This window comes from Oncorhynchus mykiss, chromosome 18, assembly GCF_057628025.1.
Source record: "Oncorhynchus mykiss isolate SJ-2025 chromosome 18, ASM5762802v1, whole genome shotgun sequence".
Taxonomy (NCBI): domain Eukaryota; kingdom Metazoa; phylum Chordata; class Actinopteri; order Salmoniformes; family Salmonidae; genus Oncorhynchus; species Oncorhynchus mykiss.
Genome location: NC_143039.1, coordinates 35915421 through 36169748, shown reverse-complemented (window position 1 = coordinate 36169748; position 254328 = coordinate 35915421). Strand labels below are relative to the sequence as shown.

The 254328-nt window shown below is 43.5% G+C and overlaps 2 pseudogenes across 1 annotated transcript; one reads left to right on the top strand and one right to left on the bottom strand.

Annotated features, from left to right (window-relative positions):
* Positions 1 to 36496: 36496 nt before the first annotated feature.
* On the bottom strand, positions 36497 to 41210 carry LOC110496786 (zona pellucida sperm-binding protein 3-like; annotated as a pseudogene).
* Positions 41211 to 41492: 282 nt separating this feature from the next.
* Positions 41493 to 236076, top strand: LOC110495963 (partitioning defective 3 homolog B-like; annotated as a pseudogene). Its single transcript, XR_016488178.1, has 21 exons — positions 41493 to 41615; positions 70645 to 70752; positions 80971 to 80976; positions 87406 to 87501; positions 116182 to 116350; positions 132711 to 132814; positions 158319 to 158407; positions 158552 to 158677; positions 159565 to 160076; positions 164794 to 164926; positions 165282 to 165410; positions 170906 to 171107; positions 177954 to 178499; positions 182231 to 182262; positions 182673 to 182804; positions 188793 to 188865; positions 192474 to 192518; positions 198924 to 199163; positions 203369 to 203578; positions 235807 to 235947; positions 236031 to 236076. The product of XR_016488178.1 is annotated as a partitioning defective 3 homolog B-like (transcript).
* Positions 236077 to 254328: the final 18252 nt, after the last annotated feature.

Genomic DNA, 254328 nt, shown 5'->3' with positions numbered 1-254328 from the left:
GGGTGGCTTGTTCATGAGGGCGCCTATCATATACCTTCCACCTCCATGTGTAGAAAAATTCCTCAATCTGATTAAGGAAAGGAGAGTATGGGGGTAAGTACAGGGTGGTAAATTGTGGTTGGGCCTGAAACCATGCTTGCACCATTTGTGTCATGTACTGTCATGTTGTCTTGTCTCTGTCCTTTCCCTTCACCCTGTCTCCCTCTGCTGGTCGTGTTAGGTTACCTTTTCTCCCCCGCTTTCCCCCAGCTGTCCCTTGTCTCCTCTAACTACCCATTCACCCCGTTCCCCACCTGTTCCCTTTTTTTCCCTCTGATTAGGTCCCTATATCTCTCTCTGTTTCTGCTCCTGTCCTTGTCGGATTCTTGTTTGTTTGTGTCATTCATGCCTGAACCAGACTGTCGTCATGTTTGCTGTAACCTTGTCCTGTCCTGTCGGAATCTGCCGGTCCATCTGAGCCTACCTATGTTTGGTAATTAAAGAAGCTCTGTTTAAGTTGATTCGCTTTTGGGTCCTCATTCACGCACCGTAACAGAAGAATCCGACCAAGAATGGACCCAGCGACTTCGGATCCTCTCCACTCAGCCGTCGAGATCCAGGGAGCGATGCTAGGCAGACACAAGCAGGAATTGTCTGCTGCTCGACATGCCGTTGAGACCCTGGCCACCCAAGTCTCCAACCTCACAGAACAGGTTCACCATCTCCGCCTCGATCCACCGGCCACTTCCAGGGCTTTCGAATCTCCGGAGCCCAGAATCAATAACCCGCCGTGTTACTCTGGGGAGCCCACTGAATGCCGCTCGTTCCTCACCCAGTGTGATATTGTGTTTTCTCTCCAGCCCAACACTTACTCCAGGAGCACTGCTCGTGTCGCCTACGTCATATCTCTCCTTATTGGACGGGCTCGTGAGTGGGGCACGGCAATCTGGGAGGCAAGGGCTGAGTGTACTAACCAGTATCAAGACTTTAAGGAGGAGATGATACGGGTTTTTGATCGATCTGTTTTTGGGGAGGAGGCTTCCAGGGCCCTGTCTTCCCTATGTCAAGGCAATCGATCCATAACAGACTACTCTATTGAGTTTCGCACTCTTGCTGTCTCCAGTGGCTGGAACGAGCCGGCCTTGCTCGCTCGTCTTCTGGAGGGTTTCCGCGCAGAGGTAAAGGATGAGATTCTCTCCCGGGAGGTTCCTTCCAGCGTGGATTCCTTGATTGAACTCGCTATTCGCATTGAGCGACGGGTTGATCTTCGTCACCGAGCTCGTGGAAAGGAGCTCGCGCTCTCCGTCGCCTCCCTCTCCGCATCACTACCATCTTCCTCTGCCGGCTCGGGTGCTGAGCCCATGCAGCTGGGAGGTATCCGCATCTCGACTGAGGAGAGGGAACGGAGAATCACCAACCGCCTCTGTCTCTATTGCGGTTCCGCTGGTCATTTTGTCACTTCATGTCCAGTAAAAGGCCAGAGCTCGTCAGTAAGCGGAGGGCTACTGGTGAGCGCTACTACTCCTGTCTCTCCTTCAAGATCCTGCACTACCTTGTCGGTCCATCTACGCTGGACCGGTTCGTCAGCTTCCTCCAGCGCCTTTTAGAGAATTGTCTTTTTGTGAAGGCTGAGAAGTGCACTTTTCATGCCTCCTCCGTCACATTTCTCGGTTCTGTTATTTCCGCTGAAGGCATTAAGATGGATCCCGCTAAGGTCCAAGCTGTCATTGATTGGCCCGTCCCTAAGTCACGCGTCGAGCTGCAGCGCTTTCTCGGCTTCGCGAACTTCTATCGTCGTTTCATCCGTAATTTCGGTCAGGTGGCAGCTCCTCTCACAGCCCTTACTTCTGTCAAGACGTGCTTTAAGTGGTCCGTTTCCGCCCAGGGAGCTTTTGATCTCCTCAAGAATCGTTTTACATCCGCTCCTATCCTTGTTACACCTGACGTCTCTAGACAGTTCGTTGTCGAGGTTGACGCGTCAGAGGTGGGAGTGGGAGCCATCCTTTCTCAGCGCTCCCTCTCTGACGACAAGGTCCACCCATGCGCGTATTTTTCTCATCGCCTGTCGCCGTCGGAACGTAACTATGATGTGGGTAACCGCAAACTGCTCGCCATCCGGTTAGCCCTAGGCGAATGGCGACAGTGGTTGGAGGGGGCGACCGTTCCTTTTGTCGTTTGGACTGACCATAGGAACCTTGAGTACATCCGTTCTGCCAAACGACTTAATGCGCGTCAGGCGCGTTGGGCGCTGTTTTTCGCTCGTTTCGAGTTCGTGATTTCTTATCGTCCGGGCTCTAAGAACACCAAGCCTGATGCTTTGTCTCGTCTCTTCAGTTCTTCAGTAGCCTCCACTGACCCCGAGGGGATTCTCCCTGAGGGGCGTGTTGTCGGGTTGACTGTCTGGGGAATTGAGAGGCAGGTAAAGCAAGCACTCACTCAAACTCCGTCGCCGCGCGCTTGTCCTAGGAACCTTCTTTTCGTTCCCGTTCCTACTCGTCTGGCCGTTCTTCAGTGGGCTCACTCTGCCAAGTTAGCCGGCCACCCTGGCGTTCGGGGTACGCTTGCTTCCATTCGCCAGCGTTTCTGGTGGCCCACCCGGGAGCATGACACGCGTCGTTTCGTGGCTGCTTGTTCGGTCTGCGCGCAGACTAAGTCCGGTAACTCTCCTCCTGCCGGCCGTCTCAGGCCGCTTCCTATTCCCTCTCGACCGTGGTCTCACATCGCCTTAGATTTTGTCACCGGACTGCCTTCGTCAGCGGGGAAGACTGTTATTCTTACGGTTGTCGATAGGTTCTCTAAGGCGGCACATTTCATTCCCCTTGCTAAGCTTCCTTCTGCTAAAGAGACGGCACAAATCATCATCGAGAATGTTTTCAGAATTCATGGCCTTCCGTCAGACGTCGTTTCGGACAGAGGTCCGCAATTCACGTCTCAATTTTGGAGGGAGTTTTGCCGTTTGATTGGGGCTTCCGTCAGTCTCTCTTCCGGCTTTCACCCCCAGTCTAACGGTCAAGCAGAACGGGCCAATCAGACTATTGGTCGCATCTTACGCAGTCTTTCTTTTCGCAACCCTGCGTCTTGGTCAGAACAGCTCCCCTGGGCAGAATACGCCCACAACTCGCTTCCTTCGTCTGCGACCGGGCTATCTCCTTTTCAGAGTAGCCTCGGGTACCAGCCTCCGTTGTTCTCATCTCAGTTCGCCGAGTCCAGCGTCCCCTCCGCTCAGGCTTTTGTCCAACGTTGCGAGCGCACCTGGAAGAGGGTCAGGTCTGCACTTTGCCGTTATAGGGCGCAGACTGTGAGAGCTGCTAATAAGCGTAGAACTAAGAGCCCTAGATATTGTCGCGGTCAGAGAGTTTGGCTCTCCACTCAGAACCTTCCCCTTAAGACGGCTTCTCGCAAGTTGACCCCGCGGTTCATTGGTCCATTCCGTATCTCTCAGGTCATTAATCCTGTCGCAGTGCGACTTCTTCTTCCGCGATATCTTCGTCGCGTCCACCCGGTCTTCCATGTCTCCTGTGTTAAGCCCGTTCTTCGCGCCCCCGCTCGTCTTCCCCCCCCCCCCCCCATCCTTGTCGAGGGCGCACCTATCTACAGGGTCCGTAAAATCTTGGACATGCGTCCTCGGGGCCGTGGTCATCAGTACCTAGTTGACTGGGAGGGGTACGGTCCTGAGGAGAGGAGTTGGGTTCCCTCTCGGGACGTGCTGGACCGTGCGCTGATTGATGATTTCCTCCGTTGCCGCCAGGTTTCCTCCTCGAGTGCGCCAGGAGGCGCTCGGTGAGTGGGGGGGTACTGTCATGTACTGTCATGTTGTCTTGTCTCTGTCCTTTCCCTTCACCCTGTCTCCCTCTGCTGGTCGTGTTAGGTTACCTTTTCTCCCCCGCTTTCCCCCAGCTGTCCCTTGTCTCCTCTAACTACCCATTCACCCCGTTCCCCACCTGTTCCCTTTTTTTCCCTCTGATTAGGTCCCTATATCTCTCTCTGTTTCTGCTCCTGTCCTTGTCGGATTCTTGTTTGTTTGTGTCATTCATGCCTGAACCAGACTGTCGTCATGTTTGCTGTAACCTTGTCCTGTCCTGTCGGAATCTGCCGGTCCATCTGAGCCTACCTATGTTTGGTAATTAAAGAAGCTCTGTTTAAGTTGATTCGCTTTTGGGTCCTCATTCACGCACCGTAACAATTTGAGCATGGTGGAACCTAACATTATCCCACACAATGACATAGGTCATGCCATCAGCTCTACAGACCTGATTTAGCTCATCAAAGAAGGTTACATTCGAACAGCAAATCATGTGGCTGCCTGCAACTCAATATATAGAGTAAATACTGTAGAGCTTTAGATGTTGTTCGACCAAACTTTAGAACAGGCAAGATGAGTAATCTAAGCAACTTTGACCGTGGTATGATTGTTGATGCCACACATGGTGATTCTAGCATCTCAGAAACAGCTGCCCTCCTGGGACTTTTACGCACTACAGTCTCTAGAGTTTACAGAGAATGGTGCGATTAACAAAACACATTCAGTGAGCGACAGTTGTGTGGGAAAAACACCTTGTTAATGAGAGAGGTCAGAGGAGAATGTACAGACTCATTCAAGCTAACAGAAAGGCCACAAATGCTCAAATAACAGCTGTTTAAAACAGTGGTGTGCAGAATACAACACCATGAATAATTCAGGCTGTTGTGGAGGCAAAAGTGGGTCCTACCCAGTACTAGATAGGTGCACCTAATAAAGTGGCTGGTGAGTGTACAGTAATGTAAAATCTGAAAACATGGTCTGAAAAAGTGGTACATGGGACCATAGAAACAGTGTCTGATAAAGAATGATGATGAAATATTACAGCCATAGATAATGTAGTCCAATTGGTTCATATTCCACGGTAATTGGTGTCAATGAATCTCGTTATCCTGAAACTTTCATGATCTAAACATGAAATATTGTTATTCAGTTTCCATAAAACAATGTATTAAGAGTAATGCAACAGCTACTCATCATTTTGAGCAGTTGTACCAATTGATAGTTAGATCATTGTAATGAAATGAATAGACAGTCATCTCAGACGTAATGTGTGAATTACATTTTGAAATGGTAATACTTTGATGTTAAGTTGTGTCATTTTGAACAGGTGATTTTAGTTCAATGAACAAATGATCTTAGCTGTATGTGTATTGTATCCAAGCAATTGGAAAAAGTGTTAGCGTATTGAAGAATTTGCATTTTGATCATTGGTTGTGAGTTTTGTGTCTAGAGTTTTGAAAAATGACATTGAGGTTCCGAAATTAGTGCCAAAGTGATTGTAAAAAACTGTAAGTAAGCTTAATTCACAAATGGGACTTTGTTACTTATCCGTTTGTCATTGGAATTTCCTTAGCAAACAGAGCAAGTCAGTGTCTGTCCCAAATGGCACCATATTAACCCCAGAGAATGATGTTAACACTTAAGTGGTTGATAAATATATGTTATTGCATGTCAGGTATGCAACTGCATGGATAACAACACAACAAAATGTTAATGAATCCCATCTATACTGTACTTTTCTATTGTGTGTTACAAGAAATAAGTATATGAATGGCCTCGTGGTATTATAACAGGGAGTTATTGTAAATACTTTGTTTCATGAATTTGAGGGTAGATTTAAGGGTATTCTCTTCACCTCAGAAAGCCCACTAGTGACAACTAGAGCACCAACTAGGCTACCAGCTAGTGAGAGGAATCCTTTATACTGGAATATATAGATTCATCACAACACCTTCAATATCCATATGTTTGACATTGAAATTAAAGTTTGATATTCAAATATTATACTGAATAAAAATATAAACACAATATGTAAAGTGTTGGTCCCATGTTTCATGAGCTGAAATAAAAGATCCCAGAAATGTTCCATATGCACAAAAAGCTTATATCTCTCAGATTTTGTGCGCAAATGTATTTATCCTTTGCCAAGATAATCCATCCACCTGACAGGTGTGGCATATCAAGAAGCTGATTAAACAGCATGATCATTACACAGGTGCACCTTGTCCTGGGGGCAATAAAAGGCCACTCTAAAATTTGCAGTTTTGTCACACAACACAATGCCCCAGATGTCTCATGTTTTGAGGGAGTGTGCAATTGAATTGGCATGGTGAGTGCAGAAATGTCCAGCAGAGCTGTTGCAATTTTTTTTTTTACATTTCTCTACCAATTTAGAGAATCTAGCAGTACGTCCAACCGGCCTCACAACCACAGACCATATGTAACCATGCCATCCCAGAACCTCCACATCCGGTTTCTTCGCCTGCGGGATTGTCTGAGACCAGCCAGCAGGACAGCTGATGAACCTGAGGTGTATTTCTGTCTGTAATAAAGCCTTTTTCTGGGGAAAAACTCATTCTGATTGACTCCCCCATTGGGTGGGCCTAAGCCCTTCCAGGCCCGACCTTGGCTGTGCCCCTGCCCAGTCATGTGAAATCCATAGATTAGGGCATAATTTATTTAAATTGACTGATTTCCTTATATAATGACCTTTAGCAGTAGACTCGTTGAAATTGTAGCATGTTGCGTTAATATTTTGGTTCAGTACACTCCAAATAGGTTCTTTGATTATTCCCATATGAGAACCCTTTTTGGTTCCAGATATAACCATTTTTATTCCAGCTAGAACCCTCTGTGGAAAGGGTTCTAAGTGGAAACCAAATAGGTTCTACCTGGAAACAAAATGGTTCTGCCTGGAATCAAAACAGGTTTTTAAATGGGGGATAGTCGAATAACCCCTTTAGGTTCTAGATAGCACCTTTCTTTCTAAGACTACACAGCAAATGAGACAACAGACGAAATCTGTTTATCAGAATGTAAAAAAGACTCAAAACACATCGATGGGAGACAAAAACATAGGAGTAGTTTTATACTGACAGTGGCAAGACCGTAACAATGACTAAGAAAAACTGCCTATGCCTGAGTCACGCTCATCCCTAAGGGTCTCCCTATTGATTTCACTGCAGAGGAGACTTTACCGTAGTTTTGCAAATACCTCTCTGTGCCCCTATATGTTTTCAGGTGTTGAATTGTAATTGTATGGGTATGGATAGACCATATAATTAAAAAGAACACAGAACAGGAATATAGACCATATAATTAAAATGAACATAGAACAGGAACATAATGTACTGTACAGTATCTCAATATCTAAATATCAAAATGGACATCATATGGTTCTCCACAACTGAAGTACAGCACCCGTAATTGATGGGTAGTATCTCCCATATGACATCCTTGCATCACTGCCTGGTATGGCAACTGCTCGGCCTCCGACCGCAAGGCACAACAGAGGTAGTGCTTTCGGCCCAGTACATCTCTGTGGCCAAGCTTCCTGCCATCCAGGACCTCTATACCAGGCGGTGTCAGAGGAAGACCCTAAAAATGGTCAAAGACTCCAGCCACCCAAGTCTAGGTCCAAGAGGCTTCTAAACAGCTTCTAACCCCAAGCCATAAGACTCCTGAACATCTAATCAAATGGCTACCCAGACTATTTCCTTTGCCCCACTCTTTTACGCTGCTGCTACTCTCTGTTATAATCTATGCATAGTCCCTTTAATAACTCTACCTACATGTACATATTACCTCAATTCCCTCGACTAACCTGTTCCCCCGCACATTGACTCTGTACTGGTACCCCCTGTATGTAGCCTCGCTATTTTTTTCTTAAAGCTGCATTGTTGGTTAAGGGCTTGTAAGTAAGCATTTCACTGTAAGGTCTACACCTATTATATTCGGCGCATGTGACAAATACTATTTGATTTGACTTGATTAGGTTTGGTGAAAAGGTTACTGTGTGATTTTGTGTGTTGTACTTAGTCAATTGAAAATGTGCTTAAAGTTTTGAAAAAACAGCCTTTTTGATGATATGAGTATTGTAATAAGAGTTGTGAAATTTGAACACATACTTGTGAAAATATTATTAAAGCGATAAAAAAAACTGTAATGCAAAGGAGGCCATACAAGGCAGAAGTGAGAGGTGTGTGAGTGTGTTTGCGTGTGTTGTGTGTTATGTGCATTTGCGTGTCCGTGCATGCATGTTTGCACTTGTGTTTGTGTGCAAGCATTTGTGTGCATGCTTATATGCGTTTGCATGTACAGTATGTGTGTGTGTGTGTGTGTGTGTGTGTGTGTGTGTGTGTATGTGTGTGTGTGTGTGTGTGTGTGTGTGTGTGTTGTGGGCATCTATCCTCTGTCAGTCACTTTGATTGATTGAGCCTAGCTCACCTGGGTATTCCACATCCTAGTTTTGCCATTCATGTGCATTCCCCTAATCACTATGCCTAAGTAATGATGGATTTGCGATTTCCCCATAGTCATTCCTTATGCTCAAACGTTAGCTGATGTGCTGAGTGTTGAATTCTTGTCAAATGGCACCCTATTCTCTATATATTGCACTACTTTTGACAAGGGCCCATACATAGGTTACATTTTTTTTACGAAAAAGGAAAACAAAAATGAGCATTTCTTATTGGACATTTCCCGGTTGTCCTTCCCTGTTTCAATACATTTTCTTCCGTTTAGTGTGTGCTGAACATGACCCTTGTAATTGAATTCAAGACCATAGTGTCACAGCAGATGAGTTTCAAGTATGGCTTCCTTCCTCCAGGCTGTTCTTCATACTATTTCTAAGATCTCCTCTTCTATGCAGTGTGTGTGTGTGTGTGTGTGTGTGTGTGTGTGTGTGTGTGTGTGTGTGTGTGTGTGCATCAATTAAACATTTATTGGTCACATACAGATGTTAATGCAAGTGTAGCGAAATGCTTGTGCTTCTAGTTCCGACAGAGCAGTAATATCTAACAAGCAATCTAACAAATTCAGAACAACTACCTTATACACACAAACGTAAAGGGATGAATAAGATATGTACATATAAATATATGGATGAGTGATGCCCGAACGGTATAGGCAAGATGCAGTAGATGGTATAGAATACAGTATATATATATATGAGATGAGTAATGTAGGATATGTAGACATTATTAACTGACGTTATTTAAAGTTATTTAAAGTGACACACTGTGCAAACTTGATGATAGAGTTGGAGGCGTGCATGATCACACAGTGACTAGATACCTTTATTAAATCCATTTATTACATTTTTTAAAGTGGCCAGAGATTTGAGTCTGTATGTTGGCAGCAGACACTCTATGTTAGTGATGGCTGTTTAACAGTCTGATGGCCTTGAGATAGACGCTATTTTTCAGTCCAGATGCACCTGTACTGACTTCGCCTTCTGGACGATAGCGGGGTGAACAGGCAGTGGCTCGGGTGGTTGTTGTCCTTGATGATCATTTTGGCCTTCCTGTGACATCGGGTGCTGTAGGTGTCCTGGAGGGCAGGTAATTTTCCCCCAGTGATGCGTTGTGCAGACCGCACTACCCTCTGCAGAGCCTTGCGGTTGTGGGCGGAGCAGTTGCCATACCAGGCGGTATTACAGCCCGACAGGATGCTCTTGATTGTGCATCTGTAAAAGTTTGTGAGTGTTTTAGGTGACAAGCCAAATTTCTTCAGCCTCCTGAGGTTGAAGAGGCGCTGCTGTGCCTTCTTCACCACACTGTCTGTGTGGGTGGACCATTTCAGTTTGTCCATGATATGTACGCAGAGGAACTTTCCACCTTCTCCGCTACTGTCCTGTCAATTTGCATGGGGGGATGCTCCCTCTGCTGTTTCCTGAAGTGCACAATCCTCTCCTTTGTTTGTTGACTTTGAGTGAGAGGTTATTTTCCTAACACCACACTCCGAGGCCCCTCCCCTCCTCCCTGTAGGCCGTCTCGTCATTGTTGGTAATCAAGCATACCACTGTAGTGTCATCTGAAAACTTGATGATAGAGTTGTAGGGGTGCATGGCCACGCAGTCATGGGTGAACAGGGAGTACAGGAGAGGGCTGAGAACGCACCCTTGTGGGGCCCCAGTGTTGAGGATCAGCAGGATGGAGATGTTGTTTCCTACCCTCACCATCTGGGGGCGACCTTTCAGAAAGTCCAGGACCCAGTTGCACAGGGCGGGGTCGAGACCCAGGGTCTCGAGCTTAATGACGAGTTTGGAGGGTACTATGGTGTTAAATGCTGAGCTGTAGTCCATGAACAGCATTCTTACATAGGTATTCCTCTTGTGCAGATGGGATAGGGCAGTGTGCAGTGTGATGGTGATTGCGTAATCTGTGGACCTATTTGGGCGGTAAGCAAATTGGAGTGGGTCTAGGGTATCAGGTAGGGTGGAGGTGATATGATCCTGGACTGGTTTTCTTTTTGTAATCCATGTCTGTGTGTGCGCCCGTGCCTGTGTGTGTGCCCGTGTGTGTGTGTGTAATGAGTACTGACATTTACAAGATGCTAGCTGGGAAAATAGACTGGTGTAATTAGAGGAAGACACTCTCACTCCCCCAAATGTTAGTGAAATGCTAATGTCAATAAAGTAAAGTCTATATTGTTTTTTTCGCAGGGTAGTTAGTGGAGCTGGGCGTCTTGTCTCAGTATGGCATCCTGATGCTGCATGGCCACCAAGAAATGTCACAACACACAGCTCAGAATCAGGGCCTACAGTGTATTACCGTAAATTAATTTGATTGGGCAAGCACTTTGAGCTCAGGAAGTAAAACTTTTAAATCCAAGAAATAGGCAATGTGTGTACTCGTCACCATTATCAGTGTCCACTTCTGATATAACTTAATAGTAAGCTATACAAGACACAAAGAAATCTATGGCAGTTATTGAGTTTCACTCTCTTTCCCAGAGGTTCCATCCACACTGTACAGTAAACGTCTTTATATTATGAATGTATCAAGGTTGCATTAATCGTTGAGAGCCTGGAAGTGACTGTGCTCCAAAACCCCACTTCTTCTTCTCCCACTGCTCCTCTTAAGTGTGTCCTAAATGGCACCATATTCCCTATATGGTGCATTACTTTTGACCAGAGCCCTATGGGGCCTGGTAAAAAAAAGTGGAGCACTATATAGGGAATAGGGTGCCATTTGGGACGCATTTCAAGGCTGTGAACCCTGCTTATCAGTCTCCTCTTGGCCCTCAGGATTTAGCTTATTTGTAAATATTCAATAAAGCATAAGGATTGGAGAGAATTTGGCTAATTACTATCTGTCGACGTCACGCTCACTCATGCTCACTCTGCTCAGCCCAACCCACCAGCCCAGCAGCACACTAGGATCTACAACAGTTAGACAGCAAATGCTGACTGGCGACATGGGTTTTTGTGAATGAAAAATTAATGGCTGAGGTTGAGGTTATGCATGATGAGTGTGTGTGTGTGTGTGTGTGTGTGTGTGTGTGTGTGTGTGTGTGTGTGTGTGTGTGTGTGTGTGTGTGTGTGTGTGTGTGTGTGTGTGTGTGTGTGTGTGTGTGTGTGTGTGTGTGTGTGCACATCTGTGTGTGTGTGTGTGTGTGTGTGTGTATGTGTGTGTGTGTGTGTGTGTGTGTGTGCTTGAGTAAATAACCACTCACATGCCATGCACAGTCTGAGAGACAATAATAACCTGTCTCAAGGCGCTCCATCAGTTTGAAATATTGATGGTGCTGCGGCTACAAAGCTGCTGCAATAGGTTACATGGACAGTTACTATGACTAAGGGAATGAGAGAGGCAGAACCAAAGACTGTGGGAAGGACGATGTGCAAGAAATAGACTAGTGACATGAAATATTAGAGTGGAGTGACCTGCATCCCTTTAAGAATAGAAAAAAATAAAGTCTCCAATCGATCTCAAATTTTATGAGAACAGCTCGGTGAATAGAACAAACACCAATTTCTTTGTGGCTTTAAGTATGAAAATAAAGTATGTTTTCTCAATCTATCTCTCTATCCACATTACTACAATGGTAACGGGGCGGCAGGTAGCCTAGGGGTTAGAGCGTTGGGCCAGTAACCAAAAGGTTGCTGGATTGAATCCCCAAGCTGTCGTTCTGCCCCTGAACAAGGTAGTTAACCCACTGTTCCCCGGTAGGCCGTCATTGTAAATAAGAATTTGTTCTTAACTGACTTGCCTGGTTAAATTTAAAAAAAAATAATGATTGATGTAGCTGTGCATTCAATTGCTCAGTGAATACAACAAACATGAATGAAAGGAAAATAAGCTATGTTCTCTCACGTTACTGAATTGATGTAGCTGCACATTTTAAAGCTCAGTGAATGGAACAAGTATAAACATTTTCACAGTCATTAGTGTCTATTAGTCATCATTCAAGTCCAGCAACTACTGTAGTGTTTTACTGTTACTATGGTAATATGCAACAGGTGGTGTGGACCAATAAAAAGGCTATATTTGGTTTATAAATGTACACCCTTGCAGCCACATATTGCTCTTGTTTTTCAATAGACATAATAATGATACAGTATACAGAAGCTAATGGATACAGTATGTATGTAATGGATACAGTATGTATGTAATGGATACAGTATGTATGTAATGGATACAGTATGTATGTAATGGATACAGTATGTATGTAATGGATACAGTAACAAATACTTGCAGTAGCTAATGATGCATGCAGCACCTTCAAAAAGTATTCACACCCCTTGACTTTTTCCACATTTTATTGTGTTACAGACTGAATTTAAAATTGATTTAATTCAGATTTTGTGTCACTGGCCTACACTTGTCAAAGTGGAATGATGTTTTTTGATATGTTTACAAATTAGTTGAACATTTAAAGCTGAAATGTCTACAAAACATGCATCATGTTTGCAATAAGGCACTGAAGTAAAACAAAACAAAAATGTGGCAAAGAAATTGACTTCATGTCCTGAATACGACACGTTATGTTTGGGGCAAATCCATCACAACGCATCAATGAGTACCACTCTTCATATTTCCAAGCATGGTGGTGGCTGCATCATGTTATGGATATGCTTGTCATTGCCAAGGAGTAGGGATATTTTTAGGATGAAAAAAAAACATTATTGAGCCAAGCACAGGCAAAATCCTAAAGGAAAACCTGATTCAGCATGCCTTCCAACAGACACTGGGAGATTAATTCACCTTTCAGCAGGACAATAATCTAATACACAAGGCCAAAAAATACACTGGAGTTGCTTACCAAGACGTCATTGAAAGTTCTTGGGAGGCCTAGTTACAGTTTTGACGTAAATCGCCTTGAAAACATATGGTAAGATTTGAAAATGGCTGTCTAGCAATGATCAACAACCAACTTGACAGAGTTTGAAGAATGAAAATAATAATAATGTGCAAATATTGTACAATCCTGGTGTGCAAAGCTCTTAGAGACTTACCTTGAGAGACTCATAGCTGTAATCGCTACCAAAGGTGTTTCTAACATGTATTGCTCAGGGGTGTGAATGGGTATGTAAATTAGATATATTTTTGATAAAATGTCTAAAAACATGCTTCCACTTTGCCATTATGTGGTACTGTGTGTAGATGATTAATATATACTATATATATATATATATATATATATATATATATATATATATATATATAATTCAGGCTGTAACACAGCAAAATGTGGAAAAGGTCAAGGGGGTATAAATACTTTCAGAAGGCACTGTATGTACATTTAATCGATTGATGTGAAAAATAGAGCAGATACTATATGTTGATGTTGTTATTGTTGTTGTGTTTTCCATCTCTCTCTCTGGCCAGGCACAACACCAGTGAGGACGGGGTGGTGGGTGGCAGGTCAGTGTGAGAGAGGAGCCAGGAGCGAAACCACCCACACACCTCCCACAAGCCCTGCCAGTCCTGCCAGTCATACATACACACACATGCATCAACACACGCACACATGCACACCACACACCCGCACACACCTACCTACACACATTGAATTTGTATGTTGCAAATTTTCATGTTGACTTTCTTCAAGTATTAACGCTAAAGGAGCATCATAAAATCTACATGCAAAATTGCCATTTTAGCCTTTGGTACCTGGCACCTGATACCTGACAATGACATCATTAATGACAATGTGTTAACTGTGATATGTAGGCCTATCACCACTTAAATTATCCTTATCCACCTTGTGTTCTTCAAGTCAAGTGTTAAGTGGGATCAAATATTGAATTGGATCTTAAAAGTCCAGTAGTCAAATTGCTGTTTAATTTACCTAATTAGAGTCTAATTAAATATACTGTTTCAGATACACACAATAGTATAATTCTACTATTGAAAGATGTTTGCAAAATGATATCAAGCTGCAAAAAGCTTCAGTGAACACTTCCATGTTGTTCCCCATCGTTGTTCCCCATCTAGTGGGCAATTCTGGTACTTCTTGTATCATATCGTAAGCTCTAGTTCAGATGTCCTCAATTACGTTCAGGCTTGTGACGATTTTTCCTTGGGGGCCTGAACATAGTGCAAAATGTACAGTGCAAATTGACTGTCTATTTATGCGTGGGAATACTTGGGAACTACAGGAGGCTGCTGAGGGGAGGGCGGCTCATGATGGCCGGAACGGCGCTAATGGAATGGCATCAAACCCATGGAAACCAGGTGTTTGATGTATTTGCTATCATTCAACCTACACTGCTCCAGACTATTCCAAGAGCCCGTCCTCCCCAATTAAGGTGCCACCAACTTCCTGTGTTGGGAACAGATTTCCTAAACAATTTTTTTGTACAGTCTTTTAGTCCAAGAAATACATTATTCCAAGAGCAAAAGTTTAAAAAAAAATATATAAATTGGAAATGGCGCCGGGGGAGATGGCTAACCAACTGTGCTATTTTATGTGTTTTTTCGCGTTGTAACTTATTTTGTACATAATGTTTCTGCCACTGTCTCTTATAACCGAAAAATAACTTCTGGATGTCAGAACAGCGATGACTCACCTTGAACTGGACAAAGATTTTTTCTTTAACAAGTCAGGCGCAAAGGTTTTCTCCAGATAACGAACCAGGCCCAAATCACTGTCATTTACATGACGAAAAGACACCGGTACAGGGGACGCAGGTCAGGGTGCCTTGTGAGAATTTGTTGGTGAGTGCGTAACACGCCTCTACCATCCATCCTATTGGCCAACGTGCAATCATTGGAGAATAAACTGGTTCCATTTAAGACTATCCTACCAATAGGATATTAAAAATTGTAATATCATATGTTTCACCGAGCTGAACGACGACATGGATAATATACAGTTGGCTGGGTTTTCGGTCCATCGGCAAGATAGAACAGCTGCCTCCGGTAAGACAAGGGGTGGCGGTCTGTGTCTATTTGTCAATAACAGCTGGTGTGTGAAATCAAATATTAAGGAAGTCTCAAGCTTTTGCTCACCTGACGTAGAATATCTCATAATCTGATGTACTGAAGGCCACACTATTAACCAAGAGAGTTTTCATCTATATTTTTTGTAGCTAGACCATAATTATATCCTACTGATTCCTGCTTACAAGCAGAAACTAAAGCAGGAAGTACCAAACCCATGCCAAATCTTTTCAGTCTCCTGAGAGGGAATAGGGGATGTCATTCCCTCTTCACGACTGTCTTGGTGCTTTTGGACTATGATAGTTTGTTGAGGATGTGGACACCAAGGAACTTGAAGCTCTCAACCTCCTCCACGACAGCCCCGTCGATGAGAATGGGGGTGTGCTCGGTCATCCTTTAACCTGTAGTCCATAATCATCTCCTTTGTCTTGATCACATTGAGGGAGAGGTTGTTGTCCTGGCACCACACGGCCAGGTCTCTGACCTCCTCTCTATAGGTTGTCTCATCATTGTCGATGATCAGGCCTACCACCATTGTGTCGTCGGCAAACTTGATGATGGTGTTGGAGTTGTGCCTGGCCATGCATTCATGAGTGAACAGGGATTACGGAGGTGACTGAGCACAGACCCCTGAGGGGCCCCCGTGTTGAGGATTAGCGTGATGGATGTGTTGTTACCTACCCTTACCATCTGGGGGCGGCCCGTCAGGAAGTCCAGGGTCCAGTTGCAGAGGGAGGTGTTTAGTCCCAGTGTCTTTAGCTTAGTGATGAGCTTTGAGGGCACTATGGTGTTGAATCCTGAGCACTAGTCAATGAATAGCATTCTCACATAGGTGTTATTTTTGTCCAGGTGGGAAAGGGCAGTGTGGAGTGCAATAGAAATTGCATCATCTGTGGATCTGTTTGGTCGGTATGCAAATTGGAGTGGGTCTAGGGTTTCTGGGATAATGGTGTTGATGTGAGCCATGACCAACCTTTCAAAGCACTTATAGCTACTGACGTGAGTGCTACGGGTCGGTAGTCATTTAGGCAGGTTACCATAGTGTTCTTGGGCACAGGGACTATGGTGGTCTGCTTGAAACATGTTGGTATTGCAGACTCAGTCAGAGACAGGTTGATTATGTTAGTGAAGACACTTGCCAGTTGGCCAGCGCATGCTCGGAGTACACGTCCTGGTAATCCATCTAGACCTGCGGTCTTGTGGATGTTGACCTGTTAAAGGTCTCACTTGCATCGGCTACAGAGAGCGTGATCACACAATCGTCCGGAACAGCTGATGCGCTCATGCATGTTTCAGTGTTACTTGCCTCAAAGCAAGCATAGAAATAATTTAGCTCATCTGGTAGGCTTGTGTCACTGGGCAGCTCGCGGCTATGCTTCCCTTTGTAGTCTGTAATAGTTTGCAAGCCCTGCCACATCCGATGAGCGTTGGAGCCAGTGTAGTATGATTCAATCTTAGTCCTGTATTTACGCTTTGCCTGCTTGATGAATCCTTGGAGGGCATAGCAGGATTTCTTATAAGCTTCCGGGTTAGAGTCCCGCTCCTTGAAAGCGGCAACTCTATCCTTTAGCTCAGTGGGGTTATTGCCTGTTATCCATGGCTTCCAGTTGGGGTATGTACGTACAGTCACTGTGGGGACGACGTCATCGATGCACTTATTGATGAAGCCGGTGACTGATGCGGTATACTACTCAATGCCACATATTCCAGTTTGTGCTTTCAAAACAATCCTCTAACTTAGCATCTGCTTCATCTGACCACTTTGTTATTGGGCGAGTGACTGGTACTTCCTGCTTTAGTTTTTGCTTGTAAGCAGGAATCAGGAGGATAGAATTATGGTCAGATATGCCAAACGGAGGGCGAGGGAGAACTTTGTATGTGTCTCTGTATGTGGAGTAAAGGTGGTCTAAAGTTTTTTTTCCCTCTGGTTGCACATTTAACATGCTGATAGAAATGAGGTAAAACGGATTTCAGTTTCCCTGCATTACAGTCCCCGGCCACTAGGAGCGCCTCCTCTGGATGAGCGTTTTCCTGTTTTCTTATGGCCGTACACAGCAAATTCAGTGCAATCTTAGTGTCAGCATCGGTTTGTGTTTGGTAAATAGACAGCCACGAAGAATATAGATGAAAACTCTCTTGGTAAATAGTGTGGTCTACAGCTTGTCAAGAGATACTCTACTTCAGGCAAGCAAAACCTTCCTTATATTTCATGCACCAGCTGTCGTTTACAAATATACATAGACCCCATACCCCTTGTCTACCAGAGGCCAATGTTCTATCCTGCCGAAAAGCGTTATACCCACCAGCTGTGGGTTATTCATGTTGTTGTTCAGCCATGACTCAGTAAAACATAAGATATTACAGGTTTTAATGTCCCATTGGTAGGATAATCTTGATCGTACGTCTTTGATTTTATTTTCCAATGATTCCACGTTGGCTAATAGAACGGATGGCAGTGGGGATTTACCCGCTCGCCTGCAAATTCTCGGAAGGCAGCCCAACCAACCGCCCCCTTTTTCTCTGTCTTTTCTTCACGCAAATGACAAGGATTTGGGCCTGTTCTCGAGAAAGCAGTATATCCTTTGCATCGGACAAGTAGCATGTGCCACATCTTTGGGTTTGCAAGAACACAATGAAACTCCCTGTCTTTTTCCCCCATCCCCTGTCCGTCTACAGTATATATACCAATTATATCCCCTTGATGAGACATATGATATAGGATGCATCTCCTTGTTTTCTGTTCTTCATCTTTACTAAGAGGAGAATCCTATCTTCCACTTAGGTAACATTTTCACTTGGTCTCCCATAGACATCAATGCATGACTAAGTGAAAATTCAATTAAAAGTTAGGATTTGCCCCTAATATATACTTTTTTAAAGGACAGGTGAAAGCAATATGGAGGATCCCTACCTGGAATGTGTTTTCCCCTGTCCAATTTCTTTCCCATTACTGCAGATGAAGGAGTGTAGTGGAGGAGATGAAGCAATATGGGGATGCACCCACAGTGTGAATTTTGTTTTTAACATATAGTGCTTGAGCTGCAGGGGGCAATATTGCTCTTCTCTACAGATTTCACTGCATTATCATCCCACACAGTTATTGAGCTGTGAGGGAACAGTCGAGGTAAATCTGCTTTCACTGTACGAGAGTGATATGTTTATTGTAGGCTATACCTGGAACTGGATAAAAGACTGATAACCACTCAAATACTAAAACAATACTCATTTAAATATAGTTGACCTTACTTACTCACTCACTCACTTAAATCAGAGAAACACACTTGACAGGTAGTCTATTGTGTAAACTATACACTGAGTGTACAAAACATTAAGAACACCTTCTCTTTCCATGACATGACTGACCAGGTGAATCCGGGTGAGGTGAAAGCTATGATCCATTATTGATGTAATTTGTTAAATCCACCTCAATCATTGTTGATGAAGGGGAGGACAATTGAAACAACTGAGGTATGGATTGTGTATGTGTGCCCTTCAGAGGGTGAATGGGCAAGACAAAAAAATGTAAGTGCCGCCGAAAGGGGTATGGTATTAGGTGCCAGATGCACCAGTTTGAGTCAAGAACAGCAAAGCAGCTGGGTTTTTCACGTTCAACAGTTTTTTGTGTGCATTAAGAATGGTCCACCACCCAAAGGACATCCAGCCAACTTGACACAACTGTGAGAATCATTGTCTACATAGGCCAGGGGGGGTGCAACTCCGTGTAGACTGTTGGTGTGAAAACGGATTGTTTAATTTGAATTACAGCAGAGATTGATGGTGATACAGAACCCCCCTGCCGAGGATACTACAGGATGGCTCTCACCGTTTCTCCCCCTCACCTGAGAGATCGATATGTCCCGGCTTTGTCGTGGCTTAAGCCAATCGGACAATAGCCATGTGTCTCACTCCTGTGTACTCTCTAGCCATGCAGTCTATCTAGGCCCTGATTGGCTAGTAGCCTAACCCATTCTCTCCAAGGGAGTAAAATATTCCCCATACCAAACGGTATTTTTCCAGTATGTGAGTGTAGGTGGACTTGTAGACATAGGATGCTTGAGCACATGTACATTTGTATCACTATTGTTATGCTTGTTAGACGTGTTACAGACGTGTTTACAACATGCATTGCCTTCAGATAGTATCCATATCCCTTGACATATTTCACATTTTGTTGTGTTACAGCCTGCATTGAAAATAGATAAAATATTTGTTACAAATCTCATCCATCTAAACACTATCCCATGATGACAAAGTGAAAACATGTTTTAGAAATGTTTGCAAATGAAATACAGAAATATCTCATTTACACCCTGGTCAATCATTTGTAGAAGTACCTTTCTGAGAAAGTCTCTAAGAGCTTTCCACACCTGGATTGTGCAACATTTGCCCATTATTCAAAATTATTCAAGCTCTGTCAAATAGGTTGTTCATCATTGTTAGACAACCATTTTCTGGGCTTGCCATACATTTTCAAGTACATTTCAGTAACTTGGCCACTCAGGAACATTCACTGTCTTCTTAGTAAGCAACTCCACTCTAGATTTGGTCTTGTGTTTTAGGTTATTGTTCTGCTGAAAAGTGAATTCATCTCTGTGTCTGGTGGAAAGCAGACTGAACCAGGTTTTTCCTTATTCTGAAAATGTCCCCAGTCCTTAACGATTACAAGCATACGCATAACATGATGCAGCCACCACTATGCTTGAAAATATGGAGAGTGGTACTCAGTAATGTGTGGTATTGGATTTGCTCCAAACTTAAGTCCGGGGCTGGATGGCATACCAGTTGAGCTATACCAAATCTTTCTTAATGGACACAGAGGATCGTTATTAGCATGTTTTAACCACTCCTGTAAAAATGGTAGATTATCAGATACTCAACAAGAAGGTATGATTTCATTATTACTGAAACAGGACCCAAGTGGTAAATATAAAGTGCATGAAAAAAAGTAGAGGCCCCTTACACTTGTTGTGATGCAAAAATGTAGCAAAATGCATAGCGCATAGAATTAAAAATATATTATTCATCCTAATCAGACAGTTTTCTAAAATGGACGATACATTGGGGATAATATAAGACAAGTTATGGAAACAGTAGAACATTATGAAAAATCTGGGAAACCAGGCCTGGTATTCATAGCTTTTGATAAAGTATGCCTGGAATATTTAAATTTTGGAGAATCTCTTATACAATGGGATAAAGTTATTTATAATAACCCTATGTGTAAAATAGTAAATATTGACTACTTCTCAGAAAGTATTAAACTGTCAAGAGGAGTAAAACAAGGTAGTCCACTATTGGCACATCTATTTATTATGACCATCAAAATGTTAGCAGTTAAAATCAGATCTAACAATAATATCAAGGGCCTAGAAATCCAGGGCTGAAAAACAAAGGTGTCATTGTACGCTAATGATTCATGTTTTCTTTAAATCCACAATTTGGATCCCTCCACCGCCTCATAGAGGATCTAGATCATTTTTCTAACCTCTATGGATTACAACCAAATTATAATAAATGTACTATATTACGTTTTGGATGACAAAAAAAATACAACTTTTACATTACTTTGAAGTTTACCAATAAAATAGTTTGACGGTAAAGTGGATATGCTTGATATTCATATCCCCAAATTGATCTCACTACAATACATTTTAATAGAAAGTCACCAAAAATAGATAAGATCTTGCTACCGTGGATGTCACGAATCCCGCCGAAGATGGTGCCTCTTCCTGTTCGGGCGGCGCTCGGCGGTCATCGTCGCCGGCCTACTAGCTGCCACCGATCCCCTTTTCTGTTTTATTTAGTTTTGTCTGATTAGTTGCACCTGTTTCTTGTTTAGGTCTTGGTTTTGGGCTATTTAAACCCGGTAGGCCCGTCGGCTTTTGTGCGGGCTTGTTTTCTGTTATTTTGATGTGTGTGATTTTCTGTGGAAGTATTTTGTTCTCGAACCGTTTCGTCCTGTTGTTTTGGACTGGGTCTTATTGTGCCCGTGTGTGTGGCGTTGACCGACACTGCTGTTTTGGGAATAAACATTCCACATATCAACTACCCTGCTCTCTGCGCCTGACTCCTCCACCCACTACTTCTAGAAGTACATGACAGAAGCCCGCACCATACCCATGGAGTCAGCAGGAGCAGCGACCACCCCTCTTCCATCGATGGAGGAGCGTGTTCTCCATCATACAGCCATCATCCATTGGATCGGTTCGGCGATGGACCTGATGATGGAGAGGATGGAGCGATGGGAGAGGAGTGGTCTCCCGACATCCACCCCAGCTCCCCCACAGAAGACACAACCCACTCCTCCACCGTCATAGTCTGGTCCCAGCGCGTTGTGTCTCACGCCCCCGAGGGAGTACTATGGAGCGGCGGCTGGGTGCCAGGGGTTTTTGCTCCAGCTTGAGCTCTACCTGGCTACCGTTTGTCCGACTCCCTCGGGTGAAGAGAGTGTGAGCCTCCTCGTCTCCTGTTTAACGGGTAGAGCCCTGGAATGGGCCAACGCTGTCTGGAACGGCCCAGACTCTGCTCGGGACCACTACCCGGAGTTCAGCGACTGTTTCACCTCAGACAGGAGACGAGGAGCGCGCAAGACTTCGCCTTGGAGTTCCGGACCTTGGCTGCTGGTGCGGGGTGGAATGACAGGGCCCTGATGGACCATTACCGATGCAGCTTCTGGGAGAACGTCCGCAGGGAGATAGCTTGTCGGGACACCACACTCTCCCTCGACGAGCTCATAGACATGTAGATCTGACTGGACAACCTGCTAGCTGCCCGCGGGCGTTCAGAGGGGGTCCTGTCAGTTCCACCTCCCAGCCCTCCCGCTCCAACTCCGATGGAGTTGGGAGGAGCTGCATCTAGGGGGACCGGGGGAGGAGGCTCCTCCTGCACCTACTGCGGCCGGAGATGACACACTTCGGACCGGTGCTGGAGGAGTCTGTCTGGGAGTTGAGATGCAGGCGGAACACTTCTTGGCCACCCCAGGTGAGTAGGCACCAAACTCACCCAGGGCTCCCTGTTGGTCACATGTTTTTATTTTTATGTTTTCCTGCGTTTTTTCCCTCTCTCCAGCATAAGGCGCTAGTCGATTCAGGCGCAGCTTGGAGTTTTATGGATCGCGGACTTGCCCGTAAGTTGGGGTTTCCGTTAGTGCAGATAGACCCACCCTTCCCCGTGCACTCCTTAGATAGCAGACCGTTAGGGTCAGGGCTGGTCAGGGAGGCCACGGTTCCGCTGGACATGGTAACGCAGGGGGATCATAGGGAGCGGATCAGTTTCTACCTTATCGATTCACCTGCGTTTCCAGTGGTGTTGGGGATTCCCTGGCTGGCTATTCACAATCCCCTCATTTCCTGGAGACAGGGGGCTCTTCAGGGGTGGTCAGAGGAGTGTTCAGGTAGGTGTATAGGAGTTTCCATTGGTGCCACGTCGGTGGAGAGTCCAGACCAGGTTTCCACTGTGCGCATTCCCCCTGAATATGCTGATTTGGCTATCTCCAAATTACCACCCCATCGACGGGGGGATTGCGCGATAAACCTCCAGGAGAATGCTGCAGCTCGTATAATCTGGTGCGTATTCGGAAGCGAGACGAGTGGAAAACAGTGTTTAGTACCACATCAGGCCACTATGAGTACCTCGTCATGCCGTATGGGTTAAAGAACGCTCCAGACGTCTTTCAATCCTTTGTAGATGAGATTCACAGGGACCTGCACAGGCAGGGTGTGGTGGTATATATTGATGACATCTTGATCTATTCTGCCACACGCGCCGCACATGTCTCCCTGGCACGCAAGGTACTTGGGCGACTGCTGGAGCATGACCTATACATTGGGGCAAAAAAGTATTTAGTCAGCCACCAATTGTGCAAGTTCTCCCACTTAAAAAGATGAGAGAGACCTGTAATTTTCATCACAGGTACACTTCAACTATGACAGACAAAATGAGAAAAAAAATCCAGAAAATCATATTGTAGGATTTTTTATGAATTTATTTGCAAATTATGGTGGAAAATAAGTATTTGGTCAATAACAAACAAGCAAGATTTCTGGCTCTCACAGACCTGTAACTTCTTCTTTAAGAGGCTCCTCTCTCCTCCACTCGTTACCTATATTAATGGCACCTGTTTGAACTTGTTATCAGTATAAAAGACACCTGTCCACAACCTCAAACAGTCACACTCCAAACTCCACTCTGGCCAAGACCAAAGAGCTGTCAAACGACATCAGAAACAAAATTGTAGACCTGCACATGGCTGGGAAGACTGAATCTGCAATAGGTAAGCAGCTTGGTTTGAAGTAATCAACTGTGGGAGCAATTATTAGGAAATGGAAGACATATAAGACCACTGATAATCTCCCTCGATCTGGGGCTCCACGCAAGATCTCACCCCGTGGGGTCAAAATGATCACAAGAACGGTGAGCAAAAATCCCAGAACCACATGGGGTGACCTAGTGAATGACCTGCAGAGAGCTGGGACCAAAGTAACAACGCCTACCATCAGTACCAGGGACTCAAATCCTGCAGTGCCAGACGTGTCCCCCTGCTTAAGCCAGTACATGTCCAGTTGAAAGTCCGTGTTGCCCAGCAACAGCCCCAAAACATCACTGTTCTAGAGGAAAAAAAATATCAGCAACAGTGTGTGTAAAACTTGTGAAGACTTACAGAAAACGTTTGACCCTTGTCAATGCCAACAAAGGGTATATAACAAAGTATTGAGATAAACTTTTGTTATTGACCAAATGCTTATTTTCCACCATAATTTGAAAATAAATTCATTAAAAATCCTACAATGTGATTTTCTGGATTTTTTTTCCTAATTTTGTCTGTCATAGTTGAAGTGTACCTATGATGAAAATTACCGGCATCTCTCATCTTTTTAAGTGGGAGAACTTGCACAATTGGTGGCTGACTAAATACTTTTTTGCCCCACTGTATGGAAATGTCTGCTCTACCCAAAATTACAACAAACTAATTGCAGCATTACTACAAAAATGGAAGAGGCAAGTGTAAGGGGGGAAAAGTAAGGAACTTGTCTGTCATTAAAGACCAAAATTGGTTCAAGAAAATTGTGATAAATAAAAATATATACCAGTTTCATTAGAGTTAACTGCACCTCACATTGCAGCCCAAATAAATGCTTCACAGAGTTCAAGTAACTGACACATCTCAACATCAACTGTTCAGAGGAGTATACATGAATCAGGCCTTCATGGTCGAATTGCTACAAAGAAACTACTACTAAAGGACACCAATAAGAAGAAGACTTGCTTGGGCCAAGAAACACGAGTAATGGACACAAGACCGGTGGAAATCTGTCCTTTGGTCTGATGAGTCCAAATTAGAGATTTTTGGTTTCAACCGCCGTGTCTTTGTGAGATGTGGAGTATGTGAACGGAGGATCTGAAGCATGGAGGAGGAGGGGTGATGGTGTGGGAGTGCTTTGCTGGTGACTTTGCTGTGATTTATTTTGAATTCAAGGCACACTTAACCAGCATGGCTACCACAGCATTCTGCATCGATACGCCATCCCATCTGGTTTGCGCTTATTGGTACTATCATTTGTTTTAAAACAGGACAATGACCAAAACACACCTGCAGGCTGTGTAAGGGCTATTTGACCAAGGAGGGCGATGGAGTGCTGTATCTGATGACCTGGCCTCCACAATCACCCGACCTCAACCCAATTGAGATTATTTTGGATGAGTTGGACCGCAGAGTTTATTTATTTATTTATTTTATTCCACCTTTATTTAACTAGGTAGGCAAGTTGAGAACAAGTTCTCATTTACAATTGCGACCTGGCCAAGATAAAGCAAAGCAGTTCGACACATACAACAACACAGAGTTACACATGGAGTAAAACAAACATACAGTCAATAATACAGTATAAACAAGTCTATATACGATGTGAGCAAATGAGGTGAGATAAGGGAGGTAAAGGCAAAAAAAGGCCATGGTGGCAAAGTAAATACAATATAGCAAGTAAAACACTGGAATGGTAGATTTGCAATGGAAGAATGTGCAAAGTAGAAATAAAAATAAATGGGGTGCAAAGTAGCAAAATAAATAAATGAATTAAATACAGTAGGGAAAGAGGTAGTTGTTTGGGCTAAATTATAGGTGGGCTATGTACAGGTGCAGTAATCTGTGAGCTGCTCTGACAGTTGGTGCTTAAAGCTAGTGAGGGAGATAAGTGTTTCCAGTTTCAGAGATTTTTGTAGTTCGTTCCAGTCATTGGCAGCAGAGAACTGGAAGGAGAGGCGGCCAAAGAAATAATTGGTTTTGGGGGTGACTAGAGAGATATACCTGCTGGAGCGTGTGCTACAGGTGGGAGATGCAATGGTGACCAGCGAGCTGAGATAGGGGGACTTTACCTAGCAGGGTCTTGTAGATGACATGGAGCCAGTGGGTTTGGCGACGAGTATGAAGCGAGGGCCAGCCAACGAGAGCGTACAGGTCGCAATGGTGGGTAGTATATGGGGCTTTGGTGACAAAACGGATTGCACTGTGATAGACTGCATCCAATTTGTTGAGTAGGGTATTGGAGGCTATTTTGTAAATGACATCGCCAAAGTCGAGGATTGGTAGAATGGTCAGTTTTACAAGGGTATGTTTGGCAGCATGAGTGAAGGATTTTTTTATTTTTTATTTTTTTACCTTTATTTAACTAGGCAAGTCAGTTAAGAACAAATTCTTATTTTCAATGACGGCCTAGGAACAGTGGGTTAACTGCATGTTAAGGGGCAGAACGACAGATTTGTACCTTTATTTCATAGTATTGATGTCTTCACTATTAGTCTACAATGTAGAAAATAGTAAAAAATAAAGAAAAACCCTTGAATGAGTAGGGTATATATATGGGGGTTTGGAAATGATGCAGACAATTACCTTGATGGAAACCCCAATCTGTCTGGAATATTAAAGCTGATCTACCCCCTAAAAAAACATTCAGGCTGTAACACATCAAATGTGTGAAAAGTCAAGGGGGAATCCTTTTCTGAAGGCACTGTAGAGATTAGCTCTTTTTGCCATTGATGTTGCCTATTTGGATGTAGCTTCACTGTGTTCTTTGAATGTCATTAGGTAACATGTGTATTGTTAGCATGAGTGCCATTTGTGACTTTTGTTACTCTGTAATACATGGCTATTAGAAACAGTCCTTTGCTCCAGTTGTTCTATTTATTATCATTCCTTCATGCATAACTTATCCCATTCTTTTGCACTCTGCACATATCGATGCAGTGTATTTATATCCTGTGTATTATATTCATAATCTCTGTCTCTGTTCCTTTACAGAATAATCCCCATGTTTATCCTCCTTAGTGTGTTTAAATAAAGTTCCTGTGTGTGTCAACTCTTGGCCTGCTTGATTCCCCTCTAACTGGGGGCGGTGTCAGTGGGTCACAAACCAGTAAAATGCATAGAGCCAGGACGCTCTCATTGGGTCCAGGCCGGGTTACTGTAAAGCAATTTGTGACAACTGCTGATGTAAAAATGATTTTTTAACATTGTATTGATTGATTGACAGATGGAAGTTGTGGCTGGGGATTATGAGGAACAGACAGTTTTAGAGGGTGTAACCAAGGAAAATCCTGTTTTCATACCTGGGTCTTTCAGCAAGGTCATAGATTTATCAACTGGTGAAAGATATACCAGCAAAGCAGGAATGGACATTTTGCTAAAAGGTGAATTCTCTAACCTGTGACATGACACACACACACACACACACGCACACTCACGTGTACAACCACACGCAACGACTCTCTCTCTCTCTCACACACACACACACACACACACACACACACACACACACACACACACACACACACACACACACACACACACACACACACACACACACACACCTCCCTTGGGGCTGAAACCCAGGAGGACAAAGAAAAACAGGATTCCATTTCTCTGTGTAGCAAAGGAAAACCAAAAAAGAAGTGCTGACGGCTTCCTTCACTCAAACCCGATGGGAGCGTTTATCACATTGGTGCCGCAAGATAGAAATCTGCTTTATTTTTTCAGGTTGCCGGTTCATCCTCATTTAAATGATAAGGAATGCGTTGTTATGCTGGCTTGATGCCGTTTCCTATATGCCAATCAGGATTTAAGGTCACACTCTACTAGACATGAACAATATTGGTATATTAGGATTCATAAACGTTGAGCAATTGCACATTTTTTGCTACTCCAGGGAGGAACGCTCTTTAGCTCCCATCTCAAAACAGGGCTCAGAGATAAGTTTCCTATAATCTGCCTTCCTCCTATCTCCCCAATACACACTCGGTGTATTACTGCACCGTACACAGACGCACACACACATACATACATGCACTCGCACACACACCTGGCATCAAAGGAACATTTGCTACACTTTAATCCACCAAAGGAAAGACAATTGCAGACTTTTGCCCAGTGTCTAATACCACATAAAACCACAGTAAAAGTAAGACAAACAGTGCTTTTGGTAGAGGTTCTACTGATAGAGGATGGAGGCAAGGTGCCATGTTTGCTTTGGGATGGATTTCTGCTTTGTGAGAGGAGAAATCCATCTGCTCCACAGTAAGAGATATCTGTGTTAAATTCCCTGTTGCAAACAGTTCCATGGGCCGACCATCTATTTGTATCGTTACGCTGGCTTCGAGGAGTGTGAGAGGCCTCCACCTTGTGTTAGCACAGCTGATATAGGGAATCACAGGAAAATAGTCTTGCAAGAAATAGGTTCTTCTTCTGTCTTCAGCTGAAGTCTGTGATGATAGATTAACTGTCCAATTGAAATACAAGGAACATGTGTATGGCATGTCATCGATATGGCATTGGGGGATCTGATCATACTATGTGCAGCCCAACTGCCATAAAGACAACCTGGAACATACCCAATAACAAAGGTATAAGAAAACTAGCAAGGCTGTAAGCTATACAATTGAGGTTATATGCTGCTGATCTAGGTTTATTAACTAAGAGAGTACACTGTGACATGTTGCTCTGGGTTAGAGACTAGAGAGAGAGCAACCACTGTCAAACGATCTCTTCCGACGATTTCCATCATGGCTCATAATGAACCCTGTTAATTAAGATCCTGGTTAAGGAAGAAAAAGAAAACGGGGTTGATAATGGAGGAAGGGGATCTAATTAGTCTCTTCAGATCCAGACTCACAGGACACAATTAAGGATCTCTTATCCCGCCTTAATGGGCTTCAGTGAGGGAGAGCCCCTCATTCATTCTCTCTTATTTATTCTTTCGCTAATACGCTGATGACATGCTACCACTAACCTCTTTTAGAGCATCACAAACAGATGGGAATGTGTGTCAGAAGTTGTGGCTAAAGCAGCCTAGTCTATTGGTAGAAAAAAGAAAAGAAAGAAAGAGCGGTTTTAAATACGTTGATAAGAGTTCTTCCCGGAGATCATTCTGCAAAAACAGGTTCCCCTCAATCTGTCTTTACTGTAATTTGGCTTGTTTTCATTTCTTCGTCTAGAGGAAATTGATATTGTCTCCAGAATGGAGTATTTTGTGTTGAGTAAATAGAGGGATGGCGAGCTATCCTGTCTCTGTATCTTCCAGTAAATCTGTCTGTCTGTCTGTCTGATAATCAGTCTCCTGATGTTCTAGTCCCTTTCATCCATCCGTCTGTGTGTGTGTGTGTGTGTGTGTGTGTGCGCGTTCATGTGCGTGCATGCATGTGTTCTTGTGTATATTTGCTTGGTGTGTACGTATGTGTGTGTATGTGTGTGCATGTGTGCGCATTTGTGTGTGCTAGGAAGAGAGAAAGGCTGCGGGGCAACCTTCAACCTTTGCCTGCTATAAGGTCACTGTCCCTCCCAATGGAAGGAAGAGGGGTGACTGCCCTAAAAAACCACACCTCATAACCCCCAAAAACATCCCCAAAGGGAGCTGCAAGAATTTCTGTGATCTTTTTTGGGGTTTTGCATCCTAGGGTCAATTGATGCTATTGTGAGATTTGTTTTCCCATTCATGTTCAAAGCCATCCATGACCGCTTGATGTTAACTATCCTTTGTTTGGAAATAATCCTTCCTACTGACAACAACTTGCAGATTCACATCCTATGTCTCAACCACACTACGCCTCAGGACGACAACTAGGGCTAAAGTGTGGAGAGTAAACATCTCAGGAATCACATTGATATGATGTGCAGCATGACTGCAGTTGAAGAAGACCTGTAATACAACCGGTTATTTGGTTAATGTAATTTATTGGCTGGTGAGCCCATTTATTTACATTTTTTTCCAACTGCTTACACACAAAATCTTTTCATGTCACACGATTTTTGAAACCTCTCACTCAAAGTGCAAAACTACACACCAAATATCCAAAACCCTAAGCTATTTCTCAGCCTTTGACTCAGTTGTCAATTGCATAAAACACTTGTACTTGTTACCCCTCTCAGCAGATTACTTTCACTGTAGAACATTGTATTGAAATGTAGATATAAGCCTATGAAAGACCAAAGAGCTTTAGATTTAGAACAACAGTGTTTACATGGTATATCCAAAAATTTCCTTTTATGAAAGCAGTGTTTGCCATTTGATGCAAATGCTTCATTCTGACATGTGTTTATGCAATTTTGAATGCAGTGTTACATTTTGAAGGAGATGTGAGGCATTTTGCATTTTGTGTGTGCAGTTTTGGGAATTGTGTGTAGAGATTTGAAATAAAGGAGACAGTTTTATAAAAGTGTGTAAGCAGTTGGAAGAAACTGTAATCAGCCTTTTTTTATATATATATGAATAGGTTAGATTTTAGAGCAAAGACCAGCAGACAATGTGCTTCTCCGTGATTGGAGCTAAATCAAAAGAGCCAATGAGCTTGGTTGCAGTACCACCGCTCCCCGGTAACATTTACAAGTCGACACTTAAAAGGTAATATAGGGCTGTATTCAATCTGTATTGCCAAAAATTCTGAGATTTCCATACCCAACTATAACATTTTCCGTCAAGATAGAACTGCCAAAGGGGGAGGAGTTGCAGTCTACTGCAGAGATAGCCTGCAAAGTAATGTCATACTTTCCAGGTCCATACCCAAACAGTTCGAACTACTAATTTTAAAATTACTCTCTCCAGAAATAAGTCTCTCACTGTTGCTGCCGGCTACCGACCCACCTCAGCTCCCAGCTGTGCCCTGGACACCATTTGTGAATTGATTGCCCCCCATCTAGCTTCAGAGTTTGTTCTGTTAGGTGACCTAAACTGGGATGTGCTTAACCCGGCAGTCCTACAATCTAAGCTAGATACCCTCAATCTCACACAAATCATCAAGGAACCCACCAGGTACAACCCTAAATCTGTAAACAAGGGCACCCTCATAGACGTCATCCTGACCAACTGGCCCTCCAAATACACCTCCGCTGTCTTCAACCAGGATCTCAGCGATCACTGCCTCATTGCCTGTATCCGCTATGGATCCGCAGTCAAACGACCACCTCTCATCACTGTCAAACGCTCCCTAAAACACTTCTGTGAGCAGGCCTTTCTAATCGACCTGGCCCGGGTATCCTGGAAGGACATTGACCTCATCCCGTCAGTTGAGGATGCCTGGTCATTCTTTAAAAGTAACTTCCTCACCATTTTAGATAAGCATGCTCCGTTCAAAAAATGCAGAACTAAGAACAGATATAGCCCTTGGTTCACTCCAGACCTGACTGCCCTCGACCAGCACAAAAACATCCTGTGGCGGACTGCAATAGCATCGAATAGTCCCCGCGATATGCAACTGTTCAGGGAAGTCAGGAACCAATACACGCAGTCAGTCAGGAAAGCAAAGGACAGCTTCTTCAGGCAGAAATTTGCATCCTGTAGCTCTAACTCCAAAAAGTTCTGGGAAACTGTGAAGTCCATGGAGAACAAGAGCACCTCCTCCCAGCTGCCCACTGCACTGAGGCTAGGTAACACGGTCACCACCGATAAATCCATGATTATCGAAAACTTCAACAAGCATTTCTCAACGGCTGGCCATGCCTTCCTCCGCAGTCATCCCCCTCTTCAAAGGGGGAGACACCCTGGACCCAAACTGTTACAGACCCATATCCATCCTGCCCTGCCTATCTAAGGTCTTCGAAAGCCAAGTCAACAAACAGGTCACTGACCATCTCGAATCCCACCGTACCTTCTCCGCTTTGCAATCTGGTTTCCGAGCCGGTCACGGGTGCACCTCAGCCACGCTCAAGGTACTAAACGATATCATAACCGCCATCGATAAAAGACAGTACTGTGCAGCCGTCTTCATCGACCTTGCCAAGGTTTTCGACTCTGTCAATCACCATATTCTTATCGGCAGACTCAGTAGCCTCGGTTTTTCTGATGACTGCCTTGCCTGGTTCACCAACTACTTTGCAGACAGAGTTCAGTGTATCAAATCGGAGGGCATGCTGTCCGGTCCTCTGGCAGTCTCTATGGGGGTGCCACAGGGTTCAATTCTCGGGCCGACTCTTTTCTCTGTATATATCAATGACGTTGCTCTTGCTGCGGGCGATTCCCTGATCCACCTCTACGCAGACGACACCATTCTGTATACTTCCGTCCCGTCCTTGGACACTGTGCTATCTAACCTCCAAACGAGCTTCAATGCCATACAACACTCCTTCCGTGGCCTCCAACTGCTCTTAAACGCTAGTAAAACCAGATGCATGCTTTTCAACCGTTCGCTGCCTGCACCCGCACGCCTGACTAGCATCACCACCCTGGATGGTTCCGACCTAGAATATGTGGACATCTATAAGTACCTAGGTGTCTGGCTAGACTGTAAATTCTCCTTCCAGACTCATATCAAACATCTCCAATCTAAAATCAAGTCTAGAGTCGGCTTTCTATTCCGCAACAAAGCCTCCTTCACTCACGCCGCCAAACTTACCCTAGTAAAACTGACTATCCTACCGATCCTCGACTTTGGCGATGTCATCTACAAAATAGCTTCCAATACTCTACTCAGCAAACTGGATGCAGTTTATCACAGTGCCATCCGTTTTGTTACTAAAGCACCTTATACCACCCACCACTGCGACCTGTATGCTCTAGTCGGCTGGCCCTCGCTACATATTCGTCGCCAGACCCACTGGCTCCAGGTCATCTACAAGTCCATGCTAGGTAAAGCTCCGCCTTATCTCAGTTCACTGGTCACGATGGCAACACCCACCCATAGCACGCGCTCCAGCAGGTGTATCTCACTGATCATCCCTAAAGCCAACACCTCATTTGGCCGTCTTTCGTTCCAGTTCTCTGCTGCCTGTGACTGGAACGAATTGCAAAAATCACTGAAGTTGGAGACTTTTATCTCCCTCACCAACTTCAAACATCTGCTATCTGAGCAGCTAACCGATCGCTGCAGCTGTACATAGTCTATCGGTAAATAGCCCACCCAATTTTACCTACCTCATCCCCATACTGTTTTTATTTATTTACTTTTATGCTCTTTTGCACACCAATATCTCTACCTGTACATGACCATCTGATCATTTATCACTCCAGTGTTAATCTGCAATATTGTAACTATTCGCCTACCTCCTCATGCCTTTTGCACACAATGTATATAGACTCTTTTTTTTTTTACTGTGTTATTGACTTGTTAATTGTTTACTCCATGTGTAACTCTGTGTTGTCTGTTCACACTGCTATGCTTTATCTTGGCCAGGTCGCAGTTGCAAATGAGAACTTGTTCTCAACTAGCCTACCTGGTTAAATAAAGGTGAAATAAAATAAAAATAAATAAATAAATAAATAAATTGCTGAAGTATTACTGAATGTTAAAGTCATTTACGATTGAGCCGACATGCAGCGGTTACTGTGAATGCAGTCTCCACTAAGGCGGGAACATTGCCTTTACGTTTCAATCACGCTGTGCTACCGCTATACGGATTGAACCCAGCACATACACTTTTACTTCACAAAAGCACTTCCTACAGAACCATATTTTCAAAATTGCCATGACCATTACCAAACTAACATTGTCACAGGGTTAGTCTAGGCTAGCCTGGTTAATCTTAAAATGGACTGACAAGTAATTCCATTATTTTTATTAGTGTACTACAATTTAGAGCTAAAATTTCTGAGGTGGCAGGTAGCCTAGAGTATTTATGCCAGTAACCGGAAGGTTGCTAGATCGAATCCCCGAGCTCACAAGGTAAAAATATGTCCTTCTACCCCCAAACAAGGCAGTTCCTAGACCGTCATTGTAAATAAGAATTTCTTCTTAACTGACTTGCCTGGTTAAATAATAAATGATAGTCCAACAAGATGGGTTTTCCTTCTAGTGGTTGCCATCTTTCTTACAGTACAAGCGGCGGTGAATTCATGAAACACGGTGCTTATCATGGACTGTTGCTTACCAGCTTTGGAAGATAATAGAGACGATTAAAAAGACCATAAAAGCAGTACTGTGAGCATTTCTTACAGTAATATGTAAGGCCCCACTTTAATCGGGTGTTTGTTCCCGTGTGGCTGGCAGTTGTGTGTGTTTTGGGTGTGCTACACGCATGCTCGTGCCTGCCGGCTGGGTATTTGATTGGTAGTGTATGAGCCATTTTGCCTAACAGGATACATGACCCAGAGGGCAGCCACACATCAAAGACCTGTCACATGTCTTTCAAGCAGAACATTGTTGTTGCACCCAGATCGTTGAATATATATTGCTCCATGACATTGGTACGCAACGGCCATATACACATACTTTCATACCACAGCTGTGGGTGATGACAGCACCGAACATGAAACACCAGACGGCATGTTTTTCATCAAACCACAATGTAATAGTGAGGACTGGGATCAGGGCTGGCCTTAGCCTGGTTAAACCAGACTGAACATTGTGCTCTGAAACAGTGAGTCTGTTTCAGTCTGTTTTAACCAGGCTAGCCTACAGTAGGCAATCCTTGGGTCAGAATGTAACTGTTTTGTAATGGCCATGGCAACTTTGAATACAGTTTATGTAAGGGATTTGGTCAAGTAAATGTGAAAGTAGTCAAATCAAATCAAATTTTATTTGTCACATACACATGGTTAGCAGATGTTAATGCGAATGTAGCGAAATGCTTGTGCTTTCTCAGTGAGTTACTAGTTACCTGTCCAATTGTAAATCAGTAACGTAACTTTTGGATAACCCAAACTCAGTAGCGTAATCTGGTTGCTGCCTGTGGGTCTTGCGTAGCCTCAAATACAGCAATGTCGCCAGTGCAGTGAGCGAGACCCCTCCCACAGCAGCCAGCAGTATCCCAATGAGAGACACGCCAGAGGAAGGAAGTTAAATTATTTCACTCAGAATACAATACAACATCATTATAAACTGAGTAATACAGGATGTCTTTCCAAATGCAGTTTCTCAAAGCTTCAGTTAGTGGAAAACATTTTGAAATTGGGAGGTATCTTAACATGTCCCTTAAGAACACAGATTTTTACTCACCATTGCTAGATGTTTCCTTAAGGTGTGCCCTAGTGAACAACTACAGCCAACACAAAAGTCATTCACCTGTTGTGCTCTGGTAGTTGACCTCTAGTTCAGACGCCTGCTCCTCGGGGAACTCATTCATCTGTACCCATTCAGGGTCCTGAACTAAGATGGGACTGAGGGCAGCATCCGCATTCCCATCTACAGTGCCTTGCGAAAGTATTCGGCCCCCTTGAACTTTGCGACCTTTTGCCACATTTCAAGCTTCAAACATAAAGATATAAAACTGTATTTTTTTGTGAAGAATCAACAACAAGTGGGACACAATCATGAAGTGGAACGACATTTATTGGATATTTCAAACTTTTTTAACAAATCAAAAACTGAAAAATTGGGTGTGCAAAATTATTCAGCCCCTTTACTTTCAGTGCAGTAAACTCTCTCCAGAAGTTCAGTGAGGATCTCTGAATGATCCAATATTGACCTAAATGACTAATGATGATAAATACAATCCACCCGTGTGTAATCAAGTTTCCGTATAAATGCACCTGCACTGTGATAGTCTCAGAGGTCCGTTAAAAGCGCAGAGAGCATCATGAAGAACAAGGAACACACCAGGCAGGTCCGAGATACTGTTGTGAAGAAGTTTAAAGCCGGATTTGGATACAAAAATATTTCCCAAGCTTTAAACATCCCAAGGAGCACTGTGCAAGCGATAATATTGAAATGGAAGGAGTATCAGACCACTGCAAATCTACCAAGACCTGGCCGTCCCTCTAAACTTTCAGCTCATACAAGGAGAAGACTGATCAGAGATGCAGCCAAGAGGCCCATGATCACTCTGGATGAACTGCAGAGATCTACAGCTGAGGTGGGAGACTCTGTCCATAGGACAACACTCAGTCGTATATTGCACAAATCTGGCCTTTATGGAAGAGTGGCAAGAAGAAAGCCATTTCTTAAAGATATCCATAAAAAGTGTAGTTTAAAGTTTGCCACAAGCCACCTGGGAGACACACCAAACATGTGGAAGAAGGTGCTCTGGTCAGATGAAACCAAAATTGAACTTTTTGGCAACAATGCAAAACGTTATGTTTGGCGTAAAAGCAACACAGCTGAACACACCATCCCCACTGTCAAACATGGTGGTGGCAGCATCATGGTTTGGGCCTGCTTTTCTTCAGCAGGGACAGGGAAGATGGTGAAAATTGATGGGAAGATGGAAGGAGCCAAATACAGGACCATTCTGGAAGAAAACCTGATGGAGTCTGCAAAAGACCTGAGACTGGGACGGAGATTTGTCTTCCAACAAGACAATGATCCAAAACAAAAAGCAAAATCTACAATGGAATGGTTCAAAAATAAACATATCCAGGTGTTAGAATGGCCAAGTCAAAGTCCAGACCTGAATCCAATCGAGAATCTGTGGAAAGAACTGAAAACTGCTGTTCACAAATGCTCTCCATCCAACATCACTGAGCTCGAGCTGTTTTGCAAGGAGGAATGGGAAAAAATTTCAGTCTCTCGATGTGCAAAACTGATAGAGACATACCCCAAGCGACTTACAGCTGTAATCGCAGCAAAAGGTGGCGCTACAAAGTATTAACTTAAGGGGGCTGAATAATTTTGCACGCCCAATTTTTAAGTTTTTGATTTGTTAAAAAAGTTTGAAATATCCAATAAATGTCGTTCCACTTCATGATTGTGTCCCACTTGTTGTTGATTTTTCACAAAAAAATACAGTTTTATATCTTTATGTTTGAAGCCTGAAATGTGGCAAATGGTCAAGGGGGCCGAATACTTTCGCAAGGCACTGTATCTGTTGTGAAACAGTAATCAGTCAGTGTACACAATCGGATGGGGAAGAGATGCAAGCTAGACTCCACTTGATAGAAAAGCACCACTAGCACTGATGGTCAAATCATAAACTTCAAAGATTACTCTGGTAGAATACAATGTCAGTCAGCAGACTCCTCCCCTTTCTCAGGCCACAGGTGGAGTCACAGCAGCCACACACCAGGTCATCCCCACCTGCTGAAGCCCACCTTAGAGGAAAGAAAACAAGACCTGGGGTCTTCAGAAAATGCAAAAAAAATAAAACCATGTATAGCTTTGGGTCCTAGTTCTATACAAATCCAATATATAAACATCCAGGTTTGCAGAATTATAGTTGTGTGCAGTATAAACTCAATCCCCAGAGACAAACCGGTTTGCCTCTGTTGTAAACTAGCAAGCCATGTGTTCTGAGTCAATGGAAGCAGAGGCCGACATTTCTCTCTGTCACGACTTCCGCCGAAGTCGGTCCCTCTCCTTGTTCGGTGATCAACGTCATCGGCTTTCTAGCTATCGCCGATCCACTTTTCATTTTCCATTTGTTTTGTCTTTGTTTTACACACCTTTTTTCAATCCCACAATCACTTGTTCATTATTTAACCCTCTTTTCCCCACATGGTTTTTGTGAGTGATTGTTTATTTGTAATTTTGGTCTGTCATGGTGTACGTGTATTTGTTACTTTGTGTATTTTACATTTTGAGCAAAGTGTGTTTAATTACTCATATCTGCTGTCCTGCGCCTGACTGGCTACACCAGCTACACCTAGGACCCATTACACTCTCAGATGACATGTGATGTACATCTTTAGGATGGTAGGAGAGATATTACTTGTACAGGGATGTGTTCATTAGAGTAAACAGCAGAAAATCAAAGTCATTGTTTCTTATTGGACAAGTCCAGGTATTCCACCTGTTTGTTTTCTTCCATTTATTGCCTAATGAACAAGACAAGTGAGTACAGTACATACAGACTAAAAATAAAATGGCCTTCAGGTGAATGTATCGTTACTCACAGAGCTCCTCTCATCTTGGTGGAACCTGAAGTCCTCAAGCTGAAACTAGAGTTTGTCATCCTGGGTTTGCTGCAGGAAGTGGGACTTGGAGCCTGTATGTCTAGCATCAGTAAGACACCTGATGGGGTGAAATAAAAACAAAGTTGAATTTACATTCACAATATACAGAAGTACGGTAAGCTGGAAGGGGAACACACACGCACCGCTCACGCACCCATGGTTCTCAATAAAGGAATATCTAGGTTCAGGGGCCAGCGTATCCACACAGCTGTCCACGTAGACATGGAGAGTTGTGTGGTGGGCTTGGATAATGGAGGCTTCAATGCTCATGACATGCCCCAGAAAGTAGACACTGGAGGGCCTCACAAATTGCCAGTCATCTGAAAGAGAAGAAAAGCTAAAGCAGCAATAGAGCCTCACAGTGGAGGTGTCATAATACCCATAAAACCTAGCAGTCAAACAGGGAAATGGTTCTAGTTGTTTTCCACCATTCATTTTTCCCATAGGGGATTTTAGAAACACTTAAAAACAAGGTTAATTTTGTAAATATATTCTGCTCTATTTACACTCAGATTCTAAAATGCTAATTAGCATCAATGTAGACATCATGCAAAACTACAAATCCCTGCAGGGTCCTGCATGTCATCTCTAGCTGACACCTTTGCTAACAGGTATTGTGTCAATTTCAAACTTGCACAAGACAGTACAAAGAAGTGTCAATATAAAGAGATTTAGCCAATTTATTCATTACTACATTTAGCTATCATTAGATAGTTAATCCAGAGATGCTTACCTTTGCCTTGATTTGGCAGTCTCGTCCAGATCATCATGGCATTTGTAGTGCTTTATGAAAGCCACATAAGCAGTTAATTAGCATTTAATTGGGGGGGGGGGGGGGGGGTAAATACAGGAGAATATATTCATTAAAGTGACTGTCCTAGAGAGATTTACACGTTACCAAAATGTCATGGCAGAGTAAGCCTACATAAAAATGCCCTATGGGGAAGATGATTGGAACCATTTCCCTTTATGACCCCTATGTTTTATGGGTATTATGACTGATACAATGGTACTCTATAGTCCAAAATGGCAGAGGTCAACTTTAAAGGTGTGGTCTCACCTATGTTCTATACCCACCTGTCATGAGCCTGAGAGAAAAGACCAGCTGCTGCTCTGCAACCTTGGTGGAGGCAAAGGGAACCCAGGTAGGCTTCAGAGCATTACTGATCACATTGTGCTTCCTGATGGATACAAATGTTTTACAGCCAAAGCCAGGGTTGTGTTCATTAGAGCATGATATGGAAAACATTTGAAAAGTGAGAATAAAATAAAAGTATTTACCTTTGATAATGGCATTCAACTCCAACCTCAGCATAATTTGTTCTTACAATGGGAGTGCCTTAAACTGGTGATGGTGTGTAGATAAGGGTACAGATATAGATGAGTACATCCTCTGTCATCTAAAAGAAAACAAAGTCACTTTCCAGCACTACAACACCACTAAGCATCAATACAATCCACTCTTCCTTGTACAAAGACAGTGACTCTGGAATCTACAGATGTTCTGTTCCATTTCTCATTCCAAACTAAATAAATTAATGTGTTCTTTTGTAGCTTGCAACAATTATGGAAGATAACTATTCGTTGTACAATTTCCCCATACACACAGGCCCAAACATACCATTAGCATACCATTAGCATTACCATTAGCATGCTCCTATATCCTAGCAGCTCAGTCTCAAACAGCAGCCTCTGGTCAGCATGGTCAAACTCTGTGGATGCACTGTGCTTCCAGAGTGGCACAGTGGTCTAAGGCACTTAGGGTTCAGGGATGTCCTTGTCCCATCGTGCACTAGCGACTCCCTGTGGCAGGCCGGGCGCAGTGCATGCTGACACGGTCGCCAGGTGTACGGTGTTTCCTCCGACACATTGGTGTGGCTGACTTCCGGGTTAAGTGGGCATTGTGTCAAGAAGCAGTGCGGCTTGGTTGGGTTGTGTTTCAGAGGACGCACAGCTCTCGACCTTTGCCTCTCCCGAGTCCTTACGGGAGTTGCAGCAATGAGATAAGACTGTAACTACCAATTGGATACCACGAAATTGGGGGGAAAGTTGTTGTTTTTTACTCTGGATGCACAGCCTCCCAGGGTCAGATCAGATGGTTGGATCAACTGACCGTTCCCTAGGAAATCCTGCTTGACCTCCACCCGAACCACGTCCTGCCTGTACTGGACCGCTACACTGGTCACAGACACTGGATTCTTCAGCTCAAACTTCACTCTGCCCTGCACAGGAGGTTTCCCCGGTTGAAACGCCTGTTGATTTCTGGCAGGCTGTTGAGGTTCGTATTTTACAGGCACCTGGGTTGGTTTTTGAACAGGTTTCTATATTCAAACGGTATAGGAGATGGTGCAGGTTTCCCATGCTCAGTTTGCACAGGGATTTGAACAGGTATCCTTTGTTCAAATGGCATAGGTGTCTGAAAAGGCCTGAATAGGTTTTGTGTGGGTAACCTTGAGCCTGTGCTCACAAGCTCTTCTGCTTGCTGCTGTGGACCATAGCTGATAAAGTTAGATGTTTCTTGATTACGTGATGGCATTGGAAAAAGCTAACTCTGAGCATCACTGAATTACCTGAATGGGACAAGCACAACAAACCCAATCAAATCTACTCTCAACCCCATTCTGATTTTTGACATAGTGTCCGTTGTGGATTCAATGGCATTTCATTTTAAAGCAGAATCTGTGAGCTTGCGCCTGTCTCCTTCCACTTGTCGTTCGTGAAATTGCAGCCCAGAGAGTTGCGCAAGACTATGGATGTGTCTCAGTACTCTTTCATGGTTTTCTTTCCTTGTCTCCTGTCACTCATAGAGGGTAGGACATGAAATGACTCTACACTTTTGAGATGTACCCTCAGTATGAGCTTATAAGCTGTGTTCGAATACTCATACCAACCACACTATCCATACTATTTGTGACGTGAATTGAGTATATAGTGTGCTTATTGGTCATAGAATGGATATAGATTTTTCATTTTAAAATAGAGTTTTATGAGCCCTATGAGCAAAAGTCACCACACCTTGGGGGTTTGAAACCTGGCCTTTATACGGGGATCTTAAACGTCCATGTCAGATGATCAAGAGGCTCCAGTGGCTTGAAGAATGTGGACTGTGTGTGTGTGTGTGTGTGTGTGTGTGTGTATTTGTGTGTGTGCGCATGTTCGTGTGTAGGTGATTTATGATCGTTCCCTGTGGTGCGTCAGATGGAGGGGAGTGTGAGGGACAGTGAGCAGGCCTCATCTGGAGCCTATATGGGTTGTCAACAGGCCTGTCAATCATACCTAAGGGGCGGGGAGACAGAGGGGCAGGAAGTACATGGCCCCAGTATTTATGGTTGAATTACAATATGAAAACCTCCTCACTGCCTGACCTCTACCCTTGTTGACTTGCATGTAAAGAAATAGGAAATGCTTGGATGGGTATCATGAATGTGTCAAAAATATAGCAGAAATGTTCTCTAGGCTTCAGTTCAACAGGCTAACCCAGTCTTGTTGTGTGAAGATGATTCAAGTTTAAACACACACACACACACACACACACACACACACACAGCCACACAAACAGGCACACACAGACATCCACACACAAACACACACCAACTCGTCTGTGGAAATTATGAAAAGAAACATCACATATTCATTTGCAAGGACTGTTCTTGGAAGAATTAGCAAACTAATCTCCCATAACTCATAATACAATACCATACCTACCTTTGCGTTGAAATACTGGAATACATTAACCATCTTTCCTCAACCATTTTTCCCAAAATACATCCTACCTGAAAAGCCATTGTCAGGAACTGGCTGTTATCTCCCGATCAGCAGGCAAACAAAAGGCAGAGGAGAGAATAGAGACTATAGCCCTGAGATGAGTCTGAGGTTGCCCCAAATGGCACCCTGATCCAGTCTGGCAGTGCACTAAATAGGGAATAGGGTGCCATTTAGGATGCAGTCTGAGTCTGAGCCCCGGTCTGTCAGTCAGCTCCCTTGGTCCATTTCTCCATCTAACTTAGTTAACAGGCTCTAATGTGGCCCTTGGGGAGCCCTAATTTGGCCCCTGAGGGCCTCCAGATAGGGCCTGGCAACCTCTACGACTCTGTTTCCAATAAACCTGGCCCATCTGGAGCTGAAGGGGAGCGCAGGAAGCAGGTAGCCATGACAACAACCCCCCTCACACACACACACACACACACACACACAAAGTCACACACACACTTGACACTCAAACACCCACACTCTGCTGCACCAGCAAACCAGCTGCTCATGTGTTTATTAAATGAGAGAGCAGGGATTGGGGAAAGCTGTTGACCATAGGAGGGCACTGTGCTCCTTACTTGACCCATCTTGTCTAACTTTGCACTCCAAGGGATAGTCACCGATATGAAGTTTCAAGTTAAAGTTTTTTTATTAGTTGTATGGCATACACCGTCCAGCAAAATGCTTACTTGCAGGTTCCTTCTCGACAATAATAAATAATAAAATACAAGAATAAGTTGTGTTTTTGATTGAGATTCTAAAATGCACCTACAGTATATGGGTTCTATACTTAATTCCATGTTATACCTACTCAGTTTTCACATGGACACAGAGTAGCAGTTGCATTGCCACTGTCCTGTTATGAGCCTCATCAAAAAAGTGTTGTCTGTGTGTGGACGATGTAAATGGGATGGAAGCCAGCACAGATGTTCTATAACACCAACACATTGATATAGACCAACACAAATACACACGTATAATACAACCTCGCAGAGTCAGAAATGAGGTGATTTTGCCACTGCTCCACAGTGGAACATATGGGTAACGGTTATGATGCTCATCTAGGATGTGTAGGAGAGACAGAAGGAGTTATAGCCTTCTGCTTTGGGGAGTGAGAAGTGTTCAAGATTAGCAGGTTTATTGCTTGTTCATCATCATTCCGCAACGGTGATTGTAAAATGTGGAGGCTGGTTGGGACGTGGTTGGATTTTGTGAGGATTTTATCACACCATCCTCTCCCAGTGACTTCCTTTGCAGTCTTGGCATCTGTGATTATGTTATTTTACAATCATTAGCATGATTCACATAGCTGCTTGCTTTATGGTCACTGTACACTGATACACTGTACGTGTACAGTGTACACTGTGTGTCTTGTATTATGTTCCATTGGGGGCCGTTTTTAATTTTGGTTAGAATCTGGTGGAGAATGAGAATAGGTAGAGGTTAAAAGATAGAGGAAGAAAACTATAGAAGAGAGGGGGGTGATAAAAGAGAAAGAAGGGAGAGACGAAGAGAGAGAGAGCGAGAGAGAGACAGACAGACAGACAGACAGACAGAGGAGAGAAAGAGAAAAAGAGGAACGAGAGAAAGAAAGAGAAAAAGGGAGAGACTGCACAAACAATGGAGATACAGGAGGGGCAGAGGGATGATGTTTTACTCTGGGTGCAGAGAGAAGGATAACAGAGAGAGAGAGTGCTAGTCTGCTGGTCATCCCAGTGGGAGATTCAATGGGTCATCCCAAATGGCACCCAATTCCCTATTTAGTGCACTACTTTTGACCAGGGCTCAATTGTTTCTGTTGTTATCCCTAAAGGAAGAGATCATCTGAATTAGATAAATACCATCCAATTTCCAGATTATTTTACCTTTCCAATGTTTTAGAATCCCTGGAACTTTTTTTTATTTCTCCCTGCTATGCTTGTTTTTACATTATTTGTTAAATTGCTTAGATCATAAAAATCATTGTGCTGCCTTATTTCTAGAACTTTCCAAGGCCTTCGACACTGTTGACCACATTCCCATTCAAAGGTTGACTGAAATAGGCCTGGATCAGTTTTCTTGCAAGTGGTTTGAGAATTATCTCTCAGACAGGACACAATGTGTGATTTATGATGGTGTGAAGTCTAGTTTCCTGGAATATAGAAAGGTGTACCGCAGGGCTCAGTATTGGGACCTGCTCTCTTTACTATTTATGACAAAATGTTGGTCAATCTATCTGTATGCAGTAGATACTGTTGTTATATGCCATAGCCCCAACTGTAGACCCCCCACCCCCACTCCCCACTCCTGGTGATATCGTGTGGAATTATCCATATAATGATCTACTGTACAGAAAACATTAGGAAAACATTCCTAACACTGATTTGCACCCCCTTTTGCCCTCAGAACAGCCTAATTTTGACACAGACATGCAATCACAACAACAAGACTCTGATTCACGGGCCATCAGACTCAATTTCCAGTAGATTAGCAGAGAAGAAGGGTCTGTTCCACCACAGGTATAATGTACTGTTTGTTATTAAAGATGTGCATCACACCACATCCCTGCAGACCACACCAGACCACATACACACACACGGCCTCAGGCAGGCAGGCGCACGCACACCCACACGCAAGCACACACACACTCGTCACACACATACACACTAAAATAATATTCTCAGTCTCTGGCATAGCTGCTGTATCACTTAGCAAAATGGTGCAATGATGTAACATGGTGCTGACAGAGGCAGGTTGACAGTTTAGCCTTGTCTGTGTCCCAAAAAGCACCCTATTCCCTATGTAGTCAAAAGTAGTGCACTGTATAATGAATAGGGTGCCATTTGGTTTGCATCCTTGGTCTAATGTTACACAACTCAGATTCCTAAATGGTAGCCTACGTACAGTGCATTCGGAAACTATTCAGACCCCTTTTTCTACATTTTGTTACCTTACAGCCTTATTCTAAAATGTATTAAATGTTTTTTTTCTCTTATCAATCTACACACAATACCCAATAAGGACAAAGCAAAAACTGGTTTTTAGAAATGTTGGAAAAAAACTGGAATATAACATTTACATAAGTATTCAGACCCATTACTAAGTACTTTGTTGAAGCACCTTTGGCAGCAATGATAGTCTTGAGTCTTCTTGGGTATGACGCTACAAGCTTTACACCCCTGAATTTAGGGAGTTTCTCCCATTCTTCCTGGCAGATCCTCTCAAGCTCTGTCAGGTTGGATGGGGAGCGTCGCTGCACAGCTATTTTCAGGTCTCTCCGAAGCCTGTGTGCTTAGGGTCAATGTCCTGTTGGAAAGTGAACCTTCGCCCCAGTCTGAGATCCTGAGCTTTTTGGAGCAGGTTTTCATCAAGGATCTCTCTGTACTTTCCCTCGATCCTGACTAGTCTCTGAGTCCCTGCCTCTGAAAAACATCCCCACAGCATGATGCTGCCACCACCATGCTTCACCGTAGGGCCAGGTGATGAGCGGTGCCAGGTTTCCTCCACACGTGACGCTTGGCATTCAGGCCAACTACTTACGAGTGACTTCTGTCTGGCCACTATTCCACAAAGACCTGATTGGTGGAGCACTGCAGAGATGGTTGTCCTTCTGGAAGGTTCTCCCATCTCCACAGATGAACTCTGGAGCTCTGTCAGAGTGACCATCGGGTTCTTGGTTATCTCCCTGACAAAAGGTCCTTCTCCCCTGATTGCTCAGTTTGGCTAGGTGCCCAGCTCTAGGAAGAGTCTTGGTGGTTCCAAACTTCTTCCATTTAAGAATGATGGAAGCCACTGTGTTCTTGGGGACCTTCAATGCTGCAGAAATGTTTTGGTATCCTTCCCCAGATCTGTGCCCCGACACAATCCTGTCTCGGAGCTCTACAGACAATTCCTTGGACCTCATGGCTTGCTTTTTGTTCTGACATGCACTGCCAACTTCATTCAAAAAATGAAGGGGTCTGAATCCGAATGCACTGTATCTCTTTACTATAGAGACAAAACAAAGCAGGGTGGTCCTGGTCAATTACTACACTTCTATAGGGAATAGGGTACCATTTGGAATGCAGTGAAAGGTTTTCCATCTGAAAAGGTCATGGGCTAGAGAATACATGGAGCATCTGATCACATTCTAAAGGCATTTTCCACGCAATGATTGACAGGTGACGTTGACTCAAGCAGTGGACAATAGCGTGGTCATTGAACCAGGGCGTGACCTATACACTTCCTTGTATGTAGAAGAGAGCTAGGGATAACCATTGTGAAAACGATTTAAACCAAAACTTCTGTTGTTAAAAGTTGTTTTCTCAGCTGTAACCTAGTATTGACAAATTCAATTATTTCACATTTAAAATGTAGGACATCATGAAAAAGATGACTTCGGTCGTCAGTTGAACGGTGTTTCCTCAAACACATTGGTGCGCCTGGCTTCCGGATTAAGTGGGCGGGTGTTAAGAAGCCCGGTTTGGCAGATTATGTTTTCGGAGGACACATGGCTTGACTTTTGCCTCCCGAGCCCGTTGGGGTGTTGCGGCGATGAGACAAGATCGAAATTGGGAGAAAAAGGGGTAAAACACAAATAAGTAAATCAAATCAAATGTATTCATGTAGCCCTTTGTACATCAGCTGATATCTCAAAGTGCTGTACTGAAACCCAGCCTAAAACCCCAAACAGCAAGCAATGCAGGTGTAGAAGCACAGTGGCTAGGAAAAACTCCCTAGAAAGGCCAAAACCTAGGAAGAAACCTAGAGAGGAACCAGGCGATGTGGGATGGCCAGTCCTCTTCTGGCTGTGCCGGGTGGAGATTATAACAGAACATGGCCAAGATGTTCAAATGTTCATAAATGACCAGCATGGTCCAATAATAATAAGGCAGAACAGTTGAAACTGGAGCAGCAGCACAGCCAGGTGGACTGGGGACAGCAATGAGTCATCATGTCAGGTAGTCCTGAGGCATGGTCCTAGGGCTCAGGTCCTCCTAGAGAGAGAAAGAAAGAGAGAATTAGAGAGAGCACACTTAAATTTACACAGGACACCGAATAGGACAGGAGAAGTACTCCAGATATAACAAACTGACCCTAGCCCCCCGACACATAAACTACTGCAGCATAAATACTGGAGGCTGAGACAGGAGGGGTCAGGAGACACTGTGGCCCCATCCGAGGACACCCCCGGACAGGGCCAAACAGGAAGGATATAACCCCACCCACTTTGCCAAAGCACAGCCCCCACACCACTAGAGGGATATCTTCAACCACCAACTTACCATCCTGAGACAAGGCCGAGTATAGCCCACAAAGATCTCCGCCACGGCACAACCCAAGGGGGGGCGTCAATACCAAAATGTATATATACAAAAATCCCCTACACACACGCACGCACGCACGCACGCACACACGCACACACGCACACACACACACACACACACACACACACACACACACACACACACACACACACACACACACACACACACACACACCAGAGCCAGGTTTATGCCTCCTGCTCCCCACTGAATCGTTGTCATTTATGTAGCAACCGAACCCCTTTTGTTTAATAAACAATTTGTCAGTGATGTATCGAAAACCAACTCTAATTTGATTACCCATGAAACGGAGCAGTCGGCGGATGTGCATGGGACATTTTACTTTCTTTGTGAGGGTAAACAGAAATGTAATAGCCAGTGAGTGAGTGCAATGCAATATGCTGTTTGTGTGTGTGGGTCTGTGTGCACGCTGCCTGCATATGTGGAGAAGCGATCCCTGGGGGCTTGCAATTACATCTAAATGACATAATCAGTCAAGATGGATGACTGCCTCCCGTCCAGAGTGTTTTGAACTCTCAGCCGATCCTGCTCAATCACGTCTGGAGGGAAATTATGAAATGTCTAATGGCTTTCCACTGTGTTGCTCTTATTCCCTCCTCTTTTCACATAACTTGAGGGTTTGTGTGGATTACTGGCTCTGCTTACATATCTGAAGGAGACTGATGCAACGATGGAATGTGTTTTTTGTCTATAGTCTAGGGCTGCGTCTCAAATGTCACCCTTATTGTGCACAACTTTTGACCAGGGCCCATAGCGCTCTTGTCAAAAAGTAGTGTATCCCTCTATAGAGGGCAGGGATGGGCAACTTTGATGGGGCTGGGGGCCACAAAAAAACAAAAAGAAAACACATCCATACCCACACATCTAGTCAGAGCCGGCCCTAGCCTTTTGGAGGCCCTAAGTGAAATTTTGAGAGCAATGTTTGCAGTTTTTAATATGATATATGAGTGAGCGTGATAAACAAATTCAATGGGGGCCCCTTGGTCGGTAATTTGACCATGATTACAACAAGTATAGATAGCTGGCAACTACACTAATTTAGCAATCTTTAAAAAAAATACTGCCAGAAGATCTCTTTCGCAAGAGTAATACTACATTGCTGTGGAGTGAACAGTGAAGAGCTGTAGTCTAAATCTGAAGGGAGCATACAGTAATAATCAACACACAAAAAAATGATTAATCAATTATTCATCTCTGTCATATTCTTTTCAAATCATAAAATGAGTGGTTGAGAAACCCTGCAAAAGCTATAACCATGGTTTCCTTGTTTTTTGGCTTCCATCAAACAAACCTTTCAAGCGTTAATTGTTTGTGTTCCTCCCGACGCTGTGACATCATCAGAACCGCTGGTACAGTGCCACATCCACATCTCCCATGGGAGCCTCATCATTACCCACAATTCCAGAGTTGGCGAAGAGGAGACTCTCTGCCTGGTGAAGCCGCTGCTGCCTTCCTCGCTCTGTGCCAAGCTGTCTGTCACACGGGAGACCAAAACAGATGTTTCAGTTGCGAAAAACAAACAAACAACAAACAACTTAAAAATAGACATTATCTGTGATGGGGAAAAAACAAATCTACGTGACAGTGGTTGATATTTGAGATGATATTGAGTGTGAAAGGCACGTTTCCTCTGATCTTTTGATTACTCTGGAAACAAGGCAGAGCTACTTTCCCAGTAGATTTTTGTATATATTTGTTTGTTTCCCTATGATCCAGGCTAACCTACCGGTGCCAGTCCAATACCCTTTTCACAGTACTGTGATGACCCAAACCATTTTCTTTTCATATTGTCCTTTCCAGAACATTCCAGCTGCTATGGTGGATGTGTAAGCAGGCCACCCCAGCTCGGCTTGGTTCGATGGTATAACAATACTGGTACAGGACCGGCTTTGAGCTGTATGTAAATAGCTTTCCTAGTCTCACATGGCCAGACACAAGTTCAAGTTTAATTCTAGTTCCATGTAAGTACAAGCACATACATCAGGGGATGAATTCAAGACCTAATCTAGGCATGTCGGTCAACCCTATCCTAAACCACCACCTACACCAACCTATAGCCTACAGTACGTGTAATAACCACTACGGTAGTTACCTTAGGTATTGCCTATTTTCCATCTACTGTCTGTGATCTCCGCTGCCACATAGTGTTTGAGATCAAAGCCATCTCAAAGCCCCCATAAGCATAACAGTCAAACAGTGGCCCTTCTCTCCTGCTACACAACAGCCATTAGAATGCAAACAACCACACCACAACGATCAGCAAAAACACGACAGAAACAAATGATTCTGAGAAATCACCCATGGCAGAAAAATTATTCATTCTTAATGTCAGCCCTGATCTTGACAATGAGGAGGAAAATAATTTTGGAAACACTCCAGGTGACATTTGAGAGATATTTACCTTTTAAAGATCTTGACATTTCACTGTGGCTGTCTAATAATATCCTGTATATGAAAAACAGTTTGTGTGGAGTGTCTCGGGGTCCGAGGTAGCTGTTGTTGGAAGATATTGATCGCTCCTGCGGGAGTGAAAACCTCTGCCAGGATATAGACACCTGCAGAGAGACTTTATTATGGATGATCCCTTAGCCTTGTCTAAGAGGTGTGTGTGTGTGTGTGTGTGTGTGTGTGTGTGTGTGTGTGTGTGTGTGTGCCTACCTATGGTCAGACTCAATGGACTGAGCTATTGACATGATGATTTAAAACACTTCTCTTATAAGTCAGTAACAAATAATTATACTGTCATATTTTATGATGAATAGGGCATACTGCGCATTAAATCAATGTGTGGCTTTACATACTTTAGTTAACTTTATTCTATTTTCAGAGATGTAATGACATTTTTTAGATAGATAAAAAAAAGAAGATTTACTTTAAGCTAGTTTGAATCAATACTTCACTGCAATCTGAAGGAAAGTTGCATGGTTTTATAAAATTGCCGCCATTGATCCCTGGTTGTCATTCATGTTAACTCAATTTTAATTGATTTTTTAAAAGAGGACAGAGGAGACCACTGCCAGGGTTTCTTTGTTGGATAAGATGTCTTATTGTTCATTGACTGTACTGCTGGGGGTAAAATTAAGAGGCTTGTCGAAAAAAAGGCTTGCAGAAAACCCAGATCAATCATCCAAAAAACAATTAAATATGTGTTTGCATCGATTCACTAAGTGGATCCGACTGAGACAGAAATGTTGTGAGTTTGAGTGAAAAGTTCCACATCTTTAGTGAGTTTTCTGTGTGAGTGGTGATGCATACAAAGATTTTCAAATGTTGTCTGCCAACCAGGCCGTGGAAGAAATATAAAGGAATATAACTCGTGTTTTTAGTTGACCAGCAGTGCACTTTCACCAATATAGAAACAGAATTATATTTTCTATTTCTATGCTTTCACCAATATAGAAACAGAATTCTATTTTCTATTTCTATGCTTTCACCATCTTCGAACAGCTATTTTGCCTTCTCCTCATTTGCTCACATACAATACAGGCTCACCAACACTCCAGTCTTTGTCTGCATCCCAAATGGCACCATATTCCCTTCCCATAGGGCTCTGGTCAAAGGTAGTGCACTATACAGAGCCAGTAATTGAAAGGTAGCTGGGATCGAATCCCCGAGATGACAAGGTAAAAATCTATCGTTCTGCCCCTGAACAAGGCAGTTACTTGTAAATAAGAATTTGTTCTTAACTTACTTGCCCAGTTAAATTTAAAATATATATAATTTTTAAAAATCAGAGACGGCAGTAATGTATACAGTAATCAGAGACGGCAGTAATGTATACAGTAATCAGAGATGGCAGTAATGTGTACAGTAATCAGTGAAAGCAGTAATGTATACAGTAATCAGTGAAAGCAGTAATGTATACAGTAATCAGAGACGGCAGTAATGTATACAGTAATCAGAGACGGCAGTAATGTATACAGTAATAAGAGACAGCAGTAATGTATACAGTAATCAGAGACAGCAGTAATGTATACAGTAATCAGAGACGGCAGTAATGTATACAGTAATCCGAGACGGCAGTAATGTCTACAGTAATCAGTGAAGGCAGTAATGTATACAGTAATCAGTGAAAGCAGTAATGTATACAGTAATCAGTGAAAGCAGTAATGTATACAGTAATCAGTGAAAGCAGTAATGTATACATTAATCAGAGACGGCAGTAATGTATACAGTAATCAGTGAAAGCAGTAATGTATACAGTAATCAGTGAAGGCAGTAATGTATACAGTAATCAGTGAAAGCAGTAATGTATACAGTAATCAGAGACGGCAGTAATGTATACAGTAATAAGAGACAGCAGTAATGTATACAGTAATAAGAGACAGCAGTAATGTATACAGTAATCAGAGACGGCAGTAATGTATACAGTAATCCGAGACGGCAGTAATGTCTACAGTAATCAGTGAAGGCAGTAATGTCTACAGTAATCAGTGAAGGCAGTAATGTATACAGTAATCAGTGAAGACAGTAATGTATACAGTAATCAGTGAAAGCAGTAATGTATACATTAATCAGAGACGGCAGTAATGTATACAGTAATCAGTGAAAGCAGTAATGTATACAGTAATCAGAGACGGCAGTAATATATACAGTGATCAGTGAAAGCAGTAATGTATACAGTAATCAGTGAAAACAGTAATGTATACATTAATCAGAGACGGCAGTAATATATACAGTAATCAGTGAAAGCAGTAATGTATACAGTAATCAGTGAAAGCAGTAATGTATACAGTAATCAGAGACGGCAGTAATGTATACAGTAATCAGAGACGGCAGTAATGTATACATTAATCAGTGAAAGCAGTCATGTATACATTAATCAGAGACGGCAGTAATGTATACAGTTGAAAAAAAGACGGCAGTAATGTATCCCTGACCAGTTTGTGGCCAATTACCCAGTCAGAGCCATGGACACTCACCTCCCCTGTGACTGGCAAGATTAGTGGCCAAGTCCCAAATTACCGTACAACAGACCACACATTCACCCTGCACACCCTAATGGACAAACAAAGGCAAAGTCTTCGCATGCTTTGTTGATTTCAAAAAAGCTTTTGACTCAATTTGGCATGAGGGTCTTCTATACAAATTGATGGAAAGTGGTGTTGGGGTTAAAATTGGCAAAAAACATACATTTATTTCCACAGGGCTGTGGGGTGAGATAGGGATGCAGCTCTTCAACATATATATCAACAAATTGACGAGGGCACTAGAAAAGTCTGCAGCACATATGACATTTGAAATGTGTTAATTCTTTGGGAACTTTTGCGAGTCTAATGTTTACTGTGTAATGTTTACTGTTTATTACTTTTGTTAATTATCTATTTCACTTGCTTTGGCGATGTAAAACATATCTTTCCCATGCCAATAAAGCACTTCAATTGAAATTTAGAGAGAGCGAGAGCGAGAGCGAGAGCGAGAGAGAGAGACCGTCTTTAGGTTGAAAAGGGGAGGGAGAGAGGAAAGGGCAACCAGAGAAGAACAAACACCACTGTATTTACTACCCATCTTTGTTTATATATTTTCCCTTTTGTATTTTAACTATTTTCACATCGTTATAACACTGTATATAGCCATAATATGACAATTGAAATGTCTCTATTCCTTTGAAACTTTTTTGAGTTTACTATTCATTTTTAATTGTTTATTTAACTTGCTTTTTCAGTGTAAACATATGTTTCCCATGCCAATAAAGCCTTTTGAATGGGTTTAAATTGAGAGAGAGAGGTCAGTGGACTGACACTGTAGCTACTCTCCAAAGACAGAGAAAAAAAAATCATCCCTCCATCTCACAAAATAATACAAATGTAAAACACAAGACCTGCCTCTTACAACAGATTGGCTCAAATAACTTAAACTGCTGTTGGTTTAAATCCTTTCTGTATCTCTCTCTCTCTCTCTCTCTCTCTCTCAATTCAAATGGGCTTTATTGGCTTGGGAAAAGTGTTTACATTGCCAAAGCAAGTGAAATAAACAATAAACAAAAGTGATAAGACACAAAACAACATCAACAAGAAACTATTCGAATTTAACATTAAATACTGCACTCACGGTTTCAAAACTCTCTCTTTCTCTCCTTTTGAATTGTTCTCTGAAGTTGAGGGAGGGAGAGTATTGGGTTGAAAGGAAAAGCAGACAGTTGGTCCCAAGTGGCACCTTATTCCCTTTATAGTGCACTACTTTTGACCAGGGCTCTTGTCAAAAGTAGTGCACTATCAAGGGAATAAGGTGCCACTTGGGACGCACAGAGAGTACCTCCTCTACATTAAGAGGTTTAGTTGGTTGGAGACGTCCAGTCTAGGTCTTTGAACTTTGTGACATGTCCAAGCTGAGGGTAGCTTATCCCCATCACTTCAAAGTCTCGAAAGGTGAGGCAATGTTATGTCAGTGTCTCCATGGTCTCGTGGAGAGCACGGCTGCATGCTCTCGGACCAAAAACCGAAAGCTAAGAAGTGTCTACATCTGTATTGCTTGCTCTTTTGGGTTTTAGGCTGGGCATCTGTATAGCACTTTGTGACAAATGCTGTTGTAAAATGGGCTTTATAAAATACATTTACTTGATTGACTAGGGAATAGGGTTCCATTTGGGATGCACCCCTAGAGGTGTAAAAGCTTTGGGTCACCTCAGTGTGGGAAGAACAAAATATTCAATGAATTATATTTCTATGGTCTGGGTTTTGTTTGCAATCTGAGTGCTACGATGAGTGTTCAAAATCCTATGGTCTCATACCGTGGAGATTTCTCCAGAAATTGCAATACATTTTTTTTGTGTGTAAGACAGGCCTTTTTACTTTTCTTTTTTACCACTGAAAAGCCAAGCAGCTCAGTCTCTCAAGACAAATTTATGATTTCCCTTTGTTGGCATCTTTAACTCACCAGCCCAATAGCCTGGTTAAAGGTCCAATACAGCTGTTTTTATCTCAATATAAAATCATTTCTGGGTAACAATTAAGTACCTTTGTTTTCAAATAAAATGGTCAAAAATTTACAAAAATAGCTTCTAATTTCTCAAGCAAGAAACTTGCTAGGACTGTCTGGGAGTGGTCTGAGTGGGAAGTGGACTATCTATTATTGGCAGAGGGGTTTGGAACTCTCTTTCTTATTTGGTTTATTAACCAATTTACTGCTTGGTGATGTCACAAGGCTGGCCAATGCTCCATCCCACCAAAATGGGCTGAAATGTCTGGGAGTATTTTTAAACAGGTCTTACACTAAAAGGGCATTATCATAATTTTCCAAATTTCACAGTATTATTCCAGCCTCATAGTGTGGAAATATATTAAAACACAGGAAATCACCTTTTTGACTGCACTGGTCCTTTAAACCAGAATGAATGTTGCACTCACTATTGCACCTATCACCCCAAACCCCTTGTCTGTGTTCTCACATAATTTATTCACGATCCTAAAACTACAGAGAACCTCCACAATACCCTTGGCTGCTCCTTCTCACTGCCCAGACACCTTTTTTTTTTTAACACACCCCTACTCAGTTTCCACATTGAGAAAGATAGACAAGGAGATAGAGCGCAGTGAACATGACTCACAGGAACAAGCCCTCAATCTGCAGGTTTCCCTCCACAGAATAAAAGAGAGAGAGAGAGAAAGACAGAGGAAGAGAGGATCTGGTTCTTTCAGAGGAATGACACAGGCAGGCTTGCTAGAATAGGAGACTACAGTGAGTCAAAATGAAAGAATAGGAAAGGGAATAAAAGGAGTAAAAATGTGACAACTGTCTTTGTTAGTTTTTATTTAACCTTTCTTCAACTAGGCAAGTCGATTAAGAACAAATTCTTATTTACAATGACAGCCTAAACTATGTCTGTCATCGAGATAATCAGAATTTTTGTCAGTGAAAGGTAGTCTTCATTTCTTCCAAACTAGCTATTTTTGGGCAATTTCCTTTGCTTTATTCTTTCAAAATTATGGTAATCTTTATCCTCCTCCTGTCTTTTGCTGAGGAAAAACACTTGTAGTATCGATTGAATCACAACAACTGCAGTTTCTCCAAGTGATTAAGTAAATTACAGCCCCAGCATGCGGTCAAGATTGGGAGGCTATAGATTCATCCACAGCCCTAATTAGAGGAGCTGCAGACATAAATAGCTTCAGCTTTCATCTAAACCAAATGGCTCTCTATTACCAATATATAGTGCACTACTGTTGTACAGAGCCCTACGAGCTGGTCCCATGGACAGTGGTGTAGGGGAGTGTAAATGCATTTAAACACAATTTTTATTTTTGCCAAGCGCTTACTCACCTTTTGTGGGAAAAAAGCATTGAAAGTATAGGGAGTGTTACTTCTCTAATCCTGACCAGCGATCAGCATTTACCCACATATATTTCAACCAATACATCACTGCCTAAAGGGCCCTCGTCAAAAGTACTGCACTAGGTAAGTAATATGGGGCCTTTTGGGGCGCAAGCAAGCTGTGTAGACATGGGTTCAGCTCTGTAATCAACACAAAGGTAAGTAGACAATACTATGCTAGTATTGTTGCATGGTTATAGCCTACATATCAGTTGTCTTGAGAAGGAAAAATGCATACCTACAAGAAACACTTAGAGAGAAAAAAAACAAGGTAGCCACAAATGACATAATTGGTTAGAGTAGACAATAAAATCTAAGTTTTCTAGGATTGTATTCCCTAGCACCAAGTGGAAGAAATCAGAGTGAAACAGGAAGCGACTACCTAAACTTGTCCAAATGCTGATTTGAATTTTCGTTGCGAAAACACTTTTCTACTGTGCCCGCTAATGAACACCAAGTTGAATGTATCAATGAGAAAAAGGATCACTGAGAATGGGAAGTCATGTACTGCATGTAAATGAAGAACACACCTTTGGGGGGCAGTGTTCATCCTCTACGAGAAACGAGAGGCTGTTTCCATCATGTGCTAAAGGAAGCTTGGCTGCATAGCTCTGTTAGCAGGTCAAAAGAAAACAGACACATTTCCTTATGTCTTCCCTTTACATCAGTCAGGACTGTTCTTAAAGGCTCCGTAAAAAAAGTGGCAATCAATTGGGAACGTAACCATGTGGTGAGGCAGCGTCTGGATAGGGGTTAGGAAACCGATCGACAGACAGACAGGCATACACAGAGAGACTGCACAAACATCCGTTCACACCTCCATGGAGGTAATCAGACATCCTCAGCTGTAGGACATGACTCCGGACAAGCCCTTGCTGGCTCCACTTATTCCTGATCATCGACCAGTGTTCACCTACCTACCTACCGCCTCCACAGACACAGGGGATGTCCACTCTGCTCTAGTGAACAGTTAGCTTTACAGGCCTTGCCAGTTACTTGTGTGAAAGCCCATTTAACCGGGAAGACAGAGGGCTTGAAGCTCAATAGCGAATTGATGAGATAGACGTTAGCCCAAGTCATGTTTCTATGAAAAGCTGCCGTGTTCATTAGTGCACAGCGTAGCAAAACACAGCAAAAACAAGCGTTTACTTATTGGACAAGTTTGGGTAGTCCCTCCCTGTGTCGGTTTGTTGTCTTCAGTTTGGTGCCTATTGAATACGACCCTGGTCCTCGTACAAGGCTTGTGACAGACTAGCATCCTGTTCAAGTCGCCTCAGGCGCGCTACAGAAACAGGAGATGGGCTCAGGCTCTATGGGCCATTCTGGCTTGGGCAAGGCTTACCCTCGTTCAAATCATAAACAAATCTATTGACAAATCTAGTTACTAGTAGATTTTTTTTGCTGCTGTCTTATCAATTTCAGTGGCGCATCATTCTCTGACCATCCAGTGTTTGGATCCCATTATACAAATCAAATCAAATCAAATTTTATTTGTCACATACACATGGTTAGCAGATGTTAATGCGAGTGTAGCGAAATGCTTGTGCTTCTAGTTCCGACAATGCAGTAATAACAAGTAATCTAACTAACAATTCCAAAACTACTGTCTTGTACACAGTGTAAGGGGATAAAGAATATGTACATAAGGATATATGAATGAGTGATGGTACAGAGCAGCATAGGCAAGATACAGTAGATGGTATCGGGTACAGTATGTACAAATGAGATGAGTATGTAAACAAAGTGGCATAGTATAGTATAAAGTGGCTAGTGATACATGTATTACATAAGGATACCGTCGATGATATAGAGTACAGTATATACGTATGCATATGAGATGAATAATGTAGGGTAAGTAACATTTATATAAGGTAGCATTGTTTAAAGTGGCTAGTGATATATTTACAGCCTGCATACAAGTTAAAAGTCAGATTAATTCAAGTTGGTCTGATGAACCAATTACACAGTAATTGTTCTGGTCTAGGCGAGTGATTCATGATGTGAACAGGTTGCATTGTGCCTGTCTTCTACAGATTGGAAATTATTATTGTTTTTTTTGAATGGCAGTAGGGCCATTTTGATCTCTCTCTTTCTCTTTCTCTAACTCCCCATCCCTCTCTCTATTGAATATAGCCATCAATGTGGGGGGTAATATAGACAGGGAACCAATTGTACTCTTATGCAATATAAGCTCAGCGTATAATACCTTTTTTTTTGGGGGGGGGGGGGGGGGCTATTGGGGTTAAATGATGTGTGATGGGTGTGGATTTGTAATTAGTGCTTATTTGCATAACTTAATTGACTGTGTTTGGTTGATGGAACATCATTAGTTCTGGTACTGCCTTTGACACGTGTTAATGTGGTGTGATGTGATGACTACCACACACACACACGCATATGCCAACATGCACGCATGCACGCAGGCACACACACACACACCAACAAGCTTCTCTTGACAGAGAAAACTGCCTTAACCTACAGGTCCTTAAATGAGCTTACACATTTATGTTTACACTCTACTGAAGAACTTGACAGACGTTCGTTTGAATGGAGCTTGATCAGTCCATCCAAACTAAACATTATGCTAATAAGAGGGCCTTTTATAAAGGTTACACATAATTCGTTGTCTTTAAAGTCACTCTGATCAGGAGTGTCTTTAATCAGGAGTCTCCTATCACCCTTAAAGAGATTCTCTGGTACTTTCTTATGCTTTTTAGCCAGTAGTTTTGAAAGTAGTGCTCATGAGCCAAAAGTGGCCCCGAAAATGACGTATTACAACACACTGAGTGTACAAAACATCATGAACACCTGCAACCAGTGTAGCTCAAACAATCAAATGTATTTATAAAGCCCTTTTTACTTTAGCAGATATCACAAAGTGCTTACAGAAACCAGGCCTAAAACCCCAAAGAGCAAGCAATACAGCAGCACGGTGGCTAGGAAAAACTCCCTAGAAAGGCAGGAACCTATGAAGAAACCTAGAGAGGAACTAGGCACTGAGGGGTGGCCAATCCTCTTCTGGCTTTGCCGGGTCAGGATTATTAGAGTACATGGCCATTTAAGGTCGTTCTTCAAGATGTTCAAAAGTTCATAGACAATGTAGCACGTCCGGTGAACAGGTCAGGGTTCCATAGCCACAGATAAAGCAGCCGAAACTGGATCAGCAGCACGACCAGGTGGACTGGGACAGCCAGGAGTCATCAGGCAAGGTAGTCCTGAGGCATGGTTCTAGGGCTCAGGTCCTCTGGGAGGGAAGAGAGGGGGAGCGAGAGATGGGGGAATTAGAGGGAGTATAATTCAGTACCCACAGGACACCAGATGAGACAGTAGAATTACACCAGATAGGAAAGACTGATTCCAGCCCCCGGCAAATAGACTACTGCAGCATAGATACTGGAGACTGAGACAGGGGAGGGTCGGGCGACACTGTGGCCCTGTCCGACAATAACCCCGGACAGGGCCAACCAGGCAGGGTATAACTCCACCCACTTTGCCAAAGCACAGCCCCCACACCACTAGAGGGATATGATCAGACCACCAACTTACTACCCTGAGACAAGGCTGAGTATAGCCCACAAAGATCTTACCCACTGCAAGAGCCCGAGGGGTCGCAAAACCAGACACGAAGACTGCAATGAAGCGGAGGAGACAGGTTAAAGAAGGATTGTTAAGCCTTGTGCATGTGTGCCATTCAGTGGGTGAATGGGCAATACAAAATATTTAAGTGCCTTTGAACAGGGTATGGTCGTAGGTGCCATGCTTACCGGTTTGTATCAGAACTGCAACGCTGCTGGGTTTTTCACGCTCAAAAGTTTCCCGTGTGTATCAAAAATGGTCCATCACCCAAAGGACATCCAGCCATCTTGACACAACTGTGAAAATAATTGGAGTAAACATGGGCCAGCATCCCTGTGGAATGCTTTCGACAACTTAGTATTAGGAAGGTGTCCTTAATGTTTTTGGACACTCAGCGTTTACATACCGTATTCTCAACATAGCTAATCTTATACAACTACTGCTGTACATATATTTTTCCAACTTATATTTTGGGGGAGGTTCAACTCAATATTAGTGTTCTTAAGGTTTTGAAAAACTCTGTGTATGCACCACGTCGTTGCTCTCTCTGCTGTGTTTGCGTGACGTGCCTCTCACTAGCTGTCACTCAAATGGTGAGGGGATAAAGCTCATTGGTTGAACTCAAATTGCTAGGAGGCTGGCCCATGTGCGGGGAAAAGTAAGGAAAATGGCGCAGAACAGCTTCCAGAAAAACAAACGCTTTCAAACACAGGAGGTTGGTGGCACCTTAATTGGGGAGAACGGGCTCGTGGTAACGGCTGGAGTGGAATCAGTGGAATGGTATCAAATACATCAAACACACATTTTCCTCCTTTCCAGCCATTAATATGAGCTGTCCTCCCCTCAGCAGCCTCCACTGTTTTAAAACTAGGGATTTGGTGGATAATTGAGGTAAGATAGTAATTCTGCTCAAAGATTATACATTGACACATCCAGCTCAAAGCGGAAAGCTTAAAAAATACGTAGTCAAACATCCCAGTGTGACAGGCTCTAAATTAATTTTCTGTGATTCCTTGCATCTTATTTCTCACCTTCTTCCCAAACGTATTGGAGTGAAAGGTCCAAGGTCCCGCCCTTCTGGCCTTCTCCAATGGGTTTGAGAAGGTGGCAAGTAAATAAGTTGAAATACTGATAGAGCCACTGTATGGCATCAACCTCGCCACCAGAGGAAACTATATCTAAGCAAATCCATGTAGCTACTGTAACAGAACAGCTCAAGACTGAATGATATCCCTCCACCCCTTCACAAACCAGGCGCATATCAAGATGAAATAGAGAAACCACTTGAATATGTGAACGTATAGTATGACTCTCGAGGTTTAGCTCAACTCTGCAGACAAGCAGGATGTTTCGAATGACGAGGAAAATGGTGCCATTTAGGCTCATTAAAAGAGTGAGATGCGTGACAGTGGCATGCTAGTTCCCTCTGTTCCCCCGCTCTTTCGTTTCCACCTTGTTTGCTTTTGTTGTAAACATAGCACATAATTGCCCAAATCAATGTTTGATGTCGCTCTCGGCATGATTAGGCAGAAAATGTGGTTATGCTGCAGTCGCCATGGTTTCCAAGCACAATTGTATTTTTTTGAAAGATCTCCCGCAAAGAGATTGCATGGCATAAATAACTTATATTAAAGCAACTCATCTGAATGTAGTTTAACTAATTACCCACTTACTCTTTCCGGCGGCAGCTAGGCCGAGGTGTAAAATACAAAAAAAGAGGAAAAGAAAGGAGAAAACAACGACAGGATGAGAGGAGTAAGAAACAGGTTTATGTGACAGTGAACTAATTTGATCCATTAGAGAATGTGTACGTACGTGTGTGTGTGTGTGTGTGTGTGCGCGCGCGTCTGGTACCTATCTGCTTTTTACAGATTCTCATTTACCCATTGAGGTGAATAGAAAATAGGGAACAGGGTGAGAAACTCAGACTTCACTTGTTAAGCTCTTCTATTCACCACCGTTGCATGGAGATATGAGTCTTACTGTGGTAGACATGTATAGTGTGTTTCCTGACAATGTTACTGACAAGGAATATATCCGGGCTCAAAAGCCTCATGAAATTGTGGTCAGGTCACATGGTGTTACAAATCCCTTTGGCTCTGCAGTCTAGGGGGGGATGGCAACGAGACCCGCAAATAACATTGAAAAAGTAACAGTGAGAACAAAAACCACAGACACTCAAGGTTTATTTTTTAAAACACGGTAATGGGGGGGGGTTTACCTCCAGATAGTGTATGCCCATTGGCGACTTGTACCCCCTTTTCCCACCATCAAACAAACAGTCAATCACCGCAACAAAACAACACTCACAGGATAACAGACAACGTGACATGTAGTTGCAAAAAACAAAATAGAGCCCTCTGCATACAAAGAGAGAGACAGAGAGATCAAGCTCCAGAGAAAACAACTGACTGGGTTTTTAAACCAAGGGAAAGGGGATGTGATAGGGTAAGGGAAAAGGAGCCAGGTGTCTTCTGATTGATGACTGATTGTGGAATGATGATTGCCACCTGTGAGGAGGGGAGGAAGGAGAGAAAAGAAATACACACAGGATACTTGTATCCGTAACACATGGTAAAGAAAAGCTCCTGGCCAAATCATCCAAAAAACACCTATTTTCTTTTATAGTTTCCTCATAGGAAACGATGAGGACACTTAATTACATCCTCGTAATTAAGAGACACACACACAGACACACACATACACACACACATGATAACATATGCACCCTACACGCACGTACACATGGATTTTGTGTTGTAGATATGTGGTAGTATAGTAGTGGCCTGAGGGCACACACCTAATATGTTGTGAAATCTGTTGTGAAATGTAATGAAATGTTTTTAGTTGTATATAACTGCCTTCCTTTTGATGGACCCCAGGATGATTAGCTACTGCCTTGGATCCATAGTAAATACAAACACAAATAGGGAATAGACAGGAAAGTTTGTAAAACTCAGAAGTTTTACATGTAATAGTATTTACATATATCTTAGATCTGCATGTTCCATTTTTTTCCCTTTTCCTGGTGATATAACACAATGGTTTGGTTTCTTCGTAGAATCTCGCTTGTAGTGATCCCACCACAAAACCATTTTCTGGAAACATTACTCCTCTGCTTGTGTAACAGACACATTCCAACATCACATTGGCTACTTGCTACAAAAAGCTGATGTTGAGTGTTCTGTACAAAGCTTGTTATGGAGCCTTCCAACAATTGTAATCCTCTCTGAATAGCTGCACAAAATGACCAAGACAAACATTTGTCATTAAGTTCAGCTGACTTTTCCTCTGTCTAAAAATATCAAGATTTAGAGTCGCTGTAAGAGTAAGAGCCAACTCATTTGGCCTTCTCACGGGTGATTTAGCCGTGACTGCATCTCAAATGACACCCCATTCCCTACATACAGGTGTAGGATCTTAATTTGACACTGTTTTTGCCGAGAATTCTCCTGCGCCGCAGGATTGACATAAATTCACTAAAAACCTGCAGTAACACACAGTTATATTAACAGTGTAGCACTAATATACCCTAATTTTGGCGAGCTAATAGCCAAACCACAGATTACATCGGCGGAACGTTACATTACATCGGTGGAAAAGTGTGAACGGACTAAACATTCAAATCCTGTTGCTGCAGGATTTTTTTTTGCTGCAACAGTACTGGTTAAACTAAGATCACACATCTGCACTGCACTACTTGACCAGGTTCCATAGGGAATAGGAGTAGGAATAGGGAATAGGAAATAGGGTGCATTTGGGACGCATCCCCATATATTGACTGGTTCTGATATGCAACTGGCCTTGTACTCAAAGGTTGTGCTTTTGGCTCTGTTTCACATTGTCCTCAACTCAAACCCTAGTCCATAAACACGCTGAAAATAGTCTCTAATTATGGCAACCCACACAACAGCCTTCCTTCAGGATGTGGAGGATGAGAATGGTTACATCTGTTTTTTCAACATGGAGGTTTTGGGCCTGGAGAGAATAGTTATGAGTTGAGAGAGAGAATACTGTACTCCATTCATGTCAACGTTAGTTCAGCCATCTACCCACAAATCCGCCTCTTGATACATGATCACCCTGGTGCCCTGACAAAAAAGACACACTCACATGCACACACGCACAGATAGACACACACACACACACACACACACACACGCACGTGCATGCAAGCACCTATACACACACTCTTTAGATCACAGACAGTGTTAAGCGGCTGACATTTGGTAGGTAGACCCTAACCATTGGTCTTGGTTGACATATTCTCCTACCCCCTTATTAGTTAAGGTCAAGATTGGGGACTATTCATATACAAGCTAAAGGTCCTTAATTTGCAGTTAGGGACAACTTTGGGCCATTATGGACTATACTTAAAACTTACATTAACACATGAATGAATTATCAATGACACAAGCACATGAAATGTGCCGTTACATTGCCCTGTTTCTATCTACCTTGTCTCCACCACAACATTGGGAGTTCAAGAGATGTCCCGAGGCGGTTCTGACACATAATCCCGCCGTTGTTTGGTTACCAGCTGAAATTGAATTGGGGTTGTTAAAACATTGCTAGTTGCCTGCCGAATCCTGAGCTGAAAATGAAAACAGAAGACCTGGCGCTCCCTCTATTTGCACAGCTCTCCGTGTGTTTGTGTGTGTGTGTGTGCAGCTCTCTCACTGTGAGTGTGTGTGTGTGTTACATCCTGATTCCCGCGGCCTTGTCTCCCATAACATTTATGGAGTGAGAGTATCCCTGGAAAAACAATACATCCATCCTTTGATTTATCGGCACACATACTGTATGCTTAACCTCTAATAACAGTGACGACAGATCAAATGGATTGGATCTAAATCTGCCAGTTGTTAAAAGGAGGATGACGAAACCCTTGAGATAAAAGGATGTGGATATGTTTCACACACACACACACACACACACACACACACACACACACACACACACGACGGTCCCTCTGTGGGGCTCTGTGAGTAATCCATGTTACTGTTCTAGCCTGTTATTGTAAGCAGGAGGACGGCTATTGACAAAACCTGATCCCACATTGAGCTAAAACGCGGAGGTGGTGGCACGACTGCTGAGTACCAGTCGATTTTGCTCTTTAAAAACCTGCCACTGATCTAAATCTGAAAGCAAATCAACGACATTATTGACCGCGACAACTACCCTCAAAATTGCACTCCAAGAAAGTTGGACACAAAAACATCCTGCGATTTTTACTGTGTAATATAGCAGAAGTTAATAAAATCCCAAATGCACACACACACACAACCCACAAACCTTCTTTCGCATTCTCTGTAGGGATGGATGACATTGGGAACTATTTTGTGCTGAGCATATTGCCCAACACATACGGTATTGTTTTACCTCTACCTATCAGACCAGTGGGACAGGTGGTTCAGCAAATAGCTACACTGGCTGATCAAAAGGGAAGTGACATCGGAGACCAAAGAGTCAACAGGAAGAAGGACCTTATGAATGTGCTTTCTATTGTTCTTCCCCTTCTAAAGGTAGATATTGTGTGCAAAATAAGGATCCATATTGAAAACAAAGGAACTGTGGGTGGAGGACGTTATACTTTGTTCAGCGTTTCAATCAGGATGTATCGACTCCCACTTACCTCTTGTAGCATCTACGACGTCGACATGCTCCTGCTTACCTTCTGATTTGGTTCTGCCGTACAGACCTACACATACTCTACGGTCACAAGACACAGGCCTCCTTATTGTTCCTAGAACGTCTAAGCAAACCGCTGGCGGCAGGGCCTTCTTCCATAGAGCTCCATTTTTATGTAATGGTCTGCCGATCCATGTGAGAGACTCAGACATGACGGTGTGTCATCCCATCTAAAATTAAGCACTTAAAAAACAAAAGACATGGTGATTGACTTTCGAAGGAACACTACCATGCACACACCACCACTGATAAAAGGTGAGCCCATTGAAATTGTGGAGGAGTACAAATAACTTGGCTAGTCATTGACCTCAAGCTGTCCTGGGATCAGTGGACTGACACTATTTAAGAAAAGCCAACAGAGACTGTATTTCCTACAGAAACTGCACTTTTTTAATGTTGATCTAACCATCATGGTTCTCTATTACAAATGATTCATTGAGAGCATTCTGTCCTACTGCTTGACCTGCTGGTTTGGGAATATCAAGGTTGCGCAGGAAAATAGGTTGGGCAAGATAGTCAGAACTTGCGGAAAAATCATGGGGCAGCAACAGCAAGAACTGTCATCTCTCTAACCTGGCCAGAGCCCTTCATAAGGAGAATAAAATAGTGGTTGACTCTACCCATCCACACCACCCTGAATTCCAGCTCCTTCCCTCTGAATGCAGGTACAGACTACCTAAGGGTTAAAAAAAATAGGGCCAAGTACTCTTTTATTCCGAATGTAATTCTGCAACTTAACAAAACGTTGGACTAATTGAACTTACCACTTGCACTATGAAACTGCACTTACCCTGCCTATTTGCTGGCAAATATCCGTAGCTATTTATTTTTATATGTGATATGTTTATTGATTGCTGCAAGATTAATTGCCTCTCTGAGGACATTAAGGTTTTCTGAATCTGAATCTCGACCTTTAAGTCTTTACTGACGACTCATCTCTTTAGTAGGTCCTGTGATTGAGTGTAGTCTAGCCAAGGGGTGCGAAGGTGAATGGCAAGGCACTGGAGTGACGAACCACCCTTGCTGTCTCTGCCCGGCCGCCTCCCCTCTCTCCACTGGTATTCTCTGCCTCTGACCCTATTACCGGGGCTGAGTGACTGGCTTGCTTGCACTTACCCATGCAGTCCCTAGGAGGGTCAGGGTGCATCATGTCATGCCAGCTATACTCAAATTGAATGGCTTGAGTCACTGATGTGATCTTCCTGTCTGGTTTTGCACCCCATCAGGCTTGTGCGGTGGGGAGATCTTTGTGGGCTATACTCAACCTTGTCTCAGGGTAGTCAGTTAGTGGACTGTTGATATCCCATTGGTGGGGGCTGTGCTTTGGCAAAGTGGGTGAGATTATATCCTACCTAGTTGTCCCTGTCCGTGTGTAACTTTGGAGGTGGCCACAGTGTCCACCGACCCCCTCTGTTTCATTCCCCAGAATCTATGCTGCAATAGTCTATGTGTCGGGGAGTTAGGACAGACTGACCCTATCCGGTGTAATTCTCCTGTTCTTACCTGGTGTTCTGTGTGATCTTAAGTATGCTCCCTCTAATTCTACTCTCTCTCACATTCTCAATTCAATTCAATGGGTTTTATTGGCATGGGAAACATATGTTTACATTGCCAAAGCAAGTGAAATAAATAATCAACAAAAGTGAAATCTCTCTCTCTGTCTCCCCTCCCAGAGGACCTGAGCCTCAGGACCTGACTTGACGAATCTTGGCTGTCCACGTCCCCAGTTCACCTGGTTGTGCTGCCGATCCAGTTTCTGCTGTTCTACCGGCTATGGAACCCTGACCTGTTCATCGGATTTGCTACCTTGTCCAGGACATGCTGTTTCGAGCCTCCCCACATGAAAAAATACAATTTTTGATTCAGATGGGTTGGGTTAAATGTGGAAGAGACATTTTAGTTGAAGGCATTCAGTTGTACAACTGACTAAGTATCCCCCTTTCCATTTCCTTTCCCTTAAAAACACTGTAATAAGAAGGAAACTGTTGTCACGCAGGAGTAGGTGGGTGCAGGAATCAGACGCAGAGAGAGTTCCACTGAGGTTAAGTGCTTTACTCAGGCAAAACAAAATAATAAGCCCAACAAATACAGGGTGTGGGACACACAACGAGACAACCCAAAAAACCACAGGGTGCCAAGTTAAAGAAAAGAAAATCCACCACTACCTAAAATGCACACACGTAACATAAAGACAATCCCGCACAAAACAAGGGCGGGTCTACCTACTAAATATAGGGAAGCTAATTAAACCAAACAACAGAAACACAGGTGAAACTAATAAGACAAAACAAACAGACAAACGAAAAAGGGATCGGAGGCGGCTAGTAGGACGGTGACGACGACCGCCGAGCACTGCCCGAACAGGCAGGGGAGCCAACTTCGGAGGAAGTCGTGACAACTGTGGTATATACTATAGTAATAAATGTTGTGTTTTCTGCAAATTGTAGTATAATGTAGTGTATACTGTAGGGTTTTTGCAGACTGTGGTATACTATAGCATTTACTGTATTATTTTTGCAGACATTACTGTAGTATTTACTACAGTGCTTTTGCTTTATTGTCTTTGACATAAAAGTGTAGGCTTTCTCCTTGATGAATCCTACGTAATAAATACCGAAATAGTACATTTTCCAGAACCTATAGGTAGGACTGGGGTCTGAACGGGTAGTTCCGGGCTTCTGCTCTTTTCTATAACTTGCAGGGAACACAATATATGGTATATACTTGGCATGTAGGTTTCTCAGTTATGTGTGACACAAATTGGAATATGGGGGAGGGGTATGAGCAGGGTATCTGCAAATTAAATGCTGTAGTATTTACTATAATTAAAAAACTGCAGTGTTTCTGCGGACTGTGGTGTTTTTGTGGACATTACTGTAATATTTAATACAGTGTTTTTTTTCTTCTTCTGGATAATACTGTAATATTTACTGTAGCAGATATGGGCAACTTTGATTGGGGTGGGGGTCACAGAAAATCTTAACTCATCATGAGGGGTCGCAGTGGCTCATGGATCTGCGTAACCACATCCAGTCAAAGAGCCTCCCTCCTGATAGTTTTAGAGAAAAATATTAGAATTTAGAGTTCCTTTCCTGGAATTATATACATTTTGCAACAGGGTGGAGAGAAATGTTTGCAGTGAGAGTGCCTAACAAAATCAATTAGGGCCCCCGGTCGGTAACTCGACCATGATTACAAGTTTAGATAGCTGGCTAGACGAATTTACCAATCTACAAAATGTTAGCTGACTAATTGAGTGACTGTCAGTGACTGACATAACAAGAGAAAAACTGCTGATGCATAACCAAATTTCTAAATTGCACCTCGTGTATTCTACTATTCTAACTCTCAGACTGAGTTCCAAAAATGTATCCATGTGCTAAAAAAAGGGGGGCCACGGGCCGCAAGTTGCCCATCCCTGTACTGCATGGTATGATATACTATACTACAAAATGCTATAGTAAGTAGCACACATAATTGAGGGATACTAAAGCTCCTGGTTCCTCTCGAGGTTTCATCCTAGGTTCCTACCTTTCTAGTAGGTTTTTCCTAGCCACTGTGCTTCTCTGCATTGCTTGCTCTTTGGGGTTTTAGGCTTGGTGTCTGTATAAGCATTTTGTGACAACTGCTGATGTAAAATACATTTGATTGATTGATGATAGAGATAAAGGAAAGAAGAGCAAGATTAGTGTGTGTGCCACAGTTTCGACTGAACCGCTCTCACTGAGACAAATAATGTAGTTATTTCTTTTGTGTTGAGTCTTAATGCATGACCACAATGAAGCACACATGTCTGTGTAATGGCTTTCATCCTTCACCTGCCACTGCTCCAGTGTGGACATTGACAATACCACAACACAATAGTGCCCCTACAATGACACTCATTTCATGCAAGTTGAATGGGTTTGACCACTGCCAAGTCTGTGCACAAAAACCAAGGTCCCACAGTACTATACAGTTAGTCCACCTCCTACTACAATCACATTGTGGGGGAAAACATAAATTGAATCATATATCTCCGCAATGGCGATGCAAATGCTAGGTGTAACTCTGTGTAATCCAGCATTAATTATTATTGTGGGATAAACAGCCCACCAGAGAGGAGGAGGGCAGGACACAATGCAGGATTGGCTAGTTTGGCCTGGGCTACATTTCTCTCTCTCTCTCTCTCTCTCTCTCTCTCTCTCTCTCTCTCTCTCTCTCTCTCTCTCTCTCTCTCTCTCTCTCTCTCTCTCTCTCTCTCTCTCTCTCTCTCTCTCTCTCTCTCTCTCTCTCTCTCTCTCTCTCTCTCTCTCTCTCTCTCTCTCTCTCTCTCTCTCTCTCTCTCTCTCTCTCTCTCTCTCTCTCTCTCTCTCTCTCTCTCTCTCTCTCTCTCTCTCTCTCATACCTTGTTGATTGCTGCACTGATGAGATGAGCAGAGGGAAGGAGGCATTGTTCAGTTCACAGTAGGGATATCTAGAGGGGGATTACAATGTCAGAATTCGTAATTGATTGTTGTGATTATGACTGCGTCCCAAATGGCATCCTATTCCCTGAATGGGGTGCCATTTGGGACGCATTCTATATGAATCCATCAGTTTCTGCTTTTGGGGTAGATGTGGCCAAAGAAATTCACTTTAGAAAAAAAGGTAACAACCAGGATAAGAGGAGGTGGAGTCTGTCTATGTGCATTAATATGCCATTTAAAATGTAAAAGCAATTTACCAGATGTTTACAGTAGTAATGAGATGGCAGAATCATTATACGATTCCTTTGAGAAGAGAGACAGGTGGGATATTATGGGATCTTGTCAGGAATGGGAGGAGGGGATGAGTTGAGTGGATGTGATAGGAGAGATGAGGGTAGTGGGTTGTGGTTGCACTGTAAATGGGGTGAGAGAGTGGACTATTTCTGAGATCCAAAATGACTGCAAACCAGGGGATTGGATAGGTGGAAACCATATGGCAACATTTCCTACTTAGCAGTTAGAAGTTGAAGAAAAACAGAATTTAAGATTTTAAATAATAATGTTCTACCTCATCAAATTAAACAGACATTTTCAGGGATTTCATATTAGCATGGTTGGCCGGCTTGAGAAATTAATTTAATAACCTAAACTAAAATATATTTCTTATCAACAAGTCTCTTAGGCTACAGCTGAGGCTTGAATATGTTTTTTTTAGGCCATGGCTGTGTGTTGGAATGCTGACCACACCGCTCGTGCCATTGCACACATGTTGATTTTGTCACGCCACCAGATGCGATCAGGACATGCAGGTTGAAATATCAAAACAAACACTGAACCAAACTATATTATTTGGGGACAGGTCGAAAAGCATTAAACATTTATGGCAATTTAGCTAGCTAGCTTGCTGGTGCTAGCTAATTTGCCCTGGGATATAAACATTGGGTTGTTATTTAACCTGAAATGCACAAGGTTCTCCCTAGACAATTAATCCACAGATAAAAGGGTAAACCGAGTACGTTTCTAGTAATCTCTCCTCCTTCAGGCTTTTTCTTTTTTCTTTGGACTTTATATTGCGGTTCACACCCAACTTTAAGGTGCATTACCACCACCAACTGAACTGAGTGTGGACCTAATTTCATCTTTCAATCACCCACATGGGTATATGCTCCTAAAAAACAATGAGATGAGAGAGACTTGCAGGTTATATTTTAGCTGCTGGCTACGCAGACTCACAAGCAGTGTGGGTGAAATTATTGAAAGATACATTTATTTTGCAATGCTCGCTCACGCATACGATCAGCATATTAATAAGCTCTCAATCACTCGCCATAATTGACCCTTTGACAAAGTGTCGTGGTTGTTTGGTAGGCATGTTTGCGCTTTGAACTTGTAACTTTTTAAAACGTAGGGTATAAAATGAAAGCAGGGTTTATGGTAAACAGGCTCTACGTCGTTTACAATCATTGTCATGTTAAAAAGAAAATGGCTTAAAATAGGTAAGACGAGGGAGTTGAACCTTTGAGAAGATAAATATTCGAAGCAATCGTTGATACGTTTATCAACAGCCTAACATTGGGTTGTCACTTGTTACCACAGCCAGTCATAAACCATGCTCATTTAAAAAAATGTATCTGATTAAAATCAGATTATGAACCTAACCACTTTGCTAACCTTAAATTCTTCATTTTTGTTTTCATACATTTTTACGATTGGCCTATAGCCAATTTTGACTTCGTGGCTGTGGTAACTAGTGGAAACTTATCATTGATCCGATTTATGTTGATCAACTTCCAGGTGCAATGATCAACAGGTATATTTCAGCAGACAAAATAATGAAAGCTACTCCGTTCATTAATTTGACCGATAATTGAGAAAAGCTTTTTTTTTATCGTAAATTGCAACTATTAGTAGTAGTCATTTTGTCAGTGTATATTCGTCCAGTGACACCTATGCTCCAGTTTCAGCTGAGGCTTGTGCGGTATCAAGCGCTTCGCAGCCTCGCACATGTGAATGAATCACAGAGGAATATACAAATGATCAATTGAGGCTGTTCTTCAAAAAATTTGTTTTCGTATGACAAGGACAACATGAAAGTCACTAACTTTTGGAGCGACTGCAGTGGTCGTTCCGTGTAAAGGAGAATGGACAGTTCGGGAGTTGATTGACCAAGCCAACCAGAGGTATCGAAAGATTCTGGAACAGGTAAGCAAAATGGACTCTTGGAATATATTGAAGTGTTTTACTTTGGCTGACTTTTGTTTTTTACATCCTTCCTTTTAATCCGGTTAGTTTTCCATTGAAATTATTATTGACAACGACATATTTTCCTACATTAGGCTATATTCATTAATGTTACCTCTGGAAACGGAAGCCGTTTACCCTTATAACCTAACAGAAGCAAACGGTACGAAACGGGGAGTGACTTACCTGCGTTTGTCCAATAGAAACTCGTTTTCATTGCAAAATAATTTCCAAGCCATAGATACAGATACTTGAAACTCCCATTTTATTCTCTGGACAGAGTTTATATACCAGGCTACAAATCAACGGGACACATTGTAAATAACCTCTTAATCACTTTCTTTGAAAGCACCAGAAAGCCAGGTGTTAGTGGTCTATATGAGTATCATGTGCCGCAGCTAGCAAGCAGCTGTCTAGAAATGTACTATGGGGCTCTTTTAAAACGGTCAGTATCTCCCTGTGCAGGTGGGACTCAGTGTTTGATGTGCTCTGCATCGTTTCGCCTAGCCTGTGTGGCGGACAACAGCCTTTGTCCTCTGAATGATGGGGGATTAGGGTGGCTGACAGCTCAGTGTTATCAGCTGGTTTTTCCCTGGCACGGTGGTGGGAGCCCGGTGATGGACAGGGTTATGCCAAGCAGGCAGTGGGGATGGATGACTTCCCATTAGAGCTTCCACCCAGGCAGCCACCTGCGTTGGTGGGCTCTAATCTGCCAGGTCTCCCCAGGCCCTTGGCTGACTGGGCCTGCTTCCCAAATTGCATCCCATTCCCTATAAAGTGCTCTACTTTTGACAAGGTCTTAAGTGAAAAGTAGTGAACTATATAGGAAATGGGGTGCTATTTGGGACTACACTGAATTTCATTTGCAGCCCCACATCCAGGTGAGTTTTCCCCCTGCCATTGGTTATAGGACCCTGAGTTTGTCCTGATCAGGTCACATGGAAAAAAACTCAGGGACCTACTATATGTGGCTGCCCAGCTACCCTTGTCTAAATTATGTTTGGCTTCAATTGGTAGAATTAGTAGAAGCCTCTTCGTGGCCAATTATGTGTGAGACACATCTCACTGACCTAAAAATCCCTCGAACATGATCAAAACAAACCCAGGGTCCCACAGGGTGAAATAACCCGTTAATGCGTCTAGTGAGATTCATCCTAGGAACAATCAAGAGTTTGGCTGGCGAGGTTCCACTCTATCGTCAACCATGAACTTTACAGCTCTCTAATTGCCTGCCACTGGTGTGACAGCGTTCATAGACCGTGTCAGGTGTCCTTGCCTTAAACAGAGATATCCTTGGTCTGTGAGAAAAGGCACACAGAGGAACGTCAGTCACGCTCTCTCAGTGGAAAAGGGAAGGTAGTGTACCTGCATGGTTTGCCCCTGCCACTCAGGTTACAGCCATAGAGAGCAATGAGTTATGTCACGTCCTGACCTTAGTTCCTTTTATATGTTTCTATTTTAGGTTGGTCAGGGCGTAAGTCGGGGTGGGCATTCAATGTTTTTGTCCTATGTTGGGTATTTCTATGATTTTGGCCTGGTATGGTTCCCAATCAGAGGCAGCTGTCAATCGCTGTCTCTGATTGAGAACCATACTTAGGTAGCCTGTTTTCCCATTGAGGTTGTGGGTGGTTATTTTCTGTTTAGTGTATGTCACCTTACAGAACTGTTTCGTTTCTTCCATTTCACTGTTATTTTGTTTTTTGTGCGTTCAGTCAATAAATTATGACGGACATTTTCCATGCTGCATATTGGTCCTACTCTTCCTCAGACGAAGAGGAGTTTCGTTACAAATTCTCTGTAGCTATTAGGGTTGCACATTTTGGGGAATATCCGGAGGTAGAAACTTGCCGCAGGAATATATGGAAATTAATATTAAAACCATGTAAATGTATTTTTTTTTGCATTGGATACCATATCATATGTAGACAGAAACATAAAGCTTGTACCTTTATAAGCATACATAATTGCAAATGATTCAATCCTTCCAATTGAAATTAAAAAAAATAGTTAGTTACAAATTGAACTTTAATTAAATGAGTTGACTCTTCACATGGGATGATTTCACTGAACAACAAAAGACAGGGAATATTGAATGATCCCCAATGATCCATCGCATCTCCCAAAAACATTTTCAACATACAGTTGAAGTCGGAAGTGTACATACACTTAAGTTGGTGTCATTAAAACTCGTTTTTCAACCGCTCCACCAATTTCTGATAACAAACTATAGTTTTGGCAAGTCAGTTAGGACATCTACTTTCTGCATGACAAGTCATTTTTCCAATATTTGTTTACAGACCGATTATTTCACTTATAATTCACTGTATCACAATTCCAGTGGGTCAGAAGTTAACATGCACTAAGTTGACTGTGCCTTTAAACAGCTTGGATAATTCCATAAAATGATGTCATGGCTTTAGAAGCTTCTGATAGGCTAATTGACATCATTTGAGTCAATTTGCAGGTGTACCTGTGGATATATTTCAAGGCCTACCTTCAAATAAGCCAAGACCTCAGAAAAAATGTGTAGACCTCCACAAGTCTGGTTCATCTTTGGGAGCAATTTCCAAACTCTTGAAGGTACCACGTTCATCTGTACAAATAATAGTACGCAAGTATTAACACCATGGGACAACACAGCCATCATAGCGTTGAGGAAGGAGATCCTAGAGATTAATGTACTTTGGTGCGACAAGTGCAAATCAATCCCAGAACAACAGGAAAGGACCCTGTGAAGATGCTGGAGGAAACGGGTACAAAAGTATCTATATCCACAGAAAAATGAGTCCTATATCAACAACCTGAAAGGCCGCTCAGCAAGGAAGAAGCCACTCAAGCAACATCTCAAGACATCAATCAGGAAGTTAAAGCTTGGTCGCAAATGTTTCTTCCAAATGGACCCCAAGCATACTTTCAAAGTTGTGGCAAAATGGCTTAAGGACAACGAAGTCAAGGTATTTGAGTGGGCATCACAAAACCCTGACCCCAATCCTATAGAAAATTTGTGGGCAGAACTGAAAAAGTGTGTGCGAGCAAGGAGGCCTACAAACCTGACTCCGTTACTTCAGCTCTGTCAGGAGGAATGGGCCAAAAGTCACCCAGCTTATTGTGGGAAGCTTGTGGAAGGCTACCCAAAATGTTTGACCCAAGTTAAACAATTTTAAAGGCAATGCTACCAAATACTAATTGAGTGTATGTAAACTTCTGACCCACTGGGAATGTGATGTGCTCTTATTCTTCTCACTTTGCTTGGTGAGGTAGATTGCTGCTATAACTTGATGACCCTTCACATACCTAACCATTTCCTTGGCTCTTGTGTAGAGTGTATCCCATTGTTTTCAGTGTCATGATGTCCTTGACGAGCAGATTCCGTGCATATGATGTGAGGGTAGGAATCCTCCACTTTAGACCAAGCAGCCTTCATGTTCGCAGCATTGTCTGTCACCAGTGCAAATACCTTCTGTGGTCCAAGGTCATTGATGACTGCCTTCAGCTCATCTGCAATGTAGAGACCGGTGTGTCTGTTTTCCCTTGTGTGTGTGCTCTTGTAGAATACTTGTTGAGGGGTGGAGATTATGTAGTTCATTATTCCTTGCCCACGAACATTCGACCACCCATCAGAGATGACTGCAATGCAGTCTGCTTTCTCTATGATTTGCTTGACCTTCAGTTGGACTCTGTTGAACTCTGAATGAGTAGATAAAGCATGTCTGGTTGGAGGGGTGTATGCTAGGTGATAAACATTCAGAAATCTCTTCCAATACATATTGCCTATGAGCATCAGAGGTGAACCAGTTGCATACACAACTTGAGCAAGACATTCATCAGCATTTCTCTGACTACATTCATCCATTGATTCAAATACAATTCTGATTCCAGGAGGACCATGAGCTGTTGCTATCGATAAGGTGGCTGATTCATAATTTTCACCCTAAATCAAATTTATTTGTCACATACACATGGTTAGCAGATGTTAATGCGAGTGTAGCGAAATGCTTGTGCTTCTAGTTCCGATAATGCAGTAATAACCAACAAGTAATCTAACCTAACAATTCCAAAACTACTACCTTATACACACAAGTGTAAAGGGATAAAGAGTATGTACATAAAGATTTAAGAATCAGTGATGGTACAGAAGGGCATAGGCAAGATGCAGTAGATGGTATAGAGTACAGTATATACATATACATATGAGATGAGTAATGTAGGGTATGTAAACATATATTAAGTGGTATTGTTTAAAGTGGCTAGTGATACATTTTTACATACATTTCCATTATTAAAGTGGCTGGAGTTGAGTCAGTATGTTGGCAGCAGCCACTCAATGTTAGTGGTGGCTGTTTAACAGTCTGATGGCCTTGAGATTGAAAAACAGCTTCTATCTCGGTCCCTGCTTTGATGCACCTGTACTGACCTCGCCTTCTGGATGATAGTGGGGTGAACAGGCAGTGGCTCGGGTGGTTGTTGTCCTTGATGATCTTTATGGCCTTCCTGTGACATCGGGTGGTGTAGGTGTCCTGGAGGGCAGGTAGTTTCCCCTCAAATAGAAGTAGAGGGACTTTTGTCAGAGGTTGCTTGTTGTGAGCGCTGAGGGATCTTTATGCACTTGGCCAGATGATTCTACATCTTTGTTGCATTCTTCACATGATTTGGCACAGTATTTGAAAATCTACAGTTTTTCCTTCTACATTAGCTGCAGTGAAATGTCTCCACACATCAGATAGTGCCTGTGGCATTTTCCTGGAAAGATTAGAAAAAATGAGTAGAAAAAAATGAGTAAAAAAAAACAAATAAAATTCCATGTACAGATAAATAGTTAAGCAGTTAGATTAAACAACTCCTTTGCAAGATACATGTTTTAAAAGGAAACATGTATGGAAACATGTGAATTAACACTCCTCAGTTAGCAGGCTCAAGCAAGCTAAAAACCCACATGATAACAATTTTTGCTAGTTCGTTTTTGCTACCAAGTTGTTAATGATTTAAACACACTTTGCTGCTTGCTACTATTTACTAGTTTAACAAAAAATAACGTTTGTCGTATTAAATATATTCACCCCACCCAAAATTGTAAACAACTTACCAGAAAGCATGTAGTCCTTAGCTCAGACAGACTAGTAGTGTGGGCCCAATAGCATCTCATTAGTGTGCAATATCTCGAGAATCAGCTGTACATGTGATGGAAGAGTGCACTGTGCATGCAGAGGGTTGAAAATCTGTTGAATTGGGGCTAGTTTAACCAAAATATGCCACAAGACCTAGAATTGCCTTATGTTTATCCCACAAAAAGGTTCACTGTTATAAGCTAACTTTTTGATGAATTTAAGCAAAATTACAAAGATTCCCAGATATAACTTCCCATGGAAAATGTCCGGGAAAATTCAGGAAATTTACTGGAAAGTTTTCCCATCAATTATAGATTTTTTTAAATGGACCAGTAGAGGCTCATCAGAGGAGGAAGGGGTGGACAATCTTCCTCAGTTAATTTAATTAAAATATAAATAGTAAAACATAAAAACAGTTCTTTTTTAGAAAACTATGCTAAATATATTGACTTGTCACCAACATAATTGATTAAGACACACGGTTTTGCAATGAAGGTCAATAGTACCCTCAGCAGCACACACAGCTAGCTTCTGTCCTCCACTGAGTATGTTGACTTCAATACAAAACCTTCAGTGGTTTTTCCACTAAAAGTTTTTTGATTATGCTGCGGGACTTAGAAGTTATTTGTGGTTTAGTACGGTACCCTGTGTCACCGCTTCATTGCTCCAGACCACCGCAAGGGGGAGTTAGATCACTGATTATGTTTTTGGGGCTACTGCGTCTCTAAATGACAGTGAATGGGTGACATAAACCTAAATAGAAACTGATAATTGTGCATGTATTACTTACTAACTGTTGTTACACTAAGGATTTTATTTTAAGATTATTTTTTCTCTTACTGTACTGTAGCCCACTCCTGACCAGTCACATTGTGCAGCACCTAAGTGGTGCAACAGTTTAAGACACTGCACAGCAGTGCAAGCGGAGTTGCTACAGATGCTGGATCAATACCCGTGCCGGCCTCGACTGGGAGACCCATGAGATGACTGTAGGTTTTTAGTTTCTCTCCCTCTATAAACAGAAATCAATAATTCTAAATAAGAAACTGGCTTTACTTACAAATTAGTAACAATGTCTCACCCCATGTTCAAGAATGGCCTTTTTTTCGCTCATTTTACGTTATTTGAAAACAAAATAATCTCCAATATTGTTATTTTTTTAAACGCAGTTTATTATTAATTTAGAATTATATTAAAGTCCCTTGGCTATTCTCACTGACATATTATTAACCCTGCTATTAGCAGGACTATATATATATATATATATATATATATATCAATATATATATATATATATATATATATATATATATATATATATATATATATATATATATATATATATATATATATATATATATATATATATATATATATATATATATATATATATATATATATATATATATATATATATATATATATATATATATATATATATTGGTCATGGCTCCCGAGTGGTGCACAATGGAATTGCCTTGCAATTCTCCAGCTTTATCCACTGAAAGCGCGCAAGGTTCAAGGCATGAGGGCAGGGGGCACGGGATGGGCCGCAGAGCACAGAAGACAGACCTAGCCTATGGGGGAGGGAAGGGGGGGTGGCCCCCCACCTCGCCACACTGGGTAGCTGGACAATAGACTTGCCTATATGGAGGGTAGGGGGAGAACTCTATCGTCAAATGTATTTCTAAGTTAAGTTTTATTATTTATCACATCTGACCGTGATTGGGAGTCCCATAGGGCGGCGCACAATTGTGCCAGGGTTTCTCTTCCTCTAAAAACAGAAATACAATTTTTGGCCTTTACAAAAATGATGTAGGCCTTTATTCAGATTAGTCGCTCACTTTCATATTTTTTTTAAAGATGAAGTAACCTCCAAAATATTGCTATATATTATCAAGTTATAGTGGCACCTACATAAAGCTGAGTGACTCACTCATTCATGGCTGTGGATCAAAATAAGTACCGACATTCTTTCTGATAGTCTTTAATAAATGTTTTGGTTATAATGACCTGGACACCATGTATAGTCTTATAATTAACCATTATGTGCTATTAGTAGGACAATACACCTTTACTAACACCTCTGCATTTTGATACTTTGTGGATGGGGCCTCCCCAGTGGCGCAGCTGTCTGAGTCACAGAATCGCAACGCAAAATGCTTTGCTACAGATACCTGTGCCGGCCACCACCGGGAGACCCATGAGGCGGCTTTGGGTTTTAAGTTGGAATCTTCCAATCCTCAATATGTAATTATTGGCGGAGAGTCACGTCATGTGTTTTGATATACTGTAGGTCTACCGTAGGCGACATGAGTCTCACTAATGTTGAGTAATGTGCTGTTAAAAGTGGTGTAGGTCTTTATTTATTTAAAGAGCATAATGAAGTTAGAAGCAATAGGATTTTAAGCAATAGCCTTCAACTATTTTAGCACCGTTTTGTGCTGCTCTGAGACAAGCATGGGGAATGATCTTGATAAATCAATGAGATTTTTATTTTGACTGAGTCTCCGTTTGGTTATTGTTTAGACAACAATTATGGTATAGAAATGTTATGCTCTTTGTGTAACCTTTATTTAACTACGCTAGTCAGTTAAGAACAAATTCTTATTTACAAGGACAACCTACTCCTTCCTGCCCGTTGTGGAATTAAACCCCAGTCGCCCGCGTGCCTGCACGACACAGGAATTCTTTAGCTAAATAGCCCAGTACTGTGTAGCCTATTCCTGACCGTCACGCTGTACAGCGCCATATTTTCCATTCCATCCTTACGGAAACCCAGAGGGTTTATAAATCAAATTAATCCCAAACTCTAAAAGTAATTGGAAAGGTAGATACAAATTATTTGTGACATTGTGGTTACAATAAAGAATGGAAACAAGATGTGTTTTTATTTACAGTAGTAACGGACAGGTTTTCAAACACTTGTAGCCTGATTAGCTGGACAATAGACTCTTTATAGCCCGGCGACTGTAGGTGTGAACATCCACACACCTGCAATGTATTCAATGCTTATGTACTCTTAAGCGTTACATTTCTAACTCAAAACAGCGGTACAGTATTTCAGTATTTACAGTATCTTTATGCTTTCGTTAATAAAATGAAGATAAAAATGCTCTTTCAAAGTGCAAATGTTTAGTTATGGATCCATAACAAATTACTATGGGAATAAATATCACTGAATTACAGAAATATTGGATCAAAGTTGTCTAATGAAGGTAAACAAATTGTTGCTTACTGGAAAATATTATTTCAAACACACACGGTCACGTTGTACAGCGCCATTATGGCTATCAGCAGGTAACTGGACAATAGACTTGCCTAGAAGGAGGGTAGGGGGAGAATTCTATAGTTTAAATGTATTTACAAATTAGAACCGAAGTTGAGTATTATTATTATTATTATTATTATGTATCACATCCGATTGTGATTGGGAGTCCCATAAGGCAGCGCACAATTGCCCCAGCGTTTCTCTCCTTCTTGTCGTGTCTTTGGCGTCATTAATGTGAAGACTGTTATTTTCTCAAATCAATTCTCTGTAATTATTATTACGTGATTAAACTAATCATGTAAATCTTATTCACTAGGAAGTCGGGCCACCAAGGAAAATCTTCAGATTACAAAGTGATAATTTTCAGATATTTTAATATCTGTTTATTAGCTTTCTAATTAATGAATTATTCTTTACCTCACATTAGTCTCATTCCAAATATCGTAAATGGTTGGTTATCTGCACGAACCCTGTCTTTACTATGAATAATCCATACACCAATTGTCTTAATCATTTTTTAAAACTAACTATCTAAATAATCACAAATGCATAAACAAACAACATTTATGGTTACAAGGAAATGATAGGGGAGGTTCCCAAGCGGGCTAAGCCAATATGACGGCTTTGTGGACAAAGGGAAGTGGGTGTGAACTGAAAAGGATGTGAACAAAATAAGTCACTACACAGTTGATAATTATATTAATTGAAATGCCAATCCTTTGCACATGAATGCACACTCATTCGGGAATAATTGCAATCAAAAAGTATTTACGCCCAGTGTGTTGTCGTGATCTCTGTTGGAATCGTCAGTCCTCTCTCTCTCTTTCTCTTTCTCTCTCTCTCTTTCTCTTTCTCTCTCTTTCGTGGTATCATTCAGAAATGTTCTCATAGAATATATGTTTTGTCGGTCTCCTCTTGGCAGTTTAATACTTTTTGAGAAGTAGCCATTATCTACTATTTTACACCTAGGTTGCTAAACATAACTTTAACACGTTTTTATAAGATATTCTCCAATGTAAATATACAGGCATTTATATATAAACTCCAGTCATACTTTATCAAAAGCCTTTTCAAAGTCTGCTATGAATACCAGGCCTTGTTTCCCAGAATTTTCATAGTGTTCTATTATTTCCAGTACTTGTCTTATAATATCGCCAATGTATCGTCCATGTAGAAAAACTGGGATTAGGATGAATAAAATCCGACAATACATTTTATGAATTTTGCAAGAATTTTTGCATCACAACAAGGAAGTGTAAGAGGCCTACAATTGTTTAAATGGACTGGATCTTTATATTTACCACTTGATTCCTGTTTCAGTAATAATGAAATCAGACCACCTTGTTGTGTCTGATAATATACCATTTATATAGGAGTGGCGAAAACATGTTAATAATGGTCCTCTGAGTATATCAACTGGTATGCCATCCAACCAACCCTGGAGTTTTCCCGGACTTAAACGCTTTAATTGCATCAAGAAGTTCCTCTTCTGTAATTTGGCCTTCACAAGAGTCTTTCTTTACAGCTGTTTAATTGTAAATTATTAATAGAAAAAATTCCATACAATTAGCTTCGGTTATTGAACGTATGCTTAACTTCTTACAGCTAGCGGAACCCTTCGTCAACATTCCGCTGAAAAGGCAGAGTGTGAAATTTAGTGCAGTACACCAAATTAAAGAAACTTCTTGTTAATCTACCCATCGTGTCTGATTTCAAAAAGGCTTTACAGCGAAAGCACACCATATGATTATGTTAGGTCAGAGCCTAGTCACAAAAACACACACAGCCATTTTCCAGCCAAAGAGAGGAGTCACAAAAAGCAGAAATAGAGAAAATGAATCACTAACCTTCGATCTTCATCAGATGGCACTCATAGGACTTCATGTTACACAATACATGTATGTTTTGTTCGATAAAGTTAATATTTATATCCAAAAATCTCTTTATGGTCAGTAATGTTGTGCCTCGAAAACATCCGGCGAATTTTCAGAGAGCCACATCAATTTCCAGAAATACTCATTAAACTTTGATAAAAGATACAACTATTATGCACAGAATTATAGATATACTTAATGAAAGCGCTGTGTCAGATTTCAAAAAAGCTTTATGGAAAAAGCAAACCCTGCAATAAGCAAACAAACCATGCAGATACCCGCCATGTTGTGGAGTCAGAAATATCATTATAAATATATATGATGATCTTCATCAGAATGCACTCCCAGGAATCCCAGTTCCACAATAAATGTTTGTGTTGTTCGATTAAGTCCATTTATGTCAAAATACCTCCTTTTGTTAGCGCGTTTGGTAAACAAATCCAAACTCACAAGACGCGGGCAAGTCCAGGCGAAAGTTCAAAAAGTTATATTACAGTTCGTAGAAACATGTCAAACAATGTATAGAATCAATCTTTAGGACGTTTTTAACATAAATCTTCAATAATGTTCCAACTGGAAAATTCCTTTGTCTTTAGAATTGCAATGAAACGCAGGTCGCTCTCACGTGTGCGCGCGTGCGGTGTGATGGGTACAGGGGAAATTTTAGTCATGTAGTGGCCTAAACCTACCTACTATGTTACATTGAGCTGTGTGAATAGAATATGAATAAGTCATCCAATAGGCTATAACAGAAAAGGCCATGTTCATAAAAAAAGAATTGTCCTCCCTCATCTTAAACGGCACCGACTGCCACTGTTGTCGACATTTATAAAGTTTGAATAGAAAATAGATTTGACAATTGCCTGCTCCCGTGCATTTTCATTTAACAATTTTGCGTCAATAAAAACAGCTGGAAGTAATGACGTCACACCTGAAAAAAAACGACAGTGTCGGGGAAAAAGGTGGTTGAAGTGTTTCCATGACCCAGTTAGGCAAATTGCGCATTATTAAATTGGCAAAAGCTTGTATGCCCTCCCACCTATGTTTCATGTCTCAGGTCGCCCACAAAAACCAGCAAGGATAGAATGCAAATTGAGTTCTCACAAACTCACGCTTTTTCCAATACCCTTTTTACACTATCGTGCCAACACTTCTATAACCAGTCTCACTGTCTGTACTGTAGCTAGCGCAAAGCACATCTTCCTATGTACGGTAGCTACAGTAGCTAGAGGAAGGCACAACTTCATATGCTGTTGTTCATCTCCCTTCTAATAATACATTAAAGTGCTATATTCATGACAGTTCCCTTTCTCTTGTACTTTCTCTGAGGTACTCCACAGCTTTCTATTTGCTTGTTCATTAATATGTTTTCTTCTCTCACGGTAATCCCACACATTTACCTTCAGCTGTGTAATTGTGTTGGGGGGGATTAAAGTGTGAAAAACCAGCGCCCCAAATTTAGTGTCGAAGTGCTTCACTAATCGTGACGCGCTTCACCGCTCTCGAGATATTGCTTCAAATAGGCGACTTAGCGGTGTAATTTGACGAAATGTACCCTCTAACTGTCACTGCTAGGCCTAATTCTTTTATTGTGTTGACTGATCCACCATTGCCACATTTCCCTTTTGGTTTGAAGGGGACCCAGGAAATGTGAATGTCCATGATATATGGGAATTATGTAGTTTGACAACAAGAACTTCTGACAGATTTTTCTGTCCTGCTTTGTTTTTCATTGTACTCATTGAAGTGTCACGAGTGAGACAGGATTAAGGAGGAGTGGTAGAAACTACGCAGGAGAATAATTACATTTAAGAGCCTTGAGATGTTTGGCAATAGAATCTGCATCCTAACCAGATGGGAGTATGCATATATCAAGAGAGCTAGCTGAAATACTGCCAATTAGGCTAATGCCTAATGCGTAGTAATGTGCACAGAGTGATTTGAATGAGCAGTCAGGTGCAGTGTCTCTCTAGTGTTATGGGTGTTTCCTTTAAGTCTCCATTCCTGAAGGTTGCCCGGTGTATTTACCCCGATACGCTGATCCTTGGTCACTTTATCATTTTACCCACTAATGGTTAAGGTTAGGATTGGGGGAGGGGAAGGTGATCCTAAGGGAAACATCACCCTCCTACAACTGTGCCATGAACCTGCTCAGGGAGAAAAATGTGCGTGTCTTCCCACAGGTGAAACCTGTTTTTCAAGGGAGGTATTCGTGCTATGCCTGGAGACTAGATGGCCTACAGCTGGGTCCTTGTTTTGATGTGCGTGTGTGAGAGAGGATCTGTGTAAGCCTAAATCTGTTTCTCTGCTCCCACTGGGTGGGTGTGTGTGTGGTTGGTTGGTCCAAACACACCTAAAACTTTTCTCAACTCTTATTTGATTTGTGTTGTATAAAGCTTTACACTTATTCTCTGTGTAACATTAGGGACTCTAACCTAACGCATTGGTATATCTAAGCGCAGGCGGTAGCACTATAGGTTCAGGGGTGTGTCAAATTATTTTACAATTTTCACTATCACAATTATCGCCGTACTTGCTGACGTTGGTGCGAAAGGGTTGGGTTTTGATAATTAGCAAGTTGTGGGTGTGTCCCTCACAGGCAATCAGAATGGGATCCATGGCGAAATATGTGGTTGCTTCATGTTGTGTATTTACGGTCTTTTATGTATTGCCTTGGAATCAACTCTAATTCCAATGTTAGTCCGTTTATAGTTTGTTAAATGGATTACAGAAACTAAATAACAAAATATAGAACTAACTTAAACCCATTTGCAGTCCACATTAAGTAATTGCATGGCTTCAATAGCATTCACAATGATATAGGGGCTAGGCTCACTGTAAATTGCATTATGGCTGAGCATGGACATGCCAAACCTTGTCAAGAAGCAAGATTAAATACGTTTTTGAAAAAAGGGAAAAAAATAACTTTCTAAACAAATGAAACCACTTGTTTTAAATGGGCTATGTCACACTTACAGGCACCATCATTTTCCCCCATGGGCATATAAAATTAAAACAATGCAAACTATGGAGGGTTTTATGCACATCCTAACTGGGACCTGCATGGCTAAAATAATGTGCCCCTGCCTACAATAGATTGATTAAAAGGGAATGTCAGCTCACTGTTTCATATTTTTAATAAAGCTTTGATGGTTAAGATTTATTTCCAAGCAGTCTCAGGAGCCAAAGCCTTTATTGACGGTCTTGACTACTTTGCGATTGCTTTGGGCAGACACAAAAAAACTTTAATTGAGAGGTGGGGAGGCTATCCTTGGGAAAAAACGTTAGATTATGTTTCTAAATATTTTATTTTTTATTTTATTTTTATTTTACCTTTATTTAACCAGGCAAGTCAGTTAAGAACAAATTCTTATTTTCAATGACGGCCTGGGAACAGTGGGTTAACTGCCTGTTCAGGGGCAGAACGACAGATTTGTACCTTGTCAGCTCGGGGGTTTGAACTCACAACCTTCCGGTTACTAGTCCAACGCTCTAACCACTAGGCTCTAACCACAGGCACCAAAAGCACATTACGCGACTCTTGTTCCATGTGTATATGGACAGTATGGATAGGCTGCGTTTCCGCTGTCAAAATTCATGCCCATAACCAACTTCGTTACCGCTAAAACCAGCTTTTGGTTGGTCTTAAATATCCCAATTAGCACTGCCTGAAATGAGCAGGACACACCTCAAATATTTCCACCCCGCCCATCTGAGCGCAAGCGAGCTGATATAAAACAGGTAAATTGCCAAACCTGGCGTTATGGCTGGAAAATGCCAATGCACCAGTTTTGTGCATGTGACCTGTTGGCCACAAAAAGGGGAAGCTAGTATTGTGTGGCCACCTCTCAGACAATACTGTTTAGTAGTGTTATTTTTTAGTTTTTTAAAAACAATTAATTGACCAATGTCTGTTCAATTATTTGAATTCCATTTCATGATTTTCTGTGAGCTAGATGCACACATTGCTGAGTATTTCTAGAGATAAATCGGATCAAGCCCAAACTGTGCAACGTAGTAGGGAGTTGTAGTTTCCAACAGGCCAATATTCTACATCGTTTAGCTCAGAAAATGTGGTAGAGGCTGTGTAGGCTGCAGCTCTATAGAGATGAGATGACTTGGAATAAAATAATCATAAAGTCATCAAATAAAACAAAATGTAATATACTAGGGATGCACGATATATCGGTGAACATATCGGAATCGGTATGTCTAGTTTAACGCCGATGTACAAAACCGATGCCAAAGCTGACAGGTACATGACGTAATAACCCTACTTGAAATTTTGCGCTGTACATTCAACACAGCATTTCTTAACTAGCCCACAATGTCTGCTGTGTGGATCGAGCAGTCAACAAGTCAAGCAGTCATTTGAAAAAGTAAGAACATTTCAGCGAGACAACTCAAAAGGCAAAATCCATTAAAGCCAAGATGATGGAATTCACTGCCCTTGACCGTTCTTCTGTCGTGGGTGACGTTGGCTTTCGCCGTCTGGTCGAGCACCGGTTAACACTACTAAGTGTGCTATTTTTCCGATGTTGCCCTACCGGAGTTACACAGTAATGGCGTCACTGCTATTAGCTTCACGACATGCATACTATAGAATGCTGTTTGGGTCTTTGCGTGTCAGTAGCACTGTCAAAGCTGTATAAAAAAACTATGGAAACAAGCAAACACCGGCCACGAACGATGTGTTTACAATACTGCGTTGGTAATAAAGCATAATTTGTTCGACCGCAACTTCTGGGGTAGCTAGCTTTAGCTTGGCACCTAAGCTAGCACCAATACAACCAGCCTGAAAACAATGACCAGTAGAAACTGCAGTCATTTTCATTATTGTTAGCAATGAATTAGGAATCCTTGTGAGGAAGTATTAGCGAGGTTGCCACTTGAAATTGTAACCTTTTATTTAACTAGGCAAGTCAGTTAAGAACAAATTCTTATTTACAATGACGGCCTACCCAGGCCAAACCTGGACGACGCTGGGCCAATTGTGCGCCGCCCTATGGGACTCCCAATCACGTCCGAATGTGATGCAGCCTGGATTCAAACCAGGGACTGTAGTGACGCCACTTGCACTGAGATGCAGTGCCTTAGACCACTGTGTGTGTGTGTGTGTGTGTGTGTGTGTGTGTGTGTGTGTGTGTTAATTATTTAAGTGTACTAGAATGCTTAAAAGGCCTCTACATTTTTTTTATATCGGTATCGTTTTTTTTGGCAAGGAAATAGCTGATATCTGTATACGCCAAAAAATGTCATCGGTGCATACACAACAACTGAAATATTTTAATATAGTAATATGAATAAATTATGATTAATAAGTGATAAGCCGTAATGGATAGTCAGTACCATCATGGGACTTTTTATTAATTGTTTTATTCTGTGTTACAGCATTCCAACCCACAAAATGCATAGTGCATTTAATGTAAAAAAATATTATCGAAAACGTAATCGAACTGAAACCGAACCTTGTTCTCTGTGACAATACCAGGAATATGGTTCCTATGCGTTCTCAGACCTGTGTTGCCATAGTGACATTTCAGGAATGGCCCACTACACTCGTTCCTTTCTAACCCCCCCCCCCCCCCCCCCCCCCACACACACACACACACGCCCCACATACATCACATACACAAACACAACTACTGTACTTGGCTATTGTCATACATTTTGATTACCTGTTATGAAATAATAATGAGGCAAGTTAACAAAAGCAAGACCTACACAATGTGTAATTCTCTTCCCAACCATATTTCTGAATGTGTAAAGATTTTTATTTTTATTATTATTTTTTTTTACCTTTATTTAACCAGGCAAGTCAGTTAAGAACAAATTCTTATTTTCAATGACGGCCTGGGAACAGTGGGTTAACTGCCTGTTCAGGGGCAGAACGACAGATTTGTACCTTGTCAGCTCGGGGGTTTGAACTCGCAACCTTCCGGTTACTGGTCCAACGCTCTAACCACTAGGCTACCCTGCCGCCCCAGAGATGAAACAGTGTGCAGCCATTTTGCGCTTCATAACCCAGTTTTGTCTTATGAAGGTTTGTTGAAATTACACTTTTATTGCAGTTTACTGTATTCATATTAGCAGGTTGCAAATGGTACCATTTCAACTAACTGCTTTTCAGAAGTGTAATTGTATACCAATTAGCGGATGCTTTTATCTAAAGTGACTCAGTCATGTGTGCATACATCCCGGGTGGCCCCGGGATTGAAACTCACAAACCTGTCGTTACAAGCTCCATGATCTACCAACTGAGCCATACAGGACCATAAAGTGTGTTTTTACCCAATAACCACCCAATCAGGTTCTTATCATGCTAATGTGTCCATGTTTTCTGTGTACCTACCAGAATGGGGAGGACTTCCTGGTTCGAACCCTCCACGTGGAGTACTGTGACGGGGGCATCTTGGACCTGGATGATCTGCTTACTGACCTAGTGGAGGACCGAGACAAGGTAAGGGCCAATGATGTCAACATTAATATACATCATGAAAATATTTGCCTGTGTCTCCACCTAGGTGGAGCCTGTGTCTGACCTAGACTCTGATCTTTGGTCAGTTACGCGTTTTCCCCACTAATGGTTAAGGTTATGAGTGTGGAAGAGGAAGTTGATCCTAGATCTGTACCTAGGGTACACTTCACCCCGGAGCAGGTGAGCAGAATAGTACAACTCAGTGCCTGGTATTAACACAACACACATGTAACCTCTCACAGACTGGGTTGGAGAAAGTGGTCATATCTCTCATTGCCTAAACACCTTTATCATGATTACCTCCCCCTCTTTCAGTGTAAGTGTCATAAAGGGATGACAGCGAGACGCAGAAATTAATTGCTGGCTTTCAAACAGAGGCAAGCAAGCCGTGCCATGTGCGTACATACAGCAATTTGTAAACTATGACTGTAGTATGTGCTGCCAACTCTGTGGACTTGCTTATCTGGTCTGTCTGACAGTGGTTGGTTGGTTCATGATGGATTGCATCATACATCTCACTAAGAGGCAGGGTTTAGTTATTACCACTTAGTGTTTTGCAGTTAATCTTGTTCATGCTTTTTTTCTTTTTCACTCTGAAACAACTGAACCATGAGGAAAGGGAAGTTCATCAGATAGGGATCAATGTTTTGGTGTGAGAATCAGAGGATGGGCAAGCATTGTTAGTGTATCATGCCTTTCCTGTGTGGTCCCCTTCACCTGCTGTGTACGCACGAACGTACCCACCCACACAAACTGCTCCACTTTCTAGGAAGAAAGAAAATGGATATGGTTTTACATTTCCTCCTAATTTGGCATTATGCACTACTAAGATGTGCTAATAACTGCTTGTAATCCATTTTCATAAAGCGGGAAGCAGAATAGAATGATAAATTACCAACACTTACTCAGCAAGAACAGAATACCAAATGGAATATTCATGTTCATTCGGTGGCGGTGCTGTGTTCTGCAATAACAATTTATGTTTAAAACTTACTGGGCGAGTGTAACGCACTGTACTTGTCCTGTGCCTCCAGGATTCAATATGAAAGTATAATTAGTTCTGAATATTGAAGGGACAAGGGGGTAAATAATAGATGCTTGAACTCGGTCGCTAACTTAAAAAAAATAAAAAACTCTTTATTTTGTGATATGCTCTGTGGTCATTTTTATCGAGATATTAGTTTCAAGTTTTATTAGTTGTATGTAGGGGATGCACATGGTATACACCGTCCAACAAAATGCTTACTTGCAGGTTCCTTCTCGACAATGCAACAACAACAATGAAATATAAGAACACTAACATAAAGTAAATGTAAAAGGTAGGGGAATTGTGTTGAATCGTTGTTTTACAAGGCCTTGTTTATGAGTGAGAGGAGGGTTGAGCGATATTACATGCCCGAATGTCGGTAAAAGCTAGGATGGCCTACTGTAAAGTTATGTAAAACTCTAAACATGCTGTTACTGTTGGTGTTATGTGTTCTTTACTATTAGTACTAGAGGATATCCACGTGTAAGCCATGGTAAGCGCCCAGGTGATGACTTGAAAGCTTAAGGTGCTGTAACCTATTGACTCCTCATCACATTGTTCATTGAGGGTTGTTTGTGTTCTATTGTTTAGCACATTATAAGCGGGATGGCAGAGCAAGCATGTACTTGCTTTACTGTTAAAAACACTCGAAGCCTCTGCCAATAGTGTTGTCCCTTACAGAAAGGCATCTTTGAGTGCTTGATCTAGGATCAGGTTCCTCATGTCCATGCAATCTTATTCAGTATGTTCTAAAAAGACACGACTGATCTGAGATCAGCAATCCTACTCTGATAAACCTTATGTAATTAAGCTTGATTACGTATTATGTCTTTCTGTGACTGGATGTGTCCCAAATTCCACTCTATTTCCTATAAAGTGCAGTACTATTTACAAGCCATCAGACTGCTGAACACCTGAACTGACCATCTGTCTGATTCTCTGCATCTTAGCACATGTTCACTCACTCATGCAAACAAGCGCGCAGACGTACGCACACGTGAACACAGAGTGTACAAAATATTATGAACATCTTTCTAATATTGAGTTGCACCCCCTTTTGCCCTCAGAACAGTCTCAATTCGTCAGGTAATGGACTCTACAAGGTGTCAAAAGCGTTCCACAGGGATGATGGCCCACCATGACTCCAATACTTCCCACAGTTGTGCCAAGTTGAGCATGAAAAACCCAGCAGCGTTGCAGTTCTTGACACTCAAACTGGTGCGCCTGGCACCTACTACCATGCTGCGTTCAAAGGCACTTAAATATTTTGTCTTGCACATTCACTCTCTGAATGGCACACATACACAATTCATGTCTCAATGCTTAACACATTTTTTCTAACCCGTCTCCTCCCCTTCAAATACACGGATTTGAAGTGGATTTAACAAGTGTCATCAATAAGGGATTAAAGCTTTCACCTCGGGCAATCTACGTCATGGAAATTGCAGGTGTTCCTAGTGTTTTGTACACTCAGTAGCAGTACATTCATGCTACACACACACACATCACAACTTGCTGCTACCACACCTGTTACACGGCTCAATTGATCCCCTGCCCTACCCAATTTACTGCCATTTACTTTGTTCGTATTCTTACATTTTTATTATTATTGCTTTTACATTGTCGAGAAGGGACATGCAAAGTAAGCATTTCGTTGGACGATGTATATCATGCATATCCTGTATAAATGACTAATAAAACTTGAAAGTACTTTTGACAAAAACCCTATGAGCCCTGGTCAAAAGGAATGCTCTACAAAGGAATAGAGTGCCATTTGGAACGCAGCCTATGTCAATGGTTTATTATTACTCCTCTCTGTGATGAAAAAAGTTATCTTTATCGCTTTTGTCCTCTCATTCCCAGCAGCACTCCCCTCTCCATCAATGATCTATGAGGCGCCCATCGCGAGATCGTCCACCGCACAGTATGTGTGCCGCGTTAGCCACAGATGCTAATGGTAGATAATCGTCGTCTATTTGTCTGCTAGCGTAGCGACTAGCGAGCCCTTTACACCCTTTACTATCCTACCTGTGGAGCCGTGGGCTAGGAGGTTAGCATAGTGCTGTATGGGTGTCGCGTAGCTATCGCTCCACTGGTGGTTGATGAGGGGCAGGAGTGATTTGATAACAGTACACACACACGCCAGGGGCTCCATTAACCTCCAAGTCAGGAACACCGGCCACAAGTCTCCTCATGAATATTCAGGCCTGCCTGATGAATGATGAGGGGAATGCAGAAAGATGGGAGGGAGGAGGGAGGCTGTATCTGTATATGTGGCCCCCCGGAGCACCAAGGGGCGTGGGACACACCACAGAGGAGAGGAGGGAGCTACCTGCGCAGTCATTTAAATACTTACAGCTTTGCCACCCATCCAACAATGTCCCACAACAGTTTATCTCAGTGACTATAGTAACAGAAGCAGGGCCCAGGAGGCAGATGGTGGTATAGGCTTGGTGTTATCCATAAAGAATAACATTATATATTCATTCTATTAAATCATAAAATGTTATTTGTCACATGCACCGAATACAACAGTGAAATGCTTACTTACAAGCCCTTATCCAACATTGCAGTTTTAAGAAAAATACGTGTTAAGTAAAAAGTAACAAATAAATAAAGAGCAGCAGTAAAATTAAAATAGCAAGGCTACGGGGGCACCAGTTAGTCGAGATAATTGAGGTAATATGTATGTTGAGTTACTGTGACTATGCATAGATAATAAACAGAGAAGAGCAGGAGGGGGGGGGGGGGGGGGGCGCAATGCAAATAGTCTGAGTAGCCATCTGATTAGCTGTTCAGGAGTCTTATGGCTTGGGGGTAGAAGTTGTTGAGAAGCCTTTTGAACCTAGACTTAGCGCTCTGGTACCGATTGCCGTGCGGTAGCAGAGAGAACCTTCTATGACTAGGGTGGCTGGAGTCTTTGACAATTTTTAGGGCCTTCCTCTGACAATGCCTGGTATAGAGGTCCTGGATGGCAGGAAGCTTAGCCCCAGTGATGTACTGGGCCGTATGCACTACCCTTGCAGTCGGAGGCCGAGCAGTTGCCATACCAGGCAGTGATGCAACTAGTCAGGATGCTCTCGATGGTGTAGTTGTAGAACTTTTTGAGGATCTGAGGACTCATGCCAAATCTTTTCAGTTTCCTGAGGAGGAATAGGTTTTGTCTTGCGCTCTTCACTACTGTCTGTGTGTGCTTTGACCATGATAGTTTGTTGGTGATGTGGACGCCAAGGAACTTGAAGCTCTCAACCTGCTCCACTACAGCCACGTCGATGAGAATGGGGGCGTGCTCTGTCCTCTTCCTGTAGTCCACAATTATTTCCTTTTGTTTTGATCACATTGAGGGAGAGGTTGTTGCCTGGCACCACACGGCCAGATCTCTGACCTCCTCCCTAAATGCTGTCTTGTTGTTGGTTATCAGGCCTACCACTGTTGTCAACGGCAAACGTAATGATGGTGTTGGAGTTGTGCCTGGCCATGCAGTCATGAGTGAACAGGGATTACATGAGGGGACTGAGCACGCACCCCTTAGGGGCCCCTGTGTTGAGGATCAGCAGGGAGAATGTGTTGTTACCTACCCTTACCACCTGGGGGCGGCCAGTCAAGTCCAGGATCCAGCTGCAGAGCTAGGTGTTTAGTCCCAGGGTCCTTAGCTTATTGATGAGCTTTGAGGGCACTATGGTGTTGAACGCTGAGCTGTAGTCAATGAATAGCATTCTCACATAGATAGATGTCCCTTTTGTCCAGGTGGGAAAGGGCAGTGTTGAGTTGAATAGAGATTGCATCATCTGTGGATCTGTTGGGGCAGTAGCAAATTGGAGTGGGTCTAGGGTTTCTAGGATAATGATGTTGATGTGGGGCATGACCAGCCTTTTCAAAACACTTCATGGCTACAGACGTGAGTGCAATGGGTCAGTAGTCATTTAGGCAGGTTACCTTAGTGTTCTTGGGCACAGGGACTATGATGGTCTGCTTGAAACATGTTGGTGTTACAGACTCGGACAGGGAGAGTTTGAAAATGTCAGTGAAGACACTTGCTAGTTGGTCAGCGTGTGCTCGGAGTACACGTCCTGGTAATCCGTCTGGCACTGCGGCCTTGTGAATGTTGACCTGTTTAAAGGTCTCACTCACATCGGCTATGGAGAGCGTGATCACACAGTCGTCCAGAACAGCTGATGTTCTCATGCATGTTTTTACTCCTCAATGCCATCGGAAGAATCCCAGAACATATGCCAGTCTATGCTTGAAAAACAGTCCCGAAGCTTAGCATCTGCTTCATCTGACCACTTCTATATTGACGAGTCACTAGTGCTTCCCTTCCAAATGGAAGGGCGAGGGAGAGCTTTGTACCCATCTCTGTGTGTGTGTCGGAAAGGTGTTCTAGAGTTTATTTCTTCATTTTCTCTCCCCTCTGCTTGCACATTTAACATGCTGGTAGAAATTAGGTAAAACGGATTTAAGTTTCCCTGCATTTAAGCCCCTGGCCACTAGGAGCGCCACATCTGGATGAGCGTTTTCCTGTTTGCTCATTGAGTGCGGCCTTTTTGCCAGCATCGGTTTGTGGTCGTAAATATACAGCTACGAGGAATATAGATGAAAACTCTCTTTGTAAATAGTGTGGCCTACAGCTTATCATGAGATGTTCTACCTCAGGTTAGCAAAACCCTGAGACTTCCATGGATATCGTGCACCAGTTGTTGTTTACAAATATACATATACCAACGCAACCCCTTGTCTTTCCAGAGGCCGCTGTTCTTTCCTGTTGATACAGTGTATAACCCGCCAGCTGTATGCTATTTATGTCGTCGTTTTGCCACGACTCGGTGAAACATAAGATATTACAGTTTTTAATGTCCTGTTGGTAGGATATATGTGCTTGTAGTTTGTCTATTTTATTATCCGATGATTGTACGTTGGTTAATGGGACCGATGGTAAAAACAAATGACCCACTCACCGACCGGATACTTACAAGGCAGCCCAACCTTCGTTCTCGATATTTCTGTCTCTCTCTCCTGCAAATGACAAGGATGAGGGCCTTGCCGGGTGTCTGGAGTAAATCCCTCTCGTCCAGCTCGTTTAAGAAAAAAATTATTTCAAAACGAGGCGAATAATCGCACTCCTGTTTTCTAGAAGCTATTTTCGGTCATAAGAGACGGTGGCAGAAACATTATGTACAAAATAAGTTACAAATAACGCAAAAAAAATACACACAATGGCACAAATGGTTAGGAGACCGTAAAACGGCAGCCATTCTCTCCGGCTCCATCTGATCAATCATGGCTGGACTTGATAGTAGGGGGGCATCCAGGTTAGTATGACGTGATCACTGCCACTATGGTTAGTAATTTGAAAATATGGTCTTGTGTTGCTCACTGTATCTTATATTTAGGGCTGGGCGATATGGCCTGAAAATCATATCTGTTTTTTTTTTTATTTTTATATTTTAACTTATGGGCGATTCACTATTTAAAATAAATAAACATATTTAAGAAAAATGTAATAAGCGTTGTTGTACAATTTTAAAGGTCACATACTGCATTTCTAACCATCAGCAATAATCAAATGAATTCAGGGCTTGAAATGTATATTAATTTGATGAAAATGGCAATAATTTTGGGCAATAATCACTGATCTGGCTTTCAAGTTTATGAAAATGCCCTTTTTTGTTACAAATGTAACAAGAACCATGCACAATGTAAATTCACTGATGACTAACTTCTTGTAGCAGGCATTAGGCTTACAAAATGAACACAGGTCTGATCAACAATCTCTCAAGCCCACTTGCTAGTGATTACCCAGCTAATCTTTATATTTCAAGTTTAGCTAACTTGGATCTAAACTAAAAGTATGTGGACACCCCTTCAAATTAGTGGATTCAGCTATTTTAGCCACACCTGTTGCTGACAGGTGTATAAAATCAAGCACACAGCCATCCAATCTCCATAGACAAACATTGGTAGTAGAATGGCCCGTACTGAAGAGCTCAGTGACTTTCAACGTGGCACTGTCATAGAATGTCACCTTTCCAACAAGTTAGTTTGTCAGATTTCTGCCCTGCTAGAGCTGCCCCTCTAGCAACTGTAAGTGCTGTTATTAAGTGGAAACATCTTGGAGCAACAATGGCTCAGCCACGAAGTGGTAGGCCACACAAGCTCACAGAATGGGACCGCCGAGTGCTGAACCACAGCTCGTAAAAAAAAATGTCTGTCCTCGGTTGCAACATTAACTACCGAGTTCCAAACTGCCTCTGGAAGCAACGTCAGCACAGGAAGTATTCGTCAGGAGCTTCATGAAATGGGTTTCCATGACCAAGCAGCCACACAAGTCTCGGCTGGAGTGTTAAACTCGCCGCCATTGAACTCTGGAGCAGTGGAAACTCGTTTTCTGTAGTGATAAATCACGCTTCACCATCTGGCAGCCAGACGGACGAATATGGGTTTGGCAGATGCCAGGAGAATTATACCTCCCCGACTGCATAGTGCCAACTGTAAAGTTTGGTTGTGGAGGAATAATTGTCTGGGGCTGTTTTTGATGTTTCAGGGTCCTTTATTCCAGTGAAGGGAAATCTTAATGCTAGGGCATACAGTGACATTCTAGATGGTTCTGTGTTTTCAAATTTGTGGCAACAGTTTGGAGAAGGCCCTTTCCTGTTTTAGCATGACAATGCTCTTGTGGCTGAATTGAAGCAAATCCCCGCAGCAATGTTCCAACATCTAGTGGAAAGCCTTCCCAGAAGAGTGGAGCCTGTTATAGCAGCAAATTGGGGACCAACTCTATATTAGTACCCATGATTTTGGAATGAGATGTTCGAAGAGCAGGTGTCCACATACTTTTGACCATGTGGTGTATTTGCTAGCTAATAAGGTTGAATTGTTATTGTAGCAAGTTGAAACCCCTTGTCAGACTGGAAGATGTGATCTCTCAACTTTGTTGGGGGTGGGGGTGGGGGAGGGGCTTGGTGTGTGTGCAAACCATAGAGGAACCTCTTGCTAAAATTGGTCCAAAATAAGGCCAATGCGGTTCTTTGGCCTTATTTTGGACTTAAGCTTGTCGCCTGCCTTTTCGCATTTGGGACAACGACTCCCATTGTTAGGGCGGCGATGTACGTCTCGTCATTATGTACAGATCTCTGGTGTAAATGGGAAGGTGCACAGGGGCGAAGGAGACGAGAACAAGCGGACAAGGCATTTGGAATATCGTGCAAAATCATCAATTCAAATTAATCGCCCAGCCCTACTTATAGGTCTCACTTTTTTTGTAGCACCCATACACCCCCCACCCCCCCCCCCCCCCCACCCCCCACACACACACACACACACACACACACACACACCCACACCCTCTCTTGACAGAACCTTTTTGTGCTAATCAGAGCTCCAGCTCTCTACTCTCTCTGTGTGACTAATCCCCATAATCAGCCCTCCGTTCCTGATGAGTGCCCATGATGATGTGAAAATAGTCAGTCTCTCAATGTAAGGGGATATGCACCGCGTTAGCAGAGCACAACCAGAAAGCCTCTCTACTCCTCGTAATAACTGGTGGCAGCACTTTACCTCTCCCAGACAGTCATTTACCCAGGTAGACCTGTCATTCACTGCATTCAACCACCAGAAAGGCTACATTATCACAGCAATTAGCCTACTCTCTAAGTCTCGGGCTCTCCATATTGAAGTCCTGTCATAATCATTGAGGATTGGGATAGTGCCTCATTCAGATGGAACTAGATGGTAGCATATGTTTTCTGTAGGCCATAAGTCTATAGGCACTTAGGAAGTCTATCATTTTGCTGGTAATAAGTAGGATTTAGTAAGTGCACTATGCTTTATGTTGCTGTACTATATTAGCAATTCGTATTGATGGACCTAACAGAAATGGCTTGAAGTTCTGTGTGCATGCGTGCATTCATGCATACATGTGGTGTACTCGCTGTGTGTGTGTGTGTGTGTGTGTGTGTGTGTGTGTGTGTGTGTGTGTGTGTGTACACTCACTGTCTTTCCCTTCTCGTGTCAACCACTGTAACTAAAACCAGGGAGCATAGCCGTCCTCATAAACGGACTGTCACTCCTTATTACACATACACACCCACAACACCAAACGCGGCAAAATTACATTTTTGATAAAAAACAACTAAATGATTAAATCCATCTCGACTAACTTGCTTTTTTTAATTGCTGTGTACAAGTTATCAAGGGCCCCAGCTCCGTTTACACTGTGGTACCCTATTTCCTATTTAGTGCACTACTTTTGACCAGGTCCCATACCATAAGGCTCTGGTCATTAGTAGTGCACTTTATAAGGAATAGGGTGCCATTTGGGATGTGGACTTTGTAAATGGTGGTGTGGATGTCTCGGCCGAGGTCATTCTTGCACATATCAATGGTAAAGCATTGGTGTCGTTCATACGTGATCATATGTATGGGCTCATCCATGCCTGCGTCCCAAATGGCACCCTATTGCTTATTTAGTGCACACATTTTGACCATGGCCTATAGGCCTCTGGTCATTTGTAGTGTGCTATTTCGGGAATGGAGAGCAATTTGGGATGCAGTCTGAGTAGATGTGAATGTTGGTTTAGGTTTGGAATGGATCTGATGAAGGGAATGAGGAATGTATCTCATTTGGAATTGTGGTAAAAACTCAGGAAATGGAGAAGGATATAGCTTATGTATTATTCCAAGGATAATCATTCGGATGCGTCGCTCTCAGTCCTATGAAAAGCTTATTGACAAACCCATTTTAACGAAAGCTAAAGCTTCTCCGACTCCACGAAAAGTATAGATCTGTGAGTCACAGAAAAAGTTCATTGAATGAAGACTGATTTCAGGAAATAGGCACCATGCAAGACTTGTTGATTAGCCAAGTGACGTTGGCTACATTGGGCTTTGTGAGAGTCGTTCAATCCATTCAGTTTGCACAGATGGCAGTATTTGACTGGCATCTGATGAGTAATATTTTCTACACGTATAAAATAAGTAGTGATGAATATGAGCTCAAATTAAACCAGTATCACAATCCAGACATGTCTGTAACCATTTATTGTAATTCAATTGGGATTTATGAGTGTTTATCTGAAATTCCAGGCTTTTGAGAAGTCTTGGTCTTTAAACAAATTTGATTTGTTTCATATTGTTAGAGCCCACCACCTAAAGTCTTTCCTATCAAAGATAACAAAATTATTAATTTAGCCTCCGGTCTGGTTCTGCCCCTACTGTGGAAACTGTGGAAACCTTTGACGGTAGTGGGGGAAAAATGTACGAACATTTGTATTGTATTTTTTTGTTGTTGTTTTTATCAGGGTTCATAAGGTCATGAAAATCCTGGAAAAGTAATGGAGTTTTAAAATGGTGTTCTTGAAAAGGATCAAATCCTAGAAGTTTTGGAAAAGTAATGGAGTTTTAAAATGGTGTTCTTGAAAAGGATCAAATCCTAGAAGTTTTGGAAAAGTAATGGAAATTAATTTCATAATATCTGTTAATGTAATATATTTAGGCACAGTTTAAAAATGTCTATTTTATCATTCAAATAAAAATCCACATATCAGCCAGGATCGGAATTCAACTTTAGCGCGTCATGCATGTTTGCTCGAATGACCTGAATATGTGCGAAATGTGTGGGCTGCTGCTCACGGAGAGAGAGACAGTTGGACATTGCAGCAGCAGGTAACGTAAACTCTCCGCATTCAGTACAAATGTGCGCAACCGCAACATTCAAACGAGGCTACAAAGAAAACTAATGGGACTGTTTTGACGTCAAAATCGGGGGTGTGAACTAGGTTTCTATTCAAGCGTTGATCGACATGGTAATGGCTCTATAGTATTGGAGAAAAGTTGAGAACTGACACTCCGTTACATCTTGACGTGTCATGTCGTAATGTACATTACGACATGACACGTCAAGATGTAACGGAGTGTCAGTTTTCTCAACTTTTCTCCAATACTATAGAGCCATCACCATGTCGATCAACGCTTGAATAGAAACCTAGTTCACAGCACGCATAAAGCAACTATTAATGTCTTACAATCTCTCTCCATCAGGTGTAGCACTTCTGTCATCCGTTAAAAACAAGAAATGGACAGTGACGGGGGTAAGGGGGGATACCTAATCATTTTTTTTGTCATCATTGCATGCAATCATCATTCTCAAAGCCGCTGTTTTACTTGTAAGATCACTTTAGCACCGCCCTAAAAACCCGATTCAAATTCGACACAAACCTTCAAATAGGTATGTAATGACACTATAAAGAGTTTATATAATATGTTTTTATTTATATTTTTGAGGCGAGAAGTTGGACAGATCGAGTGATCCCACACAACATCTCTCCTTCTCACTATCACGCATTAGTTTAGCTTCCCCACCCGACCCAACTGGGCTCATTTCCTGCTTGAATTATGCAGAAACGGGCAACGTTTAGGTCATGTAATTGATTATTTGGAAAGGGGAGAAATTGTGCTTTACAATGGTATTGACATTATAGTTGATCTGGAAGTATTACGTTTTTGGGGCGCTAAAATAAGGGCAATTGTACGGACCAAGGCGATGTACGAGTTTACGTTAGGCATAGCTTATAAAAATTGGTAAGAGTGCAGACCTACTAGGTACCCTGTAGTTAACTGTTTAGCTATTATAAACATGTAGGCTATTCATGTTTTCTTCATGTCATGTCCCAAAAACCGTATCACCGACACTTGCGAATAAGGCCCTTCAAAGTCGATATTCTATTTTGAACGATTCATATGATTCACTCAAACTATTCACTAGTTGGTATTCGGTTCAATCGCATTGAAATGCGCAAATCAAAAGAATAATTTGTGAATTGTGAATATTTCATTTTAGGAAAAAATAATGCATGTTGCCTTTCTGTTCGATTATGTGGCTTCAAAAATCGCGATTAGGACATCCAACGCATGGGACATTGCAGGCTGACTAGCATCTATTGAGTTGCAAAGTAAACACTTAAGATCAAATTGACTGAACTAGAAAATGTAAATTTCATGAAAAAAAACGAGTGGTCTTGCTTCAGCTGAATAAAAAGATGTGCAGCCTGCTATAGCCATTTGATATATTGAATGAGTCAATTATTTCACAAGGCATTAAACGTATTTGGTTGGAATGTTACAGGGTTTTACATCAAGGGTGGTGCCCCATCCTCCCATGAGAGCTAATGCATGTGCAGGCTTTTATCCCTGTCCCCCTCTAACAAACCACCATGTCCAATCAATTGAATTTACCACAGTTGGACTCCAATCCAGTTGTAGAAACATCAAGGATGATCAATGCACCTGAGCTCAATTTCGAGTCTCATAGCAAAGGGTCTGAATACTTATGTAAATAAGGTATTTCTGTTGTTTTTTTTAGATACATTTGCACATTTTGTTTTTGCTTCGTCATTATGCGTCATTGTGTATAGATTGAGAATAAACGTTTATTTAATCCATTTTGGAATAAGTCTGTAAAGTAAGAACATTTGGAAAAGTCAAGGGTTTGAATACTTTCCTAATGCACTGTAATGTACCCTGCTGCGTGTTCCAACCGCATCCAGCCTCCCAGCTAATCGCTCGAATTATCTTTAAATCAAACATGTCTATGTGAGACCGCTGAGTGTGAAGGTGTGTGCGTGCTCTGTGTAGCACGTGGACCCGAGCCAGGGGTTGTGGGGTTAACTGGAGGAGGGAGCAAAAGGCACGGGGCGAAATCCTTTACCGTGTTCCCGCCGCAATTAAACGTCTGAAACTGCACCTGCGTCCTCTCTGATGGGTCATTGACACTGTCATCATTTATTTGTATCATCCGTCGCTATCAATTTACACCAGGCGCTACCCACCCGTACGAATTAATTGATTGTCTTAATAAATGGACATCTTGATTAGACGGTAGTGCATCTGAATAGCCCACTTGAGTTGTTATTGTGACTTTCCATAAGCCTGACATGTGACAGGTAATACCATACACTTCACAAAATGTAGGAAAATCATGGATTTACATGAAAGGCTTGCCAATACCCTTCAACAACTGAAAAATAACCATATCTCACCATTTCTAACAGTGAATTTTCTATATGCTCTTCTGTCATACATTTATTATTATTATTATTATTATTATTTTTTTTTTTTTTTAAATATATGTTCTATTTTCATGTTTGAAGTCTAAACATTACCAACCACCATCCAGGGTACAAAACGGCACTCTATTCAATATAGTGCATTTCCTTTGGACAGAAAGTACTTCGCAAATAGGGTGCCATTTCAGATTTAACCACAGTCTTAGCCATCAGAATTCATAATTCTGTCTTGGAGATTCTAGAAGGCTCTATAAGATTTTAAATTCCTAGCCAGAGCTGAGAGGCTTAGCTCACCATGGCAACAGTAAGTATGGTGAAGCCAGTAGGCTAAATGTACTGCACATGACTGTATTATGATATGAATGGACAGAGCGCTTATTGAGCCTTGGGTCAACACTGTAAGGAATGATGATATTAGCAGGGTTGACGACCAGAGGCTACAGGGAATCTAGTGGCTCAACTATAAGCCTTTATTACATCTGCTATTTGTGACACGTATGAGTGGTGGCAGAAACAGACTGGCCAAAGGGCAGTTCAGGCAAATGCCAGATGGGCTGGTCCATCTTTAGCCCAGTGGAGCATCAGTGAGATTTTTTTTACTTCACTATATTTGGGTCCCAAACACTCACTAGTATTATATTGCTGTGAGCTTGACAGAGCAGACACCCACTCACTACTGCAGAGGTAGTTGGCTAGTCCAAGGCTTTGTTAAATGAGTATAGGAGGAGGTGTGCCTATTAAGAGATGGTTTAGTTTCTATTTAATCACTAAGCGTGTGCCGGTGGTAATTAATTCATTAATTAAGGAAAGGAAACTACCTTAATTAAAGAAAAATTAGGAGAGATTCACAAAAGTGGACTTGATTGACAGCAAACAATGAAGTGAAACAGAGATGATGTTATAAAGAGAGAAGAGAACAAGTGAGTGTGTGAATGGAAGAGAGCGCCACAGGTGCATGGTTGCTCCAGCATGCCAGTTTCCAGGTTAATCACTCCTACCAATTTCTCTCCCTGACCCTCGGGGGGTGAACGTAGAAAAGGAAGGATGAAGGAGAGGGGTGATTGCGGGGAGCAGCTGGCCTTACGTTCGCCACAGGGAAAAAATAACCCAATTTTATTAGCTTCTCACAAGGACTTTTGGGAGGAGGTGGATGGTGGAAAAGGGTAGTGGAGAAAAAACAGTGTGACCATTAGTGATGTGTTTGCACTGTTGGGGTGATAAATTCATATTTTTTTACAATTTTGTATGTGACTCTGTGTTGTGTCACATCTGAGAAATATATGTAGCCTCAGGGCCCCCCCCCCCCCCCATCTTTCTCTCCCCCCTCTTTCCTCCCTCCCATCATAAATTGACAAAGACACAGACGCATGCACACACGCCCCTCCCGTTCTCCTGGGCACCACGTGATTTGTGAAGAGTTTACCCTGAGTGTTCATAAATAAAAAATAAGGCCTGTCACAACGCACAGCTAGCAAACAGTGCCTGTTTGCTTGTGTGCGTGTTATGTGAATTAGAATCATCAGTCAGAAATGGAATGTGTGTGGGTGTAGTGGGCACACACCAGAGAGAGCACTCCGTCATCACGGTGGTTGATAGAAGAGATCAGGCATGGGAGAGGGAGGCTGCTTTTACACCTGGATAGATGGAAAGAGCAAGATGGAGTGAGAGCGACGTCCTGGGCAGAGTAACCCATCAAATCAACGTTTATATGTCGCGTACAGAGATTAGCAGGTGTTAAAGCAGGTGCAGTAAAATGCTTGTGTGGCTAGCTCCAGCGATGCAGTAAAATTTCTATCAGTACAATACTAATAAACAAATAATCCCCCTCCCAAAAAAGAAGGAAAAAAATAAGAAACGACATTAAGAAATATCAGTGTGCAATGTCAGAGTCTGGAATATACATGTGGTGTGTATAGACAGTATGGACAATATACTGTATACTGTAAGTAGGGAAAAGCCATGTACAGCAGTAGTTGTATAAGATGAGCTACTGTATGTCGTTGAATACAGTATGTACACTGGATGTACAAAAAATTTAAGGACACCTTCCTAATATATATTTTTGTCCTCAGAACAGCCTCAATTCATTGGGGCATGGACTCTACAAAGTGTCGAAAGCGTTTCACAGGGATGCTGGCCCATGTTGATTCTAATACTTCCCACAGTTGTGTCATGTTGGCTGGATGTCTTTTGGGTGGTGGACCATTCTTGATACACACGGGAAACTGTTGAGCATTGCATTTCCCAAATGGTGCGCCTGGCACCTACTACCATACGCCGTTCAAAGGCACATACCTTTTTTGTGTGTCTCAAGTAGAGGTCGATCAATTAATTGGAATGGCCGATTAATTAAGGCCGATTTCAAGTTTTCATAACAATCGGAAATCGGTAATTTTGGATGCCGATTTTGCCGAATAATTATTATTATAATATATTTTTACAACTTTATTTAATCTTTATTTAACTAGGCAAGTCAGTTAAGAACACATTCTTATTTTCAATGACTGCCTAGGAACGGTGGGTTAACTGCCTTGTTCAGGGGCAGAACGACTCCTGTGGCGGGCCGGGCGCAGTGCGCGCTAACCTAGGTTGCCAGGTACAGTGTTTCCTCCGACACATTGGTGCGGCTGGCTTCCGGGTTGGATGCGCACTGTGTTTAGAAGCAGTGCGGCTTGGTTGGGTTGTGTATCGGAGGACGCATGACTTTCAACCTTCGTCTCTCCCGAGCCCGTACGGGAGTTGTAGCGATGAGACAAGATAGTAGCTACTAAAGAATTGGATACCACGAAATTGGGGAGAAAAAAACGGGGTAAAATTGATTTAAAAAAATAAAATAAATAAGTGTACATTCAGTATTGTTGTAATTGTCATTATTACAAATACATTTTAAAACACGGCCGATTAATCGGTATCGGCTTTTTTGTCCTCCAATAATCGGTATCGGCGTTGAAAAATCATAATCGGTCGACCTCTAGTCTCAAGGCTTAAAAATCCTTCTTTAACTTGTCCTCTTCATCTACACTGATTTGAAGTGGATTTAACTAGTGACATCAATAAGGGATCATAGCTGTTTTTCAGTATGTCGGTCCCAGCTTTGATGCACCTGTCTTTACCTTCTAGATGGTAGCAGAGTGAACAGACCAGGGCATAACATTTTTCTTTTTGATCCACCAGCCACTCAGATTTTGTACCAGCCAAAATATTTTTTTCCCACTAAAATTACACCACCACCACCACCACCACCAAAAAAACAAAACAACAACGGATGAACCTGCTTTGTAATGTTTCTAAAACAAATGTATTACTAGTAAGAAGTAATGTGGTATATTATCTTTTTAATAAAAATATCACAGATGAGACAAATACTTTCACGTGCCCCTTTAAGGCAGGAGGTTACCGTGGTAGTGGGATTCAAGTCAGGTTTGTGTCTGAGATTGAGTATGAATAGTGGAAGCATTGTCTTCTCTTCCCTAGCAGTTGAACCTCCAACATAGAACAACAACCTAGCTTGTGAACAAAACAATATAAATAGCCAAGAAACACAAGAACAAAGTCTCACTTCAATCGACTTTTGTTTCAAGTAAATTAGACAGACTTTTATGCATGTGCACTCCGCTTCTAAAAATGAATCTTTCACTTAGCTCTTCATGTGTGCACAACGAGGTGAAATAGCCTATATATGATTGTTTGTTCTTTGACTTTGTGTGATTCATTTACCAGCTATGAAATGAAAAGGCAGAAATACTTTGAAAACAGTTACTGCAGCATTTATTTGACTGTAAATGTGATCATATTTGACACTTTGTATCCACAAACGCGAGTGAAACGCTCGTTCTGTCGAGGCCTGACCACCTGCCAACGTGGCTGGTCAATAGACATCTTAACCGCCAATGGCAAAATCTACCAGCGTTTGGCAGTTGGTGGGTGTTCATTTTAGGCCCTGGAACTGGACGTGGCTCGGTTGGCTGAGGTCGTTCATAATCTTCTTGCCTTCCTGTGACACCGGGTGCTGTAGATGTCCTGGAGGGCAGGCAGTGTGCCTCCAGTGATGTTGGGCTGACCGCACCACCCTCTGGAGAGCCCTACAGTTGCGGCTGGTGCAATCTGTGGTTGGTGCAATCGGTGATACAGCCCAACAGAATGCTCTCTGGTGCATCTGTGGAAGTTTGTGAGGGTCTTAGGGGCCATGCCAAATTTATTCAGACTCCCACCATGGTGTCGGTGTGGAGGTAGGTTATTTGCCTGTAAACCATTCCACCAGACTCTCACCTCCTCCCTATAGGTTGTCTTGTCGCTGTTGGCAATCAGGCCTCCACAAGGCTCATTATAGTAGGCCTGTGTGTATGGTTATGTGTGGAGAGTGAGTTGGGTTGGCTGATGCTCACAGCCATGTTTGTGTGTTAGGAGTGTATGTGCGTGCGTAGATGTGTGTGCGTTTTATACTATGTATGAATGCATTTGTGCGAGATTGGGGTATGCTGAAACCCAGGTGTGTGTTTAAGGAGGGCTCCCGAGTAGTGCAGTGGTATATGGCACTGCATCACAACAGAGCCGGGTTCCGATCCCGGGCTGTATCACAACCGGCCGTGATCGGGTGTCCCATAGGGCGGCGCACAATTGGCCCAGCGTCGTCCGGGTTAGGGGAGGCTTTGGGCGGGGGAGTTTTACAAGAAGGCCATCATTGTAAATAATGACTTGCCTAGTTAAAGGTTAAATAAATAAATAAAATCAAACATCTGGATGTATGTTACAGATACACAGGGAAGTAGACGTAGGATTAGGGGAGTCTAGATGGTAATCGATCCAATTTCCTACTTGTTTTTAACAGCAGTGTGTGTGTGTGTGTGTGTTAGACTGAAAGTGTGTGTGCACAGATGCGTAAAGCATTGCATCATTGGAGTACATTTGGGTATGCATGTACTTTTAACATTGCACCGCATGAAATGATGACTCATGACATCAGTAGGTTTTCTTCCATTCATCACACCCTCAGCACCAGAGTCACCTGACACTGGACTCTACAAATGCCAATCAGGCAAAGCTCAAATGCATTCTTTCTTCCTCCCTTCCTTGATGACTTGATTAGTGTAAGGTTGGGAACAGTTCTATCATACGCAGTAAGTAGCCTTTCACCAATCCAGCAATGTCAGATCAGTGATTGCTTCAAAGAAAGGAGGAAGGAAGGATGCATTTTAAGGGCCCAGCAGTTTTCCCTTCGTTCTATTCTTCACAGTTTTGACATGTGATTCCGCTGGAATTTCAGTTTCTGAAAAGCAACTTCCATCAGGATCTGGCTGTGTACCAAATGGCACCCTATTCCATTTGGGTCCTGGTCAAAAGTACTGCACTACCTAGGAAATATGTTACCGTTTGGGAAGCAGACTAGCTGTGTGCTAACAGAGGTGTAAGGTTTTCTACTTCTTTCAGAGGTTTAGAGTAGACCCTATATTTAAGAGAAGGCCCCCCCACGCTTTAAGCTGAACAGTTCCTTGACTGCTTGTGCGTGGAAGGGTGTAGGGAGACGGAGATGATTGGATAACTGTATTACCGTCACGATGCGCCTCGCTTCCCGCATTATGCATTCCAGGAGTTTCAAAGGAGAGAGGCGGGGGGGGGGGGGGGGGGGGATAGGAAGAGAGTGGGGGGACTCTAAAGATGCTTGACAGGCAGACAAAAGCACAGCAGCTCAATAGAGATGTGCCACACACCAACAGAGGCGATGGAGAGCGGCGAGAGAGAAGAGAAGGAATGTTTGGAGAGAGATGAAGTATGTATGTGGGGGGAGGGGCAAGTGTAGTGTGTGTGTGTGTGTGTGTGTGAGATATGGTTGAAAGACGGGCTGTAGTTGCTGTTGCTTTGAGCTAGGTGGCACTGTTCATCTGTTCCTATATGTGAACCTCTGTAGACTGAGTGACTGATTACTTTGTTTTGGACATGGAGGAAAGGGAGCTTGTTACAAGCCACAGACATCTGCACTAAATCTACCTGGACTGTATCCCCTTTAACAACAGGGTCATATTCATTTGTTCAATGTAAGAAAATGGGTCAAAATGGGGAAGGACTACCTGATCTTTCTTGTCCAATAAGAAACGGTTGTTTTCATTTTCCATTGCGAAACATTTTGCTACAGTGTAATGAATATGTCCCAGTCAACCCAGCATTGTGTATAAGTCTAGAGAGCGTAAACATCAGTGTTTAGGTGTTCAGCTTGAGAGGTACAATAGGGGAAAAGTCGCTCAGGAACACACACACACCAGTCCACAACACACTGTTTATTATTCTCTCTGAGTTGTTTGATTCAGATGTAAACTTTTAGCTATGGCCCCTGGCTGTTTGGAGCAGCCAGGTCACTCAAGATCCAAGGTGATTATTCAACGTTTGTCTAAATCCCCAGGACATCAGGAGATTAATCCAAAACCGGACACTAGTGGCAAAGGTGAGCGCTATTACCAAGTAGGCTTGCTAGGGTGTTGTGGATGGAGGATGGGTGTAAGCCGCGATAGCTGGCTTCAGTCAATCAATCAATCAAATTCATTTATAAAGCCCCTTTTACATCAGCCTATGTCACAAAGTGCTGGACAGAAAGACAGCGTAAAACCCCAAACATCAAGCAATGCATATGTAGGATTGCTCGTTCAATCCCAGTGCTAGGCACTCGTTACATTTTTGGGGGGTTTTAACCCTATCCCAAACCTTAACCCTTACCTTAACCGTTTACACTCATGGGAATGGTCCTATATAGGGCTAGGGCTAAATTGAAATGTTTCTTAAAGAAGAAATATGGAAAGTATATGCATAAACATGGAAGTAATCAAAAGGGAACCATTTGGAGATTATCGGGAAATTATTAGACTATGGATACGTTCAGTATCATAATATTATTTGAAAATGTGGGATAGGTGCAACATAAGACAACAAAAAAATGACATGGGTTTGAGTTAGAGGTCAAACTGGTGTCCCAAGTGGCCACACAGTGTGCACAGTTCCCAAGTAATTTCAATGAACTTTTATGACTCGAAGACGAGTCCAACTAAAATATATATATATATATATAACAAAACTGCAAGTGTGCTTGCTCTAGTTCCTCAACGACACAGTTAGGAGCTATATATATATATATATTAGCTCCTAACTCTGTCGTTGAGGAACTAGAGCAAGCACACTTGCAGTTTTGTTTGGAACATAGCCCTGCATCCCTGCCGACACACAATTACTTTTTACGGAATACTAAGATGGTCCATTATAAATCGCAATCTGGTTCAGGTGGGCATCATTGGGAAAGCTTGTTCTATTGCAAACATGACTAGCTAAGAAATGAAAATATATTTACAATAAATATATATGGGGGATTGGCAATTATGCAGACAATTACATTGATGGAAGCAACAATCTATCTGCAATATTAAAGCTGATCTACCCCTCTTGGCTTTCTCAATGCAATTCAGAGACAATCGTAATTTTGGTGTCATGAGTGCATTCAGACAAATTGTCCGTGACAAATTGTCTTAGGCTCATTCTGTTGAGGACAACCCAGGGTACGACGCCATGTCATCTTGTAACTAAATCAAATATTGTGATCATAAACGTAGGCACTGTATATTTGGACTCAGGTGTTTGGCTTGCTTGTATGACATCGACATGATATTTCTTATAATCCTCAGCGTCTCATCTTTCGAGTCCTCTTAATTTACAGCATTTCCCTCACTCAGAATTTTTTTTTAATTTTAATTTTTTTAAAGTTGCCCAATTAGCAGGATGGATGGAGGCAACTTGCGGTGCTCAAATTTATAACGACTGTCAGTCATAACCCATACAGGGCTGTGAAGCGGAGACCCCGAGCTCTGACGTCATGTATAGCTAAATCTGCCTAACTTAATTCCTAAACTTAAACGTAGAAATGTTTTTTTTTTTTATCCCCCCCCACTTCAGTATTCCACAAACGTGCAAACTTGTTGGTTTAAAGCATAATGATGATCATTGTAGCTGTTGTGTGCAAACATCTTTGTGTGCGCTTACACCATCAGAGTCTGGTCACGCGTTGTAGAGAGAGAGAGAGCCCTCCGTTTCCACACCTAGTGTGGTGATTCATTGACCATCTTTATATGACTATAAATAAAGCCAGTGTGTCTATGTATGCGGATGACTCAACACTATATGCGTCAGCTACTACAGCAAGGGAAATCCTTGCAACACTTAACAAAGAGATTCAGTTAGTTTCAGAATGGGTGGTAAGGAATAAGTTAGTCCTAAATATTTCAAAAGCTAAAAGCATTATATTAGGGAATAATCATTCACTAAACCATTATTGACCAGATTAAGGTGACTAAACTGCTTGGAGTAACCCTGAATCGTAAACTGTCATGTTCAAAACATGTTGATACAACAGTAGCTAAGATGGGGAGAAGTCTGTCTATAATAAAGCGCTACTCTGCCTTTCAACAACACTAACAACAAGGCAAGTCCTACAGGCTCTAGGAGAGAGTGACTTGGGAGGAGAGAGTGACTTGGGAGGAGAGAGTGACTTGGGAGGAGAGAGTGACTTGGGAGGAGAGTGTGACATACTTGTCAGTATACAAATGTAAGCAAGGTTTGAAATTATTATGTTTTAGTCCAATATCTGTTTGGGCTTCAATTTGCAGTCTACAAATGATTTGTAATTAAGAAACAATCGTCCCGCAGCTGAATCTAGTTGATGATCCCTGTCCTAAAGTATGCTCTTCCACACTTCCCGTCATGAATTTAACAATGGTGGAAACTCATTCCAGCTAATGAACCACCAATCCAATGGATTTACATGCATGATGGGAGGTGTGCCTGTCCACACTTTGGATGAAGGGTGGAGAATCGGGATAGTGAGACAGTGTCCCCATCCACCCATCAGGCCAATTAGGACCCCACTGATTCAGGTAATTATATCATCAAGTTAGGTTGAGATGGCATGGTATGCGTTGGCAATGCGTATCACCTGTCAGTAGGGTTGGGCGGCATACCATATACAGGGGTATTTGGAAATGCACACGGAATGGTGTTTACCTATACCGTTGAAACTATTTTGTTAAAATTGTTGAATACATTTTAATATTTGTAGCAACTTTTTAAGTAAATACCTGCAGTCAACTTGTCCAATATGTTAGGAGATAAAGCAGAGTGTGTTCTTCATTTTGCTTGTCACATTATTTTTCATTTTGAAGCTTACCATATTTCCCCAGAACAGCAGCCAGTCAAGTGTTGGCTGTAAAGAGCACAATGGGAGAACGCGGGAGCGGGTGAGTCCACAGCGTTCTGTATCTATCGCTGAGTCTCTCTCTGTAGTGCGTCGCACATTAGGTGATGAAGTTACCCTTGTATGCAATTCACTACTAAATGTTTGCCATCCGATATCTTATAACTGTCTAAGATGTGCTACACTCTCCAGCTGTGTTTTGTTAGTTAGCTAAGTAAGTGGCTGAATTAATAAGGAGATGGGGTGTTGGCTTTCTACTGTGTTTGAGAAGTCAAAGAGTTCTGGATGAGCTACAGTTGAAGTCGGAAGTTTACATACACTTCGGTTGGAGTCATTAAAACTCGTTTTTCAACCACTCCACAAATTTCTTGTTAACAAACTATGGTTTTGGCAAGTCGGTTAGGACATCAACTGTGTGCATGACACAAGTCATTTTTACAAAAATTGTTTACAGACAGATTCATTCACTTACAATTCACTGTATCATAATTCCAGTGGGTCAGAAGTTTACATACACTAAGTTGACTGTGCCTTTCTAAACAGCTTGGAAAATTCCATAAAATGATGTCATGGCTTTAGAAGCTTCCGATAGGCTAATTGACATCATTTGAGTCAATTGGAGATGTACCTGTGGGTGTATTTCAAGTCCTACCTTCAAACTCGGTGCCTCTTTGCTTGACATCATGGGAAAGTCAAAAGAAATCTGCCAAGACCTCAGAAAAAAATGGTAGACCTCCACAAGTCTCGTTCATTCTTGGGAGCAATTTCCAAACGCCTGAAGGTACCACGTTCATCTGTACAAACAATAGTACGCAAGTATAAACCCCATCAGACCACGCAGCCGTCATACCGCTCAGGAAAGAGACGTGTTCTGTCTCCAAGAGATGAATGTACTTTGGTGCGAAAGGTGTAAATCAATCCCAGAACACCAGCAAATGACCTTGTGAAGATGCTGGAGGAACCTGGTGCAAAAGTATCCATATCCACAGTAAACAAGTCCTATATCGACATAACCTGAAAGGCCTCTCAGCAAGGAAGAAGCCACTGCTCCAAACCGCCATAAAAAAGCCAGCTACGATTTGCAACTGCACATGGGGACAAAGATCGTACTTTTTGGAAAAATGTCCTCTGGTCTGATAAAACAAAAATAGAACTGTTTGGCCATATTGACCATCATTATGTTTGGAGGAAAAAGGGGGAGACTTGCATGCCGAAGAACACCATCCCAACTGTGAAGCACAGGGGTGGCAGCATCATGTTGTGGGGGTGCTTTGCTGCAGGAGGGACTGGTGCACTTCACAAAATAGATGGCATCATGAGGTAGGAAAAGGATGTGGATATTTTGAAGCAACATCTCAACACATCAGTTAAAGCTTGGTCGCAAATGGGTCTTCCAAATGGACAATGTCCCCAAGCATACTTCCAAAGTTGTGGCAAAATGGCTAAGGACAACAAAGTCAAGGTATTGGAGTGGCCATCACAAAGCCCTGACTTTAATCCTATAGAAAATTTGTGGGCAGAACTGAAAAGCGTGTGCGAGCAAGGAGGCCTACAAATCTGACTCCGTTACACCAGCTCTGTCAGGAGTAATGGGCCAAAATTCACCCAACTTATTGTGGGAAGCTTGTGGAAGGCTACCTGAAACGTTTGACCCAAGTTAAACAATTTAAAGGCAATGCTACCAAATGCTAATTGAGTGCATGTAAACTTCAGACCCACTGGGAATTTGATGACAGAAATAAGCTGATTAAATGTCAGGAATTGTGAAAAACTGAGTTTAATTGAGTTGGCTAAGGTGTATGTAAAACAAGTACAGTTGAAGTCGTAAGTTAACTTTATGACCGTATTTGCGATTAGTCTACTCGTTAGCATTTAGTTAAAAGCGTCCATGAAAATTGCTATTACTTATTTAGTTAGCATTCTGGTAATAGCACCCCCTTGTGTGCTATGCCGGTAATAGCATAAATCTCGGGATGGCAGAAGAACGGTAAGAAAATCTGGATACCGCCCAAGCCTACCTGACAGTGCTCCTCAGCGTGCGCATTATCAGCCCTTAGCAGTCTACCGGATTTGTTAGCACCCTTTGGCACACATGAGCCCTCTTTATCCCACTTCAGCCCTCCTTAGCGCTGACTGCCTGCATGTTTGACTCATCAGCTGAGATTAGGGTTAGATAAACAGTAAGCTTGCACACACACACACACACACACACACACAGGAAGGCTCCAGAGTTTTCCTGACGGAGTATAAAGAGGTTGGGACTAGAGGTCGACCTACTATGATTTTTCAACGCCGATACCGATTATTGGAGGACCGAAAAAAGCCGATACTGATTAATCGGCCGATTTTGAAGAAAAAAAAAAAATAATACAAATAAAAAAACAATTATATATATAATAATTTTAAAAATGTTGTTTAAAAAAAAAAAAAAAAAAAAAAAAACAATACTGAATGAACAATACTGAATAACTTAATATAATACATCAATAAAAATCAATTTAGCCTCAAATAAATAATGAAACATGTTTAAATAATGCAAAAACAAAGTGTTGGAGAAGAAAGTAAAAGTGCATTATGTGCTATGTAAGAAAGCTAACGTTTGAGTTTCTTGCTCAGAACATGAGAACATATGAGAGTTGGTGGTTCCTTTTAACATGACTTCAATATTCCAAAGTGTGAGGTTTAAGGTTGTAGTTATTATATGAATTATGGGACTATTTCTCTCTATACCATTTGTATTTCATATATCTTTGACTATTGGATGTTCATATCGGCACCTTAGTATTGCCAGTGTAACAGTATAGCTTCCGTCCCTCTCCTCGCCCCTACCTGGGCTTAAACTAAGAGCACATCGACAACAGCCATCCTCAAAGCAGCGTCACCCATGCAGAGCAAGGGGAACAACTACTCCAAGTCTCAGAGCGAGTGACGTTTGAAACGCTATTAGCGCGCACCCCGCTAACTAGCTAGCCATTTCACATCGGTTTCACCAGCCTAATATTGTGAGTTGATTGGCTTGAAGTCATAAACAGCGCAATGCTTGAAGCATCATGCTTACGAGCATGCTGCTGCCTACAATCGCTCAGTCAGACTGCTCTATCAAATCATAGACTTAATTATAACAATAACACACAGAAATACGAGCCTTTGGTCATTAATATGGTCAAATACGGAAACTATCATTTCGAAAACAAAACATTTTATTTCAGTGAAATACGGAACCGTTCGTTATTTTATCTAACGGGTGGCATCCATCAGTCTAAATATTACTGTTACATTGTACAACCTTCAATGTTATGTCATAATTACGTAAAATTCTGGCAAATTAGTTCGCAATGAGCCAGGCGGCCCAAACTGTTGCATATACCCTGACTCTGCGTGCAATGAACGCAAGAGAAGTGACACAATTTCATCTGGTTAATATTGCCTGCTAACCTGGATGTCTTTTAGCTAAATATTCAGGTTTAAAAATATATACTTATGTGTATTGATTTTAAGAAAGGCATTGGTGTTTATGGTTAGGTACAGTCGTGCAACGATTGTGCTTTTTTCGCAAATGCGCTTTTGTTAAATCATCCCCCAGCGTTGCATCGATTATATGCAACGCAGGACACGCTAGATAAACTAGTAATATCATCAACCATGTGCAGTTAACCAGTGATTGTGATGTATTGATTGTATTTTATAAGATAAGTTTAATGCTAGCTAGCAACTTACCTTGGCTTACTGCGTTCGTGTAACTGTAAGGTTGCAAGATTGAATCCTGGATTCAAGATTGAATCCAGTAACCCTAGGCCGTCATTGAAAATAAGAATGTGTTCTTAACTGACTTGCCTAGTTAAATAAAGGTGTTAAAAAAATCGGTGGCCAAAAATACCGATTTCCGATTGTTATGAAAACTTGAAATCGGCCCTAATTGTTCGGCCATTCCGATTAATCGGTCGACCTCTAGTTGGGACTATGTTGAAGACCACTACCTACTGTTCCTATAGCTATTGGCTTGACAACCTGTATAACCCTCTACTACCAATTTACATGCTACTCTAGACTTTCCTTGGTACAAGTGCCCAGAGGCTAGACTAATTGAGGAGAGCTGTGTGTGTCACCATGACTATGGGGACACTGAGGATGGTTGTATCAAGGAGTAGAGATGGCTCTTGCTCTCTACAGGTGCTTCTTTTTGAGCTGTTTGTGCACTGGGGTTTCTACAATTCTCATCACATCCACATTAGTCAACTCTCTCATCCTCTGTGAGGGACAGTCATCTGATTTAGAAAGAGGTAGAGAACAGGAAAAGACCAGGGAAGAGAGGAAAAAAGGAAAAGACGAAGAGGCATCAATCAATCAAATAGTGCATATGCTTTTTTCTGGCCCCTCCCTCCCTCTGGCTGATGCTCTGATGTGGCCAATTTCCTCTGGTTTGGGGCGTGGAGGTGTCAGGATATTGAATCATGGCAGAAAGGGTGAGAGTGAGAAGCGTGACATTCACGCCATGATTTATGATTTATTTCTACCCACCGTGTTATTGCTTATTGTTTCCCCCCCCCCAGTTATGGGTGCAGATGATTCTGAAAAACTCTCTTTCTCTGTTTCTCTTTCTCACTCATTTTCTCTCACTCACTCCCTCTCGCTCTCTTGCGTGCGCGCACACACACACACCTGCCTCCTATGAATCTATGGCTCTCTCTTTCTTGCATTTGTGTCTCACTATTCTTCCTCTGTCTTTGTTTTTCACTTCCCCCTGTTCTGATTATCATTCTCTCTTTCATTAAGTGGCCATTTCCTGTGCTAGCACTGTTTAATGAGAGCGTCACGCCAACAAAGTGCTAATTTGTCAAACGTCAAATTCACGGCAGCGTGTCGGAGGACCATTACCCTCTATTCTCTCTCTCTCTCTCTCTCTCTCTCTCTCTCTCTCTCTCTCTCTCTCTCTCTCTCTCTCTCTCTCTCTCTCACACTGTCTCTCTCCCTCTCTGTTCTCCATCCCTTGCTCTCGCGCCTCCATCCCTGTCTCCGTCCAGCTCGTGGAGGCAACTGTGTCATTGTGTTTGACAGGTTCTGATTCTTCTGTCAGATTTAATTTGACTATTTATTCCGATGTGTACACTCCTCAAATCCTACCACTGCTGGGCTGGGTTTCTGTGGTGTGTGTGTGTGTGTGTGTGTGTGTGTGTGTGTGTGTGTGTGTGTGTGTGTGTGTGTGTTTTTAGTAAACACAGTTAACCAATAGCGATTTAACACATGGGAACACAGACACACACTGTGCATATGTATGTTTCTGATTCGTATGGCTAACTGAGTTTACTAAACTGGCCTCATGGAATGTGTTTTGCTGCCACGATAAGACAAATTACTCCTAACTTCTATGTGTTATTATTATCTGGAATGCACAGATCACATTCGTATGCTGCTCTTGTTGGTATGCCCTCATACACCGTCTCGGGTTGACAGAAAGCGATAGAGCTGTTTTGATCCCTATAAATCACGTAGGGTTTGGCTGGCATTCACACTCACACACACACACACTCACTCACATACACACCTTCTCTTTCTCAATATCTCTCGCTCTCTCTCTCTCTCTCCATCGTTGTTGATTGATGGTATTTGTGGAGCACCACATACTCTTCCTGGCCTAGAGAATGCACAGCCCTCTCCCTACTGTTAGGTAGATAAGTCTGTTTTGTGCGTTTGCGACTGCGTACGCGTGTGAGGATGCGGGAGGCGGTGTGTGTCTGTCAGGCTTATGCTAATGTTAAGTGCATTTCCCACCAGTTCGCTTCCCACAGAGATGAATTGCAGTTGTACGTGCAAAAAGCATGAACATGAGCATTTACTATTGTCACACCATTACATCCATAAAAGGGTCTAACGAGGCTAGATTGTCCCTCTGTCTGTTGATAACCACTTTTTCTTTGTTGACAATAGGAACACTTTCACACATTCTGATACCCACCCACTCAGGTTTTACTTGCCACCCATTTGGAAATAGGCCATTTGACTCTGTGTGTCTGGTTGGTGTACAGTATAACTCTACTACAGAATTATTCTATTGATAATTGTTGTATTTAAATAAAGAAAATGCATGTTTTATTGTCACACAACGGATAGGTGCAGTGAAGTGTTGTTTTACAGGGTCATCCATAGTAGTCTGGAACCCCTGGAACAAATTAAGATGAAGTGCCTTGCTCAAGGGAACATCAACAGATTTGTTTTTACCTTGTTGGCTTAGGTATTCGAACCAGTGACCTTTCAGTTACTGGCCCAGCGCTCAAACCGCTAAGCTACCTTACCACCCTATTGTTTCTATTCCTGTATGATATCAGTGCTGTTGTGCATCTGTGCTTGTATTTCAGCTGTTGGCAGTGTTCGAAGCACAGGAGTTCCAGAGGAGGGCGACAGCGAGTACGGGCCACTCTAGCCCCAGCCCTTATCCCGATCCTGAACCCTACGAACACCAGCCCTCCTACTTTCAGCCAACCAGAGGAGGAGAGATAGAGGTTAATGCCTCCACCCTCAAAGCCAGTACGTACCACAGTAGAGTGTCACTAACCAATTTTAATGTACAGGGCTATGGCATCAACAGTTAAGTAACACCCATGATTTGGTGGTACATGTTGGTGTGGGACAATGCTTGATTTGAGCCAGTACACAACTCAAATGGTGAACTGCTTGAGTACCAGCACCTCTTATGGAATATTCACTTTAAAAATATGTTGAGTACCGGCACCTAAATATAAAGACTAACTGCAGTCAAATTGTGTACTGGCACAGAGTATTTCAGTCCGCTTCAACTATTGGTATAGGATGGTAACACTGTTGGGTAGTAACATAGTAATGACATTTAAAAAATATATTTCTATAGTTTTATACAGGAGCGCAACTTTCACTGGGGATGGGGGGACGCCCCCACACACACACACATTCTGAAATTGCATTTTTGTCCCCTTCCAGTTTTATCATTGGAATGTGATACAAAACGAGGCAACAGTGTGCTTTAGGACCATGCGGATGCCTCCGAGCGGTCGGATAGGTTGTTTGGGCCTGTAATTTTCATCATAGGTACACTTTAACTATGACAGACAAAATGAGGGGAAAAAATCCAGAAAATCACATTGTAAGATTTTTAATGAATTTATTTGCAAATTATGGTGGGGAAAAAAGTATTTGGTCAATAACAAAAGTTTATCTCAATACTTTGTAATATACCCTTTGTTGGCAATGACAGAGGTCAAACGTTTTCTGTAAGTCTTCACAAGGTTTTCACATACTGTTGCTGGTATTTTGACCCATTCCTCCATGCAGATCTCCTCTAGAGCATTGATGTTTTGGGGCTGTTGCTGGGCAACACAGACTTTCAACTCCCTCCAAAGATTTTGTATAAGGTTGAGATCTGGAGACTGGCTAGGCCACTCCAGGACCTTGAAATGCTTCTTACGAAGCCACTTCTTCGTTGCCCGGACAGGGTGTTTGGGAACATTGTCATGCTGAAAGACCCAGCCACGTTTCGTCTTCAATGCCCTTGCTGATGGAAGGAGGTTTTCACTCAATCTCACAATACATGACCCCATTAATTATTTCCTTTACACGGATGTTTCCACCCCCATGCTTCACAGTAGGTATGGTGTTCTTTGGATGCAACTCAGCATTCTTTGTCCTCCAAACACGACGAGTTGAGTTTTTACCAAAAAGTTATATTTTGGGAGAATGTCATATGGTCAGATTAAACCAATCTTCTTCTGGATCATCCAAATCCTCTCTAGCAAACTTCAGACGGGCCTGGACATGTACTGGCTTAAGCAGGGGGACACGTCTGGCACAGCAGGTTTTGAGACCCTGGCGGCGTAGTGTGTTACTGATGGTAGGCTTTGTTACTTTGGTCCCAGCTCTCTGCAGGTCATTCACTAAGTCCCCCTGTGTGGTTCAGGGATTTTTGCTCACCGTTCTTGTGATCATTTTGCTCCCACAGTTGATCTCTTCAAACCAAGCTGATTACCTATTGCAGATTCAGTCTTCCCAGCCTGGTGCAGGTCTAAAATTGTGTTTCTGGTGTCCTTTGACCACTCTTTGGTCTTGGCCATAGTGGAGTTTGGAGTGTGACTGTTTGAGATTGTGGACAGGTGTCTTTTATACTGATAACAAGTTCAAACAGGTGCCATTAATACAGATAACGAGTGGAGGACAGAGGAGCCTCTTAAAGAAGAAGTTATAGGTCTGTGAGAGCCAGAAATCTAGCTTGTTTGTAGGTGACCAAATACTTATTTTCCACCATAATTTGCAAATAAATTCATTAAAAATCCTACAATGTGATTTTATGATTTTTTTTCCCTCATTTTGTCTGTCATAGTTGAAGTGTACATATGATGAAAGTTACAGGCCTCTCTCATCTTTTTAAGTGGGAGAACTTGCAATTGGTGGCTGACTCATCTTTTGTAAAGTTGTTTTGTTGATTCTCTTCCTCCACAGCATGCAAGAATTCGTACTAAATGAAAAGACTAAGTGAGTGTAATATTCTGGCATTTATAGCATACCAAATTTCACATATTAGAAATTTCGAATACTCCAGCGGCCTACTATTTAGGATGCAGCTATGGGTATCCAGACACTTCCCACATCTCATGTTTTGTCAAATGGTGTTTCACTGGCTGTGTGAGAAATGAGTATCCGGCCACAAAGTATGGCTGTTGAGCCAGAAGCTCTCCCTGTATATCCCAGCTTGGGGCCCTCCTAGACAGCTGAGCCCTTTTTAGGAGACTCTCCAGGGTTAAACAAACACTACGTTTCCCAGGTCTCCCCTCTGCGGTGCTCCTCAGGGCTACCCATGCTCCCCAGGTGGGTTTCACTTTAGCTGTTTGCCAAGGCCAGGCTGAACGCAGGCACACGCACGCACGCAGGCAGGCAGTTAAACTCACACGCACTAGATGGGGGAAAACATTGGGGCTCTGTGTGTGGCGTGCGTGCGAGATGGCGTAACAATGTACGTGTGTGGGCACTGTAGTTTGTTAGTATACGTGTGCAGTTTTAGGTGAGTGGTTGCATGACTATGCATACTTGCGTGCATGTTCATTTAACAACCTCACATAATTTAGAACTGCTATGTAAAGAGAAGCTCAGCTTTTAATTCACTGCCTGTGAAAGAGGATTTAAGTGCGGCTCTGGCATTCTTTGGGATAAGTCATGTGCTTTAATGTAAACATCTAGGCCAAGGTGGTGTACCGTTACAGAAAAAACTTAACCTCCAGCTCTCACACTTTTCCCAAATCCCCTTCTTCCTCCTAATTTTCTTCTTCCCTACTTCCCCTTTCTTTCTCTTTCATTTCTCGCCTCATTTTCTTCTTTCCTCACTCCCCCTTTATTTCTCTTACCCTTCTCCTCATATTCTATTTTTTTTTCTCACCTTTATTTCCAGGTAGGCCAGTTAAGAACAAGTTCTCATTTACAACTGTGACCTGGCCAAGATAAAGCAAAGCAGTGCGACAAAATCAAACAGCACAGTTACACATAAACAAACGTACAGTCAATAACACAATAGTAAAAATCTATGTACAGTGTGTGCAAATGTAGAAGAGTAGGGAGGTAGGCAATAAAAGGCCATAGAGGCAAAATAATTACAATTTAGCATTAATACTGGAGTGATTGATGTGCAAGTAGAGACACTGGGGTGCAAAAGAGCAAGAGGGCAAGTAATAATATGGGGATGAGGTAGTTGGGTCGGCTATTTACAGATAGGCTGTGTACAGGTACAGTGATCGGTAAGCTGCTCTGACAGCTGATGCTTAAAGTTAGAGAGGGAGATATAATACTCCAGCTTCAGTAATTTTTGCAATTCGTTCCAGTCATTGGCAGCAGTGAACTGGAAGGAAAGGCGGTCAAAGAAGTGTTGGCTTTGAGAATGACCAGTGAAATATACCCGCTGGAGCTCTTGCTACAGGTGGGTGTTGCTATGGTGACCAGTGAGCTGAGATAAAGCAGGGCTTTACCTAATATAGACTTATAGATGACCTGGAGCCAGTGGGTTTGGCCACGAATATGTAGTGAGGGCCAGCCAACGAGAGCATACAGGTCGCAGTGGTGGGTAGTATATGGGGCTTTAGTAACAAAACGGATGGCACTGTGATAGACTGCATCCAATTTATTGAGTAGGGTATTGGAGGCTATTTTGTAAATGACATTGCCGAAGTCGAGGATCGGTAGGATGGTCAGTTTTACGAGGGTATGTTTGGCAGTATAAGTGAAGGATGCTTTGTTGCGAAATAGGAAGCCAATTCTAGATTTAACTTTGGATTGGAGATGTTTGATGTGAGTCTGGACGGAAAGTTTACAGTCTAACCAGCACCTAGGTGTTTGTAGTTGTCCACATATTCTAAGTCAGAACCGTCCAGAGTGGTGATGCTGGACGGGCGGGCAGGTGCAGGCAGCGATCGGTTGAAGAGCATGCATTTAGTTTTACTTGTATTTAAGAGCAGCTGGAGGCCACGGAAGGAGAGTTGTACGGCATTGAAGCTCATCTGGGGGGTTGTTAAACACAGTGTCCAAAGAAGGGGCAGAAGTATACAGAATGGTGTCGTCTGCATCTATCTGAGAAGTAGTTGGTGAACCAGGCGATGCAGTCATTTGAGAAGCCAAGGCTATTGAGTCTGCTTATAAGAATGCGGTGATCGACAGAGTCGAAAGCCTTTGGTCAGGTCGATGAAGACGGCTGCACAGTACTATTCTTTTATCGATGGCGGTTATATCGTTTAGATATCGTTATAATATTGTTCTTTCCTCACACCCCTTTCTCTCTCCTACTACTGTCCTCCTTTTCTCTCATCCTACTCCCCCTTTCTTTCAGTCTCTCCTCCTCTCCCACCATCCATCAGATGTTCCATGACCCAGAGCAGAGTGCCAACCCCTCTGACCCCACCCCCCATCCTCTTTCTGCCACCCCCTACCACACCATTCACCACCTGCCTGCCTGCCAGTCACTCACTCACCCCCCCCCTCCCCCCCATCTCTCTCACCGCATCCTCCCTAACCCTTGGCTTTTGGATCACAGCTCCTCGTTAACCAACCGCAGTGCTCTGGGATGGGGCTCAGAAACTAACTGGATTAACGCTGTAGCCTGTTAGCGTGCCCAGGGTCCAGCCGAGCATGAACATTTTTTTCCAATGCCTCTCATTTCAACTCTTTTTAAAAAAACTTTTAGGGCCTCTTCCTGCCACCCCTCAATCCCTTACAGAGTTAGGACATGGCCCTGTGGAGCTCTACCACATAGGTTGAGATGACAAAAGAAGCTTATTTAATTAGTCTCAGTCTACTAACAAAAGCATGGGTGGAGAACTCACTTAAACAGGCTCAGCCTAAACCCGATCATCCAGCCACTGCTATGACTGTCTGACAGGGACCACTCTGTATGTGTGCACAGGGGCCTTTTTTGTTTTGATGATCATCAGAATGCCCTCCCAGGAATCCCAGTTCCACAATAAATGTTTGTTTTGTTTGATAATGTCCATTTATGTCCAAATAGCTACTTTTGTTAGCGCGTTTGGTAAACAAATCAACTCACGAAGCGCGTTCACTAGTTGCAGACGAAATGTAAGTTCCGTTACAGTCCGTAGAAACATGTCAAACGATGTATGGAATCAATCTTTAGGATGTTTTAAACATAAAACCTCAATAATATTCCAACCGGAGAATTCCTATGTCTTCAGAAAAGCAAAGTAACGAGAGCTACCTCAAGTGAAATGCGCATGACCAGCGCGTGACTGCTGGCAGACCTCTGACTCATTCCCCTCTCATTCAGCCCCCCTTCATAGTAGAAGTATCAAACAAGTTTCTAAAGACGGTTGACATCCAGTGGAAGCCTTAGGAAGTGCAACATGACCAATATCCCACTGTATCTTCAATAGGGGCTGAGTTGAAAATTGACCAACCTCAGATTTCCCACTTCCTGATTGGATTTTTTTCTCAGGTTTTTGCCTGCCATATTAGTTCTGTTATACTCACAGACATCATTCAAACAGTTTTAGAAACTTCAGAGTGTTTTCTATCCAAATATACTAATAATATGCATATACAGTGGGGCAAAAAAGTATTTAGTCAGCCACCAATTGTGCAAGTTCTCCCACTTAAAAAGATGAGAGAGGCCTGTAATTTTTGAGAAGAAAAATCCAGAAAATCACATTGTAGGATTTTTTTATGAGTTTATTTGCAAATGATGGTGGAAAATAAGTATTTGGTCAATAACAAAAGTTTCTCAATACTTGTTATATACCCTTTGGTGGCAATGACAGATGTTGTTGGGCCCACACTACTACACTGTCTGAGCCAAGGACCACATGGTTTATGGTAAGTTTTGATTACAATACTGGGTCAGATGAATATATTTTATAGGACGTACATGATTTTTTTGTTAATTAGTAAATAGTAGCCAACAGCAAAGTGTGTTTAAATAATTTATGACTTGTTAACAGTTTCTGCTAGTTAGTTTTTGCTACCATGTGGGTTTTAGCTCGCTTGAGCTTGCTAACTGAGGGAGTGTTAATTCACCTGTTTCCATATATTTTCATTTAAAAACATTTATCTTACAAATGAGTTCTTCAATCTAACTGCTTAACTATTTATCTGTACATAGAATTGTATTTTTTTATTTTTTCTAATATTTACAGGAAAATGCCACAGGCACTATCTGATGTGTGGAGACATTTCACTGCAGCTAATGTAGAAGGAAAAACTGTAGATTTTCAAATACTGTGCCAAATCATATGTGAAGAATTCAACAAAGATGTAGAATCATCTGGCCAAGTGAATAAAGATCCCTCAGCGCTCACAACAAGCAACCTCTGACAAAAGTCCCTCTACTTCTATTTGAGGTGAAAATTATGAATCAGCCACCTTATCTATAGCAACAGCTCATGATCCTCCTGGAATCAGATTTTTATTTGAATCAATGGATGAATGTAGTCAGAGAAATGCTGATGAATGTCTTGCTCAAGTTGTGTATGCAACTGGTTCACCTCTGATGCTCACAGGCAATGTGTATTGGAAGAGATTTCTGAATGTTTATCACCTAGCATACACCCCTCCAACCAGACATGCTTTATCTACTCATTCGTTGGATCCAGAGTTCAACAGAGTTCAAGTGAAGGTCAAGCAAATCAAGCAGACTGTATTGCAATCATCTCTGATGGGTGGTCAAATGTTTGTTGCGCAAGGAATAATTAACTACATCTCCACCCCTCAACCAGTATTCTACAACAGCACACACACAAGGAACATCAGACACACCGGTCTCTACATTGCAGATGACCTTGGACCACAGAAGGTATTTGCACTGGTGACAGAAAATGCTGCGAACATGAAGGCTGCTTGGTCTAAAGTGGAGGATTCCTACCCTCACATCATATGCACGGAATCTGCTCGTCAAGGACATCATGACACTGAAAACAATGGGATACACTCTACACAAGAGCCAAGGAAATGGTTAGGTATGTGAAGGGTCATCAAGTTATAGCAGCAATCTACCTCACCAAGCAAAGTGAGAAGAATAAGAGCACCACATTGAAGCTGCCCAGCAACACCTGTTGGGTGGCGTTTTCGTCATATTTGACAGTCTCCTGGAGGGGAAGGAGTCTCTCCAAGAAATGGCCATATCACAGTCTCCCGATATGGACAGCCCCATCAAGAGGATCCTCCTGGATGATGTATTTTGGGAGAGAGTGGTAAGCAGCCTGAAACCTATAGTGGTAGCCATTGCACAGATTGAGGGAGGCAATGCTATCCTGTCTGATGTTCAGACTCTGCTTGTAGATGTAAGAGAAGAAATCCGTATTGTCCTGCCCACTTCACTGTTGCGCCAAGCAGAGGAAACTGCAGTTCTGAAATACAAAACAAAAGCGTGAAGACTTCTACCTGAAGCCCATACACACCTCAGAGTATGTTGGACCCCAAGTGGGCTGGCAAGAGCATCCGTCTGCTGCAGAGATCAACAAGGCCTATGGTGTCCTCACTACCTGGATGAGGGCAAGGTTCTTGGAAGTCTGGTGAAGTACACTTCCAAGCAAGGGCTTTGGGATGGAGATGCAATATGGCTGTCGTGCCAACATATCTCATCTCAGCTTGTTACCTGTATAAAAGACACCTGGGAGCCAGAAATCTTTCTGATTGAGAGAGGGTCAAATACTTATTTCCCTCATTTAAAATGCGAATACATTTATAACATTTTTGACATGTGTTTTTCTGGATTTTTTGTTGTTGTTATTCTGTCTCTCACTGTTCAAATAAACCTACCATTAAAATTATAGACTGATCATTTCTTTGTCAGTGGGCAAACGTACAAACTCAGCAGGGGATCAAATACTTTTTTCCCTCACTGTATATCCAATGCAAAAAACATCTATATTTTAAATGGTATTAATATTAATTTGCATATATTTCCGTTAATTCTCACAAAGTTTCCACCTCTGAATATTCCCCGAAATGCGCAACCCTAGTTTTGAACCATGATAGTGATGTGGACACCAAGGAACCTGAAACTCTCAAACTTCAGTCCCGTCGATGTTTATGCTGGCCTGTTCGGCCCTCCTTGTCCTATTGTCTACAATCAGATCCTGTCTTGCTCATATTGAGAAAGAGGTTGTTGTCCTGGCACCACACTGCGAAGTCTCTGACCACCTCCCCATAGGCTGTCTCATTGTTGTCGGTGATCAGACTCTCATCATTGTCGTCAGCAAACCTAATGATGGTGTTGGAGTTGTGCTTGGCCGTATAGTCATGGGTGAACAGGGAGTACAGGAGGGAATTAAGCACCCACCCCTGAGGTGCCCCAGTGTTGAGAATCAGCGTGGCAGATGTGTTGTCTACCCTTACCACCTGGGGGCGGACTGTCAGGAAGTCAAGGATCCAGTTGCAGAGGGAGGTGTTTAGTCCCAGGGTCCTTAGCTTAGTGATGAACCTTGTGGGCACTCTGAATGCTGAGCTGTAGTCAATGAACAGTGTTCTCACATAGGTGTTCCTTTTGTTCAGGTGGGAAAGGGAATTGTGAATTTCGATTGCGTCATCTGTGGACCTGTTGGGGCGGTATGCAAATTGTAGTGGGTCTAGGGTTTCTGGCTTGATGGTGTTGATGTCAGCCATGCCAGCCTTTCAAAGCACTTCTTGGCCATTACAGGGAGAGGTTGAAAATGCCAGTGATGACACTTGCCAGTTGGTCCGCACATGCTTTGAGTACACGTCCTGGTAATCCGTCTGGACCCACGTCTTTGTGAATGTTGACCTGTTTAAAGGTCATGCTCACATCGGCTACGGAGAGCGATATCACGCAGTCACCCGGAACAGCTGGTGCTCTCAAGCATGCTTCAGTGTTGCTTGCCTCGAAGTGAGCATTAAAGGCATTTAGCTCGCCTGGTAGGCTCGCGTCACTGGGCAGCTCACGGCTGGGATTCTTTTTGTAGTCCGTAATAGTTTTCAAGCGCTTCTACATCCGACGAGTGTCAGAGCTGGTGTAGTAGGATTCAATCTTAGTCCTGTATTGATGCTTTGCCTGTTTGATGGTCCGTCTGAGGGCATAGCTGGATTTCTTTATAATCATCTGGATTAGTGTCTCGGTCCTTGAAAGCTGCAGCTCTACCCTTTAGCTCGGTGTGGATGTTGCCTGTAGTCCATGGCTTCTTGTTGGGAAATGTACGTGCGGTCACTATGGAGACAACGCCGTCGATGCACTTATGGATGAAGCCGGTGACTGAGGTGGTATACTCCTCAATGTCATTGGATGAATCCCAGAACATATTCCAGGCTGTGCTAGGAAAACAGACCTGTAGCATAGCGTTCGTGTCATCTGACCACTTCCATATTGAGTGAGTCACTGGTACTTACTGCTTTTAATTTTAGCTTGTAAGCAGGAATCAGGAGGATAGAATTATGGTCCGATTTGCCAAATGGAGTTTATGTATGTGTCTCTGTGTGTGGAGTAAAGGTGGTCTTGAGTTTGTTTTTTTCCCAGTGGTTGCACATTCTGGTATAAATGAAGTAAAACCGATTTAAGTTTGCCTGCATTAAAGTCCCCGGGCTGCTTCTGGGTGAGCATTTTCTTGTTTGCTTATGGCCTTATACAGCTCGTTGAGTGCGGCCTTAGTGCCAGCATCGGTTTGTGGTTGTAAATAGACGTCTACGAATAATATAAATGAGAACTCTGTTGGTAGATAGTGTGGTCTACAGCTTATCATGAGGTATTCTTCCTCATGCGAGCAATACCTCAAGACTTTAATATTAGACTAGCAGTTATTGACAAATAGACACACACGCCCCTCGTCTTACCAGATGTAGCTGCTCTGTCCTGCTGATACATGGAGAAGACGGCCAGCCCTAATTATCCATGTCGTCATTCAGCCAAATCTTGGTGAAACATAAAATATTAGTTTTTAATGTCCCGTTGGTAGAATAGTCTTGATCGTCCAGTTTGTTTTCCAATGATTGCACGTTGGCCAATAATACTGAGCGTATTGGGGGTTTAACCTAATCATCTGCGAATTCTTACAATTTACCCCGCCCTCTTCCCCCTTATGACAAATTTGGGCCTTGTCTTGACAAAGCAGTATGTCCTTCACACAAACTCGTAAAAAAAAAAATCTTAGTCCAGTTCGAGGTGAGTAATCGCTGTTCTGATGTCCAGAAACTATTTTCGGGACATCAGAGACATTAGTAGCAGCAACATCTTGTACAAAATGAGTTACAAACAATGCAAAAAGACTAATAAAATAGCACAGTTTGTTTGGAGCCCATAAAACGGCAGCCCTCCCCTCCGGCGTCACTCTCCCTCAAAACTTGATACATCTGTGGCATTGTTTTGTGTGACAAAATTATTAATTTTAGAGTGGATTTTTATTGTCCTCAGCACAAGGTGCCCCTGTGTAATGATTATGCTGTTTATTCAGCTTCTTGATATGCCACACCTGTCAGGTGAATGGATTATCTTGGCAATGGAGAAATGCTCACTAACAGGGATGTAAACAAATTTGTTCCCAAAATTTGAGCGAAGTACTTTTTTTGTGCCTAGGAGACATTTTTGAGATATTTTATTTTAGCTCATGAAACATGGAATCAACACTTTACTACATGTTGCGTTTATGTTTTTGTTCAGCGTACATGGTCTTGTTTTATGATCGGTCATGATGTCCTACTTATGTGCCGTAACTAGGGCACCGTTTTTTTTTTCTGTTCATAGGTTTTTCCTGTGGTGAGTGCATTTTCACTTCAGTTTCTCCTCAATTCATGCACCTTGATTGGAAAGCGAGATAACGGCAGACAACAGTAGTTCCTTCGCTAGCCGCTGTGGTGAGGAAATACTCCTGGCCCCAGGGTGTTGTTTAGTGGTACAATTTGACAGCTGTGTGTGGATGTGCTATAGCAGTGTAGAGGACAGGATTGGAACTTGGTTGTTTTAACATTGTGATTGAGCCCCAGCAGAGTCCCAGTTGGATGATTAGACCTGCATCGATCCCTGTACTGCACTGAGCGCACACACACACACTCTCCTGTCGGCGAGAGGGGATGACAGTCCTTATCACTGCGTCCCACAAGCACCCTGGGCAGGAGGGTTCTATTGATCTGACTAGACAAGATCACTCTGGGCGCGCACAGACACGCTCCCACAGAGACGTGTACACTCACACCCAGGACTGCATGCCAAATGGGAATGGTTATTTCATCTGTGGCTTTGCCTTAGTTTAGATTAGCTCAATAACCGTTTTGAAGAGTTTTTTTTCTTTGAATATTCAAAATTCCATTACAGATTACAAACAGAATTAGCAGTCCATTAGGATACATACTCCTCAATGGATTGTCATTAAACTCAACATTGAGACAGAGAAGACTAAACAATCTACTACCCTTCTCTTCTGGGCCTTCTGATCTCCCATGAACCTATGCTTTAGGGTCAGAGGTCAGAGATGTTTATCTGTGGGGTTGGACCTCTGGCTTTCTCAACCAATGGGTTTTTGAGAAGGAGGCGAGGCGAGAGGACGTGAAGAATATGCAATTGAGATTCTCCCTCGCTCTCCCGAAATACCTCAGGTTTAGGAAGCACATTTTCAATCCCACTTAAGCAAAAAACTTAATCTCCCATTGAAAATTCTACTTAAAAGTGGGAGTTAGGATTTGCCCCTTAAAGTGGGAGCATTGAAGAGAGAGACATTTAACTGATCTGTAGTTAACCTCTACCTTGGTCATCAGAGTTTTTCCTGGTCAAGTCAGGTGAGGATAAACTCTGGGCCCTAAATTATGTGTAATCAGCCTCTTCATATAACAAAATCATAGGTACCTTTCCCTGGGAGGACTCTGAAGTGCTTTTTGTCCATGACTGAGTAGTCTGAGCTGGTATTTGGTAGGGCTGGGAATTGCCAGGGACCTCTCGATACGATATTATCATGATACTTAGGCGCCGATACGAAACTGTGCCTTCAGAAAGTATTCATACCCCTTGACTTATTTCACATTTTGTTATGTTATTTCCTGAATTCAAAATGGATTAAAATGTTGTTGTTTTTTTACACACCCATCTACACATTATACCCCATAATGACAAAGTGAAAATGTGTTTTTTGCCAATTTATTGAAAATGAAATACAGAAATAACTGTTACACAAGTATTCACACCCCTGAATCAATACTTTGTAGAATAACCTTTGGTGGTGATTACAGCTGTAAGTCTTTTTGGATAAGTCTCTTTGCACACCTGGATTGTACAATATTTACCCATTATTTTTTTCAAAATTCATCAAACTCTGTCAAGTTGATTGTTGATCATTTCTAGACAGTCATTTTCAAGTTGTGCCATAGATTTTTCAAGTAGATTTTAGTCAAAATTGTAACTAGGCAACTAGGAACATTCAATGTTGTCTTGGTAAGCAACTCCAGTTTTGGCCTTGTGCTTTAGGTTAATGTCTTGCTGAAATGTGAATTAATCTCGCAGTGTCTGTTGGAAAGCAGACTGAACCAGGTTTTCACCTGTGCTTATAGAGTCCGTTTCTTTTTATCCCCCACAAAAATCCCTAGTCCTTGCCGATGACAACATACCCATAACATGATGCAACCACCACATGCTTAAAATATGAAGAGTGGTACTCAGTAATGTGTTGTGTTGGATTTGCCACAAACATAACTCTTTTTTGCAGTATTACTTAAGTGCCTTGTTGCAAACAGGATGCATGGTTTGGAATATTTTAATTCTGTGCATGCTTTCTTTTCACTCTGTCATTTAGGTTAATGTAATGGAGTGACTTCAACGTTGTTGATCCATCCTCCGTTTTCTCATTTCACAACCATTAAAATCACCATTGGCCTCATTGGAGCGGTCTTTATATGTACCACAGAAGAACCAAGAAATGAAGAGCGACACCATGGCTGTCTTTTTGGGCTTTTATGTAGATCTGATAATCATGGTTAGGAATGAAAAGTCAGGTTAGGAATGATTATCAGTCTTCAATGCACCGTCTGACAAGTTGTTCTCTCTCTCTCTGTTTTCACGGACCCACACAATCACATTTATAGATAAAGCAATACTGTATAGAATACAGTAATAAACAAACTTCAATACACAGACTGTATAATAGCAATTCATAGACGATATAACCATACCTGCAATGGTATTATGAAAACGTCAGGACTGGAATGCATCATTCTTCAATGCACCATCTGTCAAGTTGTTCTTTGGAGGAGCATGGAGGAAAGTAAAACGCATTCTGTCTCACATCTCCATTTATTTATTGTGTGCTGGATTTCACATTATGGACTTCTAGTAATCAGTAATCAGTAGTAATCAGCGACACCCATTTCTCTCTGTGTTTTCACGGACTGAGGAGAACGGGAGCTACGGGTAGTACCAGGGTGTTAGTAGGTGACGTAAGCGCGTAGATGAAATAAAGTAGATTTAATCAAATGAAAACCTAAGATGTTAATATCATCCAGCTACTGTAGCTACCTCCTTAACATCAAAAGGCAGTACTAGTAGCGCAACAAATGAAAATATAAATCAAAAGTATGGTTCCTGGCGATCGTAGCGATCTGTTTCCTCCTTCTGTCTGAACTTGGAACATTCCTGTTCGCGAGCTTGCGCCTCTGAACCTTAACCTGGATGTTCTGTTTTGTGAACTATTCTAATAATTTGAAGTGTGATGGGAATAACCATTTTAACTCTCCTACACTATGGTGAAACCCACTTTTAACCACTATTATTGAACATGTAATGAGGTCATGCAACGTATTATGCAATTTCTTTGGCACATTTTTTTTAGGCTTGCCAAAATAACAGAGGGGTTGACATACCTATTGGGGGGTTGACATACCTATTGGGGGGTTGAATACCTATTGACATTTCAGCTTAACATTTTTTATTAATTTCTAAAATGTACTACAAACTAAATTCCACTTTGACATTATGGGGTATTGTGTGTAGATCAGTGACACAAATCTAAATTTGAAACCATTTTAAATGCAAGCTGTAACACAACAAAATGTGAGAAAGGAAAAGGCTTGTGAATACTTTCTGAAGGCACTGTATGTATTGCAATTCGATATTGCAATTTGATGTTCCAAACATCTTGCTGCAGAGACAGCATGAGACAATTTGTTTTGATCAGTAATGGAAATAAAATTGATACTCGTAGTCAATACTCGTAGTCAAATATCGGTTATAATACAACTCTACGTGTATTTATTAGGAGCTCTTGAGTGGCACAGCGGTCTAAAGCACTACATCTCAGTGCTAGAGGCATCACTACAGCCGGCTGTATCACAACCGGCTGTGATTGGGAGTCCCATAGGGCGGTACACAAGTGGCCCAACTTCGTTAGGGTTTGGCCCGGGTAGGCCGCCATTGTAAATAAGAATTTGTTCTTAACCTTTATTGAATTAGGCAAGTCAGTTAAATAAAATAATAACAAATATATATCGAGCTGTGTGTGTGTGTGTGTGTGTGAACGTAAAGTGTTAATGCATATGTGTTTTAGTTTGTGTTTAAGTCATATTGAGATGTCATGCAGGTAGGTCCACCAGTAAGAGAGACTGACAATATTGGTTGTAAAGCTGTCCATTAAGGTTTTACTAGGGTACTGCTTCTATATACAGAACCCTTTTTTAAATATCGACCCTATGTGTACAAATGGAAAAGTCAGTGGGGAATAATCTGGGTTTGGGGTGTACCTAGAGTTATTGCCTCGTCTCTGCCTCGAGATGTCATGAGCAACATTTTAGATGTTCGGAAGTATTTTTTTTAAAGAACAGTTTAGTTCATTTAAGTCAGAGAACCTAGAGTAATTGAGAGAGAGAAAGGCACACACACACACACACGGAGAGTAACAGACAATTGCTGTGATAGACAGATAGGACATGGATCCAAGTGACATAGAGAGGATTAAACACAGAGCTTTACCTCACAGACAGACAATACATCATTGCCTAACAGAAGCAGTGTTCGGTTAAACATTGGGGACACTATTCTAATGTGTCTGTTTCTTTGTAAATCGTTGGAAAAATGGGCTTCCAGATGGTAGGTCTTTTTATAGGAGCATAGCACTGTAAGGGTTTTGAAATTGGTTGTTAAGGTGGAGGCATTTCTGGATTCCTTAAGGTGTGTGTGTGTGTGTGTGTGTGTGTGTGCCTGCCTCTGAAAGTGTGTGTGTATTTACTCTAGTAGAGAGCACCTCCTGGTAGGTCTGGTCTGAGGTTGTTTGTATGGTGTAGGGTGACTTGGTTGATGTGGTCAGCAGCCTGGGTGGGTCAACACTAGAGCAAGGAGTGCTTGTCCTTGTCAGGTCATGTGGTCAATAAAAATGATTGGCCCCTACTCCTGTCTCTGCAGAGGATCTATCCTTTAGGCCTTTCATACAGCCGCTACCATAGGGACGGAGATTCCACCATAGTCCTAACATCAAAGCAAGGTCAAAGGAGCAAAGTGGGACTGGCCGATACAGTGCAGTAACACTTCTTCTCCTTTGAACTTTTTCATATACTTGATACTCATCCGTCTTTTATTTTGGCCCAATTGGACCAGAAAGACCTAGCCTCTTCCCCTTTAAAGTGAGATTGATGACGGGATTATAAAGATCAGAGGGATCACTTTGGCTTCTCTCCCTCACTCCTCCCTCTCCTTCGCCTTTTTCTATCTCGCTCCTCTGTGGCTTCCAGGTCTAACCAACTCTCTTTAGGTTACAGTCGTATAAAAAGCTCAGTTGCCCCTACAGCTCTTTAGATGTGGTTTCACATGATGTCCCAAACTGCACCTTATTTTCTATGTAGGGCACTACTTATGACCAGGGCCTCCCTATTCTCTATATAGTAGTGTACTATATAGGGAATAGAGTGCCATTTGCGAGTTAGCCCAGGCCTATTTGAGGTCTGGCCCTGATGCCGCTTTTAAAAGCAGAGTAAAAATATTTTCCTCCCCCGTAGTTCGGTGTACCTCTCTGGTACCCCAAGCCGTTTCATGTGGTGTAATTGGCTTGATTGCATAAGGGGGAGTGGGTTAGGTTGCAAGGCATGGGTGTGTTTGGGGGGTGTGGGGGGGCAGCAGCTGCTGATCAGATTGACTTCCCATTTAAGGAGGGGTGGGGGGGCGCAAAGTATGTGTTTGTGTCCCGGCTCACTCGCTCTTTCTCTCCCTCCCTCTGTCCCTCCGATGCTTATTTCATCCTCCTGTCAAAAAGGCACTGAAATCATATCTTGACAATTCAAAATCTTGGGCAGATTTACAGTGGATTTGTGTTGTTGGAAAACAGTGCCTAACTTAATACCAAGCGTAGATCGGTTTACACAAACACAACCAGTGTACTACTGCATGAGGCTCACATTTGCATTGATGGACAACATTGACCTCTCCCTCTCTCTTTCTGTGTGTGTTGGTATTTCCCAGACATCCCTCTACTGGTGAGGAGCAGCAGTGACTCTGCCCTGGCCCCACCACTGGAAATTGTGACACCTCCCCCTGATGACCTCAATGCCAGACCAGCTGAAATGGTGAGAAAGACTGTCTTAAAGTACAAACTGTGCTCAGCTGAGTAAAATACTGCAAGCCTAGAAAATGTCATACAAAGACAAAAAAAAGTCCATGAGTCTTTTTTTCCCCCCAGAGATGTGGTTGGAGTCCTCAAATACAAATCTGTACCTCAAATCAGTTTTAAATGTATTATTCCACGCTAATCAGGGACTGATTTAGACCTGGGAGACCAGGTGGGGGCTATTTTAATGATCAAGAACAATAGAAACCAGCAGTCCTTTGGACCTCCAGCAGGGCCTAAATTTACATTTACAAATTAATTTCTGCCGTATTTCTGCCGTTTTGTTTGATATCGAGTAATGCACAAAGAAATCGGACTCCTACCGTTATAGCTATCCCACCTCATGCAGCAATACTATCTGTCTGGGGTCTGTGAGCACCGACAGTGAAGTACTGAAAAAGTAGTTTATTAGAAACAATGCGCACAGGCATAAAAGTTGGTCTAATTTACTCAAGTCTACTAAAGTGAGACATTGTCCTCACATTTCTTTTCAATTTACATTGTTTTGTTCAAAAGGTTGCCTTTCAATGTTTGATGTTGCTTCCACTGCTAGCAAAAAGAGACATTGTCAGCCTCTACTAGTGAGATTCTCGCAGGAACAAGTGATGACTTGAGTGGCCCTCTTACCAAAAAGTAACCTTAAAGGGGCAACATTTTTGCCTCTGTGATATTTTGGTTAAAAGAATATTAAATGAAATTGAGCAGTATAACACATTGTTACTAGTAATACATTTCTTGTTTTAAAACGTTACTAAGCTTGCTCATGTGTTTTTTGGTGCAATTATACTGAAAAAACAAACATTTTGTCTGGTAAAAAAATCTGAGTGGCTGGTAGATTTATTTATTTACCTGCCACAGTGGCTGGTATACAGAAAAGTTAGTATTTGGCCCTGACCTCCAGGGTAGGATTTGAATACCCCTGGTCTAGAGGTTACTTTATTTCTTCTCTCTTTTTGAGACTTGACTATGTTTTCACCATCTGACAACTTACGTCCTGTAACCCAGACAAGTCACTGTTGCCCTGTCACTGCGTTGGAGGACATGCAGTTGTACTCCTATACCCCTATACCTCCATCCTTGCCTCACACACCTGTACACTCTTCAGAAAGCAGGCTCCTACAGTCACTCCTTGTAAGAGGCTCCACACAGAGCCGAGCGCGTATATACACACACAATGTTCCCTCAGCCTCCCAAACAGTCCGTGACCGGGTCATGGAAATATGATCTGTCTCGCTTGACACTCTTTATGTCTCTCCATTGTCTTTACCCCTGTCTCCCTCTCTTTCCGTTTGGGAACGCTCTGCATCACCTATTGTATTCCGATTCCCTCCTCCTAGTCTGCAGGCTATTGCCACCTGTAACTCCTCCATGTCTCTCCTTCTCTAGCACCCCTTCTCCCTCCTCCTTGCGCCCTCTAGCTCATTCTGCCCCCCCCTCCCCAAACCTCCTTTCCTCCGAGCAGCCCTGTGGTCTCAGTAATTTCCACTCTGAGGTTGTTTTTAATCCTCAGGGCTAGCAGCACCTGCGGCCCTATGTGAGACCTCTCCACCAAGCCCCCCCCCCCCCCCCCCCCTCCCAACCACAGTTATTTTTGTCCAGGGTCTCACAGCACATAAAATATGCAGGGATGCAAACTAGTCACCTTTTGGCAAAATGTGCCATTTTGAACCCAAAATAGGTGACCTACGTGAATCGTGTAGATCCGATGAGAAAAAGTTTGTGTGGGGGTGGGAGTATGGGGTGGGGGCTTTGGATCATTACTGGCTGTAAGTGAACGAGTGATGCATGTTTGGAGCAATACTGTCTGTGTCCAAGGCTCAGCCAATCGTTCACATAACAACAGAATGCCGCACGCGACAGTAGAGAGAAGAGACAACCAATTTGCTGGTTACAGAATCAGCGCACGCTCTGGCAAGACAGCAGATCGTGCAATGCAGTTACAGCAGCGCGTCCCCTGAACGATAACGGAGAGGTAGGTGAGAAGCCTTACAGGTTGACTGCATGCGATGCGAGCATTGCAAAAATAAATTTTGAAATCTATATTTTTCAATTATTGCACCCACACGGCTCGCCTCTGGCAACGCAGACGCTCGTTGGCGTGCGCGAGCAGTGTGGGTGCAATAATTGAATAATATAGATTTCTAAATGTATTTTGCAACGCTTGCACGTGTCGTGAGCGGTGTAGTCAGCCTGTTACTGGACCTTGGCAATCTGTGTGAAATGTTAGCAGTTGGTTCGTTAACTGAATCCTACAGACCAAGAACCATATGTGACAATTTTTCCATTTTAAGATAATCAGTTATTATTAATTGTGTGTACAATTGTTATTATTAATCGTGTGTACACCACATTAGGTGTGTTATGGTTGACAAGTAATTCACCATACCCATATCTTCCAACAATTGATACTTTTTTTTTATTGCCGTTTTCATTTCTAGAATGTGGAAGAACAGTACATCTCCAGTGATGATTTCAGTTTGTGGAAGAACAGTACATCTCCAGTGATGATTTCAGTTTGTGGAAGAACAGTACATCTCCAGTGATGATTTCAGTTTGTGGAAGAACAGTACATCTCCAGTGATGATTTCAGTTTGTGGAAGAACAGTACATCTCCAGTGATGATTTCAGTTTGTGGAAGAACAGTACATCTCCAGTGATGATTTCAGTTTGTGGAAGAACAGTACATCTCCAGTGATGATTTCAGTTTGTGGAAGAACAGTATATCTCCAGTGATGATTTCAGTTTGTGGAAGAACAGTATATGTGACATTTTGCATGACTCTTGTAAGATGTCCTTTTTTAACACCTGATATGATGTTTTAAGTACTTTCAAGTACAGATGCCCTTCATGTAAATAACTTATATGCAATATGTTATTAATTCATTTGCATGGAGGTTCAGTTAAAGGTGGTCTATCAACTTTAGCACTGACTTTTCTTAAAAGTTGAGTCATGAAATCTTAGTCTCGTTTCAAATGAAGCCCTCAATGTGAACATACCATAGAATAACTACAAAAATAGAATACAATTCAATTAATTAAATCAAAACAAGCACTACTTGTAAATATCAAATATGGATCAATGTGATGTGCCAATATGCATGTCCATTATGCAGGTCCCTAAGGTCAATATTACAAAACGTTCAGAAAACCATTCTCTTTGCGTTTAACACTATGATCAGCAATTACATTTTGAATTGCGTTAAACCCATGCTAAAGGCAAGACATGTCCTTCTGTACTGAGGTGACAGCAGTAAATAACTATTAACTGCTTAGAGTTAATGCTAAATGTGGTGACAGAGAGATGTACTGTATTTTGTAATTAATTAAAAAAAAAATCAAGTTCAAATGAATACTCGCATACTGTATGTGATGACTTATTTGTTTTTAATAAATTCAGATTAAAAAAGGTTCAAATGATCACAAACAAAATAATTCTCAACAGAACACATTGTACAATGCATTTTCTACACTAGGAACAACATCTTAAAATTAAATTCATTCAATATATTGTGCTGGTTCAAATCATACCTAAATTGATTCACATAGAAAACACCTACGATACATTTAATTTCCTACAATAGGGGTGACATGTCTTCTGAAATGTATTCAGATTCAACATACTATACAGGTTCAGGGATCGTAAACTCACAGAAAAAACGGTTAATTATGTAGCTTGGTTTAACAACAAATGATTCACTCTGCAGTGATTCATAAAAAGAGCGTGCAGCAGCTGGCAAGTAGTTGAGCAGGTCATCAGATCTTGGTACTTGTATTTTTTTTGATGGGCAGAGGACTTTCATATGCTCTAGGGTAGTGGCTTGCAAAATAGGGAGGTTGAGGTGTAGCTCCTTGTTTTGGTTTGGAGATCAGCCACGACTTCCATCCCTCAAATAGACTGGCTCTGTTTGGCGTACAGATTCCAAGGATCCTCAACTGAAATTAGAACAGAAACATTTTAAGTTCCTGACATCAATAAACAACTTTCACAGTCAAGCATTAGGATATTTTATTGTTAGAACAACATGTTGCATGTTGATGGGATGTTAGTAAACAACTATTCTCTGTGCAATACCTGTGACTTTTAACCACCTCACTGACGTGATCTGTAGTCCAGCTGGTCGCTTGAGGACAGAATCTGGGAGGTGCCGGAAGTCTTCACATTGCATCCTCATCACCTTGAATGGTTTTGCTGGTTGTGCTTCAAGTATCATCTTTGAAACATCATCAGGTGTATAAAGGACTGACACCTTGCGCCTCTTCTCGATGGTGGCAAAAGATCGATCACAAGGAAGAAAATAATGACCAGAGACCATGAACTTCTGCTCAACTTGGGTAAAGTAACCCATAGAGACGAGCATCGACATCAGATTGAGCATCCGCCAGTTGTTATTCTGCCCACAGCATCTGTCACTGAAGATGATCAACTTGCGCACCATTTCAATATGCAGCTTGCCACCTCAATGGACCCTCGGTGTGCACTCCCTACAGGATACAGTGTAACGTTACATATAACTAGCTAGCTACTGTAGCCATGTCGAATCATCCGGTGGATGGAGATAAAGTAGCTGGCTATGTTTCTTCTATCATCTAGCAATAACATTTGTAACGATAATGTATAAATTAGTAGCCAACGAACTTTAGCTAATATGTTTTCTCTATAGTTACGAATTAGACAACCCAGAACATACATGTTAGTTACTGTACTCTATAGATAGCTAGCTTGATTGTTTGATATACGGTTCTTCCACATACCTCTTGGACAGCTTTTCCCAGTTTTTTTCTTGACCCTTGTGATTTGTATAGGGTTTTCCCGCATCCAAAGGTCTTCCTTTGCCTGTCTTTCCATTCTTTTAGTTTTGTTTTACGTTTCTTTCCCACATTTCTGCGATTTTCATCAGCATCAGAAAAGTTGTGTGCTTGTCCGTCCATTCTGAGTGGTGCACATAATCAAAAACTGAAAAATTGGGCGTGCAAAATTATTCAGCCCCCTTAAGTTAATACTTTGTAGCGCCACCTTTTGCTGCGATTACAGCTGTAAGTCGCTTGGGGTATGTCTCTATCAGTTTTGCACATCGAGAGACTGACATTTTTTCCCATTCCTCCTTGCAAAACAGCTTGAGCTCAGTGAGGTTGGATGGAGAGCATTTGTGAACAGCAGTTTTCAGTTCTTTCCACAGATTCTTGATTGGATTCAGGTCTGGACTTTGACTTGGCCATTCTAACACCTGGATATGTTTATTTTTGAACCATTCCATTGTAGATTTTGCTTTGTTTTGGATCATTGTCTTGTTGGAAGACAAATCTCCGTCCCAGTCTCAGGTCTTTTGCAGACTCCATCAGGTTTTCTTCCAGAATGGTCCTGTATTTGGCTCCATCCATCTTCCCATCAATTTTAACCATCTTCCCTGTCCCTGCTGAAGAAAAGCAGGCCCAAACCATGATGCTGCCACCACCATGTTTGACAGTGGGGATGGTGTGTTCAGCTGTGTTGCTTTTACGCCAAACATAACGTTTTGCATTGTTGCCAAAAAGTTCAATTTTGGTTTCATCTGACCAGAGCACCTTCTTCCACATGTTTGGTGTGTCTCCCAGGTGGCTTGTGGCAAACTTTAAACGACACTTTTTATGGATATCTTTAAGAAATGGCTTTCTTCTTGCCACTCTTCCATAAAGGCCAGATTTGTGCAATATACGACTGATTGTTGTCCTATGGACAGAGTCTCCCACCTCAGCTGTAGATCTCTGCAGTTCATCCAGAGTGATCATGGGCCTCTTGGCTGCATCTCTGATCAGTCTTCTCCTTGTATGAGCTGAAAGTTTAGAGGGACGGCCAGGTCTTGGTAGATTTGCAGTGGTCTGATACTCCTTCCATTTCAATATTATCGCTTGCACAGTGCTCCTTGGGATGTTTAAAGCTTGGGAAATCTTTTTGTATCCAAATCCGGCTTTAAACTTCTTCACAACAGTATCTCGGACCTGCCTGGTGTGTTCCTTGTTCTTCATGATGCTCTCTGCGCTTTTAACGGACCTCTGAGACTATCACAGTGCAGGTGCATTTATACGGAGACATGATTACACACAGGTGGATTGTATTTATCATCATTAGTCATTTAGGTCAACATTGGATCATTCAGAGATCCTCACTGAACTTCTGGAGAGAGTTTGCTGCACTGAAAGTAAAGGGGCTGATTAATTTTGCACGCCCAATTTTTCAGTTTTTGATTTGTTAAAAAAGTTTGAAATATCCAATAAATGTCGTTCCACTTCATGATTGTGTCCCACTTGTTGTTGATTCTTCACAAAAAAATACAGTTTTATATCTTTATGTTTGAAGCCTGAAATGTGGCAAAAGGTCGCAAAGTTCAAGGGGGCCGAATACTTTCGCAAGGCACTGTATATGCTGGGTCAAAATGACCCGATAATGTGATATCTGTGTTTTATTTATATGGGTCTAAAATATTATCCTTTTTTTGAACATAATTATTTTGAGTGATGATTTGGACCTTTCAATAATTATTTTATTGTTTGAAATGTTTTTAGTCGCTCTTCAACAATTTTATGCACATGTCAATGACAACATATTAAGAAAATTATAACAGCTGTTGAAAATATTAGCATATTTTTCTTACAATCAATATTACAATCCAAGGTTCACATTCAACCTTTTTAGTGTGAAAAACAAAAAATAAAATCACCTTTTAAGCATGTTTTATAATATTTCAAAACATTTATTTTAAAATCCAAAGTTCATCATCAATATAAAAGACAACACTAACAATTGTGAATTCAGAAAAGTGTGCGTGTTTGTGATGCTTACTTATGCTGTCTTAGTCTGTGCATTTGTTACAAATCAAAGCATGTGACTGTGCTCTTTGCAGACGGGTGGGTTGCACTGAGAAAACTATCAACTGACTTTTCTTTCCTTTGCGCTTGGGCAGAGCTGGCACCTCTTCTGGCCCTGGCTGATCTGAGTGGTGGTGGCATGACTCTTTCATCACCCCACATCTTTCCATTGCCTCAGTTATTCTGTGGAGATGGGAGAACCTTCCAGAAGGACAACCATCTCTGCAGCAATCCAACAATCAGGCCTTTATGGTAGAGTGGCCAGACGGAAGCCACTTCTCAGTAAAAGGCACATGACAGCCCGCTTTGGAGTTTGCCAAAAGGCACCTAAAAGATTCTGACCATGAGAAACAAGATTCTCTGGTCTGATGAAACCAAGATTGAACTCTTTGGATGGAATGCCAAGCGTCACGTCTGGAAGAAAGTTTCTTATCCACACACACCGGAATGCTGACAGGTGGTCCATTGCCTCTCTGAACACTCTGGTCCTCTTGTCATCAAGCCTCCGGTAGCGACGGATATCCTCATATCTTCCGACCGATATGGTGACATTGGATTCTGCAGTGGATCCAAAAATAGCTCCCATTTGGAGACATCCCACCTTTTCTCCATGCCGATAAAGGCCTTTAGTACCTCTTTGTTGACCTCTCTACACCTCTGTCCCCTTTGCTGTTGCTATTCTCCGTCCTTCTAAATTTGTACACTTTAGGACCTCCTCAATGATGATGATGTCACTAACTTTTGGTGACACATCGGTTGACCCCAGCACAGGCCCTGGGCAGCTTCTCAGGATGTTATGAGGTAGTGATGCTCAAACTACTTTTATGTAAAATAATAAGACATTTAAAAAAAACACAACTAGGATGTTAGAACATTAAAGACATTATTCATTATTCCAGGAATTCCTGGAATATTAGAAAACATTAGGCCGGGTCATTTTAATCCTAGGGTTAAGATGTTTTTTTCCCAAGTGCAATATTTAGATGTCTGTGGTCACAAGCATTCTATTATAAAGGCTGTCATGGCTAACTGCAATATTAGTGTATTGTTTTTTTTTCAAGACTTGAGTGTCATTTGCAGTAAAGTCTAGGCAACAAAAACAGATTGCTTTCCTTAGTTTTTAGCTGTGCTAGGTTCACATTAACCACTTTTTGTTTTACACACAGAGACTGATCATGTAGATCATTTTAATTGTTCTTTAATTAGTTAACCTGAATTTCCCCCTAGCAGGGATTTTTTTTTGCATGTTTCAGTGTAAAAAAAAAAAAGTTTTAAAAAGTGTCACCTTTTTGGGCCCTCACCAGTTTGCATCCCTGAGTATGTCTCTGTCGGATCATGGAGCGTGGCTTGTGTGATTTTTATTTATTTATGCCCTTTTTCCTCTGAGGTAGTGCTTCCCAATATTTTTGTTTTCACATTTTACATTGGTGTATATTAAGGTATGTGTGTAACTGGCCCCTGTCCTATAAACTTATACGTTACGTACCAATAATTATAAAAGCATTGGACTGGTGGAGGCGGCATGGGCTTTCTTATACCAGTCATTTTCTTTTCAAATCATTGAAGGAATGTGAACAAGATAACACTTTGGGATGAAGAAGAGATAGTTGGGACACAATCATGGATTGAGAGAGAAAAAGGGATGCCGCCACCCTCTCGAGAGTAAAATCACATTTTATTTGTCTGTCCTTCTGCTGGCTCCCGCACGATGGGATGGACTGTTGCGTAATCTGAGTCACTCTCTCTTTCTGATGGATGGGAGAGAGAGACCCCCCCCTGAGAAAGTATTCACACCCCTTGACTTTTTCCACATGTTGTTACAGCCTGAATTTAAAATGGATTAAATTTAGATTTTGAGTCACTGGTCTACATACAGTATCCCATAATGTAAAGATGGTATTATGTTTGACAAATGTTTACTGATAAATAAAAAAGAAGTATTCAACCCCTTTGTTATGGCAAGGCTAAATAAATTCAGGACTAAAGATTTGCTTAACAAGTCACAGTGAGTTGCCTGAACTGTGCAAGAATAGTGTTTAACATGATTTTTCAATGACTACCTTATCTCTGTACCCCACACATACAATTATCTGTAAGGTTCCTCAGTTGAGCGGTGTATTTTAAGCACAGATTCAACCACAAGACCAGGGCGGTTTTCCAATGCCTCACAAAGAAGGGCACCTTCCTATTGGTAGGGTATAAATAAATAAAAAGTAGACATTCAATATCCCTTTGAGCATGGTGAAGTAATTAATTTAACTTTGTATGGTGTATCAATACACCCGAAGATACAGGCGACCTTCCTAACTCAGTTGACGGAGAGGAAGGAAACCACTGAGGGATTTCACCATTACGCACACCTTAAACTTAAAACAACTTAAAACAGAGTTTAATGGCTGTAATAGGAGTTACTCCACAATACTAACCTAAATGACAGAGTGAAAAGATGGAAGCCTGTACACATATACACATAAATACACATATTCCAAAATATGCATCCTGTTTGCAATACGGCACTAAAGTAAAATGTGGCAAATAAATGAATGGCTGCATCATGTTATGGGTATGCTTGTTGTCAGCAAAGACTAGGGAGTTTTTGGGGGGATAAAAATCTAGGGAATAGAGCTAAGCACAGGCACAATTCTAGAGGAAAAACTGGTTGTCTGCTCTCCAACATACACTAGGAGACCAAATCACCTTTCAGCAGGAAAACCTAAAACACACGGTCAAATATACACTTAAGTTGCTTACCAAGAATACATGAAATGTTCCTAAGTGGCCTAGTTACAGTTTTTATTTAAATTGGCTTGAAAATCTATGGCAAGGCTTAAATGGTTGTCTAGCAATGATCAACAACCAACTTGACAGAGCTAGAAGAATTTAGAAAAGAATGTGCTAATATTGTACAATCCAGGTGTGCAAAGCACTTACCCAGAAAGACACACAGTTTCAAAGGTGAATCTGACATGTATTGGCTCAGGGGTGTGAATACTTATGTAAATTACTTTCCTGTATTTCATTTTCAGTAGATTGCTAATATTTCTAAAAACTCATTTTCACTTTGTCATTATGGGTTATTGTGTGTAGATGTGTGAGAGAAAAATATTTAATCAATTTTGAATTCGGGCTGTAAAACTGTGCTGTATTAGCCCACTCTATTGTTTATGATTTTGTTTACATGGAGGACTGATTGGGCTCATTGCTTCAAGTTGAAAAATAAATGCTGCTTTCATTGAATGGGATGGTTTGAGCACTACCGAAAAAATGCTATTTGCATGTGAATAATGAATGCTATATGCTGCATTTGCTATAGGCCTGTTGTTTGTTTTTGTTGGTGACACTTTGCAATCGCGATAATTTGCAGCTATCTAAGTCTTTTAAAAGTGTGCATGTTTGACTGTGTGTCCATTAGGCCTTTAGAGATTTTTTTTAATCAGCACTTATTAGATTGAGCAATAAAATCCCCACAGATGGTCTTCTTAAATGAACTTGTTTTTGACAGTATGGAGCACAATACCACGGAGGAGTTTAGAAGGGAGGATTTATTAACATTTATTCCATCAGCTGGGATCCGCACTATGCAGCTGTTGCGAAAGCGCTTTTTTTTCACTGACTGTCCCCTGGTCGCAAAAACAAGGATTGTTTGGCAGCTTATAAACTTTTAAATTCAACCATTTATTGTGTTAAAATACGCAAACACATTTGTGAACAGCCATCCACAACAACCACAATCCGTAAAGCGCAAATAGCTAATAGAGGGCAACAGTGTGATTCACATCAATGTGGTACAGTATGTAGATATCAATGAAAGTGATATCCGTATCGCCCATAGGCTACACCACGGCTGTTGGCCTTACCAGTTGGAATAGCTTGTATGTGGTGGCAACCCTAGCTCCCTTACTGTCACGCCCTTAACAAGATTGAGGCTGCAGTCCATATGGCACTGTATTTCCTATGGTGGACCTTGTCAAAAGTAGTGCGCGATGTAAGGAATAGGGTGCCACTTGGGACGTACTCTTTTTCCAAGGACCGATGCACTACCGTCTCATCCGTACTCCTCTACTGCATCCTTCGCTTCCCTCCTTTTGATCCAGCTCTCTCACTCTCTCTCCCTCTCCGTCTCATTCCCTCATCTTCTCCTTCAATCTCTTTCATTGGGAAGATCTCAACTGCATACTCCTCGGGTCATCTCTCATCTCCTTCTCAAAACTCATCGGATCCAAAAGCCAGAGGTCCCTCCCATCTGACCTTCTCCTCCAATGGGCTTTGAGAAGGAGGCGAGGACGCGAGGAGTATGCAATTAAGTTTCTCCCCTTCTCTTCCCCTCCCTCTCTCCCTCTCTTTCTGAAGAGGGAATGGCGAAAGTAAGATTGTGTAATTAAGGTCAGTGCAGCAATAAACATCCCAGTTCGTCCCCAAATAGATGTTTCTGCTACGGTGGTGTTCTCGGAAGTCGCACAGAGTGAGGTATCAAACGTAGCAGGACCTGCTCCCTCTCTCTGCCGAGGCGGCTCAGGTGAAACCTTTCCACCCTGGAGCTGTCTACACACACTTGCGCACACACACGTGCACATGCAAAAACACATATGCACACACACACACACTCCGGTGGGCTTTTTTTAGGGAAGTGTACACTGCCCGTGAGAAAGAAAGTCTTACACCCCCTTGAGCTTTTATCACATTTTGCTGCCTTAAAGTTTTTAAAACGACCTACTCCACATTTTCTAAGTCGGTTATAGAAAAATTTACAAATGATTAACATTTTTAAATATCCAATAAGATATTTAAGTTTAAGGCTCCGCGCCCCTGAGTTAATACTTGGTTGAAGCACCTTTTGGCAGCCAAACTACAAGGTTAGGTCAAATCCAATACTACACAACAGAGTGAAACCCTCTCTATTTTCAAATATTGTGGTGGCAGCATCATGTTATGAGTATGCTTGTCATCGACAGAGACTGGGGAGTTTGTCAGCATCAAAATATATATAAAAGGAGCAAAGCTCAGATAAAAAGTTTGAGGAAAACCCACCTCAGTCTTCTGAAAACCTAACCCTGGGTTAGTTTAATTTTTCAGCCAAACAATTACACAAATGTACATGCCAAAGACACACCAGATTGGCTTTCCAAAAGGTGGTGAGTGTTCCTGAGTGGTCTAGTCAAGGTTTGAATATTGCAGTCCATCCATCACTGATTTCCAACAAAATGTACATTACACCGGCGCTGGCCACGATAAACAGCCACTCTAAAAAGTGCAGTTTGGTCACACATTACAATGCCACAGATATTTCAAGTTTTTAGGGAGTGTGGAATTGGCGTGCTGACTGCAGGAATGTCCACCAGAGCTATTGCCAGAGAATGTAATGTTTGTTTCTCTACCATAAGCCGCCGCAGTACGTCCAACTGACCTCAACTGCAGACCATGTGCATGGCATCGTGTGAGCGAGCGGTTTGCTGATGTCAACGTTGTGAACAGAGTGCCCCATGGTGGCTGTGGGGTCATGGTATGGGCAGGCATAAGCTACGGACATCGAACACAATTGCATTTTATCAATGGCAATTTGAATACACAAAAATACTGTGACGAGATCCTGTTGCTCTTGTGAGGCCCATTTAAAAAAAAAGTTATCTGTGATTATTGTGTGAAATCCATAGTTTTGTGCCTAATGAATTTACTTCAATTGACTGATTTCCTCATATGAACTGTAACTCAGTGAAATCTTTGGAATTGTTGCATTTATATTTTGGTTTGGGGGGGGGGGGGGTAATTGTATCCCCCTTTGGATTACATTTTAAGACGGCAACATGTGAAAAAAGATCAAGGGGTTGTAGACTTTCTATTGGCACTGGATTGGGACGTAGGCCATATTTCACCTCCAAACACTGAAACTAACATTTATCAAATCAAATCAAATGTATTTATATAGCCCTTCGTACATCAGCTGATATCTCAAAGTGCTGTACAGAAACCCAGCCTAAAACCCCAAACGGCAAGCAATGCAGGTGTAGAAGCACGGTGGCTAGGAAAAACTCCCTAGAAAGGCCAAAACCTAGGAAGAAACCTAGAGAGGAACCAGGCTATGTGGGGTGGCCAGTCCTCTTCTGGCTGTGCCGGGTGGAGATTATAACAGAACATGGCCAAAATGTTCAAATGTTCATAAATGACCAGCATGGTCCAATAATAATAAGGCAGAACAGTTGAAACTGGAGCAGCAGCACGGCCAGGTGGACTGGGGACAGCAAGGAGTCATCATGTCAGGTAGTCCTGAGGCATGGTCCTAGGGCTCAGGTCCTCCGAGAGAGAGAAAGAGAGAATTAGAGAGAGCACACTTAAATTCACACAGGACACCGAATAGGACAGGAGAAGTACTCCAGATATAACAAACTGACCCTAGCCCCCGACACATAAACTACTGCAGCATAAATACTGGAGGCTGAGACAGGAGGGGTCAGGAGACACTGTGGCCCCATCCGAGGACACCCCCCAATCACCCTGCATGTAAAAAAAAAAGGAGCGAAGGGCGTGAGTGTAAGGAAAGTTTTAAAGGGCAGCAGTTTTGGTGTGGTTTTACTGCAGAGGAGATCACGTCAGTAGTACGGTTATGTGTGTGTGTGTCCTGACCCCTTCCCTAGAGAGGTAATGCTTCAGCTGTGAGTAAGGGGCAATTCTGTGATGGATATGACAGGGTTCAAGGGTCACAGGAAAGTACTCCCCGACACAGACCCACACACCATTTCTCACCACATCTGACGTTTAGCAGATCACAGAAGCGTTCCCAGAGAACACACTCACACCTCATTTCTCATGCGTATGACAACAACCACACACACACACCTCATTTGTCATGTATGTTCTCGCTGGCCCCGGCATGTATTTGGCCACAGAATACTTAATTTCTCCAGAGGAAAAAACGGTCACAAGAAGAAAAAAACACAACGGCATACAATTATTTACTTTATGAAATCCAAGCGTCAGTGCGTTTCTATTAGAATGTATTGGATACTAATCATGGGAGATAATTAATAAGGCAGTTTGAGCACCGCAACAAGAAGTTGCCCCCATCCCTCCCGGTAATTGGGCCACTTTTTCTACTTTTTTGTCGTCTGAGTAAGGGTAATGCTGTCATTGAAGAGAACTCCCGTGAGTCTAAACGTGCACTTCACATTTCCATATCATAAAACTCGCGTGTCAACGTTTATGATCACAATGTTTGATGCACAGTTAAAAGATGACATGCCGTCATACCCTGGGTTGTTCTGAACAGAATGAGCCTATGTTAAGTCTATTGTTAAGAAAATTAGCTGTGGAACACTCACCTGAATGCACTCAAATAACGATCTGTTTCTCTGAATTGCCTTGTGAAAACCTAACCCTGTACGATAGTATTTTCTCATTTAGCTCGTCATGTTGTCAATTGAACAAGCTTTCAAATGATGCCCACCTGACGCAGATTGCTATTTAAAATGGGTGGTGTTTTGGATTGTGTTAACAACAATAGTAATTGTGTGATGGTGAGGATGGTGGGTTTCTGTTCCAAACAACTACAAGTGTGCTTGCTCTAGTTCCTCAACGGCACAGCTAGAAGAGTAACTTTAAAATTAAAATAAACGTATTGTTGACTGTTCTTTGAGTCATAAAAGTGCGTTGAAATAACTTGTGCACACTTTAGAGAGGTGTGTGTGTGGCCACTGGGAGACACCAGTTAGTCTTCTCACTCAAACTCTTCAAAATGTTGTCTTATGTTGCACCTACCCCCACATTTAACAAGAATATTCTCATCATGTTACTGAATGTATCCAGAGTATTTTCACATTTAGTTATCAACAAATGTGGCAAAAAGTACAGAATGTAAAATGCACATGAAATCAACAGTAATGTTTGGATTCAGTCTTGTCAGGTGAACTGTTGTGTCCTCAACTTTGGTCTAATAATTTTCCCATGATCTCCAACACATCCCCTTTCAATTGCTACCATGCTTATGCATATTTCTTCTGTAAGAAACATTTAAATTTACCCCTATCCATATAGACCAATTCAGACGAGTGTATAGGGTTAAACCCCATTTTAGCCTTTTGTCCTCTCCCCCCTCCTCTCACTCGCCCTCTCCCCTTATTTCTCTGTTTCTCTGTCCATTTTTCCCTGGGCCGTGTGAATATAGCAGAACTCTTAATGGCTGAGATGGAGGAATCGAGGGGCGATGCACAATAACAATGGAGACATGGTAACATGTGGCCCATTGTGGATAACAGCTTAGCGGGCCTAATAATTGGGCCACTATTTGTCAATCTGTGCACGGATCATTGTGTGTTGTGGTGGTGTTGAGATGTGTGTTTAGGAGAGGAGAAGCAGGGGTTGGACCAAGGGTCCTGGCTGGCCAAGGGCGTAGGGATCGGGGAGGGGTAAGTGGGAGGCCCCCCTGTATGTGTCATTACGAGGGGGTTGAGACAATGGAGGAGGTTGGTGACACAATGAAAGTGACTAGGCAGAAGGTCGTCATTTTTTTCCCCCATTTTATTTTTCTCGTCCGTCAACTCTCTGATTCCGCCGTTTTTATTTATTTTATATATTTTTTCCTCTTTCCTTTACATTTCACTCCGGAGCTGCTCTTGTGGTGCTAGCATGCATGACTTAAAATGAGCCTCTCTCTCCTGAGCGATATGGAAGGAGAGCAAAACAAAGAAGAACAGATCGAGTTGACGGAGGAGAGAGGGACACTCACGGATGAGGTTGGAACCCAGGTCCATCTGGCCATTGTCATGTCTAAAGGTCTTTGACTCGGTGATTGATATCAACTGAAGATGTTGTTTGGTTGGTGTCCCTGTTAGTGGACTAGTGGAGAGTGAGGGACTGAGATACCAACAGTAGACTTGGCTAACTGTGTGTGTGTGTGTGTGTGTACACAGGATGACAGCCATCCACTGACCCACAGAGGAGAACCCGAAGACCGACTGAGGCTTGACATCCCCACCACAGCCAAGATGAGCCGGGTCACACTCAGGTAGGGGGTGTGTGTGTGTGAACACACAACTACATATTCACATGTTTGCATGGGTTGATATGTTTACAAGGTTTGTTTGTGTGCTGTTCTCTTATTTCATAAGGATGTTTGTGTTTGCATATCTGTAACTACTTGTCTCTTATGTGTGTGCATCTCTCGCTCGCTCTCTCTCTCTCTCTTGCTCGCTCGCTCTCTCACTTTCGGGGCTGGACTGACAACATTGAGAGGGATTACAAATGCCTCCGTTCTTTGTTCTCCTGCTGTGAGAAGATTAAACTGCCTTAGCCGTTAGCCGTGTGTGTGTGTGTGTGTGTGTGCTAGAGAGAGTTCCATTGCCAGAGAGTTTTTAGTCCACCATACCTTTGACTCCTGCCCAGTACCCGCCCAGAGACTTCACTCTGCAAGCTGAATTTGTAGAGACCTGGCTAGGCGGGTGTGTGTGTCTCTCCATGGCAACCACTGCTGTCTGTTAGTGCCGCCCATGGCTAGTGCCCCAAGAGACCATAATATCCCAGTCTGTCGGTGGTCATGTGACTCCCTGTGGCGTGTGACTGTGTGTGTGTGTCTCCACTTCCTGTAGTTGTCACAGTCCCAGGAGCCAGGATGCACAACCTAACCTGATATACAGTAAACCATGACCAATATATTGACAGTGTGCTCCAGTATTTTCGTTCCGATTTAAGAATGGATTCGATGCGTATAGAATTTAAAGAACTGTACTTTGTAAATGGAGAGAACTCACCTATCTTACTTGCAGTGAAAACACTTTCAACACCAGCAATTGACTTTGTTTATCACCAATAATTTGCCATTTATATGGCAAAAAAAAAGGAACGCAAGTTTGGTAGTGAGGAGATTCTTCAGACCAAAAGTTGATCTACGACTAGTCAGAAAAGAGTGGGTGTTCCATCTCTTTCTCCTCTCCCTCGTTCCCTCCCTCCACCACCTCAGAGGAATGGATGTGTTTGTTTGTGTATGCACGGGATGCTAAAAAGGGAGAGGAGCGTAGCATGCATGTATTATAGCCTGGCGCTAACAAGCTCTGGCTTCCTCTGATGAGCTTGTTTGTGCCAGCGTTTGTTTTTGTGAATGTAAATTTGTTGCAGAGAAGGGGGAGAGAGTGTGTGTGTGTGTGTGTAACCCTGGGATGCAGGTGTACTCTATCTATGAACCCATAAACAAAAGGACAGAACAGAGGAAAAGAGAAATATAATAAATGACAGTGATGAGTTTGTGTCTCTCTTTCACCAGTTTAACTCCAAAGCACTGAGCTGTGGCTTTCAACCAGAGATAAACAAGGACATCACAGCGCCGATAGTCAGAGAGCACGGCCTTTGATAGTGACAGAGTTCCCATAGATAAGATCAGAGGAAACCGCAGTTTGTATGCTTGTGCGTATTCATGTGTGGGAGTTTGCACACGTGTGTGTGTGTGTGTGTGTGTGTGTGTAGAGCTCAGGGACATAACTAATGTATGAGGATCATTATGGTAGTCATTAGTGTGTGCAGTATAATGACTAGGGAAGGGTTGTTTTGAGAAAGGACAGAAGAGAAAACGGTCAGTGGAAAGTCCATCATATGTTAGAATTGAGTATCGGTTGTATCTGGGTGGAATTGGTCAGGTTTATTCCCTACATGGCTGGCATCATTTGAGAGAGAGGGAGGACTCCACTGTCACACTATTCTTTTTAGCCTTCGCTAGCGTCTCTCTCACCCACACACACACTCACTCACTCACTCACTCACTCACTCACTCACTCACTCACACACACACACTGCGTACATACAGTACTGGATTGTACTGTGCACAACCTCTATGAAGTGACATTCACACATACTCACACATCCAGTTATGTTCATTGTACATTGAGGCTCACACAGCCTTACTTAAATTGAATGCATGCAAAAATGCATCCATACTAGTGGTGCTTGTACCTTAAAATTATAAGTATTCACCTACCTACCTTAATAAAATTACAGTCGTCTAAATGCACAATTGCTAACAAATCACGTGCGAGCACACACACACATGCATGCTTCCTCTCTCTCTCTCTCGCTCTTTTTCGCTCTCTGTCACTAACGTGCACACTCAAACACACACACACCCTTCTTTCCTCCATTGTTCCACCTCGGCACACCTACCTTTTTAAGCTCATTTGTTTGTCTTAGTGTAGCTCTCAGGAAACAGCAAATGGATCTGAAGTGGATGCTAAGGGGAGGGAGAGGGCAAGTGTGTGCATCTGTGTTTCTGTAGTGTGTGTGTGTGTGTCTACCATGTCCTTTCTGCTCTCCACTAACACATGGTCCTGTGTTATTGATAAAGGCTTATATGATAGGCAGTTGATTACCTTGCTCATTCAGGTTGATTTGCTTGCATCTCGTTTTCTCTCGCCCTCCCTTTCATCCTTTTATTCCTCTTTTGCTGACTTACCTGATGCTCATTCCTCTCTCTCCCCCCTCTTTCCCTCTTTCTCTCTATCTCTCTCTCTCGCGCTCCCTCTCACTCTCTCTACCCCTCGCTCCCTTTTTCTTTGATGCATAACCACTCTAATTAGGCTCCTGTTCTCCTTCTCTCTCTCTCTCCCTCTTTCTCCACCTTCCTTCCCTCCCTCTCCCTCCATCTCTCCTGTCTGTGTGTATGAGTGATAGTCAGTTCTCCTGTGTTTGCAGCAGACCCCCAGAACCACAACTAATTACACTGCCCTAATGAGCAGGACAGGCAGCCAGCCAGCAGGTCATCCCTGGTGTGTGTGTGTGTGTGTGTGCGAGAGAGGGAAAGTAGTTGTGTTTGCGTATGTATTATTCGTCTTCAGGATGCCCGGCCCACATGGGCTTGTAAGACAATGAGTACGTTTACATGCAGTAGGCTGAGTATGGCAATAGTCATGTAAACGCTTTGCTCTGCTTATCTTGAAAGTTCAAAATCGAAGTAAGCATACACTGATTAAAACACCTGGTTTTCTGAGCTTAATCAGCGTTCCAGCAGTGCATTTGATCTGGTCATGCGTAAGCAACGGTAGCGCAAGCCTCCCTCTTATTCACAAGTGAAGTGAGTTCACATAACTATAACGTTTTATACATTTTTTTATTCACATACAAACTTTATATGTCCAAACTCCAAATAGGCTTCGCAAAAATAACATGGTCGCTGTGGTAGAACTTTTATTTAGATTGTTTTAAACATTTTAAACAAACTATTACATTAATATATCCATAATAATTGTATTATACTGGTAATGGTGAGAGGTTCACCTCCCCTGGTACTTCACCTCCCCTGGTACTGGTAATGGTGAGAGCTTCACCTCCCCTGGTACTGGTAATGGTGGGAGGTTCACCTCCCCTGGTACTGGTAATGGTGAGAGCTTCACCTCCCCTGGTACTGGTAATGGTGAGAGCTTCACCTCCCCTGGTACTGGTAATGGTGAGAGCTTCACCTCCCCTGGTACTGGTAATGGTGAGAGCTTCACCTCCCCTGGTACTGGTAATGGTGAGAGCTTCACCTCCCCTGGTACTGGTAACGGTGGGAGGTTCACCTCCCCTGGTACTGGTAACGGTTAGAGGTTCACCTCCCCTGGTACTGGTAACGGTGAGAGCTTCACCTCCCCTGGTACTAGTAACGGTGAGAGCTTCACCTCCCCTGGTACTGGTAATGGTGAGAGCTTCACCTCCCCTGGTACTGGTAGCGGTGAGAGCTTCACCTCCCCTGGTACTGGTAGCAGTGAGAGCTTCACCTCCCCTGGTACTAGTAACGGTGAGAGCTTCACCTCCCCTGGTACTGGTAACGGTGAGAGCTTCACCTCCCCTGGTACTAGTAACGGTGAGAGCTTCACCTCCCCTGGTACTGGTAATGGTGAGAGCTTCACCTCCCCTGGTACTGGTAACGGTGAGAGCTTCACCTCCCCTGGTACTGGTAACGGTGAGAGCTTCACCTCCCCTGGTACTGGTAATGGTGAGAGCTTCACCTCCCCTGGTACTGGTAATGGTGAGAGCTTCACCTCCCCTGGTACTGGTAATGGTGAGAGCTTCACCTCCCCTGGTACTGGTAATGGTGAGAGCTTCACCTCCCCTGGTACTGGTAACGGTGAGAGGTTCACCTCCCCTGGTACTGGTAACGGTTAGAGGTTCACCTCCCCTGGTACTGGTAACGGTGAGAGCTTCACCTCCCCTGGTACTAGTAACGGTGAGAGCTTCACCTCCCCTGGTACTGGTAACGGTGAGAGCTTCACTTCCACTGGTACTGGTAATGGTGAGAGCTTCACCTGCCCTGGTACTGGTAACGGTGAGAGCTTCACCTCCCCTGGTAATGGTGAGAGCTTCACCTCCCCTGGTACTGGTAGCAGTGAGAGCTTCACCTCCCCTGGTACTAGTAACGGTGAGAGCTTCACCTCCCCTGGTACTGGTAACGGTGAGAGCTTCACCTCCCCTGGTACTAGTAACGGTGAGAGCTTCACCTCCCCTGGTACTGGTAACGGTGAGAGCTTCACCTCCCCTGGTAATGGTGAGAGCTTCACCTCCCCTGGTACTGGTAATGGTGAGAGCTTCACCTCCCCTGGTACTGGTAGCGGTGAGAGCTTCACCTCCCCTGGTACTGGTAGCAGTGAGAGCTTCACCTCCCCTGGTACTAGTAACGGTGAGAGCTTCACCTCCCCTGGTACTGGTAACGGTGAGAGCTTCACCTCCCCTGGTACTAGTAACGGTGAGAGCTTCACCTCCCCTGGTACTGGTAATGGTGAGAGCTTCACCTCCCCTGGTACTGGTAACGGTGAGAGCTTCACCTCCCCTGGTACTGGTAACGGTGAGAGCTTCACCTCCCCTGGTACTGGTAACGGTGAGAGCTTCACTTCCACTGGTACTGGTAATGGTGAGAGCTTCACCTGCCCTGGTACTGGTAACGGTGAGAGCTTCACCTCCCCTGGTAATGGTGAGAGCTTCACCTCCCCTGGTACTGGTAGCAGTGAGAGCTTCACCTCCCCTGGTACTAGTAACGGTGAGAGCTTCACCTCCCCTGGTACTGGTAACGGTGAGAGCTTCACCTCCCCTGGTACTAGTAACGGTGAGAGCTTCACCTCCCCTGGTACTGGTAACGGTGAGAGCTTCACCTCCCCTGGTAATGGTGAGAGCTTCACCTCCCCTGGTACTGGTAATGGTGAGAGCTTCACCTCCCCTGGTACTGGTAACGGTGAGAGCTTCACCTCCCCTGGTAATGGTGAGAGCTTCACCTCCCCTGGTACTGGTAATGGTGAGAGCTTCACCTCCCCTGGTACTGGTAGCGGTGAGAGCTTCACCTCCCCTGGTACTGGTAACGGTGAGAGCTTCACCTCCCCTGGTACTGGTAACGGTGAGAGCTTCTCCTCCCCTGGTACTAGTAACGGTGAGAGCTTCACCTCCCCTGGTACTGGTAATGGTGAGAGCTTCACCTCCCCTGGTACTGGTAACGGTGAGAGCTTCACCTCCCCTGGTACTGGTAACGGTGAGAGCTTCACCTCCCCTGGTACTGGTAATGGTGAGAGCTTCACCTCCCCTGGTACTGGTAATGGTGAGAGCTTCACCTCCCCTGGTACTGGTAACGGTGAGAGCTTCACCTCCCCTGGTACTGGTAATGATGAGAGCTTCACCTCCCCTGGTACTGGTAATGGTGAGAGCTTCACCTCCCCTGGTACTGGTCATGGTGAGAGCTTCACCTCCCCTGGTACTGGTCATGGTGAGAGCTTCACCTCCCCTGGTAATGGTGAGAGCTTCACCTCCCCTGGTAATGGTGAGAGCTTCACCTCCCCTGGTAATGGTGAGAGCTTCACCTCCCCTGGTAATGGTGAGAGCTTCACCTCCCCTGGTAATGGTGAGAGCTTCACCTCCCCTGGTAATGGTGAGAGCTTCACCTCCCCTGGTAATGGTGAGAGCTTCACCTCCCCTGGTACTGGTAATGGTGAGAGGTTCACCTCCCCTGGTACTGGTAATGGTGAGAGCTTCACCTCCCCTGGTACTGGTAACGGTGAGAGCTTCACCTCCCCTGGTAATGGTGAGAGCTTCACCTCCCCTGGTACTGGTAGCGGTGAGAGCTTCACCTCCCCTGGTACTGGTAGCAGTGAGAGCTTCACCTCCCCTGGTACTAGTAACGGTGAGAGCTTCACCTCCCCTGGTACTGGTAACGGTGAGAGCTTCACCTCCCCTGGTACTAGTAACGGTGAGAGCTTCACCTCCCCTGGTACTGGTAATGGTGAGAGCTTCACCTCCCCTGGTACTGGTAACGGTGAGAGCTTCACCTCCCCTGGTACTGGTAACAGTGAGAGCTTCACCTCCCCTGGTACTGGTAACGGTGAGAGCTTCACCTCCCCTGGTACTGGTAACGGTGAGAGCTTCACCTCCCCTGGTACTGGTAATGGTGAGAGCTTCACCTCCCCTGGTACTGGTAATGGTGAGAGCTTCACCTCCCCTGGTACTGGTAACGGTGAGAGGTTCACCTCCCCTGGTACTGGTAACGGTTAGAGGTTCACCTCCCCTGGTACTGGTAGCAGTGAGAGCTTCACCTCCCCTGGTACTAGTAACGGTGAGAGCTTCACCTCCCCTGGTACTGGTAACGGTGAGAGCTTCTCCTCCCCTGGTACTAGTAACGGTGAGAGCTTCACCTCCCCTGGTACTGGTAATGGTGAGAGCTTCACCTCCCCTGGTACTGGTAACGGTGAGAGCTTCACCTCCCCTGGTACTGGTAACGGTGAGAGCTTCACCTCCCCTGGTACTGGTAACGGTGAGAGCTTCACCTCCCCTGGTACTAGTAACGGTGAGAGCTTCACCTCCCCTGGTACTGGTAACGGTGAGAGCTTCACCTCCCCTGGTAATGGTGAGAGCTTCACCTCCCCTGGTACTGGTAATGGTGAGAGCTTCACCTCCCCTGGTACTGGTAACGGTGAGAGCTTCACCTCCCCTGGTAATGGTGAGAGCTTCACCTCCCCTGGTACTGGTAATGGTGAGAGCTTCACCTCCCCTGGTACTGGTAGCGGTGAGAGCTTCACCTCCCCTGGTACTGGTAGCAGTGAGAGCTTCACCTCCCCTGGTACTAGTAACGGTGAGAGCTTCACCTCCCCTGGTACTGGTAACGGTGAGAGCTTCACCTCCCCTGGTACTAGTAACGGTGAGAGCTTCACCTCCCCTGGTACTGGTAATGGTGAGAGCTTCACCTCCCCTGGTACTGGTAACGGTGAGAGCTTCACCTCCCCTGGTACTGGTAACGGTGAGAGCTTCACCTCCCCTGGTACTGGTAATGGTGAGAGCTTCACCTCCCCTGGTACTGGTAATGGTGAGAGCTTCACCTCCCCTGGTACTGGTAACGGTGAGAGCTTCACCTCCCCTGGTACTGGTAATGGTGAGAGCTTCACCTCCCCTGGCACTGGTCATGGTGAGAGCTTCACCTCCCCTGGTACTGGTAATGATGAGAGCTTCACCTCCCCTGGTACTGGTAATGGTGAGAGCTTCACCTCCCCTGGTACTGGTCATGGTGAGAGCTTCACCTCCCCTGGTACTGGTCATGGTGAGAGCTTCACCTCCCCTGGTACTGGTCATGGTGAGAGCTTCACCTCCCCTGGTACTGGTCATGGTGAGAGCTTCACCTCCCCTGGTAATGGTGAGAGCTTCACCTCCCCTGGTAATGGTGAGAGCTTCACCTCCCCTGGTAATGGTGAGAGCTTCACCTCCCCTGGTAATGGTGAGAGCTTCACCTCCCCTGGTAATGGTAATGGTGAGAGGTTCACCTCCCCTGGTACTGGTAATGGTGAGAGGTTCACCTCCCCTGGTACTGGAAATGGTGAGAGGTTAGCATCTCGTTGGGGTATCTTTGTGCCTCTGTAACGCTCTCACACAATTATTCATGATTCTTTCAGGATTATCTGTAATCATGGTAGCATCCACATTAATGTAGACGTGTTCAGAAAGCATTCCTAGGGAAATGAAAATAGTTTTTTTTTTTTAAACATAAAAACCTTGTCTTATCTTCTAAGCTTTGGAAATAACATTTGCACCCAGGAACATTTATTTTTCTAAATATCCATTCAAGTTTGTCTTAATCACTAATCCAGAATTGCTATGGTTTCTGTTGTTGCGTTTCATCCTAGTTACTCTTAAATCATCATATAAAGTACAGTAAAATGAAAGTACCATTCATTCTCCATCCCGTTCATTCTTCTTCCCTAAATTGGAGACTGTACATAGCTGCTTTTCTTCATCAATGGCATTGGACCTACATACTTCAATTGCCAGAGGCAGTATCCCGGTTCTCAACTGGGCATACAGGGTCTTTTGATGCACATTTGAGTGTGTACCTGTGTAAATTTGTGGCCAGCCAGATCTAGTCATTAGCTCCATTCCCCTGCTCAGTGGTGTGTTGGTAAATCTATGCACATTCACTGTGGGAGTCCTTCCCCTCTGTCTACTAGGGTCTAATGGCAGCCTGGCATGTGTGTACGCGAAAAAGATTTGTTACAGTAGAGGGTGTGTGTATACAGTCTTGGAATGCGTCCCAAATGATACCATGTTCCCTCTATAATACCCCACTTTTGAACAAAGTCATGGGGCTCTTGTCGAAAGTAGTGCACTATATATAGAAAAGGGTGCCATTTGGGACACACTCTAGGTCGAAGGGCAGCATGCCCTGTGGCCTGAAACCAATCACGTTCGAAAGGCAAGCAGCTAAACCTAGCATCACACACCTCTCCGCTCCACCACGCTCCAGCATCATACTTACACAACCTGACAGGGCAGGTTTCACACGCTTGCATAAGCGCAGCTGGCCCATGTAAATGCCAGTTAATTCACCTTGACCTTGTTCACTCAACCACTGTCTGTCTCAGGGAGCGAGGGAAGGGGGGAGAGAGTGTGACTCTGTTTTTGTCTCTGTTTTGCAAGGGTTTAAGTTCTGTCACTGCAACGTGTATATACATCATATGGATTCTAGAGAGGTCGTTTTTTTTAGATCCGTGTAGATCCACAATAAAAGTCTCTGGGGTGTTCGGGGGTGGGCTGGTTTGGAGATGCCAGCCTAATGCAGAAGCATGTCTGTTCTACGAAATACAAAACTTTATTTTCACTGTTACACTTTGTGTGCTGAACTGACATGCACGGTTGTTGCTGACGTTTAATTCCCTTCATCTGAACATCAATCTATAATGCTCACCACCACCGCGGCACTCAACTAAAACTGCTAATGGCACAAATTTTTACGCATTTTTACTCAATTCTTACCAATATGTTATTGGGCTAATTTCTCGAGGTGGAAATTAAATTTTAGATGGTGTCAGTATAATGACATTTTTATTCATTTGGGAATAGAATGTCCTTTTTAAAAAGTCATCAGAACTGAGCTTCTCAGTCCTTCTTCATAAAAAATTATCTCAAAGGACACAGGACCCCCTTAAGCAAGGGGATTGGAATTGGTCAAACTTGCAGGTAAATAAATGTACAAAATAATCCTCTTTTCCTAGAAGCACTATGGTCATTACTTTTTTTACATGAAAAGGGAGGTTAACTTGCACCCAGAGATTTGTATTTGTAGGTATCTGTGTTCCTGTTACCATTTTTGTGCGTGAGTGAGATTGACAAACACAAACTCTCTATCTCTTGACTGTGTTTTGTCTCTTCAGCCCCCTGACCGAGATAGTGGGGAGCTCTCTGGAGAACAGGGACCGCTGGGGATCCATGTCGTCCCCTACTGCTCATTGCTGAGTGGACAGTGAGGAACGCACACACACTCACTTTCACTCGCTCACTGTAACTCACTCACTTTCACGCACTCTCTTACACATTCTCTACCCATGCATTGAAGGCTGTTTGTGTGTGTGTGTGTGTTCAGACTGTGTTTATCATCCGTTCTCAGGACCCTGGGCCTGCACATTAAAAGTATCGAGGCGAACAGTCGCTCCATGAGAGAGGGCCTTTTCCGGGAGGATGAGTGCATCGTTCAGATTAGCGGCACCGAGCTAATGGACAAGACATTTGCCCAGTACGTACCTCGGCTCTACGCTATCGCAGGATGATTCTCAAATGTCTCTGTATTCCCTTTATAGTGCACTCCTTTTTACCCATAAGTCCCTGGTCAAAAGTAGTGCACTATGTAGGGAATAGGTTGCCATTTGAGACGCATCCTGTGTCATTTTGGATGCAAGCCTGCCCTACACTATCACAAATCTACCAGTATGAGGCCGGTCTGTCACTCAGTTTCCCTTTTATTTTCCCTTTTATTAGGAGCCCTTCTTAATCCCTGCTCTTACAAATCCTCCCTATTCCTGGATTTATCTCACACCCCATCTCCACAGCAACAAAAGCGTGTGAGAGAGAAAACGAAAGCGAGAAACACTCATTCTCTCGCTTCACTGTTGTCGGGAATAGGTTCATTTATGACCATCACAGCATTTGGTTAGACTTCAAAAGGAGTGGGGCTAGTGAGTGAGAAAGATAAGAGATAGACAAACAGTAAAAAGAGAAAGAATTGGTGGGCATCAAGGAGGATTGTCTAATCCCCTACCTGAATGAAATGCCCAGTAAAAGAGGTGGACCTTGTTAGATCTGATAGTATAGCCCAGAAGAGGCTTGACAATAGGTCTGACACTGGTTCTGGATAAGCAGTTGCTGCTAGTGACTACTACTATAGATTACTTGTCTCTAGTGAATTGACTCTTGAGGGTCTAGTCTGTGACCTCTAGTCAATGTGGGTGTTGAATGAGAACTTAGTAAGCTTGAGTTTGTACTGGTGTTGATACCAATGGAAGCTCTGTGCTTGGTGTACATAGTGGAAAACCGTACAATTAAGTCTGATATAACAGTATTCTCAAACTTCAGTCATGTCCTTCAGAGACGGACATTGATGATGTCACTTCCTCACACCCACAGGTCCCAGGAAGTGTTCCGTCAGGCCATGTGTTCCCCTCTGGTGCGCCTGGAGATCCTGCCGCTGGCTAACAAGCAGCGATACGAGAAACGCCTCATCGGGCAGCTCTTCACCGACAGTCACGACTCCGTCTCCAAAGCCATGAGCCCCCTCGTGATCCACCAAAAAATGGACGCTAAACCAGAAGTGAAACCAGAAACCGTGAAACCAGAGCAGATCAGTCCCAAACTGGAGCCGAGACGTCCAGAGCTCTGTGTCCTCCGCTCCAAGACCCCCGATCTGCCAGCCTCTCTCACCCTGCTATGGGAGCACCAGACTGGGCACGTCCCAGAGGAGATGCCCCTCAGTGTGTCCCCAGCCCCGGTGGTCAGATATCGGGATGGGGCCTCCCCCACGGCGGTGGGGGTCAGTGAGAGCCCCCTGTCCCGGGGAAAGAGTCCCACTGGGCTCCCTAACCTGGCCAACCTGACCAACCAGAAGGGAGGCCGGAAGCTGAAGATTGACCTGAGGAAAGGTATGGAAGCACTATGGAAAAGGGGGTATTGCTGTGTTCAAATACCAATACTAACATACTGTATACTACATACTTAATGGGTATATACTTCATACTTAATGAGTATATACTACATACTATTAGTTCATTTTAGTATACTGGAAACGAACTACAGTATATCCTTTCAGTTGAGCGTACTAGAGCTTCGCCTGTCTACCGGAAGTTGATGCTGCTGCTATGAAACCTCTTGCTAGCTTGTTAGCTTAACAAATGACTAGCTAAACATTTTACGATTTCGGGTGTGTTCGTAAATTCAATCTGGAGTGCCAGAGTGTGCTCTGGGCATTCGTAAATCCAGAGCGTTGTCAGAGTTCAGAGCGCACACTGGACGCTCTGGCCGAGGAAAAGGGTTGATCCGAGCGTTCAATGGCAGTCAGGCACCCAAGCTAACTTGCTAACGTTGGCTAGCTACTTCCAGACACGAATGAGAGAACACCTCACTGAGCATTTTACTTGCCCTAGCAGAGCTGGTTAGGCTGTTCATGTTATCCAGTGCATTGGTGACAATTTATCCACTGCTGGCAACAATTTAATAACTTTTTTATTTTGCTGATGTTTACTGACATCGGCCGTATTCAACGGGTGTTGAGAGTTCGTAAATTCATCAGTTATTCTGCACGAGAGTGCTCTGAAATCGGAGTAGATATCCAATGAATCGCACGACTATACCACTTAGCTAAGAATTATGTAATTAATCAAGTCAGTAAACGTTGGGCAGATGGTTAGATAGCAGATAGTTAATATACTGCCTGGCAATTTCGATGTACACTACCGGTTAAAAGTTTTAGAAAACCTACAGTACTCATTCAAGGGTTTTTCTTTATTTGGACTATTTTCTACATTGTAGAATAATACTTAAGACATCAAAAGGATGAAATAACACATTATCAAATCATGTAGTAACCAAAAAAGTGTTAAATAAATCTAAATATATTTTATATTTGAGATTCTTCAAATTGCCACCAGTTGCCTTGATGACAGCTTTGCAAACTCTTGGCATTCTCTTCACCTGGAATGCTTTTCCAACAGTCTTGAAGGAGTTCCCACATATGCTGAGCACTTGTTGGCTGCTTTTCCATCTTAATTGGGTTGAGGTCGGGGGATTGTGGCGGCCAGGTCATCTGATGCAGCACTCCATCACTCTCCTTCTTGGTCAAATAGCCCTTACACAGCCTGGAGGTGTGTTGGGTCATTGTCCTGTTGATAAACAAATTATAGTACCACTAAGGCCAAACCAGATGGGATGGCGTATCGCTGCAGAATGCTGTGGTAGCCATGCTGGTTAAGTGTGCCTTGAATTCTAAGTAAATCAGACAGTGTCACCAGCAAAGCACCATCACACCACCACCTCCTCCATGCTTTACGGTGGGAAATACACATGCGGAGATCATCTGTTTACCCACACCGCATCTCATAAAGACACACCGGTTGGAACCAAAAAAGGACAGATTTCCACCGGTCTTATGTCCATTGCTCGTGTTTCTTGGCCCAAGCAAGTCTCTTCTTATTATTGGTGTCCTTTGGTAGTGGTTTCTTTGCAGCAATTCAACCAGGAGGAACCCACTAAGCCCCACAACAGATTTTTGTACTTTTGTAAAGGTACAATGTGTTGCTGTGTTGGGGTCAGTTTAGTTTTCAATCCAGTCGATTCAGTGAAATTAATCATCCTAGAAAACTGATAAATTGGGAACTGAGTTCTTAGGCTGCGTTTACACAGGCAGCCCAATTCTGTTATTATTCACATCAGATATTTTGCCAAAAGATCAGAATTGGGCTGCCTGTGTAAACCTAGCCTTAGATTGTGGTTGTGCTCTTCCATGGTTAAAGCGTCAATCAGCCGTAGAAACAATAATTTACCCCCCCCCCCTGTTTCGGTATAAAGCTGAGGTATGGGGCTGGAGAAATGTAACCACTCTCAAATCAATAGTTTAGATAGTTATAACCATGTTTTGAGGCTATATTGTGGTTTTAATATTATTTTTTTACATTTACTTTGTTTACAAACATTTGAGTAAATGTATATTTTATTTATTGAACCTTTATTCAACTAGGCAAGTCAATTAGGAACAAATTCTTATTTACAATGACGGCCAAACCCGGACGAAACTGAGCCAAATGTGATACAGTCTGGATTTGAAGCAGGGTGTCTGTAGTGACGCCTCTAGCACTAAGATGCAGTGCCTTAGACCGCAGTGCCACTTGGGAGCAAACAAGCTTATATTTTGTGATCTGATGGGGTACGACAGTTGAACTAAGCTCATGAGGCATTCATAAATTATATTCGTCAAGAATCAATGGGTACATACCAGTAATTTCTAAGTCAAAAAATGGATGTAGCAACTAATGATTTCCCCTTTAAAGACTACTCTCCCACTGTGAGTGACTGCTAGGAGGTTTAGAAGCATTAATGGAAGGTAGGCAGAAGCTTAGCTGCCAGATGAGATTTTATCACTCACCACTATCTTTTAGTATGCCTCTTTTGGCTTTTCTCCACTGCTCACCAAGGTGGCAGTTTTCACTCATTGCTTGGAGGCACGTACACACACAGGCGTGCATGCACAAACACACAAATAGATATACATGTGAGCTTGGACACACACACACACACACACACACACACACACAAGCACTCTTGAAATCAAACTGTGAGTCCACAGGGAGAGGAGCCATGCGAGGGAATGATATCTCCGGATACCTCTCTCTCCCTCCCCTCACCTTCCTTCTCTCCCTTCACCTTCCTCCATCAGGCAGTGTGAGGCCTGCTCACACGTGAAATTGAAGGCAGTCCTCCTCTTAATCCACATAAGAAAACCGTTTTTCCGCTGGCTTTTGGCTGCGAGCTGCATCCCGAATAGCACCCTATTCCATGTATAGTACCACTACTTTTGACCAGGACCCGTGTGCACTATAAAGGGAATATGGTGCTAGCAGAGAGGGCCCCACAGCAGACCAGTGGAAGTTGATCACCAGTTTACTCAGGAGGAACCCACTAAGCCCCACACAGGATGCAGGGCAAGTGGGGAGATGTCACCCTCCATTTATTAGCACACCAAGTGACCTTATTGCGACGTGATGGGATGATGTGGGGTCGTGATGATGGGGACAGGTCTGTCCGTAATGCTCTGCTTTTTTGACACCACACTCCAGTCCTGCAGGCTCTAGTTTTATCTTATCATGATTATTGTCCAGTCATATGATCAAGTGCTGCAAAGAAAGACCTAAGCTGTGTTCGAATACCCATACTAATGTACTGTATACTACATAATGAGTATATACTACATACTATATATTATTAGTTCATTTTAGCACACTGTTCAGTTGAGCGTACTAGCTCTTCGGCCTATCTACCGGAAGTTGATGCTGTTGCTATGCAACCTCTTGCTAGTTAGTTAGCTTAACAAATAGTTAGTTAGACTTTTTTATTACCCCTTTTTCTCCCCAATGTCGTGGTATCCAATTTTGTCTCGTCGCTGCAACTCCTGTACGGAGTTGCAGAGAGAGAGAGAGGGAGGCGAAGGTCGAGAGAGAGGCGAAGGTCGAGAGACATGCGTTCTCTGAAACACAACCCAACCAAGCCGCACAGCTTCTTGACACATTGCCCACTTAACCCGGAAGCCAGCCGCACCAATGTGTCGGAGGAAACACTGTACACCTGGCGACCGTGTCGTTGTGCGGAGTCAGTAGTGCACGGTGGGACAAGGACATCCCTGCCGGCCAAACCCTCCCCTGACCCGGACGATGCTGGGCCTATTGTGCGCTGCCTCATGGGTCTCCCATGGCACAGCTAGGACTGCAGTGATGTAGACCACTGCGCCACTCGGGAGGCCCTCTAGTTTGACATTTTACATTCGTGTGAGTTCTTAAATCCAATATGGAGTGCCAGAGTGCACTCATAAATTCAGAGCGTTTCGCTCTCGGAGCGCACACTGGACGCTCGGGCCGAGGAGTAGGGTTCATTTGAGAGTTCTGACCTTAGAACGTCAAGCACCCAAGCTAACGTTGGCTAGCTACTTCCAGACACAAATGAGACCACTCTGACCATTCTACTCGCCCTAGCAGAGCTGGTTAGGCAGTTTTCATGTTATCCACAGCGTTGGTGACTGTTACTTTGCTGCTGGCAACAATTTAATTACGCTTTTTTTGCCGACGTTTGCCGACGCCGGCTATATTCAACAGTTGTGGAGCGCTTGTAAAATTAACTACAAATTCAAGGAAACATAAAGTATTATACAGAGCCATGAGTGCATGGAACTCCCTTACGTCTTATAAAGCTCAAGTGAACAGCAAACCAGGTTTCAAAAAACAAATAAAGCAACGCCACACGACACAAAGCCTCTCACCCATGTCACTTGTTGTGTGTATGTACTGACATGTATGTGTAACTGATTGATGCGCACGCACACACTACGTGTGAATGTCTGTAAACTGTCAAGTATTTTGTGTGTAATCTCTTTTTCGTTATGTCGGACCCCAGCGTCAGCTAATGGGGATCCTATTCAATCAAATCAAGGAAAAGAAAGATGGTATAGCTAAGACTGTTATCAGGATAGCTGATAATATCCCTCTGTCCCCCACTCACCTTCTATCTCTCTTGTTTTTTCATCTCTTTTCCTATCTCTATTCCTATTCATCATTCTCTTTCTTTCCCTCTCTCTGTCCCTCTATCGTTCCTCTCCAGGTACCGAGGGGCTGGGTTTCACCGTGGTGACTCGATAGTCCATGGCCCGGGGCCCATCCTGATCAAGAGCATCCTTGCCCGTGGCGCCGCCATCTAAGATGGCCGCCTGCAGCCTGGCGACCGCATCCTGGAGGTGAAAGAGTCATTTGACCTCTGACCTTTGAATTCCTTAAAAGTGCATCCTTCCTGCCATCCTTGAAGTAATGACTGATTCGGCATGATTCGATAGGTGAACTCAAGTGTTCCACCACACGGCATTCACCTGTCCATTGATTTCTAATCATCAGTGATTGCTTCATGGAATGGAGGAAGGAAGCACTTTTTCAAGTATCCAAACAGTGCCGTCTGTGGCTGATAAACTAGTTGTATTTTTTTCTGGAAGGTGGTCCTTAAACCTTTAAAAATCTAGGTGTAGGTATTTATATGCACTGTGAAGCACTTTGTGTATATACTGTACATATTTGAACCCTTTCCTGTGATGTGTGTAGGTGAACGGTGTAGACCTGATGGATCGAAGTCAGGAGGAGCTGGTGGCCATGCTGCGCAGCACCAAGCAGGGGGAGTGTGTCTCTGTGGTTGTGGCCAGACAAGAGGAGATCTTCCTACCCAGAGAGCTAGTGAGAACAGACACCTTTATCTCTCTCTAGCCACCTTCAATTGCTCTTGACTCTGCATGATCTTTGATGCAGATATGTTACCAGGAATATCTACCTTTCCCTTCCTTGTCTTATACATGTTGTTACCCCTTGAAACGTCTTTCTATTACTAGTGAAAGGCGTTCAACCTCTTTCAACTGCCCTTTTGCCCCCCTGCACGCATGCCATCACCTTCAAACAAGCACTGACACACACACACCCAGCCCCAGCACACGTACCCAGAGCCCCATTCCTCTTCCTGCCCTTATCTGGGTTTGTTGACTCAGAGGCTGACAGGAAGTCACACACACGTCCCTGCGGCCTCGCAGGAAGTGGTGCGTGCCGACACACACGGGTGTTAAGTGACCGTTTAGCTGTGGCCAGAGACCTTTCTGACTCCTGGCCGAGTGGCGTGTTTTGACCCCTTTATCTAAATAAACTGCCTGTCAACTGCCCCGGTGGTACCCTATAGAAGCGTGTGTGTGCATGTGCGTGTCCTGTGTATAGCTGTGTGTGTGTGTGCATGTGCGTGTCCTGTGTGTTTGTATTGGTCCTCTCAGAAAACAGCGCTCTGTCCTTGTGTGCCACTCACTACTCCTGTGATTATTCGCATTATTCAATTTCCTCAACTTCAAAGCATTCAGGAGGGACAACTCCGCCGCTTTGTAGTGAACGATGCATATTCACATGGAAACGCGCACGCATGCACACATACACACAGTGCTCACATTAGCCCTCATTAAAATACCCAACATTTCCACAACATCCACACTAAGGTGCTTCTTGACTTCCTCTTATCTTGTTCTTTTTGAACTCTGTCTTTATCTGGGCTGTTGAAGTTAGATTCCCTTAAAGATGAACCCCTTCTCTTCTCTGCAGGCCTCCTCCTCAAATATCGTTTCATGTCCCTCAAACTCATGTACATGTTCACCCTCACTCAAGTTTAGCAATGCTCACAGACAGAACTTATGCAGGCAGGCGCACACACACACACAATCGACCACAACTCATTCCAATACCTTAAACTTCCACATTTAGATGCAATTGTGGTCCGTTGTACAGCAAACGCATACGTACATAACACTCGTCTTCTCTCCTTATTCTGCCTCAGTCACAACCCTAATACTGCAGCTGCGCTCACAAAGCCCCCAACACAAAGACCCATCTATTTAGCCTCTATTTAGCCCCCCCAACAACAGAACCGCTGCTGCTGGGAAGTCAAAACTGCCCAACTCCTTGGAGCAGCTTGCGATGCCCATCAGCCTAAATGCTTTATCCTCAAGAAGTCGCATTCTTGAGGCCGTATTTACTCTGTTTTGGAGAAAGAATCCCCCCTCGACGGGAACACTGGAAACAAGGACAATCAACACAATCTTCAGCTAAAGTCCCTTATGAAGACCTGCCGTCTTATGTGTGAGTAGAAATAGAAACACACACACCCGACACTAATTTCCAAGCAGCTTGAGGATTTATTAGCCTGTAGTCGTTTTGCCTTTGAAGTTGAAGCACATTGGTATTTCCATCAATGAATAAAAAGCATTATTTTGCATAGTTTTGTTTTTCTTTCTCCCGGACAATTTGGCCGGTAACACATACGTTGTTATTCTGTCCTTGTTGGGACCTAAAAATGTACTTCCATTCAAAATCCTATTTTCCCTCAACCTAACTCCTCAACCTAACTCCTCAACCTAACTCCTCAACCTAACTCCTCAACCTAACCCTTATTGTAACCCCATTTGTAAACCTAAACCTAACCCCTAAGCTAATAATAGTCTTCTGACTCCGCACAAAGTGCCTTTGAACGGGGTATGGCTGTAGGTGCCAGGCGCACTGGTTTGAGTGCGCCAAGAACTGCAATGCTGGTGGGTTTTTCATGCTCCACAGTTTCCTGTGTGTATCAAGAATGGTCTATGTACCCAAAGGACATTCTGCCAACTTGACACAACTGTGAGAAGCATTGGAGTCAATCAATCAATCAAATAGATTTTTAAAGCCCTTTTAAATCAGCCGATGTCACCAAGTTCTATACAGAAACCCAGCCTAAAACCCCAAACAGCAAGCAATGCAGATGTTGAAGCCCGGTGGCTAGGAAAAACTAAGCACGGTGGCTAGGAAAGCGTCCCTGTGGAATGCTTTCGACACCTTGAAGAGTCCATGCCCTGACGAATTGAGGCCCTTATGAGGGGGAAAAGGGGGGGAAGGGTTCTTAATGTTTTATACGCTCAGAGTATACTGCCATCTAAATTACTGCCACATGCTTATTAATATTGTTTGGAAATATTCATACAAGTCACAAACTGTGCTGTCCATCAGATGAGCTGAGGCCCTTGTTTAGAAGCGAAATGATAGCTTCAAGTTCAATTTGCACATGCGCAGAACGTGACTCCGGTTACTTAGACAATAAGAATAGGTGACCGTGTCCCGGGCCTGTTCTTAGTATTGTATTGAGGTGTGATCCTCGCCTTTCAAGAATAACTTGCTGATAAAACCTGATCTGGACTTGATTGTCAGTGTTTAGTTTGTCCTTCGGATTGAATTTGTGATGCAAGGTGGTTTGTAGATCTCAATCAGTCTCGACTCGCCTTTAAAAGTGAGGTGCGTTGGTCGAAACCTCCTTTTGTCTTTCTGTCCGTCTTCGGACAAGCTCAGCGTGGTGGTCACCTACACGTCTGCATGCCCATCACGCATAGAGCTGTCTGCATGCCCATCACGCATAGAGCTGTCTGCATGCCCATCACGCATAGAGCTGTCTGCATGCCCATCACGCATAGAGCTGTCTGCATGCCCATCACTCATAGAGCTGTCTGCATGCCCATCACTCATAGAGCTGTCTGCATGCCCATCACGCATAGAGCTGTCGGCATGCCCATCACGCATAGAGCTGTCGGCATGCCCATCACGCATAGAGCTGTCGGCATGCCCATCACGCATAGAGCTGTCGGCATGCCCATCACGCATAGAGCTGTCGGCATGCCCATCACGCATAGAGCTGTCGGCATGCCCATCACGCATAGAGCTGCTTCCTCTCCCTTCTCCACTCCTCTGCACTTCTTTTCTCATTCTTGGATGGTTGTGTCCTGGAACCATGGTAGCTAACCACTCAAGGTCACAAACACACACACACACAAATGATCCCAACCATCAGCAATTTGGCTTCCCCTCCTCCCCCTACTGAGGCACAGGTACAGAGAACATAAGAACTCAACATTACTTCCAATAATTGGCAGACTTAATTTCTCTCCGATCGAGCAGTAGCGAGAAAGATCTCATCTTAATTGAATGTCGCTCTCGTCGCTAATCTGCCACTTTGAAAAGCGCCTTTTCAGAAGCCCGGCTGACAGGAGTGTGTATTAATCGGTCTCCTTACACCCCCACCTCTTCTTCTTCCCCATGGGTAGAACGGTTCCTTTTGTCTTCCTCGTTCCTCTGATCAAGGGTGGTCTCCCCTCTTAAAGCCTGTTAACAAGCACTTGAGGAGAGACAATGAGGCGTGTTGTGCGCCAGTGGAGCCACAGGGCTCAGGAATGGAAGGGTTTTGCTCTGTGTGTGTGGGGGGGGGGGGGGGGGGGCTGTTTAAATGTGATTTAGTCCCTTAAGAACGGTGGACATATCTTGTGTGTGTGTGTGTGTGTGTGTGTGTGTGTGTGTGTGTTAGCCTGCCACACAGTGACCCAAAAAGACAGCTCTTTGCATCAACAGATCAAACCAAAGACATTCATAAAAAAGTTTAAATAACTTTAGTTACAAAGTGCTGCTGGAATATCTCTCCCCTCACACTGACAATGGAATATCCTGCAGCTGTTACGTCTCTTCAGATTCCACCTCTCCTCTTCTCCTTCTCTCCCTTATGGATGTGTGTCAGGGATAGAGATGCCCAACGAGACCTGTCAGTCTGTCACGTCAGCTGTCAAAGTGTCTAGTCTGAGCTGGATTGCTGGATCCTTGCGTCAGTCTTCTCACTGACTCCATTGAATAAAGAATAAATGGAGCCTCGTTCCGAATGAAAGCTTCCCATCTTTACTACTCCGTGTACAACGGAGTTTCCACAATAGCTCGAGGTGATGGTGATGGAGCTCCATGAGAGTGAGGCCCCAGACTAGACTGCCCATTTTCCTAAGGGGCTCTACCCAGGTAAAGAGGCTGTTAGGTCTTCCCCTGCCGAGGATCAAGGGGTAGAGAACAGTGGGGGTGTTCTGTTGGCTAAACAAGGGCCTCCTCAGGACTCAGGTGAATGTCACCCAACACCAGTGGGATTATAGTGAGAAACCTGTAAAGCTACACTGAGCCGTTCTTTCCTGCCTCTGTCGCTAGACCGCTGGCCATATTATATGGCAACCTGGGAGGTTCAAAATAAATCTGCTTCCAATAACAGATAAGGTATGAAGGAAAGCAGCTCAATGAGCTTTTGGATTTTATATTGGGCAGCTGTGAAAAAATAAAATCACAGACACTTCACATACACACTCGGTGTCTCTTAGTTTGGACTAATGTGGCGTAACACACACCATTATTGTTAACAAATGTAAACATATACAGTACACACAGTATTTTTCCCCACCTGCGTTGGTCGCTGTCCTCCTCACAGGAAAATAGGCCGGCTATGTGAAAGAGCCTCAAAGCACCTCTTTACAGGCCCGTTTCCCTGGTGACAAAACCCTAGCACCACTTTCTCTCTCACCACTCTGTCATAATGACAGACATTTTTCTTTTCTTTTGTTGGCATTTCTTTGTCTTCTCTCTCCCCCTCTCTCTCTCTCTTTCTTTCATTTGGTAGCCAATTCTCGCTCCCGGAACCACCGGGTCATTTTGTTCACGTTAAGAGTGGGATGAAGGAGGAGAGAGAAAAGAGGGGGAGAGAGACTGAGAGTGAATGGGAGAGAGACTGAGAGAGTGAATGGGAGAGAGACTGAGAGAGTGAATGGGAGAGTGGATATCTCCAGGGATGGGTTATTACTTTTAAATGATCCCCCTGTCGCCCTCCCTCCATCGCTCTCTAGAAGGATGTATAAAAAGGTTATTGTGCTTCCTTTTGAAATGGCACGCTCTCTGTCTGCCTTTCATGTTCAAATGGAATTACCTCTCTGCCTGCCGTCTCCTCCCTCGTTCTCTCTTTCTCACCACCTGCTCCTTCTCACTTCCCATCATCCTCTTCCTCTTTTTATTTATTCTTCCTCCCCTCACCCGTTTTCCACCATCTTGGATCCATAATGCAAATATCCCTCTTCTTTTGTGTTTGACCTTTTTCACCTTTTTTCTTTCACCTTCTCTGTTACCTTTTTCTTTCGTCCTCTTTTCCCGCTCCCTCTCCCTGTCATCCTCATTCGATGAGTTCTCATATGGACGAGATGTTTCATTTTCTGTCTATTTCACTCAGCGTTGTATTTTTTTTTTATTTTCATTAACTGCCCTATGCTTGTTTCAATATCAAAACAATCTCTCTCTGTCCTCTTCTTCATTCTTCTCTTTCCCTCTTTCAGAAACGGGAGGAGGCTAGCCCCATGGTGCTGGAGGATGGGCGGGAGCAGCTGATGTTCGAGGTGCTCTTGAACGACACTGGCTCGACCGGCCTGGGCATCAGCCTCAAGGGCAACAAGTCCCGGGAGAAGGACGAGGACCTGGGCATCTTCATCAAGTCCATCATTCGCGGAGGGGCAGAAGCAGGAATGAATGGTGCTGTTTTGCTTCGGTCTTTTTTCTATCTCAATGTTTCCTTTCTCTGTCTGTCTCCCTTTCTCTGTTGTCTCTCTTTTCCTCTTTCCAATTCTCGCTCAGCCTGCTCTCTTTCTGTCTCTCTCTCCACCTTGTTTCCCTTTCTACTGTCTCTTTCCTTCTATCTTCCGGCTCTCTCTGTCCCATCTGTTTCTCTTTACTCTGTAAACCCCGATACTCAGCAGTCCTGTCCAGTCTGAAGCCCACATCTGTTTCAGTTCCCCTGACCTCTGACCCCTGGTGACCCCATTGACCTCGGCCCTCTGGCAGTGTGCTCAGACTTTTCTTAGACTTTTCTCTTTTCGGGTGGATCGGATTGAGGGCCCTTTCTAGAATCTTCCACTGAGGGCCACACTCCATCACTGTAGTGACACTTGGAGTTGATAGATACACTCTGAACTCCCCTGGTTCCCATCTCTTTCCACAGATCAGATGAAAGCAGTAGGGCAGGTGTTGTGTCCCTGTGTAGATAAGGCCTGCACTGGGAACAGGGAGATGAGGTACTTGAGCAATACTAGTACATCAGTACTTCGATGGAAGCCTCAAACTGGACTTATAAACTCTTCTCTCAGAGGTATATGGTATTCATTAGGATCCCCATTAGCCGCTGCAAAAGCAGCAGCTACTCTTTCTGTCCACATGAAGCATGACATAATACATAGTACAGAACATTGTTAGTCAAGGACTGAACTACATCAATTTAAAACGTCTCACACAGTCTACATCTCAGTACATACTATATCTAGGTCTAATGCGTAATACAGTGCAAATTACAATACAAGATATATAAAATGGATGTGTCTCTTCACAGTCCCCTTTTGTGCAGTAATGTATTATTTTAGATGTTTTTTTAAACCCTGGTTTTATTGCTAGCTTGAGATATCTGGTGTGGCTGAGAGTTCCATGTCTTCACGGCTCGATTTAATACTGTGTTTTTTCCAAGCCTCTGTTCTGGACCTGGGGACTGTGAAGAGACCTCTGGATGCGTGTCTTGTGTTGTACCGATGAGTGTCTGAACTGTGTGCCAACTGCTTGAAGAGACAGTTCGCGACCTTCAACACATCAGTACCTCGCACAAAGACCAATATTGATGCTGTCAATCTCTCCTTAACTTTGAGCCAGGAGAGATTGACATGCATGTTAGTGACACTGGCCCTCCGTGTACATCTAGGGGCGATACGCGCTGCTTTGTTCTGGACCAACTGCAATTTACCTACACTACCAGTCAAACACCTAAAAAGTGTTAAACAAATCAAAATATATTATATATTTGAGATTCTTCAAAGTAGCCACCATTCTCCTTGATGACAGTTTTGCACACTCTTGGAATTCTCTCAACCAGCTTCATGAGGAATGGTTATCCAACAATTTTGAAGGAGTTCCCACAAATGCTCAGCACTTGTTGGCTGCTTTTCCTTCACTCTGTGGTCCAACTCATCCAAAACCATCTCATTTGGGTTGATTTCGGGTGTTTGTGGAGGCCAGGTCATCTGATGCAGCACTCCATCACTCTCCTTGGTCAAATAGCCCTTACACAGCCTGGAGGTGTGTTGGGTCATTGTCCTGTTGAAAAACAAAGGATAGTCCCTCTAGGAGTAAACCAGATGGGATGGCGTATCCCTGCAGAATGCTGTCGTAGCCATGCTGGTTAAGTGTGCCTTGAATTCTAAATAAATCACTGACAATGTCACCAGCAAAGCACCCCACACCATCACACCACTTCCTCCATGCTTCACGGTGGGAACCGCACAAGCCGAGATCATCTGTTTACCTTCTCTGCGTCTCAGACACGGCAGTTGGAACCATAAATCAAACATTTGGACTCATCAGACCAAAGGACAGATTTCCAGTGATCTAATGTCCATTGCTCGTGTTTCTTGGCCCAAGCAAGTCTCTTCTTATTATTGATATTATTAGTAATGGTTTCTTTGCAGCAATTTGACCATAAAGGCCTGATTCACGTAGTCTCCTCTGAACAGTTGATGTTGATGTGTCTGTTACTTGAACTCTGTCAAGCATTTATTTTGGCTGTAATCTGAGGTGCAGTTAACTCAAATGAATGTATCCTCTGCAAATCAAAGACAATTTTATTGGTCACATACACGTGTTTAGCAGATATTATTGCGGGTGTAGCGAAATGCTTGTGCTTCTACCTCTGACAGTGTAGTAATATCTAACAAGTAATATCTAACAGTTAAACAACATACCCAAAATACACGTACATCTGTAACGCTTGTCGTCTGGGGAAGGAGAGGAGGACCAAGGTGCAGCGTGGTAAGTGTTCATATTATTTAATGAAATATGCAACACTAGACACAACAACAAACACGACAAACAGTCCTGAAAGGTGAAACAAAAACACTAAACAGGAAACAACCACCCACAAAACACAATGGAAAACAGGCTACCTAAATATGGTTCTCTATCAGGGACAACGATTGACAGCTGCCTCTGATTGAGAACCATACCAGGCCAAACACAGAAATAGAAAATCATAGACAAACTAACATCGACAACCCACCCAACTCACGCCCGACCATACCAAAACAAAAGACAAAACAAAGGAACTAAGGTCAGAACGTGACAACATCTAAGTAAGGAATGGATTAAGGATATATATACATAAATCAGAGCGGCGTTGGACTAAGGTAGCGGCATAGTACAGAGGACAGTATATACATATGAGATGCGTGATGCAATATTTACAAACAATTAAAGTGACTAAGATGCTGTAGAATAGTATAGAGTACAGTTTACACATATGAGATGAGTAATGCAAGATACAGAGACATTATTAAAGTGGCTAGTGTTTCATTTCCTTAAAGTGGCCAGTGATTCCTAATCTGCCTATAGGCAGTAGCCTCTGATATGCTAGTGATGGCTATTTAGCAGTCTGATGGCCTTGAGACAGAAGCTGTTTTTCAGTCTCTCGGTCCCAGCTTTGATGCACCAGTACTGACCTCGCCTTCTGGATGATAGCGGGGTGAACAGGCAGTGGCTCGGGTGGCTGACGTCTTTTTGGCCTTCCTATGGCATCGGGTGCTGTAGGTATCAAGGAGGGCGGGAAGTTTGCCCCCAGTAATGCGTTGGGCAGACCACACCACCCTCTGGAGAGCTTTGCGGTTGTTGGAGGTGCAGTTGCTGTACCAGGCGGTGATACAGCCCGACAGGATGCTCTCAATTGTGCATCTGTAAAAGTTTGTGAACTTGATGCTTTCCACCTTCTCCATTGCGGTCCCATCGACATGGATAGGGGGGTGCTCCCTCTGCAGTTTCCTGAAGTCCACGATCATCTCCTTAATTTTGTTGACGTTGAGTGAGAGGTTATTTTCCTGGCACCACACTCCCAGAGCCCTCACCTCCTCCCTATAGGCTGTCTCATTGTTGTTGGTAATCAAGCCTACCACTGTAGTCTGCATACTTGATGATTGAGTTGGAGGCATGCTTGCCACGCAGTCATGGGTGAACAAGAGGGGGCTGATCACTCTGGGTCTTCCTTTCCTATGGCAGTCCTCATGAGAGCCAGTTTCATCATAGTGCTTGATGGTTTTTGCGACTGCACTGTTTTTCGACATTTTCCAAATTGACTGACCTTCATGTCTTAAAATAATGATGGACTGTCGTTTCTCTTTGCTTATTTGAGCTGTTCTTGCCGTAATATGGACCTGGTCTTTTACCAAATAGGGCCATCTTCTGTATACCAGCCCTACCTTGTCACAACACAACTGAGTGTCTCAAACGCATTAAGAAGGAAATAATTTCCACAAATGAACTTTTAACAAGGCCCACCTTTTAATTAAAATGCATTCCTATAATTCCTACCTCATGAAGCTGGTTGAGAGAATTCCAAGACTGTGCAAAGCTGTCATCAAGGCAAAGGGTAGCTACTTTGAAGAATCTCAAATATAAAATATATTTGGATTTGTTTCACACTTTTCTGGTTACTACATGATTCCATATGTGTTATTTCCTAGTTTTGATATCTTCACCATTATTCTACAATGTAGAAAATAGTAAAAATAAAGAAAAACCCTGAAAAGAGATCTTCCATCTCCTCTTCTGGTTGCCTTCTCAAGATGTTTTAGTTTGTCAAAAACAAGAAACAAGGAAGAAAGGAGATTGAGAGATTTAAAAAAGGCAAACTTGGAGCGAGAGAAAGTTGATGAGATATTTTAGCATAAATTGAAAGTGCGTATGTTTGGGGGGCTGAGGTGTGCATGTGCGCGTGTCTCTCTCTTCTTGTGTGTTGCATGTGCGTGTTGCCCGTTGTCGCAGGCTCCCTCCCTGCGTGTGTGTGTGTGTGTGAATGCTAATTGAAAACTCTAAAGAGGCTAGCTAATGAGCGTGTGCAGGGAGGGCTGAGACAATCCGTCTGTCCCCAGTGTCTCTCTCTGGCTGTCTCTCTACAGGCAGCCAGGGGAGGAGAAGCCACAGCCTCACACTGAAACTGGGACCTAACCCAATTCTGACAGTGTGTGTTTTTGTTTGTTTGTTTACTATCCTTGTGGGGACCAGAAGTCATGTGGAAGTCAGTTTCCTTGTGAGGACCAGAAGTTGAGACATTTCAATTTATATATATATTTTTACACCTTAATTCAATCTTTATTTAATTAGGCAAGTCAGTTAAGAACACATTCTTATTTTCAATGACGGCCTAGGAATGGTGGGTTAACTGCATCGTTCAGGGGCAGAATGACAGATTTTCACCTTGGCAGCTCGGGGGATCCAATCTTGCAAGTTGTAGTTAACTAGTCCTTGTGCACTCCACAAGGCGACTGACTGCCTGTTACGCGAATGCAGTAAGCCAAGGTAAGTTGCTAGCTAGCATTAAACTTATCTTATAAAAACAATCAATCAATCATAATCATTAGTTGATGGTTGATGATATTACTAGATATTATCTAGCGTGTCCTGCGTTGCATATAATCTGACTGAGCATACAAGTATCTAAGTATCTGACTGAGCGGTGGTAGGCAGAAGCAGGCGTGTAAACATTAATTCAAACAGCACTTTTTTTTGCGTTTTGACAGCAGCTCTTCATTGTGCGTCAAGCATTGCGCTGTTTGACTTCAAGCCTATCAACTCCCGAGTTGAGGCTGGTGTAAACGCTAATAGCGTTTCAAACGTCACTCGCTCTGAGCCTTGGAGGGGTTGTTTCCCTTGCTCTGCATGGGTAACGCTGCTTCGAGGGTGGCTGTTGTCGACGTGTTTCTGGTTCGAGCCCAGGTAGGGGCGAGGAGAGGGACGGAAGCTATACTGTTACACTGGCAATACTAAAGTGCCTATAAGAACATCCAATGGTCAAAGGTTAATGATATATATAGTCCTATAATTCCTATAATAACTACAACGTAAAACTTCTTACCTGGGAATATTGAAGACTCATGTTAAAAGGAACCACCAGCTTTCATATGTTCTCATGTTCTGAGCAAGGAACTTAAACATTAACTTTCTTACATGGCACATATTGAACTTTTGTTTTTGCATTATTTAAACCAAATTGAACATGTTTCATTATTTATTTGAGGCTAAATTGATTTTATTGATATATTATATTAAGTTAAAATAAGTGTTCATTCAGTATTGTTGTAATTGTCATTATTACAAATACATTTTAAAAATCTGCTTTTTTTGGTCCTCCAATAATCGGTATCGGCACTGAAAAATCATAATCGGTTGACCTCTAGTTAGGTTTGGTGTTAAGGTTAGGGTTATGGTTAGGTTTAAGGGTTAGAAAAAATTGGGGGTTTTTAAAGTAAAAAAATGAATAAAAAATTACCCCTTTTTCTTCCCAATTTCGTGGTATCCAATTGTTTATTATCTACTATCTTGTCTCATCGCTTCAACTCCAGTACGGGCTCGGGAGAGATGAAGGTTGAAAGTAATGCGTCCTCCGATACACAACCCAACCAAGCTGCACTGCTTCTTAAAACAGCGCGCATCCAACCCGGAAGCCAGCCGCACCAATGTGTCAGAGGAAGCACAGTGCACCTAGCAACCTTGGTTAGCGCGCACTGCGCCCGGCCCGCCACAGGAGTCGCTGGTGCGCGATGAGACAAGTACATCCCTACCAGCCAAACCCTCCCTAACCCGGACGACGCTAGGCCAATTGTGCGTCGCCCCACGGACCTCCCGGTCGCGGCCGGTTACGACAGAGCCTGGATGCGAGGCCAGGAAAAATTGGATTTTAAATGGGAATCAATTGTTTGGTCCCCACAAGGATAGGGAAACAAACGTGTGTGTGTGTTTGTGTCTGACTTCCTGTTTGTGCGTGTCTAAAGGTGTGTGTGTGCGCTTGCTCACACACGTATGTGTGATTGTGTGTGTGTGTGTGTGTGTGTGTGGGCTTCTGCTTGCCTGTACGTGTTACTTGGTGTGTGTGCTTGCTTGCATGTCTTTGAAATTGTGTGTGATCTGATAGGATCAGAAGGTTATTGGTGGTGTGAGAGGTCAGGGCCCGGCGCGGGCTGCTTAATGACTGAGGTCAGAGGTCAGTGGTGACTAATGGCTTGATGGGGCTGGTGGCACTGGGGAGTCTTTAGTACCTTTGGCCATGTCTCTGTATGTCGGTCTCTCACTCACTCCACACACACACACACACATACATACATACATACATATATATATATATATAAAGTGTGTCTTGGTCTCTAGAACAGTAGCTACTACATACAAATGATCTCCCTCTCTCTCCACCTCCTTGTTTCTCTCTCCTTAATTTCTCCATGCCTCTTTCACTCTATCATTGTTCCTACCCCTCTCTTTCTCTCTCACTGCTCTCCCCCACCTCTACTATTTCCTACCGACTCCCCTCTCCTCTCAACGACCAGCTGATTGCAGTGAACGGCGAGGAGCTGTTGGACCTCTCCAACCACGTCGCCATGGAGACCCTACGCCACTCCATGTCCTGGGAGGGCAATGCCCGTGGCACCATCCAATTGGTGCTCCTCCGCGCCGCCCCCTCATCTGGCTCCGCCCACAGCGCCAACGCACAGGTACTCTACAAACGGGACAACGATCACCACGGTTCACTACTTCGCCGACGAGCCTATGACCCAAGGGGTCTGCGATACAGGCACAGATATATGCAGGGGTCAGCGCAAAGCTATTCGCTTGGTGATATACACAGGTACACAACGCAAGGGAACTTGCGTAGTCCAACACTCTGTATCATACACAAACACATGCAAGGATCACACAGCAAGGTACAGAGCAACACACACAGATACTATAAAGGCCTGACGCAGGTATACACACAGGAGATCACACACAGCTACACGGATGACAACACGCAGACACACACACACTCAGCAATGTGCCACACAGCCACACAACAGGCAATGGAAATGCACACAGTTCTAGGTCAGTAGACGGCAATGTCTACAGATACACACAGGAATGCACACGCAGTCACACACCTGACAACATACACACGCAGTCACAGTCCTAACAATTTACTCAGACCTATACGCAGCCACACACCCGACAACCTATGCATTCACTCAAGAAGCCAAACATACGACAACATACACAGCCGCACACGCAGCCACCCACCTGACAACTTACGCAGTCACACTCCTGACAACCTATGCAGGCACCCATGCCGGCACACACCCAACCACATACACAGCCGCACACACAACAACCCACGCAGCCGAACAACTGACAAAATACGCCATTATACACACAGCCACACAAACCGTTACACACACAGTCAAACGCATGACAACACACACAGTCACACACGTAGCCACTCACTAGACAACATGCACATCAGCAACACACATGCCTATGCAGAGAGCATAAGGGTGCTGACAGGGGCAATGTACGGTGACTTACACAGACACGACAAAACGCACAACCACTTAGACAGAAACAGAGACACACAGTGATCCAACTACACACACAACCAGGACCTGATGCGACATCACCACCGCAGGCTCTCGGGAGGATTTTGAGAGAACACACACATCTTTGTGCGGATATTTATATATATATATATATGTGTGTGTGTGTGTGTGTGTGTGTGTGTGTGCATTTACTGATACGTGTGTATGTATGTGAGGTGTGTGTGTGTGTGCAGCATTAACTCTTTCCCCTGCCCAAACTGTTCCCTCTTTCCACAATGACCACCTTCATACAGGCAATGACTGTTAACCAGAAACCCACTGTGACTAAAACTCAGGAGAAAAACAATGTCTGTGCACTACTTATAAATAATGAATTGCGTATTAATTATCATTATTAAAAAGTTACCACTAATTTTGTAGACAAAAGTTGTAACTCACAAAAATGGGCACTGTTGTTTCACTGTCTTTGTCTGCAATGCTATTGACAATCTGGTAATATTACCATTATCCCTGAAATGCTTGTTAAACCTATTCTGTTCCTTGTATTTGCTAACTTATTTATTTTCATTATTCTTGTGTTGTTCATTTGTCACCAGACTAGTCACTCAATGTTATGGTTTTAATCTCACAATAGTCCTTGGTTCAATAAAAAGTCTTCCTCTTGCATGCTGTCTGTCTGTTTCACTGTGGTGGTGGTGGTGTGGTGATTCCTTTCTACTGGCTAGCACTCCTGTCCTCTCTTTCCCTGATGTTTACATACCTGTCCATCTCTCTTTGGAATGATTTGTTTCCATCTTTGTCTCATTCTCTCTCTGGCCTTATTCTTTCTCTCTCTCCGCTGGGTATCGTCCCTTATCCCCCATACCGACCCCTAACACACACAGTCAAGTGACTTACTGAGTCTCATCTAAAGAAGCCAAAGAAATTTGGAAAAACCAATTTCCCCTTAGGGATGATCACGTTTTCTACTACTGTGTAGTTTACTGCACTATCCTCTTTCTATGAGTATATGACTTCAGAATTCCACGGTCAGAAAAGGAAGAGCAGTATGTAAGTGGCTATAGCAATATGACAGAAAAGCGGACTCATGACAATATAATACAGACAGACTGCCATACTTAGTTGTTTTTTGCACTACTACCAATTATTTAGGTTTTTGTTACTGCTTTGTTCTCATTCTCAGTTAATAAATGTTTGTGATGTTCTCAAGTGCAGCGGTTCCCAAACCGTAGGGGCGAACTCGGTCTTGCTTTAAACTTCCTCTTGAAAGTTGGAAATTGGGTAGTGTATCATCACTTCCTCTTGTCACGTTAGTCATTATATACCTTGGAGAGCTATTTTATAACTTATCAGACATGTCCAGATTAACTAGATCATGTCAGCTAAAAATAAATGTTTTTGTGACACGTGCGCACGGGTGGCGCGGGATGTTCCCCAATGCTGGGAGGGGGGGCCCCCCCGAGTAAAAAAAAAAAAAAGTTTGAATCCCAGCCCTAGTGAACAGCTGTATCTTGGTTAATCACAACAGCCATTCAGAAGCATTGTGAACCGTGACGCGGTAGCTATTAGTGGAAGAAGAAAGACTAGAAAAAATGAACTATTACGGTGTTAATGTCTGATGGTAGGGTATAATGGAGGGACAGGGTGGAGAATGAGATGAGACAGCAGGGGGTTATGGGATTAAATGGGTGTGACCAATGACCCGCCCCTTTTGTGTCCTCTCGTCAGTGTCTCCTTGGCCACACCAAGTGGTGCGGTCTTAGGAAATTGGCATGGAAAATTGTGTATGTGGTTGCAAGATATCCCCACCCCACATCCTTCCAAATCGGCAGAAAAATACATTGTGTTTGTGCTCCCTCAGAGCCTGTAGGAAAATTGTATAACTGCCAGTGCAGTTCTCACTGCATGTCTCGGTAGGCCTCAGCCTATGTTCACTCAGCAATCCACACGCACACCAGGTCTAATCTTATCAGACCACGAGACCCCAAGATGAAAGACCAAAGCCTTGAGGGTAGCGCCAGGACCCCCACCTCTCTCTCTCGCTCACCCTACCCAACTCCGAGGAGCGGGTGTTGGGGGACACAGTGTGCGTTTGGTGGGGTGTTCCTCCATAGCCTCATTGTGTTGACCAGCAGGTTCTTATTGTTCTGCGGATTAGGATGTGAGCTCCTCTCTGGCTTCTTTGATGGCTCTGCCTGGCTGTCAAAGCCCCATGAGACAGATGGGTGGATGGAGCAGTACCGTGTGTGTGTGAGAGCCGCTCTGACAGACTAAGATGTGTGTGTGACAGTAATACATGTAAAGAGCTGTGGTTTGCCGGCTAATGATACCATTGGGAACGTGTGTGACTTCACGCAGGAACAAAAGCACAACGGACACCCCCCCAAAGCCTAACTCACACACTGTGCTACCGAACGCACACAATGAAAATCCCCTTTGAAATGAGGATGATGGCCTAATGAAAAGAGATATCACATAGAGACGGTGAGCGTGCAACGCCACCACTGCTCATTACGTATAATGTGGCGATGATGCAAAGCCCATAGCCACACGCCCACAGAGTTCGAGAGAGACTGGGTGTGGGTGATTTTGTGTCTATCCATTTATTTGTGTGTGTGTGTGTGTGACAGCTGTAGATCCCACCACACATCGCTCTCAAAGGAGAGTCATATCTTATCTGCGGTACATCTCACTCTGCCACCAGCCCTTCCTATCTGTCTCGGTGCTTCCCAAATGGCGTCCTGTTCCCTACATAGCGCGCTACTTTTGACCGGGGCCCAGAAGGTGCTTTTCCGCCTGTTCCTCTGTGGCGGTGGAGACTGTTCGATAACATGCCTGTCATCAGCATGAGGGATTCATGTAGTTACGCTATTTACGAACCCTCAACCAAACAGTGAGTCTCAGTGGCGCTATTGTCCTCTCACTGATGAAGCACAATGTAAGCCAATGGGAAGATGTCCGTTATGATTTCAATATGAAATAGGTAGAGTTCTTGTACAGTGCATCAGGTAGAGTGTGTGTATAGTGCATTGATTCTGTGCAATAGCCGTTCAGAAACTGACACTACTTCCATGCGAGCCAGTGCATGCTGCCGCCAGATAAGCTTGAAAATCGATAGACCAAATAAGCGATTTGATTACTTCCTGTGGTCTCGCATGAGAGCATGAGGAAGATTCCGACTGAAGTCAATGGAAGAGTGGCACACTCTTATTCACTGGCGTGTTGAGTTTCTCGGTTTTCAAGCTTCTCTGACGCTAGCCCACAGTGGCTCGAACGTAAATAGAACGATAGTGGGTAAGCGGCTACTGTGTCTCCGACTGTAGTCATAGATATAGTACTCTGATTCTCAAAGATATTCTATGATCGTAAGTACACTTCAACACGACATATGTGCATCTATACTATGCACTTATTGTCCTCATACCTTTTCAATTAACAAGAACGTATATATTTTTCTCACTCAATGATTTAATGTCCAGTGTCATCCTTCTCATATTTTATATATGTACCTTTTACATACCTCTCACATGAAAACTTAAAAACACATTCAATGTGCATCCAATGTGGGAAAACTCTGGGCCATTCCAAATCAAGTGATCAAGAAAAACTCCCTAGGAGCAGGAAAAACTCCCTAGGCCCTAATGTAATGCACTGACCTCTGCTCCTCTCCCCCTGGCTGTGACAGGAGAGCCAGGAGGCGGCTAGCCACCAGATCCCAGACGGCCCCTCCGGACCCCCGGCTCTAGCTGCAGCCCTGGAGTCCCACCACCACAGCAACGGTCCCAGCCCTCAGCCGTCCATGGTCCCAGCTTTGGAGGTGAGAGGACACAGTAGCGCCTGAACTAGGGAAGAGATGAGCACACTCATACTGGTGCTTGACTTAGACACACACAGAGATGAATATAGTATATACACAGACGCAAACATTCACACTTGCCATAAAAACAAACAGTGTACAGCGGCTTTATCACAACAGTTATATACCCTGAACAAAAATATAAACGCAACATGTAAAGTGTTGGTCCCATATTTCATGAGCTGAAATGTTCCATACCCACAAAAGACGTTTATAGTTTGTGCACAAATTTGTTTATATCCCTGTTAGTGAGCATTTCTCCTTTGCCAAGATAATCCATCCACCTAACAGGTGTGGCATATCAAGAATCTGATTAAACAGCTTGATCATTGCACAGGTGCACCTTGTGCTGGGGGACAATAAAATGCCGCTCTAAAATGTGCAGTTTTGTCACAAACACAATGCTACATATGGATCAAGTTTTGAATGTGATTGCAATTGGCATGCTGACTGCAGGAATGTCCACTAGAGAAATTGCCAGATAATTGAATGTTCATTTCTCTACCTTAAGCCACCCCCGTTGTTTTGGAGAATTTGGCAGTATGTCCAACCGGCCTCAACTGCAGACCACGTGTATGGCGTCATGTGGGTGACTGGTTGTGAACAAGGTGTCCCATGGTGGCGGTGGGGTTATGGTATGGGCAGGCATAAACTAAGGACAACGAACACAATTGCATTGTATCAATGGCAATTTGAATGCACAGAGATGACGAGAGCCATTGTCATGCATGATAATGCATGTCACAAGCATCTGTACACAATTCCTTATACAAACTGCACCTAGGTCAAATCTTTCAAATTGTTACATGTTGTGTTTATATTTTTGTACAGTGTGTGTTAATATATAAACTCAGCAAAAAAGAAACGTCCCTTTTCAGGACCCTGTCTTTGGGTGGGTTTGTGCCCATAGGTGACGTTATTGCCGGTGATGTCTGGTGAGGACCTGCCTTACAACAGGCCTACAAGCCCTCAGTCCAGCCTCTCTCAGCCTATTGCGGACAGACTGAGCACTGATGGAGGGATTGTGCGTTCCTGGTGTAACTCGGGCAGTTGTTGTTACCGTCCTGTACCTGTCCCGCAGGTGTGATGTTCGGATGTACTGATCCTGTGCAGGTGTTGTTACATGTGGTCTGCCACTGCGAGCATGATCAGCTGTGCGTCCTGTCTCCCTGTAGCGCGGTCTTTGGCATCTCACAGTACGGACATTGCAATTTATTGCCCTGGCCACATCTGCAGTCCTCATGCCTCCTTGCAGCTTGCCTAAAGCACGTTTACGCAGATGAGCAGGGACCCTGGGCATCTTTCTTTTGGTGTTTTTCAGAGTCAGTAGAAAGGCCTCTTTAGTGTCCTAAGTTTTCATAACTTACCATAATTGCCTACCGTCTGTAAGCTGTTAGTGTCTTAACGGCCGTTCCACAGGTGCATTTCCATTCATTGTTTATGGTTCATTGAACAAGCATGGGAAACAGTGTTTAAACCCTTTACAATGAAGATCTGTGAAGTTATTTGGATTTGTACTAAATATCTTTCAAAGAGAGGGTCCTGAAAAAGGGACGTTTCTTTTTATGCTGAGTTTCTATGTGTGTGTGTGTGTGTGTGTGTGTGTGTGTGTGTGTGTGTGTGTGGACACTACCCTTTAAAAGTTTGGGGTCACCTAGACATTTCCCTGTTTTTGAAAGAAAAGCTCATTTTTGATCCATCAAAATAACATCAATATGATCAGAAATACTGTGTAGAAACAGACGCCTCACAAGTCCTCAACTGGCAGCTTCATTAAATAGTACCCGCAATATATATACAGTGCCTTGCGAAAGTATTCGGCCCCCTTGAACTTTGCGACCTTTTGCCACATTTCAAGCTTCAAACATAAAGATATAAAACTGTATTTTTTTGTGAAGAATCAACAACAAGTGGGACACAATCATGAAGTGGAACGACATTTATTGGATATTTCAAACTTTTTTAACAAATCAAAAACTGAAAAATTGGGCGTGCAAAATTATTCAGCCCCTTTACTTTCAGTGCAGCAAACTCTCTCCAGAAGTTCAGTGAGGATCTCTGAATGATCCAATGTTGACCTAAATGACTAATGATGATAAATACAATCCACCTGTGTGTAATCAAGTCTCCGTATAAATGCACCTGCACTGTGATAGTCTCAGAGGTCCGTTAAAAGCGCAGAGAGCATCATGAAGAACAAGGAACACACCAGGCAGGTCCGAGATACTGTTGTGAAGAAAAAGCCGGATTTGGATGCAAAAAGATTTCCCAAGCTTTAAACATCCCAAGGAGCACTGTGCAAGCGATAATATTGAAATAGAAGGAGTATCAGACCACTGCAAATCTACCAAGACCTGGCTGTCCCTCTAAACTTTCAGCTCATACAAGGAGAAGACTGATCAGAGATGCAGCCAAGAGGCCCATGATCACTCTGGATGAACTGCAGAGATCTACAGCTGAGGTGGGAGACTCTGTCCATAGGACAACAATCAGTCGTATATTGCACAAATCTGGCCTTTATGGAAGAGTGGCAAGAAGAAAGCCATTTCTTAAAGATATCCATAAAAAGTGTTGTTTAAAGTTTGCCACAAGCCACCTGGGAGACACACCAAACATGTGGAAGAAGGTGCTCTGGTCAGATGAAACCAAAATTGAACTTTTTGGCAACAATGCAAAATGTTATGTTTGGCGTAAAAGCAACACAGCTGAACACACCATCCCCACTGTCAAACATGGTGGTGGCAGCATCATGGTTTGGGCCTGCTTTTCATCAGCAGGGACAGGGAAGATGGTTAAAATTGATGGGAAGATGGATGGAGCCAAATACAGGACCATTCTGGAAGAAAACCTGATGGAGTCTGCAAAAGACCTGAGACTGGGACGGAGATTTGTCTTCCAACAAGACAATGATCCAAAACATAAAGCAAAATCTACAATGGAATGGTTCAAAAATAAACATATCCAGGTGTTAGAATGGCCAAGTCAAAGTCCAGACCTGAATCCAATCGAGAATCTGTGGAAAGAACTGAAAACTGCTGTTCACAAATGCTCTCCATCCAACCTCACTGAGCTCAAGCTGTTTTGCAAGGAGGAATGGGAAAAAATGTCAGTCTCTCGATGTGCAAAACTGATAGAGACATACCCCAAGCGACTTACAGCTGTAATCGCAGCAAAAGGTGGCGCTACAAAGTATTAACTTAAGGGGGCTGAATAATTTTGCACGCCCAATTTTTCAGTTTTTGATTTGTTAAAAAAGTTTGAAATATCCAATAAATGTTGTTCCACTTCATGATTGTGTCCCACTTGTTGTTGATTCTTCACAAAAAAATACAGTTTTATATCTTTATGTTTGAAGCCTGAAATGTGGCAAAAGGTCGCAAAGTTCAAGGGGGCCGAATACTTTCGCAAGGCACTGTGTATATATATATATATAGTACCAGTAAAACGTTTTGCCACAACTACACATTTTTTATTTATTTTTACTATTTTCTATGTTGTAGAATAATAGTGAAGACATCAAAACTATGAAGTAACACATATGGAATCATGTAGTAAACAAAATAAATATTAAACAAATCAAAATATATTTTAGATTTTACATTCTTCAAAGTAGCCACCCTTTGCCTTGATAAGAGCTTTGCACACTCTTGGCATTCTCTCAACCAGCTTCATGAGGTAGTCACCTGGAATGCATTTCAATTAACAGATTTAACTTGTTAATTTGTGGAATTTCTTCTTTCTTAATGCGTTTGAGCCAATCAGTTATGTTGTGACACGGTAGGGGTGGTATACAGAAGATGGCCCTATTTGGTGAAAGACCAAGTCCATATTATGGCAAGAACAGCTCAAATAAGCAAAGAGAAACAATAGTTCATTACTTTAAGACAGTCAATACGGAAAGTGTGTGTGTTTGTTCTGTACATGTTTCATGAGACGTACAGAGTTGGCCTTGCTCAGCTAAATGAAGAATGGATCCATTATTCAAGGAGAATCAGTTGCATTCATTTCCATTGTGTATGTGCTTGCGTGCACACAGTTGAAAATCTATCCCTCAATACTGTTTGGCTCCGTCAGTTGATTGAGTGTGTTTAGGTCTACTGCATTACTCTCCTAGGCAGGCAGTCTTTCAGACAACTAGCATTGACACAGCTTCCAACGGAATGGCTGTATACCAAATGGCACCCATCGGGCTCAGAAGTATTGCACTATATAGGAAATAGGGTGCCATTTGGGACCTATCCAATGCCTCCTGTCTCAGTGGCCCTTCATGAAAAGTGATGACTGGTTTAGCTCTAGCCAGAGGAAGATATATTTCTCCTGTTATAACAGGACTATCACTTTTGCCAAATGTGATCCTGCATTTACATGGCATAGACCTCATTCATGTGTCTGGGATTTAATGTATGCGTGACACAGTAGTAGTAGAGTAGAAGTTGCCAGTCAGCACTGATCTAAGTTCAGCTTAACCACCCTCAATCTTAACCGTAGTCTTTAGGGCGATAGACTCAAAACTGGTCTTAGATGAAACACCCATCCTACTCTTTTAAAGGCACTGGTCACTGGTGGAATTTCTGATTGATATGTGTCTGTCTGTGCTGTTTGTCCGTATCCTCTCCCCGTCCAGCTCCTCCCACTAATGGTGGCTACGCCCATCACGAGGAAGAGGAGGCGATAGAGGAGGATTTCCCCTCACCACCTTCGCCTGGCTCCGTGGAGGAGACGAACGCTAAACTCCCATGCACAACACAACCTCACCGGAGGTCATTACACTGTGGCCCCATTTGAATTCCAGACCAGGTCAAAAGTAGTGCACTAAATAGGGAATAGATTGCCATTTGGGACCAATTATACATTGGTCATATTCATTAGTGTACATCATAGCAAAAAAATCTGCACGAAAACAAACGTGCTTCCATTTGGTTCCTAGTGAATACGACCATGATTGGATAGGTGGACGCATGGGTTCCACCACGTACTGTAGCTTTCACCTGTCCAGTCCTTTCGAATAAGTGATGTATGATTCAGCTCAGATCATGACACAACTATGTTATACACTGAGTATACAAAACATTAAAAACACCTGCTCTCCATGACAGACTGACCAGGTGAATCCAGGTGAAAGCTATTATCCCTTACTGATGGCACTTGTTAATTCCACTTTGCTCAGTGTAGATGAAGGGTATGGTTGTAGGTGCCAGGTGTACCAGTTTGTGTCAAGAACTGCAACTCTGTCTGTGTTTTTCATGCTCAACAGTTTCCCGTGTGTATCAAGAATGGATCCACCACCCAAAGGACATCCAGCCAACTTGACACAACTGTGGAAAGCATTGGAGTCAACGTGGGCCAGCATATATATATATATATTGAAAACTCTCTCAACCTAACTCAACTTAGATAAATTGCAATGAAAATCTTTAGTCGCAAAACTTACTGTTATTTTCCAGTCCATTTAAATGTTGAGCTCGAGGTGATGTAATCCTCTGACCGCTAGAGTGTCCCAAGTTAGGTGGTGTCCCATGTTGGGGGAAAATAAATTAGCTAATACATCTGTAAGATTTGAATATATGTGTTTAGGTGGCCCACTGCCACCACTACAAAAAATATTTTGTAAATGTTGTTGTATAATCATTTTTTGCCAAGACATTATTTTAAATGGACTGTCATTGGCTCGATGACTGGAAGTCTATGGAAACAGCTACAATGTTATTGCTCTAATGCTAGTAGCAGTGCACCCCCCCGCCCCCCACTACCCTTGTCACCACTGTTGGAAAATAAGTAACACAAAGTATATTTACATAAAATACACTATGAAAGCGAGGTTAAACATTTAAAATAGGACATAACAAAAGTACAGGCTACAATGTTAGTAGTGTTGATTATAATCTGTGGTGGTTTTTCTCAGTGAGTGGAACAAGACTCCCTATTCTCCTGAGGGTCCCCTTCACCCAGACACACAGAGAGCACAGCAACCCAGGCAGACGGACTACCCTCAGACAAGGAACTCTTAAGAGCACGGACCTGGGTGAGCACACAGTGTTGCACACATGCACTCACATTCCGATATGGAGGGATTTCAGTGCCAACCGAAATTGCATTTGAATTCCATAGTTTTTAATTGGTGTTGAGATGTTGAATTTATTATTTTTTAATTGGTAATGCACAAATTGAATAATTTCATTCATAAATTCAGTATTGTATTTCATGATTTGAAACTGACTTGAATGAATATTGCATTCAGTTTAAAAATCACTTTAAAAAAAAATGTATATATTGCATTTCAGTTTGCTGATGTCAATGTTGTGAACGGAGTGCCCTATGGTGGGGTTATGGTATTGGCAAGCAATAAAATACGGTTGTATTTGATCAATGGCAATTTGAATGCACAAAAATAACGTGCCGAGATCCTGAGGCCTATTTTTTTTATTTTAAGGTTTCTGTGACCAACATGAACATGAAATCCATAGAATTTATTTCAATTGACTGATTTCCTCATATGAGTGTCTGTCACTCAGTAAAATCAATGAAACTATTACATGTTGTGTAAATATTTTTTTGTTCTATATATATGTGTGTGTGTATAAACCTGGAATGAGTAGGTGTGCAAACATTTCACTGGTATTATTTATATATATATATATTTATATATAAAACCTTATTTTTTTTAACAAATCAAAGTATTGATGACAGCTTTGCCCAGTCTTGGCATTCTCTCAACCTGCTTCACCTGGAACGCTTTTCCAACAGTCTTGAAGGAGTTCCCACATATGCTGAGCACTTGTTGGCCCTTGTTGCTGAGCACTTGTTGACCCTTCCACTGTCTACCATGCATACAACATCTGTAAGGTCCCTAGTTAAGTATTGCATTTCAAGCACAGATTCAACATTATCACATGGGCCCATTGTAATGTTATGTTAACGCACACATATGACCATGAAAGCTTTGCCAATTTTTTGAACATGAGCGCTCCTTAACACCCGCTTAACCCGGAAGCCAGCTGCACCTATGTGTCAGAGTTAACACACCGAAGTCAGCCTGCAGGCGCCTGGCACGCCACAAGGAGTCGCTAGAGCGCAATGAGCCATGTAAAGCCCCCACCCCGGCCAAACCCTCCCCTAGCCCAGACGGCGCTGGGCCAATTGTGCGCTGCCCTATGGGACTCTGTGACACAGCCTGGGATCGAACCCGGGTCTGTAGTGACCCCTCAAGCACTGGGATGCAGTACCTTAGACCGCTGTGCCACTTGGGAGGCCTGACCTTTTCAAGACAACAATTCCTGAACTAGACTCGTGTGTCTAGTCAGTCTGACACTGCTCTGTGTGCGCACGTCTCCGCATGACACTGCCAGTCTGTGCCAAGCATGGATCCTTCAGTCGTACCCAACTTTCTCCCTGAAAGCTGAGAGCACAGCAGTTTATTTCCTCATATTGGCCCCTGGGTGACCCTGTTAGCCTCTCTTTTCTTCTTGCTCCCGCCTTCTTTTATATTTTTTTGCTCTCTTCTCTCATTCTTCCCCCATCTCTCTCTTTTCTGTAAAGTTTTTTTTTCTTCCTGTCGCTGGTTTCCAATCCCAGTTCATTAGTGTTGTGGATTGGGTTCCCCCTCCTAAACTAGTTGCACGCCGCTACTGCACATTTATTGTCTTTTATTAGGAAGAGACCCCCGCATCCTGCTCACTGCTTCTCTCGTCTTTCTCTTTTTCGTAATCTCTCTCCTTCTTTCTTGTTCTTCCGTCCATCTTTCTCCTTCTTTTCGTGCTCTCTGTGGATCTCTCTGTGGATCTCTCTCTGTGGATCTCTCTCTGTGGATCTCTCTCTCTCTCTCTCTGTGGATCTCTCTCTCTCTCTGTGGATCTCTCCCTGTGGATCTCTCTCTGTGGATCTCTCTCTCTCTGTGGATCTCTCTCTCTGTGTGGATCTCTCTCTCTCTCTGTGGATCTCTCTCTCTCTCTCTCTCTCTCTCTCTCTCTCTCTCTCTGTGTGGATCTCTCTCTCTCTCTCTGTGGATCTCTCTCTGTGGATCTCTCTCTCTCTCAGGATCTCACTCTCTCTCTCTGGATTTCTCTCTCTCTCACACTCTCTCACTCTCTCACTCTCTCCCTCATGAAAATTACAGATTGAGATGAGGTTGTTATCTGAGGATGGGGGAGGTTGTTATGGGCGGGGGGGGGGGGTGTTATCTGAGGATGGGGGGGATTGTTACCAGAGGCATGGGGACTGTATGACACTGTGACCTTGTGCTGTGTGTCACATTTGTAAGGATCACCCCCTTTACAAGGGGGTAGTTTCCCATTTCCAGACGGGGGTTAAGCCGGTTGAGTCAAGTCTGAGGGTTTATTTTTCGCACCAAGCAAAAAGTAATAAGCAATCTAAGCTCTGGTGCTTAGCAAATGTTTTCTTATGGGGACTGTAGGGTGCACAAGCAAAACATGGGCTGCATCTCAAATGGCACCCTATTCAGGAACTTTTGGCCAGAATGTGTACTTATACATCAAGCTGCCTCATGCTACAAGGCTATTTATTTGACTTACTATAATAGGGAAGAGGGTGCCATTTAGGATGCACACATGGCTTCTTCAGCATTCCAGAGGTATCAGACGTTGGTTAAATAGGCTTAGCCAAAACTGTGATCCTAAACACTCGCTCTCAAGTCTGTCTTAATGGTTGCACCTGGGCCCGTATTCATAAAGCCTTTCAGAGTAGTAGTGCTGATCTAGGATCAGTTTTGCTTGTGAAATCATAAGGAACATAAGGTGGGGACTAAATCGGCACTTCTACTCTGAGACACGTTTTGAATTCAGACCCAGGAGTTTTTCCCTTGACCACATGACCTGATCTGACATTAGTTGAGTTCATGTACATGAAGGCACACGCGTGGAGAAGAAACCGTGGAATTCACTGAGCAGTAGCCATAGTGAGCTCACCAACACCAGCGGCAAATTCCTATCCCAGCAGCAGAACATTTATCTGTGGGTGGGTGAGAGATTGTTGATGCTGCTCTCCGAACAGGGGGGTGGGGGGGTCTCTGTAACAATAAAAGCAGATTCATATGCACATTATTTTTTAGCTTTGAGCCACACAGCTCACACACACACACCACCAACCTTTTTGTGGCTACTGTATTTGAGGGAAAACGTAACGCGTGAAGCCAGCAAATGTAACAGCCAGTCTCATCCATTGTCCCCTCTGTCGCAGCTGCATTTCCTCTCCCTCTCTTTTTTTTTTCCTTTTTTTTTTTTTTCTTCCGCTCTCTCGTTTCTCTGCCGGGAGAAAATTGACCTCATAAAATATGAAAAGGGATTATTTCAGAGAAATTGCAACGTAATGAAAACCTATTATTGTGTCCCGTGGTGCAGTGCCCCTCTGGCAGCTGATGCCGCTCCCTGCCTGCCTCCTCAATCCTGTTGGTGTGGATTAGAGAGAGGGAAAGAGTGATGAGAGAGGGGGGGGGGGGGGGGGGGAATGAGGGAGAGAGTACCCAGTTCCTGCCCTCCCCACCCTATCGCTCTTTCCCTCTTACTCTTCTCTCCGTGTCTTGCTCCCTCTCTCTTTTTCTCCATCTCTGCTCAGAGAAAGCAAAGGCAACAGTTTATGGTGTTCCAATATTCACTGTGTGTGTTTTTTGTGTTTCAGTGGCTGATGAGAGCAACATGAGATCCCTGGCAGAGCAGAGACCAGGTGAAGAAACACGCTCTTCCCCCTATCCATATCCCCAACACATACTCTTCGCACACACCACACACACACTCTTCAGACACACAAACACACACCTTCTCAAACAAAGAAAGCGACTGAACATTGAAAAAAGGTATGAAAAATAATCTGGATTTTCAGTGTGCTGTCATACTTACCGCAAAACAAGTTATGACCTGTTCAGGACCCTTCCGTAGTAGGGTGAAGTTGTCCCTAGACACTGGTCATGGGTCAGTTTTGCATTTCCCCACTAATGGTTAATGTAACGATTGAGGGAAGGGGAAGCTGATCCTAGATCTGTACATTTGGGGAAACTTCACCCTGGAGCGAACACACTTCAGCGGGGAGATGCTTTGTGTCAGTGCACCTGTTTTATGTGTTCTCCTTACTCAGCTGGAAGCAGCAGGAAGTGATTTGTTAAGCTGCCTCTTTGCTCCGACAGCCCTAGATTGCATTAGACCGGGATGTTCTTAATTTGTCTCCTTTCACTTAAGTGAGAAAGGGGGTGCAGGGATTGAGTGATAGGCTTGAACGCACGTCCCCTGCAGACACGCGCCCACACACACCTTAAATCTCCCGCAGCAAAAACCTGTTGCCGCATAACAACAACTCTACAAGTCCCCACCCCCACAGTACCAGGCTCAGCCCCCCCCCCCCCCCCACATGATTTCCCTCAAAGCCCATTTTCTGATCGGTAGTCATAATAACCCTTATGGGCTATGATAGATAAAGAGATTCATTTTCTACATCAGCCTCTAACTGATGTGGAAGCTAATGTGTATTGACAGGCTGCACTGAGGCCAGTTTGCTGACAGGGCTGTTTTGGACTTGGCCCCCGTGCATGATTCTTTAAATGGCCCCATGCTTCTTTATAGGCCTTGACATATTTCATTAGTAGGATGGTCTTTAAGAGGGGCTCCGCCTCCGGCTTTAATCTGGCTAAAACCTCTGTTCGGGCTGAGGGGGGGGGGGGAAGATGTAGTATGATGCAGAGTTACTCTTTCCTTCTATTTCTCTCTCTCGCTCTCCTTCTATTTTCCTGTCTCTCTCTCCCAACTCGCTCGTTCTCTTTTCCTACTATTTCTTTCTCTCTCTCCTATTTCGGTCATGCTTTGTCTATCGCTCTCGCCCTCTCATTTGCTTTTGACTTCTTCCTCTCTTGCTCTCCCTCTCTCCATACCTTCTCTATTCCTCGCTTTCTCCGTGCTCTCACTCCCTTTCTATCTTCCTCACCATTTTATGTCTTTCTTGTTACTCTTCTTAGTCTTCTTTCTCTACTATCTCTCTCTCTCTCTCCTCTCTCTCTCGCTCTCGCTCTCTCGCTCTCTCGCTCTCTCTCTCTCCGGAGCGGTCAGTCTTGTCTCTCTCACGCTTAGTCTGTCCCCTCCTATCCCCATTTCATCTTCTCTTATTCTCCATATCCCAATTATCCTCCTTCCTCTCTGTTCCTCTGTGCTTTCCTAGTGTTATGTGATTATAGGTAACATGCTCCATCCTTTGAGCTTCCCCTTCCAAATAATCCTCCCTTTCCCTTCTCTCCTAGTGCCCTTATATCTCCTTCGCTCTCTACCTTCTCATAGCTACAGCCTGTATAAGCCCAGTCTTTAAAGCCTCCTGATTTAGGTTCTCTCTCTCTCTCTCTCTCTCTCTCTCTCTCTCTCTCTCTCTCTCTCTCTCTCTCTGTCTCTGTCTCTGTCTCTGTCTCTCTGTCTCTCTGTCTGTGTGCAAAGAAACACTAACGCATAGACACAAGAAACTTGTGGATTACACATGTGCGTGTGTGTTTCTTTGCATGTATGTGACATAGAAAGAGGGCTAGCTCCAGTAATCCTCAGGTCCTCTGAATAGACTAGTGTGTATCAACAGCCGGAGGAGAACATGCTCGTGTAGGAGAGGGGGATAGATGGATGTTTGGAGGGGGACTCTCTCACTCCATCTCTCAGGTGTGGTCTCTGTCACCATCTCTCCATCCTCCTCTTTGTCTGTCCCCCAGCTCTTAACATCTCCCTCTGGCAGCTCTACTCACACACAGGTCTGGGAACGCTTCCAACACGCGTGCGCGCACACACACACACTCCACTTAGTAGCCCTGTGCGCACACAGGTCTTCTAACAAATGTTGTGGTGTGTGTATGTGCATGTTTTGCTCTGCTGATGCCTGGGTTTGTTTCTGTTGGAGATGGGGGATATCCACCTACGCTGGAGCCCTGTTAGATGCGGCAAACACTGGCTAGCTTCTGGCCCGCTGTGCAACTGGCTGTGTCCATTATTCTGTCTTGTCCCCTTCTGCAATTAGACTTTGAAAACATGTAGCCTTCCCTTTTCCCCTGCCAACATGGAACCCTGCTTTGTTGTAGTTCGTATCTCTCTCTCTCTACCCAGCCCCCTTCTCCCCCATCTCACTGTTGTTGATTCAAGTTGAAAGTCACCATGTTGGGCTGATTTGAATTGATGGATCACTCTGTAGCGGGAAGGGCCATCTGTCTGTCTGTGTGTGTGTGTGTGTGTATGTGCGTGTGTGTGTACATGTGTGTGCTCTGCCCACACTACATGCTTTGTGTTCTACCGCAGCATAGTAGTGTATTTCATTAAACCTAGCTTTAACAAGTGGCACATGTCCCATCTCTAGTCCCTGCCCCCCCTCCCCCCACATCCCTCCACGCGACTAATCCACTAAAGGTGAGTCTGTAATGATGAAATGGCCTTTTAAGTCCCCGACCATTATTAGAGCCATACGTCCAACGGAGCAAATATGCAGCCTGAGGCTCCATCTATACATCTAAACAGGATTACTGCCTACTGCCTGCATCTGTGTCCCGTCTGGGGACGCAACGTTAGTGATTTATCAGAGTGCACTCAGGGAGAGTAGATCAACTATGATTGGTTGCAACGTTAATTGGAACTAAACTGTGATTGGTCGGGACGTTAATTGGACTGTACTTTGATTTGAACTTTTGGGTTAAGTGAATTATTTCACACAAGACAGGGTAGTGGCCACTTTCATGCGCATTGCTTACTGTACCACTCTAAAACCTGTTTGTTTTGTTGTGTCTGCCTCTCCTATACTTTACCTTGCCCAATGAACACTAAATTATTCGGTTTTCATCTGGTAGAGCTCAAATGTCAACACCCAAACGTTGGGGTATTAAAATAGGTTTGAAGGTTTCCACCCACCCACATTGAAACCGTTATATACCTTTTCCATTTATTGGAAAGGGTTCAAATATAGGTTGTTTCACTAGTTCCCATCACAGTGAACGTGGTTTTATTAGCTAGCCGAGAGATTGAATCCAGGGTTCTCCGAGTTGGAAAGATAGACATTATCGGTTTATCCTCCGTGATGATGAGAAGAAGAGGGAGGCACACACACACACACACACACACACACACACACACACACACACACACCCCGACACGGACAGAGGTGTCTCCATGACAACTGACCTTTTTAAATCATCCACTGCAGGGAGAGGCTGCTTAAAAAGTGGCATTTCCATCACCGGTGGCGACCTTGCTCAGTTGAGCTGCAGAAATGCTCACTCTAGTCAAAGAGTGAAATGCTTACAAATGCATCAATATCTCAAGTGCCACCTACTGTCGTTGTTCCCTTGAGCAAGTAACTTAACCCCCTAAATTGCTCATTGGGCGATGCACGGTGGCTGCCCTCTGCTCCAGCCTCTCCAATCTAATGTGTGTTTGTGTACTATATGTATATCGGGGGTTGAATAAAAGCAGAATTTTCATCTTGCGTAGACTAATAAAGTATATCTTATATTCTCTCTATACCGTACCATTGGGGTCCGCCATATGCGCTTTCCCTCGGCCCTATGCGCGTTCCCTCGACCCTATGCGCGTTCCCTCGCCCCTCTGCGCGTTCCCCCGCCCCTCTGTGCGTTCCCTCGGCCCTCTGCACGTTCCCTCGGCCCTCTGCGCGTTCCCTCGGCCCTCTGCGCGTTCCCTCGGCCCTATGCGCGTTCCCTCGGCCCTATGCGCGTTCCCTCGGCCCTATGCGCGTTCCCTCGGCCCTCTGCGCGTTCCCTCGCCCCTCTGCGCGTTCCCTCGCCCCTCTGCGCGTTCCCTCGGCCCTCTGCGCGTTCCCTCGGCCCTCTGCGCGTTCCCTCGGCCCTATGCGCGTTCCCTCGGCCCTATGCGCGTTCCCTCGGCCCTATGCGCGTTCCCTCGGCCCTATGCGCGTTCCCTCGGCCCTATGCGCGTTCCCTCGGCCCTATGCGCGTTCCCTCGGCCCTATGCGCGTTCCCTCGGCCCTATGCGCGTTCCCTCGCCCCTCTGCGCGTTCCCTCGCCCCTCTGCGCGTTCCCTCGGCCCTCTGCGCGTTCCCTCGGCCCTATGCGCGTTCCCTCGGCCCTATGCGCGTTCCCTCGGCCCTATGCGCGTTCCCTCGGCCCTATGCACACTGCGGTAGTATCCTAGCGCTGGGTGTGTTTTTCTGCTGTAAGACTGGGTTTGAAACCCAGTGGCATCCAATGTGACTGCAGTATTCGAGTCAAGAGGCGTGTGCGTCTATGCTTCTCTGCATCGTACTTGTGGTCCTAATGTGTTTTGATTTGTAATACGCAGGTGTGTGTTTCTGGAGGTAGTTGCGTAACATTACTCATATTGCTCAAAGTTCTATTCAGATGGGCAGTATTGGTTTGTGTGAATGCCCCTACGGAACTCCTGTCAGAGGATTGCACCTATCACCGATGCTTGTTGACCTGACATGATGAGTGAGTGAACCCACATTGAGCATCTGGTCCACAGCAGGCAGTGATAGGAGTCAAATGCTTGTTTCACCCTTGAAATTCTGCGGGCGGATGATCGCCCTCCTGTAGCGCTCATTATTCAGTTACATCTACCTTCACCCATTTGACATACCTACACTGGATATGGACGAAGAGAAGACACACACACACACACACTCTCTCTCAAACATGCAGACACACACACACGTGCCCACGGGCGAGCACAAACACACACACAAACACAAACGTGCGCAATGCAATGCAATGCACACACATACAGGTGGTGTTATGCTTGCAAATACACACAAGCGTGTACTACACACACACACACACACACACACTCTGAGCACAGCGTTCACTGCAGAACCCAGCAGCAAGCAGCTTAATTCTATCAAGCTGCTAGCCGGACAGCCACAATTACATTTGTGACACAAATCCTGCTTCTCAAATTGAGTGTTTTATTCCTAAACGTACCCGCTCTCTATTTATAAACCCTTATTTCACACAAATCCAACTTCTTCCTCAAAGTCAATTTAGGACTTAAAAGCCACTGCCGCTGCAGCTCTGGCTCACTTTCCCTCCTTTCCCCTCGACTCTATCGCCCACTCTCCAAAGATCAATTTCAATGAGGAATATTCTCATGCTTTGAAGACTGAGTCGACAAAAGAGTCTAAAACGAGAACATTTTGAGCGTTTACCATCTCCGAGAGCGTTTTGAAGCGTAAAAGTCTGGCAAATCCCTGGTGGGAGTTAGAAATAGTCACTTTTTCAGTCGGTTTTCAACTATTTATACCTTTTAGCAAAATAGCGTTAGGGCCAAATGAAGGATAAGGGAACGATTTGGGACTGGCTGTGTGTTTCTCGCCACATCCCCTTTGCTTGTCTGTCTCTGCGGCCTACTCATGCATGCCCTGGTCTGGCGATGGACCTCTGTGATTAACCTACAGCACTAGCCATTGGACTGACCTTTCTCCTGGAGTGCTATACCCTCCTGCGTGCTTTTGCTCCAACCCTAATTTAGAACACCTACTGCTCTAGCTGCTCACCGGGACCTTTTGTTGTGTGTTCCAGCAGGGTTGAAGCAAACACCTGTACACCCAGGAGCTCCCCTTGAAGAGGGCTGGCCATGTGTATGACATGTAGACCTTTTCCTGCCTGGCCCTTTTCTTCTTTGTCTCTTCTTTCTTTGTCCGCTCCCTTCTCCTCTGTGGCCTCCTGCTTTTGTTTCTTCTCCTTTATCCTCCTCGCACTCCTCCTCCATTACCTCCACCTCGTCTCTCTCTCTTTCTCCCTCTTCATTAACTGCGATCTTCATCTTTTTCGTCTGTCCAATCGTCTTCGTGGTCCTCCTCTCATGTCCTCTTTTTTTCTGTCTCACTTCCTCCTAACTGTGGCCCGTGCCTGTCTACTCACGGCAGTCCTTTGGCTCTCCTCCATTCCCCTTCATCCTCTTCCTTTGCTTTTACATGAATGCATCCTTTCCCCCTCTCTCGCCTCCCATCTCTTACACCTGTCCCTATCCATCCTTTTTACTCGAACTCCCCATTTTAAATTGTCCATCCATTTCTTCCCAACCGCTCATGTCTCTTTCTCTCTCTCTCTTTCCACTTCCAGTCCTCCTCCTCCATCCTTCTATCCATGCTGACTGGGGTCTCCTTCCCCTCCCTCCCCGTCTCTCCCATTGTCAGCTGCCTCATCCAGGGGGAGTGACCTGGGTCCCACCTTGGGCCTATGGAAGTCCTGCTCTTTGGAAAGCCTCCAGTCGGCCATGTCGGAGGCCCGGCAGCTGAGCCAGGTGCCCTTCCACCGTCCCAGGCCTCACATTGTGCGCCAGAGCTTCCGTGCCGCCATCGACAGGTCCTACGACGGGCCCTCGGAGCCGGAGGACGGTTAGGGAAATCACCATAAACTTTAATGCAACACTGAACATGACTATGTTCCCTTTGACGGATGTACCCTGGGTCCTATGTTCCCTCAGTTCCCGCAGCCCAGTGTTCCCACAGCCCTATCTTCTAAACCAGGGGTCGAAGGGGCAGGGAGGACAAATACGTATTTTAATTTTGAGTATTTTGTAATTTGTTGAAAATGGACACTTTGTCCGAAATTGACACTTGCAATGCACACTGGGTATCGTTCTAATTATCCTCTTCCCCAAACAAGGCCAAATCTCATTACAATACAAATAAGCATTTGTGCCAATTTTGATTTGAAATTGGTCAGTGGGTGCCGAGGGGACAAACGTGGAGACGAGGGAACGTAGGGTGGGCCCCAATGTTGTGGTATAGAGACATCATAGTGATCTTAGTTGTCCCACTGTATTTTTATTCCTTGTCCACATACTTATTGGAAGTCACCTGGGGCGAATACGAACTTCCGCTTAACAGTAGGTAGATTTTTGTTCTGTGCATTGAAATCAATGGGTAAGAAGCTGCACTGTACTGTAGGCGATTGTAGGTGATTTCTACGTTTTACTACAACGGTAGTCTTTTGCCATTTCATATTTTCTCGGCTGACATGGTTTTTGAGGCCGTTTGAGATCAGACGTAATGCGCACGTACTGTACAAAACATCAGGAACATCTGTTCTTTCCATGACATAGACTGACCATCCAGGCTGTATCAATAAGAATGTGTTCTTAACTGACTTGCCTAGTTAAAAAAAACAAGTGAATCCAGGTAAAAGCTATAATCCCTTACTGATGTCACATGTTAAATCCACTTCAATCAGTGTAGATGAAGGAGAGGAGACAGGTTAGAGAATGATTTCTAAGCTTTGAAGCTTTTATTGTTATTTACTTTTTACTCAACCTTTATTTAACCAGGCAAGTCAGTTAAGAACAAATTCATATTTACAATGACGGCCTAGGAACAGTGGGTTAACTGCCTTGTTCAGGGGCAGAACGACAGATTTTTTTAACCTTGTCAGCTCGGGGATTCGATCTTCCAACCTTTCGGTTACTAGTCCAACGCTCTAACCTCTGGGCTACCTGCCACACACAAACCCTTTGAGACACGGATTGTGTATGTGTGCCACTCAGAGGGTGAATGGGCAAGACAAAAGATTTAAGTGTCTTTGAACTGGGTGCGAGACGCACTGGTTTGAGTGTGTCAAGAACTGCAACGCTGCTGGGTTTTTCATGCTCAACAGTTTCCCGTGTGTATCAAGAATGGTCCACCAGCCAAAGGACATCCAGCCAACTTGATACAACGATGGGAAGCATTGGCTTGAACATGGGCCAGCATCCCTGTGGAACGCTTCTGACACCTTGTAGAGTCCATGCCCTGACGAATTAAGGCTGTTCTGAGGACAGAAGGATTTGCATCTCAATATTAAGGTGTTCCTAATGTTTTGTGCACTCAGTGTATGATTGCCTTTGGACCGATTATTCAGAAATATCCACACATGAGCTGTATAAACTTTGATTTATCACGGATATTAATAATGAGTAATTTAGCCATTGCGTAACTCGCTGACGTTCAGCAAACGGGGGGGTCGCAAAAGGACACACTGTTTAGCGGCTCAATGAATATGTAGTCAGCGTTTCTGGCCAGGGAACTTATTTAATCCCACAGCTGCACATTTTTGATGTAGCATCTTTCATGTGAAGCCAAAGATCTGTCTGTGTGTGTGATGTGTGTGTGTGTGTGTGTGTGTGTGTGTGTGTGTGTGTGTGTGTGTGTGTGTGTGTGTGTGTGTGTGTGTGTGTGTGTGTGACCATCTGAGCATCCACACTGAACTGTAAAGCACTAGAATTGCCTCTGACTTTCCCTCTGGCCTCAAGGGAGTGGTTGCCTCAGGCTTAGAGGGGGGAACCAGTGATTCTGAATACAAGATTGGAGTCAGCACCCCCCTCTCCCACTTTCCCAAAAAGACATGTCGGTGAACCCGGCTGCAAAGTGTTGAGTCACTGCAGGGGGGATGGGGGAGGTATATGAGTTTGTGTTTGTCCGTCTACTTTATTGGGTGTACGGCATCTGTGTTGACCTTAAGGCTGTCCCTGGCAACAACAACAAAAAAATCTTGGTCGACTGTGAGTCGTCCTGTTCACGTTGTTTGGTCGAAATGTTTCAACTTATTTTTCCACATATAGACACGCCCAATGTGTTTGAATAAAATCAACTAAGCACACTGTTTGATGAAATAGTTAAGACACACAAATGACTCAAGAAAGAGCTCGATGGCCACACTGTTAAAACAATGACATGGTGTGACTGGCGCACGTTGTCTCGCTCTCCTCCCTCCTGCAGCGTGAAGGCACCACAGCACAGCAAGTGTTTAACACACGGTGTTAGCTACAACATGACGTCAGCCATTTAGTTTAATACTTGTTTCTGACTGAAAAGTTCCGTTACGGAAATCCCTCATTTGTTTAGGGAAAAATATTCCTTGAACCCTGAGCTCTCTTTACTTGAAACATGCAAGTGTCGCATGTACAGTATGTGGCCAAGGCCTGACTTATAGCCTTTCATAATCACATCAATAAATTGGTTTGAACAATCTCGGAACACCGTAACAGGTGGCAGCGAGATGGATGAGGAGGAAGTGAAAAAGAAACTCAAAACGGGGGAACGTTTGCTCAGGAGGTAGAGGGGAAGTCGGATCTGTGGAAGACATTTAAGTTAGTTGTGAATGCTACTGGAGATCAAGGTAAAGGAGGGCAGAGGAGCAAGCGTGGCACGAGTATTATGTGGACCAAACGGTTGCTGTTAGATTACAATATTCAATTTTTTCCTGACCTTTTAGAACAGCGTATACAACACTAAATATGTAAGCGCGCCAGAGAGCCGGTTCTAATTACAGCAAACTGAAAACAGTTGCATGCGTTCGTGAATTGCTCTTTTATTTATTGTTTAGGCTAATTATTCAAAGCTCCCTTTATTACATTTTGAACAAAAATTCTTGATTCCATTTCAAAGCATGAACTCCTCGTAATGCTGTGTGATGGCATGAACAAATGAATGAATGAATGATTGATTGATTGATAGATACTATATATTGAAATATAGGCCTAAATAAGTTATGGTATTAAGACTAAACATGATGTGCTCTTAAGCCTACATACAGCTCAATGGGGGTTACTATACAAAGCCTCCTAATGATAACGACATTGCTTATTATTATAATAATGATGATGATAATAATTGTAATGACTAAGTAGGAGATCAAGAAAACGAGGGTGTGGGAGCGAGAGCTGCTGGCATATTATGTGTGACAAACAGGTGCTGTTGGATTACAACATTCTTTTTCTGCCTGTTTGGAACAGTGTAAACAACACTAAATAAATTATAAGTAATAGCAGTCTTTTGTAACGGGGGGAAAAAAGTGTAAAGCATTTATTAAAGCATAGCAAAGATTTAAAAACAGCCGAATCTGTGAAATTGCTTTATCCAACATTTTGCCCGTTGCATGAGGCTTGGTGCTCACGGAATCAGTAGGCTATTAAGCAAACACTCAAACAGGCAACAAAAGCAAGATCTATCTTACTTCTGTAGATATATAGGGATGATTTATAAAGCCTGGCACATCTAAGTTAGACTATTGATTATAGACCTAATTAAGTTGGGTTTGCCACCCTCCTACATTTTCTGAGACAATTAGTCTAAGGCAAGGGATGTGTCCTCATCTCAGCTGCTGTTGCCTCTGCTGCATTGTTCTACATCTCAATATGCTGGTTATCGTTGCTATTATGCACATAGCGACATAGGGAAAGGCACCAATTCTACGGCGAACTGAAGATCATGTTTCAGAACTGAAGACAGTGACCGTATCCAACGCAGGAGAAAACGCATTTGTTACAAAATAATATTAGTGTTGCGCCATTATTTTGACATAATATAACCACATACAATTTCAGTATCACGTGTCTTAGAGTGATGTGATGGACTGTCCCATCCCCGTGGCCTCCGCTACGGATTAGTCCACTGAGACGGGCGCGAAACTGACAGGTTGTGTCTTGTGCACCATGAAAGAATGAAATTGTGACTGCTCGACTAAAGAAATCTCGGGTGACCATCAACCTAATGACAGAACAATCATCCAGACTAAATGGAGTCAGCCCTCGTTGACATTTTGATCTTTGATACCTCCCTCTCAGGTGACCTGTCAGAGCAGAGCTCCGGCCGAGACACGCCCGTCAGTGGCTCATCCCGCCAGGACCAGATTGAATCAGGGGCAGGGAAGAAGAAGAAGAAGAAGACCAAAGGGAAGAAGAAGAAGAAAGAAGAAAAGCAAAGAAAAAGTGAAGGAAAACTGCGAATTCTGAGGACCAGGAGAAGGCCAAGAAGAAAGGATTCGGCCTCTTAAGGTAGGGAACCATTCACAATTTTACAGATGCTCTTATCCAGATTAACTTACAGTAGTGAGTGCATACATTACGTTTTTGTACTGGTCCCCTGTGGGAATCAGACCCACAACCCTAGCGTTGCAAGCTTCGTGATCTTCCAACTGAGCCACACGGGACCAATGTTTCATCCTCTTTACGTTTCATAATATGTATCTCTGAATTCTAGTTCCATTCTTGCCTCTTTTATCACTCCCCTTTCCCAACTGTTCAGGTCGTTCAGCCAAGGCTTATTACAGTATCACTCACCCAACGTTTTCTCGCCGTTTTCCCCATTTTAATAAGCACCTAACACATCTCTCAATTTATTTCACTAGACAGGGCATACCAACCCTGTTCCTGAATAGCTACCCTGTAGGTTTTCACTGTAAACTCAGTTGTAACTAACCTAGTTCAGGTTATCAACTAGCTAATTATTAGAATCAGGTGTGCTAAATGAGGGTTGGAGAGAGAACCTACAGGAAGGTAGCTCTCTCGGAATAGGGTTGGAGAGAGAACCTACAGGAAGGTAGCTCTCCCGGAATAGGGTTGGAGAGAGAACCTACAGGAAGGTAGCTCTCCAGGAATAGGGTTGGAGAGAGAACCTACAGGAAGGTAGCTCTCCAGGAATAGGGTTGGAGAGAGAACCTACAGGAAGGTAGCTCTCCAGGAACAGGGTTGGAGAGAGAACCTACAGGAAGGTAGCTCTCCAGGAATAGGGTTGGAGAGAGAACCTACAGGAAGGTAGCTCTCCAGGAATAGGGTTGGAGAGAGAACCTACAGGAAGGTAACTCTCCAGGAATAGGGTTGGAGAGCCCTGCACTAGTTCTAAGCTAAGAATTGTCTTGCTGAGATTTTGTGTAATGTGATACTGTATAGCAAAAAGACGGTTATCAATCTGGTCTTGTTATTACACCATAGAAGTTCAAACATTTGTGATTCGATTGCGATCATAGATGGACTTATATAGAGCCTCAATGTCTATCGATTTTAGGCCCTCCGATGAGAATCCAATCGTCCAGCATGTCAGTGGTAATGGTGGGGAGATGTACGCTGTTAACATCTGACTTGGTACCAGGATGGACACACACACCCACACACAACCTTTTACTTGGTTGGTTTCTGGGAGGGTTGCAGGCGGGAGATGGAGAGGTCACAGGACAGGGCTGTTGGTATTGGACCTCTTATCACACACGTACACAGATATGCATGCACACAGATGCTCACAGTGCACACACAACAAATGACAGGAAAGGACCGTTGACATCAAATTGGTAGTTACGATCTTGCCTCATTGCTGGAACTCCCCAACGGACTTGAGAGAGGCGAAGGTCGAGAGTCATGCATCTTTAACGACTTCTTAACACACTGCTCACTTCACCCTGAAGCCAGCCACACCAATGTGTCACCGCTCAACTGAAAACCGAAGTCAACTTGCAGGCGACGGACCGCCATAAGGAGATGCTAGAGCACGATGAGACAAGGGAATCCCACCCTGCCAAACCCTCCACTAACCCGGACGACGCTGGGCCAATTGTGCGTCGTCCCATGGGGCTCCCGGTCTGTAGTGGCGCCTCAGCACTGCGATGCGGTGCTTTAGTCTGCTGCACCACTCGGGAGGCCCTACACACACACAGACTTGCAAGTGTACACACACACACACACCCATGCTCACACACTTACACACTAACCACACTCACACGTACTCTCACTTACACCACACACACACACACACACACTCCATCACAAACTCTCTTGCTCCCCAGCTTGTTCTGATACAGTGAGGGGGAACCTCAATGGAGAAGGTTAGAGACATAGCCTTGTGCTCTCTCTGACTACTCAATGGGTTGAAGGCTTTAGCCAGGACATTCTTGAACCATTTGATTGAATCAAAATTCCAAGACACATTTACATCGGAATTCAACTTCCAGCCAAGTGTAGTCTTAAACGCAGAGTGCAGTTGGAGCAGAAGTGGAGGGCAAGACACTTAAACGCTCCCAGAGTTTCCACCAAACACAGGCTCGGTTCACTCTGGCCTGATGATTGAATGTGAACTATGACTTAATTAGCTGGAATACGGTGTAGCTCCATCTCCATCCCAAATGGATTCCCAATTCTCTAAAAAGGGCACTACTTTTGACCAGGACCCATAGGGCTATGGTCAAAAGGAGTGCACTATATAGGGAACCGGGTGCCATTTGGGAAATATCCAATCTAATTGTAGATCACAAATGTTTTACTCTGATGGCTGTATTTCAAACTGGAAAATTAAAAACATATGATTCTAATTCCCCTCTGATCGAAAGTGTGTGCAACACTGTAGCGGGACAAATGTATTTTGAGAAGCGGAATTATTTTCACGGCCGTTATGGTTTTTATGCATGTGTACCGTATTATTTTTGGACTGCCAGATCCTTTGTTTGCGTAGGCAGGAATTCCACCATCCGTTTTGTTAGTTGGACTCACCGCTCAACAAGGCTATTCTGAAATCAAAACACTGACCGTGCCGATATTAACTGGATTGTTGTCTTTGTTGCCCTCTGTCTTTTTCTCGTTATTTTGCTCTTTCTATCTTATCGTACTTAGTTTCTTTATTTCTCTCTTTCCCTCTTTTTTTTGTTGTCCCCTTTCCCTTTATTTTATTCTCTCTCCCATTCTTGAGAGGACAACAGAATGATCTCTATGCATTCACAAAATCTAGTAGATACTTCCATCTCAGATTCTTCTTCCAAACAGCTTCTACCCCCAAGCCATAAGACTCCTGAACAGCTAATCAAAATGGCTACCCAGACTATTTGCATTTCCCCCCCCCCCCACCTCTTCTACGCTGCTGCTACTCTGTTATTATCTATGCATAGTCACTTTAATAACTCTACCTACATGTACATATTACCTCAATTACCTCGACTAAACGGTGCCCCCTGTATATAGGCCCGCTATTGTTATTTACTTTTGCTCTTGAATTATTTGTTGTTGTGATAGGCATGTGTATAGGGGGCAAGGAAGTCAGGCGCAGGATAATTTATCTTTATCTTGAGTAGTTTAATGATTTAAAAAACAACTCCAAAACCATGAAAAAATACACAAAACAAAGTGGGTACGAGGACCCGACGCGCACCAATACACACAACACGAAAATAATAACAAACCATCTCTGACAAAGACATGAGGGGAAACAGAGGGTTAAATACATAACAGGTAAAGAATGGGATTGGAACCAGGTGTGTAGGAAGACGAGACAAAACCAATGGAAAATGAAAAATGGATCAATGATAGCTAGAAGACCGGTGCCGTCGACCGCCAAGCACCGCCCGAACAAGGAGAGGCATCAACTTCGGTAGAAGTCGTGACCGTTGTTCTTATCTCTTACTCCTTTTTTTGGGGGGTGGGGGGGTGTATTTTCTTAAAAATGCATTGTTGGTTAAGGGCTTGTAAGTAAACATTTCTCTGTTAGGTCTACTACACCTGTTGTATTTGGCGCATGTGACAAATAAAATGAGATTTTTATCTCAACTGCACTCCCCTTGCCATCCACACACTCCTACACACTTCACATTCCTATCCCCCCCAACCATAAAGACGGTCTTTGATGCGAGATGACTGGTTGTCCCTTCAGTACCTACAACAGTAGAGATTGAAGTGTCCTTGCCGAGCGAACCGCCTGAGGGAGTTTCGGCATTGACAGGCCTTTTGATGATCAGCCACGTTACTCGTCCGCCACGTGAGACTCCCCCACCGTGTGCACACATATACAGTACACTCTCTCATAGGCTCTTATGAAAGACGTGTACGGTATGTTCAGTACAGAGACTGGTGTGGCAGCTTTTTCAAAGTGCTGGCGAAGCCTAAAATTGACGTTATATCCTCATTGGGTATGTGTGCAAGATGTCTACATTTACTGCACGATGAGGTGTCTCAATGGTCCAGTCAACACGAGCCTGGCTGTTTTGAGGTCCTCTTCCTGACTGTGGCCGACTGACCGTGCCAGAATACCCAACCCATAATTGTATTGTTAATAGTTGGCTGATTGGGTATGCGGAAACAGGTAGTTTTATAGTATGTGACATTTAGAACATTTTGTGCGCTTTAAATGCCAAGATGTCGTACCGATTTCAGCTTTTCATCTTGTACAAATTCGCTGCATGCTATTAAGGAAAAGATATTGTCTTTTCAGACCCACGTCTGTTTGACAGCAGCTGATAATGAGCTGATAATCAGATAAGGGCAATTCCACAGTAACAAAGATTTTTCACTTTAAAATGTATGTCAAACAAAAACCGATCGTTGCAAAGTTAAACAAACCTTTTACAACTCTACTTATAACAATTTCTCCCCCATGAAAGAAAAATGACCTTAAGAACAGTGCAGATGCAACGTTTGGTAACAGAAGGACAGTTTGTGCCTTTTGTGCCGTCATTCTGTTGCCAAACTTTGCACTGATCTTCAAGTAAATGTGTTTTTGTAATACTTTCAGTGAACATTGATAAAAGTCGTTCTCGTGCATGGAGTTGTACGGTTAAACTACGCAATCATCGGTTTTAGTTTGGCTTACATTTTACCATGTTACCAAGGAAATGCCCATAAGAAGACTCATTGTGCCAAAAGGAATGAATGGCGCCAACCTTACAATTGCACATCAGTGAATGCATTCTCAGTATGGGTGAGCCAAGTATGTTTGCTGCTTACTGCATTTTTATTTTTTTTACTAAATAGTATGTAGTATAATAAGTACACAATATTTTGTTTTAGTAAGTAGTAGTGAAGACAAATTCCGGACACGGCCTGTGTGTCTGTATGCATTCGTCTGTGTGGCTGTTTGTAGGTTGTATTTACTCTTCTGCCTGATCACAGCTCCAATACCAGGCACTTTCCTGTGGCCTGTATGTGTGCGTATCCTTGTACATTTGTGCGCCCGGTCTTTCTATCCCACACTGCTTCCCTCTCTCTCTCCGTCACCCTCCCCACCTCTTCTGCCCGTCACTCCGGCTCAGAATGGCTGTCACTGAGGCCCTCGGTGTGACAGACAGACAGGACACGGCCGTCCCCGCTACTACTGCCAAATTGGGGACATGAAAGCCAGCATGCTGATCCGCTGTTTACAAATCCCCTTCCGCTTGCTTCGATCCTCTTCCTTCTCTTTCTCTCTTCCCGGGGACGGATGTAATCCGACAGGGAACCAAGCCAATTAGCAGGGCCAGTTCCGGACCTACATTCTCTCATTTCCATCAGAAAGCCCAGTATGTGGTTATGTTATCCTAAAGGATGGGCGCCATAGACGGACCACACCCTCCTCAGACCCTACTGTAAATCCCCCATAGATGGCCTGCATCCCGATTTGCCACCCTTCTCCCGAAGTGTACACTTGCACTTCCATCAAGGATTTAGCTAATGCTTACACCAATCCAATACTTTTAAATCCATGACGGGGAGTGTGCAAGTGCACACTTTTGGGGTGAATTGAGACTTAGGCGTAGTTCTTGTAAGTGGACTAGAGTGATGCTGGAGCTGTAAGACGTGTTTAGATGTGTTTACGTGTCGGGGACATTAAGCTGTGACGAGCTGAAGCTGGGATGTTTTTCTGAACCGTAATGTTGTTAGCTAAGTTTGTCATGGTTTGTCACGTCATGGTTTAGCGTTTTGACGCTTTGACGCCTCTTTGTCCTCACAGGAGGGGATTTGTTGACCTTAGGTTTTCACCTCGAAAACATGTCGGAGTGTCTTGGAGAATGTTTGTCTGTGTTTTTTTGTGTCTGTTTGCAGGTTGCGTTCACTCCCAAGTTTGTCTCACCACTCATCCTGTGGGTAAATGACTTACTTAACAACTATAATCTTTGAATAGTCAGGGCAGTAGTTTTCATTTCATTTCGTTTTTTTTTTATTTATTTTTTTCAGTTTTCTGGAATGTTGATTTAAAAACCTGTCCAATGTCCATCAGCAACCACCACCAAATTGCCTCCTCCCTGAAAATGTTTGTCGTTCTGAGGCACGGTGCATCCTATATCCTATATTTCTGGCATGGCGCAATTCTAATTTATATCTTTCCTATGGACGTCAACAGCGGCTCACGCTATCGAGGTACGCAGCCCGAGAAAAACAAATTATATATATTTTTTTTCCTCTATGTTGGACTGCTTCCTGAAATGATTTGGTAATTTACTTGTTGCCGCGGTGACCTGTCAATCAAGCATTAGAGGGATTTTGGAAGAAGAAAAAACGGCCAAAGAAAGGGAAATCCCCATGCATATATATCAGCTACTAAACCGTCAACATGACGGGCAGGCTTCTTCTTTCCTGTATAGCATAGCTCCCTTAGTACAACACCATTGATCTATGTCAAGAGGTTTGGACCGCTTGGTGTAATGGCTTGGGCTTTGGCCTGACAAACAAAGGGCAGGCGGGTTCAAGTCCTTGTATTGCTAATCCCGCATTCAGTGCAATATATTGGCATGTACGATGATGGATAACAAGACAACCTCTAAGTTGTAAATTGCTTCAGGATACGTATATCAAATCAAATGTATTCATGTAGCCCTTCGTACATCAGCTGATATCTCAAAGTGCTATACAGAAACCCAGCCTAAAACCCCAAACAGCAAGCAATGCAGGTGTAGGAGCACGGTGGCTAGGAAAAACTTCCTAGAAAGGCCAAAACCTAGGAAGAAACCTAGAGAGGAACCAGGCTATGAGGGGTGGCCAGTCCTCTTCTGGCTGTGCCGGGTGGAGATGATAACAGAACATGGCCAAGATGTTCAAATGTTCATAAATGACCAGCATGGTCAAATAATAATAATCACAGTAGTTGTCGATGGTGCAGCAAGTTAGCACCTCAGGAGTAAATGTCAGTTGGCTTTTCATAGCTGATCATTAAGAGTATCTCTACCACTCCCCCTGTCTCTAGAGAGTTGAAAACAGCATGTCTGTGACAGGTAGCACGTCTGATGAACAGGTCAGGATTCCATAGCCGCAGGCAGAACAGTTGAAACTGGAGCAGCAGCACGGCCAGGAGGACTGGGGACAGCAAGGAGTCCTCATGCCAGGTAGTCCTAAGGCATTGTCCTAGGGCTCAGGTCCCCCGAGAGTGAGAAAGAAAGAGAGCATTAGAGAGAGCATACTTAAATTAACACAGGACACCAGATAAGACTGGAGAAGTACTCCAGATATAACAAACTGACCCTTACCACCCTGAGACCGAGTATAGCCCACAAAGATCTCCGATCTCCGCCACGGCACAACCCAAGGGGGGGTGCCAACCCAGACAGGAAGATCACATCAGTGACTCAACCCACTCAAGTGACGTACCCCTCCTAGGGACGGCATGAAAGAGCACCAGTAAGCCAGTGACTCAGCCCCTGTAATAGGGTTAGAGGCAGATAATCCCAGTGGAAAGAGGGGAACCGGCCAGGCAGAGACAGCAAGGGCAGTTCGTTGCTCCAGTGCCTTTCCGTTCACCTTCCCACTCCTGGGCCAGACTACACTCGATCATATGACCCACTGAAGAGATGAGTCTTCAGTAAAGACTTATATATGGACGTCTGGATATTCCAGACATATGTATATGGCTAGACGAAAACACCAGTCAACCTCAGACGATGGATGCTCATCATCGTCCAATGAAAGCAGCTCATTGAGCCATCGGCGAGTTGTCTCCTGGTCATCTGATCTCCAGCACTTCAGGTCCTTCACGTTGCAGTCGAGACTGACTGATCTACGAATCTCCTTGCATCATAAATAACTACTCAAAATGATTTGTAGATCAGTCACAATTCAGCCATGACGCATCGCGGTTTTGATGCTCGTGATTATGGCCTCTGTCTTCATGGAGGCTGATCCACCAATGAAAGAAGCTCATTAAGACCTCTTCAACCAATATAAGAAGCCCATTGAGCTATCAGCACATTGTCTCCTGGTCATCTGATCCACAGCACTTCAGGTCCTTCACTCTATCTTCATCCAGCAACATGGAGGCTCATCGACCAATGAAAAAGCCCATTGAGCCATTAGTTAGTTGTCTCCTTCTACTGGTCATCTGATCTCATTGCTTTGTGTCATTCACTCTGTCTTTATCCAGAAACAAAATACGCCGGGAAGCGATTACACCTCTTCCCATTGCCGCCGTCCCGTCGTCAAGCTCAATGTGATCGATAGGTATCTGCCGGCTGTGTGTGTGTGTGTGTGTGTGACGTACCGTCCCTCACAGGAAAATATTAAGTGGCTCTTATGAGGTCTAAGGAGAAGGGCAGGAGTGGTCACAGCACATTAACCTCTAACCGTGCCCTTTTCATGGGGTAGGAATGCAGTCTGTAGGGGGGAGTTGGGGATATGGAGGGTCACACTTCTTTCTTATTCTCTCGTTTTCTTCCTTGGACTGTTTTGAAATCAAAGTGCAGTGCAATTATTGACTGGCCAATGGTACATTCTCTCTTTCCCCCCTCTGTCTTTCATTACAACTGCTTGTTAGGATCTTTGTCATTGTTCTGGTGTGTCTGAATCCTCGACACCTTTAGTAACCTGGATGGAGTAGTTCTACTGGGACCTTTGATCAGTCACTCTCTCACCCTACGGTATCTCTTCATCACGGTTTCTGTGTGCTGTCCTGGACTCGCGGCTGGAATAGTGACTGGCTCAAACAGTGCTTGGAGAAACACACACACACACACACACACACACACACACACACACACACACACACACACACACACACACAGATGAGCACATACACACCTACACAGATCAGCACATACACACACACACACACACACAGATGAGCACATACACACACACAAACGCATGCGCACACACATGCTCACTCACTCACACACACAAACACAAATAATCACTCACTTGCGCGCGCACACACACACACGCCAAAGATCACTCTCTCCCTCCCAAATGAGTGTGAAAATAAGACGTGTAACTGACTTGTTAAATATTCATTTGTTTTTGACAGAAATGGGGGGGAATTGGAGACAAGACAAATTGCCTGGAGCTAGCGCTTTGTGCATGAATCGTTAAAATATGCCAGAAGTCAGAAACGCAAACAATTAAAATAAAGCCCATATTTCACGTGCCGCCCTTGGGTGACAGATGCATCTCTCACTCTGTGGCTGTCAGAGAGGGAGTGCCCCCCTCCCTCTCTCCTCTCATTCCTCTCTCGGCTAAGCAGTCTGATTGACGCAGCGTTACACCCGGGACTGGCCAGACACTGTTTAAAGATGCACACTCACACGCACCTTTCACTTTTCTCACACAGACACGCCATACACCTTTCACTTTTCTCACACAGACACGCCATACACCTTTCACTTTTCTCACACAGACACGCCATACACCTTTCACTTTTCTCACACAGACACGCCATACACCTTTCACTTTTATCACACAGACACACCATACACCTTTCACTTTTCTCACACAGACACGCCATACACCTTTCACTTTTCTCACACAGACACGCCATACACCTTTCACTTTTCTCACACAGACACGCCATACACCTTTCACTTTTCTCACACAGACACGCCATATACCTTTCACTTTTCTCACACAGACACGCCATACACCTTTCACTTTTCTCACACAGACACGCCATACACCTTTCACTTTTCTCACACACACGCCATACACCTTTCACTTTTCTCACACAGACACGCCATACACCTTTCACTTTTCTCACACAGACATGCCATACACCTTTCACTTTTCTCACACAGACACGCCATACACCTTTCACTTTTCTCACACAGACACGCCATACACCTTTCACTTTTCTCACACAGACACGCCATACACCTTTCACTTTTCTCACACAGACACGCCATACACCTTTCACTTTTCTCACACAGACACACTCGTCCCTCGTTAATGAAGACACTCCTGATAACATATTTTTCTCTCCATCTTGTCGCTTACCCACTTTTACTCTCTCGGTCTCTCTCTCTCTCAACTCTCTCTGCTTTACAACCCTACTTTCTCCTCGGTTCTTCTTCCATTCCCCATTCTGCCTCTCGATATTGGTAATCATATTTTGTGTTGCGTTCATTTCTTAGACTGTATATCTTGATTTGGTCTGTGCGTGCTGCTGGATTTCCAGGCAACTGGGACGTCAATGCCACTGGATGTGTGCGGGTGCACGCATATTGCATCCCATCGAGGAACCGTTAAATCAATAACACCGTACATTTTGGGCCTACAGCTGAACTAAACGGTATTTCACTCAAAGCTCGCTTCAACACCGTCTTTATTAGCGATGATCCGAGTTGGCTCGACGGCAGTGGCGGTTCTAACGGCAATAGATTCATCTGGGAGGGTGGTTTTGATCCATTTGGTCGTGTAACTCGTAATACGAAGTGTTAATGGGAGGTGATTCAGCCCAAATTGCCGCCGCCTGCTGCAGTATGCATATGGAGAGGAATAAGATAAATAGATTTAATTATGCCCCGTGGGAATAACGAGAGACAAGAGACTGTTTTAATTATTGAAGAGGGGCGTAGCTTTCTGCTGCCAGGAAGGAACTGGGATTAGCTTATCATGCTGTCAATCAAGGGAAGAGGAAGGTAGAGAGGGATATAGTGGGGAAGAGTGTGGAGGGTGGCAGAGTTCTGTGTGCGTGTCTGTGTTTCTGAATGAAAGGACACAAATGAGAGTCATGACCCCCTGATTTTTTTAGATGGACCGTTTCATTCTTTCTCAACATACTTGTAAACTTCTAGCTTCTTAACTGTCCTCTGCGTGATGTACACTACTGCACTATTCCAGTGTTCTGTACCAGAAGACACCAAAGAGCCCTTGTTACATCACACCTCTTTATCTACAGTTGAAGTCGGAGGTTTACATACACTTAGGTTGGAGTCATTAAAACCTGTTTCTTTTCAACCACTCCACAAATTTCTTGTTAATAAACTATAGTTTTGTCAAGTCAGTTAGGACATCTACTTTATGCATGACACAAGTCATTTTTCCAACAATTGTTTACAGACAGATTATTTCACTTAAAATTCACTGTATCACAATTCCGGTGCGTCAGAAGTTTACATGCACTAAGTTGACTGTGCCTTTAAACAGCTTGGAAAATTCCAGAAAATGATGTCATGGCTTTAGAAACTTCTGATAGGCTAATTGACATAATTTGAGTCAATTTGAGGTGTAACTGTGGATGTATTTCAAGGCCTACATTCAAACTCAGTGCCTCTTTGCTTGGAATCATCGGAAAATCAAAAGAAATCAGCCAAGACTTCAGAAAAAATTATGAACCAGACCTCCGCAAGTCTGGTTCATCCTTGGGATCAATTTCCAAACGCATGAAGGTACCACGTTCTGGCACGTTCTTGGTACAATCTGTACAAACAATAGTACGCAAGTATAAACACCATGGGACCATGCAGCCGCCATACCGCTTAGGAAGGAGACCCGTTCTGTCTCCTAAAGATGAACGTACTTTGCTGCGAAAAGTGCAAATCAATCCCAGAACAACAGCAAAGGACCTTGTGAAGATGCTGGAGGAAACGGGTACAAAAGTATCTATATCCACAGTAAAATGAATCCTATATCGACATGACCTGAAAGCCCTCTCAGCAAGGAAGAAGCCACTGCTCCAAACCGCCATAAATAAGCCAGACTATGGTTTGCAACTGCACATGGGGGCAAAGATTGTACTTTTTGGAGAAATGTCCTCTGGTCTGATGAAACAAAAATAGAACTGTTTGGCCATAATGACCATCGTTATGTTTGGAGGTAAAAGGGGGAGGCTTGCAAGCCGAAGAACACCATCCCAACCGTGAAGCACGGGGGTGGCAGCATCATGTTGTGGGGGTGCTTTGATTCAGGAGGGACTGCACTTCACAAAATAGATGGTTCTTCCAAATGGACAATGACCCCAAGCATACTTCCAAAGTTGTGGCAAAATGGCTTAAGGACAACAAAGTCAAGGTATTGGAGTGGCCATCACAAAGCCCTGACCTCAATTCTATAGAAAATTAGTGGGCAGAACTGAAAAGCGTGTGCAAGCAAGGAGTCCTACCAACCTGACTCAGTTACACCAGCTCTGTCAGGAGGAATGGGCCAAAATTCACCCCACTTATTGTGGGAAGCTTGTGGAAGGCTACCCAAAACGTTTGACCCAAGTTTAACAATTTAAAGGCAATGCTACCAAATACTGATTGAGTGTATGTTAACTTCTGACCCACTGGGAATGTGATGAAATAAATAAAAGCTTAAATAAATCATTCTCTCTACTGTTATTCTGACATTTCACATTCTTGAAATAAAGTGGTGATCCTAACTGACATGGAATTTTTACTAGGATTAAATGTCAGGAATTGTGAAAAACTGAGTTTTTTTAAATGTATTTGGCTAAGGTGTATGTAAACTTCCGACTTCAACTGTGGTTGTTAATTGAACTTATCCCTACTTGTCTCTCTGGCTTCCAAAACTTCCAACTCCACCGAGGTACCGGTAGAAAATACACACAGCAATCTAATTACCGTGATAACATTTATAGGCTGTGAGATTAAGTGTTCTCTCTCTATCTCTCTCGCCGCCTCTGGAAGCCTCACTGTTCTCTCTATATATTCCTAAGCTCCAACCGTACCCTACTTTCATGGGAGCTTTAGCTTATCCCTCCCTCTCTCATTCTCGTTTTTTCTCTCGTTCATTCTCCATGTGCGCTTTCTCGTTGTCGTTCTCGCTCTTTCTCTCCCAGCTTGTTATTTTGGTACTCTAAGGCAGATGCCTATTTAGCTGGCATTATGGGTGATCAACTCCTCGTGCTGTGGAATATGTGTGTGTGTGTGTGTGTGTGTGTATGTATGTGGTGCTTCAGCTGGCCTAAGAGGTCAGTCCTACCCATCTGGAAAAATGTCAGAGGTTTTGTGTGCGTGGAACTGGAAGTGTGCGGGTTCCCGCAGTGTGCACGTATTGCATATGTAACACCAGACGCACCATCTCAGCTATTAGCCTCATTCATTTCCATCATAAAAGACAGACGCCATCAATGAACTCCCCTGACAGACCGACAGACAGACTGTAAACTGTCTCCTGACACATCACTCTTGCCGACTGAACGCCTGCTTGGACTGAATGCCTGTTTAGCTACTTGATAGTGCTCACCGGTAACCAGTGTCCCACTGGCTCCGTCCACCAGCTCTGAAGGAAGCCTGTTTATTCACCACTCCCTGCTCTCTGCTTGTTGTCACACTGTAAAAAAATAAAAGCAGCTTAATTTCCTGAGCTGCCAACCACAGAGATGATAATGGAGGAAATGAGTCTAGCACACATAGGTAAAAGTGTAGCTAGCACACATACTGGTTAATAGGCCACAGTATGTTTCTTCTCTTACTCTCTCTATTTCCCTCCCTCACTCTCTCTGCCTCATCTCTGTTTCTCCCTCTTTTTACCCTTCTTCCCTCCCTCCCTCCCTCCCTCCCTCCCTCCCTCCCTAGGGAGCCAATTCCACAGGTCGCAGGGCAGTTACATCACCCAGGCTGTCTGTGATCTCACTGTGTTTTGAACCTCATTAGAAAGAAGACACAATCCTTTTCTTTTACTCCCTCCCCCCCCTTCTCTCACCCACTTCCTCCGAATGTCATGTAATGAGCATGGGGAAGCTTCTGGAAGAGGTGATTAAAGATGATGAGTAAAGGCGCCTTCCAAAAAAGCATATTTTCACTGGAACTCAACCGGACAGTCTTTTGTCTTGTCATACTTGGACATTTTGGGGATATTGGTTGTAGTTTTTTCATTTCCTCTCAGGGGCAGTGTCACCGTTGTAAACCCAGGAGACATTCTGGTGACTCTGGCACACCGGCAAAGGCAGACTAATGATGACAGTGCTATGCTAATAATGGTTCCGTTTGGCCCCTTGTGACAGTAGGACCACATTAAACCGTGACACCAATGACCCAGTAACCCAGAGCATCCATATTACACCATTGTTTGAAAGTAATGCAGCCAGTGCTATGATGTAGGTGTAGTGTGTTTTAAATTAGATCTCCCACTCTTTGTGTGGCTGTGGGTGGCTCCCAATGAGCTTTCCCACACAGGGTGGCGACCATCTTCCTGTGTTGTTTTCTCTAGCGTGTGGGACTGTCAGGTATCTCAGCATCAAATGGGAACAGGAAATGTATGTATTTCTGAATAAACATGATTTGATATAAGGACAAATTTGCACAGCTAGATAGAATCCAGCTCCGAAGAGTCTTGCTCGATACATTTTTGTTGTTGTCTTAAAACAAATCTGACTTCAAATCTGACCACCAATTCAGATCTCCACAACCTGATTGTCTTGGGAAAAGAAATGGTGAGGAGAGAGGGAGAGATTTATGGAAATGAAGGAGCGAAAAGTTATGATGGAGGGGAAATGGGTTTGAACCTTCCCCATGGCAGGTACATACTGAGTGTCAGTGGTGTAAAATACTTAAGTAAAAATACTGAAAGCTATGATCCCTCATTCATCCACTTCAATCAGTCTAGATGAAGGGGAGGAGCCAGGTTACACATGAAGGGGAGGAGCCAGGTTACAGATGAAGAGGAGGAGCCAGGTTACAAATGAAGGGGAGGAGCCAGGTTACAAATGAAGGGGAGGAGCCAGGTTACAGATGAAGGGGAGGAGACCGGTTAGAGATGAAGGGGAGGAGACCGGTTACAGATGAAGGGGAGGAGACCGGTTACAGATGAAGGGGAGGAGACCGGTTACAGATGAAGGGGAGGAGACCGGTTACAGATGAAGGGGAGGAGACCGGTTACAGATGAAGGGGAGGAGACCGGTTACAGATGAAGGGGAGGAGACCGGTTACAGATGAAGGGGAGGAGACCGGTTACAGATGAAGGGGAGGAGACAGGTTACAGATGAAGGGGAGGAGACAGGTTACAGATGAAGGGGAGGAGACCGGTTAAAGAAGGATTTTTAAGCTTTGATACATGGATTGTGTATGTGTGCCATTCAGAGGGTGAATCGGCAAGTCAAAATATTTAAGTGTCTTTGAACAGGGTATGGTAGTAGGTGCCAGGCACACCGGTTTGATGCTGCTAGGTAGGCTTGGGCAGTATACTGTATACCAGGGTACTTGGGAAAAGACACGGGATGGTTTTTCAATACCTTTAAAATATGTGTACATTATGAAGCTTACCGTTGTTCCCCAGAACAGTTGAGCCAGTCACGTGGTTTGTATGCAATTCCCTACTAAATGTTTGCCATCAGATATCTTGTGGCTTTCTGCCATCAGTTTTTCTCCCATTTGCGCCATGTACCCATGCTGCTCTTCCTTCAGAAAATAATGCATCACAGCTGTTCATTTGCACAATTTATCTTGTTAACTTTCACTTGTAAATGTCTGCACCCCCCCGAAAATGACTTTCAGTAGCTACTAGCTATGCTTGTATAACTTTATGATCTGGATTTGCAATTACTTAGTTCATTTTCTCTCATTAGCATTTAGCTACCAGCGTCTATGTGATTTTGACTATTCGTTTTTCACATTTTGTTAGCATTCTGGTAACAAAAGCCCAGCGGGCTTTTCTTGTGTTTTTAGTGCCCCATTGTGTGCTATGCCAGAAATAATGTAAAACCCAGAATTAGAGGAGTGTGTGATGATATGAAAATCTGCATGCCGCCCAAGCCTAATGCTGGGTTTTTCACGCTCAACAGTTTCCCGTGTGTATCAAGAATGGTCCACCAGCCAAAGGCCGTCTAGCCAACTCAACACAACTGTGGGGAGCATTGGAGTCAACATGGTCAAGCTTCCCTTTCGGATGCTTTCGACACCTTGTAGAGTTCATTCCCAGACGAGACTTTTCTGAAGGAAAAGGGGAGGGGGTCTCAATATTAGAAAGGTGTTCCTAATGTTTAATATCGATTTGTGTCTCTGTCTCACTCACTCACTCACTCACTCACACACACAAGAAGAGAGAGGTGGTCTAATTTATGGACACATAAGGATCAGGCCATCTGTGGATCTCCATCACACACACAATGCTGTGTGAAAGAGCGGGACGAGCCACCCAGCTCACTTCTCTCATTGAGGGCCAGACTGCCAGTGTCTGTGAAATAGATACTACTGCCAGCACCATGCTAAGAATGGGCAATAACATCGGCCATTCATATTACAATTCTTCTAACAGTGATTCAATGTCTGCAGGTTGTACGGGAAGCAATGCTAGGCTAGTTGGCCTTGAAGAAATGTTTGAATGCCAAGGGAGCTTTTTTATTCCTAGAGCTGTTTTTATAGTCTGGAGATGTCATCTGGAGTAGGCTGATGGAGACTGCACTCTCATATTCAAAGGTATTAAGTGTCACTTAAAGTTGACTAGCATTAGCTTGCTTTCCAGAGTCTGTATTTATCCAGCATCTCAGAGTAATTTGCTGATCTAGAATCAGGTCCTCCCTGTCCATAATGTAAAGGCAAAAGTGATCCTACCCCCGAGATGCTTGAAAAATATGGCCTAGGACTAACCCATGCACCTGGGTCAGCTGCAAAGTGACAAGCTTAAAATGCGATTGTATTCTGTGATAATTCCCCTCCAATCTGGCAACCCAGCAGCAGTGCAGTGATCATCGGCTGATTTGAGTGTGTCCTCTGTCCTCTGTCTGGGTTGCCATTCACACCATGTCCCCCTCAGGGCTGTAATGAGAAGAGCCAGTGACAAGAATTAAGACAAGCCCCTGTCCCTAATGAGCTAAACACAGACATCAGATTGGACTCAGCAGGGAGCTGACAGGCACACGCACACACCAAACACCACGGTCCCGTTCAGTATGGATATGTGAATTAATCCAGGGATGTGTATGTCTTTCTGTCTGTGAAGGCCATTGGGGGAATAATCAGTAGCTCAGAGAACCATGTTTTGGTTGAGTGTCCCTTAAAAAGCTGGAGAGTGACATGTGATTCAACTCCATGCCTGGAGGGCAAAAACACTTTAGGGCCCGTAATCACAAAGTGTGCTGTCTAGGATAATTTTTGCATTTTTTTTATCTGTTTCTAGATCAGCACTTCTACTGATGTTTTGTGAATACAGGCCCTGGTTTTGAATCTTCTAATCAGGGACTGGTCCAGACCTGGCATACCAGGCAAATAGACTTTGGCCAATTACTGACATGAATCAATCAATCAATAAACTATACTGAACAAAAATATAAACACAGCATGTAAAGTGTTGGTCCCATGTGTCATGAGCTGAAGTAAAATATATCAGAGATGTTCCATACACACAAAGCTTATTTCTCTCAAATGTTGTGCACACATTTGTATACATCCCTGTTAGTGAGCATTTCTCCTTGAACAATGTAATCCATCCATAAACCTGACAGGTGTGGCATGTCATGAAGCTGATTAAACAGCATGATTGTTACACAGGTGCACCTTCTGCCGGGGAAAATAAAAGGCCACTGAAATGTGCAGTTTTGTCACACAATGCAATGCCACAGATGTCTCAAGTTTTGAGGGAGCGTGCAATTGGCATGCTGACTGCAGGAATGTCCAACAGAGCTGTTACCAGAGAATTTAATGTTAATCTCTCTACCATAAACCGCCTCCAATGTCGTTTTAGAAAATGTGTCAGTATGTCCAACCGGCCACACAACCGCAGCCCACCGCAGCCCACGTGTATCCACGCCAGCCCAGGACCTCCATATCCTGTTCCTTCACCTGCTGGTTTGTCTGAGGATGGGGGGGTTTGTGTCTGTAATACAGCTATTTTGTTGGGGGAAACTATTTCTGATTGGCTGGGCCTGGCTCCCAAGTGGGTGGGCCTATGCCCTCCTTGGCCCACCCATGACTGTGGCACTGCCCATTCATGTGAAATCCATAGAGTAGGGCTTAATGAATTTAGAATGTTGCATTTATATTTTTGTTCAATATATGGGAGAAGATAAAAACTAAAATATTTTAGGGGTCAGATTAAGGTGACGTTTCCTGTAGATGCTGACCCTGGGTCTGTTTTGCATTTTCCCCACTAACGGTTAAGGTTAGGGTAGGGGGATGGGAAACTGATCCTAGATCTGTACCTAGGGGTAAATTCTCCCCGGAGCAACACACTCTCACCTCTGTCTGTCAGAAAGCATGTTGTATCAGTTCAGAATACATACTGTATATTAATACCAGTTAATCATCATCTCAACCACATTTCCAACTCACTAACACACCCACTGCATTAACACACTGTGGAAAATGATCACACTGCATTATCACCAACCTTTTAACCGTTGTACCAGAGGAAAAGGCACTAGAAGGCGCTAACGTTTGGGAGTGAGTTTGGTTCATATGTGTGTGGGTGTAATAGTGTTTGTGTGAGCGATGGGTACCATTTCTCAGCTGTGAATTGCTAACGTGTGTGTGTGTGTGTGTGTGTGTGTGTGCGCGCGCACGCTAGTACACGTGTGTGTGGTCGACATGGTATCTGTGTGTGCACATACGTACAGTACCAGTCAAAAGTTTGGGCACACCTACTCATTCCAGGGTTTTTCTGTTTTTACAATTTTCTACATTGTGGAGTAATAGTGAAGATATCAAAACTATGAAATTAGTTTTTTAAACAAATTTAAAATATATTTTATATTTGAGATTCTTCAAATAGCCACCCTTTGCCTTGACAGCTTTGCAAACACTTGCCATTCTCTCAACCAGCTTCATGAGGTAGTCACATGGAATGCATTTCAATTAACAGGTGTGCCTTCTCAAAAGTTAATTTGTGGAATTTCTTTCCTTAATGCGTTTGAGCCAATCAGTTGTGTTGTGACGAGGTAGGGGTGGTGTACAGAAAACAGCCCTAATTGGTAAAAGACCAAGTCCATATTATTTGCAAGAACAGCTCAAATAAACAAAAACAACATGAAGCTCAGTCAATCCGGTAAATGTCAATTACTTTGAAAGTTTCTTCAAGTGCAGTCGCAAGAACCATCAAGCTCTCTGATGAAACTGGATCTCATTATGTCCACCACAGGAAAGGAAGATCCAGAGTTACCTCTGCTGCAGAGGATAAGTTCATTAGAGTTAACTGCACCTCAAATTGCAGCCCAAATAAATGCTTCACAGAGTTCAAGTAACACGCATTTCAACATCAACTGTTCAGAGGAGTTTACGTGAATCAGGCCTTCATGGTCGAATTGCTGCAAAGAAACCACTACTAAAGGACACCAATAAGAAAAAGACTTGCTTGGGCCAAGAAATACGAGTAATGGACACAAGACCGGTGGAAATCGGTCCTTTGGTCTGATGATTCCAAATTTTAGATTTTTGGTTCCAACTGCCGTGTCTTTGTGAGACGCAGAGCAGGTGAACTGGTGGTCTCTGCTTGTGTAGTTCCCATCGTGAAGCATGGAGGACGAGGTGTGATGGCGTGGGGGCACTTTGCAGGTGACACTGTCAGTGATTTATTTAGAATTCAAGGCACACTTAACCAGCATGGCTACGACAGCATTCTGCAGGGATACGCCATCCCATCTGGTTTACTCCTAGAGGGACTATCCTTTGTTTTTCAATAGGACAATGACCCAAGACACCTCCAGGCTGTGTAAGGGCTATTTGACCAAGAAGGAAAGAGATGGAGTGCTGCATCAGATGACCTGGCCCTCACAATCACATGACCTCAACCCAATTGAGATGGTTTGGGATGAGTTGGACCACCGAGTGGAAGAATTCCAAATGTTGGAAGACCTTCAAGACTGTTGGAAAAGCATTCCAGGTGAAGCTGGTTGATGGATTGTCAAGTGTGCAAATTAATAAAAATTAAAAACATATATTTAACCTTTATTTAACTAGGCAAGTCAGACCAAATTCTTATTGACAATGACGACCTACCCTGTGCGCCGCCCTATGGGACTCCCAATCACGGCCGGTTGTCATACAGCCTGGATTCGAACCAGGACTGTAGTGACGCCTTTTGCACTGAGATGCAGTGCCTTAGACCGGGAGGTGACCAAGAAACCAATAGTCACTCTGACAGAGTTCCTCTGTGGAACCTTCCAGAAGGACAACCATCTCTGTAGCACTCCACCAATCAGGCCTTTATGGTAGGGTGGCCAGACAGAAGCCACTCCTCAGTAAAGGGCACTTTGAGTTTGCCAAAAGGCACCTAAAGGACTCTCAGTCCATGAGAAACAAGATTCTCTTGTCTGATGAAACCAAGATTGAGATATTTGGCCTGAATGCGTCAAGAGGAAACCTGGCACCATCCCTACAGTGAAGCATGGTGGTGGCAGCATCATGCTGTGGGGATGTTTTTTTGATCGGCAGGGACTGGGTGTTACGTTCCCCAGTTTCTGTATTTTGTGTATTTGAGTGTGTGTTTCAGGAGATGGCTTCCTGAAATTCCCCAAGCAGCTGATTGGTCGACTCCACGGCTAATTGGAGCTGACCCTGCCTCGTCAAGTTATAGCTGTAACCCATTAGACTCCTTCTCCAGTTATAAAAGCCAGTGTTCTGTTGTTTAGGAGAGAGATCATTGCTGGGAGGTCATTGCGGAAAGATGATTGCTGAGAGATGATCGCTGAGAGAGGAGGCTGATGGTCATAACATATGTTGGTTGTTTCTCAGGCAGTTGGTATGTACTATGTTAGTTGTAGATGGGAGCAGCTTTGGTATGTTCTGTGTGAGTTTGTTGCTCAGTCAGAGCCTATTTGATGTCCTGTGTTTCTCAGTGTGTTTGTGAAATTGTTAATAATATTCTGTTTCATTTGTTCCCAGGGGGTAAGGGGAAGGCACCTAGGGAGTGCTTAGGCAAGAGGCCCGCGGGCATACATATACCCATAGTATATTCACACTCTAGGCACACTAGGAAAGACCTGGGCGGACCACCCTCTGTGTCTTGGTTAGTGCACCAGGTGGTGCTAAGTTAGGTAAGAGGTGGGTAGACAGGTAAGGTAAGAGAGGGGGCTTTGATATTTACTTTCTTTGCTTTGGTTCCATCCAGACCCTTTTCCCCATATTACCGTGTGAAGGAATACATTCCTAGTAAACTGTAACTTCTCTGCTTTTTGTCAACCTTACTTGCACCTACAGTCCCATACTTCTTTCACTTCACGGCGAGTTGCGTTGTAGCAGGGTGTTGCGTTCCCTCTTCACAGAGGCGTACATAACATAATGGGGGCTCATCCGGGATCATTCCATTAAACCCACCGGACCCTGCTGCACTGAGCACTCTGTGGTTAGTGATTGAGGTGTGATGGTGGGTTGTGAGTTTGGATGACTTGTTTAGTTTTTGTGTGTCCAGTAGATTGCTGTGTACAAGGCTGCCTCAGCCATCTCCAAGTTCTTTGAAGCGCCCTCTATTGATTGTTTGGTGAGGTTTCATAAAGTAGACCTTTTAGCTGTATCTGCCCATTATGGATTCGTTATCCCTGAGAAAGCCCTAAAGGCTGAGCTTTTGGTGCTAGTCGGGGAGGGTTTAGTGAGAGAACGAATTATCTCGTTGCGAGGAGAGGGGTAGACCTTCCGATGCCAAGTCGGAGGACAGGACGGAGGAAGGGGTTGCTCGTACCCCCTTTACCTTGCCCCGATTTGACCCTTTATCTTCTGCTTCAGGTTGTTCAGATGGGACCGCTAGGCTGAAGGTGAGGCTGGCTCGGTTAGAAATGGAGCAAAAAAATAAAGAGAGACCGATGCAGTTTGAACTTGAAATTAGGGAAATAGAAGCCGACAAGGAGGTGAGGATCCGACAACTGGAGCTAGACGCTGGCTCCAGTGCGACTCCACAAGCTGCTCATCATCAAGCCCACTTCGATGTGAGTAAAAATATTGCCCTCCATTTCGAGAGTCGAAAGTTGATTCCTATTTCTCTGCGTTTGAGCGTGTGGCAGTTGCGCTGCATTGCCCACTCGAGGTTTGACCGCTCTTGTTACAATGTAAATTGTCTGGGAAAGCCCAGGAAGTAGTAGCTGCTCTCTCCCTGGAAGACAGTTTACACTACGATATGAGTTGGTGCCTGAAGCTTATTGACAGCGCTTCAGGAGCCACAAGACTAGTCAGGATTGAGGGAAAGATGCAGAACAGAGCAAAGTACAGAGAGATCCTTGATGAAAACCTCAGACTGGGGGCGAAGGTTCACCTTCCATCAGGACAATGACCCTAAGCACACAGCCAAAACAATGCAGGAGTGGCTTTCGGACAAGTCTGAATGTCCTTGAGTGGCCCAGCCAGAGCTCGGACTTCAACCCGATCAAACGTCTCTGGAGAGACCTGAACATAGCTGTTCAGCGACCCTCCCCATCCAACCTCACAGAGCTTGAGAGGATTAGCAGAGAAGAATGGGAGAAACTTCCCAAATGCAGGTGTGCCAAACTTGTAGCGTCATAACCAAGGAGACTCAAGGCTGTAATCGCTGCCAAATGTGCTTCAACAAAGTACTGATTAAAAGGTCTGAATACTTATTTAAATGTGATTTCATTTAAAAAACTATTTTTTTTACATTTGCTAAAATTTCTAAACCTGTTTTTGCATTGCCATTAAGGGGTATTGTGTGTAGATTGAGAGAAGGGAAAAATTATTTAATCGATTTTAGAATAAGGCTGTAACATAACAAACTGTGGAAAAACTCAAGGAGTCTGAATATTTTCCGAATGCTAACAACCCAACGCCCAGCCGTGGATGCATCATTTATCAGTAGACTGTACTGTAGCGTCTGTCAGCATGGGGGTTTAGGGTCTGCAGAGCCTCAAGCTTTGCCCGAAGCAAACATTTAATGTACGCTGTTTAGAATCATTAAGGAGATGGTGTCATTTTGAAGAGAGAGGTAACAAACAACCTCTAAATTGTCAAACGCCTGTTCTCTTTGCTACCGAACGGCAAGCAGTACTAGTGCACCAAGTCTGGAACCAACAGGACCCTGAATAGCTTCAACCCCCAAGACATAAAACTGCTAAACAAGACTGCTACATAGCTAATCAAATGGCTACCCAGACTACCTGCATTGACCCTTTTTTTGCACCAACTCTCTTGTGCTGACTCTGCGCACACACTGGATCCAACCCACACACTCGCACATACTTACACTGAAACCCCAACACACACTACATACACACAGAACGCACACACACACACGTACACTGACGCCACACATACACACTCACACACATTCACATGTACCACATATGCTGCTACTACTGTCTATTATCTACCATGTTTGCCTAGTCACTTTACCCCTACCTACCGTGGCAAGAACAAGTATGTGAACCCTTTGGAATTACCTGGATTTCTGCATAAATTGGTCATTAAATGTTATCTGATCTTCATCTATGTCAACACAATAGACAAACGTAGTCTGCTCAAACTAATAACACACACGCAATTATGTTTTCATGTCTTTTGTTGAACACACTGTGTAAACATTCACAGTGCAGGGTGGAACAAATATGTGAAACCTTGGATTTAATAACTGGTTGACCCTCTGGCAGCAATAACCTCATCCAAATGGTTTCTATAGTTGCGGATCAGACCTGCACAACGGTCAGAAGGAATTTTGGACCATTCCTCTTTACAAAACTGTTTCAGTTCAGCAATTTTCTTGGCTTGTCTGGTGTGAACCACTCTCTCTTGGTCATGCCACAGCATCTCAATCGGGGTTGAGGTCAGGACTCTGACTGGGTGACTCCAGAAGGTGTATTTTCTTCTGTTGAAGCCATTCTGTTGTTGATTTACTTCTGTGCCTTAGATCGTTGTCCGATTTCATCACTCAACTTCTGTTGAGCTTCAATTGGGCGTACAGGTAGCCTTATATTCTCCAGCATAATGTCTTGGAAAAACTTTGGAATTCATTTTTCCGTCAATGATAGCAATTAGTCCAGGCCCTGAGGCAGCAAAACGGTCCCAAACCATGATGCTCCCTACACCATACTTTACAGCAAGGATGAGGTGTTGATGTTGGTGTGCTGTGCCTTTTTTCCCCCTCCCCATTCCCTTCCAAACAACTCAACTTTAGTTTCATCTGTCCACAGAATAATTTGGAACATCCAGGTGCTCTTTCATGAACTAAAGATGTGCAGCAATGTTTTTTTTGGGACAGCAGTGGCTTCTTCCGTGGTGTCCTCCCATGAGCACCATTCTTGTTTAGTGTTTTACATATCATAAACTTGTCAACAGAGATGTTAGCATGTTCCAGAGGTTTCTGTAAGTCTTTAGTTGACACTAGGATTCTTCTTAACCTTACTGAGCATTCTGCGTTGTGCTCTTGCAGTCATCTTTGCAGGACGGCCACTCCTAGGGAGAGTAGCAACAGTGCTGAACTTTCTCCATTTATAGACAATTTGTATAACCGTGGACGGATAATTTTGTAACCCTTTCCAGCTTTATGCAAGTCAACAATTCTTAATCTTAGGTCTTCTGAGATCACTTTTGTTCGAGGCATGGTTCACATCAGGCAATGCTTCTTGTGAATAGCAAACTCAAATCCAGGTCAGCTGACTTCTGACTCCATGTAGTTTTTGGAGAAGTCATTAGCCTCGGGGTTTCACATACTTTTTCGGACCCAGACTGTGAATGTTTAAATGATGTATTCAATATAGACAAGAAAAATACAGTAACTTGTGTATTATAAGTTTAAGCACACTGTGTTTGTCTATTGTTGTGACTTGGATCAGATCAAATGTTATGACCATTTTATGTAGAATCCAGTTAATTCCAAAGGGTTCACATACGTTTTTTTGCCACTGTATATGTGCATAGCTCCTTCAATGAACTCGTATCCCTGCGCATCGGCTCGGTACTGGTACTCCCTATGTATAGCCTTGCTATTTTTACTCGTTATTGTTATTCATTATTCACTGTGTATTTATTCCTCATGTCACTATTTACTTTTTCTTTTTTTAAATCTTTATCCTAATTCTGCATGTGTGAGAAAAGGACCCGTCAATCAGTAAGCATTTCACTGTTCGTCTACACCTGTTTTGCGAAGCATATGGCAAATAAAATGTTATTTTATTTGAAAGTTAGAGGGCGATTTGTGATAGAGGGAAGGAAAGAGAGAGAGAGAGGGATGGGAAAATAATAGATTGACTGCAATGAAGGGAATGAGTCAGACATAGAGAGGGGAAAAAAGGGGAGGATAATTAGCCACAGTCTAGCAAGCTTGACAGATCAGTTAGACTCCTCTCCTCTAACTGGCCACTTAATTACTCCACCATTCTGCTCTTCTTTCCTCTTCCCTCGTTCTTTCTATTTCTCCCTCTCACTTTCCCTTTTTCCTTTTCTTTCTCTCTTTCTCCCTGCCTCTCTTTCTCCCGCTCCTCTCCGTGCTCGACTACAGCAGCATAATCTGAACGCTCCATATTCTACTGACATGTGTAATGGAAGACTAACTGGAGCTAGCAACAGCGTGACATGATCAACTTATTCTGGTTGGAATTGACTGCATGATAGTTTAGTTACACCACATGGTCCTGTGTTCCAACCACACACACATTGACAGACTTACAACACACATCTGCTTGCGAAACGCACCCATTCATTGATTCATTCATGCATATGGACACACAGCTTTGCCGACACACACTCAAACCCGCTCAGTGGTTTTGCTGCGAAGCCTTTTTGTAACCTAGCAACACTCCAGTCTAGAATCCAATGCTGCTGAATTATTGTGTGTGTGTGTGTGTGTGTGTGTGTGTGTTTTGATGTGCACATGCTCAGTAGTGATGCGTCCTCCTCCCCCCTCACCTGTCAGAGGAGGAGCAAGTTGACTCTGGAGTGTCTACATAATTTAGTGCCCGGAAATGTTTTTATTAGGACTTCGATGGCAGGTGCGTCCATGGATGGGTGTCACATTTGATTACAGCGACACTAGGGGCGGACCTGTGGAGAAAAACGCTTGTCAAATATTATTAGAGAAAAGGTCATCTAGTCTCTCCACAAACCAGGGAAAGGGAGGAGAGGGAGGAAAGAGGGAGGAAAGAGGGAACAAAAAATAGTCACCTGAGGAGTTTCTTATAAAGCCATGTATTGTATTTCAATGTAGTTAAATAAAAAATATGAACGTCGGAATACAGAATGTACAGTTGAAGTCAGAAGTTTACATACACTTAGGTTGGAGTCAATAAACTCGTTTTTCAACCACTCCACAAATTTCTTGTTAGCAAACTATAGTTTTGGCAAGTCGGTTAGGACATCTACTTTGTGCATGACACAAGTCATTTCTCCAACAATTGTTTACAGACAGATTATTATTTATCCCAGTGGGTCAGAAGTTTACATACACTAAGTTGACTGTGCCTTTAAACAGCTTAAAACATTCCAGAAAATTATGTCATGGCTTTAGAAGCTTCTGATAAGCTAATTGACATAATTTGAGTCAGTTGGAGGTGTACCTGTCGATGTATTTCAAGGCCTACCTTCAAACTCAATGCCTCTTTGCTTGACAATATGGGAAAATCAAAAGAAATCAGCCAAGACTTCAGAAAAACACTTGTAGACCTCCACTAGTCTGGTTCATACTTGGGAGCAATTTCCAAGCGCCTGAAGAAACCACGTTCATCTGTACAAACATAGTACGCAAGTATAAACACTTTGGGACCAAGCAGCCGTCATACCGCTCAGGAAGGAGACGCGTTTTGTCTCCTCAAGATGAACGTACTTTGGTGTGAAGTGCAAATCAATCCCAGAACAACAGCAAAGGACCTTGTGAAGATGCTGGAGGAAACAGGTACAAAAGTATCTATAGCCACAGTAAAACGAGTCCTATATTGACATAACCAGAAAGGCCGCTCTGCAAGGGAGAAGCCACTGCTCCAAAACCGCCATAAAAAAGCCAGACTATGGTTTGCTGCTGGAGGGACTGGTGCACTTCACAAAATAGATGGCATCACGAGGAAGGGAAATTGTGGATTTATTGAAGCAACATCTCAAGACGTTAAAGCTTGGTCGCAAATGGGTCTTCCAAATGGACAATGACCCCAAGCATACTTCCAAAGATGTGGCAAAATGGCTTAAGGTCAAGGCATTAGAGTGGCCATCACAAGGCCCTGACCTCAATCCCATGGTAAATTAGTGGGCAGAATTGAAAAATCGTGTGTGAGCAAGGAGGCCTACAAACCTGACTCAGTTACACCAGCTCTGTCAGGAGGAATGGGACAACATTTTGTGGAAGGCTACCGAAAAGATTTGACCCAAGTTAAACAATTTAAAGGCTATGCTACCATATGCCAATTGAGTGCATGTAAACTTCTGACCCACTGGGAATGTGATGACAGAAATGAAAGCTGAAATAATTCACTCTACTATTATTCTGACATTTCACATTCTTAAAATAAAGTGGTGATCCTAACTGACCTAAGACAGGAACATTTTGACTAGGATTAAATGTCAGGAATTGTGAAAAACTGAGTTTAAATGTATTTGGCTAAGGTGTATTTTAACATCCAACTTCAACTGTTTATAGACCTAATCCTAGACACTAGTCCATCTGCAACCTATAAGGACAGTATGCACTAGTGGATTCAGTAGGAAAGACGGGGAGATGGTGTGGTTGGAGTTCTCCAGAACTATGCTGACCGACTCGTTGCACATTGCCCTCTCAGCCACCATAATTGCAACGTTCCTCAACGGATGATCAATACAGCACCAATTCGGTTTACTTAAACTTTCCTTCGTTCTGTACTGTCTTCTCTTTGATGTGGCCAGTCAGAGACAGTCCGAGTCCCGGTGGCCCCAGTTCAATGGCCAAGTCTCCCTAATTAGCCCTCCTGAGGTTGGACACATACACACACAGGTTTGACAAACATCCCTGAGACCAAAGGGAATGGAAGGTTCTGAAAGTTCTGGCTCCCACGTCCCTCCCCCTGGATAAGAGGAAAAATAAATATCTTTACCCTTTACTGAACTTTCCACTGGTGCTCTGGGCTCCCTGGTGTCTGCGTGGCAAACGAGGGGAAATTAGCTTCTGATGACAACCTGGTTTCGATGCACACACACACACACACACGTGCCTGCATAGACATGGTGCATTTGGGTGTACCTGACCTCAAAGGCCAGCTGAATCACCAATTCTCTAATCTTAGTATTTCTGCCTAAAGTGTATGCTTAATGGAGGAGTTATAACCTCCCACATTATTCTGAAATGTTTGTATTCTGTTAAACAGTTGACTGAAGTAAAGAACCCTCTGCCCAGTTCTCACTAGGGTTAAATATTATCCCGGGATTTGACAGTTGTTCCATCCTGAGAATAAATCACTTTTCTCCCAGATAACCTGGTATTTCCCGCCAAAACTGGAATTGTCCTTCTATTGTAAAGCATATGAATAGGCCGATGTCCAGATTTGATCAGAGCTTTGATCGAAATTCAAGCCTGACGCTCCCTGAGCCTTATGAGCCCTACATTAGACATTTAATGAGGCCTTTAATGAGGCCAAGCCCAAATGATTGTGCCATTATCCAATACATATATTATATATGGCTACTGCACATTACACACAACAGGAAAAACCTAAAAGCCCATAGATGGAGCAAGCTATATGTTCTCTTGGGTAAACATTTTTTATTAGGTCCAGGAGTCTCTCTCTCTCTCGCTATATATATATATATATATATATATATATATTGTGCCAATCTAGAACAGGATTATTTATTGTGGATGCAATTTCAATGCAGTTGATGGAGAGAGAAAGACTGTGAGTGCTCACGCGTGCACTGATATTCAAGCTGCAATAAAAAAATATGTTTTTTGTAAATATCATCTTTACAATTAATAAATAAGGTGACCCCGAAAGCCATATAGAGATGGGTAAATCAGACACACATTCTGTCTTTATATTACTGCATAGACCATGCTGCAGAAAATGCAGGCCTACCTGTCACAAAAAAAAGTAAGTTACCATGATGAGATGATTGTGAACTGCGCTCCATACTGAGATGGGCTGTCTGTCCTCACCCTGAGCGTTGTTGATTCATCATGCAGAGGCCATGGAGAAGCCAGATTTACAGTTCCATTTCACACCATGTGTTCATATAAATAATTTATTATAATTTACCCGTACCTCGCAGTTATTTGTCCTGTGAAAAGGGAGTGGTTTTGGGTGGCAAATCCCGGTTAATCTCGGTAGCTGGGTTCTCGCCATTCAACCATAGTGCCCACTATCTTCTCTCTCTCCCCCTTGATACTTCAAAGTACTTTCAGTAGCAGCTCCTATAGGTGCACTGAATTGTTAGGAATTGAAATCTGGTTAAGGTATGGAGAAATGCTGGATGCAAGAGCAATATATTTAAGTGTTTTATTTATTTAATTATTTTTTACCCCTTTATCTCCCCAATTTCGTGGTATCCAATTGTCTTAGTAGCTACTATCTTGTCTCATCGCTACAACTCCCGTACGGACTCGGGAGAGACGAAGGTTGAAAGTCATGCGTCCTCCAATACACAACCCAACCAAGCCGCACTGCTTCTTACCACAGTGCGCATCCAACCCGGAAGCCAGCCGCACCGATGTGCCAAAGGAAACACCGTGCACCTGGCAATCTTGGTTAGCGCACACTGCGCCCGGCCCGCCACAGGGGTTACTGGTGCGTGATGAGACAAGGACATCCCTATCGGCCAATCCCTCCCTAACCTGGACGACACTCGGCCAAATGTTCGTCGCCCGGTTGTGTTTCAGGAGGCTGAAGAAATTTGGCTTGTCACCAAAAGCACTCACAAACTTCTACAGATGCACAATCGAGAGCATCCTGTCGGGCTGTATCACCGCCTGGTATGGCAACTGCTCCGCCCACAACCGTAAGGCTCTCCAGAGAGTAGTGAGGTCTGCACAACGCATCATCGGGGGCAAACTACCTACCCTCCAGGACACCTACACCACCCGATGTCACAGGAAGGCCATAAAGATCATCAAGGACAACAACCACCCGAGCCACTGCCTGTTCACCCCGCTATCATCCAGAAGGCGAGGTCAATATGGGTGCATCAAAGCAGGGACCGAGAGACTGAAAAACAGCTTCTATCTCAAGGCCATCAGACTGTTAAACAGCCACCGCTAACATTGAGTGGCTGCTGCCAACACACTGACTCAACTCCAGCCACTTTAATAATGGGAATTGATGGAAATTGATGTAAAATATATCACTAGCCACTTTAAACAATGCTACTTAATATAATGTTTACATACCCTACATTATTCATCGTATATGTATTTACTGTACTCTATATCATCTACTGCATCTTTATGTGGTCAGTGGTCAGAGCGTTGGACTAGTAACCGGAAGGTTACAAGGTACAAATATGTCGATCTGCCCCTGAACAGGCAGTTAAACCCACTGTTCCTAGGCCGTCATTGAAAATAAGAATTTGTTCTTAACTGACTTGCCTAGTTAAAGGTAAAAAAAAAAATTAAAAATGTAATACATGTATCACTAGCCACTTTAAACCACGGCACTTTGTTTACATACCCTACATTACTCATCTCATATGTATATACTGTACTCAATACCATCTACTGCATCTTGCCTATGCCGTTCTGTACCATCACTCATTCATATCTTTATGTACATATTCTTTATCCCTTTACACTTGTGTGTATAAGGTGGTAGTTTTGGAATTGTTAGGTTAGATTACTCGTTGGTTATTACTGCATTGTCGGAACTAGAAGCACAAGAATTTCGCTACACTCGCATTAACATCTGCTAACCATGTGTATGTGACAAATACATTTGATTTGATTTGTACTCGGTAGGCCAAGCTTTGAAAAACTACAAACCTCAATGTCCCACTTCCTGGTTGGATTTTTTCTCATGTTTTCGCCTGCCATATGAGTTCTGTTATACTCAAACATCATTCAAACATTTTAGAAACTTCAGAGTGTTTTCTATCCAATACTAGTAATAATATGCATATATTAGCATCTGGGACAGAGTAGAAGGCAGTTCAACCTGGGCATGCTATTCATCCAAAAGTGAAAATGCTGCCCCCTATCCCAAAAAGGTTAACATTTAGTCATTTAGTAGGTATGTGCTGAACCTTCACATGGACTGTGTCCAAAATGGCACCACCCTAGTCCCTAAAAGAAGTGCTCTTCATAATGCAGGGCTGCTCAACCCTGGAGAGCTACCCTCATGTAGGTTTTCGCTCTATCCCCAGTTGCAACTAACATGAGCTTATCAACCAGTTAATTGTTAGAATCAGGTGTCTGAGATTAGGTTGGAGCAATAATTAGAATAATTAGATTTTTTTTTTTTTCATTACGAGAGACGACATGCATGCTCAATCAAGATGGCAGCCCTAATGATGGTCCGAAGACCGCATGAATGAGTTTTTGAAAATGTCTTTATTTCTCTGCCCTGAATGTCCCTGCTCAGCTGCTGTAGCTACTGGGGTAGAAGGGGGATGGATGGAGGGGGGGGAGTTGAGTTGGTGATGGATGAAAGGATTGGTCCATATTTTAAACAGTGAAGTCCTCAATTTCAAAACAAATGACATCAACCATGCTACGTGAAGACCAAGGGTTAGTCTTCACGTATTCTTTTAGGACCGTGTTCTAATTTGGCCCTATTGTAAATTGCGCTTTTAAATCAATGGAAGAATTAGGCGAGAACTTGAGTTATGCGCCTAAATTTCAAGTTGGTATTAGTCCCTGAGTGGCGGTAGCTGCAGGGTATTGCATTGTGTGTGTGTGTGTGTGTGTGTGTGTGTGTCTGTGTCTGTTTTTGATTGTGTGGCAGGTGAGGGACTGCAGCTCTGTCTGTCAGTCTGTTCCTCTGTGTATTCGGCTGGGTTGGGTAGAGAGAAGACTCTGCATATCAATGGATGTCTGCCTCAGTCTGTCCCCATTGACAGGAGGTAGGACGATTTAGAGCAACGCATACACATCCTCTTGTCAGCGCACCACCAGAGCACCAGCCAGGCCTGCTAATTAAGGCCATGGTCATTAAAGGAACTTCTAGCATTTATGCCTGTGCTGGTTCCCCTCTAATGAAGCTCTCACTTCTGCCCCAGAATCAATACCTGCCTTGGGTCACATCATTAGTATGAGTGGGAGAGGTTGGGAGTCTAGTTTGTTTGTGGGTATGTGTGTGTGTGGGTGTGTATGCATAAATTTGTATATTTGTGTGTGTGTGTGGGTTACCAAACTTGGTGAACTCCTGCTCTTTCTCTCGCTCGCTCTCTCATCTTATATTGGTCTGTCGTCTCTTTCCGTGTAACCAGAGTGCATTCTACATATATGGTTCCTGTGTTGTATGGTTCCTGTATCTTCCTCTGATTTTAGTGGAGCTCTCTCTCTCTCTCTCTCTCTCTCTCTCTCTCTATTTCTCTTGCTCTCAGTGAGCGTGACCAGAAGCTCAGGAGAGAGCTCCAGCAGGCCCGTGCTGCGCCCGCTTACGAAGAGCTAGGGGTCAGCTGCCGCAGAGCCCTCGACTACGACCCACCACGAGTGAGTGTGGGGGCGTGCGTGTGCACGCGCATGTGTGCTCGGGCACATTATGCATCTGTGTGGGTGCTTGAATGTATGAGTGTGGACATGAATGTGTGTGTGTCCTCACTTGGAGTCCTCTGGCTCGCTCCTGCTGTGCCTACGCAGATCACAGCGACTAGATTAACCACCACAAGTGGTTTACGCGCATCATCTCAGCAGAACATGGAGATTAACTCCATGATAATCCATACTTCGAGTCCCTGCCCACTGCCTAGAGATATCAAGTGTCTATCTGCTCGCTTCCCAAATGGCACTCTATTCCTTAGAAAGTGCTCTTCTTTGGACCAGAGCCCGAGCTTGCGTGCCATTTGGGACAAACACACCCTGGCTCTGAGAGAAAGTAGGTCCTAAGCACTCTATATACTGAGGGTACAAAACGTCTCTTTCCATGACAAAGACTGACCAGGTGAATCCAGGTGAAAGCTGTGATCCCTTGTTGATGTCATCTGTAGATGTGGCTAGTATGTGTTAGACAGGTTTAAGCCTTGAGACAATTGAGACATGGATTGTGTATGTGTGCCATTCAGAGGGTGAGTGGGCAAGACAAAATATTTAAGTGCCTTTGAACGGGGTATGGTAATAGGTGCCAGGTGCACCGGTTTGAGGGTGTGAAGAACTGCAATGCTGCTGGGTTTTTCACACTCAACCGTTTCTCCTGTGTATCAAAATGGTCCACCACCCTAGGGACATCCAGCCAACTTGACACAACTGTGGGAAGTGTTGGAGTGAACATGGACCACCATCCCTGTGGAACGATTTCAACACATTGTAGGGTCCAAGCAGCGAAAGAATTGAGGCTGTTCTGAGGGCAAAAAGGGGGTGCATCGATCCATTTTTTTTTCTTAGAGCCTGCCTGGCTGTTTTATTTGTAGCTCTCTCTTGTTAGGATTAAGTGTTCTACAGGCGCCTCTTTCTCTCTCTCTCTTTCTCTCTCTTTAAGCAAATAACCATTAAGGTGGTGACATTTTCATATGATCTTTTTAGCGCTACTGCTCAGCCCGAAACAAACATGCTCTCTTTCACTTTCCTCTCGTGCTCACTTCTGGCTGCGTGTGTGGAACCGTCTTATGACGTTATCCAACGTTATCCAAACACTGAGACAATTAAACCATCCTCGTGCTCCCCGGTTCTGTTTGATCCGTCAAAGCACATTATTCACACGCTGAAACAGCCTAACGATGCCTCTTGGAATCGGTTGTTGTGTGTTCCTTGTTCAAACACAATTAGGAGGCAGTGAGTGTGAGGCGACTCGCCATCCTCTCATTGTTGTTGCTGTGGAAACACACACCACGTCAAACAGCACAGCTGTAGGTGCTTCCCCTGAGGCAGCTGCTTATGGAACATTATCATTTAAACAGAGACTCCAATGAAATCACAGGCAGAGACCGAAAGCATATTGAGACCTTATAGAAGCATGTAAAACCTATTTACTGTATAGCCTATGTAGAATGTGTGAGGTAAACCTTGAGAACAAAATTGAAATACTGTAAGTTAAATGGGAAGAGACAGCAGACCAATCGTCACAGTGTATACACAGAGAGAGAGAGAGAGAGAGTAAATCAAAATGTTTCAACGTTTCATTCACTCTGGCAATTGTTGCGCCCGTGTCTCCCTGCGTAGCCTATATTGTGCCCTCCTTTCAGCTGACTTCATTTGCTCTTTTCAGCAGCCTAGTTTGGTAGCCTTGAATGTTTTAAGATTTAATGACACTTGAGTATTGCGCTCCTCATACGAGGTCACACAAGGCCCATTCTTCTGTTGTGCCTCGTACCGCGCTGGGGAAAATGTTTCATTGAAAATAATATAGCGGAGCGTGTAGCAGTTCTCCATCTTTAAATATATACAGTGCCTTGCGAAAGTATTTGGCCCCCTTGAACTTTGCGACCTTTTGCCACATTTCAGGCTTCAAACATAAAGATATAAAACTGTATTTTTTTGTGAAGAATCAACAACAAGTGGGACACAATCATGAAGTGGAATGACATTAATTGTATATTTCAAACTTTTTTAACAATTCAAAAACTGAAAAATTGGGCGTGCAAAATTATTCAGCCCCTTTACTTTCAGTGCAGCAAACTCTCTCCAGAAGTTCAGTGAGGATCTCTGAATGATCCAATGTTGACCTAAATGACTAATGATGATAAATACAATCCACCTGTGTGTAATCAAGTCTCCGTATAAATGCACCTGCACTGTGATAGTCTCAGAGGTCCGTTAAAAGCGCAGAGAGCATCATGAAGAACAAGGAACACACCAGGCAGGTCCGAGATACTGTTGTGAAGAAGTTTAAAGCCGGATTTGGATACAAAAATATTTCCCAAGCTTTAAACATCCCAAGGAGCACTGTGCAAGCGATAATATTGAAATGGAAGGAGTATCAGACCACTGCAAATCTACCAAGACCTGGCCGTCCCTCTAAACTTTCAGCTCATACAAGGAGAAGACTGATCAGAGATGCAGCCAAGAGGCCCATGATCACTCTGGATGAACTGCAGAGATCTACAGCTGAGGTGGGAGACTCTGTCCATAGGACAACAATCAGTCGTATATTGCACAAATCTGGCCTTTATTGAAGAGTGGCAAGAAGAAAGCCATTTCTTAAAGATATCCATAAAAAGTGTTGTTTAAAGTTTGCCACAAGCCACCTGGGAGACACACCAAACATGTGGAAGAAGGTGCTCTGGTCAGATGAAACCAAAATTGAACTTTTTGGCAACAATGCAAAACGTTATGTTTGGCGTAAAAGCAACACAGCTGAACACACCATCCCCACTGTCAAACATGGTGGTGGCAGCATCATGGTTTGGGCCTGCTTTTCTTCAGCAGGGACAGGGAAGATGGTTAAAATTGATGGGAAGATGGAGGGAAATATACAATAAATGTCATTCCACTTCATGATTGTGTCCCACTTGTTGTTGATTCTTCACAAAAAATACAGTTTTATATCTTTATGTTTGAAGCCTGAAATGTGGCAAAAGGTCGCAAAGTTCAAGGGGGCCGAATACTTTCGCAAGGCACTGTATATATATATATATACACAGTGGGTAAAAAAGTATTTAGTCAGCCACCAATTGTGCAAGTTCTATCACTTAAAAAGATGAGAGAGGCCTGTAATTTTCATCATAGGTACACTTCAACTATGACAGACAAAATGAGGGAAAAAAATCCAGAAAATAACATTGTAGGATTTGTAATGCATTTATTTGCAAATTATGGTGGACAATAAGCATTTGGTCAATAACAAAAGTTTCTCAATACTTTGTTATATACCCTTTGTTGGCAATGACAGAGGTCAAACGTTTTCTGTAAGTATTCACAAGGTTTTCACACACTGTTGCTGGTACTTTGGCCCATTCCTCCATGCAGATCTCCTCTAGAGCATTGATGTTTTGGGGCTGTTGCTGGGCAACACGGACTTTCAACTCCCTCCAAAGATTTTCTATGGGGTTGAGATCTGGAGACTGGCTGGGCCACTCCAGGACCTTGAAATGCTTCTTACAAAGCCACTCCTTCGTTGCCCGGGCAATGTGTTTGGGATCATTGTCATGCTGAAAGACCCAGCCACGTTTCATCTTCAACGCCCTTGCTGATGGAAGGAGGTTTTCACTCCAAATCTCACGATACATGGCCCCATTCATTCTTTCCTTTACACAGATCAGTCGTCCTGGTCCCTTTGCAGAAAAACAGCCCCAAAGCATGATGTTTCCACCCCCATGCTTCACAGTAGGTATGGTGTTCTTTGGATGCAACTCAGCATTCTTTGTCCTCCAAACATGACGAGTTGAGTTTTTACCAAAAAGTTATATTTTGGTTTCATCTGACCATATGCCATTCTCCCAATCTTCTTCTGGATCATCCAAATGCTCTCTAGCAAACTTCAGACGGGCCTGGACATGTACTGGCTTAAGCAGGGGGACACGTCTGGCACTGCAGGATTTGAGTCCCTGGTGGCAGTGTGTTACTGATGGTAGGCTTTGTTACTTTGGTCCCAGCTCTCTGCAGATCATTCACTAGGTCCCCCCGTGTGGTTCTGGGATTTTTGCTCACCGCTTGTGATCATTTTGACCCCACAGGGTGAGATCTTGCGTGGAGCCCCAGATCGAGGGAGATTATCAGTGGTCTTGTATGTCTTCCATTTCCTAATAATTGCTCCCACAGTTGATTTCTTCAAACCAAGCTGCTTACCTATTGCAGATTCAGTCTTCCCAGCCTGGTGCAGGTCTACAAGTTTGTTTCTGGTGTCCTTTGACAGCTCTTTGGTCTTGGCCATAGTGGAGTTTGGAGTGTGACTGTTTGAGGTTGTGGACAGGTGTCTTTTATACTAATAACAAGTTCAAACAGGTGCCATTAATACAGGTAATGAGTGGAGGACAGAGGAGCCTCTTAAAGAAGAAGTTACAGGTCTGTGAGAGCCAGAAATCTTGATTGTTTGTAGTTGACCAAATACTTATTTTCCACCATAATTTGTAAATAAATTCATTAAAAATCCTACAATGTGATTTTCTGGATATTTTTCTCAAATTTTGTCTGTCATAGTTGAAGTGTACATGATAGTTGAAGTGTACATGATGCAAATTATACAGGCCTCTCATCTTTTTAAGTGGGAGAACTTGCACAATTGGTGGCTGACTAAATACTTTTTTGCACCACTGTACGTATATTTAGACATTTTCACAAACATACAATAACAGCAAACATAAAATACAATAAGGGTATGTTTTTCTGTGTCCTTTCTGTTGAATTGTTTTTCACTGTTGTCTTTTAATGGTAGAAAGGGAGTACACAATCCTGCTTCGTTTACTCCTCAATAAAACATATTTGAGGCATAAAATACATTCAGGGAATTTAACCAACAAGATGTTGTACCCCCTCCATCCCTATGAATATAGGTGTGTGTGTGTGATCCTTTTCTCGTCTTTTCTTGTCTGTGACTCCTGTATGCTCTCTCGTGTTCCCTCTCCTTTTCATCACGTTCCCCTTTCTCTCTACATTTATCTTGACCAGTCAGTCTCGGTACACTCAGTACAGACGTCAGTCTCGGTACACTCGGTACAGACGTCGGTCTCGGTACACTCGGTACAGACGTCGGTCTCGGTACACTCGGTACAGACGTCGGTCTCGGTACACTCGGTACAGACGTCGGTCTCGGTACACTCGGTACAGACGTCGGTCTCGGTACACTCGGAACAGACGTCGGTCTCGGTACACTCGGCACAGACGTCGGTCTCGGTACACTCGGCACAGATGTCGGTCTCGGTACACTCGGCACAGATGTCGGTCTCGGTAAACTCGGCACAGACGTCGGTCTCGGTACACTCGGCACAGACGTCGGTCTCGGTACAGACGTCGGTCTCGGTACAGACGTCGGTCTCGGTACAGACGTCGGTCTCGGTACACTCGTCGGTCTCGGTACACTCGGTGCAGACGCCGGTCTCGGTACACTCGGTGCAGGCGCCGGTCTCAGTACACTCGGTGCAGACGCCGGTCTCGGTACACTCGGTGCAGACGCCGGTCTCGGTACACTCTGTGCAGACGCCGGTCTCGGTACACTCGGTGCAGACGCCGGTCTCGGTACACTCGGTGCAGACGCCGGTCTCGGTACACTCGGTGCAGACGCCGGTCTCGGTACACTCGGTGCAGACGCCGGTCTCGGTACACTCGGTGCAGACGCCGGTCTCGGTACACTCGGTGCAGACGCCGGTCTCGGTACACTCGGTGCAGACGCCGGTCTCGGTACACTCGGTGCAGACGCCGGTCTCGGTACACTCGGTGCAGACGCCGGTCTCAGTACACTCCCACATACAGTTGAAGTCGGACGTTTACATACTTAGCTTGGAGTCATTAAAACCTGTTTTTCAACAACCCCACAGATTTCTTATTAACAAACTATTGTTTTGGCATGACACAAGTAATTTTTCCAAAAATTGTTTACAGACAGATTATTTCACTTATAATTCACCTTATCACAATTCCGGTGCGTCAGAAGTTTACATACACTAAGTTGACTGTGCCTTTAAACAGCTTGAAAAATTCCAGAAAATATGTTATGGCTTTAGAAGCTTCTGATGAGGCTAATTGACACCATTTGAGTCAGTTGGAGGTGTACCTGTGGATGTATTTCAAGGCCTACCTTCAAACTCAGTGCCTCTTTGCTTGACATCATGGGAAAATCAAAAGAAATCAGCCAAGACCTCAGAAAAAAATGTAGACCTCCTCTAGTCTGGTTCATCCTTGGGATCAATTTCCAAATTCCTGAAGGTACAACGTTCATCTGTACAGACAATAATACGCCATGGGACTGCGCAGCCAGGAAGGAGACACATTCTGTCTCCTAGAGATGAATGTACTTTGGTGTGAAAAGTGCAAATCAATCCCAGAACAACAGCAAAGGACCTTGTGAAGATGCTGGAGGAAACATGTACAAAAGTATCTATATCCACAGTAAAATGAGTCCTATATTGACATAACCTGAAAGGCCGCTCAGCAAGGAAGAAGGCACTGCTCCAAAACCGCCATAAACAACCCAGACTGCGGTTTGCAACTGCACATGAGGACAAAGATCGTTATTTTTGGAGAAATGTCCTCTGGTCTGATGAAACAAAAATAGAACTGTTTGGCCATAATGACCATCTTTATGTTTGGAGGAAAAAGGGGGAATCTTGCAAGCCGTAGAACACTATCCCAACCGTGATGCATGCGGGTGGCAGCATCATGTTGTGGGGGTACTTGGCTGCAGAAGGGACTGGTGCATTTCACAAAATAGATGGCATCATGAGGTAGGAAAATGATGTGGATATATTGAAGCAACATTTCAACACATCAGTCAGGAAGTTCAAGCTTGGTCGCAAATGGGTCTTCCAAATGGACAATGACCCCAAGCATACTTCCAAAGTTGTGGCAAAATGGCTTAAGGACAACAAAGTCAAGGTATTGGAGTGGCCATCACAAAGCCTTGACCTAAATCCTATAAAACATTTGTGGGCAGAACTGAAAAAGTGTGTGAGAGGAGGCCTGCAAGGTGGCCTACAAACCTGACTCAGTTACACCAGCTGTCAGGAGGAATGGGCCAAAATTCACCCAACTTATTGTGGGAAGCTTGTGGAAGGCTACCTGAACTGTTTGACCCAAGTTAAACAATTTATAGGCAATGCTACCAAATACAAATTGAGTGTATATTAACTTCTGACCAACTGGGAATGTGATGAAAGAAATAAAAGCTGAAATAAATAATTCTCTGTACTATAATTCTGACATTTCACATTCTTAAAATAAAGTGCTGATCCTAACTGACCTAAAACAGGGAATTCTTACTAGGATTAAATTGTGAAAAACTGAGTTTAAATGTATGTATACTTCCGACTTCAGCTGTACCATCTGTCCAAGTACAGGGGCTACGTCCCAAATAACACCCTATTCTCAAAATAGCTCACTACTTTTGACCAGGCCCCTATGGGGAAAGAGGATACCTAGTCAGTTGTAAAACTAATTGCATTCTACCGAAATGTGGCTTCCGCATTTAACGCAACCCTTCTGAATCAGAGAGGTGCGGGGGACTGCCTTAATCGAAGTTCACACCATCAGTGCCCAGGGAGCACTTGTTTTTAGGGGTTAACTGCCTTGCTTAAGGGTAGTGCATTATATGGGGAATACTGTGCCATTTGGGACAATGCTCTAGAGCTTTTTATCCTTTCGAGGCATGATAATGATTGTGTATATGATGTCATGTCGCCTCTTGGGCCTCCGTGTACAGACTGGCCAGTTTCTGGTATTTTTAGATGTGGCTGTCTATTCGCCTGCCACAGTAGCTGGCAGTGATGTCCCCTACCCAGTAAGCCACATGCATCTGGCAGCCATTTTGGAGCTCCACTCTACCACAAGCATGTGGAATAGGCAAGGGAAGGGTGTGTCCAAAATGATTCCTGGTTAAAAGGAGTGCACTATTTGGGGACTAGGGAGGCAGCCATACTTGGTCAAATCCAGACATATTTGGTATTCGGGGAATGTCTAACCGACTGAAAAACACCCAACTAAATGAAATAAAATTAAGTGTCCTTTTCTGAAACGTCCATGTACCAAAGATTGCGATTTACAGCGGAAAATGGTCTTGACCATGGAAGATGGATAGAAGACACATTGGCTTTGGTCAAAAGCAGAGCACCATATAGGGAATAAGGTGCTGTTTGGGATACAACCATAATTGAAGTCATGAAGGGAGGAAAAATGAAGACTTGAGGAAGTGAACTGGCTACAAGAGACTGTAACTTGGATATCAGGGAGGGCGCTGGCGGGGCCGATAGCGCAGGAGGGATATAATCAACACCTTATCTCCAATGCATTACCCTGGGAATCACACACACACACAGGGGCAGTGTGAGTGGCACATTAACGAACACAAGTCACAGGCAAGCACACGCGCACACACTCTATCAAATACACACCTACTCTATCGCACAAATCTATCGCACACATACTACCCACACTCCACCCTCCCACACACTCCACAAAAGATAGGACCCGTTTCCTCCGGAGCAGTCCCCCCCTCCCTCCCTCTGTTGTCGGGTGGACATCGATCACGTTGATGATGTTTTAATGTCAGCTCTTGGGGGCAGATGATGCGAGCTGTGGCAGGCGGGCGTCGCTTCATAAACACCCTCCACATCATTAAGTAAACAAAAACCACCGCTGTCACAGTGATGGATGGCTAGCGTGCCTCTCGTCTGATGGTGATGGTCTACTCTACCCCCAGGAGCGCTGTGGGAGTGTGGGACGCCCAGGGGGCAAGAGAACCCCTAGAGCCACGCAGATGCCCAGGCATAACCATAATTGTGTGTGGTGGGTGTGTAGAGCCTAGTCTTTTGAGCATGATGTTCCCTTTAGATGAGGGGTGGACGGGGCAACTCAGGGCCACGGTAACGGCAGGCTTTTGTTCAGGCCTAAGCACTAACAACTCAAACAGTGACTCGATCGTGTGCCCATTCAATTTAGACCCCAATAAGTTTGAATAGAAATGTTATTAGAGCTGAGCTGGAGCAAAAGCAGACTCTACGGCCCTCCAGGACCGGAGATACCCGCCCATCCCCTACTGGAGTCTAGATTATCCCTGCTAGCAATAGTCGGACCATTATTTATTATCTAGTATATCAAAACCTCATAGGAGGGAGCTAATGCTGTACTACAGAGAAGTGACCTGTGTTGTGTTTAGATCAGTGACTGATCTACCAGTGACCAGAGATCAGTCTTGTTTGGGCCTGACAGCCCAGCAGCACCAACACAAAAGGGGTAATGGATGAGCTGGTGTGCTTCTCCTGATGTGTGTGTGTGTGTGTGCTTACTGTGGGGGGTTGCTTACATACTGTAGCACAGTGGGTAGCCTACCACAGAATTATGTTGTGGACTGGAGGAGAGAGAGGGGAGGAGGCTGAGAGGGAGGGGGTAGAATGATGGGACGCAGAGAGGGGGGAGAGAGATGAAAAGAAAGGCTGCTTTGTGGAGAAACTGGTGAAGAACAGGAAGGTGTAGCGAGAGGGAGAAAAGGGAGGTTTATCACCAGAGAGTAGAAGTGAGAAAAGGGACGTTTATTAACAGTGAGAGAAAAGGTAGAAGAGTCACTCCATGTCATTTCAGCAAGCCATGACACCCACCATCTCAGATTGTTATGAAATAATCATTTCTGTAGTTAGACATAGGTGAGATTAGCATTCCTGAAACATATTTTTTGGGGGATCTCAGAGAAAAAAACCTTATTGATTGCACTAATATTGTCCCTTATAAATTACAGTGGGGCAAAAAAGTATTTAGTCAACCACCAATTGTGCAAGTTCTCCCACTTAAAAAGACGAGAGAGGCCTGTAATTCATGTGTGACAGACAAAATGAAAAAAAAATACAGAAAATCACATTGTAGGATTTTTAATGAATTTATTTGCAAATTATGGTGGAAAATAAGTATTTGGTCAATAACAAAAGTTTATCTCAATACTTTGTTATATACCCTTTGTTGGCAATGACAGAGGTCAAACGTTTTCTGTAAGTCTTCACAAGGTTTTCACACACTGTTGCTGGTATTTTGGCCCATTCCTCCATGCAGATCTCCTCTAGAGCATTGATGTTTTGGGGCTGTTGCTGGGCAACACGGACTTTCAACTCCCTCCAAAGATTTTCTATAGGGTTGAGATCTGGAGACTGGCTAGGCCACTCCAGGACCTTGAAATGCTTCTTACGAAGCCACTCCTTCGTTGCCCGGGCGGTGTGTTTGGGATCATTGTCATGCTGAAAGACCCAGCCACATTTCATCTTCAATGCCCTTACTGATGGAAGGAGGTTTTCACTCCAAATCTCACGATTACATGGCCCCATTCATTCTTTCCTTTACACGGATCAGTCGTCCTGGTCCCTTTGCAGAAAAACAGCCCCAAAGCATGATGTTTCCACCCCCATGCTTCACAGTAGGTATGGTGTTCTTTGGATGCAACTCTCTGCAACTCTCTCCAGCTCTCTGCAGGTCATTCACTAGGTCCCCCTGTGTGGTTATGGGATTTTTGCTCACCGTTCTTGTGATCATTTTGACACCACCAGGTGAGATCTTACGTGGAGCCCCAGATCGAGGGAGATTATCAGTGGTCTTGTATGTCTTCCATTTCCTAATAATTGCTCCCACAGTTGATCTCTTCAAACCAAGCTGCATACCTATTGCAGATTCAGTCTTCCCAGCCTGGTGCAGGTCTAACATTTTGTTTCTGGTGTCCTTTGACAGCTCTTTGGTCTTGACCATAGTGGAGTGTGACTGTTTGAGGTTGTGGACAGGTGTCTTTTATACTGATAACAAGTTCAAACAGGTGCCATTAATACAGGTAACAAGTGGAGGACAGAGGAGCCTCTTAAAGAAGTTGTTACAGGTCTGTGAGAGCCAGAAATCTTGCTTGTTTGTAGGTGACCAAATACTTATTTTCCACCATAATTTGCAAATAAATTCATTAAAAATCCTACAATGTGATTTTCAGATTTTTTTTCTATTTGTCTGTCATAGTTGAAGTGTACCTATGATGAAAATTACAGGCCTCTCATCTTTTTAAGTGGGAGAACTTGCACAATTGGTGGCTGACTAAATACTTTTTTGCCCCACTATATAGGATTCAGATAATATTCAATAAATAAACCCAACATCTGATTTGGACCAAACTTTCAGGAATGTTAATCTTGTCTGTTCTGAAATCGTTTCTGTAGTTAGTAACAATCCGAAATGATGGGTTTCGAAATCCTCTTTTGCTTTTTGAGGTGGATTGGCCCAGAAGGGAGAAAAGGGAGGTTTATCAAGAGAGGGAGAATGTAGAAGTTAGTAGATTTCTGTAAAATATTAATCCTTAATTTCAATACCGGAAATAATTCATATTTATTTTGAGTCCTTGGAAAAACTGCCAAACTCGGAAGTGCATATATAAAGTGTTTAAAATCGAGATATAGCTACTATGCAAGGGATCTCCCAAAAAAAGAATGACTCTCATGACGCACGCCAAGTAGGCGATAGCATTGTCAAATCGCACAAATTTTTGAATCATACAAACGACAGTCAAACAAAAGTAAAATGACCATAGATGCTAAAATTGCTATATAAATTCATTCATCGAATGGCAGAATTTCTCTGATATTTGGCAACATTTTGTTGATGATTATACAGATCGCAGATCAGCTCGTGAAAAATGGGGAGTTGAAGAGTGGAAATAGTTTATATGTCAAGATCTATTAACGGGGACCCAACTCTGTTTAAGAAAATATACATATCTACTCTCCTACCGTTGATCACACATTCTCTACCGATGCTCTCATATGGGCAGCAAATACGAGACAGCACAGAGAAGCTGGGGGAAATGTTATAGCGTTATTTTGACATGCGTAGGAATTTTTTAATGCGAAACAGGAGTTAGGATTTTGGGTGTCAGTGGGATTTGGACTGGATAGGAAAATAGCCAAGGCTCTATATAAGCCTACTATGTTTGTGCAGCAATGGATCAATTAACCAAATATACAGACAGACTCCGCTCACAAAATCACATTGAGTGGCTAAGTGAATATTTTATAATAAAAATGTAATTATTTATGACAATATACACACTTTTTTGGACAATACCATACTTCGACAGCCTAGTTTTTTGTGATGGGTCGTTCATGAACCGAATCGCATCCGTGAAAGAACTGTTAATTTGGCTCCCTGATTTGCATACTGTTACTACTGCTTTTTGAGCTCAAAACAATGTTTTTCTGCAGATCATTTACAAAATAATAATCTAAAGAGGGTTAATCTTCACTGCAGAAACAAATAGTGGGGGTAACATATGGAATTGTTTTAAGGTGGTCATACCAAGGATAATTTTGATATTTGAATTTTAGCCATCCCTTCATATAAAAAAAATATATATATATATATTTGATGAAACATTGAATTTGGCCTTACTGCTATTAGCCCATAGAAATGCATTGAATACCAGATTCATACATGGATAAACATAGTCAAAAGAAAATCTAAAGGTCGTTTGTTTTGAAGTGTCTGTCCTATATCTGAGAGGTATATGAGAAGATCAGGAAGCTGTCAGAACAGCCTAAATTCGTGGGGGCATGGACTCTACGATGGTGTCAATCGTTCCACACGGATGCTGGCCCATGTTGACTACAATGCTTCACATAGTTGTGTCAAGTTGGCTGGATGTCCTTTGGGTGGTGGACAGCTTGATACACACGGGAAACTGTTGAGCGTGACAAAACCAGCAGCGCTGCAGTTCTTCACACAAACCGGTGTGCCTGGCACCTACTACCATGCCCTATTCAAAGGCACTTCAATCTTTTGTCTTGCCCATTGGCCCTCTGAATGGCACACATACACAATCCATGTCTCAGTTGTCTCAAGGCTTAAAAATCCTGATTTAACCAGTCTCCTCCCCTTATTAGTCTCCTCCCCAATAAGGGATCATAGCTTTCACCTGGATTCACCTAGTCAGTTTGTTATGGAAAGAGCAGGTGGTATTAATGGTGGTATTTTTAACTGATACCAGGCTACCTTCAGGCGAGTCTTTTTGAGGCTGGTGGGCGTCCTAGTTGCAAAACTGCAAACTCTGCCCATCTGGCTCTCTAGGCAGGCTAAGGCAAATGCTACAATTATCTCAACCCAGGTCTGTTCTCTCCCTTCTCTCATTCTCTCCCTTCTAAGCTCTTCTCATGTCAGCGTGTCTATTGGACACTTTGGTATAACTGACTGCCCAATATAACTGATCATAGTCTCCCTCCCTTTCCTAACTATGCCAGTCGCTCAGTTATTCCTGGAGTATGAAACAAAGACTAACTTCTAACAGACCCATATAATTACATAAGCTGCAGTATAATTGAGAAGTTCAGCCCAGCCCAAATCAAAGGTGGGGACTAACACTAGCCTTTAATCACAGTAGCTATAGGCTGTAACTGAAGCCGGCCGTGGCAGTGGCCCTCGCTCCAGCCCTGTAAGGTGTGTGTGCGTGGACTGTGGGTAAGTTGTTATGGGGCAGGGTGGGTCGGGAGGCTTTGGCTTGGCCCCTTGAAGAGCACTGAACTCGTAACTGCCTTTGGTCTGCACATATTTGAGGTTCGGTGCCCTTGGATGGTGTGTGCCTGTGTGTGAATTTGTATCTGGTGGGGTTCTAAAAAGAAAAAAACGTATCACCACACAAACACACCTAGGTCATCCTAGTGCGCGTTTGTGCGCATTTGTGTGTGTACGTATGCGCGTGTGTGTGTGTGTGCACGTGTGTTTATCTAAGGCTTAGCTGAGATTGGACTGAACGAGAATGACACAAAGGAATTTAGACAGAGAGCTAGAGAGGTGAGAGAGAGAAAGAGATGCTTGCTTTCCGTAATGACAGAGGTAAACTATATATATTTAAAAAAATGTGGACATCCCTTCAAATTAGTGGATTCGGCTATTTCAGCCACACCCGTTGGTGGCAGCTGTATCACATTGAGCACACAGACATGCAATCTGCATAGACTAACATTGGCAGTAGAATGGCCATACTGAAAAGCTCATTGTCTTTCAATGTGGCACTGTCATCAGATGCCACCATTCAAATAAGTCAGTTTGTCACATTTCTGCCCTGCTAGATCTGCCACGGTCAAATGTAAGTGCTGTTATTGTAAGGTGGAAATGTCTAGGAGCAACAACGGCTCAGCCGCAAAGTGGTAGGCACACAAGCTCACAGAATGGGACCACAGAGTGCTGAAGTGCTCTGCACATAAAAATAGTCTGTCCTCGGTTGCAACGCTCACTACCGAGTGCCCATCCAAACTGCCTCTGGAAGCAACGTCAGCTCAAGAACTGTTTGTCGGGAACTTTATGAAATGGGTTTCCATGGCCGAGCAGTCTCATACAAGCATAAGATCACCATGCACAATGCCAAGCGTCGGCTGGAATAGTGTTAAACTCGCTGCCATTGGACTCTGGAGCAGTGGAGCGTGATCTCTAGTGTGATGGATCACGCTTCACCTTCTGGCCGATGCCAGGAAAACACTATCTGCCCCAAGGCATAGTGCCAACTGTGAAGTTTTGGAGGATAAATAATGGTCGGCTTTTTTTCATGGTTCGGGCTAGGCCCCTTAGTTCAAGTGACACTTAACACTACAGCATAGAATGACATTCTAGAGGATTCTGTCTTTCCAACTTTGTGGCAACAGTTTGGGGAAGGCTTTTTCCTGTGAATGGCCCCGTGCACAAAGCAAGATCCATACAGAAATGGTTTGTCGAGATCGGGGTGGAAGAACTTGGCTGGCCTGCACAGAGCCCTGACCCCAACCCCATCAAACACCTTTGGGATGAATAGGAACTCCGACTGCGAGCCAGGCCTAATCTCCCGACATCAGTGCCCGACCTCACTAATGCTCTTGTGACTGAATGGAAGCAAGTCCCTTCAGCAATGTTTCAACATCTAGTGGAAAGCCTTCCCAGAAGAGGATGTTTTAGCAGCAAAGAGGGGACGAACTCCATATTAATGCCCATGATTTTGGAATGAGATGTTCGACGAGCAGGTGTTCATTTACTTTGGTCATGTAGTGTATGTTAATTGAACTGGAGACCAATGGGTCTGGCCAAAGAGAGACTGGGGTCTTGCATCCCAGGTGAGCAGCATTAGAGATTGAAGTTAGACCTATGCACATTGTTCTTCCCTCACATCCCTAACCAGTTGTTTCCCAGATGGTATAGCAGTTGGACATGTGTTTTGTCCTGTCCCATGTAAATGTCGTTGTCCTCATTTTTTTTCGTATATTTTTTGTGTATAATTTAATCTCACTTTCCATCTATGGACTGAATATACTCTCCTTCAACTCGCCTCACCCAATGTGGTACGCATCTGCTATTTTTATACTTTAGAACCGGAACCCCATCAGAAGCTAGCCAGCTAACAAGCTAGTAGTCAGTAAGCCAATGCTAGTGGTCTTCACCATTAACTCGGACACCAGCCAGCCTCAACTCGATCAATACCTGCCAGTCCACACAGCGCGATATCAACACGGAACATATCGGTCTGCTTTTTCTCTACCACATCTCCGGATTCCTACCGCAAGCTCTGAACCTTTACACCGGATCATCGCAGCCAACTAACTGCAAACCGAGTGGCTATCGTCTCTGTCCCGAAGCAAGCACCAGTTAGTCTTGAGCTAGCCTCGAGCTAGGCCCATCTCCCGGCCAGCCAAAGAGGTCCACCAGCTAATTCTTGGGCTACAATACCTCTTTTGCCAATTGGCCTGGACCTTTTAATGCCGACACGGAGCCCCGCCGATCCATCACGACTGGTCTGCCGACGTAATTGCCCAAGGTGGTTTCAGCAGGCTCTTCCGTTGCGACGTCGCTGAAGGCCTTTCTGCTAGCCCCGGCCCGCTAGCTGTCTGAATCGCCGTGTCTCCAGCTCGCCTAGCATAGTAGTGACTCCTGAATCGGCTTCATGACTCACCTATTTCTGTTTATTGGACCCTATATGATCACGCGGATACACATGCCTCTCCCTAATGTCAATATGCCTTGTCTATTGCTGTTTTGATTAGTGATTATTGTCTTATTTCACTGTAGAGCCCCCAGCCTTGCCCAATCAATATGCATTAGATAGTCCTTTTGTCATACATGCAGTGACCTCATCTGGCTTAACTGGTGCCTCTAGAGTCAAAACCTCTCATCGTCACTCAATGCCTAGGTTTACCTACACTGTACTCACATCCTACCATCCTGTACATTATGCCTTGAATCTATTCTGCCACGCCCAGAAATCTGCTCCTTTTACTCTCTGTTCCAACGCACTAGACGACCAGTTCTTATAGCCTTTAGCCATACCCATTTCCTACTCCTCCTCTCTTCCTCTGGTGATGTAGAGGTTAACCCATGCCCTGCAGCCCCCAGAACCACTCCCATTCCCCAGGCGCTCTCATTTGTTGACTTGTGTAACCGTAAAAGCCTTGGTTTCATGCATGTTAACATCAGAAGCCTCCTCCCTAAGTTTGTTTTATTCACTGCTTTAGCACGCTCCGCCAACCCTGATTTCCTAGCTGTGTCTGAATCCTGGCTTAGGAAGGCCACCAAAAATCTTGAAATTTCCATCCCCAACTACAACATTTTACGAACAAAATAGAACTGCCATAGGGGGCGGAGTTGCAATCTACTGCAGACATAGCTGGAATTCTGTCATACTATTCAGTAGAGGTCGACCGATTTATGATTTTTCAACGCCGATACCGATTATAGGAGGACCAAAAACCCGGTACCGATTAATCGGACGATTTTTATTTATTTATTTGTAATAATGACAATTACAACAATACTGAATGAACACTTATTTTAACTTAATATAATATATCAATAAAATCAATTTAGCCTCAAGTAAATAATGAAACATGTTCAATTTGGTTTAAATAATGCAAAAACAAAGTGTTGGAGAAGAAAGTAAAAGTGCATTATGTGCTATGTAAGAAAGCTAACGTTTCAGTTCCTTGCTCAGAACATGAGAACATATGAAAGCTGGTGGTTCCTTTTAACATGAGTCTTCAATATTCCCAGGTAAGAAGTTTTAGGTTGTAGTTATTGTAGGAATTATAGGACGATTTCCCTCTATACCATTTGTATTTCATTAACCTTTGACTATTGGATGTTCTTATAGGCACTTTAGTATTGCCAGTGTAACAGTATAGCTTCCGTCCCTCTCCTCGCTCCTCCCTGGGCTCGAACCAGCAACACTATGACAACAGCCACCTTCGAAGCAGCGTTACCCATGCTGAGCAAGGGGAACAACTACTAGAAGGCTCAGAGCGAGTGGCGTTTGAAACGCTATTAGCGCGCGTTAACTAGCTAGCCATTTCACTTCGGTTACACCAGCCTCATCTCGGGAGTTGATAGGCTTGAAGTCATAAACAGCGCAATGCATGACGCACACCGAAGAGCTGCTGGCAAAACGCACGAAAGTGCTGTTTGAATGAATGTTTATGCGCCTGCTTCTGCCTACCACCACTCAGTCAGATACTTCGATAATTGTATGCTTGTATGCTCAGTCAGATTATATGCAATGCAGGACACGCTAGATAATATCTAGTAATATCATCAGTAACAGGCAGTCTCCTTGTGGAGTGCGACGAGAGAGAGGCAGGTCGTTATTGCGATGGACCAGTTAACTTTAAACTTGCAAGATTGGATCCCCCGAGCTGACAAGGTGAAAATCTGTCTTTCTGCCCCCGAACGAGGCAGTTAACCCACCGTTCCTAGGCTGTCATTGAAAATAAGAATGTGTTTTTAACTGACTTGCCTTGTTAAATAAAGGTATACAAAAAAAACAATAAGTAAAAAATCGGCAAATCGGTGCTCAAAAATACCGATTTCCGATTGTTATGAAAACTTGAAATCGGCCCTAATTAATCGGCCATTCCGATTAATCGGTCGATCTCTACTCTAGACGGTTCTGACTTAGAATATGTGGACAACTACAAATTCCCAGGTGTCTGGTTAGACTGTAAACTCTCCTTCCAGACTCCCATTAAGCATCTCCAATCCAAAATTAAATCTAGAATCGACTTCTTATATTGCACCAAAGCCTCCTTCACTCATGCTGCCAAGCATACACTCGTAAAACTGACTATCCTACCGATCCTTGACTTCGGCGATGTCATTTACAAAATAGCCTCCAACTGTATACTCAGACTACATCCAGTTTGCTATCACAGTGCCATCTGTTTTGTCACCAAAGCCCCATATACTACCCACCACACCCAATCACTGAAGCTGGAGACTTATGTCTCCCTCTCTAACTTTAAACATCAGCTGTCAGAACAGCTTACCCATCACTGTACATGTACACAGCCAATCTGTAAATAGCACAACCA